General features: G+C 39.3%; 9 protein-coding genes and 1 non-coding gene across 31 annotated transcripts in view; 6 read left to right on the forward strand and 4 right to left on the reverse strand.

Annotated features, from left to right (window-relative positions):
- The first annotated feature begins 5,051 nt into the window (after window positions 1-5,051).
- Window positions 5,052-21,518, forward strand: EPHX4 (epoxide hydrolase 4). The gene is made up of 7 exons (XM_041421684.1): window positions 5,052-5,294; window positions 8,125-8,210; window positions 11,624-11,781; window positions 13,820-13,948; window positions 16,012-16,115; window positions 17,042-17,190; window positions 20,598-21,518. Exons 1-7 carry the CDS (start codon window positions 5,052-5,054, stop codon window positions 20,830-20,832), a joined length of 1,104 nt encoding a protein of 367 aa, XP_041277618.1. The 3' UTR covers window positions 20,833-21,518.
- Window positions 21,519-22,875: 1,357 nt separating this feature from the next.
- On the forward strand, window positions 22,876-57,086 carry BTBD8 (BTB domain containing 8). Its single transcript, XM_041421848.1, has 18 exons — window positions 22,876-23,094; window positions 23,176-23,346; window positions 30,808-31,058; window positions 31,921-32,038; window positions 35,140-35,229; window positions 37,424-37,504; window positions 38,570-38,666; window positions 39,283-39,371; window positions 39,577-39,679; window positions 43,687-43,869; window positions 44,662-44,799; window positions 45,851-45,980; window positions 48,511-48,572; window positions 49,620-50,253; window positions 50,556-50,646; window positions 51,211-51,335; window positions 52,396-54,654; window positions 55,995-57,086. The coding sequence occupies exons 1-18, from the start codon at window positions 22,985-22,987 to the stop codon at window positions 56,462-56,464; spliced, it is 5,202 nt and encodes a 1,733-aa protein (XP_041277782.1). The 5' UTR covers window positions 22,876-22,984; the 3' UTR covers window positions 56,465-57,086.
- Window positions 57,087-65,780: 8,694 nt separating this feature from the next.
- Window positions 65,781-72,768, forward strand: CUNH1orf146 (chromosome unknown C1orf146 homolog). Its single transcript, XM_041421698.1, has 5 exons — window positions 65,781-65,849; window positions 67,814-67,907; window positions 68,851-69,019; window positions 72,089-72,167; window positions 72,635-72,768. Exons 1-5 carry the CDS (start codon window positions 65,781-65,783, stop codon window positions 72,752-72,754), a joined length of 531 nt encoding a protein of 176 aa, XP_041277632.1. The 3' UTR covers window positions 72,755-72,768.
- A 22-nt stretch (window positions 72,769-72,790) lies between these two features.
- GLMN (glomulin, FKBP associated protein) lies at window positions 72,791-90,599 on the reverse strand. 5 transcript variants are annotated; one of them, XM_041421696.1, is made up of 21 exons: window positions 90,501-90,599; window positions 90,238-90,328; window positions 89,723-89,846; window positions 88,858-88,981; window positions 88,267-88,392; window positions 86,775-86,894; window positions 85,641-85,749; window positions 84,210-84,456; window positions 83,639-83,738; window positions 82,477-82,664; window positions 81,948-82,001; window positions 81,112-81,142; window positions 80,652-80,741; window positions 80,062-80,103; window positions 79,860-79,933; window positions 79,464-79,548; window positions 78,580-78,689; window positions 77,376-77,439; window positions 75,491-75,614; window positions 74,026-74,108; window positions 72,791-73,893 (listed from the first exon to the last, which is right to left on the reverse strand). In XM_041421696.1, exons 4-21 carry the CDS (start codon window positions 88,921-88,923, stop codon window positions 73,786-73,788), a joined length of 1,821 nt encoding a protein of 606 aa, XP_041277630.1. In that variant the 5' UTR covers window positions 88,924-88,981; window positions 89,723-89,846; window positions 90,238-90,328; window positions 90,501-90,599; the 3' UTR covers window positions 72,791-73,785. The 5 variants fall into 5 exon arrangements, with proteins under 5 accessions (XP_041277630.1, XP_041277631.1, XP_041277627.1 ...); XM_041421697.1 differs by lacking the exon at window positions 89,723-89,846 and having other exon boundaries at window positions 78,580-78,686; XM_041421693.1 differs by lacking the exon at window positions 89,723-89,846.
- RPAP2 (RNA polymerase II associated protein 2) lies at window positions 90,589-123,783 on the forward strand. Its single transcript, XM_041421686.1, has 11 exons — window positions 90,589-90,640; window positions 91,500-91,545; window positions 92,304-92,418; window positions 93,109-93,207; window positions 94,254-94,319; window positions 95,523-95,611; window positions 97,764-97,799; window positions 98,669-99,151; window positions 100,760-100,840; window positions 106,048-106,116; window positions 123,322-123,783. The coding sequence occupies exons 1-11, from the start codon at window positions 90,592-90,594 to the stop codon at window positions 123,458-123,460; spliced, it is 1,272 nt and encodes a 423-aa protein (XP_041277620.1). The 5' UTR covers window positions 90,589-90,591; the 3' UTR covers window positions 123,461-123,783.
- A 25,883-nt stretch (window positions 123,784-149,666) lies between these two features.
- On the reverse strand, window positions 149,667-159,487 carry GFI1 (growth factor independent 1 transcriptional repressor). 4 transcript variants are annotated; one of them, XM_041421650.1, is made up of 6 exons: window positions 159,372-159,487; window positions 158,928-159,137; window positions 153,872-154,287; window positions 153,645-153,782; window positions 151,895-152,060; window positions 149,667-149,845 (listed from the first exon to the last, which is right to left on the reverse strand). In XM_041421650.1, exons 1-6 carry the CDS (start codon window positions 159,484-159,486, stop codon window positions 149,667-149,669), a joined length of 1,224 nt encoding a protein of 407 aa, XP_041277584.1. In that variant the 5' UTR covers window position 159,487. The 4 variants fall into 4 exon arrangements, with proteins under 4 accessions (XP_041277584.1, XP_041277588.1, XP_041277585.1 ...); XM_041421654.1 differs by having other exon boundaries at window positions 158,928-159,078; window positions 159,358-159,486; XM_041421651.1 differs by having other exon boundaries at window positions 158,928-159,108; window positions 159,358-159,486.
- Window positions 159,488-168,637: 9,150 nt separating this feature from the next.
- On the reverse strand, window positions 168,638-242,674 carry EVI5 (ecotropic viral integration site 5). 14 transcript variants are annotated; one of them, XM_041421352.1, is made up of 23 exons: window positions 236,947-237,270; window positions 234,678-234,759; window positions 230,038-230,089; window positions 229,553-229,782; window positions 225,401-225,590; window positions 222,343-222,567; window positions 221,323-221,397; window positions 220,559-220,684; window positions 219,656-219,799; window positions 218,551-218,640; window positions 218,350-218,447; window positions 216,908-216,968; window positions 214,750-214,803; window positions 212,432-212,464; window positions 211,724-211,870; window positions 205,346-205,480; window positions 203,091-203,231; window positions 202,405-202,563; window positions 200,685-200,831; window positions 197,871-197,966; window positions 187,350-187,445; window positions 174,301-174,310; window positions 169,719-169,917 (listed from the first exon to the last, which is right to left on the reverse strand). In XM_041421352.1, the coding sequence occupies exons 3-23, from the start codon at window positions 230,044-230,046 to the stop codon at window positions 169,868-169,870; spliced, it is 2,316 nt and encodes a 771-aa protein (XP_041277286.1). In that variant the 5' UTR covers window positions 230,047-230,089; window positions 234,678-234,759; window positions 236,947-237,270; the 3' UTR covers window positions 169,719-169,867. The 14 variants fall into 14 exon arrangements, with proteins under 14 accessions (XP_041277274.1, XP_041277276.1, XP_041277277.1 ...); XM_041421354.1 differs by lacking the exon at window positions 169,719-169,917 and adding an exon at window positions 172,360-173,853; XM_041421340.1 differs by lacking the exon at window positions 174,301-174,310 and having other exon boundaries at window positions 168,638-169,917; window positions 236,947-237,269.
- A 2,994-nt stretch (window positions 242,675-245,668) lies between these two features.
- RPL5 (ribosomal protein L5) lies at window positions 245,669-252,286 on the forward strand. The gene is made up of 8 exons (XM_041421358.1): window positions 245,669-245,795; window positions 246,531-246,600; window positions 246,697-246,812; window positions 248,277-248,411; window positions 249,067-249,269; window positions 250,113-250,290; window positions 251,421-251,509; window positions 252,126-252,286. Exons 1-8 carry the CDS (start codon window positions 245,793-245,795, stop codon window positions 252,223-252,225), a joined length of 894 nt encoding a protein of 297 aa, XP_041277292.1. The 5' UTR covers window positions 245,669-245,792; the 3' UTR covers window positions 252,226-252,286.
- On the forward strand, window positions 249,881-249,977 carry LOC121345244. The gene has a single exon (XR_005953941.1). It is a non-coding gene; the product is annotated as a small nucleolar RNA SNORD21 (small nucleolar RNA).
- Window positions 252,287-254,892: 2,606 nt separating the features above from the next.
- DIPK1A (divergent protein kinase domain 1A) overlaps window positions 254,893-264,572 on the reverse strand; it is a 10,271-nt gene continuing 591 nt past the window's right edge. Inside the window, exons 2-5 of one of the 2 annotated variants that reach the window (XM_041421356.1) lie at window positions 258,449-258,583; window positions 258,071-258,178; window positions 257,199-257,375; window positions 254,893-256,240 (exon numbers count right to left, since the gene is read on the reverse strand). In XM_041421356.1, coding sequence (XP_041277290.1) covers window positions 255,428-256,240; window positions 257,199-257,375; window positions 258,071-258,178; window positions 258,449-258,583 — 1,233 coding nt within the window. In that variant the 3' untranslated portion in view covers window positions 254,893-255,427. The remainder of the gene's footprint in view (window positions 256,241-257,198; window positions 257,376-258,070; window positions 258,179-258,448; window positions 258,584-264,572) is intronic. The other variant, XM_041421357.1, reaches the window with a different exon arrangement.

Here is a 264,572-nt window from a genome sequence, read left to right on the forward strand (position 1 = left end):
TATCTACTTGCATGTATTTTAAGGCCTAGATGTGTTTCATGTATTTTATGTTAACATAACATTTAGCTAAGGATGCAAACATGTTTGCCACATAGTTCTAGCTCTTCTCAGGAACAAATTATGGCAAACTGGCTTCAGTTTGGAAGATTTTCTGATTGATGCAAGATATTATTAGTGTCGAAAAAGTGTCTGATAGAAACCAGAATGTAAAAACCACACATTCTTGTTGATTATATATGGTACGGGAAATAAATACAGGACAAACAAAACATTGTTTTATGGTATTAGCAAAATACAATGTGTATTGCAGAAATGCTGGGTGGAAGGGGCCCCCTTCGGACAATCTAGTTTAGTAGTCTCCAACCCTTTTTGTCATGTACCCCATCATTTAAATATTTAGGCACGGACCCCAAGACATGTATATTTATTAATTTATTAATTATATACAATGTTCCACTGTACTAGTATATTTTTTACATTACATTATAATATTTTAAAATTCTGTTTTATTCTTAACCCTGCTTATTTATTATTTTATTTTGTAATTTTAAAAATTGTATTCAATATTTTATTCCTGCACTCCACTTTGGAGACTACTGATCTCATTGAGCCTCCCACTCAAAACTCTGAGAGCTTCAATTTGTCAAGTTCCTGGATGAAAAGCAAAGGTAACACTGCCAGTTGTGGTGAGATTCTGCCACAGGCAACCAAACTAAGTAACCTAAGTGAACAAAACTTTCTACGAATAACTGAATTTTCAGAGAAGACAATAAATTGCTTCTAAATTCAAAAATGCCAGCTAAAGCATGCCCAAAAATGGTAGCCTGGTCATTCAGGGAGCAGGCTGATGAGTTAGTGCTAATTCCAATACATTTATTCAATATAGTCATAGATATTCAAATTCTGCCATTGCTGGAATGGTAATATTTCATTCAATAGCACAAAGAGTGTGTGTGACAAACACTCAGATTGGGCTAGCACCCTGTGAAATGTCCAGGGATGTCGTGGCCTGGAGGCATGTTCAAGTGTACACTGTTTGGGAGATTTGAGGACCTGGCTAGGACAGGGATTTAGGATGAAAGATGGGTTGTAATGTGAAGTGGTGCTGTTAGGATGACTTTCATATCCACACCAAAAGTGACCTGCCTTCATTTGTAGTTACACATTGTTATGAGTTATTTGTCCTGCAATAAAATGCTGCTGTTCACATCCAGGACTCTGTACCTTGCTGTCACTTGGATATACTTTTTCTCTGGGTTAATGCAAGCTCAAGATCTCTTGCTTTGGAAATATGAGGGACAGAGGGACGGGTAAGAATTCCTTCTGAGCATTTCATCCATTGGATACAGCTATATGCACATTGCTGGTATGAACTGGTGCTTTTGTCCCTTCAAAAACTAATTCCAGCTTCCATGACTCTTATACTGTCACAACAGCTTAAAGTCACAATGTCAGCTCTGCTAATGCTAATCTGATAAACCCTTTATTTGCAACCTCCAAGGCACTTGGAGAGGATAATCAGTTCCTGTCCCCACACAGAAGGCTGAATCCAGAGGTAAGGGAGATGGCCTCCAAATGTGAGTAACAAGCCTCTAAGGACTGCTTGCCCAAAGCCATGAACGTGCTCAAAGACGCAGAAATGCCTCTTGGGTACAAGTTCTGTTACACCATTCATTTACCTTTGTCATTTGTGGAAACAGCTGCTTTAATGTGTCACTTGCATACTTGTGTCTATGGTAGTAGATTGTATCTACATATGAATGAAAGGTAAGATAGTTATTAGCTTTAAGAAGTTCCTCTGTCACTAATAAATGGAATAGGGTAAATTTCTTACTATCAACTATGAGTTGGTCAGGCTGGAGGCAGAGGCAAAATCAGTGATGTGCAAAGTTGTCCTCTTTTGTATCTCAGAGAACCAGGATTAGTTGAGCTGACAGAAGATAAACAGGCAGATGGCACCTTATGGAAGGCAAAGCACACTGTCAAAGCACGTAAGACCATCTGCCCTGGGGTTGGTTTGGTTTGGCACCCATTACAACAAAAATTTAGAGCAGAAGATGAGAAAATCAAAATGTAAAGAAGACAGAAAAATAATTGTTGGGGCTCTCAATTTTTCTTATTCATATGACAGATAGAAGATTCTAAGCTTTCTTGTGCAAAATCCTGGAAAACATGTGGAAGGTATTTGCCTCATACAAACACATTTGCTACACATATGTGGACAGTGTGGTCCTAGAGTACAAAGTAAGTGTTCCTGAATAATAGAGGAATTCTACGGCTTCCTTGGAAAACAGGACAGCTAAGGTGGTGCCCAGAAATCCTGCATTAGGTGTGCAGCAATTTCATTGTGCAAACACTGCTCAGAACTGCTAGATCACCAGCACTACCTTCTTCCCAGCTCTGATGCCAGATCCACATCCACTACCTCAAGATGGCATAGCTAAACTCTGTAGCCAAAAGGTTTGTATAACTTAGAAGTTAAACATAACTATTGAGGTAGTTAGTGATGTATAACATAAAAACAGACTTGGTTCTATTCTTGTGAAAAAAATTGCTCTGCTTCTTTCTTTGTACAAGAACTACTGTGTTGCTTGGCAAAATGCCTTTGTATAATAAGGCACATCATGGTTCCATCTTTATTCCTTCTTGTATTCTAGATAACTACAGGAATTTTCTGATTGCCCTGCCTAAATCTTTCATCAACCTTTCTTTGAAGGCAAGTGAAAGCTTGTGGTCTGTTTCAGGATTTCAAATGGGTTTTCCAATTTTTCTTAGGGGATGTTTTACAATAATTAATTCTGATTACTGGTTTATTAAGAAATGTGGTGGCTACCGTGACGTAAACAACCACATTGGTTGTTTTGCTCCTGCCAAACTTCCTGATTTATCTAACTGGGTCATTGGTTTACTGAGGTGCACTTCAGGGAAAATTCTGCTGCTGCTTAGTCTGATATTAAGAAGTTGCAAAGGCTTCTTCCCTACAAGAAAGGTCATTAGCACGAAGTCTGATGCATAAGAAATTAGCTGTATGCTAATCCTAGGGTTGGCGGCGTGAGTAATCTGAGCACGAAGGGAAAGCTCAGGCTCAGTACGTGTGATTCATGCAATGCTACTGGAGTCTGCAGAGGTCGGTGTCTGAACTGAATCATCTGCATCTGATGTTCCTTCTCTTCTTGCCCAAAAGAATGAGGAAGCCTTAAACAGCCCTGCACCTCTTTCCCCAGCAGACTGATAAAGCTCCTGACCTCACGTTTGGAAGGCTTGTGTTCAGACAAGGAGCAGGGACCATGAACAGTGTTATTCAGCATTGGCAGCTGGTGTTGGTTGCTGATATTTCATTTGTGTTATCTGTAACAGCAAGCTTGGCAGATTTTTACAGCTACAAAAAATATTATCTTTAGTAATAGAAAATAAATTCATATTAGGGCTTAAATTTGTTTAAACTTTTACATTTATAAGCATGCAGTTACAGCCCATTCTTCATAACATTTCTTTCTGCTGCTTTAGTTCATTTGATTTGATTTTTCTAAGAAAGGAAAAATTTTGACCTTATTGAAACCAGCATTAATTCTGTCACTGCCTTCAATGGGCCTAGGATTCAACATGAGTGTCTATATTTGTAAGTCTGAATTTAGAACAAGTAGGAGAAAGCATTTGGTATGTTACAGACACAAGTCATCTACAAGCTGTGTTCCATGCATAGTGAAAAATTATATATATTCTGTCTGCATGCATGCTTATCCAATTTTTTTTAAAACTAACTAATTGAATCACACATCTTAGAGTTAACAGATGGATAGTGTCTTTGTACCAGCTTCTATTTGCACTGCTGGACAGAGCAAAAACCATTTCTTGGAATTTAAGTTCTAATCCTACAGACTCATCTGGACCAAGAACAAATTTTGTTTTTCATAGAATTTAGCAACCCTGCACTCTTCAAATGGGAAGAAGCTGCATGTAGGCCCACACATGAGCTGTGACTCCCACGTGGCCTCCAAAGTCTTGAACCTGCCCATATCCTCTAGTCTCAGAAGCAAAGGGTCTAGGAGTAAAGGTGAGTAGGCCATACAGCGAGTTAGATCACGATTTGGCATATAAGCTCATTACACTTTTCCGGCAGTCAGCAAATACCATGTCCGCATTTTGCTATCTTCCAGAGCTAACAAACTGTAATTTCTTATAATACACTTTTACAACCTGTAAAATCAATTGCTTCATATAGTCACACTTGTATTTACAGTTTTGGATTACGTGAGCCATTCTAGTTTTAAATTCCCCTTTACCCTGCATATCAGTAGGTTAGTAAGAGACAGACTGGTGACTTTCTTCTTACCCCGGCATCTGTGGCCTTGTATGAGACAGTGACTCTTTGGTGTACACTCGTAGTGATGTGCTAATGGGCAGGAAGGGACTGTTCAGCCTCTATCAGCCCTCCACAGTTGAGATATCGATACAGACTTCAGTCAAGTTTAGGTGATTTATCCTTTTAAGAAATATTCATTAGTATTATCATATAATAACTAAAATTGTAAATACAATTACCAAATCACCTTTAAATGGGTAATAGTGAAACGGCAGTGAAAGAATCCGGTCTTGAAAAACACTACGGTGCGAGCACACAGCCCCATGCCTGTAGTTATGCATATCTGGCACGGCAATAAGGTAAGGGCGCTCAAGGGCGCGTTCGGGCTGTGCAGTGCGATCGCCGCCGGGGCCTGGGGCAGGCACGGCGGCCGCGGCCGCTGCTCCCAATGACATTCCGAGCGCGTTCCGATGTGTCTGGTGGCTCTGCCGGAGCGCGCAGGTGACACAGTCGCACCCCGCCGCCCCAGGGACGGCTTCTCCCTCTTTCACCGCCAAATATCTGGGGAGCAGAGCCCTCCTTGGCCAAGCCCTACGCGGGCAGGCGCGACCCCCGCAGCAGCGCCGCCACCCCCGAGGCACCGCCCGGGGCCCGGCGAGCCCCGGGACGTGCGGGCGGCCGGCGCTGTGCCCGCGCTGTGCCCGGCGGCGCCCCTCCCGGCCGGCGGGGACGGCGGCGGCGGGGCCCGATGGCGAGACCCGGCGCTGCGTGCCCTCCGCCCGCCCGCCGGGTGATGGTGGCCGCACGGGCGCTGCTCTTCTGGGCGTTGGTTTACAGCTACTGCGGGGTGTGCGCCTGCATCGCCGGGCTGCGGCTGCTCTGGAGCATCGGCCGGCGGCCGGGCGAGACCTTCCGCTGGGTGGTGCGGGAGAACCCCCCCGCCTGCCTCAACGACCCCTCCCTGGGCACCCACTGCTACGTCCGCATCAAGGTGAGGGCGCGGGCGGGGGGAGCGGGCCCGCTGAGCGCGCAGGCACTCACCCCCGCGCTGTACGGCATCCCTGCCTGCCCTGCTGTGCGGGGTGCGCTATACGTGGCATCCCTGCCTGCCCTGCTGTGCGGGGTGCGCTGTGCACGGCACCTCTCCTGCCCTGCTGTGCGGGGTGCACTGTGCACGGCATCCCTGCCTGCCCTGCTGTGCGGGGTGCGCTGTGCGTGGCATCCCTCCCTGCCCTGCTGTGCGGGGTGCACTGTGCACGGCACCCCTGCCTGCCCTGCTGTGCGGGGTGCGCGGACAGCCCGCCTGCCCTGCCGTGCGTGCTCACACAGCTGCGTGCATCCGACACCTGCCTGCGCTGCCCCGGAGAGCGGTGCCGTGCCCGACCCGGCTGCGGAGCCCGGCCGGCCCGGCTGCGGAGCCCTGTGTGGGCGGCGAGGGGCTCGTTGGCCCCGGGTATCCCGCAGCCCACCGCTCCCTGCACCGCCTCTGCTCTCTCTGCTCTTTACAGTTGCACCGGGGAGCTTGTTTCGTGCATCACTGTTACAGGGAAAACGCAGAGCAAGAAGCTGGCTAATTGCTATCCCTCAGGTTGTACAGTTTAAGCCACCAGTCAATTTCCATACTTTTCTCAGGTCTCTGTGATTTGCTTCTTTACTGAATGCTCTAAATGAAATTGTACTAGCTAGGTTTCTTTTGCAGCTATAGGTGAGCAGAGAATGCAGAGCAAGTTTTATCCAGTGCTATTTTCATAAAATAAGCATAAAGATCTCTGTTCCCAGGGTTCTGTGCAGATGGTTTTGTGCCAGGCAGTACTAATATAAATTAGTGAGCCTCAGTTTGTCATGATTTGCTTGTTTTCTTTTGCTAACATCATTAGGAGGCATGTGTGGGCTTTTTACTCATATGACATGTTCTTTTTTTCCTGTACCACAAAGCAGTAAATGAACAGGCTGCTGGGGAAGTGAGAGGGGTATGACAGTAATAGAAGAGCATTTGGGGGCAAATCGAATTGCTGTCAATATGGCAGTTGATCATGCATTTCAGGAAACAAGAAACTCTTGCTGTTGGATAACAGCAGGCTAATGGATTACTTTTCAAACACATATATCCTACAAATCTATTCAGATTTCAATAAAGCTGCCAGTGTTGGAAAAGGTGGCAACATCCTATGTCTGTTCTGGGGGGTGGGAAAAAGGGAACAGCAGCAACTGAAAAAGTCGATGGGCTTAGTTTGGGCCATGTGATATCTAAACTGCTGCTGTACAAGTGGGGATAAAATTTTCAAGAGGAAAGGGAGTTCCTTAAAGCAACAAATGTATTAGAATAAAAACATGGAGGGTGAATCCCAAGAGGACTGAAAGAAGCAGCATGGAGGAGGGCCTACCTATTATTCACTAAATGAGAAACTGTGGAAGAAGACTGAGAAACTTCTACTTTTTTAAATATAAAAGGACTAAAGACAGAGTGATCTGGAGAATTATTCAGATGATGTAATGACCCCAAAATTTACTAGGAATTTCTTTTTACCTCTAGGGACTTCAACTTCATTGGCATCCCAGAGGTGAAATATCAGTGTAATTAGGGGCAAAACTGAGAAAAAGTCCCTATTATATCCAGAGCAAATATTAAAAATCCAAATAGTTCCCTCATCAGAGCCCTTTCAAGAATGAGGATATAAGTTAATGGTTTTGGAGCTCATTAGTGACTTATGAGTGTAAAGATATCTCAGAGCATTTGAAGCATCTTTGGCAAGAAAACCTTTTTTCATGCATTTGTGGTCCTTGCCCTGATATTAGCTCTTGATGTGTAGCAAAGGCATGGGGTTTTTCTTTCTTTTTTGAAATAGGAGAGACAGTGCAGGCTTTGACATTTATTCAGGAGCTGTACAACCTTTCTTCCTGCAGTTTCTTTCACATGACTTCTAAACAGTATTTTGTGAGCTAACTCCCAACTTCTGTATCTACTTCTGTGTCAGAATTCAGTAAAACCTCTATGTCATAATGACAGTTTATTTAAATTCTACTGGATTTGACCTTCAGTCAGTGTAAGCTTGTGTACATCCATTCATTTCAATAGCATTTCAGTGTTCAGCTTCTACAATAAGTAAGTTGCCTGCCTGTAATTCTCATAAGACCCAATTCCTTAAAAGTTGCATCAGAAACTGACTATTGACAAGGCAGAAAGAAGATTATAACATTAAAGCTTAATTTTCTGAAGTGAATTTGAAACCTAGAATGATAAAAACTAGCAAATATATCTTGCTTTCTGGTGACTTAATTTTGATTGCTTTTGGTTGTTAAGAATCCACGTGGTCCTTTATCATGCCAGAATGCAATGTGATGGTTTTAAATAGTTGCATAACCTTACCAGCTAACTGAAAGATTGGAAGTGCATTTAAAGTATTCTGCATTTTAAAGTCTTTATAGAAAGCACATGACTGGTGTCAGTGTGAAAGCAATGTGCTTGCTGTGACAATAACCTGCATTTCCCAGTGGCTGCGCCAGGCACTGCTCTGTCAGAAGTGTTTGTGTGCTCAGGGCTGGGCTGGCACACAGGCACAGCCTGGCAGGTATTGGGGATGGTCCTTCCTGGAAGAAATTGTGGTGGGTGTGGAGGATGTGGGACACCCAGCATTGCCAGGGTGTAGCAGATACCTGATCTCAGAAGTAAAGAAGGATTCTGCTTCAAAACTGATAATTTGGTATTTTTTTAGGTGCAATGTATTGTTTCTCAGAATATGGTCTGAAACCATCATCCTTCTCAAATCCCAAAGCAGCAGTTCTATGCAGCAATAAACATACTTCTCTTTCTCTTATTTTAGGATTCAGGGTTACGATTCCACTATGTGGCTGCTGGAGAAAGGGGCAAACCACTCATGTTGCTGCTTCATGGCTTTCCAGAATTCTGGTAAAACTCCCTTCACCATTTTCTATTATAAAAGAGGCTGCATAAGATACCCAAGGATGAGCACCTCTGCTTAAAAATCCCCAGTGTGATCCCTTATAGGTATACTTTATGAATACTAATGGCATGAAGTTTCCATAGGCAATGAACCATTGAAACATTTTTTTAATTTCTGCATCCACAAAAAAGTTCCTTCAGACTAACACAAACCAAACATCTTTTTTTTGTACTGTCAATCCATTTTTCCTCAGGTATGTACCCTTTCCTGCAAACTTTGTGAAGAAACTGCTAATTTTAAACAAATTTCCTTTTTGGATAGTACTTGTACTATATGGCTAAACTTATGAATTATAGCAGAGGGTGTTAAAATAAGGATCCATTATATGTTAAGTGCAATCAGGATTGCTCCATTTATTAAAAATACTACACATTAATTTTTAACTGGGAGAGGGGAAGAACTATGAGTTCTATAGGCTATTGTGCAGCCTAATTTCAGAATGCTACTCAGGGAAAAAGGTTCTATTATTAGTTCATCACAAGATGAATGATGAATCAAACCCAATCCTAAATGTTTGTTTATAACAATGAAAAGCAGTCATGTGTCCAATGATTTAACCAAATTGCTCAGGCTGTCGTTGTCAGGTTTAACTAGTGAAGCATGGCTTACAGAACTTGCACAGGAAAACCAGTAAGGGAATAAGGGGAGTACTAATGCCAGAAATACAGCAAGGTAAATGAGCCTTTTCCTTACCAAACTCAGCTGTGGGGCTAGAGGCCACTGCTGGAGCTGTGATCTTCCAGTCTGTACTCAGGTCATACCATGCTAAACTGACCCAAGTAGAAGAGAGGTCAGTTCTCTTCCCTCAGCAATTTCCCCTAGGTACTCATGCCCTTCAGGGTGATGGGTCAGAGTCACATCTCTGTTAAGTTAAATTTTCAAAGAAGGACATTATTCTAGTAATAAATTGCTATCTAAAATTATTAAAGCTCTAAACTTTGATTGAAAGGACAGTTAGATGGGCCAGTGCATGTTCTGTTCAAACATTATGCATATCTTGCATAAAGCACATTCTAACACAGGCAATGAGACTACAGCTGATTTCCCCTATGGGGGAATAGTAATGGAGAAATTAGCATTTTATATACAAATCCTACTGAGATTAGGTATATTATTTTTAAAAAGCAGAAAGTAATTCCTACCATTTAGAATAGTGAGTCATCCTATAAGTGGCAGCTACTAGATTGTATTGTCTGACCATTCAAAAGGGATGAATAAAAAACCTGTTATGTAGGTCACTGGGACCACCAAGAGTTTCTATCATTGTTTTTAAAAAGAACACTACATGCTAATAGTCTGTAAACCAATCATATTACCAATATTTGTGCTGGGTTGTTCATTCACTCAGTGGATACGTTTTCATTCAGAAATAGTGATTGTTCTGAGAGCACAAGATAAAATAACCACAATTTAAGAGAGATGTAAAGCAGCATCAAATTTGTGTTGTTTGTCTAGGAAAACAAAAAGGATATTATCCACAATTACAGTTCTTAATAAATCCTCTGCCTTCAAATGTCTCAAGGTTATAACTAGGACAAATATAACCAGAGAATACTGACCACTAAGAGTGACAGAGAATGTCTGAAGGTGACAGATCACTAAAGAATATAGCACACCAGAGCCAATGAGGGTTTTAGATGCATAAGAACTTGAAAATCAATATATTGTGGAAGGTCAATAATAAAATACTTGAAACTGGACATAATGTGTTGAGGCAGCTGAGTACTTAAAAGTATTGTGTGAGCTGCAACATTTTATACTACTTGCCCTTTAGAAAAAATATTATCAGAAAGTCTCAAAATAGAGTCAGCCTTATGAACATGGAGGCATTCACAACATTTCCAAATTCTGCTTGCAAAGCAGTTGTCCAATAGTTATATATCATATGGCATAAAAGGGTTTATTTGAATATAAAACCTACCCATTTGATAGGTCAGACATTTGGAGACTGATGGACTGTTATGGAAACAGAGGATGAGAATAGCTTGTAGACATTTTCAGAAAACAAAAATAGTTGATTTATGTATTTATGGGCCTGGTTCTTTCTTCTTACTGGAGTATATAGAATAGCTGCAACAGTTACCATGGCAAATTCAGCTTCCAAGTCATTATATAACGCCTGTAAAAAATTCATTCCCAGAGATCTCAGCTAAACCTTGTCTTTGCATTATATAGCACTGAAATTAAAATGTTCTGACTATGAAAACAGATTCATATCGCTGAGTGTTCCTGTAACCTTATTTAATTTCAAAGTCCCTAATAGGCTGGAGGCAAAGGTAAAGTGGAAGAGCCCATGGCCTAATACAGATGTTGTTTGGATTAAGGTAGAATTCTGTGCACACTTACAACCACTGATGATCCAAATGTTATATATCCTTTCTCTGAAACTGTTGAAACAAGCAGAAGTAAAAGCTAGATCCTAGCACAGAGGGATACAGTCACTGTTATATATGTCCAGAAGGATCATGTTTTTCATATATCTTTCTAGTACAGTGTAAGATGAGACGATGTCAGTCTTGGTACTGGCTATTCTAAAATTCGTTTGGTTTCAATAACAGCTGAAGGACAGGTAGTTCTTGCAGCTTAAGACCCACCATTTTCTTTTTATTTTTGCTTCATAACACACATCCAGCCACTACATACAGTTACAGAGTGAGGAATAGCCCAGCCCTTTGCCTGAGTTCTTGCCTTTGTCTGCCTTTTGATGCATGTAATGCTATCGCTCTTTTCCGTAGAAACCCAAGGATGAAATACTTTGTCTAGTAACAACACATTGAGAGAGCTTGTTCTGCAACAGTTCTGGTACAGAGACACAGATGAAAGTGTACACAGGATAAATCCTATAAACTTCACCATGATAATTTGTTATTAACTAGATTTCTTTCTTTGGTTTATTTAGTGTATGAATTATCTGACATTCTTTTTGTGAATAGAAAAAATTGGCAAAACATGGCTGTGAGTAAGCCAGGGAGAAGAGAAAGCTTTTCAGATCTTACTTTTTTGATGCTACCATGACTCCAAGGATAAAACAGAATAGTCCTCCCTGTGCTCTGGCTTATGCCTTATTGCCTTTGCAGCAAAGGGACTGTGCCAGACTCCAGGAATTGTTGAAAAACCCTGGCTCTGGCCATGTCCCCTTTGTGGCAGCTGCACTTTGTTACTGGGGGATTCAAGATGGGAGCACAAAACTACTGCAGCCACAAAGGACCATCAACACAGCACAGAAAGGAAGAAGAATCTCATAGCAAACAAAGCCATGCAAGTTTACCCTCCAATATCTGGGTGCAAAAGCATTGAGTGCATTTTTGGTATCATACTGCTTGACCTTGTAACTCCAACTTTTTTTCCCCTTTGTTAGGTATTCTTGGCGCCATCAATTGCGGGAATTTAAAAGTGAATATCGAGTGGTGGCCCTGGATTTGAGAGGTTATGGAGAAACAGATGCTCCTCCTCACAAAGAAAATTACAAGTTAGATTGCCTCATAGCAGACATAAAGGATATTTTGGAATCCCTAGGTACGTTAGTAGAAGAAAAACCTACTTGACTCAAAAATGACTTGATTTTCTAGGAAAAGAAACCCACAGAAATATCTAGCACCGTTTTGTTTGTGGTTTTTTAAATATATGCATTACAGAGGTGTATAGGTATAAATCTAAGGATACTAATATTTTTTGACAATTATAAATGGAAATTTCTAAATTTATAAATGTAATTTCTAATTACAATGAGTATGTCAGTATAAGCAATATGTAAAGATGATTTTTTCATCAGGACTTTTGAAAAGAAAATTCCTACGTGCTGTAATATGCAGTACAAACCTATGGTCTTTTTCCCAAAGAAGTCTTTCCTCCTAATCACTTGCACTTAATGGATAATATTCTGAGTTACAGTCTTAAAGCACTTGCAGACCAAGGAATTTATATCAGATGACATTCTTCTTGCACAAACAAGACATAATAAATATTGTGGGCTTTACAGAGATGGTGAGAGTGCATCTGCTGTATTGGAAAAAAAAAGACCTCTGAAAACACTGCCCTCTGCACAATACTACTCCTGTCAATTCTCAAGAGCTGAATCACTCTGTCTTACACAACAGTGAGAGCAGAAGGGAGACCAAGGGGCACACTGCCCTCTGTGGCAAATACACAGGGTAAAAGTCTAGAGCTGAAGTGCAAAATTCACCCCTCCAGTTCAGTTTGAAGTGTCCCTGTTTGGGTGATAAATTGTAACCCCTGGCAAAGGGTATTTCCCTTCCATACCAAGATTCGATTTTCATTCTCTGAGTAATTTTAATTCCCTGGATACTCTAGCCATAGTAAAACAACTTACTGCATTTCATATGGAGAAATAATAAAGCAGTGATTCAAGTTCTGAGATTTGAATTTAGGATTTGTTTTGCTTGTGATGTTTGAGTATTGGTAAAAGATTGGGCAGGCAGTCAGTCCTCACATAGTGTTGACATTTTCCAGCCTTTGCTGGTTGTGTTAATCTCCATGGTAATGCCATGGTTATGCTTGAGAAGTGCTCTCAGCATAATTCAATTTCAGAGGGATTTAAATTTTTTTTGGAAAATCACTTCAGAGCCCTGTTATCTTTGTTTGTCCTAATCCCAAGTTAAATTCTTTTGGAGGACTTGATTATATCAAAAGTGCTCCAAAAGATTTCTATCCAAGAGGGTTTATAAGGTTCTTTGACAACTGTGTCCAAATTTACGTCAGAATTCTAAACATCTTGGCTTTTATGTGTTTCAGTTGTAGTCTGTGTTCTCAACATTCCAGTCCTCAATGAAGAGGGTGATAGTATCTGACACTAGAGTATGTTGTTTTCCAGCAGTGGTTAAAGAAGGAGTGTTAAGCTTTCAAAACACTTGGTCAATATCCTGCCCATGCCCCTTCTATTGCTGCTAAAATACAATTTTTATTGATGAAAGAATAAGTATGTGAATGTCCAGAATTGCCAGCAAAACAGCTTATGGAGAAAAGCTACAGGCCTCCTAAGTATGTAAATGGGAGTGTTTGCACATGCTATATATATGGCTACTATATAATTCCCACCTTTTGCATAATGATGCCACTGAGTGCTTAAATAACCTCTCATATTCAGAGAAATACATTAGGATTAATTTTGTTCTGGAGGTGCTCAGGAGATTGCTCAGTCTTCTTGCCTGCAGTTTCAAATTCCAAACTCCTAAACACGGCAAATGTACCTGCATTATAATGACTGCAGACTGAACTGTCTATCTGACCCTGCACTGGCCAAGATGTGAACAGGGTGGCCATCTGCATATTCAGTGACTTTAGGGTGACATGGAGGTAGCAGAGTTAAAGTTGAATGAAGTCCAATTAAATACTTTGACATATTTGTAAATTTTTAAACTATAACAGTGCCCTATGTTTTCTGACCATTAGTAATGGAAGTGGTACACTATTGAAGTTACATTAATAAATGTTCTGAACCACCTATTTAGCCCAATAATGATTTTATTGTATGAGCTGATTTCTGTGGATACTAATTCCTTTGAAATAAAAGCCTGTGTCTGTGTTTGTGTGGTAGGGTACAACAAGTGTGTGTTGATTGGCCATGACTGGGGAGGAATGATCGCTTGGTTAGTGGCCATATGTTACCCTGAAATGGTGACTAAGCTGATTGTGGTTAATTTCCCTCATCCTTCTGTATTTACAGGTAAGTTTTACAGTAGTCTTTGTTAATCCAAAGTATCTGCATTTTGGTCATGATTGTGTTTGCTTTGAGAACCAACAGCCTGCCTCAGCAGATGAGCTGCCAATACTCTATGGCTCTCACAGTCTGGACTGTATTTTATGAAGCAGGAAGATAACAAGTATTTATTTGACTACTGGAAATAAATTTATTGTAAGAAGTGGGGATGCTTGCAACAAACGTTACAGATTTTTTTTAATCCTTGAGGGTCACAAACATAATTTTCATACACATTAATCTGTTTTGTTGCACTTTATCAAGAAAAAATTCCCAAAGAGTGATGTATATTATGTTACATTTTGATAAAGGCCACACTGCATTATTAAATCTGCATAAGCCTGTCTTTGTATGAATGTGAATCAGACATTACAATTACATCCTGATTTAGGTGACAAGTGACAATTTGTGATCTGGCACAATCTTCATTGGAAGAAGTCTTTCCAGGCTACTTAATAGATGCTCAGGAATATACCAGTACTTTGCTGAAATGGGACTCATTTCACTATTTTTTGTGTGATAGATTGAGTTTGTCTACTACCCAGAATTACAAAACATTTCAAAGGGATAATATCAACATTCAGTAATGAAAACGAAAGTACTATCTCACTAATTTGAATTTTTTCAATTGCTGGCCTTACCCTATCTCCATTTAAAAAGTCACTCCATTTCCCCATAAATAGCTAAGAATAGTCAGCAGAGCTTTAATTTTCATTTCAATTGAATGTAAATCTGACCTTACACTGTGGGATCAGCCACACCATCCATATTTGTTGTTCTCACTGTGTTCTTGGGCACCTTTCTAAGATACTAAAGGACATTTTGCCAGGTGGTAAATCCACACTTACCCATGGAGAGGTCTGTTTACCACAAGAACAAGCAGGAGATTTTGCAGTTTTCAATGAGAGCAGGAGCAAGGCTGTAGAAAAGATAATTGCATTTTATTGTAGTATTTGTTTGCATATTTGTTGTACTACAAAAATCTGTTCTGTAGCTTGATGAATTCTCCCTACATTAAATTTATTCTACTGTGGATTAAAAGAAAATAGAGTTTATAAATAGTACAGAAAAGTAAAGTGATCGGTGCTGACAATGGTCCATCAGGAAAAATATAATGGATAATGCAATTTAAGAATGTATAAGATATGAAACTTTAGAAGATACCTAACACTTCAATTGCTGTTGGCTTAAAATCTATTTTTATGCACTGTCAGAATTATATATTAGAGATATGTCCTGTGTTGGGAATGTGGGTTTTTGCATTCCTAAATTTGCACCTGTAAAGGAAAAGTTCTAGACTTCCTAGTACCGGCACACATTGTGTGCTTGCTTTGAGGAAGTTAAGTACTTGAATGTCAGTGCTGGCTCTTGAAACTCACTGGAGACACACATTTACAATTAAAAAAAACCAAAACCCAGTCAATACAAGTTTGTTATAGATAGATATAGACAGATTAAATTTTCTTTTGCTATATATGCTCCTATGTCTCTAAAAATGACTGTAAAAATCTTTGAAAAGTGACTGTATGTAATCTTGATTACAGTCCTTGAAATTGCCAAAAAGACACTGTTAGAAAAATTCTATACTTCAATGAACAGTAGTGATGCAGTCTTTAGAATGTCAGTGGATCATCATCTACAGGTTTCTGTGCATCACATCATTGATGAGAGAAATACTAATTTATGCCTTTTATTCTATATCTGGAAAAAATTGCTTTGGACTATCTACACAAATAGATCTCTAAGTGAAAAACTACCATGCAATTAAACTCTCCAGTGCTGCTGTCCTCACCTAATATTTGGCAAACTTTTGTTTTGCTGGCTGTTTCTACTAACATTTATAAAAGAAGTATCTTTTAATGGCCACGTCATGTATTTACTCCTGAAACAATAATCATCTTTTGTCACACAGCATACTTTAATGTAATATTTTTAAAACATTCCTTTAAGTTTAAAAAATAGTAATATTACTAGTAATTTTGTTTGGGCCATCAGTTTTCATTTTTAATTCATGGACATTTTTGTTTCAGAATACATTCTACGACATCCATCACAATTGATTAAATCTGGTTACTACTTCTTTTTCCAAATGCCATGGTTTCCTGAATTCATGTTTACACTAAATGATTTCAAGGTGAGCAAAATGAATGCTCTTGTTTGTATATGTAACTGTGAGTAATGAAATAATTGCCATCTACATTGATCCCTTCTGATGTAGTTATAGTTACTGGAAAAAATATGGAGCCTTCTGATTTTTCTTCTTAAGCTTTATATAAAGTAGCATACAAGTACACAGAGTCTCTGAGATTAACTCTTACTTCTGCATTCTGGGAGGTGCTGAGGGAGGTACTTTGAACCTCAGCACTGCCGTGCATTACTCCCCCTAGACAGTCAGCTGCTTTTACTTGTGCCCAAACCAGTGGGACACCGTTGGTGCCTGGGGAATCCCTCCTGAATTACCTGAAGTTCCTGTGTGCAGCGGGACATCCTCTTTCTCTCCGAGCCTGCTACGGGGCAGGCAGTGTGGGAGGCCGGGCACCGCATTCAGCCCCGTGATGAGCTGTGCCCGAGAAGCCAAGGCCAGCCCTTGGTATAACCTTACACGTGAGCAGGAGCCGATAGAAAAGGACAACAGCGCAGGATACACCCTCCTACACACCCACAGCCCCGAGCACAGCTCCCCGTGCTGCACACACAGGGCACAGCGGCTGGGGGGTCAGGAATCACCCTCCCTCCTGCCCTGCCGCCTGCTGGGGTCCATCCCAAAAACACCCATGTGCCTGCACTTGCCTGTCACAGGTAGCAGTCAGGATGCAGTAACTTGGTAATACTGGTATTTCTCTGTATGGATTATTCTGGAATAAGTTATACTAGAGATGTTTACCTTGTGCTTTACACATAGCTGTCTAAAAACTCATTTGAACCATTCTTTGTTCTTTGAACATAAATAGATTTTATAAGTATGCATAAACAGATTTTAGAAAGATGTGTCCTGTTGAAGGAGAGAAATCACATTTTCTAGCTATCTTACATAATAGCTTTTTCTTCTTGCTTTTGTAGGTTCTGAAAAGTTTATTTACCAGCCAGGCCACTGGAATTGGAAGGAAAGGCTGCAGATTAACTGCAGAGGATATTGAAGCTTATCTCTATGTCTTTTCACAGCCCGGAGCATTAACAGGACCCATTAACCATTACAGAACCCTTTTCAGGTCAGTATAATATTCCCAAGCAAAGGAAAATATTCTAGAGTCCCCTGGAGCTCAGAGGTGTTACTGTGGCTCCTCTGCTGCTGCTGAACCAGGGGAAAACCCCAGGTGTGCTCCTGAAGGCTCACCAGGTGGGCACAGGCCCAGTCAAGCAGCCAGAGGCCAGGTGTGTTCTGAGAGGTGTCCACACAAAACAGTAAAACACGCAGAGGGCACAAAAGGAAAATCTTTGTTTCAAAATCTAATAAAGCAAAAACTCTTCTTCATTCACAGCCTCCACGACAATCCCAAAAACCCACCTCTAAATAATACTTTAAAAATTAACATCAATTGTTTGCATTACAGTTCATATTATGATAATATCTATCAAGAGCTTATTATTATATAATACTACTAGATGATATGGCATCCAAGTATGTTACCCTTACTTGTAACTTTACAAGACCATAGCTGGCACAATTTTATTGTGTTTAGGCTATTTCTGTTTATCAGAAAGGTGGGGGAGGTTTTTTATAACTAAGATAAACTAACGTAACTTTGTTTGGGTTTGGGATTTTTTTGTTCCTTTATTGGTCTTAGGAGACTCACTTCCTAGAGTAAAACAGAGATAGCATCATAATAGGAAATATTTTTGCAAGATTAATATTTATTTTCTCCAATAGCTTTCTAATGGTTTTAACTTTCCTGAAAGGAGTTGGCTTGGCCTTAGAGACAGACACGCCCTTTTTTACCCACCAAAAACAGGGCCAGAAGGTCTTAACTCTGCATATATTCCACTTATAGCACTAACTTGGACTGTATCAAGAAGAGTGGCATTGAATTTGTTTTTTCCTTTACCATCTCCAGTCTTCAGCAGTGATAAATGTCCTGCACGCTTCTCCAACAAAAGACCAGGTTCCCAATATCCTTTAAAACAGCAATTCCCTTCTTTCCCTAAACTCAGGCAGTAGATGTTTGGAGTAGAGTAACTTTTCATCTTCCATGGTCCAAATTTACTGCTACCTTTATTGCTCTTTCTGTGTCATCCACGCTGTCACTGTCAGGAGAGCAATCAGCAGGGAAACCACTGTGAGGAAAACAGGGACCTGAGCTAGGTGCTGCCTGGTACAGGCTGAGACAGAAGGGGAAGGAGAAAGCAGAAAGCTACCCCCAGGCACGGCTGACAGCGGGGAACAAATGAGACGGCTGTGCTGGTAACAGCACACTTATTTAAGGCTGTGCAGAGAGCAGCCATGACCTCAGCTGGGTGTCGAGGGCCACGGGGCTGCTGCGTGCCCAGCGCCCCCCGGCCCTGCAGCAGCCCCGGGCAGGGCTCATGAGGAGCTGAGAGGCGCCCGGCCCGTTCCGCGGCCGCAGCACCTCGCTCCGCTCCGTGCGCACGTTAACCAGCCGCTCCATGAGGAGCTGAGAGGCGCCCGGCCCGTTCCGCGGCCGCAGCACCTCGCTCCGCTCCGTGCGCACGTTAACCAGCCGCTCCATGAGGAGCTGAGAGGAGCCCGGCTCGTCCCGCGGCCGCAGCACCTCGCTCCGCTATTAATTCCTCTGTGTATTTTGTGTGTATGTTTGTGCATCGTTTGCTTTATTTTTCTGATGAAAGTACACCTGCACTGAACTCAGAGAATCTTATTTAGGTGCCATCAGTCACAACGCAGCAGGCTTTGGACTGGAACAAAAAGATCAGTCACTCAGTTCTTGCCACCAGTTTTGATGGCCGCGCCTTATGGGATGGGAACCATTAAATATGAAAAGTGGATTGGAATTTTCCCTTTCTCTCATTCTAAGCCATTAAGCAGCACTTGGATGCAAATTACTTGTATTCACCATAACTCCCAGGTGACCTACGTGTTAAAGGGTTCTGACTCATTACTATCCACTTGGAGGTTCATTCTTCAGAGCCTAATATTTCTGGAATGTTATTTCCAAAGAGTGATTAAAATAACCTGCTTCCATCCATCACCAGCACATCTTTTTATAAATAGCACAGTGGTCATTCCTTTCACTATACATTAAATACAAACACTTGGAGAATGAATCCATAGTTTTTATATCATGCTTAGTTAAGAGAGATAGGTAAGAAGCTGGAAATTGAATTTCTTCTGATGTGCCATTTGTTTAGACAATAGCATTAGTTCTCTTGTAACAGTTAAGAAGTATGTCACTGTTTACAGAGAAACTGTATAACAATGTATGAAGGTCTGAGTCTGTTTTTCAGACTTTAATATTTCATGAATGGAACTTCCCTTTCTAAATGAGAAATTTGTGCATTGATTGTTATTAAAGGCGATTTCTGGAAACTTCAGGAATTATATCATTTCCCAGAGTCCAGACTGAACAGAAATACAGTGTAGGTCATAGGCAATGAAAAGTGACCAAAAAAGCCTGTGAAAAAAAGCCTGTAAAAAGCCTGATAGAGTTTACCTAAGTGAGGCTGCACACCTTGCAAGGCACAAAACAGTAAACTGTACAGTAGTGAAAAAACACATGTGTTAATAGTGAAGGGATCCAGGATAATGGAGTAAAAGGTAAAGAGATTAGTCTCAATGCGTGGAATCAGATATCAGATTATCAGTTTTTAAAACTGGTACTATGAATAAGCTGTGGTTCTGTGGGTGATGTCAGGCTGTTTGCCAAATGAGATTTAAATCCACTGGTAAAAAAGGCCATTTTAGTAATTTTTGTAATCCTCAGTCAAAATGAAATTATTATCTAAAGTGATCTTTTATTTACATTTCTTGACTTTGCATGTAAGTAGAGAAGAAGAATGTCTTCAAAGTCTCAATTTCTTTGCCTTGTTTTAAACTAAGACATGTCACCTTTTTAGTCCTGCTCTTTTTACAGAGCATCGTCTCTTAACTAACTCCTAAGTTTACAACTAGTACTTACATACGTCATAAAAGTTTATTTTGTGAGGAAATCTTTTTTTTTATACATTACTGGTTTAAAATAATCCTATTTTTGCATTAATATAATAAAGACTTGTATCTGATCAGATGGAATCTATTTTGAATTGCCTGAGCTCGTCTGTCACTGTATGTGGCTAAAAGTAAGCAATTCAAACGTAGATAAATTTTTTTGCATTTTTTAAATGTGCTGGAATAAATTCTGATAGGTTAATGCTGAAAAGTCTTTCATACTAGCTACTTGCATCTTTCATGTCTATAATATGAGGTAATACTTATAAAATTAACAATTTTAAATAATTGTATTAAGAAAAAAATTAGTGAAAGTTTAAGTAGGTCATTTTGATAGAACTTAGAGTCACAGTGTTTCTTTGATATTGCAGAAGATATTGTGGCACTTAGAAAGTTTACAATGAGATTCACTGCATTGATTTCAAAAGCTGTATTGAATAAAATATGTCTTGGTGATTTTTTATTAAAATAAGACCTAACTGTGTTTTATTTTTAAAGCTGCCTACCTCTGCAGCACCATGAAGTCATCATGCCAACCCTGCTGTTATGGGGAGAAAGAGATGCATTTATGGAAGTTGAGATGGCAGAAATTACAAGGATTTATGTTAAAAATCATTTCAGGTTAACTATTTTGTCAGAAGCCAGTCATTGGCTCCAGCAGGATCAACCTGACATAGTGAACAAGTTGATATGGACCTTTCTTAAGGAAGAGACAAAAAGAAAAAGAGAATGACTGTTTGTACATGTTTTAAGGGGTCTAAATAAAAGCTCTTTGGATTTAAAACCTAATTGTTATCAGGGCCATATTTCCAGCCTGCCTTCTATTTTGAGCTCTGTTAGAGAAGTGTTTTCATTGTACTGTACATTTGGACACTAATCGTACAGCTAAAAGAAATGAGTATGAGAATATATGATACCAACATTGGTTTTACCTGTATACTTGTATTTTGCACATAAAAACACCTGCCTTAAAATACATATGTATTTGTACAGAAAGAAAATCATGGAAAGTTGCTTGGTTTTGTTTTCTCCCTTGCTTTACAGTTGTAATGTGTGGTGCCTTTTACAAATTTATAATGAAACAATATAGTGGTGCCATACTGAAGAAAGTCACAAGTTTTCATTCTAGATTTGCCTGAATTTTTTTAATGTATTTTACCATTAAACAGTAACTCTTTTTATCTATATTTTAGCATACTGAATGACTGAAAATTTTCTGGGTACGTTTCTAGTCTTCAAGTGAATAATGATCCGTATCTTGTTGTATTGTTGAATGCAGCTGCTTTGCGCAATGTGTTTTTCTTTCTTGACTAAAAAATGGGAAACCTGTACACTCCACATGTCTGGACAAGAACAATGGAAAATTAAGATATAACATGTATCAAATCCACCTCTGTCTAATAAAATGCAACTTACAAGACTCCCTCTACTTTATCTGACTTTCTATGGAGAGACTTGCTGAAGCTGAGAACTGGGTTTGAATAGCTGAAGTGTCTGGTCTGGTATTCAGCCTGGACACTCATGCTATGATTGTTGTCAATTTTTGAAAATAATGCCTCATTGTTGGCATTATCCTTCCTATGTCAGCAACTACTGTTCTTGTCTCCAAGAACTGCTGCCAAGTTCCTGTGTTTATTAGGAAGAGATGCAGTGATTATGGACACAAAGGGTAGAATTAACTTGTGTGTGATGGCAGGGGAGAAGAAAACAGTTTACTAACTACAATGGGAAAAGAAGCAAAAATACGAGACCACAGAATAGGTGTCATCTGCCTATCAGGTTTTCAAAGCCTCCCTCTCCACCTGCAGAGAAGCACAGTGCCCTGGAATTACAGGTGAACAAGAGCCCGCTGAGGGAGGGCTCAGGGCCAGGTGTGCAGGAACCAGCTTCCACGGCAGAGTAGAACAGAGCTGAGAGATGCCGGGGAGTCCCAACACATCCCCACACTACCAAGAGTGTCTTCTCTTTCGAGCCACGGTGTCCCACTCGGTATGGGTGCAGTGTCACCCTCAGTGTAAGCTCGCCGGGAAGGACCAACGCTGCCTGCCCAGCGTTAGCTCACGGCTGGAGACCTGCTCGTGGCCCCTTCCGCAAATCCCCACAGAGTCTCCTCAGGAGCGCGGCAGTGGTGTTGAATTTCCTTCTCTCCATCCACCACTGGTACCTGCCTTTCAAGCATTTTTCCCTGAATACTTTCAGCACTTATGAAAGGAAATGGTTATGTGCTTCTCTTACTTACACTGTGAAGCTGGAAAGGCTCTCCCTTGTCTCAGGAGGTGGCACAGAGAGACTTCTATCGCCTGAGCAGCAGTTTTGCTTTGGCAAGACAGACAGTGCTGGGGAGTAGGGATTTTCCTGCGGAGCACCGGCTGCCCAAAAGCCGCAGCCCGCCCCGCTTCGTTCCCCGCGGCAGGTGCACACGGCAGGGGCGGCCGCGGAACGCCGGGCCCCTCACATGAGGGCGCTGCTCGGGGGACGCGGCGGGAACGGCCCTCGCGTGCAGGGCCGAGCGGCGGCCGGTAGGGGGCGCACTCCCGGCGGCACCCGCGCTCGGCCGGCTGAGGCGCCGCACCATCAGTGAGGCCCCGCCCCCAGTAGGGAAGATGAGGGAGGGTGGGGCCTCCCCGATATGGGCGGGGCCAGGCCGGCACCGCCTGCTCTCATTGGTGGAGGCCCCTGCTGGCCCCGCCCCGCGAGCGGCGCGGGGAAGGCGCCGCGTTCCGCACGGCGCGGATCCCGCGGCGCTCCCGCTCCGGGGCCGGTTACTGCTCGCGCCCCGAGCGTCGTCCCGGTGCTGTCCGTGAGTGCGGGGCTGCCGCCAGGGCACCGACTGCCAGTCCCGCCCCGGTGTCCGTCGCCGCGCGGGGCGGAGTGGCGGCCGGCGCATGGCGCGCTGCAGCGGCGGCGCAGCGCCGAAGGGCCCCGGCCCGGCGGCGGCGGAGCGGCAGCGGCTGAAGGAGGCGCTGGCCGAGCAGCTCCGGCAGGACCTCGACAGGTGGGCGCGGGGCGGCGGCCGAGCCGGGGCGGCGCCGGGCGGGGCGGGGAGGGGACACGCGGTAACGGTGCCGTCCCGCAGGCTGCTGGCGGAGGGGACCCACTCCGACGTGACCTTCCGAGTCGGCGACGAGGAGGTGCCGGTGCACCGGGCGGTGCTGCTGGCGCGGGCGCCGCTGCTCTGCGAACGTCTGGCGGGGGCACAGCTGCAGCTGGACGGCCTGGAACCCGCGGCGTTACGGGATTACCTGCGGTGAGTGCTCGGCAGGATTGACGGGCTGGTTTCTCATCACCTCTCCTGTGTCCTGCCTCTTCTTTTTCTCCCAGTGCCAGCACCTGTTTTAAAGCTTTTCCCGTTCAAGGCAGTACCCTCGCAGCCTTCCTGAAAAGTTTGCAGAGGACGTTCTGTAATTTGTTCCTTTTCCTCTGCCTTTGCCCTTCTGCTCATAGTACATGGCTGTACTCTCCACCTTAGCGTGCTTTTTTGTTATATGTAAAGGACTTGTAATAGGAAAAGAGAAAAAATACAGCAAAAATCCTTTGAGATTGTCTGTGCCTACTAAAACCTTTTTCAGGAAGATTCCCAGATGAAAACAGTAAATAGAACCAACTCTCAGCTCATATTTGAAAAAATTTGTGGATATCTAGGAGAACTTCAGCAAGTTGGATGAAAATGCATTGAGTTCAAAACTAGTCTTTTAAATCCTAGTGAACCAATCCTAGTGAGGCCAAACACAGCACAGCTTTGGTGCAAACTGGGATCCCGGGGGGGGTGTGTGGGCTGGCTACTCCCAGGGACTAAGTGCAAGGGCCAGCATGTTTTTGCACTGCCAGCTATTTTCCCATTGCCACATGTGCAACATCTCTCATGTCTTGCTCCAAACCTTAGGTGAGTTACATGAGGGGTGTTGGCTGGTGCTGCCACCAGACCTTGCAGTCCTCCTTCTTGTAAGTTCCTCTAATCCTTTTTTCCAAGAACTGCTTTTCTGTAAAAAAGCTCTGGTGGTGCCACCTACTTTCCCTAAAAAAGAGTTGGTGTTAGAGCTGACCGGCACTTACAGGAATGCACCAGGAGCAAAGTGGTAGAAAGAAATCCTTCTGGGATTTCACATGAATTCAGGATGTTACCAGAAAATGTAGGTACTTGCAGGCTCCTGAGATTGTTGCCAATGGCAATGGGACAGTGTTGCAGTTTTAAAGTTTAGTGCTTGAAACACAACGTAATGATGAAAGAAAAATTTCTGAGACCAGAGTAATATCTGAAACATAGAATCCTTGTAGTGGAGCAGGTTGATTATCAGGCATTTGTTGGCTTACTGCCACAGCCTGGCAGGAGCATTAACAAAACAAGTGGTAAGAAACAAAACAAGCATGGGTTTTGTCTTGTATTTCTCCTGATTTCATTGTTACTGTGATATCATCAATTTCTTTCACATTCATCTAAGTGGTGTTACAGAAGAATTTCATGGAGAAATATGATAATTTTTTTTAAATCAAATTAATTTTGAAACAATTATTCTGAATAATTATTTATATACTGTTATATCAGAGGCTTGTATTCCTAATAGTAAGCACTTAATATGTCACTGATACTTGCTTTCAGTTTTGTCTGGGTTTGCTGTAAGGCAAGGAATGATGTCTAAAGTTCTGCATGTTCTTCAAAAAGCATGGTATTGGAAAACACCTCTAAACTCAGCTCAACTAACTGTAAACCTTGTGTCTTTTCACAGTGAGTTTAGAATCTTCAAATGAACCTCCCCATATGTTCTAAGCTCTGCATGAAGTGTGCTTTGCAAGATAACTGCTTTTTCTTAACTTAGTTTTCGGTGCTGTTTGATACTTCACCTTTTGAGCCCTCTAACCTAGCACATTCTGTGGAGATTCATGATTACAGAGTGCACTGAAGCTTGAACTCATTTGGACCAAAGAAAAGATTGGTTGAAAAGAGCCTAATCCATTGTTCAGGTGATCAAGTAGTATCAGTGGCTGTTGCATCTCAGTGGTTTCTTATTGTTAAGAAGCAAATTAATTAGATCTTTGTAAGTGCAAAACAGTGTCTTAAACTAGAGCTTTAGTTTTACTGGAAGCCAGCTTGGTTCTTGGAGCATGTAAATTGCCATGGTAAGTTATACAGGAGACCTGTAGCTGCAGCTGAGCTCCTGAGAGAAAGTTATTTTCTTCTACAAAAGTTCTGTTTTTTTCTATGTATGGAGAAGTAGAATACTAGTAATAGTATTGCAGAGTTCATCAAAGCTATAACAAAATCTCAATCCTTTTCCGGTTTGTATTCAGCTTTGCTTTTATTTTCCCAAGTAAAACTTATCTTTCCATGGGGATTTGAGAACTTTATTTTCTCATGAGCTATATTTGGCCTGCATCTCAGTGAGGCACACTTCCTGTCTCCCTTCATCAGGAGAGCTGAAGTGGGCTACGTGTCACTTGTGCGCTGAAGGCTGTGCAGCTCCTCTTCCCTCTTCTTTTGAGCGGGAGATAGGACATAGTAAACTTCATGCTGATCTTTCTGCACAGCCTCAGCATGAAGTAGATGAGCAACTAAGCAGTGCTTTGTTTCCCTCTGTACACTTGCACTATCTGAAGACACCAGGAAGAAACTTCTGGTCCCCAGACGTGCAGCATCCATACTGTAGACACTGTGCATGCTATGTTTTTTCCTGGTGAAATTAATGTAATATTGAGTTTGCCCTCCAATAGCCTTCTGTCATTCTTCAGGACACAACTGGAAAAATGTCAACAGCTGCAAGTACATTGATGGCTGGATATGTCTTCCTAGGCAGGGTTCTGCAGTGTGCCTCAAGAAAAGAAACTCGGCATTCCTGAAGGATGGCTGTCTGTCACAAATCATTAGATCATTACTGTCTTGCCTGCTGAGAGGCAAACTGCTTTTTATTTTCTCTTGCAGCTGGACAAAATACTGCTTTAGCAATAAAAATCTATATTTTGTCTCTTAGTATTTCTATTAGAGGGTCTGATGCAAGGAAGGACAGAGAAGGACCTAACGACAGTGAGATCCAGTTAAAAAGCAATAAATACAATCAAACAAAAAGGAATACGATTGTCATTGTGACAGTTACTGCCACAGGGGTTAGTTTGCAATACCAGCAGTTGATTTAAAGACCAGCCAAGCCTGGTGACCGTGTTACAGTTGTAGAATTCTGTATCAGGCAGGACAAGGATGCTGCATCTTGCTTAAGTGCAGGCAGAAACCTTTTAGAAGGTAAAAAGCATGATGGCAATAACTTCTTTCTGTAGACTCTATGTATGCCCACCTTTCCTTGGCATAAAAAATCTTCAGCTATGGTAACTGCTATGAATACAACAGTTACCCTACAGCATTGTTCCTGTTTCATCTGCCACCTAGCCACACCTCTTGCAAACTCACTGTTGTTCATGTCTATCAGAATCTTTTCTGTGTACAGGGAAAAAACCCCAAGCCATAAGGTGGGGTACCTGTCAAAATTACACAGCATCACACTGACACCACAGAAGTGATGGATTAGCGCTATTTCCAGCATGCTGTTCTCTTGCATGTGAGGTTTTCATAAAGGAGTTACACCGAATAGAATGGTTGTGAACATTTTTTCTTTAAATACAATTCCCAGTTAGAGTTCCACGGGATAACACTGGATTATAAAGTAGTGAAAAAGGAAAATACTTCTCTAAATGAATTGTCTATGAGTTTCTTCTCCCCAGTTGCTGGATTGTCACAGTCCCCATTGGATAATGGCTGTTTTAGAGGAAACAAACCTGAGTTATGTTGTGTATACTGAATTCCTTTATGTTTACACCTCAGCAATCGTATCGTTAATATCTATGCTTGTGTATTGCCCCTAGTGGATTATGGTTGCAGACCACTTTATTTCAGAAGAATAGCCTGGCTCACATGTTCTTGGAGTTTTGTGGTTTATACAGACTGTTCTGATATGGTCCTTCCCTTTTATCACTTGTGCCTATTGATGTTGTGTACCTTACCATGCAAGGACTATCTTCTCTGAGTGACTGATTCATGGAACTTGAAAACCAATCAGCTGCAAAATCGGCTTTTTGTGACACTTGCATGTGGATTTTTTTGGCACAACTGTTCTTTTCCCTGCATTAAGACATAAGGAAGTCAGCAGTACAGCTGAAAAAAATCATCCCTCCCAAAACAACTAAAATTAACAAACCTTGGCCTACAAATGTGGCAATATGGGAGATGTGATGCAATTGTCTTAAAATTTATGAAACAATGAGTCCTGAATTGTGGGAATTAATTCACTGAAACACTTATTTTAAGAAATCCATTAAGTTAAAACAACCATCTTGACTGCAGAAATCAAGCAGGTGGTACTTTTAGCAAATCTAAAAGGAAATGGAAGACTCTTAAGTGGTTAGGATAGGTTGGAGTTGTGTGTATGAAATGCTAGACTTAGGCAATGAAGATGCCCTACTTTAGGTGTATTGCTGAAATAGTTTTGCAAGTCTACCAAGATTTAAACGCACTACATGAGAGTATTTGCTGCAGTTGGGTTTGCTAAACGTGGATGCATTAAGATTCTGGACATGCCGTGGTTCAGAGGCTTCCTATATTGGTTTCATTTTTATTAATAGAAGTAATTAGATTTGGGTTTCATTTTGGCATTTAATTGTGTTAACTGTTTAAGTAAAACGGTATATTATGGTATTTCACATGTGTGCAGAAGATGCTTTGGTGTTATTATGACATTCTTGTCGCTCAGCTTGAGGCTTGGTTTTGGCAGAGGGCCCATTCAGTGGATAAGGAGTTGGCTGGATGGTCCCACTCAGAGCTGTGGTTGGTTAACAAGATGCTCAGCATGAGCCAGCACTGTGCACTCACAGCCCAGAAAGCCAGCCCTAGCCTGGGCTGTGTCCTAAGCAGCGTGGGTGGAGGTGACTGCCCCTCTGGTCTGCTCTCCTGAGACTCCACCTGCAGTGCTCATCCAGCCCCGGGGACCCCAGCATAATAAACACCTGTTGGAATGAGTCAACAAAGGGGCAACAAAGCTGGTCAGAGGGCTGGAGCACCTCTCCCATGAAGACAGGTTGAGAGAAGTGGAGTTCATCAGCCTGGAGAAGAGAAGGCTCTGGGATCACCTTGTGATGATACACCTCTATCTGACTTAAAGAAGAGATTTATAACTTCATGAAATTGTTGTCCTTTGCTCTTTAGATAACAAAACTAGGATGGCACATTGAATGATGCCTGCTCAAGTGGTTTGGAACAGTTTTTAAAAACTATCCCTAATACAATTCTGCAGTAAGAGTCCTGGATTCTTAAACCAGCTGCTTTGAAAAGATGGTTTTACACTATCACTAAACCATCTGAGCTCCAAGGTCCAAGGATGCCAGATTTCCCCAGCTTTCATTATGCAGAGAGGCACCATTCAATACTCTGGAGGAGACAGTCTAGAAAACTCCACTCTGCTTTAGCAATGAGCCTATGAAATACAGGGTGCTGCCAAGCAAAGTTTTCTATAGCAGGTTATAGAAAATTGCAGAATCTTGTATTCTGGAAATATCTAATGGGATTTACAGAGATAGAAGGAAATTTCTAAAAGATGTGCCAAAATAATTTTGCTGTCTGTGAAGCAAAATGATGGATGTGTCCCATGAGTCTTTCAAAGTAGTAAATTTACAATCTGCATTCAGCAGAACTCTAATATTAAGATAACCTTATGATTTTCTGGAAGTAATAAATCCAGGAATGTCACTGGATTTTAAAGGTTAACTGAAAGAGTCAAAGTTTCTTGACTTTTTACAGGAAAAAACTTGCTTAAAATAGAATTAACTTTTTCAGAGCCAGAAACCAGTTACTTCGTTCTGGTTTAAAATGTTTTATTTACTGAGTTCCTAGTTGTGGTAAAGATGCCGTTTTTATTGACTGAAGCCTAGTGATAATAAAATTAATTGCATTCTTGAGGTTTCTTGTGTAGATTCTCTGAAAATACCCTGAGCATTCCCAGGAGATTGTTGCCTCATTGCCTAGCTTATGAGATTCCCTATGGATGTTTTTCAGTTACTGCAGAAAGTAAGACTATTAAAATAATTAATTTTATGCCAAAACACTCTATCTGTTGCTGCTAATTTTCTTTCTCCCTCAAAGCCAATTTGTACTGTCTACATGTTAAATATGCAAAAGCTCTGTAGCAACAGAAAGGTGACCAAAAAAAGGTCTAGTGCAAATTTAGCCTTATGTGTTCAATGTTTTTTTTTTCCAACAAACCCTTTCTGCACTTTTTTACATTCAGTATGTGACCAGTGTAGTTGTGTAATTGTGCTATTAGTTTACATGTGAAGATGGAGGGACGAAGTGTGAATTATTGGAATTTTTTGTTTTCCTAGTACTGGCATTGTCTATGTGACTTCAAGTGACAATTCTTGCAAGGTTTAACGTGGGCAAAAAACTTGAAGACAAAACTTCAGGATACTTCTGTGAAATTTTGAATTCTCTAGCTTTAACTGGGTTTCTACTCTGCATTTCTATTCATGATTCCTGCTGCCTTAGAGCTGTAAAACACAGATATTACCTACTGTGCAGCACAGTGAATAGGAAAAAATGTGTGGAAGTTGTGGTCTTGAATTTTCTAAAGAATTTCAAAATCTCTGCTCCATCAAGTAACTTTTGCTCCTATTCTTGGTAATATGGTATGTTTTTACTTGTCTTTCCCTGGTGCTATTATTATGCTAGGCTGGCAAGCACTTTAAATATGAAAAGCAATAGATGGTCAGTTCATAGGTTAGGAGTTCTGAAAGTACATACATATACAACAACCTTAAAATCACATGTAAAAAGGGTCCACTGATTGTACTCTTTCCATGTGAAATCTTATTGTTCCTGTTGCATTCTTTCCTGATGCTTGCTTTCAAAATTTAACAAAATATTAACATTCTTATTTCTTCTTCTCTCCTGGTGAGGACCTGTATCACACAGACCAAAAAAAAAAATTCTATGTATCTTAATCCTTTAAATACAAGACTCAAGAAGGAAGATGATTTCTTTGTATTTTTTCTCTGCCCTGTCAGAGCACAGTGTTCAAATAACACACTCAAAATTACTGTTCCCTGGGTATTAACAAAAAAGCCTCTTTGCCATGGAGATCTCCGAGTAGTTCTGCTACATCCAAAGGAACTGTAGCTCTTCTGTTAAACTTTGTTAACTTCATCTAGATGGTATGAAACCAAGGATAAAACATGTTGTCTGTGCTGGAGTGCAGTATGTTTCTATAAATGTGAGATCTTTGCAGTCACAGACTGCAGGCTTTGTTAGCCTTTCCAGATCCTGAGCCCAAAATAAGCTGGTGAAACAGATGGGAAAGTGGGAAGCTAGAATTACTAGATAGGCAAAGTGAAAGTTCTTGGGTAATCTTAACTGCAAATTTTTGTGCTTTAAGTGCTTCCTTTGAAATTAAAATTTATTTCTCCAATTCATTTATATCTCTGTACATTTTTTTGTTTATTTCATACTGTAATCTTGATGTTAGAAGGTTTTGATATTTTGTGGTGCTTGTTTATGCTTTTCAAGCATTTGCAGAAATAAGTTTTCTAGAGATACATTTTTATAACGGTTGGGTTTTTTAAGCACCAGAGAGTCCAACTCTGTTTTCTAGTCTTGAATTTTGTTAGTTAAAAAAAATGTAATTTATTTGTTTTCTTCAATTGAAAAATCATGAGACTAAAAATTAGTGTCATATTCTAGGATTCTATATACATCTGATATAAATCTTAAAGAAATTGAGGACATGTTTATGAGGGTAATACAAGAAAGGAACCCTACGACTCTTCACAATGCTCAAAAAAATGTAAATTGTCTTGGACAAAGCAAAAGAACACCAGTTGATCAGAATACTCCAAGTGGAGCTGTGCAGAAAGGAGTTGTTTGTTTGTCTAGTATTGAGGAAGAAATTCCAGAAGCAGTCATTGATGCAGAAAGCGACAAAGCCACTGCAGGTAGGTTTGGAATTGCACTTTTTTCTCTTTTTGTCTTTTAAATAATTGTGCAAATATTTGTGAAGTGGTGGAAATGCAGGCAAAATTAAAACTATTGTTACAGCACAGCTGTTCTATGGCCCACCTAATGATCTCACACTTTGAAGAAATGAATTGCTGCAGAAGTTAGGCAGGCACAGTTCCCAGCCAACGTGTGGTGTTAATAAATCTGGAACTGCCAGGCATCAGGCATGGTCATCACCATGTCCTGTCTTTTCCTTGGAATACAGTGAGTTCCACTCTTCACCATGCGGGACTTCCACACAGCAGAGTATCTCCCTTGTTTTCCTTTCCTAGCAAATGGCACTGTTTCCACTGCTGTTTTAGGAGGGTTCTGGAACCTTTCAGAATCTTCCATACCATAGCTCTGAATGAAATCATACAAGGAGGTGTTTAGCTGCATCTCCCCCAGAGGTGCTGGCTGCTACAGCTGTGTCAGTGACAGGGCTCGAGCAGCCCATCTGTTCAGGTGGGACCTGTGGCACTGCATGTCCCCACGCTTCCTCAGGGGCTGCTCTTCTTCAGTGCACAGGTGCCAGACCTCTGCAGAAAAGAATGAACTGGGTACATAATCTTATGAAAGAGTACCTGTAGCTCTTCTTCTGTAGGTACCAAATAGGGAGCATTGGTCAAGTTTCTGATAAGTCAAAATAAGAAGCAAAAGGCGATGTTTGGAAAATTTTTCAAGGAAAATGCTAGCTTGAATATGCAGTAATAAAAAACTTAATTATGTCAAATTCTTTTCAAATATTTTGTCTGTGCACTGTCAGTGGTCTCTTGTACACCTGACAAAGTGAAAACAGCTTTTTCTCCCTATGTGCAGGTAATTCCAAAGTAGAAACCGCGTCTGTGTTAGGAGAAGACTTACTGATGCTCTACAAGAAGTGCTGTTGTCCAGATATTAATATTTGTGTAGAAGGCAAAGATTTTCAAGCTCACAGGTACGTAAGTATTTACAGTAAAACGTTTTTCAATCAATAACTTTTGGTATAAAATGCTGCTGTTACTATTATCTGTAGGAAGTTATTGCTGGTGCTGTTCTCTAGGTGTGAACTGTTACAGCTTTTAGGTCTTAATGTGTGGACTGGCTGTACTTTTGATACTAACGAATATAATTTACCATCAACAGCAACTACTTTCAAAACTACGCTTTCAACACTTCTAAGATTGCCACTGTAATCTCATATATTGAGTATATACTCATGGAAATACATTTTAGACTTTTTTCCTAACTATGTATCTGTATATATATGTATATACATATATATAGAGATACATAGTTCATATATATATACATGTATATATGTATATATATATGAAATAAAAAATAAAACTTTAGACTTTTTTCCTAACTATGTATATGTATATATATGTATATATGGAAATAAAAAATAAAAAATCTGTGATCTGTAAAGAAAACAAAAAATCTAATAAATTATTCAGTTATTAATGCTGAATAAAATTTCCATATAGGCAGAAAATTTCTGGAGTAGTAATTTTTGTTTCAGCCCTTCAGAATCTGTGCATACAAAATCTGGTTTTACTTTCATTACTTCAGTTATGTAGATGTAAAGATTGTCAGGAGCCTTTCCTAGATCAAAAGTCCAAGACCGTTTAAGAACTTTGGCTTATTGTACTCCTGTGGCTTGTGAAAGCAAATTAAAGTGTCAGTACCATTCCTTGTACCTTTGATGTAAGTCTGTTTTCATTTGAGATAGCACACTAGACAGCCTGTATTTTGCTCCCTTTGAGTATATTAAGTAACTGAGAGGGGCTATAAAAACCCTCCATTACTTTTAGTACCTTCGCAACACAAAACTTGGGGGACAGTATCTTTAGAGAAGCTACAGACATTACAGTATCTTTAGAAAAGGTAGATCACAATTGTGTGGCTGTTTGGATATATGCTACATTTTCAGAATGAAGTGTAGTAAAGAATGTTTGTTTCTCCTGGTCTACATTATATGTTCTCAGATACATAAGTTTGGAAAACAAATGCTTTAATGCAGAAAAAATAGTGCAACAAAGAGCTTCTATCAGCAGAGCTTGTTTAATTTAGGCCACTTACTGCCTGGAGCTATGTATCTAGTTTAACTAGCATCAAAAGATGCGGCAGTAAATCACAGAGGAAACAAGGATGTTCTGAAACAGGCACAGGACTTGAGCTCGTTTTAGCACTGGGTCATGTGAACAGTAGGAGCTAATAAGGGTAATGGAACTTTCAATTTCTTTGTGGTGAAAGCACCAGAATTATTTACTTACTGTAAGGGGGTTTTTTTAACTTCTCAAACAGGAGACAGGCTAGGCCCCCAAAGTCTCCCCCCACTTGTGTCAGTATTCCTTACTTTCTCATGAAGTCCTGTGAACTTCCAATAGACTTTAGTATTGTTGGCTTATGTCTTCCTAGTGTTGCATTCTTACAGAGCTCCACATGAAGCAAGTCAGATCTGTTTTGTAATAAAGCTGGCACTAATCATCACTGTAGGAAAGCACAGATAAATATATTTCAAAATGATTTGAATTTGAATTTAGGTACTGCATACTTGTCCATATTCTGCTGAGTCCCTGTCTTATTTAAAATGTGTCTTTGAAATATCCACTCTAACTATCCCCTTGAAGTTAACTGATCACTGTTCATTACTAAAATTTATTTGGAACAGAATAAAAAAGTGGAGATAAGTGTATTCCATACATGTATGATATTGTGTTATTGTATCTTATAAAAAAAGGTTTTGTGTGTGTACTCAGAATTTCATACACTTCAGGTTAGGATGTAATACCCATTTACATGTGGAAGTATTTCACTGATATGAAAGGTTCAGTAAAAGCTTTGTTAGTATTTTTGCTGGATGACTCATAGGAGGAATGTGCGAGAAGGTTCTAATTTAAAGTATTGAGACTTCTGAAGGAGGAGGAGGGAGGAGAGATGAGAGAATACAGAATATAAAATGACTGTAGAAGAGACCATAAATAGTATTCTTCATGCTTCTTCCTACACAAAGTGAGAGTGCTCAGAAACATTTTAAGAGACAAATACATGTAACAGAAAGGATTCTCAAGCCTAGTATAACGTTTTGCTTTTTCTGCCACAGGAAATAACATGACATAGGCTAATTTTAGAAATAATAGGAAGCTTAGAAAGTGTCATGAAAAAATTCTTTGTATGAGAATATTATCTGTGGCTGTAGTAAGCCAGATAAGATACATAAAGGCTAACACTGTAACTGGTGTGGATCTGGAAAACTGAAATCACTAAGTAGTTTTCATCCACGATCTTGTCATCCTCTCTGCCACTGCACTTCCACCTTAAGAATCCTGTAGCAAAGGTCTTCTTACCTGATATTTTCAAGACTGATACTGGTAGAGATACTGAGCTATACAGACTGCAGCTCTGGGGTTTCTTTGTTCTCTTTTATGAGGTAGTAGTAAACTGAATTAGCCCCATGATGGCCAGTTATATGCCTTTTAAATATAGAAGGACAGTAAGTGTAAACAGAAGTAGCTGACAGCTCTTGTAAAAACACACCTTATTGTCCCAGCATGTGTTAATAGCAAGTTTTGTTTGACTTTTGGCAGGTAGCAAATTCTGAATACAAGACATTATATACTTAACATTTAGATAAATACACATTTTGTAATATAAGAAAAATTTAAGATGTTCAGGATATAGTTATTTATAATAGGACTGTGTAACCTACTTATTTACTTTATTTAATGACTGTTATTTACTCTAATTTGGTAAATAAAGCAGGAGAAATAAATGTGATATTTTATATAAAAGGAAGATGCTTGTGGTAATAGATTTCCTCTGTGTGAATCTCAAAGTCATACTAAAAACAAGCTTTAACTGAAAAATTTATAGAGTACTGTTTGGTTTTTTCTGTAGCGCATTTTGAAATTCCAAGCATACTGGGAGAAAAGGCATGCAATACACAGCTGACACCTTAATGCATAAAGGGCAAAGATTTAAGTCAATGCTATCAAAGAGTCTCATCATGAATATTTGTATGTAGTGGAATAATGTTTGCTTTTTCTCTCTCAGGGCCATTTTATGTGCCAGATCTAGTTACTTTGCTGCTATGCTGAGTGGAAGTTGGGCTGAGAGCTCTCAAGAGCACATCACTCTTCAAGGGTAAGTGTTGTCTCTGCAAGTCGTGTGGGAGCAAAGGTAGGCAATTTACAATCGCTGCAAATATGTAACAACTGTGCTGTGTACAGAGCGCTCAAGATTGATGTGCCTTGACACTGTTCTCCAGCCTGATACATTTCCTGAGTACTGTTTTGACTTCAGGATGAAAGTCTGTGTGTAGTGTATTTCTTAATATTGTCAGATGATTCAGTAAAAGTCTTTTTCATCAGCAGAAGGGCATAATCCTTTTGTGCAGAGTATGTTTTAATATTCACAATCTACTCAAGAATTCTTTTCTTTCGCTTCTTGTTGTACGTGTCATGAAGAATACTGAGTGTCTGAACAGTGTAATTTTCATACTTATTTGTACAATAAGTATATTTACAATGTAAAGAGAAATAACATTTCCTAAATAGTGTTTAATTATGATATTTCAGCAGCACGTACTAAAGCAATTTTATCTAGTGGGCTTGTTCACCAGGGCTTTCTGCCTGAGAATAATGGAGCTGTCACTGTAGGATGAGTACTTAAGACTTCACAGATAAGCTGGGGACTGTTCTTTTCAGCTTTTCAGTATCAGAAAACTCTACTGAAATACATTCAATTTTCTTTAAAAGCAAAGGAGTACTGATCCATATACATGTTAGCTTTTTTTTTCAGGTATGATGTTGGCCGACTCAGTTTTCTTCAGAAAGAACTGTGTACCTTACAGTGCTGCAAAATGTAGTTGCTTTGTGTTAATATAAAATCCCTTGACCAAGTGATACTTTCTTAAATGTTGATTTTAGTTTCCTGTCAGTGTAATAATGCTGCTGCAAAATCAGAAAAGATATCTGTTGATTTGGTTATAACTTCCAAATCCTTATAAAACAATATATTTGCAATTTAATTTATTCCTTTGTTTTTGTGGTGTTTTAGAAGCTGATAGTCACCAATTATTCTGATGTTTACACTTAGCTCTCTGTAATTGACTTCTCTGTGGTTAAGAAATTTTATCCTTATTTTTCAGTGGAGGTATTCTCCTGAGAAGTACTGAATCCTTATATGAGACTGTTTTGCCAATGTCTCATAATTTCTGTTATTATGAGTCATATGCATAATTTTACCTTTTCCAGTTCACTTTTCTGCTCAGTGCTGGTTTCTGTGCTGTTTCCTACAACACTTATAAATGAAGTACATATGGCTTACTCTGAAATAATGAGAATTCTGCTTAATGTAACAGCTGTCAAGGCTGTGGGGAAACTCCTCCTCGCTGACTTGATGGCTGTTGTGTTCTGCTATACAGGGAGACAGCTGTGCTGATTTTGCTTCTTTGCATGTTGCAGCGCTGGGTTCTTTCCCTTTTGCTTTTAGTCACCAATGTCAATTGCTTAAACATGTCTGATGTTTTAAAGAGGCCTTATCTCTGCATGAATATTCTAGTTCACTAATGCACACAGCACTTGTGGGTCCTGAAGACAGCACACAAAAAATTACGTGCACAAGTACAAGAAAGAGTTGTTCAGATCATGTCCACCATTGAGGCACTCTGTGCCTTTCTGCATTAAGATGCTGGGACTGTGCAAACACTGCTGTGTAGGTCTGCCAGATTTCTTAATCTCAATAAAGACTAAATATTCTGAGTAACACTTCTGCTTAGCACTGTCATAAAACTACTAAATATGTATTTTAGTGTTGCACGAACAAAAATATATCATAAAATAAAGACTTCAAGTAATTACAAGAAAACCATTTTAAAATATATAGTATATTTTAGTGTTGCATGAACAAAAATATATCGTAAAATGAAGACTTCAAGTAATTACAAGAAAACCATTTTAAAATATATAGTTACTTAATAGTTGACTTATTGCTGATAAAGAGCTTGGCAATGATGAAAAAAAATCCTTCTTATATTATCAGTGTAAATAATATAGTTATTAGTATTAGTCCGCTTATTGCTTATTTTTAAAGATTTAAAGTGTTAGAAAGTTTCAGCAAATCTATTGAGTAGCTGAATTCACCCCAAGTGTAGTCCATTTAGATACTCCTGCATTGCAAAATCTTATTGCTTTCATTTTATCAGATCATTTGCCTTCCATTCACAGAGCAGCTGGATGATGTATCAGCTTTTTTTGCCAACTTCCTTTGGCTAAGAAATGTGCTGCATTTTATTATGGACATGTCTTTATTTGTATTTTTTCATTCTTTTTTGCAGCATAAGCCAGGCAGAAATGAATGTTGTCTTGCATTTTATATATGGAGCTATTTTGGACTTCCCAGAAGAAGTTGATGTTGGGTATATGTTAAATTTTATTATTATTTTTTCATTTTAGTTTGTGCTTGTTTGCTTATTCTGTATTTTCTCGGTTAAAAATCAAAAGGAAGACACACACACACACACACAAAAAAAGAAGCTGTTGAAGAAATCTTATTTATTTGACAGCTACTGGAAAAGGTGTGCCAGCTGGTTTTGGAATACTCTATGAGGAGAGTGAAAAACAGGATGATGTTTTATACCAAAATATTTCCCAATTGGCCTGTACCTTCCTTTTAGTTTTCAGACAATATATATACAATGTGTAATAGTATATAACAGTTAATATATAAAATTTATTTTTGAATAATCACACAAGATGATGAAAAGGTGAAGTAGTTAGTCTTAGATCCATGAAAGATGATGTATAGGAACCAATGTAAATGTTGGCATTTTCTTCTGGGATAGTTTTTAATCACAGTTTTATACATAATCCTGTATTAGTGAGGTAAAATCTGAAATTTGTGAATTATTCTCTGAAGCCATTTATATAGTAGGTGATGAACCCCTGTCACTAAACATTAAAATGCTACAATTTCCTAAAATTACGGAATTGTTTATAATGTGTCCGAATATCAATGTTTAGCTAATTAATTAATATAGAAAGTAAAATTATGGTTTTGATTATTATATAAAATAATTAATAGTTTGCTCACTCTGCTTTTTAAGAATGTCATCAATAACATTTTATGTAATCTTTGAGAAAAAAAATCTTTGGGAAATTCCAGAACTCTGCTGGCACAGATATTTTTTCATTTGCTATCCTTAAAATAGTGAAACTGAGAGTCTTCTAAACAGTTCTCAGCTAGTGACTGAGGCTTGTTTTTATCCAGGCTGAACTCGATGGCTGGGAGGTTATTATTAAGTCAATATACATTTCTGCTTTGGAGATTATTCTTTGGCAAGTGTCACACTTGGTTATCAGTCTCTTTCTGCAGTAAGTTCTGACTGAACCAAGAGGTGAAGTTAGCACGTAAATTGTCCTGTAAGGAAAATGCATATATCACAAGGATTTTTTGATTCCTGTCACTACTGCTTTCTCTTCAGTCACATGTTGGGCATTGCAGACATGTATGGGCTGGATGGACTAAAAGAAGTAGCTATCTACGTTTTGAAAAGAGATTACTGCAATTTTTTCCAAAAGGTATGTCACTTCTCGTGCTACTTGGTGAGCTATAGAGCCTGAGAATTTCAAATCTGTTACTTAACACAAAATCATAGTGACAAGATCTGTAAGAACTACATGATCAAGGTGCTGGCTGAAGTCAATAGTCCATGTTCTAAGGTGTGAATCTGGGATAGATGGTGGCAGTAAGGCCTGTGATATCACCTATTTATAGACACTTGGAAACCCCAGCTGATTAAAAGCAATATTCCACATGATTAATTCAATGTACTAAATTACACTCAGTATAGTTCAATATGTGCTATTGTAAATGTAACTGTTCTTGGTGGGCATGTGGAAATGCTGTATATTTGCATATCTTGTTTCATGGGCATATATTTAGAAAAAAACAAGTCTGTTCAATTAAAATTGTTTAAAAACAAACACCTGCTTGGAATTGAGCATGTTCACGCATTAGGCTCATGAGGCTGAATCCTGCTTTACTGACATGTGGAAATAGATGACTGCAAAAAGGCAAACAAATACCATGGCAGCTGACATTCCTTCTGAATCTTTGAACTGAAGATTTTGTATTTCTGTATGTTTTCTGTAAATCACATGTACAATAACTGTGATAATTTTCTAACAACTCTAGCCTGTTCCTGGCAAACAGCAGCCTGTACTAGAATGCATGGCTATTGCTCATTCATTGGGAGTGGAAAACCTATATGCTGCTTGCATGAAGTAAGTAAGATAAAATAAAATTGTTTTTATCTGCTTTCTCTTGAAATTATTTTATTTTGCAAGATAGGATTTATTTTGGCATATGAAATGTTTACATTTTAAATGTTTTTTTCTTCACAATACTTTAGAGGTATCACTTATGCTAACAAGTGAAGATAGAACATTTTTCATCTTCCTTACCTAAGAATGGCTCTCTTTTCAACAGATGGGTAGGAAAACATTTTGCAAGATGTTTTTCAGAGAAAAGCTTTGCCAATTTACCTACTGAACTTCAGAACAATTGTCTTGTTATGTTGATTAACTCTTTGGTAAGTAATGTGCTTTGTAGAAAAATACAGCAATGTGAATTTTTTCCTTATTTAGATGTACAATGTAATTTAAGAGATAATAAATACAGTTTCTTAAATCTGTAGTACATTTATACTATGTAAAATTTCCAATTAAAATAACAATTTTAAAAACTATTTTGATGTGAAATGTTATTGTTGTGCTTCATGACACACAGTCTAGTGACATCCAAGTCCACCATAATAACAGAAAATATGTTTATGAAACACAACTGTGACATCATAGTGCAACATCGTGGAAGTGTTCAAGGCCAGATTGGATGGGACTCTGAGAAACCTTGTCTAGTGGCAAGTGTCCCTGCCTAGAGCAGGGAGGCTGGGATTAGAGGACCTGTGAGGTCCTTGTCAACCCAGGCCATCCTGTCATTCTCTGATTATGTATTTGGATAATGAGAAACAGAAAATCACTGCATCAATTTCTGTGTAACATGGTGGCACACATCATTTGTGACTGCCTTCTCATCTTTACCTGTATTCGAACTTGGAAAAAACTGACTTCATTTTTTTTTCAGACCTCAGGTGGTCACTGGCTATCAAGATATTTGTTTACAGCAGGCTGACTTTACAGAAATAAAGTAGCAGTATAGTATCCATATCTTTTACTTGTCAGGTAACTACACTGGTCCCCCCAAAGCTCAGCTTTAGTTTTTTGTAGTACTTACTTACATTGTTCCAATTCAGACCTGCCTAAATTTAAGTATTTTCTAATTGTATTTCTGTATAAAACTATGCTTAGAGCTTACTTAAGGTAACTGTTTTGAACTAGACCTGGTAACAGAAATTTGGTCAGTACTCAACCTGTAAATACACTGAATTGTAAGAGATATATGAAAAGTATGTAGAAATAAAGGTCAATCTGTAGAGCTGCTGCCAAACATGACTGTCTATGTATGTAATTGTAATGTGTGTTGTCACAGACAGGTAACATTCACAGCATGATTTTGATTCTAGCACACAACCCAACAACTAAATATGTGACATGTATCTCACGCCGAAGTCCTTGTCCCCGTGTCTGTGTTACCCAAACTAAATAGCTCTGGTGTGGCCAAGCACTGTCAAACATAGCCCTGGTTCAAGAGCTGCACTCTTGAATGGTTCTGGCCAAGAACTACCCCTTGCTGAAAGGACTGTGAAGCCTTCTTGAGACTGTCTTTTTTCAGGATTTCTGTGATGAAGTACTTAAAAGTGCTGAAGCCAGCAGGTCAGCTAGGAGTGGCAGCTGCAACTGCATATTCAGGTGAAAGCCTGAAAAATGACAGATTGCAGACCTCTGTGCCTTTAGGTTGGATATTAGGTAAAGGTTCTTCCCCCAGAGGGTGTTTGGGTGCAGGAACAGCTCCCCAGGGCGGTGGTCACAGCACCAGCCTGGCAGAGCTCCAGAAGTGTTTGGACAATGCTCTCAGGCACAGAGTGTGACTCTGGGATGGTGCTGTGCTGGGCCAGGAGTTGGACTTATGAGCTGTGAGGGTATCCTTCCAGCTCAGCTGTGATTCTGTGATCAAGAGAAGCTTGAGAATATCCACCATTATAAAACCTGAACAGTTCCACCACAATGCAGAAACCTAACAGAATAAAGATGGCAGCTATAATAGCTCAAGAGTATGTCTAGTATCTCAAGATGCTGGGTGTTCTGCCACTATATTATATCAGCGTACCAAGCTGTTCCTAGAACATACACATAGCAATGTGTATCCTACATAGTATAAAATTTGAGAAGTTTTAAGTAACATTTTCAGGTACAGGTCAGTTCATTCTGATCTACAGCTGTTCATAGTTAAACCACCACCCACCTCCAAACTACCTCAGGTAGGTACTGCAGCTATGAGCACATGCAGACACAATTCTAGGTTCTTCTCTAGGCCCTTCTGCAACATTATTGGGACAGTTGAAAGGTAAATGTTTAGGCCTTCCTTCCCCTCTGTTTATTCTAGTCAATAAAGATGCTGTGGTTACAGTTTGTGTTGAAATACAAGTGCTGCTTTGCCAGCATTTGCAGAACAGCCATGGCACTGTGGTACTTGGTACTGCCCCCTTTGTGTACCCAGCTTCACTGGAAGGTTTTTGCAGCCTGGACTAAAGTGGGTCTTAGTTCCCATATTAATGATTTAAAATTTGTGTTGATGTGTCTTTGCAAGATTCACTGGTATTTTATGGACTGAAGTCTTAAAAGCATCTAGAGTTACAAAATTAAATGATAAATCATAAGCCTCTTCTGCCCAGAGAATGGTTCTGGTGAGCATTCATTTCAGTGTTTAAGACACCCATTCCAAAAACTTGTGGAATTCCCGGGGCGGGGGGGTTTTCCACAATCTGCAAAAATGCTTAAAGCCTGCTTGAGGAAGAAACGGTCTGACTAATTTTGCAGAGGCTACTGTATGATTTGCAGTCCTTTTTCTCTGCTGTTAGAGTTCTCTTCTGTAAAACTTTAAACATTTACACCCAGTTAAACAGTATAACTCTGCTGATCCTTTAATTTACTGGTGCTGGAAATGTAAAACCTAGTTAATGTGACAGCCCTTTAGAGGGAAAAAACAGGTGCAAAGAAAAGGAGATTATTGATGGGACAATCCCTGGGACACCACAATGATGAACACAGAAACATTAAAATGGGAGTATCATTGAAAACACTGTCCAGGTGCTTTATGTGTGCCTGTCCCTGACGTCTCAAATTCATCCAAGAAAATTACTGGGTTTTTAGATAAGTGGACTCCACTTTAAAATGGTTAGGAAAAAAGTACAATAAGAGAAGTAAAATTCAGTTAGAACCACTTCTACAAAGTGCTGATTTAATTAAAAGTCAATGAAGGCATTTTATATTTCACTGGAAGTGTCTAATGGGAGTAAATGCTTATTGCCTTGCGAGCAGGGGTTGAATTTGAGACAATTCAAAAAGCTTGTAATTGAGTCCAGTGGGAGCAAAATCAAACCATGAGCATACATGTAATTCTTAATTTACATGATCTGCAGAGAAGCAAACTGAGTTTGCCCAGAGATGAGTAAAATAATTTTTAAAGTGTGTTTTAACAATGGATGGTCAGATTTTATCTTTTTACTATAATTGGCACAAAGAAGGTACTCCCTGCTAACTTGCTTAGGACAAATGTGATTGTGATCTGAATTTGCAGTAAGGGTTTTTGTGTTAAATATTTATCGGAATTGTTGCTTTTTCAAGTGTTACTGCATAATTTATCAGTGTCCTGCTAGGTCACATTGAATGGAGCTTTCAGGCCATTCTAATGTGGATAGCCATAAATTCCAAGTTCTTTTCAAGTAACATGGTAGCCAGCCCTCAGGTACTGTGCTGATGCAAGGCATGAAAGAACCAAAGACACAGACCAGGATAATAAATATCAGCAAATCTGTTTGCATGTTTGAAATGTAGCTAGAAACATAACAGTTACTGTTCTCTGAGAAACTTTAGACAACAAAGAGGGCAAGTTCAGTTAAAACTCCATCTGGGAAGACAAATATTTGTTGTCTGACTTCTTTAAATAAAGCAAAAGGATTCATAATTATTGAAAATATTTTTCTGTACCCCAAATGCTAGGCCTTCCACACTCACCTATAAAACCTTAACTTAGCAGTTTTATTCAAGAATTTATTACATCTTTCAGTGACCTATGATCTTTTTCTCTATTCAGCTTCTCCAGCTAACATTTGTCTTATTTTCTTCGGGACTGCAGTATCTAATAATGCAGTCGAAAAAATATAATAAAAACTACTGAAAACTTAAAACTTTACTACCTAACTTGAGGCAAAACTGAACCAATAGAGATTTCTTTTTTTTGCTTTAGTTTCAAAGACACTTATAATATTAAGAATTATAAACCCCAAAATTTATTTAAATAAAATAATGACATGATTGGATCCCTGTGTAAAAGCTCACTAACTGAACAGATGCTATTTCACAATCAGCAATTCTTTAGGTAATTGCTTGGCAACAGGCTAATTTCTGTTTCTGTTTCAAGAACCACAAGAATGCTGCTTCCCGTCTGATGGAGAGTGACCGGCTGATCAATAGCCTGCCCCGAGTGAAATGGACGGAGACAGCTGTGGCCTTGGCATCGCGGCTACACGAGGAATGTGTAACCTTTATTGTTGCAAACTTCCTACACGTAGTGCAAAGTGAAGGCTTCTCTGTTTTGTTGCAGGTAAAAGTGCCCTCAAGTTCTTGTATGCTTCTAAATGAATTGAATTATATGGCATTTTGGAAAGATCAGGCTGCTAAATTACCAAAACTGCCGTAGCTTTTGCTTTGAAGTACAATTCTATGGAAAAAAAGAAAAAGAAAAAACCAACAAAACTAAAGAGTTTTGGGGGGTGGGTTTTTTCAGGTTTGTTTTAAAGCATGTAAATGCTTTGATACACAGTGCTAATACTGCATTCAGGTTATGTGCTTCAGTTAAGCAAATTTCCAATTAGTTTAGTGGGACAGTTTCTGTGTTGCTTCATAAAAGCTTTCAGACCCCTGGAAAAACAGCCCGGATTTACAAGATTATGAGTATGGGCAGTGCACTCAAACTTCTGCTGATTTCTGACCTGACTTGCAGGAATGTGGCAGTGCTGCAGCTTCTGGTGAGAACTTCCCTAGTCACCCAGCCAGTTCATTTCTCCTGTGAAATATGTTTTTTAATATGTACACAGAAGTGAAGAGAACAAAGAGGGAAATGTTAAAACAATTTGCCTTTGGATCCAGAGTTGCATAGGGCTGTAAATTCATCACAGTGTGCTTGTTCCTAAAATTTCTGTTAACGAGCGAGGCCTCAGGACAATTTGCTAGAGGCCTGGAGAGGGGTGGGGTTGTGGAATGGATACAAAAGAAGATGCTCAGCTTTGGAATACCTCCTGCACAGCTTGATAGCAGATCCTCTCTGCTCGGTAATGCTTTTGCATACAAAGTACACGCTTTTGTTTTAAACGACTGCCTTTTGTTGTTTCCTCAGGCACAGGCAATGAGCAGCAAACCTGACCTCCTAGAACAAATTTTCAGTGCAATTGAAAAAGGCATTAATAATGAAAATAGCTGCTTTCTTCTTGTAGCAGTGGATATGTTGTTGGACTTTGCAAATGTGAAGGAGATGGTAGGTTCTTAAATGTGCAGTGCTTGTGGAAAAACTATTCTGGTACAGTCTCATGTCATGGTTCAAATCAGATGATATGGTGTGAGCTCAGATGGCTCAGTCATGCAACTGGGGTCAAACAGAAAAGCATCTGCATAAATCCAAGGGTTGATACAGTTTCTGTACTTTTGGAAGTACAGAAAACGTAGGCATTTGTTTAAGTTTAATTTTGTTTATAGAGAAACCCCATCCTGGCAATACAAAAATTCCTGTGTATTTCTGAAAATGTAAGTCCTATGGGCAACACTGCCCTATTGATCTTTACTATCACTTTAAATTTGTGAAAAGAGAAAAACTTAGCAAAAGGTTGCATTACCTAAAACTTACAGGGGAAGAGAGCTTATTCTCTTCCTCCCTAAATATTTCCCCCCCTTTTTGTGAAGGTCACAGGTACATATGCTTTGGTTTTAAACTGTCCTCTAAAGCAAGGGCTGACACTTGATCCAGTGTGTGTTTTTTGGATTGGGTGGAGGTGTCAGGCTCCATGTGTGTAACATACCGTGTATATTCACACAATCTAAATAATGACATTCAAGCTGTTGTTGACTGATTCTGGGAACAATTCATAAATAGTATGACAAAGACTAAAAAATAAATGAAACATTAATTACTGCAATCTGGTGCTATTATAGATTTACTTGGTCTAAGCAATAAAAATTTAATCAAATACATTATTTTTCCCTGGAGTATTTGACCTTGTTGTGACACAGCTGACAGTGAAGAGCTATTATGGGGTTCATTTAAAAAAAAAGAAAGAAAAGGGAAAAAAGAGCAATGAGAGCAATGCAGTGTTTACTAGTGCTGTAATTTGTAGGTTTTAAACTATAGAAAAAATCACTCTGGTGGGCAATAATCCTTCAAAAACAGCATCTCCATCTACCAGACCGTTATAAAATGTAAGTGATGACATCATTGATCTAGCTTAGGGAGTAAGTAGATTCTGAAAGGAATAATGACTGGTTGCTATGACAATATGCCCCTCGCCAGCTGCTGATTTGTTACTTGAACACAGGGTTTTACGTGCAAGATCCAGGCGCTGCGTGATAAGCTCTGGGTCTTCCTGGTTCAGTCTTTTTATGCTGTTCGTCACACAGAAGGCTGGAAGCTGATGAGGCCAGACCATCAACAGAAAATACAAGCAGGTATGTCTGGCATCAAACGGCATTAGAATTTTTTAGCATTCTGTTCAGTGGATACAATGCAGATGGAATTGTGGAGCCTGATACAGATTAAAGCAAAATTTGTGCTGCTTTGTGTTTTGAAGTGGTGTTTTAGAACAGAAGCACGATGGCATGCTTAGGTAGTTTCAAACATGGGAATCAGTCAGTCATTTTCTGTGAGGAGTCTTCCCTGCTTTTCTTTTTAGGAGTATATATCATAGAACCCCTCCACCATCATGTAGATGGATTCTGTTCTTATTTACAGCTACTCTAAATTACTGAAAACACTGCAGTAGGATTAAAAACCTGATCTGCCTCATTTTTAAAGAGATAAGAGCTGGGGATGAATTAAACGTGCACAAAGCAGATTATCCATTCCCTGAAGTCCGTTTCTGTCCTTTATCGCTTTCTCCGTGATGAATAAACATTGCTGGTCTCTTGCATAACGCTCGTCCTGCCTGTGCACGGGAGCAAATGCAGAGAGCCGGGCTGCTGGGCTGCTGGGCTGCTGGCATTGTGGTCTTGTGTGTGCTGCTGCAGAGAGCCCCCAAGGAGCTGCATGGTGTGCTCTCAACATTTTCACAGACAGCACTTGCAGAAAAAGGAGTTCTTGTTCTGAATGCTCCTTTGTTTTGAAGTACAGAAATATTCTGAGGATGTGGAATTGATGATGGAGTTCAGGTTCTGGTTTAATATTAGCTTTGACAGTACAGTGTTGTAAAAGAAAAGAATGTTAAATACTGCTCTGAATTCAAATCACTTTTGATTCAAAGGAGATGTGAACATTTTTATATCCTTAAAGATATTAGTAGCAATTTCATAATTATATACCTAGAGATAGATGCAAATTTTATTCTACAATTACATGCTGAAAGATGCAGTGACAGTCTTTCTAAGCATGATTTAGGAATGTAGTCAAGTAATATCTCATACTACTCTGTAGAAGAGGGACAGGATTTCTTCTTGATTATAAAATCCTTCAGAAGCAGAGGAGTTTAATAAAAAGGGTGGGTTGTTCTGATTTGGGGTGGTTTACTTTTAAGATGCTCATGTCCCTATTGTGAACGATGTTTTGGCTACTTTACACTAGTGCTTTCAATAGAAAAAAATATTTAAAATCAAGGTGTGTCTTTATTTTCCAAACTCCATATTGCCAAAAATGATTTTGTTTTCTTTTAGAGTAAATTCTGACTGAAGTTGCATGCATTTTATATATGAAAAGGCTGAAATGTTTGCATGAATTATCTGGTTTTAATTACAGGCAAAGCAATTGTACAATATTGCTAGACAAATTTTAATCGTCAGGTTAAATACGTGTACGATAACTTAGATCAACTTTAATCTTAAAGATTTCTGGTGGTAGCTTTTCTCCTAGAAATTTAGCCTATATAGATTTAGAAGGCTATAACAGAGGAGGAAAAATGCCAAAATAAGAGAGATGATATTGTGGTTTTTTCATTTTGCAGCCTGTCTTGTGTTTTCTTAGGCACAAGTTTATAAGGATTTTGTCTTAATATATTGGTATGTATTAATATGCAGAGTCATTGCTAGAAAAAGGATTAGATCTCTGGGGTGCCATTTTCAGCATACCTTTTGTGTGGTTTTTAGAGACTTATATAAAAATTATTTTTAGAATCTTTAGCAGGAATTCAGCAGAATTTTTGTATTACACATACAAACAATGTTTCCATGTATAGTATCTCAGAACATGAGGCACTGAATGCTGAAATTTTTTTAATATATTTTTTGCAAAACCTTTTTTCCAGTTGAAATATGAATACAGACATAAATGAAACCTATCGATTCTGGGTCTGTACAGTGTCTATAAATATCCCTTTTGTGTTCTACAAGTGCAATTGATTCAAAAAGCTTTGTTGAAAACTGCTTTCCTCTCAGAGTACATCAGATGAAAAAAAAAAAGGCATTCACTGCCTAAAAACTCCACATGACAATCACAGGGATAATTCTCATGACATTACGCTGCATGCTATCTAAAGAGGCACTGTGACCTTAGTGTGTACATTTAGGTATTTTGGCTTTGCCAATTTTGAAAACTAATATCATTTACCTTAATGTAATTAATCTTTTCTTTATATAGCATAAATAAATACCTTTTCATTAACAATACACCTAAAAGCTGTTAGTACTCTAAATTTGAAGGTATCTTTTTGTAAATTTTGTACACTTTTAAAGGTCTTAGTGCACTGCTAGCTATAAATGAATTGAGCTTGGATAAACAAAAGTCTTGGTATGGACATGGGGAAACAGAAGAGTTCAGTAACTTGCTTATGGCCATGTGATGTCATTGCAGATCCCACATTTTTTTGTTCCAAATAAAACCATGTACTTCCACTTAACATTTGCCATGTCACCAAAATTAGGCTTTTGAGAGTAAATCAGGACCCAAAGAAGTGCTTTCTGATTTCACATAATGTAACTGAGTAGGCTGGCTTGATTTCTGTCCCCCCTCTTTCCTGCCAAACAGTGAAGAAACTGCTTGTTCCTTTTGCAGCTGCATTTGACAAGGGTGATGACCGAAGACTTGGCAAAAAACCTGTATTCACCAGTTCTCAGGTAAACATTTATACCCAAACGTTTAAACATTCAGATAATTGCAAACAAAACTATTTTCATTGTTTGTTTAAATTGATACTTAATTTCCCATATTGCTGAATGGAACTTGTTTTTGAAAAATCTGTATTTTCTTGTAAACTGTTTCTGCAGAATCAGTAATGACTACTGGAAACATCTTAGACTGTGTTCTGTGACGTTTTCAAACAGATAAGCTCAAATAAAAGGCAGGAATTTGTGTTCAGAACCTCACATTCCTCTCATGCTACATAATGAAACTCATCTGTTTCCCAGAGCAAATGGTTTGCTACTGAGCTAATGAATCTCTGCTATTATTACAAGCCACCAAAACACTGAGCCTGTTACACTCCCTGCTCTGAAAAATATTAATTAGTGCCCTCAACAACTCTTCTATTGAAACTCACACTCGAAACTACATTATTAATTGCTAAAAAACCAGTATGGGTTTCATATGATTTGACAGTCTTGCACACATTGCAATGACACTGGTATCACAAAGATTCCCTTCCAAGCACTTAACTCTCCATGTCTGAGTTCCTCTTTACCTGAGAGAATCAGTATTGGCATTTCTATGTGGATACCATTGCTGTTGGCAATGGTTCAAATCATCACATGTTGTAAAATAATTTTTGGCTTTATGTTTGTAGTAATGCATAGTCTTTATTCCTTTTTGGAAGATATGCACATATAACTCAAAAAGAATTTCTTACTTAAGAAGACACTAATAATATAAATAAGTAAATATTACAGAGTAACTTGTCCAAAGTAAAAGTGAAACTAGATATTTCTGTTTCCTCTACACAGAGCAGTACTTTAATATTCTTGAAACCAGCAAACTGAGCCAAAATGTGTGTGTGTGTATGTATATACATAGATACATAAAAATTTACTTCCATGTTTAATCTTGTTGCTTTAGATTCATGTACTACTTTAAAAGTAGATGTGTTTCAGAAATTACAGGTTATAGATAGTTTGGTATTACATGCATGTTTTGTTTGTGTTTTTTTCTGATGCCATTTTTTTTCCTAGCTAAATAAAACTGCTACTGCATCTGTTGGTACAAGGAATACTTCCTGGGCAGAACACGGCAAGAAAGATTGCTGGGGAGATTCTTCCACTAATCAGGATAAAATGAAATCTGATGGATTAGGAGCATCTGGACACGCATCCACCAATAGAAACACTGTTAACAAGACTTCAAAGCATGAGGATGTAAAGGGGAAAGATGGCAAAAAATTAGTTTCCAAGATTACTAAGGATTCCAAACCTGGGGAAAAAGCTGCTTTGCCAAAGGCTAGAGTTGTTGTAAAGACAAAAATAGAAAATAATGGAAATGTGAAGGCTGAAAGCATGCTTACCAAGCAAGATATAGAAAAGGCATCGTCTGCAAGTGGACAAAAAAATTCAGGAAGCAGCAAAGGTCTGAGAAACCATGAAGGAAAAGTTGCAGGTGCCAGACCTAAAGTGCTGACAGTAACCTCAAGCATGCAGAACAAAACAAAGCCATTGAAAAAAACCACAGGGAAGGAATCTCCCTCCTTGGTGACTGTGGCAGCAGCTTCCAGCAAGTCAGCAAATTCAAACATGGATGTGCAGACTGCGGGTGAACAGACAGAGGAGCCCAAAGAGGATAAATCCATAGAGGAAGGGAAAAAACAGACTGGTAATTTTTTATAATTCTTTCTTTAAAGTCCTCTTCTGACTGGTCTCAGGCTGGTCATACACTGAAAACCAGCCAGGGAAGCTTTAAGGCAATCTACTATAAACTGATAAGAGTCACATTCTTTCCCTGTAAATTAATATAAACTGACTTTATGGTCAGTTAATAGCTATCTAAAACAGTACACATTTTACAACTTTAGCATGTATGGTCTTCTCAATAACTGATCTTCACATGTTAGATTTTTTTTGGTACTTACATGCAGTGAATTTCCCTCTGTAATTAACTTTGAATTTACTCTACAGTAGTGAAAACAAAGGTATCTGTGAAGGTATCAAATGGAGTCACCACCAAAAAAAAAAAGACTGAGCTTGAGGCTAATGCCACAACAAGCAGGTATGTTACATAGCAATATGCTGCTTCATAGATGTGTGCATGAGTGTGTGAGTTTGGGAAGAAAGGTTTCAGGTGAACTGTTAAGCTTACCATTAGATGTTCTTTTTACTCTGAGCATGTCTGTCTGGAGGATGTTATTTGCAAAACAGTATGAGTTAGCTATTGGCAACATTGCTGTAAAGATAGAACTGATTTGGCTTTTGTGTTGGACTGTTGCATGCTAATAATTTTTAAAATGTTATAGGTCATTCAGGATTTTGCATACTGGAACAGTTAATGACTACACAAGGTGTTGTAAATATACCATTGCTGGAATAGTTTAGATTAAACTGGACAGGAGACAGCTGAAGTGGAATTGTGAAACGGGTCATTATATATACATGTTTGTATATAAATTAAAAATATAGATATATATTTTTTATTTTCAGAAAGTTTACTTTTTAGGTTGCATTTTCAATGTTTATATATGTGTGCACATTAAAACACATGTATTTCTTGTTTAAATATAATTAAACATTGCTAGATCTAAGCCTGGAAATAATGAATGTAATGATTTCTTTGCAGTCTAACAAAAAAACCAACAGGAAAGGGGTGTAATGAGCAAAATGTACAAGCTGTTCTAAAGAAAAAAGCGAATGCAGCGCAGCAAAAGACTCAAAACACACCTACCAATTCTCCCAAGAACCAAGGTAAAGTTTCATACAGCAGTCAAATGATCTGCCACTATTATGCAAAGCTTTGAGGTTTGTTTGGTTTTTAGCACAAGTATTTGGAAAAATCTTCTGGAGAATTCTGGGTTTTTTCCATATTTCACTTTTGGTGACAATCCTAAACTGTAAAATGCAAATTAACGCGTCAACTTCAAAATACTTAAAAGACGGTCTTCACTGCCACTCGGTGTTTTCTTCCGCTTGTTTAATCTGCATTGCAGAGTCTTCCATTTGCTGATGCCCTGCACTTCTGCATTTGGAACCCTGACTGAGCTCAACAGAAATTCTGTACGTTGAGCATTTGTAATAAGCCCCAAAGATCTGGACTGCAGACTGCTTTATGCCTCCCAAATTAGGTGTTTTCCTATTTCCCCCTCTCAGTGGTGTACTGATACTGGCCCCCAAACAAATACTCAGTTTCAACAGCTACTGACAGAAGGGGTAGGAAATGACACCCTAGAACACAGAGAGGAAACATTGCTTAAGAAGGATATAAGGTGTTAAGGATGGAGCTCTAACATTCAAGTTTCATTATCTTAAATGCACTGTGATATAGAAGACACAGGTTCTGTCAATTTGCGGTCATTAAAGATCTTGCAGTATTTTCTGACTGAGCAGGGACATTAACTCTGGTGTTCTAATCACATTATAACTGATGTAATTATTTTATGCCTCTGTTCATTTCCTCTACAATGTAAATTGAATACAGTACTCATTACTTCCTGTGCTAAGCTGCTGTGTAGTGTTTGTATGCATTATTAGAGAGCTGCTGCTTTCTACTTTAGGAATGACTGCTTCAGTTACAGGCTGAAGTGATTCCTGTATGTACATTCTATGAATTGCCTTAAAGGTGCTGAGACAGTATTTTTGTCTACTACTTATTATTTCAAATCTTAATTCTTTAACAAGCCTTAAACCCCTTAGTTGCATTAAAAGTTGAGTAACTTGTTTCTTAACATAAACAAGCATTAACATGAAATTGGTGAATATACTGTGACTGGCACATACAACCTTTATAGTCTTTTTTACTGTTTATTAGGACCTCAGGGGGAATCACCAAATTCACTGAAATCAGGAATGTCTCCAAAACATAATGAAGAAAAAAATGTGTTACAACACCTGGTTCAGACAACACTCCCAGAAAAACATCCTTCAGCTAAGAAGAAGAGTATTAAACAATCACCAACACCTGTAACAAAAGCCACTTCAAAAATAACACCCAAGACTGTGGCTCCATCAAAGAATGCTGAGATTGTGAATAATAAAGACCCAAAACAGAAAACAGCTGTATTAAAATCTCAGTCCTCTGCCCAAAAGCACTCAAGGAGTGATTCTCCTGTTGTCCAGAAGAATATGCACACCTCTGAGCACAGAGGTTCAGGACAGAAACTTGAGAAAAACACAGCTGATGCTGTGGCAGGTCAGCTTCATGACAATAATGAACGCTATTCTGCAAATGAATCTTTAAAACCTGCCACAGAGAGTAGCAGTGACAATAAATTGCTGGAGTCCTGTCAATCCAATAAACAAAAATTACCAGATTCTTCTGCAACTGTGCAATATGAAATGCAATCCAAATCTTCTCCTCAAATTGCAGAAGAAACTATTAATAAACTGAATGTTTCAATACAAAACGACATGGAAACAAGACAAATCTGTGGAGATCAGACTGAAATTAGAAAGACTGAGGATCCAGAGAAAGATGATAATACAGCTGAATTTCACTGTCATGCACAGTCTTCCAATGATGGATATTCAGACTTTTCCAAGGAAACCAATCAAAAGGCCATTGTTTTAGGAGAACTGGTGAAAGATTCAAAAGAGGCAAAAGTCTGTAATGAAGAGAGTGACAAAATAAACTCTGAGACATCAACTTCTCAAATCCATGTGGAAGGATTTCTTACAGTTGATGAACTGTGTGATACATCAGCCTTGACTGAATATAAATCAGTTACAACAGATTTAGACGATGTTTCAGAATGTTCCACAGAACAAATAACAGAAAAATATTCACCTAATTACACAGAGCTTATAGAGCCCATGGAAATGCCAGAAAACCATGAAAATGCAGAAATTCGCTTTGTGGACCATTGGAGTACTGGTGCTGTAGATCCAAAAGAGAGCCCTGAATCCGATACTGGCAGTGCAACCACATCCTCTGATGATATAAAACCAAGATCAGAAGATTATGATGCCGGAGGCTCTCAGGACGATGAGGGATCCAATGAAAGAGGGATTTCCAAATGCAGTACTATGTTATGTCATGATTTTCTTGGAAGAAGCAGCAGTGACACAAGTACACCTGAAGAATTAAAAATTTATGATAGCAGCCTAAGAATAGAAGTGAAAATGAAAAAAGAGGGTTCTGATCTTTTTCGTGTTAATTCAACGAGTGATGATGAAATACCAAGAAAAATTTGGTCCCATCAAGACAGTTCACGGACCACGACTAGAGAAAGCAAAAGTTCTACTTTTGGTAATACACAGTTTACTCAGGAAGCAGACCAAGTTTCTTCTTCTGCCGACGAAACAGAAGATGACAGATCTGAAGCAGAGAACGTTGCAGAAAACTTTCCCCCATCAAATGTTCCTACTCAACAGTTCCAAGGAATTGATAATTTAGCTTTTGAGGATGCAGCAGAAAATGATACTGCAAGTCAGGAGTTTTCTAAAACTAAAAATTTCAAACGATCTGTTTTACTTTCAGTAGATGAATGTGAAGAATTGGGAGCTGACGATAAAGTGGAAACTCACACTTCACGTCAGCACTCAATAGATTCTCTTACTCCAGAAGTATTTGACAGTGTTTCTCAAGAGCACCATGGAACGACATTTTATTCAAGATACTCATTGGAAACTGAAGAGGCATTCCTGGATGGCAAACAGCAAAAGGATAGAGACAATAGACTGGATAAAAGTGGAAGTTCTGTCCTGCATCTTCACGGTACTGAAATCCCAGGAAAGGAGAATCAAGGTGCTTCAATGACTGAACAGAACTGCTCAGAGAAAGTATATTCAGCAGGCAGTCCACATCCAGGAGAAAACCAGCAAGTAAATATGAAGAATGAGGTGATTAGTGAATTTCACCAGTGCAATAAGTACTTAGACAATGATGCAAAATCTCAAGAAAGACCATGTCATCTGGATCTTCAGCAGAGAGAAACTAACTCTGATGTGCAAAAGAGCAGCTCTGCAAAACCTGTAGAAGCCAGTAAGAATCAGATGCTGACTCAGGAAAGTCAAGTGAGAGAGAGTCAACCAGCAACTACTGAATGCGCTAATACTGATTTACTTCCAGGTAATGTACAGAAATAGAAACATTCAGTCATTCAAAACCAAATTAATAGGGAAAGCTTTGGCAATTTGTCTGGGATTGAATCCTGAAGTAATTTTGGCTGAAACCATATTTAAATATTTTTAAGTATTTCACTTGGGTAGCGAATGCTTGTCTGTTTGAAATATCCGTCAATATTTCAAAACCTGCTGTTCAATGAGAAACTTGACTACAAGAAAAGAGATTTCCTGTAATGCTAAAAGAAAGATTGGATGCAGTTGTCTGTACTTCAGTTATTTTTGATCCAATCTAACATTGACAGCATCAACTTTTGATGGAATCCTAGTATTTGTTTTGTCTGCTTGACAATATAGAGTATGAATGGGATGTGCAATAACTAAAGTAATAACCTTAATTAAGCGCACTGAACTGTTTACCTGAACAGCTATATGCATTATTGTTGTAATTTATTTATTTATATACTATATACAAATTTGGATCATTCTCCCACTGAATATAACTGAATATTTGCCATATATGCCAGTGGGAGCAGGTTTGAACTCTGCTTTAGAGCTTATGAGATGTCTAAAATTCTAAATTTTACCAGTAAAAGGTTATTTCCTAAAGAGAGATTATACTTAGAACTGATGCTTATATACAAAAAAGGTCTAACTTGTTTCATGTAGCTAGATGAATACTTGTCTAGTTTTGTGTTTTGTCTTCTTTATATCAATAATTCAGTCTGTTTATCCCATCAAAAATATACAATAGTGTTGATTACAACTATTGTGTATTCGAGAGTAATGAAACACTGATGATGATCTATGTTCAGCCAGACCACAGAACAAGAAGACATTAAAAGTTGTACTATTTTTTTAAGTTTGCTTGCCCTTGCCTGCAGCTGCCCTTGCATGTGCAATGTAGAAATAAGCCTGTGGATAAACAATTTTGGTTTTAATTCTCTTCTAAGCTGACATAGCTTAAGTCACCATTCAGTAATCATTCTCTTTTAATTCCCTCTATGCACCTCCTGGTCTAAATTTAATTTATGTAGTGAATGAGAAATTTCATGTGCATTAAGTGTATATTTACATTGTCATTTTCTGTATCAGAAACTTAATTATGGAGGTTATTGTTAATTACCAGTGGTGATTGCTGCTTTAACTTAATTTATAAATCATACTTTGTTTTTTATATAGGAAATAAATGCCTCAAATTTTGTCATTTTTGTATAATCCTCCATCCCCCCCTTTTTTAACCTGATTGGATTGTCCTTCCTGAATGAATTAAATTTTGCTCTACACAGCCCTGAGGGGAGGATCATCTACAATTTTTACATTGTACAGTATTGTGAATTATTTCAGGAGACATAGATGATTATGACACAATGGCACAAACCTGCATGTATGAACATCGGCCTTCAAAAACCCTTTCTCCAATATATGAGATGGATGTTGGAGAAGCAATTGAGCAGAGGATGGATTCAGAAACAGCAGTTCTAGACATGGATTTTGAAGATCAACAGTTTGCAGAACAGGACTGGACTCTACTCAGGCAATTGCTATCTGAGCAGGACTCAAATATAGATTTCAAAAACTCTGTTCCTGAAGACCTTAACTTAGCACAATGTCTTATCAATCAGACACTGTTTCTGGCACGAGATGGTTCGAATCCTCAGGGTACCTCACAAGTTGACACATTCAGTAGGTGGACTGAGCTCATGTCTCCACTTGACGACTCCTCAGCAAGCATTACAGTGGCAAGCTTTTCATCTGAAGACTGTTCTTCCCCTCAAGGGGAATGGACAATTCTTGAACTGGAAACCCATCATTAAGGTTTCAGCTGTTTGCAACTGAACTCCAACCCATGCCCCAAATCTATTTTTGCTGAGTTGTTTCCATACCATAATGAAATACTGCATCAGTCAAGAACGAGCAATTCTTGATATGAGGCAATCTTTCTGATAAAATGAGGTAAATATGTTAACTTATCATCTAGATTTAATCACAAGTACAGTAATTTTTCAAGACCTAAATGTATGTCTTTTCTAAAAATGAACTTGAGCATGTATTTTCTAGAATTGTTAGAAAAACTAGATAACATGAAAGAAAAGTCTGGGTTTCTGCCCTCTCTTTTATCTTCTTTTTTTGACATTTAATGTTCTCATTGATCAAAAATTTAAAGATGAATGCACTATAGTAGACCTATTCCTCTCCTTTCCCCCTCTCCCCCCATGGTGACTTCATTTTACAATAATAAAGATTTAGAATGGTTGTGTCAAAAGGTGATGTGTGCCAACACTACTTTAAATGACAGAAAAACATACTTATATTCAAAGCAAATGTTTCAATCTGACTCTGCCTTGGGCCTTGTTAATATGAGCAGCTTGCTTAATCTGTTTCTTCCAGATTTGATTTTTGTATTTTGGTTTGTTTTGTTTAGAAGTTTTCAATAAATTTTTTAAATTGCCTTTTCTTCAAATATAAGACTTCAAAGGGTCTGTGCTGTACAAAGACCACTGTTTCTTTCACGAAAATGCACATATTTAAGTAAATATTTCCAATGGCATAGTGCATGAATTCAAAGGAGTTGGTAGAATGTTGCTCCTGCTCTAAGAAACAGCATGTCTGATATCTCCAAAAGTACATCTGAATCTGAAGTTGTGGTCAGTGTTAATCTGAAGTCTGATGTTAACTAGAATTACCTTCAGGCATTAATTAATTACACTTGCATGTTCCCATGCTGAAGTATAGCAAGATTCTCAGGAATTTGGTTTGTGTGTTTTCATAGATGCCACATTTTTGGGAGTGGTAATAGGATTATTGCATCTTCATTATTATCTCTAGTGTAGCTTTCATAAATTGAGACTAAATGTCACGATACCTTTCTTTTGACTCAGAGTGAAATAGGATATACAGATCATTTTGCTGCTTTTGGCTCTTTGGGTGTGGATAGGACTGATTATTGTCTTTTCTGATTGACAGGGAAGGAAGGAGTGAGAAACTCCTTGTAATTCTTACCCAGTCAGTCAGAACTCCTGAAAAATACAGGGTTTTTTTTCCCTGCAAAGGCTGGACCCCCCTCAGATGTCTGCATTATGGAAACAGTAGTGCTTGTCTTTCACACAGCTTAAAATCTAAAAAAGAAGTAGTCTACCTCCTCTCAGTCATTAACAGAAGTGCCTTCAGAAGTGAGTGCCATACAGGAGTAAAAGGCTAAGTAACATTCTATTTTAGTTGGAACTATAGGAGTACACAACTAAGCTGACTGTAACCACTAATAACATGGTCAGTTCTGCAAGCTTTTGCACAGTTCCAGCAGTGCACCTTAACTTGACAAACTTCATTTCTTTTTGTTCACAGGCAGAAACTCAGTTCTGTGGAAATATGAACTTGCCTTAGTGTATGATTAAAGAGGTTATGACTTTGGATTTGACAGAATAAAGATCTTTGAGGCAAATCATTTATCTAGCAAGGAATTTTGTTGAATTACTGATACATAAGTAAAAGTAATGTTTTATTCTCAAAATGAATGGAGGAAGAAATTTATCTTGTTCTTTAATATCAAGGTAAGGGAAAAAAAGGAAAACCTTCCATTCTGTCAGTGGAAGACTCTAAACACGTGGAAGGAAGATGTTCAGTCTCATCATAAAAATCTTTCATCTGCTCTTTTAACAGTAGGATAAATACTCTGAGATACTGTAATTCATAATATTATAAATGTAATATTCTGTATTTAACAAAGTCTTCATATTGAAGGAGTTAGAACCACCTTTAGAAGTGCAAAACATCAAGAAAACCTATTTTTCACCTTCAGTGTTTACAAGGTACACCAGTAGGAGATAATCTTTTGGGTAAAATAGAGAACTGTAGTACTGGCCATAGGAAAAGATGAAGCTCAAGGGAAGCTCTTACAGCAGGCCAAGGAATAGTGTTTTTTAGTGTCTGTGAAAGTAGAAGTTGTCTACCAAAAAGTTTAATCAGCTTTAAAATCCTGATGATATTCTGACAATGGGCATTCACATGTTAAACAAGATGAAGTGATGGAAAGGAGAAGTGACAGAAAGTGAAAGAAGGGATCCTTTTGTCTATTTTTTGCTTTGCCCATATTTTTAACTTCTTACTGAATTGATAAAGTGACACCGAAAATTGACACAAAATTTAAAGTGTATTGTATGAAATATAGTCACATATAGGGTTTTTTAATGGTGGTTTTTGTCTTTGCATTTACTTTTTCAGTTGTATCAAAATTAAATTAGCTTCTCTCTTCAAGTCCTCAGTGCTGTCGTTGCAATTCCTTTAACAGTTTTGCAGCAGAGCACTGATTAGGATATGGTATTGTTCACTTGGTACAGAGGCAGCCATAGAATTCAGCTTCCCACAGCCAAACAGTGTCTGCAGAAGTAGCAGGAATAGAAAGTGGTATTGTTTTTAATTCGCGTTACTAGAGCGCCTGCGAGGCTTAATCAGACCAGCATCCCACTGGCTAGACATTGTACAAACAAAGAGCAAAAACAAAGACTGCCCACAGAGTGGTCAGAATCCAAGATAAGACAAAACACACAAAAAAATGCACATGAATGGAAAAGTAAAATGAGAGTGTCAATATTTGTCTAGCTGATTAGCAATGGTTTCAGCACATCACCAGTTTAAATAGTCATTTTTTCTCCTGTATGCATTACAAGAAGGGAAAACTTTAGGGTGAGATTTGAAGGCTGGATAACAATGGAGCTGGGAGAACGTAAAATCCTGACCAGCCTTACGTGCTGCCTAAACTGTTCGACCCTGACCGCGTTCAGGGAAATGTTCAAGTTTTAAGCCAGATGTAGGTAACTATTTGTTTAATAGTATCAGTCACCCCAGTTCTTTGGAAGCCTTCTCACACCTCCTGGCAGTGATTTTATCACTGTATTTGCCTCTTCTCCAAAACAGGAGAGGATGGAATCAAGGTTTCTTTGAAAACTTGACAGAGAAACAAAGGTGGTGCCATGGGCTCCAAGTGAATAGTGATGATGAGGTCCTGAAAGAGCTCTAAAGCAAAGACAAGGTAGATAGATACATCTGAGGAAACAGTGAAGGGGTGTCAGTGAGGAAACCAAAACGATGGCACAGTCAGAATACTGCCCTTGCAGTAGTATTTGGAGTAAGAGCAGTGAAATTGATTTGTTGAAGCCTGAGAAGACCAGGCTGCAGTTAACAGGTGCAAGTGACAGCACACCTGAGACTGTTCTGTGAATGGGCAAAGATGTCTGTATCCCACAGAGAGTAACACCACATTTAGTAAACTATTAGTGAAATTTAAAGGAGAGGACATGGCAATCAGTCTCAGATAATGACCCTGATTTAGCCTACCTTGAATGACATGTTATGAAGGTGAAAAATAAGGAAAGATGTTTTACATGTATGAATGTATTAAGTTTAAAAAAAGACTAGACCTCCAAAAGTGGTATCTGCAGGCATAATTACTTTTTTTTTTTTCCACTTGGAAAGTTAGAGTCTAATCTGGAGAAGCAGCTCTGCAGATAATAGCTAAAATTATATTTGTGGAGTAAGTCACCAACAGACATACTGCAGACAGACAAGGGAAGGCCAGACACTTGGAACCATACAGGAAAGGCAGGAGGGGGAAGTTCTTCCTAATAATCTATTAAAAAAATAAATTAGGGAAGCAAAGGAAATGAAAATATGGAGGCAGGAGTCAAATGAGGATGAGAGGATTTAAGGAAAACTGAATCACTGGCATCACTGAACATAGCCCACAAGGCAGATGAGTATAAAATACCAGTTCTGAGGTTGATTATGAAGGTGTTCTCTAGAGGCTATGGTCAAAATGAGAGATTGGCCCACAGAGTCAAAGGCAACAGGACAGTACAGTCTGTTTGGTAGAGCCTGACAGAACTGCAGGAAGGAAACTGAGCCTAACCCCTAGGAGAGAAACAACAGTTAGAAAAGCAGATGAGTTAATAATATATTTTGGGTTGCTTTTTCAATGCATGAGATTATACCATGTTTAGGTAGTGTAGCCAAAGAAATGCAGAGGCTGAGACATACAGTGAAGATCAGAAGAGATAAGTAAGCATGAAATGAGATCAGCAGGCAGTCTGGACTGCTACAAGTGATCAGATAAATGCATAAAAAAACCAGACATCTGCTTTTGTGGTATCGGGGTAATGGAAAGGACACTTCATAAATTCTTAAGTTTTTCCCTTAGAAAAGCTTCCTCCAGAATCAAATAATTACAGAAAAACCACAGCAATACAGGAAAATGTAGGCTTGAACTGACCTCTAAAGGTCTGTAGTCCAACCTCCTACTAAAAGCAGGGGTAACTTCCAAGTTAGATGGGGTTCTTAGGGCCTCATCAATGGCCATAGCATATAAAATGACAATAAAGTCAGCAGACAGAAACACAATACTCATGGAAACAGATAGTTGAGATTAAACTAGTCTCATTATAATAAAACTACTTTGTGTGTGATTGGAAAATATTAGTAATTGAGTACAAGAAATATGGTTAGCTTGCAATATTTTAAAGTTCTGGATGTTATGTGACTGAACTGTACATGTTTAATAATCTTATTCCATACTTTTTAAGGTTTTTTATTATTTCAAATTATACTCAATTTTTGAGATGGCAAATTTTGTTATTATTTTGGAAGAACTAGGGCTAGAGAACTTCCTATATTTCTCCCAAAGACTGTCCCTAGGATGTGTTCCCCTAGCATTGTCTATCAGCTTGTTTCAGGGAATATGATTTAAAAAAAAACCCACATACCTGTTCTAGGTACATACTGTAAGAGACTATTTTATACATATTTCAATATATATTATTGCCATCTGGAAAATAATAAGTAGCATGCTAATTCTCCTTTGCTCCAGAAAACCTAAACCTTTGCATGATGGAATTAACAACTGCTCTCATATTGTTCATCTGTTGCTGAGAACCAAGATATTTAGGAATTCATTATTTTGCTCTCACTAATGTCAAAAAAACCCCTCTTTTTGACCTCAGGTGAATGAGGTTCAGGACTTGTCTATAATGATGCATGTACTAGAAATGCTATTTTTCCAATATATATATTTTGTAGTTTTCTAGTTTTATTCTACTAATAACATTGTACAATTGTAGGTATGACAAATTACAGCTAGAAAGACTTCAATTTAGGAGTCATAATTGTATGCATTCTGTTAATATTTCATGACTGGGGTGATTTAACATTTTTACACTGATGGATGACATTCTTGCCAGGACTACATAGGAACTGAGGACAGAAGATAAAATGAGAAGTATTGCAGCTTTATTACAACAGATGATTCTCTGGAAATGGGCTTTTAGATCTGAAATAAAATATAATTAGAAGCTTTCATCTCTTGCAGAAAATCCATACTGATTTTCATCTTTCTCTTTTGAACAAAAGCTATGTGTGATTTTTTTTTTAAATAAGCTTTAATGTTCAACTTTGGAAGAAATACAGCTCAAATGGCTTCTTTAGCTAATTTAAAACCTAGCTTCTTCCCATTGACAACTACTGTGTGTTTAAAGAAGCTAAACCTGTAACAGAAAAGTGATTTATCTAAGAACTGGATATCAGCTGGGGAAAAATACTGAGTTTGGTAATTTTTTTACAAATCTGGTTTTTTACATTTGATAACTAAAAGCAGAAGAAGCTGTACAGAGCAGGTGTGCACACACACCTGTTTATTTCTTGCATTTGACCTTCTCTTTGCAATCTGCACTGTACGCTCCATTAAGCCACAGTTCTGCAAACGCAGAAGTGAATCCACAGCCACATCTGCAGATTGGCTTTCAGCTTAACATTCTCTTTTCAGGGAGGGTAATGGAGCTGACACTGGGGGCAGGCACTGTGCATGCTTGTGTTTTATACAGTACTCAACTTAATGAGGTTCTAATCCTGATGAACCATCTAGATGCAGTTAAAGTATGAAATAATTAATAACAGAATTCCATTAAATTCCCTCCCTGTTCTCCTCAAATGATTGCTCAGAAGACTGTCCAGTTAGAGAAATCAAAGTCCTAAGAACCTAACTTTTTGCATTACATGCAACCCAAGTTCTTTTGCTATTGCACTGTAAAATATGAATACATGTCTTCAGTAACTCAAACCTCAATATCTGGAGGGGCTGACTATAACTCAGTAACTGGATACATTTAACAAGGACACTGATGGTCAAAACAGGATTTGTATACTTAGAGCTCATGACTGTTAACTGGACTAGAGTGTGTATTCTGGTGAACCTGAACAGCGTGCACGAATTTGGGACTGAGCCCAATTACCCAGGTAGTCCATCACACTTTGTATCTATGTACCTGATGAGCTTCCTTTCTCAGCTTCCACTGAAGTTAGTGTGAGTGGTATCAGATGCATGTTTATGAAGATGACATTATTTATGTGTCTGGTCAGAAAAACTAGTCACTGGAGTAAAAATTTTGGCCCATGTACCTTAAATGTATAAAACATTTTTGAGCCTGATCTCATCAACTTAATTCAACCTACAATACCCTCACCTATGCAATCCTTATGTAGGAATTCTTGCAATTTTCTTACAGTTTTACTTAATGAAATAATTTTTGTTCTTCACTTTTTAGAAACCCTCTTTTGAGTGTGGCATGACATCCTGCCAGTAGAGTTATATCAGTGTGCTTAAGATAAATACAGATAGGATAAACTCTGTGTACGTGCCAGATTCAGTGTAGGTAGCATAAAAGCATCATGTGACTTTGATAAAATTAGGTAATATCCACGAACAAGGGACCCACCTCTAAGTCTAACTTCCTGCCTACAACAAAATCTCCTGTATCTGTAGAGAAAAAAAACCCTTCAATCTCTATTTTTTGGATTATCATGTTCTAGTAACCAAGATTAATCTAATATATGTATAATGGGATGCATATGAAGAAAAGTTTGAGTCACTACCTGTAGTCCATGGCTTTATGGTCCTAGAATATTTTGACCACTCAATCCTGTGGAGGGGAGGATGTTAAGCTCTCAAACTGAATGCTTGCATGTTTCCCACCTGCTTGCTTTCCACACCTAGGTAACGAGCTTGGGCCTGAGTAATCCTATTTTGAAATTATTTCTTGTCAACGTAGTGTTCTGTTTCAAGAATATCTGTATGGTTGCATAGTCCCACAACCCTTCTTCCCCATGCCACATCCTCAAGGCTCTTAGTTGATTTCTGTATGACAGAAAATAATAAATCCTATGTGTAAGTTAAATGCTGAGTCACTGTACTTCATTCAACTTGTGGACTGCTGACATTTTATTTGTGCTCTGTAAATGGCAAAAAAAAGGTTACTTTCCTTTTCCATCTGTTTAGTGAACCTTCACTCCTTTTTGTCCTTTAAAGGAAAATACTGCTTTTTCTATGATTGTGTCATCAGAGAACAGGACAGTTGATACGTGTCTGACAATCAACAATCAGTTTTCATATAAAAACACAGAGAGGAAGATACCTATGTAACAGTCCCACAATATCAAACAATGGTGCTGATGTAGAACATACAGGATATGGGCCAGAAGAGCACAGAGAAACACTAATTTGATGATAGATTTTGCCTTGTCATAAATTAGTTATTCATTCAAATGCTTATGCCATTATCTTCATCATAGGGGAGTTCTAGTCCCAAGATGTTTCTATTCTTGCCTAAGTGGGGTTCTGTACTCTGCTTCCAGGAAATATTTGATATGCTGCCAGACCAGCCCTGTTCTTTCTCTCTTCTGCAACTTCACCTGCATGTGAAATGCACCATGTAGGTATGTGGGAAAGAAAGGCTTCTGAGATTAAAAGCTAGGACTAGCCAAATGTCAGAAACTGTCACAGCAGAGATAACAGTAAGTAGGAAAATAGCTCTCCTCAGAAGTCCCTTTTGGGAAAGGAAACTGTTGTGGAGGAGAATGCTCTGAAGAACACACACAATTCAGAAAAATCTATTTTCTTTGAGTCTGAGCTCTACTTAATGAGTGATCTGACATTCAGGCTCAAAAAAAAGAGAAAGCCAAGTCATTAAATACTCAAATGGTCTTGCAGAACAAACTTCTACCAGAACTGTCCCTTGGGCAGAGTCCCAGGGGCTCAGACTTGTACCAGACAAGCATGAGGCCAGGGCAGCTCTCACACAGGACACAGTGTAGGGTCCAGGTCCATTCTGCTCAGAACGGGCCCTATTTTTATTTCAAAAACCAGCTACTGTCAAGTGCACATGACAAGCAGAAATAGTTTCCAGTATAAATATTTGCCAACTGTAATTAAGCCACATAATTTACATAAGTAAATATATAACAACTGGAGTCAAAATACTGATAGGAAGCATTTTCTGTTAAGATTTGGGGTTTTTCTCATTGTCCCACACTTACCCATCATTGTACTTTGATGCTTCTCAAGTGATATTCTGAGTTCGGGGGTGTCCAACTTCATGCACAGTAAGTGACTATGAGGGAAAAAAGGTACCCATCAGGAGCCTAAATCCAGCATTTGTATTTCTTTGTAATTACATTTTTAAAAACACATAAATGAAGTTAGTTTCTTGTTGTTATTTTAAAATGCCCTAAAAAGTGAATAAAAAGAAAAAGCTCTTCTTGACCATGTGGAAGTGTTATTTCCTCTTACATGATTAAAAAAGAAGCTTCAGCACACTATTTCTTTTTCAGTGAAAGTGGTGCTGTCTCTTGCTTTCGCATTTTTGTCCTGTGAAACTTCTATGTTTATATAACTTCTATAGAAAATAACTCGGCCTGTTCTTACCCACAACCAGAACTCGGCGCCCACCACGAACCTTCCGTCGAGCCGCGGGCCCCGGCGCCGCGCGGCTGCTCCTGAGGGCTGAGCCGCAGGCCTGAGGGTGAGGCCGGGCCCCGCTCCCGCTTTGCGGCCCCCGGGCTCCAGCGCTGCCCCAGGGCAGGTTCGGGCGGGAAAGGGCTGAGGCCGGCGTGGGGAGCAGCTGGCACAAAGGCTGAGGGGAACCTCCCGGCCTCCTCTCGCTCCTGCCTGCGCTCCGCTGGTTTTTAATGAGCTCTTTAATGTGTCCCTGTGCTTCAAACAGCTCACCTCGTTAAGTGGCGGGAAATACTTGTCTCTTTTCCCAAACTTTTCAGAAGTGACACCTCAATGCGGAGCTATTAAACCGCTGAAAGATGGCAGAAAGCTGCGGGCAGGAGCAGACAAGGTGGATAACGACGGTCATTATGAGCACAGCTCTGCAGGTAGGATAGCCCTTCTCAAGGCCAGCAGCTGACTCTCTGGGGAGGCTGAAAGAATAAAATACTTCCATATACCGAATAGAGGAAATTCTATGTCAACAAATACCGTTTTTTCAGGATAAACCTGATATTAGGCTGAAGCTGGTTCTATCAGAAAACTGGTTATTTTTGTGTGCAACTGTATTTTTTCCTAGCTACTTCCATATCTGTTTAGTATTCTTGTCACCTGCTATTCTGAGTTACACTGCTTTAGGATATTCTCCTGACTCATCGTTTTTGCACTGCACTGATGCCTCTTTCAGTTTGCTTTATAAATAATTCCATCAGAAATGTTGCTGAATTTTTTCTGAATTTCTCCCTAAATACTTTAATTTTTCCTATGCAGTATCAACATGGGGGTAGACAATTACTCTGTAAGTACATAATTCAGTTTAAAATACTGAGTCTTACAGATATTACTATATATATTTTATCTGTTAACATCAGGAGCCTCGACTCTGTTCCCAAGTAAAGTGAAAGGGTATGTCAAGGAGCTGGTAATTAGCTTCTGCAGCTGAGGCCAATTTCATGCCAGCTGGCGAGAATTTAGAGGCAAGAGAGCTTTGATTCACAAGCAAGGATGTCTTATGCTGGCTTGGCTGACAAGGTTATCACCCCATCTCTGCTGTGTAAATGAGTGAACTGTGCTGAAGTAATTCCTGAATCACCTCACTTTAAAGCCTATACTTACTTACCTGCTCATTTTGGAGTTTACAGCCTGTAAACTGTGCATGTTTGTGCCATAACACAGTGGGAGGAAATGGATGGCAGTGATTTCATCAGCTATACCAGCATAACTCACTCTTACCCCCAGCTCTACTCAAAACTACTGCTCTTAGTAAGGTGTCCTCATAAGCAAAGCAATGAAGGTAATGAATACAAATCCAAGATGGCTTTTTGTCACAGCATATATCATAGTTGAGACAGCCACAATACACAGAGTATCACCATACAATTACAGTTACTCCCAGTTACCACATATTGTGGGCCTACAGCTTTTCTGCATCAGTTTTGGTTATGAGCTATCATTTTCATATAGATGTTATTTATATTTGTACAATAATTCAGCAGTAGCTTTGAAGCTGAGATTTTTTTTTGCAAAATGTAGCTAAACCTTACAAGCACTTGCCACTGAGTGTACCCTTTCCAGACCAATTGAAAGCGTGACATTTCTGGTTAATGTCTCCTTCAAGGTTCACTTGCAATCTCGATTTTCTGTTGTACTCTTCCACTAAATCATGGCACTTCCCTATGTAAGCAGGCTGGCTGTGTTTTGAATTAGTAGGTTAAAGAACATGTTATTAGCTAAAAAGTCTCAGTGATTTAACCTTTAATATATGTGCATTCCTGCAGCTTCTGTGGAACATACTGCAGAAATGCTTTTTGCAGGCTGAAAAATACATCCAAACACATTCCATTCTGTAGATGATTATGCTGCATGGTGCAACGTTCTACTTTTCCTGTGTGGATTGCTTTCTGTCAAAAAGCTTTAAAGAAAATCATGTCCCATACAAAATTTCTGAAGGATTTTCCAGCTGAGATGCTGACATCTGTGAAAAGAATGCAGCCTAATTAACCAGAGTCATAGAAACACGCTACTGTATGATCCTCACTACTGCAAATCCTCTTTTAGCACACCTTACCAAAACAGACTGGAAAATGTTTGACCTTCTTTATGCACTGTGCAAGAGTTTCCTAAGACAAACTGAACATACACACACATAATTGTTATTCAGTTTGTAACTTCCAATCAAATACTTCAAAACTGATCATGTTTAACATTTTAGTACGTTTTTTAAGTGGAATAAGAAATACTTTTTGAACAACAGTGCCAAAGGTCTATCTATAGTGGTCCTGCTGATGCTTTAAGAATATTTCTAACTTGTTGGCTGAAAACTTTTCAAAATAACCTTTTAAAATTTATTTAGGATCATGAAATTTCTACAGTTCTGCAGAGGCAACAACACCGAGTTCGATATTCAGAATCAGTGGAAACTGGATCTGTGATTTTTCCTCTTTCTGGTACACTACTTTAAAGTTCATGCTTTTAAATCATAAAATCCAAACTACAGAGTCAGGGCAGCCATTTAGTTGTGGGCTACACTAAATTGAATGAAATCTACCTTGTTGGGATGTCGTGCAGTAGTGGAAGGAGTTGTGCTATGATTGTATGTAAATCAGAGTGTGAAACAGATAATGTTGGGAATGGCTGTAAATGTAAGTGTGAACCAGCACCTTGGGCTTTCAACTTCCAAGTTGAATTTGCACAGCAAGTAGTGGCAGAGGAGGCGAGAAAATGATTATTTGAGTGGATTTGATTAGGAAGTCACTGAAATTGTAAACATGAAACAGCTGCTTTTCCTTTTTAGAGCAGAAGATATTCTAGACACGTAGATGAGATACTTCAAATTTCCTGAACTCTAAGGACTAGCACAAGTTGACATAGATTTTTGTATGCTCAGGTGTTAATCCTCCAAACCCTCAGCCTTAACTTTCCCTTTCAGAACAACTTAAATTGACAGCTATACAAGTTAATTTTTCATGGCAGACAGTTTAGCTAACTTTTAAGATTTTACAACTGTTTCTTTCATTTAGAAAGAGGACTTGCTGAGCTTTTCAGTCAGCCTTTGCATTTGCCCCAAATTCATTCCATTATAGCAGTTGCTTGTTCCTGAAGCATGTGCTCTCAAAGGCATTCAGATGTGTCTACTTGGAGTAGACGGAATAGCTGGTGGTTTTTTGATGTTGAGGTAGAAAAATAACCTGAGACATTTTTAATTTTATCTTAAAACTGCTAGGCATCACTGGCCAAATCTCCCTGTCAGAGATGTGGAAATTCATTCATGTTCTGTTCCATTGTGTTTCAAACCAATGGTTGCTTCAAGAATTATGCTTTCCAGTTTGTGGTGAGAACTTCATCCCGTTACTGCCATGACCTGTACACTTACAGCAATTTCCTCAATAGGCATTGCATTTATACTGGCAGACACTCAAGACTTGCTCAGGACAGGGGAAGAAGAGTTTTCCAAAAGAATTCAGAAGTTCATAAACATCCATCGGAACAGCTTTTTGGTTTTGTCAGCTGCTCTTCATGGACCAGAAGAATGGCGTATCATGTTCAGCATTCAGAGAAGGTATGATTTCAACATCAAATTGAAGTTTATATTGCTAAGAAGAAATGAAATAGCAGTCTTGGATTTGGAAATATTATTTTAGGAATAACTAGGACAAGAGACAATGGACAGAAACTGATGCACAGGAAATTTCACCTGAACACGAGGAAGAACTTCTTCACTGTGAGGGTGACTGAGCACTGCAGCAGATTGCCCAGAGGGTGTGGAGTCTGCCTCACTGGAGCTATTCCAGAACCATCTGGATGCAATCCTGTGCAGTGTGGCTCTGGGATAACCCTGCTTGAGCAGGGAGATTGGAGTTGACACACTATGGTTCTTTCCAACCTTACCCTTTGTGAATTATTTCAGGAATACACAAATTTTATTTTACTGATGGACTGTAAAAAATTTAAAGCATTTGTTTATTAATAGCAAATAAAAAATACCAAGTGAATCAATCTGACATATCACAGGTAACAAAAGAGGATGTTACTCAAAACATATCAAATAAGATTCCTTTCAATCACTTTAGGGCTATGTAGTATAACTTTTTTTTTTTTCCTAATTGGAAAATTAGACAATTTTCTTAGCTCTATAACCATATTTTCATGGTAATTTTCAAAATAGAGCAGGCAAGTTTATGTCATGAGAAAAGGCTTATTTTGTATTGTAAAGTGCAGATTTTTCACCAGCTTTTCAAATGTTTACTTGGAACAGTGTCTGTTACACTGTGCTAGAACAATTAAATAATCAATGTTATTTTACACCAAAAGTATAAAACTATATTAAAACTGGCTTGTTTAAAACTTTTATCTCTAACTTCTAATGGAGTCTGAAAACCTGCATATTTTAGTACATACCAGCTGACAACAGTGATCAGACTGTGCTCCATGTTTGTAGTCAGAACTATTTTCTTGTAGGTACAGTGGCCCTAACTGCAGTTGATTGTCACTCTTGGCCTCAAAGAAGTGACTATTCTAATGAAGTCTTTGATCTTTACCTCCTTAAGTAACTAGCACCAGTTCCATTAAATCCTGGGCATACTGCCAAATGCTGATGAATAAAGAGTGTATGAGATGAAATGTAAGAAATCTATTACGCGTTTGTGAAAATGTTATAAATTTTCATGAGAGGTTTTAAAAGTTCAGCCACCATTCAGCAAGACCATGTTATTCAGGTGATGGCAATGCTAAATCTCAATCTACTTTGTGGTTATGAACAGTGGGTTTTGTGCACATGCTGATGACTAAAATGTGGTATTTTGGAACTGTATTCCATTTGGCAAGTCAGTAATTTGATTAATTTTTTTTTTTCATTGCAAGCAATATCAAATTGATGTTGACAAAGGACAATTACATACATACATTTAAATGCATGTGCTTTTTTTATTACCTGGCAGCTTGAAGTTCTGCTACTGTTTGTAAATCACTGACTGAGCTTCTCCTGGAGGGATTGAAACTTGTGCCATGTTCTTTGAAACTACAAGCCACCTGTTGGATTTGTTAAAAAACAAAGCCCCTTAGTATTGTCAGGTTGTCTTCTATTACTGCTTCTTTTTGCTTATCTATGGTTTTGCTGCAGTTGGGGAAGGATTATTTTTTATTATTAACAAGAAAATTACAGGATTCTTCTTAACAACATGAACACTTGATGTAGAGCTGTGTATAGCATGGGGGAAGTGGGAGAGAAGTAGTGTTTATCATCACAGCTTAAATGAGCATTCCACAAAAACCCTTAGTACATCTGTATGGTGATTTTTAAATACCTTGGAGGAAAGGCCAGACGTGTTCAAATTACCAGTATTCTGTCTACAGAACACTAAATTTAGACCTGCTGTTATTGGAAGCAAAACTATTTATAGAAACAGATTTTCATGGATCTAGGTAAGTACATGTCATTGTTTCTGTGCTGCACTTTGTGCATTCATGCTTTGTTTAGCCCTTTCCAGTATGAGTAAAATTGCATCAATTGATTTCCCTAATCACAAAATGCAAATCCAACCCTTGTTTCTACATCACATTTTAGCAAAACTCACCAGGGACCCGAGTGCCTATGCTTAGAGAAGGACAGTGCCTGTAACATTTATTCTTGCTAATTAGAAGCAAGGGCAGACAAGTTCAGATGAGATACCTTACCAGCAGGAGGTCTTAATGTGAATGACTCCAAGTCATCAGACAGATTGCAGGGAAGAACAGGTGGCAGGCACAAGGGGAGGTCACAGGGGACTATGCAACTGAGCAGCTGGGCACTTCATCTGCATTATTTAAATTCATTTTGGTTATTTCAAATTCCTCATTCTTTGTTGTGAAGTCCCTCTCCTGTTTTAGCTCTACAACAGAAAACAGCAGCAAAGGTAACATCATTGTTAACCACACTTAAGGTGCAATTCTTAGGGAGAGGCTCCGTGCTTGCCTAAGCTTTGATGTCTCTCCTCCATAATTCTCACTGAATAACAACTCATGCTACTATTTTAAATCTTCAGATCCTCTTCTCAAGAATGAATGCATATTAATAACACTATTTATAGAGAGAAATAATTTTAGGTTAAAGTATTGAGTGAACAAGTCTTTATATGAAAGTAGTGGCATTATCCCATTATCTTAATCGTGTCTGGAATACAGGTTGTTTTATTTATAGTACATCATCACAAAGATTTAGTTCAAATTCTGAAGTATTTTTAGCAGTGTTTTTAGATACTTGGCTGTGCTCTTCCACAGCCATAAAAACAGCAAAACAACCCAAATATATTTTACTGCCACTGACAAGAGCCTTCAGCAATATCTCACAGAAGAGGGTTTAGCTCTCTCTGAATGTACACATGCTTAAGAAGTGCTGATTGATTGCTGAAGAGACCTTGATAAAGAAATGAGCCCTTCCAAATCCCACCTAAATAAGTGGTACAGAAATGGGACAGATGGCTTTACAAACAGCATGAATGCTGCACTTGCCTTTCAGAATAAAAGCAGCCTTCCCTGTAAGTAAAACTGCACACTGAAAGATGTTTACTTCATGTGGGAATGCTGTTTGAGTTTTATGGCATAACAAATTAAATAATATTCTAAAAGTAACCTTACTTATTTTGTTGTGCAGATTCCTGGGCAGCAATTTACGTGTAATACCAGTTCATAATCCTGCTGAAACTGTTAAATTAATGCTAACTATGGCTAAGGTAAGTCCAGTTGCATACGCTTAAAAATATTAGTGTATTACTTGGAAAAGCCAAGAACTATAAAATACTTGGTCTTCCTTAATGGAACTTTTTAGGTTATACTGACCACAATCCATTAATACACTAAGGTAGGACTGGTGCTCTGATGCATTAGCTGAGTCTTTAAACTACTGTTAAAGCTAACTTAATAGCTCTTAATAGAATCTAAGAAAAGAAATTAAACATCTAAGAGCTTGTTTGGCTCCTATTTACCATTGTTAAGTTAGGATGTCTTCACTTACTGTTAACTCCTGTTGAGATACTATCACCTCTGTGTACAGCATTCCTGAACACCTACTTGAGAACACACAATTCAAATTTCATTGTTAAATAATTTTGCATTTCTACTGTTGGAAAAATAAAATGTTGAATATTCTATCACCTAAAAGCCACTGTGTTCTACTCATGTTATTTTTCTTTTCTCTAAGGCAACTTCCAAGCCACAAGCAGATGATACTCGTTGCAAAATAGAAATGACAAAAGCCCAAATAATAGAAAAAAGTCCAGTTTGGAAGATGCTTCAGGAGTACCAATCGCACCATAATTAACTTACTATTTGGTTTTTTATTAATAAATAAAATGGCTACATTTTAAACAAAATATAGAATGTTCTTAAAAATATAGTTATATTTCAAAAGACTACATACAACATATGCATGAAAATTCGTATTAAATAGCTATACAATGAAAAATAGCATACTTGATACCAAATGTGCTTTTGAGGGAGAGAAAAAAAGTGGTTTAGCTGCACAATAGGAAAGTCATCCTTATTTTTAACTTGGTTCTGACCTTAAAGGGTCATCTATTTATTAATAATTCCCAAAAAAATTTACTGTATCTTAAGGAAAGCTGAACAGTTAAAGATAAGGATAATCAAAACAATTCAGAAATAGAGGTATCTCTAAAAGCAGCAGCTGTATGTATGCAACCTTACACTGTTTTTCAAACATAAGTGTTTTCTGCTATGTTACTAAGTTCTAGCATCTTATTTGGCTCAGAGTTGTTTTTCTTTAAACCTGGTTTCCTTTGCCACAGTGTTTTTACTGTCTATAGATAGTGTATTCTATAGTGTTAGCTATCTGTACCTTACAGTCCTGTCTGCAAATAGAGAAGCTTGTTTGTCAACATTAAAATGTGCTAATAAAAATACCTTTTGCTTAAACAGGGCTTTTTAATTAATGGTTCTTCAATCACTTGCTAAAAATCTTTGTAATTCACAATACCAGGCAGCAACTATTATCCAACAAATTCTGAAAATTAAAAAAAAATAAACGCCTAACCACGCCTCCTTGCCACAGAGAAGAACACACCTGTTTTGTTTTTTTTAGTTTCTAAACTTAAGAAAAAGCATCAAATTCTGAAGAGGAATAAACAGACCATATCTGCAAATCACATGCAACAAGAGCAAAAGAAAGTAAAAAAGAACAGCAACAAGACTTATGAAGAGCAGCATTTGCAGTTCTTCTGGAGGCCACTCGAAATTGCTCTTCCTTACAGGGCCATAGCCTCCCTTGCACCTGAAGTTTCATAGTCCAAATGATCTTGTCAGGAGTATGTTGATTCAGACACTTCAGCTGCCTTAACTGTTCTCATCCATTACAGCTTTTGTTTTCACTTCAATGAGTTCTTCTACCCGAGCTAGAACACTTTCTATTAAGTCAAATGTGAAGAGAGCCGAGTGTAAAACCTGAAATGACAAGAAAGATGAGTGTTATTTTTATTCTATTTTTTTTACACATTTTACATTTACTTTTGTCTCTACATTGAAAAAAAAATGCACTCAGTACTTCAGAGTGATTGAAGAGAAGTGCAAACTCACTTGAAGCTGCATTCCAGTAGTCATGGCAGGCATCTTTTCCCCACTAACAGTTACAGAGCAAACTGTGTTAGAACTTTGTGCTTCTGTAGAAGAGAACATGAAGAAACCAACATGACCCTTAGAATTAAAAGAATATTTAAAATATCAGCATTTCATGACAGTAATTGTTAAGAACAGAAATCTAGGGATTGACAAAACACATGACAGACCTGAAGAGGAAGACAACTGGAGTTAGATGATGTCTTTATACTTTGCATAACACAAATGCCTACATTACTGAACAGGCAAGATCTGCAACTGGAACTAATTTGATAGAGCTCACATGCTCTTCACAAGGAAAAATAAATGTTATCTGGCCCAGTTTTAATACATTTTTAGTATTTCCACATCCAGAGAGATAGTAGGAGGTTCTTTAGCTTGACTGAATGAATCCAGACATTAAATACTTATTTTATTAAGAAAAGGCTGCAGGCTTCTCTGTTATAGACAGATTACTTGCAGTAGACTAAACTACAAGGACAGGTCTGAAAAATAAGGGGAAAACCTCTTCCATTCAGACCACGTGTTTGAAATTCAGTGTAATGCTTACAAAGATTAAACAAGGGAAGAAAGCTAAACCATTTACTGTTACAATTTAGATGTCCTCTCCCAGTCTGAAATTTCTTTATACTTTGTCAAAGACTAGAGAATTGTAGAGGGACTTAAGAAAAAGCTTCCTGATTAATTTTGAAGGATTCCCTTTAGAGAGATATCCACAAGTTGTCTTCAGAAAAAAAGTCCTCTTCTTTGCCTCATAAGTACATAGTTTGCAATGGAAGAGGATAAGACTAGGGGCAAAAAGCTGTATTGACATTTTTAGTAGCAGACACAAATTCCTTGGGCTATCTTAATTATACTGGAGACCACAAGGAACAGAGGATCTTGACATACAGAGAGACTGCCTAAAGCAGCTACAGCTCTTGTGCCCCGTGCAATGTGTCTGCTTAACCCAGAGCAGAATCTGATTCTGTGTGTCAGATTAAAAAAAAAAATAATGTATTTTAAAAAAGTGAATGTAATGCTTCAGGCTTTAGAGAGCACTGCAACTTATTTTTTCTCTTGTTAACCCTCCCACACCTGGTATGAAACCTAAGGGTTACGTATTCAGAGAAACTTAAGTTTCTCCTTTGTAACATGAAAATCAAAAGTATAAATGCAGAACAAGTTCTGAAGGTCTTCGTGTGACAGTTCTATCAGGTTTCCATAAGATTTACTAATGGGATGACAGATAAGTTCAGATAAGTTCTGACCAATTATGAAAATTTTTAATGCAGCAACTACTGAATTATTATTTGAAATTTGGAATAGTGGCAACAGTTAAATAAAACTTGATCTATGCAGCACTCACCAGTTCCTCATTTCCAAAGGATTACCAAAGTTTCTAGATATGAACAAAGCTAAGAACAAAAAACAAACAAAAACCAACCTTTTCTGTTTTCTTTCTTGTTTTTAATTTCTGCTTCATAATGTGCTCTTGACATATTGAGTCCTACACGCAGTGGTTTTAAGAAATTCTGCTCTATCTTGCCAAGTGTGGTCCACACACCAGTCTAGGCAAACAGAACAGAGAAGGTTACAAAACAGTTTCAGTGAAGCATTGCAATACTAAGCAACCTGGAGGGCAGGTTCTGGGCCCTTTCTCAGGCTAGAATCTCTACAGCAGGTAAATGGCAGTTGTAGGCTCCTCTCAGATAATTCAGCAGCAGAACAGAACAAATATTTAAATTAACATTCCTGAATTAACACTGTACTGTGATGCCACAGAAAGTTGTGATAAATATCATGCTTCCCAATTGTCTATATTGCATTTTGAAAGCACTGTAGGAATGTTACTGGATATGCTGCCCTCCTATCCTTCAACACAGTAGCCAAAGTGACAACAAAATTCTCCCCAGTCTGACATGGGCAGAAAGAAGGAGTTTACAATAATGGCATTCAGGAAGCAGGAGGTGCAAGGAAAAGATGCTCAGAACCAAGGCTGTTCAGGGTTACAGAGAGGAAAATAAGCTTGGGTTTGCTACAAACTGCTGTAGCAGGACACAAATCCAAAGACACAAAGGCTGCTTTGTATATAGGAGCCATTTATACAACTCCTTTCTTCAGGCAGTATCCTCAAAGGGGAGAATAAGGACAATAAAAAGAAAAATTTTCAATTTTAAATACAGTGAATCCACTAACGACAGTGGAAAATTCACCACATTTTAATACTAAATGACACAGTTAACAGTCCAAATAAGGACAGCAACTACTTCCACCAAAATGTGGCTTAAAAAAGGAACTTTCTAGAAAAATACTTATTTTTAAACTTGATTAATGAAAATGCTTGCTACACAGCAATCAAAATATCTGAACTGACGTGGAAGGAGGCATTTTCTTTCTGCCTCACTTGCACTGTATGAAGAGAGACAGGGAAGAAGTCAAGAAGAACTGACAGAGCCTAAATTTAAGGGAAAATCTTCAGAAGATGTGATGCTATTTTTTCCTCAAGCTGTATGGACATTCTTTTTGCCAGGTACTAGACAGCACTGTTAGAGCAGCTGAGAGCTACTATGTGTAGTTTTTTGTTAATAATAAAAGAGGAATTCTTACTTCTCTTACAAAGCTATGTATTTACATGTGACTGAGGAGACCATTATGAGTACTTAAAATAGTAACCACCCCTTAAATATGACAAACTGATTCAGTCTTACCAATATTAACTAGTTACATAAATGGTAAATTAGAAATGCAGCCACTGAAAGCTAGTTTTGCTTTTCATTTTCATTACAGTTTTAGCAATCAGTACTCGTTATTTCACTGTTATTCTAATTAGATTAGTAACATTATTGGGCACTTACAAAATTTATTCCCAGATCTCAAATTAGTCTAAAAGTAGATCAGATTTTTTTTTTTCTATTTTAGAAACTAGAAAATTATATTATGGTATTATTATTGCTCTAAAGATACCCAGTTGGTGGTTTGAGGGATACCAGCAAATAAATAAGCAAAAATAACAATTTTTTCATATGGGAATATTGGTTGGGTATGTGATTTGGTGGTGACATTCTCTGTTGTTATGGAGATAGATCACAGTTCAACAGGCAGAGTAAAATGATTAGTTTGTTTATAGGAACAGTATATATGCAAACAATTTCATCAAAACAAAGGACCAGATCACGTATTTCCTAATGTCTTAATAAAAGCATAACTTCTGGGGAACCAACCCTTACAAAGAAAAATGCAAAACCCACGTTTTTTGAATCAAGGATAGCAGTGCCCATGTGAATCCACCTCTCAGCTAATCAGTCATTTTGAAATCAAATAGTACCTACTTGATTGTCACTTTCACAATTCTTAATGACCAAGTATCTCAGCAGATTCAGTGATGCCATAATCCTGTGAATTAAAAACATACAGATACCTATTACCAGGATTATAATTTTAATTGTCCATTAGCCAGACATGCTGGTATGGAGTATCCATCTGTACAAAAAGCAACCACCCATCTTTTGAGCAGTACAGCTCCACCTAGAGCACTGTGTGCAGCGATGTCCATACAACAGTTCACACTTTGCAAGTAAAACTGAAGCTGCCATCAGATTGCAGAGGTGATTTAAGGGCAAGAGTCCTCTCAGGAGACAGAACCTTATCACAGAATTTATAATATGTATAATACAGAATGTAGAATATGTATCACTGCTGATCCAAAGTTGATTTGAAACTAGTGTGACAATTTTCTTTACTACTATACTGAATTTTTACTTTAGAGTAAAAATTTAGAGTGTGCTTTTAATTTTTTTTTTTTTTTTTTGCTTTTGTTTTACCATATTTTGAGCAGAGATTATAAGTTGGTTTTTTTCCAGATAACAAATACAGTTAACCATCATACTTCTGGGCTTTTTAAGCAGGTGTGTGTCCATCTGGACATTATCTCCCCACTGATTTACAAGCCTAAGCATCATCATATTACTTATCATATAGGAACACCTACCCTATATACACAAGATTTTTTCAGACACATTTCAGTTATTTTTTATTATTTTTTATGCAATTATTTACTGTTCAGGAGGATCTGTAATCCTACTCATGAGATACTGGATTCCCAGTAGCAATCTCTGAAACTGCCTCAAAGATACCTTGCACCATAGGTTGCATCTAATTATTATTCCCCTGTATCATATTAGACACCACACCACATTGCTTTTATTCCTTCAGCTGCTTCTGCAGAGAGCAGACAAACCATACATTCCTGAGGAAATACTGCTTTACCCATTAGTTAGGTCATTTCACATCCCTGGGGAATGAAGGAGGACATCCTTTTTTATTGTTAAAAATTAATGCAATGGCATTGTGACATTCTCCTATGCAGAGCTGGTTAAAATAAGTGACCATTTCCATTTCTAGTTCCAAAACCTTAAAATACATTGATGTTGTCACCTCATTAATTACATGACAGCATACATCATTGTAGTAAAGTAGTTTAAAGTCTTTTTTAATAATGAAGAAGAAATGCTTTTAACTGTGATTACAACTCACCTGTCTGAGTTTTGCAGAAGATCAGTCTCAGCACCTTCTGGAAGTGAAAGTACTAAATCTAGAAGGGAGATCAGGTGATATCCTGTAAACCAAATGTTGTCATACTCCTTCTGAAAAAAAAATACAAAAACTTCAGCTGAGTGCAAAATTTAGGTCTTAAATACTGTAACAGTAACTTGCATAAAACAGAAAAGTTAAAAATAATCAAACCCTGTAAGAAATGTTTTCTAATATTGACCTGGGAGTGAAGTTCACAAATCAGCCTCTTCACAATTTTAAAATTTTTTGTCTTTTTGACAGCCAGGAAAGAAATGGAAAAAATGTAGCAAGAGAATTCTGAAGCTGCATAGTAAAAAGTTAATCACTTCGTTTTAATTAATTTTCCCAACTTTCTGGTACAATTATTATGAGATTAAAATGGCTTTGATCTAACCCAGCCCTTCCTGATGGATTTATCATGTGCAAAGCACTCATAATAAAATGCTGACTGTCATCATAAAAGCAAGGAAAAAATTAATAATTATATCTGAACATTAATATTTGAATTATATTTTTAAAATAATGAACCGTGGGGATAAAACAATATACTGAGAAGTTCCACTTTAAGAAATAAATGTACTTTCAAGCACAGAAAAGGTAATAACTTCTTAGAAAAATACAATAAGATAATTAAATTAAAAATACAACTGTAAAATTATAACCTAAATAACCATAGACATTAAAAGACAAAATAATGTTTTTAATAAAATTTTCTAATCTTATGTTCTTTTCAAAGTGGATTTTTTTTAATGTACCACTGGAAGTTTAAGTTGTAGACATGTTCTGAATATCATACTGACAGAATTTTGAGAAGGCAGCTTGGGTTTTAGTGGTGTCAACCTCACCGTTAACGCTAAGTGAATCTGATCCTTTATATTTTTAATAATGTATCCTTCCACACCAGCATGGTTGCTTGTCTTCAGTAAACACCTTCAAACAAACAAAACAAAGATATTATCTCTTTAAAGCTGCCCATAGAGTTAGCTCAAAACTTAGATAACATTCACTAAGTGGGAGTTTTACCACAGAAGAACAGTATGACTATGTAACCTTTAAACACTGGCTTACATAAGACAGCTAATTTTATATGAGGCACTTGAAATTCATTATTTATCAAAACATTAACACAGTAAAATTAATGTGGCTTATCAGATGGAAATTCTGTCAGAGATCAATGCATCGATGCAATTAAGCTGCACTAGGGCTGATATTACACAATCTACAGGAACTTGGAGGCTTACCTGAATAATGTGTATTTTCCCTCTATATCAAACTTGTCTATGAACAACTGCAAAATATTTAAACTCTTCTTTCTCTAAAGAAAACACAGATGTTTATCAGATGAATTCTAAAAAAATTAATTCAGCATTCAGAATCCTGAATGCTGAATTCAGAATCAGAATACAGAACCAGAAAACTGATTCTGTAGGCCACTTAACATACCATATGCTCCATGGGACAAAGGGTCATAATTTTCACCAAATCCTGCAGTCAGAGAAAGGAAATACAATTTACAATTACATACAAATTATTACATTACATCACACTGACTAAAATCTACTCAAGACTTTAAAAAAACAAACCAAACAACAAAACCCACAGCACACTTGGGAATGTCCAGGGAATAGAAGATTCTCATCAGAGAAATTAGTGCTTGCTTCAGCAGTCAGAATCCCAGGGCTGATCTGCAAGAACACTATTCTTGTGCTGCTGGTTCCAGGTAGGAATGCAGCCAAGCTGCAGGTTGGCAAGGAGGGGACAAAAATGAGCAAGCACCACCTTTCAACTAAGATCTGTGCCCACCTGCTTCAGTGACCTGCACACACACTGGGTGTATTTTAATTGTCACTGAAGCTTCATGCTGCAGCAGGCAGAAAAGACAATCAGTTCTGTATAGCAAGACACTGAAGGTTTCAATTAAACAGCACAGGTTATAAAGGTCCAGAAAGATCCCTCTTCTCAAACACCTAGAGGACAGCTAAGTATTTTTTCTAATCAAACTTGGAAGACTCCTGTACACTGTTTCTTATTACCTGAGGTACATTAATAAAGTCTCTGAATTCTAAATAGTGATGGAGAAGGCTGTTATCTTCCATTCTCAATAAACAGCTCTCAAACAGATCCTGCAGGCGTGGAAAAGAAAAGGAAGATGTCAACAGTGTGCACATATACAGGAATTAATCTATCAGATTAACATTTCATGGCTACAACAGCCTTCACTCATTAATACTCATTCAGATAGTTCACGTTCCAAGCAGCTGCAATTATAAGCGATAGCTGTAATTTAAACATTTATGCAGGACTGTACAGTTCAATAAATACAGGTATTTGTAAGGCTGAAGAATACCTAATTAAGCCTCAAAATATTTCTGTAACTATTATCTGAACTATCAGTTATACCTCTCTTAGAAGGAGAAACAAAGTTTTACCATTCCTTAAACTGAAAAAATAAAACATTCTACATCAAAAATTCAATTTAAAAAAACAACTTACAAGTCCTTTAGATAATACAGATTCTTCTGTTCTAGAAAAAAAAAATCAGATTTAAGTTGTCAATTAAAAAGACAGTTGATATTTCGAAGAAATAGTAGAACAGAGGTCAACAAGAACGTGTCCCTCAACAATTTTCATTCAATTTTTTAAGTATAGAATCTTTGTTACTCTTCCCAAAGAGTTTATTCTAAAATTTGCTGATGAGAAATTGAACATTAGACTGATCTCTTCACAGTCAAAAATGACTTTTTTTCCCTCAGTATTTATACGTGCTCAAAAGCAGTGTCATTTCTCACAGGTATTGAGATATTGATTACCAAAGAAAATGAAATGATAAGCAGTCAGAATAGGAAACTTGCCTTCCATAGCAGTGCTAGAAGCTATTTGGTAGCACTGCTGCTTATGGAGGGTGAAATAATCACACTATAGAATAAAGTTTGGTTTCCTTTAGAAAGCCTGACCTTTAATCATTTTGCATATCATGTCAGAACACATTCAAATAAATATTTCCACAATAGCTGCCTTTAGTAATAATTGTTATAGAAGGGCAAGAAAGTATACACTCTAATTATTCTGCATGTTTTTAAACTACTAATTTTATATTTTCAGAATAAAGTTTCTAAAAATGTTATCACAATACAAGATGAAAACAATACATAAATGTTTAGACAACTTCTGCTTCTTCATAAGAGAAGCCATCTTATATTGAAACTTGCCATTTTAATACTCAAGTTTATAAGGCTCTTCTGAAATTCTATATGTTTCAAATTTGTTTTTATGAGTTACTGTAAAAGATCACACTCACTATCTAGACCTGCAAATTCCACAAACCCTACCTTTTCAGCAGCACTTCAATATGTGTCATATTGCACAGCAGAAGGTATGAAGGACTAGAAGAGAAGAATCTGGCTACATTAAACTGCATAAGCCATATACTTTTTCACATAATTAATATCTTCTTCAGGGTTAGTATTCTTTCAAAAAAATAAAATCTGTTTCTAAAATTATTGATTTTTAAACAAACAAAAAAATTGTAAGTCAAATCACTGTTAAGAATTCTTATGGGGAAACTGTCTATAGATATGTAAATGAACAATTAATACACATTAATTTTCAGCATGTGACTAATCATAGTAGTTTCTTTTAAAGGACAGCTTATCTAAAATTAAACTACACTAGACTAATCTGTAGGAGTATGTTCTTTATATAACATAAGTTACATAAAATATAAAGGCATAAATGTTGACACAAAATTAATACTACTGAAATACAGTTTTCATTCATAACTATTCACAAAGTTCTCTTCCACTCAGAAAGAATCTTCAAAGTACAGACGTACAATGAGCAAGAAAGAACAGTTCTTACCTAAAAACCATTGGAAAGCATTCAACACCAAAATGCTGAACAAACATCAGGTATGACAGACATGCCAAAGCATCAGCAGAATTCTTTCGCTCTATATCTGCAAACTCCTGATTCTCCCAGTGTGGACTTTTGCCTTTATGATGTACAAACACTAATGGTATCAATTCTCCTGTATTCCACAAAATGTCCTAAAAAATAAAAACAGATTTCCTATAGTTGCCTTTAAAGTAACTGTATGCCAATTAAGTTTTAAAGCTCTAACTGTATGTACATACGTTCTCTTGTACATGCATATAAATTAATAAAAATGTTATGTTTGTAATATATATATGCAGTATTTATGATATAAGCACAAACATTAAAAATCCTGTAGGAGAAATAACTAGTGTTAGAAAAATGTTACTAAGACAGCAAAGTCAAGCACACAAAAGTTAACAAAAGAGAGAATGAAGACCATCTGCAAACTCCTAGTTCAGCTCCCGTATCCCCAATGTTCTGAGTGACAACAGACTCATAAAAACATTACAAAATCTGTGGTTTTCAGATCACAGAATACTCAGTATTTTGGTTTTTTCTCACTAATCAATATGGAACACAATGTTTAGCTGCTAAAGGCAAGCCCTGATTTAAAGTTAGATTTGCTTTGTATGGCCTTTCTTTCCCACGCTGCACAACACAAGGAACCCCTGATATTTGTACATCTGAAATACTACAGGGGTTACCTCCTGACACCCTTCATGTGGCTGAGGACATAGTGTAACTCCTCTTTTACATACTACAGAGAAATGGGGAGACCAAGGTCAGCTCACTATTCTGGAGCTGTCCAAAACCAACATCCAGGATGGCACATTTTGGAAAATTAGAATTATGCAAGATGTCATACAGTCAAAGCACAACTTATTGACCTTAGCTTCAGCTCTCACTACCTAAAGCCATAAACAGAAGTTTCTTGAGAAAGAGAAGAAAAGGTAATTCATAATTAGCATTAAAAACCTGGTTTCAGACTCTGCCCAACTGGAAAGGCAGGATATATCCTACACAGCCCATTAAGTCATCCCCCCAAGCAATACAGAAATCAAAATGAGCAGCAGAACAAATTAGAGCAATTGTGAACGGGACGGCTGGTTCCGCACACGCTGTCATTCATTTCCACTGCACTCACTATAATTTCAGTTGCAAAATGCCGAAAAGGATGTTCTTCAATGCCCTCAAGTTCTTCAAGCTGAGCTGTCAATAATGGGTATTTCAGGGTTTGCATACAGCTAAAAAAGAAAGGGGTGGAATAAATCACCAGTACAGTCAAAAATACAGACTATGATAGTGTCACTGATGATCAAGAATAATGCCTATATTCATATCAGCTGCTGCTATTCAAGGTATTCCAAGGAGAATAAAAAAAACCAAAAAACCAACATCTCCTGAAGAAGCATTACTTAGGCTTCACCTCCAGACTATGCTTATTCTCACTGTTGAAATTTGAGGAACAGAGGAATACCAACTCAGCTTCACAATGCACCAACTAATAGTTCTTTACCATTTCCCTCTACTAAACAGAAAGCATAAATATATAAGATATATTTAGGGGTTCTTTGTCAAAATACCACATTAGTTAGATATATGTTGGCAGCATTATAAAACACTACAAGATAATTTATTTGCTACCTATACAATAAATGCCTACTATGCAATTTGTTAAGTTACAGGAATATATAGCACAGACATAAAATGCTCACAATTTTATTAATTCCTCTTTCAGCTCCGTGTCATTATATTCTGATGACTTTTCCATATTTTTAACAACTTCATTCACAAAAGGTTTAGCAAAGTCCACCACTGCATTACAGCATTGACAGAGACCAAGTTTATCTTCTTGTATTTGTTGTTTTGTATAAGGTACAGGTAAGGGAGTGAGCTGATTCATAATCATGGCCAGTGACAAACCCACTGAGTAGGCCTTCTTGTTCTGAAGTTTCAAAAGCACTAGGGGAAAGAAAATAAGAAAGGGGAAAGAAGAGAGAACATTTTGAGACATTAAATTATTACTTACTTGATAGAGGAAAACACGAATAAAAACAATGTGACTAGGTAAGAAAACATTTTGCTTTCAGGGAAGGAGAGGGACTGAGGTCTGAAATCACATGGGCAAATCCAGCAAGACTAAACATCATCACCTAGTTTAATATACTGTAGTTAACATGGCCATGTATTTGTAAATAACAAATAGTAAATCTATCACACATTTCAATGTTCTTCCTTTCTCCACAGCACCAGGATGAAGACTAAAAAAAATGTTTTCTAGAGCTGGGCTAAGTGAAGTTATACATATTTGACCCAGAAAATGCATTTGTTCCTTGACTCCTTTTGTCCTTGGCAAAACCAGAGACAATAGCCCAGTTTGTCTGCTGAGAACTGACTCTGGTTTTTGCTCTATGGCAAAAATAACAGACACACTCCCAGACTGAGGAAGCAGCACCAGAGGCTCTCCACTTTAACTGGACTCAGTGCAGAATAATTGCAGATTGGCTAATGAAAAAATCACAGATTTCTCTTGTTAAATTCTTACATAATATAATAACATATCCTGGAGATTGCTACAGTCATACTTCAACTTGATACACAACACAATTTCATCTCATAACAAAACAGAAACTACTGCTGGTTACCTACTTAAGAGAGTGGCCAAACCCAACATTTTAAGTATTCATATGTAAGCCAGAATAACACTGCCCCCTCACCAATAAAGTATTTCAACAAGCTTCAATCAAAATTACAGTTTTATACTATTAAAAAAAATAGAATTGCAAGTTTTAGAAGTCAAATAATGAAGAATTTCACAAATCCATGTGATGCCCTATTTCTGCAGCAATATTAGGAGTGCTTTACACCTCTAAATATAACTGTCATAGGACCACATTCTTGTAAATGATGAAAAATAGCTGAATATTGCTTTTTCAACTGATGCTATTTGTTCCATCTAAAATGTTTTTCTAACAGGCCAATATAAGTATGAAATATATGCCTTGTGTTATTTTGCAGAATATAATAGACTGTAAAGCTTGTCAGGACAGATTTATTCTGAAACCATTCCAGCAGAGGCTAAACTAAATTGATAAATAAATGAGAAAATAATTCAACTCAGAAATACGTGATAAACTGAATCCCACCTGTCTGCAAAGGCTGAAGCAATAACATCACAGTTTGACACACTTGCTCTCCAGAGGTCTGCTCAATCTGCTCAAGTAAACCCAAAAAAAGTTCCTTTGGATTGCAGAGCTGCAAGAGAGGAACAATGCATATTTTTAAATAACCATGGTCATAATCAAAAAAATAAATCACATGCAATACAGAAGTTCCTGAATGTCAAGAGAGACAATCTGAACATCCAAGATAAGGTTTAAGAAAACAAATATGAAACAGTAAGTACATGCCTACAATTAACATCTACTGTAGAGCATACATGTGTGTACACTTTCATATGAGCTGAAAACATAGAATAGTAAAAACTGACACTAAACCTGATTTTAACAGGCTGTAAAAACCTCACAGTGCCTTTGCAAAGCGATCCTTAGGGGCAGAGAGAGAAGTAGAATTTGAGTGTGAATTTAACTCAAGCTATAAAGTTTGCAAGTTGTTTTTGGAGTGCATAAATTAAAGAGAATGAGTTTTTACAGGTTAAAACACTTTTCTGCTCCTATTCCATCAGAATCATCAGGTAATGATTCTCACATTGAGGAAGGGTGAATGCTTTAAGGAAAATACCTTTCCAAGTGAATGATAGAAAAGAGAACAATAAATACTATTCAGACAGAGATAAGTGGAAAATGGCAAGGTCTTGCAGAACGATTTTGAAACAACTAAAGAGAGAACATGAACGGAGACCTTGAATTAGATACTGGAAAACACATTTAGCAACAGTAAGTACTGTAAGTTTTACTCCAGCTAGCTAATTCAGGTAAGATTGTGTCCTTTAGATCAACTTAGCTCATTTTCATGTGAAAGGCTCTGATGCTGAGCCTACCACTTCCAAACAAAGAGCCCTACCCACTGAACATACACCATGAATTTAGAATTCTCTGTAACCTTAAACTGAGGCAAGGCAATGTTAAACTCAGAGCAGCTTACTCAAGTAGTGATGTAGACTCATTATGCAAATATTGTCAGAATTAAATTGTACAAACATTTATTTTGTGTAACTGGCCTTTGGTGTACTAGCTTCATGGATTCATGATCTAGCACCCCTTTTTGTGCAGAACTTCCCTAACATTGCTGTATCACAATCATGTATTTCAAAACCATACCTGTGCCAACTGATCTAGTATCCTCAGGCAGTGTTCTCGCTTATCATCTTCTTGTTTATACATAAAAATACATCTAACAAGAGGAGAAATGAGATTCCAACCCATATTCTTGATGATAACCTAAAAACCAGATATTCAGAGAATAAACCAAAACTGGATGTCTTCTAAACCCAGAAAGACTGTATATATAAAGACCAAAAGCAACAACAGATCAATGTCCTGGTTGTAACCATTACTGTCACTGAATATTTAGCAATGGTTACCATAATTTGACACACACTGTATCCTCTCCCCATACCTATACACACAGGTGATCCTATTGTATAGTTTTCTTCTAATTATTGACATGTCAATATATACTTCTAAATGTCCATGACAATACATTTAAAATGGGACTGAGCAGAGGAGTTGTGCTGAAAGAACACTTGGACAAATTATTCATGAGGGGATTAAGACTTTCAGTTGTTACTCCAAACTCACAAAATTCAAAACCAGACTGTGAACCCCACATAACATTGCTAAAATATTCTACCCTTTGCTTTATTTCTGAACTTCCTATTTATCTCTGTTCAATTTGATATATTGTCCCAGCATCCCTAATGCCCACAGACATCAGTACTTCAAATTAGCATCAGCCTAGTTGGCCCCTACAGCTGGCCAATACTATTATATCCATTTGTGGTAGGTTAACCCCCAACAGCAACTAAGCACCCCTCAGCTGCTTGCTTGCTCTTGTCCCTCAGTGGGATAGGGCTGAGAGTCAAAAGAGCAAAACAGAGGAGCCCTGAAGATAAGGCCAATGTAGTAACTGAAAGAGAGAAGACAGCAGAGCATGATGGGGAATGATGCAGATCAACTCCCATGAGGAAACCAATGCCCAGCCAGCCTCCAAACAACAGCTACTTTGGAATGGGTCCCCATCCACATGTCTTTACTGCTGAGCACGATGTTGTGTGGCATGGACTATCTCACTGCTGTGGGTCAGCTGTCCCAGCTGTGCCTCCTCCCAAATTCCCTGCTTACTGGGGGCAGAGTGAGAAACAGAGAAGGCCTTGATGCTGCACAAGCACTGATCAGCAGCAGTTGAAACACTGGTGTATTATCAGCACCTTTTTGGTCACAAATCTAAAACACAGCACTATGCAGGCTGCCATGAAGAAAGCCAACTCCATGCCAGCTGGACGCAGTACACCATCTGAAATCCCTGTCCTGTGGAAGCAGGACACTGTTGCTTTCTCCTCATTATGCTTCTTCTGCTTCCTTTTCTCTTTGCTTCACTCACAGTTATTAATGGTTTTGTTAAGATTACCATGACTTGGGTTTCAGTGAGCTACCTGAATACAGAATAATGTGCACCTAACACAGAGCAGCTTATTAGCTATTCATATGTACAGCCTTGCTCCACAGAGAAAGTAGCTTTCCCCTCTTAATAAGCAGGTTTATATTTAATGATGTTAATAAACACTAATATGTAGTGCAAGCTTAAACTCACCTTGTTTTTCTCATTTTGAATAACTTCTAATAACTGAGCTGCATATCCATCTTCCAAACATTTCTGACCTGCTACCTGAAACAGATTAAAATCTTCTCCTTTGAAATCAGCTTCTTCCAGAATTTGCTAGAAAGAAAATACGATTGTTTAACTCCATACTTATAAAAGTCAATTAAGAAGTAAGAAAATCCATGCTTTCATTTCAAAATTAAATTTAATATCATTGTAACTTTTATACATTTTCCACATATTAAAAAAGCTACCAAGTTACTACAGAAGACAAGGCAGTATTTCAATAGCACTAAGTCTAGACTACAGCATTCTCTTTTGAAGATGTGTTTTCTACAACTACCAGCTTTTGTTCCTAGGTACAAAAACACTTCCTTCTCCAAGAAGCAGAAATAATCAAGCATCTTGGGATAAGCACCACAGAGAAGTCAATGAAATATGGAGGCTGAACTTAGCCACCCCATGAAAAGTTCTACTAACAACTGACTTGTCTTTTGAGGTCATTTTGGCTTTAATTCTAATATATGAAAAGAAACTTACACTACTGACACTTGTTACTTCTAAGGAAAGAAAACTACTTACGCATCTTTGTATTATGGCTTGAAGTTCATCAACTGCCATTATAGTTTGACTGTGTTCTTCTGGCATGAAAATTTATTATAAATTAAAGAGGGCAGTATTATATCACACGAACTTAAAACAGAGGCTGAAAAATAATTACATTATCAAAAAAATGTTAATGGAGGAATAAGAACAACCTAGACAAATATTAAGACAGCATAATTATAAAATAAGAGAAAATTAATTTTTCAAAGTATATGCTATATTATTCTACTCTTCATATATGCAGGAGACAGAATTACAGACAGGAAACAACCTGCATTCTATGTACAGGGAAACAATTTTTCAAGTACTTTCTGGGTCATCTTAAGAAGTGTGAAGGTTTCAGTGACTACTGTAGGCACATACATGGAAAACTGCAGCTAACACAGAGCAAGTCTGGCCTCACTGCACAGCAAGTGTGCACACCCATGACACACAACATTTTCTGTGACTATTCTGACCAGAGGAGCTTCTGCTCAGCCCTGACTGGAACACACTAACCTGATATCTGGGATGTGAAGGCACTGATCCAAACACCATGCCAGTTTATATCAACAGTCCAGTCAAGATTACATATGCAGTTTCATTGAATTTTTTCTAGTGCTAGCTAGGTTGGACTAGTTCAGCAGCCTTTTACCTCTAGGTATTAAAATTTAAAGCTTTCTTGCTAAAAAACAACAAAGTTATACACTTGAGTAATGTCAAGTATGTACCAAGTTTTATGTGGCCAAATACAAATACAGTCAAGCCTGGTTATATATCATAGCAGCAGTCATAATATTTATGATTTAAGTAATGCCATGGGCCTAAATCTGGTTATAGGATCACTATGACTGTCAATTACCTCTACACCTTGTTAATTAGGTAACTATTCATCAAAACACAGGCATCTCTATGCAATGTCCTCAGCCTTTCTGCTTACGTTTGACCGAATGTGGTGGGTTGATGCTGGCCAAACACCAGCGCACCTACATGAGACAACACACAGATAAAGAACCTATCTACGTGCTCACATAAGGGGAAAACTCACAAAAGCTTAAAAGGCATCTTTATGTGACCTTCTTTATTCAAAGAATAAACAATTCACTTTCTATTCTTCACGGCCCATTTTGGCATCTGTATATCACTGAAACCTATCCTTTCTAGCCTGTCATTTTAACCAGATCATTACCACACACTTTCTTACCACACGTTGTACTATTTAAGCTCTTCATTTTACAGAATGTTACTAATCCCACCAAAATAATTTAACATACTTTCGAACGCCAGTACTGTTGCCTTTTCAGCCCTCAGTAACTTCCCAATGTACTCACAGCCTTGAAACGCGCCCCAAGCACCCACCGTGTGGCAGGGATTTACCGGCTGAGCCCGCAGATGGTCTCCGGCCTTAATACTTAATCCGGTTTCCAGCTGAATCTTTTAGAAGGTTTCAGCGGCAAGTGGACAGCATCTGAATCATGTGAAACGTTCTATTAATACCCACCAAATTCCCTCCTAATAAACAGATACCCCGGCCCCTTCTCTGGGCGGTACAACACCCAGGGTGGGACGAAAAGGCTGCCAGCCTCAGCCTGTAACACACGGCTAGAATTAAAAGCCACAAGGGCACCGCACCACCTCACCTCAGCCCCTACCAGAGGAACCCCTCAGCTCCGCGCTGCCGCCTCTCCCGGCCCCGCCCCGGGTGAGAGGTCGGCGGGCGGAGCCGCGGTGATGGCGATGATGGCGGCCGGGACGGGCAAGTCCTGCCGGCGGCGCGCAGGTGGGCGCCGGGATCGCGCGCCAGCCCCGGCTCCCCCGCCTGGCGCTTTGGGCTCTCCCTGCGCCCCCAGACCGGCACAGCGGCGGACTCGCCCAACCCGCCAAGCCGAGGGGAGCGGCGGGCCGGCCGTGATCGGCTCTGTGGGCCTCTGCCGGGCCGGGTGCGGGGCCGTGATGAGGCGGACGAGGCGAGGCCGGGACCCTTGGTCCCCTCGGGCTGTGAGGGGCCGGCCCGCCCCGAGCGGCGGGGACGGGCTGTGACGGCGGTCGTGCAGCTGAGCGGTCAGAGCGCTGAGCCCTGCGTCCTGCCCAGGGTAACAGCCCGGTGTCTCCCCTGCCTGTTGCCCTTGTCGTGGGGGAGCAGCTGCCCGGGACACCCGGCTCGGAAGCTGGGACAGGGCGGCAACAGCGGCTCTGTGTCACGGTGCCCGCGTTGGGCCTGGCCCGGAGCACAGCCCTGCCTGTCGTGGGGCAGCTGTGGGGACGGCAGGGGAGTGCCGGGGAAAAACTGGGCTTTACCAGCTGGGTAAAGAGACACGGGGGGTGCGGCTGGCACAGAATTATTGACAGAATTTTTTCCCTTTTTTGTGTATACAGAACATGGTGAATGAGAGTATGAGATTAGTTGGGGCTGTCTGTTTTCACACTTCAAAAAGTGTATCTAACTGGTTGCTGCATACCAGCTTACTGAAATCACAGCCATCAAAAGCAATGATAATTACTAAAAAATTATCTTGGTTGTGCTTACAGTTTAGAGGTTTTAAATTTTTCAGGTTCCAACATCTTCCACTGTTAGGAAAGTACACTAATTTTTATATTTGTGTATTTATATTTCTATATTTTGTATATTTAATTTCTAGGAAATAAGCATTCAGCTGCTCAGAAAAATGAAGATGCTGCTCAGAGGTATAGTTTCTGAGGAACAGTGTGTGATATTTGTGTTGTTTTGCCTCATGTTGAAATCGCAGTCTGTGCTGCAGAGACTTTGCTTTCTCAGAGTACCACGATTAACTTCAGTAAATCACCAGCATCAACATCACATAGGACATGTTTGGCATGATGCTCTGTAACTTCTAACAGCATGCACATCTGAGCATTGTGTAACATACTGAAAGTTTGTAATCTAACGTCCAAAATTGTATTTCCTTAGTCTGTAGTGCTTGCTTTCTCCTGTCTTAACTTCTTTACATACCTGCCATTTATAATTATTTACACTCAAGAGGAGGCAATCTTTTGTTTTATTCCTACCTTTACTTTGTAACCTCACATTCAGTCATGTCCTAGTTCTTTTTTTCTTCCCATTCTTCATGGGAAGAAAAAAAGAATACACAGTTCCTTTTTTCCTGACAACACTCCATAAATAATTGTCCCAGGTTCTTTGTCCAGCCAGTTCTGGATTTCTCTCTTGCAAGAAAATTTAGGGAGTGTGTTGCAATATAGTAAGAGTCAATACTTTTCTTGACCAGCAAATAAAGCAAACCAGTATGAAATATATAACCCTTTGTAGTTGTAAGAGAATTACTAGTCCAGTTACTTGTTGCTTTGTTTGGCCAACATGGTGTGATACAAAAAAAAATATATATAAGCTGTATTTCAGAAAAAAAAGATAAAAATACAATTGGAAAATTGTTTATGGAAATCATTCAGTGTCTGTTCTGTTACAGGAAAGCAGATCTGGAGGCTGCACTGAGAAACAAGATTGAATGTGAGAAAAAAGCATTGTCTATTGTTGAGCAGCTCCTGGAAGAGGACATTACTGAACAGTTCCTTCTAAATTGTGTAGGTGTTGCAAGTTTTTATACTGTTTTGTATCATAGTGTGGTACTTTTTTTAAAAGTTTTTGGAGCAATTTGCTGCAATTTGAAATAGCTAAACCATTGATTCCCTCTTGTACCAGCTCTGGTAAGTTTCCATGTTTTTAGGGTTCTGTAGTGAAAACATGCCCTAGTTTTGCAGGACGGTGTACATTAATGAATCCTCACTCTTCTGTCACAGCCTTTGTTTATACCTCTGTGGTTCTGGACTGGCAGGTGAACTGAGAAAATTTAGGTTCATGTTATACTGTCTGTAAATTTGCACGAAGTCTCTATAAGGCACCACAGTTATCTGGCAGCAGAGTTTTGCTGGAATAGGATGATTATTCTTAAGAATAAGGTTGTAAAGGTTGTAAGTAGGCTGATTAATAGGCGTACAAAACACATACATAGAGGAAAATTACAAATATAGGTGCCACACTAGAGGCAGAACTGTGAAGGTTTTGTATATGTAAAAAAGAAATGCTGAGGTCTGTTTTCCTTCTCTCTTTACCCCTTTACCTTTTCTACTGTATATGTTCTCAGTGTTGTTTATTAAACTTAATGAATAACTGCTAGAAAATTTAAGATGTTTATATGCTTAAGAGATGTTTTGAGTACAAAAGCTGGCAAGTTTTCCAGTATTTGTTGTTGAACTATTTTCTTGTCATTTTAGGGAAAATGTATTACTCCATCTCACTATAAGGACGTTGTTGATGAACGGTCTATCATCAAACTGTGTGGTTATCCTCTATGTCAGAATAAGCTGGAAAATGTAAGTTGCTTCTCCTTAATGCTGTTATCAAAGGAATCTTTTCACAATTTTTATTCTCTTGCATTTTCCTTTTAATTTTAAACTTAGAATATTAAGCACAAATTACTGTCAAGTAAGGAGCTGGACATTATATAATTCCAGTATAATTTCAGTATAATCTTTCTAAAGTGAAAGGTGAAATTTGATCAGCAGACAGCAGTTATTATATGACAGAATCAGTTACTGTATGATCAGAATCTGTGTATCTCTTCTGACAGGGATAAAGATGTACAAGTTGTGGCTTCATGGCCTTCCTTTGTGAATGGGAAAACTTTGAAATCTTGTTCTTCTGTCAGTGTAGCAACAGATGTCTGTGAGAAAGATTGAAGTGAAAAACAATACAGTGCAGGGGTATTGTTATGTAAATGCATATATATATCTGCTATGAAAATGTATGACAACTGTGTCAGTATGAAAGTCCCCCCTCTCAGTTATGATGTGTGAGAGCTTAAGCAGAACTCAGAGGTCAGTTAGATAACCTGTGATGTAATACCAGTGCTACATGTGCTTACCTGGAAACAATCTAGTGATGTACAAAACAATTCACTGGTTTGGACTTCATTTATTTGCTTAGATGTTAATTTCAAAACTGTTACAGTTTGCATAAGTTCCTCTGGGTTTGTCTGGGTGGTGGTGGGGGTCTGACAGTTCAGTCTCACATGCATATAAATAGATCTGGATTAAGGAAGGACCTGTCTGTAATTGCTCTGCACTTACACACAAGGAAAGCTTCTGCCATGGCAGCTCCATTGTTTTATGTTCAGCACTGATTTTCTTATAGCTGTGGAGCTGCCTTTTACTGATTAATGAGATGTATATGATTAAACTGCCATTCTTACATCTGAGAAGGTGCAACATCACAAGAACTGAGAGAAAAGGTGGTTGTAGTATGCAGTTCAGTTAATTAGAATATATTGCACATACCCAAATATGTGAATTAAGAATGAAGTTTTCTCTGTAGTCATGATGGAACTGACAGTCTTGCTGATGAAACTATGTTATTTTAGGTGCCGAAGCAGAAGTATAGAATTTCAACAAAAACAAACAGAGTTTATGATATCACTGAAAGAAAGGTATGGTAACAAGGGTATTTCTAGAATGTGTTTAATGGTGACAACATCAGAAATGCATTTTGTAACAGCATTCATACAGTGACTTGATTCAGAGGCAAATATGTTTGGTTCTTATGAAAATAATTTTCTCAAACTGTTGAAATTTTGCGTGCATTTCACTTCTTAGATGATATCTTTGGTGAGACAAAATCCATGTGTTTTCCAAGTTTAAACATAAGATGGCAAGTTTAACTTGGGTAGGTGTTTGAATGTGGCACAGCTGATCTGTTAAAGGCATTTGTGAAGAAGTGTTCTTTATTTTGCTCCAGCATAGTCAGTGAGCTTTAGTAAGGTCAGAGTGAACATTCTTTTCAATCACTGAAGTTTGCAGTAATTCAGTACAAGTTGCATCTTACATATCCCTTAGTGTTATTTTTGGGGAACATTTTGCTTTCTTTTTTGAGGACTTTTCAACATAAAACCTAACTCTTCATATTCACATGTGGTTGCATGTCATCTTTGCCATTTCACAGGATACACAATCACCTACAGGCAGGTAGACACTAAATTGTAACATAAATGTTTCCAGTTACAGAACAAATTTCTTCAGTGTCACTGGAATGCCTTCCTTTCCTCTAATTAAAACTCTGGGATACACAGAATTTTAGGAATTGCTTTCATGAGCAATCAGGCAAGACTCCAACAAGAAGTCGGATGCTTTGTTTTCTCCCCTCATGATGCAAGTTTGCATCTTTTTTTCAAAGATGCTGCAGATTTTTAGGTGTTGTTCTAAGTATTACAAAATACCAGGCTCTGTTGCTAACCAAAATTTTCATTATTAGATGTTTGAATTTTATTGTATGTCTTTCAAACTGTGTGAACAGCATATTGGGTTATGGGTTCCTCTTTGAACGGTTTGGTTGGTTTGTTGGGGTTTTTTTAAATTACTGTTACATAGAATCCAATACTGGTTTGCTCCTCAGTGTGTAATAAAAGTGCAGAAAGCAGAAAAATGGGGAGGAAAGAAGCAGCTAAATGTGGCTTGTGCAGAATGGGATAGACCATAGGTTGGGTTTCTCAGGTGGATTAAAACTCTGGCCATAGGCTTGAAAAGAAACATGTATTGGTAGTTCATTTTACAGGCATTAAAAGAAATTACCTTTGTACCTTTCTTTGTATTAAAGTTGACCTTAGTCGTGTTTCCTTGCTTTCTCTCATTGCCAGTGCTTTTGCAGCAACTTTTGCTATAGAGCATCTAAATATTTTGAAGCTCAAATTTCCAAAAGTCCAGTGTGGATGAGAGAAGAAGAAAAGTAAGTATAATCTTATGCATTCATTGCACCTTTTGAGAATATTATTTCTCTATGCATCTGCAGTGGTAATTAAGAGTTGCAGCTCATCAAAATTATTTGGCTGAAGCAGAGGTAGCTGATGTTAACATGTTAGCTTAGCATGGTGTTTGTTTTAAAAGTGTTGTAGCTGTATGGGTTACAGTAATTGGCATGGTTCAGTACTACTCTCATCTGCTTAGCAGATGTGACCATGTTAGTTTAGAGGGCAGACTAGTCAGAAAAAAACAGTCAACTCCTATTAACTTTAAAATGGACTGACTGGGATTGAATTTTTACAAACAGGTTGGAATAATCTTACTCTGTTACAAGAGATCTTCTAATTTTAGCACAGCACTTGGCATTGATCTTAAGCTTAGACAATGAATGCTTGCATCTGAAAGCAGTCTATGACACGAAGAAGTTTTTTATCCAGTCTAAATCTCTGATTGCCTATTTCTTGTTCTTCCTGCAATACACATTTTGGAACAGTGTATGCAGTTCATGTTCCCATCTTAGAACACGGGCTTGCAAATAATCAGTGGAGCCAATGGGTGTCACTGTTGAACAACAAAGACTGGCATAGAGAATGTGCAGCAAATTTACTTAGTTTTCATTCTCCAAGGTGCTACTTCTCATAGTCCCTGGCTTTCAACAAAAGAAACTAGTTGGAGTTACATGTGTCATAACAAATACATGATCAATGAGAGAAGAGCTTTACAGCAGCCTCATCAGATCTGAGGTATTCTAGTAGGTAAAACTAGACTCTTCATTAAAAGTTTAAGTTTACCAGTGTTTTTGAGGTAATGTTTTGCTGTCTTCAAGAAAGTGTTTCTAAAATCTCCCTTTATTCTTCACATCAAAAGTTCTTCTATGCCTGACATAGTTAATTATTTATTCTGGGTGGTGGTGGGGAGGCATTATTTTCTAAAAACAAACTAACAAACTCCCAGATAGTTCTTGGCTAGCTACACTTCTTTGCACAACCACATACATGTGCACACACCGATACACACTGACACAGTAGAGTATTTGAAATGCCTTTGACAGAAGAGACTACGACCTCCACTTAAAACTCCAAAGAAGAATTATATGAAGCTAATAATCTAAATCACACTGCGTTATCACCGTTAGTTTCCAAATTCAGTTTATTGATATGAGTGGTGCAACTTCCTGCAGGGTCTTTTACATTCTGAAAGGTGTTAGTACACTGACTTGCATTTAGTGCCTTTTCTTTCAATCATAGGATACATTAGATTTTTATCTTTTGGTATTGGATAAGAGGAATAGGAGTGTCATGCTGCCTCATAACTGAAGTAGATTAATTGCAAGTACGGGTTTGGAAGAAACTCGTCAGAATTTGTTTAGTAATATTTTAAGTTTCTGGAAACCTTTGAAAACCATTTTCTTTAAAAAATTATATAACTTGGCAGCCTAGTTTTTAACAAAGTAAAATTGAAAAATAGCATGAATATTCATATTTTTACATTAATTGAAACATTTTCCCATCAATAGCCCAGAATTGTCTTTACTATAGGAACCTTATGATCTCTGAGGATCTTGGCATGTTCACTTGTTTGAAGAAGAGACCAAAGGGTGATCTGAAAGCAGTGTACAACTAGTTGAAAAAAGTTAGAAAGATTACAAAGCCAAACTATTCTTGGTTGATGGCCACAGATAATCACATGGTTCAGGATGGACATTTGGAAAAATACTGTATTAAGGTTATGATGGAATGAAACAGGATACTCAGGAATGTTTTGAAATCTCTGTCTTGGGAGGTTTTCAAGATTTAAACTTCATGAATTTGTGGCTGACCTAACCTAGTGCTGGTGACAATTGCATTTCAAGCAGAAGATCAGAGTAGAGCCTTCCAGGGGTCCTTTCTGACAAACCTTTGTGTGACTTGGTGACTGCATTAAATTGTGTTCACTGTAGCAGCTTTGTGCTGCAGGCACAAGAGTCACGCTCCCTGAACACGTGCACAAACCTCCTCTTGCCAGCTTTGCTTTGAACACAGGGTGTTGGACTAGAAGATCCTCAGATGTCCCTTCCAAACTCAACTGGTTTTGTATACATGTGTATTTCAAGACAATAGATTTAGCAGGAAAATGTTCATTCTCTTTTCTTTTTCCAGACCTCCAGACATAGAGCTGCTGAAGGAGGGACGGAGGTACACTGAACAATTTATTTTTGTTGTTATATGCACTTATAGCTGAAATTTTTTGCATCATAGCAGATGCAAAGGGAATCTTTGATTTGTTGTGTTATAAAAAAGACCTTACTAGAGCCTATGCAAAGGTTTTTTTTCATTTTGTGATTCTAACCCAGCATATTTGATCTGTATGATTTAGTGTACAGCTGCTCTTGGATTGTGTGTCTTAATAGAGCCTGTTGAAATCTGAAACAAATACACTGTTTGTACTTCGAATATTTTATGCCATCTATTCTTTATAAAGAAAATTGTGCCAATTATATGTGATGAAAGCTTCTGTACTTCTTAATCTAAAAGGTCTCTATGAGCCAAAATGAAATCATGCTACTCTGTCATCTCTCTGTACCTCGCTGTGCATTGTGCAACTTTCTGTTTGTTTTCTTTAGCAACATGTTGCCATTAGGTGGCAAACTTATATATGCTGAAACAGCTCAGCTGTCCCCCTGATTTAAGGGTACTATATTCCTATATATGTTAGCATGCCTGTAATCATTTTAAAGTTGCACTATTCATGAAGCTAAGTCTGACATTGTTCTGCTGTGTTTGATAATATCTTGTTTGTACTGTTCTTTTTTAACTACCAATAATCAGCTGAGAACTCACTTCTCTAAATAGTCTCTGTACTTGTCATTTTGATTGCAGAATAGTACAACTCTTAAGAGTTCAAGAAGGCTTTTAGAAGAACACTTGTGATTCTTAAAGCAAAAAATTACACTTCTGCTGTAAGGGGGAAAATGCTTTGTTTATCATTCTTACATGAGAATGAGAAACTATTGCAGATAAAAGCCATTTCTAATTTCACTGATGGCTTGTGTTTTCTATTGTAGTGGACGGTCTGGAGAAGAGGTGAAACTACGTGATGAAGTAATTACAGCATCTGACATTGAAAACCCTAGGATGTCTTCAGATCCATGTGAATCTGGTTCTCACGACACAGCCAGTGACAGCAGTACTGACACTGAACAAGAATTTATTTCTTCTGTCCTACCAGGAAGTCAGTCGAGTTCAGCCAATTTTGCACAGCAACTGCACAGAAAAAGCATCCTCAAAAAGAAGCATGCTCAGAAAGTCCAGGCCAGCCCTAAAACTGAAGATGCAGATGTGGTAGAAGCCACTGAACAACTCTCTCGTTGTAAATTAGACACTCAGGAAGAAAGACACACTTGCTCTGTTCATAATGAAGTAACTGCACCACCTTCAGACAATACTGCTCCTGGGAAATCAAGTGCTTCAGAAATCTTTGAAAATACATGTGGATCACAGATAGTTTTTCTAGGTGTGAGCAAAAGAGGAGCAGAACATCTTAAAAGAATAATAACTTAAGCCCATTATTGCCCTAAGGGACTTACTTATTTCTGCAACAGTCAGCTGTAGTACAGTTGCAAGTGCCAGTTTGCACAGTCTGTAGGTACCAACTGCTTAAGTTTAGACTGAAAAACTTGAAAATGATTGAGAGGAGTTCAAATATTTGTCTTGTACATTAAGCATACTGTTACTTGTAAACAAATGCTGGTAATTGTTTAAGCATAGGTCTTACAAAGAGAGTTTCTAATGCATGTTTGGATGGCTGGTATCAGTATGCCCCTAGCTACAATCACTAAAGGCCCTCAGAATTGGATCTTAAAACTTTGCCAACACCAGACCTTCTTCACATACATAAAAGGGCTTTGGAGTCACACAGAAGAGATTAAGGAAATTTCTGATGTAGCTGTTAGAAAAATTGTCAAAGTTGGGAGGACCTTGAAAATATTGTCATTGTCAAGGCAGTGCAGATAAGTGACTGAAGGTCATGATTCTGTTGTTTTTGGTAGGGGTATTACTTTTCTGTCATTGTGTTACCTAGCCAAACTAGGTTTTGCAGAAGCCTTTTTTTTTTTAACGTAAAACCTCACAACCAACCTCCCCATCCCCGCCAAAATAAAAAGAAAATCTTTTCTGTTTTTCTCTACCTGCACCATGTATGGATAGGCCAAAACATGGAATCAAACCATCCCCCAAGTGTCTTATCAGTAAATGTTGATTGTTTTAAATTTCCTGAGCTAATGCAGTTGTTCTGTCACAATCAAGAGATAATTTTCATTGTGATAAAGCAATGAATATGCCCAGCATCATAAGAATCCTGTGTTCAGTTTTTGTAAAACACGCAGTCTTCCAGAATACTGATGCAGTAAGTGTTATGTGCATATAAATGCAAATCACTGGATATTCAAATACAAGAGAATTTTAACTATTTAACAAGTAAATAGAGGTAAAAGTTTAATCCTAAATGTGAAAAACAAATAATGTTATTTCCATCATTTGGGAATGCTGACAACTAGTTAGAGTATGTGCAGTTTGTGTGGTCTGTCCTTTTTATGCACAGATAAGTAAAGAGAAAACCTGTCCTTTTCTTTCTTTTGAAATTTTCTGGTAACTATCATCTAGATTCATCTACCAAGCTCACAGTGGACTGATATTTCTGTTGCATCTGTGTGAGTCTGAGGTTAGCAGGTGTATTATGTGTGAATACCCCATTCAGACAAGAAGTTTCCTTTTGTATTGTTATTTTTGAGCCAAGTAAATATAAACCTTCAAAAAATTTATATGGCCTGTAGTTCTGATCCTCATAATTGTAAAAATACTTTTTCAGAACTGAAGGGTGAAACTAGTAAGTATATGTCTGTAGAATTATATTTAAATCTTCACATTCACACAGAACTAGAGCTTCTTATTTTTAAAAACAAGTGGTTGTGAAGTGAAGATGTTGGCTCAAACAGCACACAGAGAGATCTGAAATGAAAACTATAGGCCTGATCTGCTGCACAGAAGTCAATCTCTTTTCCTTTTTACTAACCTTGATAAGCTTTGGTAGAAGTTAACTTCAGAAGAAATGAGAAAGAGAGGAAAATGTATATTGACTGGTGTCTTTTGCCTTCTAGATTATCTGCAGTTTTGGGCCCTCTTCACATTGCTTCAGGTGATGTCTACACAGAGCTAAAAAATCTTGTCAAAACTTTCCGGTGAGTATTGGTCTGTACTTAGAGATTTTTATAAACTGATGAGCTAAACGTGCTGTGGGATGATGTGTGATTTGGGCACAGAGAGGAGGGCCCTATTGCAGATTTGCCCTTCTCTTGCTCTGTGTTCATGTAGGTAATGTCCCGTTCCCTGTGGACTGACAAGTCAGCCCTTTCCCTGCTCCTGACAGTGGCTAGGTCACCAGGAGTATTTGTAGATTTTTAAAAACTAGGCCAGTGCTCTCTGGAGGATGCTGATGAGTCTTTTAAAGGTTCTGCTACCTCGTCACCTCCTATTAAGCGTGAGTTTCTGAGATCTGTCCCTTTCTTTTGCTCTAGCTCCCTGCAGCTGGGCTAAATGGTTTTAAACTGATTAATATTTTTTACCACTAACTTCTAGAGTCAGTCAGTTGGATCTGTCTTGTTCCTGATTTCAAAGGGAAGTAGATCTAGTGGGCACTTTCATCACAACAGCTGAAGCTACTGCTTCAGTCAGTAGAACTAAAGACAGTATTTGGAAACAATGAGATAAAGAAGGAGGGAAAACAGAATGGTAACTTCTCTGGACTTTTTTAGGTTTTCTTTGGGAGACAACTCTCATAACCTGGACCTAGATTGTGTCCTTCATCCTCAAGTATTGTCAGAAAAAGAGCAGTAGCAATTGCCAACTGTGTGTACGTTGTCAGTCTTGAAACATCCTTTGTACATCCTCAGCCTGCATGAGGTTTACATGAGTTTTCCAAAACTCATTCATGTAGCATTTGCCACAAGGAGTCTGGGCTTTGGTGAATAGAAACCCAGCTGTACCCAATTTCTTATGATTTATGCCGTGTCTGGAGGGACGCCACTAAAACACAGATGTCTCTCTGCAAGATTTCTTACTGTGGAAGATTCTCTCTTTCTTTCTGGTAACTCTGTGCATGATTTCTTTTAAATAAAAACATTGATACTATGTGAATTTGTTTCTGTGATTGCAGTCTTTTAAGTTCTGACTTGCCTTTTATTTTAACAACACCACTGAAACCAATAAAAATGTTTTTGCATATCGTGTATAGATACCTATTGTTTGAGTAAGATGTTAGTGTCTTAAAACAGTTTATTTGCTCTGCAGTTTAAATACTTAGTACTCACTTCAGTTTACAGATTGATAAAAGTGGAGAAACTATATTTGGTGTGTTTCAAACTACTTTTTAATGATTGATTATCTAAGAAGGCCCAGAGATTCTCAAAAACTGAGCCTCTATTTTAAATTACTTTTGCTATTCAGAGACAATGGGGCATGAATATAAAGTTGTCAGTGGTTTATAGCAAATGAGACTTGAAACCAAAAGAGACTTCTAAAACACATACATGTAGATGTATATGTATGTATATACATACACACTTGTGGGTTTGCAGAATAGAACCAAATCAAATTTATTTGGACTTTAACCCAATACCTGGTTCATGCAGCAGTAGTTCATCATAATTTAAAGGTCTCCCCTAATCTGTTTTGATCTCTTAGATAACACTTTGTGAGTTTATTTTTTGTGTCATTTTTATTAGGAAGTAAGTTGAAGATAATGGTAGCAACTTCTTGGGTTCTCTTACTGTGAAGATTCCAGATCAAGCTGCTTAGAAATTCAGGATTCTGGGTGGGGAATGGTTAAAGACAAGTTTGGGCACTATACAAGGATTTTAAAAGCCTTAATATAATATAATATATATCTCAAAATAAAGGGAGTTTTGTTGTCACTGATAGCAAAATAATTTGGACCTTTGGGCCCTTTTTCTGTCTCGCATTACTGATGTGGAAGGGTCTGTTGGTGCACAGGAGCTAGCTCATGGATATTAAGGTGAAGGCATAGACTTGAATCTCCAGTTTGGTATATAGGTTTAACTATTTAATATTAGTAGTCTCTTAGGTTTTGGATTGAATGCTTTGGCAGGGAAATTTGGCATAAATTTTAAATGGTATTTGTATTTATAGGGTATAGAAATTCAAATATTACTTTCTTTCTTAATGTTGTTCTAATGCTTAACGACAGTGGAGAAGCACTGATAAATGCTCGTGCTCTTTCCTGCTTTTTGTACTGTAGATATTTGAGGCTGAAGAGCTTGCCCAAAAGGGTAGTAGATAAAACACATGGCTGTAGTAGGGCTTAGCTGAAGAAGGGTAAAAGAGCATGTGGTGAACTCAGCAACAACGATTTTCAGCTCCATTGGTTTTTAAAGGAACACTTGCAGTTCAGCCTCCTTTGGGCAGCATTTATTCAATCACCACTGCTAAGAAACACACTAGAGAGATCTCAAGAGACATTTTAGAATGGTTAGAGCTCTTCCCAAACAAAGTCCCTCAGTGCCTGTAAGCTTTTGTTACGAAAGCTGAGATGTCAAATAATTCTCCAGAGTGTGTTAGGGTATTTTGTTAAAAGATCAAGAGAAAATTAGCTTCTTATATATAAATTGAGGATAAATGATTTTGAATGTGTGGTTGGGTTCTTTTAAGGCATAATACTTCATTTTGAAAATAGGATTCATCTGTATTGTTGTGAGTATTTTAATTCCCATTATGGGGCTTATCATTGACATTGAACTCTACCAATGAATCAGATGTGAGATGTGTTCAAGACTTCTTGTTACAACTTGGTTTTATCATATGTCCAAGACAGTCTTTTAGCTTTTAAGTATGTATCCTGAATATATGTTATCTGGTATATACACTTATTTGTACCTATTTTACCTATTGCCCTTATTAAGTGGAATTTTAAGTTCTGGGTTTAAAGTCAATCAGTAATACTTGGTCATAGATGAAGTTCTGTGTGGAAATAGAGTATCAGGTTGTTAATGATGTTTTCTTAAGTAATTAGGCTTCTCTCAAAAGAAGCCTAAAGTTAAAGAGTAACTTATTTTTGCTGGCTGTCATAAAACTAAATGGTATTACAGCATGTAAATATGTTGCTGTTTTCCAGGAGGTAGAAAACTGTCTTTTATGGTTGAATTGGTTGAGTTGAAACCTGAAGAAAAACAATATATGCTTCAGTATTTGCCTGTGCTGCCCTGGGTTAGTTAAACTTCACTCATCTTACTGCAAGTTTTGAGAAAATACAGCTAGCTGAGATCCCCTGAAATCACAACTTTGCATCCTAATGACATTAAATCAGTTTACAGATTTACAGAATGGACAGATACTTGAACTGCAGCTGTATATGCCCATACCTGGGAAAGTGGATGTAGGAAGCAGAGGCTGCTGCATTTGCAAAGATGCTGGGTTTGCTGTTGTTATTTACTCTGGATTCCTACAATTTCCCTATTGGAGTTCCCTTGCTTTGCAGGCTGGGCACTAGTCAGTTATGAGGAGGTCATTTGAGATGGGATTTTTATGCATCTTACTCTTCAGGCCTTTATCCTGGAAGCTTCTGCCACCTGGATCCACGTGCTCAGTCAGGCTCGCTCACAGTGAAACCGCCTGGGTCCTGCTGGGTGGCTGCCGCGTGTCTTGCAGGAGGGAACCACAAGACCCACAAACCAGCAACTAAGCAACCCACACAGCTATTTGGGATCATCCAACTTTCCTAGCTTGTGTATCCTGCCCTACACGGGCTAAGAAAGTGGGCACATTCCATTTTGGGAAGTTGCATATTGTTTTCTTTCTCTAGGTGGGTGAGGGAAAATTTGGCCAAACTCTTTAGCAGAAAAGATTTCACTGCAAAACTGAAATCAGACACACAAAGTTTTGTACAGTTTTAACATTTCCACATTATATTTTTAGGACAGAAATCTAGTGACCTCTTTCATGGATTGTTCTGAAGTAACAGTTTTGGCTAGAGGCAAGACAAAGAACTAATGAACCATTTCTACAGAGGCCCTTCAGTTCCCTGTTTTGAGAAAGCTTTGCTCTTCAGAGGCCTTGGTGTTGACACAGAGCTTGTTTGAAAGTGACTGCCCTTCCACTGCTCCTTATTATTTAAGGCTTCACACCTGTAGGTTGCTTGCTTTACTCTGATCTCTCTGAATTTTATGTTTTTTTCCCGCTGCAGAAGTGTTTTAGGACAGGTGTTGTACTGAGAGGTTACTCAGTTGCAGAAGCCTGACTGTTCATCCAGTGCAGTGGCTGTAGTACATCAGCAGATCCATACTGCTGTGTCCTGCTGGTTATCTGTGTCTTTTGACTGCCTCCTTCAGAAATAGCATATTGATGGCAATGACTAGTGTTCAGACCTTGCCAATCAATACTAACATTGAATAAGAGTTAATTGACACAAATAACTGCATCTCTCAGTTTGTGTACAAGAATGACACCTTCCTGTGCTCTAATCAATAATAACTCCTTGTAAAGCATTGAAATAAAGCTGCTTTCTCTATTTGACAGAGTTTCCCCAGGTGGCTTGGAGCTGTCTCTTTCATTATGTCTCATCATAACAGATTAACTGGAATGTTACATATGAATTGCCTGTCAAGATGATTCCATCAGGCATTTCTTGGTAGTGTTTATCACTGTCATCAGTGTTGAGTCAAGATGTTCAGCCTTTGTTTAGTCTCTTATTCAGTTTAACAGGTACCAGCTTTGTTGGCAGCTAAATCCATTAGCTATTTCAAATAATAATTGCTAAAATGAACCTTTTAATAACAAACATAATCAGTGTTTGCCACAACTCTGGTTCTGGTTTGATGTGCCAATTCCTTTTTATGTAGTGCAAAACACTGTTTTTCCATTCGTAATTGAACAAAACTCAGATTGTTGAGACACAGACTCATCAGAGAATTGTCACTGCCACCTTATAAAATTCAGTCTGTGTCCACATCAGCTTTTACAGCAAATCTGGATCTGAAGCCAGCAGGAGGGAAACTAAGTGTAAGAAGGTCCGTCTTTTCAGAAACTCATGTCAGTTCTGGAGAATTTCCCAGGGGTTTGAGTGAGAGCTGGGCCCTCACAGCAGCCAGGACTATTTGTGAGCAATTTAAAAGAAATAGCTTCTGTTCAGTCTTCCCCATCCCACTTTCAGTGGGATGAAGTGGGAAGTTTTCCCACTTCAAAAAAAGGGACATTGAAAATTCTGCAGTTCCTCCATTAGAGGATGACAGAAGCTTAAGAGCTGGTGAATTGCTCAGATACAGCTGTAATTGCTTCTTTTTACTTTGGTGTATTAGTGGTAGACTTAAAATTCAGCTGTTAAAATCTGCTTACTTTTACTTTTAAATGTACTGACTTTTTAAAAATTATTTTTCAGGTTAACAAACAGAAATATTATACACAGAATGCCTGAATGGACTCTCATTGCTATTGTTTTGTTATCTGTGTAAGTACCCTTAAATGTCAAATATTCTTATGTGCAACTGTCTTATTAGCCTCTTGGAACAAGATGTAATTTTCAGGTAAAAGAAAGATTTCATGGAACTAACTGTGGAATCAACGAAAATATTTCTTTCATGCAAATGAACAAAATCTTCTTGACATAACAGAATTGTCCCCCTTGCATCAAAAGTTATCAATGTTTAAAAAAACCCATTTTTTAACATACTCATGTTAAAAAAAAACAAGAAAAACTAAGCTTTAGGGGTTTTTTTTTAACAGGCCTTGCAGGATGAAGTAGGAGTATAATTCACCCTCTCCCATTTGCTGCTGACATGCATTTTCCCCCTCTCTGACATTAGGATAAAATGACATGTATATTGTATTATTTGGATTTGATATAACTGTTAGGCTTTTCATTTCTCATTTTGCTTCTAATTTCTTAAAAGGTTTTACTTTTATGATTAAACTCAAATTATTTCTATAAAGATATGTGTGCTTCTAAATATGTATAAGTATTCTAGCAAGCTTCTTTTAGAGGGCAAGTCTCTTAGCAGGAGAATTCCTCCCAAGGAACACTGGGACCCAGTATTTTATTTTTATGAGGATTAGCTTTGTTGGTTAAGCACCACAGTGCCTACAGTCCTCCTTAGCTTTGTTTTACTTACTGTACAATTAAATTCTGTACAATGATTTCCCTAATGGGAAGCCTGATTGTATTACAGTGTCTTTCAGTAAACTTCTATGCAGAAGCATGATCTATAAAAGCTGTACTCATATGCATCAAGTGAAGTGAGTTCCTTAATTAGTATTTTGCAAATTCATGTACTTTTCTGAAGTTAAAGACACGAACTTTGCAGTGTGTTAAACAGAGATAATTTGTATTAAAAGGTGAACTAATGTTAAATGTTTAAGAAATCACTGGTGGTTTCACAGAGTGAGGCTCTGCCTTCCATTAGGGTTAAACCATCAACCAATCTTTGTATGTCTTGAGCTTGAATTACGAGATTGCAAAAATCTTTATTTCCGAGTCTGTTCACGACTGCGCTGCTGCTGCTTCTTTTGGGCTTCCTGGGTCACTGGAGCCTGTAGGACAGAGAGGTACTTAGAGACATTCACAGGTCAGGAAGTATTGTGGGCCAGCCTCGTGGCATGCCCAGCACTGCACTTACTTTCCTTGATATTACTTCAGTCTGACACATTGTTCTGGCTCTGCTGTCCCAAGGAAGATGGTACCAGCAGGCATTAGAGCAGGCTTCAGCGAGCCTTACATCTGTGTCACCCAGCCAGATACCGCTCAAATGATTCATTAAATCAGAACACAGAAAGTAACTTTACTTGAATGCCTTGGCATAAATTTTTTATCAACTATAAGAACAAATCTTTTGTCATTTTTACTATATATTCTTATGGTTGAATTGGTAATTTGTGAAACAGATCTTATGAATTTTTCAAGTAGTTTCTGTACAGCTAAGGAAATGGTGTCTCGTTTTGATCAGAAGTTAAAATATGTAGCTGGGCTCTGCATATGATGAGCTGTAAATGTTTACATAAGTAATGATTGTTTTACAGCTGCTTTAAAATGTTATACAAGCAGTAGGCAGTCCTGGTAGCAGTCTGTATAAGCAGACAACCAAGTCTCTTTTTACCTTTGCTTACTAAAGCTACATCCCTGAAGAAATTAATTACATTTGATCATTAAAAGAGTAGATTGTATTTATAATATTAGTGAAATCATAAATAAAACCGCTGCTGATTTCTGCTTATTGTAAGGTTCTTGCAAGCACATGATCTTAAGATTTTTAACAACTCTCAGCTGCCTCTTAGGGGAGAATGTGGAAAAATGTAGGTGGGATAGAATGAGTGTTAAAATTCCTCTAATAAGATGATGCATCTTACATTATTTCTAGAAAGATTAAAGCAGAACATTTAATTATTTGGAAATTCTAATCAAGCTTGAGTATTTAGTGGAAGCCAGGACTGTGCAGGGAATGGCTACTGAGGATGTGGACAACCCCTCACAGGTCCTCACTCAAGCCCTTTCTCACTTTCTGCTGTCTGCCAAGGAACATGTCATATATTACTAATAATTTTCATTAAAAGAATTACACCCTATTTAAGTCTTCTCCCTTTGTTGTACTGAGACATTGTGCACATTGTAGCACATCTACTATTATTTAGATCATAGAGTTGTGTGGGCCTGAGTCAGAGGGGGTCTTTAGTAGCTTCAGCCACACTTTCTCATTTATTTACAGGTCTTGACCTGGTTTCAGACACAGGTATGATATACCAATCATACTTCTGTTGATTGCACAACTATTTTACTGCTAACACTAACCAGTAAAGCTGCATAAGCAGCACCCTGGTAGAGGGTAATGCTTGCTCTTCCCAGGTGGGTGCCACACCATACTACAGGTATCCCAGGCTGCAGAGATTGCAAGAAGGCAGTGAGCATGGGTTTCAAGGTATACCTCAAAAAAATCTAAGACTTCAAGTATTTTTTGTTTTGTATTAAAGGGGGCAAGGTTGTTTTGTTTCAAGTAGCAACTGTTGGACTTTGCTTGCATCCGATTTTGCACATCAGTGTTGTGGCTCACCACTTCCTTCTCAAACATGTATGGCTAGTGTGTGCTGGTGTTCTTAGCTTCACAGTGCCCCAGCCCTTTTTTGGTAAGGTACTGGACAGAATAACTGTTAGCATTATGGCTGTATTGAATTCTAGTGTATTATGGTGCCATCGTGCTCTCCTCTCTGAGTGTGCATATTAACTCTTTGGAGGATACACCATGATGGATATCATTAATGCCTAATTTTGGTGCTTAAATTAGACCCTAGGTGCACTTCATAGTCTGCAGGTCCTTGAAAAGCTGCTGAAAGTACTTATGTGCCCTTGAGTCCACTGACTACGAAAGAAACCTGGGCTTCTCATTCATTGAAATGAAGTGCCTGGAACTGGACAGTGTGACATATCACAAGGTATAAAATGTTGGCAATTTCAGTAGTGGAGTATTTCATGTTCCTAGTGAACAGTTGTTTTTATTCAATCAAATTATTGTATAAAATATGAACACAGCCAGTCTCTGCCTTTATTGAAAATCTAGCCTGAGGCACTCCTATGAATAGAGCACATTCAGCAATGCTGAATGGACCTTGTTAGAGCACACTTTGACAGCCAGAGCTCTATGTTCAAACAGTGGTATTCATGCCTGTCGTGGAGTGAGTGACTCTTAAAAATTACCTGTACAACAAATTTCTTACTTATTTGTAATCTGTAGTAATTTTGGCATTGGTAGATTTTGGTTTCTTCCTGTCACACTGTTTAGTGTGTTAAATAGAATTTTTTGTTGTAGTAATAGCTGCTTTATAATGTATTGTAAACTGGAATGCAGAAGTTGCATCTTTTTCTGCCAAAGAACTTTGCAAGATACCAAATGAAGCAGATAAATAGATACAAATACAGTAGTTCAAGAAAGAATGGAGAAAGCAGTGGGAGGATTGGTTGCTATACAAGCATGGGCACTTTCTGTTTTTAGTGTATACCCCTGGCACAGACTAATGGAAAGCTTTCAAGATATTTTCAGGAAATGTCTGCTTTCATCTTACTTATCTGAGCTGGCTGGTTCCAGTGAACTGTGGTCAGCTTCATCTGCAAAGCCTATGCAAGAGGTTCCCCCGCTAAAAGCTTTGAAGCATTTCAAAATGTTCTGGGATTAGTTTATAAGCATTTGGCTGCAGTATTTAAACAAACTCAAAATGACCATGATCACTAAACAAAAGCCATCATTATATGTGTGCAGCCACTTTAGATAAATGTGTCATGTGGAGATGTACTCTAGAGGTTTACTCTCTTGGAGATAACAGCTCAGGAACTGGAGAATCTTGGGTTCAAATATGTGTTTTTACTCCTCTGCACACAAGAGCACATCTATTGCTCAGCACTGACATTTCTAAATCATTTTAAGAGGAATTTAGATGTTTCTGATAGCACTACTGTGTTCTTATCTAAAAGTGTGTGAATGTTTGAAATGTATGAATCTAATGTACAAATACATATAGGATATGAATCAGACTTGCAGAGTGACTCTTTTTCCTACAGAAACCACATACAAGTCAGCTGGTTGATATTTTATTTAGTCTGATGATGGAAGTTTGGTACCAGGTTTCAGCTGAGAAAAATTTATCATTAACCTGGAAATATCATTGTTTCCCATTTTGCAACAGAGCTGAGCTTGCAGGACCAAGAATCCAAAGAGTCTTGTTGTAAAAGCATTTGAATGTGGTTATAGTGTTGTGTTTTTCTGTAGAGTTACATTGTTGTGGGAAATAGAGAAAAGGCAACTTTGTCTTAATGTGTTAAACAAAATCATCTTCCCTTTTTCTCTTGATTTTAGGGTGCCATTTGGTAAGTGTAAATTCCAATAGATTTTCTGTTAAGTAGTTCCTAAGTCTTTTAAGCAGTTTTTTCTATTAAGTTTGCTTACTTATCAGCAATTTCTAAGCAAGCTTGAAGCTGCTTATTTAGCATATTTTGGACACGATCAATATTGTCTTAGTTCTTTCTGGCACGTTCCAGTATTATGTAGGAAACATACACAGAACAGTACCATGAGGGATTTCAGTGTTGTTAATTGCAAAATTAGTCAGTGCCAACTTTAACATTAATTAAGTATCTTCCTCTTTCATAAGGGAGAACACAGAAGAAACTTTAACAGTTTCCAAGGTGTTTCTCCTGGAACAAAAACCCCCCACTGTTGCTGCAGTGATGTTCTGCAGGAAGCGACACTGTGAATTTCATCGCAGCCCATACAGCTGCAGTCTTTTCCATGCTGATATTCTCCTGGGTAGCCTTCTAAAATGGGACATTGGGATGTGCTGTGTAACTTTCATATACATCCAGCACAACTCTGTGAGTCCAGGATAATTAGTTCCTGTTTACAGTGCTGGAGCTTGGCTTCATCAGCAGGAGTGGAGCCTCAGCCCACACTGCACAGAGTTAGGAGGGTTGGCTCAGAAAACTGTCATCTCTGCACCTGCCAGCTCTGCTGCCCAGTGCAGGGGCATGGCTGTCTGCCAAGTGTCTTGGAAATCCCTCCAAGAGATAGAAATCTGCATGTTCCCAGCAGCTGTATGTGTGGGCATTCAGACTGCATCACAGACAGCCAGCAGAGCTGGTGTGCAGAGTGCATCGCCAGCTGTAAGTTGTCCTTTGTGGTGGTGTTCTGACAAATCTTTTTGTAGAATCTAGAAATATTTTTATGTGAAACATCATTTTAGGTGTTCTGCTTCAGTCTGTTGGCACCTTTATATCCCAAATACACTTGTAAATTAAGAATATGATAGTAAGAAAAGTACTTTCTTCTGACACTTTGTTTTAGCCTTTTGTGTGAGTGAGTTGTTGCCACTTGTGTTTCAAGCTCTGACACAGTGTGCCAGATTTCAGAAGGCTCCTTCAGCATGCTGACTCATTGGGGAGCTGACTTGGCCAGTGGAGTTCATGTCCCATTGAACTTTATGCCATAACTATGATCAAGCAGATGGAAAAATTGCCCAGAGAGAGAACTGTTTTAAATTGATGTTTCTTTAAAAGGTATACTTTTAGAAAATTTCTTTTGTAATGTCATGTTTTTCTTCATTCCATAATGACTGCTTTGCTTATTGGAAGTCATGTCATAAGTAGTACAGTGGCATAGAATAGTTGCATAGAAAAAGTTGTACAGTAGTAGTAATATAGACAGCTCTGAACTAATGCTGCAAGTAAGACATTAGTAATTCACATTTTCAGCTGTCCTAAACTTAGTTTTAAACTAAATGTATTTTAACTTCATCCCCTAAGCAAACTGAAATGTTCATGTTTCAACTGAATCCTGCAACTATAGCCCTGTGAAAATATACTTGCTTCCTCATTAATAATTAATCTTAATACGTTCAATGTAAACATTTTTTTATCATGAAACACTACCCTTCTGTTAAAAGAAACACATGACTGGCACACACTTGAATCTTATATATTCAGAGTTTTAATTTTATCTTAGTTAATTTTGTAAAGAACAGCCTACATTAGTGGGGATATAAGCAGTGTTTTTGACTAACAGGAAACGTGACTGTAAGACAAAAATCCATATTAATTTGGCTTGTTTCTGAAACAAACAAAAAGTGGAGATGCACATCACTGGAAAAGTTAGTATAGCTTCCTGTTATGTGATTCCCAGGTATTTTGTACCAGCAGAGTTTTTAGCATGGATTCTGCATTAATGTGTTTGGTTCCATGCAGGTAGTAATAATGGTATTTCTAGTAGGCTGAATGGTGTTCCTCTTTAGCACTGAAATAAATTGTTCCCAAAGTAGAAGTACTGTATTCCTTAACTCTTCTGAAACCACTATAACAGAAAAACTGTGTAAAAAAAATCCCCATGAAAGAGCAGTATTGTTTGAAGTTCTAATAATTCTTCTCTTTTGGTGCCTGATATGGATTTTGGAATGCAAAACCTTACAACACTAAGGGTGTCTAGAAAGGCAGTATTTCATTCCAGAGATTCTAATTTCCTTTGTCATATTGCTGTTGAAAATGTCAGGCTTGCCATGATAGACAGTATTTTTTCTGTGAAGTGTATAATGGTTTTTAAGGAAGAAGAATCCTAAAGGTGATTAAAAACCATGAAAACCCTAAAAATACTGCTTTATGACTGTATTATGTCTTAGAAAATAAACTTATTTGAATGATTGAGCTATTACAATTTGCTTGGATTAACAGTGCTTCACACACCTACCTAAGGACCTAACTGTCTATATCATTTGGGGGAAATAGATGCATTTTATTTTTCGTATCAATAATGTTATATTGGAGAATATTAGTGCTGCTACAGTATTCCACAGTGGTTAGGAATAAACTAAAAATTACTCAGACACACAAAAATTTGAAGGGGAGAGGAGAAGATTACCTTAGAGAGGAGCCTAATTATTTTTATGTGATAATTGATAGTGGACAGTACACTGATAGAGACTTGCTTTTGTGTCCTGATACTTCAGGAATCAAATGCAAAGGCAATTTGTACTTCTCATTAGTTCTCACATTACTTCTTGGGATACAAAAACATCCTGACACCCAGTGGCACTCATCCAGTCTGGCAACTCAGTTCTGAAGTGAGATGTTAACAGTGAAGGAAAAAATGTACAATATTTTCTGAAATGTTTTCCTTTCATATTTATGAAAACAGAAAAGTACAGCTTCTTTTGGGAAGGAAGAAAGAAAAAAAATGCATATTATCCAAAGATGATGTATAAAGTGTTTCTCCAGACAATGGGCTATGATAAAGCTCTCAGAATTTACAGACAATCCAAGCCAGTGCATTTAGCATCAGGGCAGGTGTCTGTTTTTGCACGTGTATCATTAAAATAAATAGTGGGGATAAGAAGACTGCAGCCAGTCAATTAACCAGAATGTTGTGTAAGTAAACATAATCATATCTTCATAAAATTTTGCCTGGCACAATAAAAAAGATCTAGAACAATCATGTCTGCAGCAGTACATGGTCGCTTCCCATTCCTCCCCACCAGGAAAAGTGTGCTTTAATTTGCTGGTAGCAAACATAACCAACCAGCACGTGGAGGCTTATTGCAGAAACTGCAGAGTGTGTATGTGTAATTGCATACTACACGTGCAAAACCAGCATCAGTGCAAAAAGTGCAGATGCTTGGTTGTTTAGAGGCTTGTTTCATTTTAGACCATGTTTGATTTTGATGTATACCAAACTTATACCCTGTGTTCCACAGAAATGCACATTTTGCTTTCTCTTCTGTCCTCTGTCCATCTGAACGTCTTAACAAGACACTGAACAGATCGAATTAATTCATCATAAAACTCAGTATTTCTGAAATTAGGTACTAGGATTTCTAAAAAGTTAAAGAATAGTTGAGATTTATCTGGCTCTTAATATTCATTCCAAACCTCATCCCGTATTCCGCTGGTTTTAGACGTGTTTAGTTCAGTGTACTTTCACATACCAGTGTTAATAGTGTTCTTCTGCTGCAGAGCTGTAAGATTGATATTAAGGGTAGAAAAGTGATTAAAATGATTTACTGGAGATCATCAGGCCAGTAGTAGATTAGGAAATAAAACAAGCAGGAAAAGGGTTTGGGGTTTTCAGTTTTGGTTTGTTTGTATTTTAAACCTGCTGTGTTCTGTTATTTCTGGGAAAAGATGCTTAAGAACCTTTAGCTTTCAGGGATTTCTAAGAACCTCATTTTGAGAGGTCCAAAACCACGCTGGCATTTCTTCTCAAAACTGGGAAAGGCAGGTAGAAAACTGTTGAGTTTGTTACGTTTAACTTCTGAATAAAAAAAAACAACCTGGACACAGTGTAAGCAAGGCTATTCCTAGCATGTCTCTTTACTCAGCTGCATTATTACAGGTGCTTGATCTATATACTGGACTGTAATCAAGTTGCAGTGTTAAAAAGTTGTGAAGCTAAACTATGATCAATTTTATGATCATTGTTTCCCTAGTAACTGGGCACAGGTGAGTACATTTTATAAAGTCAGGTATTGGCATTATTTGCCTAAGTATATTGCATTGTAGCTGTTTTAACTTTCTGCAAGTCAGTATATTTTATTCTGTCTTTTTTGAACTTTTTTTTCTACTTACATATCACTAAGGTAATGAATTTATAGGAATATCCATATGTGGAATAATGAAGTGCAGAAATGGAGATATATGTATAGACAGAGAGAGAGATAGATACAAAACAATGTTTAATTCATAAAATGTATCAGATTTGAATATAAAGGCATCTTTTAGATATGTTCCACTGTATGTGCACAATAATTCACACAAAGGTGTGTATTTTACCAAGTACTTAAGAGGTTCAGGTTCTCAAAAGCTTACATTTTAGCATTCTTTAATCCGAGATTTATACCTGGGCTTAATTTAATGTAGCTAGGTAATCCAGATACTTCAGTGGCATAGATTCCAGTATTTGAGGTGTCACAGGAACACCTTGTGGAACATAAAAAGGAAAAGAAGACTGAAAAGGATGAGAGGATCCATTTTAAAATAAATTTTAAATGTACTAGATTTAAAACTTTGACTAAGTTGAAGAAGAGGGGGAAATGGGAATAAGTGATCAAACTGAGAAGTACCTTTGATCTGTCAGCTGGTTAGCAGGAAAAAGCCTTCAAATAAATGGAGCTCTTTAAACAAAGCCTGTCCTTGAAATGTGTACATAAGAAACTTAGATTTGTTAGGGAGAAACAGCTGATAGTGATTTCTTCTGGGTTCATATTGGGAACTTTTTTTTGCCTTGGTATTATGCTGATAAGTAAGCTAAATTAAAAGTTTGTGGAATAAATCCCTGTATGAATGCTAGGGCTTTAAATGGCACACAGTACTACAAAGGTTCTAATGCTTTGTGTCTGTGAACTAACATTGTAGTCATCTTTGGAATACAGTAATGTAGATGTGTACTATGCTCCATTTGTTTTTGAGGAAATCATCCTGCAGTCATACCTGTTGTACAAAACAGTGAAACAAAGTCTGATCCACTACACTTTGTAGAAGAGAACCCTGGATAAGAAACTGTAGATGTTACTGAGCAGGTTTTGGTGCTTCCTTCTTGCCTGGCTTGAGGTCTTTCTAATCCCCTGTTAATGAAATCTGGAAGTGCTGTTTTACATATAAGTGCCAAAGTAATTGTTTTTTGCCTGACCTGTATGATATTTGTGTTGATGGCAGTCTTGGTAGTCATTTAAAAATTACTAAGTCTTTGAAAATAGTGTTCGTAAATATCACTATAACAAGAAGCAAATAAAACCATTCCATATTATTATTGTGGCTTTAAAGGAGTCATGGGTCCTGGAATTTTTGTCACTCACATTGTTATTAGCAAAATATTTCCAGAGTATTGGCTGTCAACTTTCTCATTAGACAGTATTAGACAAGTATTGAGTTTTTTCATTTTCTGCATCTTTTGGTATCAGTGCAACATTAATTACTATTAAATTTTTTCATTGCAGGATCTTTGTAGTTACACAGCTGCTTGTTTTAAATAACAGCTAGCAGCTGATGGAACAATTCTCAACTTTCAAGGGAGAGAAAGAAAGTGGCATAAACAATGCATCCTGATATTCATGTGAATTGTTTGTTTGTTAGGTTAAAAAAAAAAAAACAACACAGATCCAGAACATTTGCATTTTCTTAAATACATTTTAAATTAAAAATTTCTGAACTTGATAAGGTAGCTCTAAGTCTATGGCCTCAACTCTTCCCTCCTGCATAGTTTAGTTAAAACATTGAAATGCCTTCCAAGAATTTCCTTATGCAGCTTCATGGAAAAACAAAAGTTGAACTCTCGTATGAAGGGAAAGACAAGAAATGACTGCTGATTTGGAATGTTAGAGTGAGCCTGCTTGTAAATGTCCACTGGGCTTCCAAGGCCCTTGTGAGGAGAGCGTGGTGTGCCACGAGGGAGCTGTGCTGCAGCCTGCGCCCCAGGGCCTGCCCAATGCCCTAGGAAGGGGTTTGGGCTGCTGCACCTCCAGCTGCGCCCCAGCCCGTTCTCTCAGCTGCCAGTTCCCTGTTTGGATACAAATAACTCACTGCAGGGGAGGCTGAGGGTAAGAAGGAAAGAGAGAAAAGCAGATCCATTGTCTTTTTTTTCAGTTGATAGCAAGCACTTCCATCAAACGCTTAGATAACTCTGGTGCTGTAGAATGCCTTTCCTTTTACTGTTGGTCATAGCCACCCAGTCATATCTGGCTACACCACACGTGAAATGTTGGCCCCATTAAAAGGGAATGGAAGTTGACTTGCATCTGGACAACTACATGAAAAGTGTGTGTGGAAAGTGAACTTTACTTGATGAAAAAATGTATTTGCATATACATAAACATGTATCAAAGAACATATTTATGGAAGAAACTTGTAGAAGCTACATAGGAAAAAATAAAGGTAGTGGAAACAATTAACAAACTTAACTTTGGAATGAACCTTAATTTTTGCTGTACACTTGGATTATATATGAGTTGCAGTTGATTTTGAATCACTGTTGGTAGCATTGATTTAAATGTAGTGGACAAAAATTTTAAAGCATGAATAATTTAGTTTCTGTTGCCGTCAGAGGATTAACGTGCCTGTGCTGGATTCTGTGGACAAGTCAGTACACAATAATAAAAGGAAGTTAAATAATAAATAAAACATAAGTTGCACTTCAGTTACAAAATCCTTGTCTTTATGATGAGAATAGGATCTTCAGGCTATATTTAAAACTAGACCAGAAGTGGCTTTTTTATCTCAATCTTTTATTGCCTGTTTATTTTTGTCAGTTATTGCTGTTCAATGCTATGGGCTTTAGAGTGCTTTATCTTTCATTAAGAAAGTATAATACAGAAATATATTGGGGGAGATTGCAGAAAGCTGGCCTGGAATGCCAGTTTCCTCTTTGACTGATTGGTAACAAAAGGCCCCAAACTAGAGACTTTTAATTGCAGAGTTGCAAGTGACACTGATTGTAATTACTTTTTTCCAGTACTAGTATAGTTTAATTACAAATACTCAGTTCCGAAGATATATCTAAATACTTTTGCATCTTGTTTGTAAGTTAGATGCTTCCAGTTCAAGATTGTCTGTCAAATATTAATGTGTTCTAATGGAAATTGTTCACTCTGGAGACAGCCTTTTGCTTTTAAGGGTTTGGGTTTTTTAATGCTGAGTTTTTTAAATCATGCTCAGACTAAAGTTATAAGAAACGAGTAGGGATTTGGGGTTTTTTTCACTGAAACTGCAAAGATAACAGCTAAATTACGTAAGTTGGGGCTGTAGTATTTTCTAATTTCTCAGCATATGTTTAAACATAGTAATTAAGTGTTACCACTTAATTACACCAAAGTTAATAATTTTTTTAAGCTCCCTGGTGTTCCATCTTTATCTTACAGCTAGACTCATATAGTGCTCCTGCTTTCTGTCCAATCCTAACTTTGGTCTGATGGATGCCCCAGGCTTTGGGATTTAAGGTACTTTACTAACAAAATTGCAGTCCCTAGACAGGTGTACTGTATCTAGTGAGAAAGTGAGAGATTCTACCTCAAATTAAGCAAGCAGCCATGTATTGTGAAGAACATGCAAAATTACAGTGATGGTTTCAACTTGCTCTGCCCAGATGTCTGAGTACCTTTGGGTGGGGATTCATGAAATGGATAAATGCAGCAAGCATTGGAGTTTACCCCATCAGCTGAAGCACTATTATCAGTGATTGATACACGGCAGCACTACAGCTGCATGTACAGGCAGATGGTCTGTGGGCTGCAGTGCACATCAATTCACTGAGTTTTATTGCTGATGTGTAACACTTGTTGGATTGAGTCAGTCTAGCCAATTGTCTTAAACAAAACAATTGTTTTTGTTTAATCAGTTGTATTGGAGACTTCCTTAAAAGGGACATAACTAAAAGGGAATCTGTGTTCTATAACACTACTATATTAAAAGAAAGGCATTTCTGATTAGTAACATTTTCATTGCATTGCTAAGCCCATCAAATCTGTAACTTAAGAGTAGCGCAAATATATTTAGAGTGTTAAAAAAACCCACAAAACCAAAACACCCCAACCCTTCTGTGTTGGTGCAGTAGAACCCATTAGAATGGTATGGTTATCTGCATGGTTATTGCTGGAGCAAGAGTCTACTGGTCAGAGATTTGTTGGCACCCTTGTAGCACACATGCAGTAGTCTGTGTCTGTGGTTTTGCTGGGGAAAGGGGGAAATGCTGCCTGTAGTGCTGCCAGTTCTTGCTTCCTTTCTGTGTTCTGAAACAAGTGTTAAGGAAACTTTGTGATCATTCATTATTTCAACTGCATCATTCTGATAGAAAACCAGTTATCAATGATCCTCATTATGATGATATTTAAAAATTAAGTCTTAAGTGACTAAACAAAAGTTAGAAAGAAACAGAGAATTAAAAAAAAACCCAACCCTTATGTTGCAGTGGTTATGTCTTATTCACAGTACTTAAATACCTGTAACTGGCAGAAATACAACTTATTTTCCAAAGCTCACTCTGGAAAGAGAGTAGTGCTTGCCTGTTCCATCATTCTCTTTATACTTCTGTTCTTATTCAAATTCCAAGCATGTCAAACAACGTAAGGAACTTTAAAAAAAATGTGTTTGGATCCATGGCTTCTGCCACAACCATTGGCTTTTACTTTTTGAAGCTTCTAACATGGGAAAAAAATGAGGAAGACTGGCAATATTTTTCTAGGAGGAGCTTATTATTAGTCTTCTGAGAATTAGCATATGGCTTTTCTTCATGAGTATACAAGTGCTTTCCATGATATTGGAGCAATTTATGTGCACTCAAATTCTCAACAATTTATGTATAATTTCAAGTGACCAGTTTTGAGGAATGGAAAGGAACCTGACTCTTATGTGGTTATGTTTTTACCCCTGTTTTCAGGTGTCTGTTTCAGAGAGCTGTAACTGACTGGTAACACTGTGGTGGCTTTGAAAATTTTTAACGAGTCACAGAATTCATCTTAAACAGAAAGTCCAGAAAGCTTTACCTGAGATCCAGTACTGGGGGAAGGATGGTACTGGACAATTGGTTTAAGTTTTTAGAAAGACTATTCATGCCCCTGGATAGGAAATGCCAATTAATACTTTTAATTACTTAAAAGTTTTCTCTTTTCTGAACGTATTCAGCCGTCTTCATTAAGGTATGCATAGATCCAGGAACAAGTTGTGCACCCTACCATATCAATTAATGAAACTTATTCCTAAAAGTAATTGAGGTTCAACTCCTGAATGTACTTGCCAAATGTTTTTGTAAGGCAACTGATTCATAGAAAGCTTGGGCCTTGAGCTGAAGCACTGAAACTATGTAAACATTTTGTGCTATCCAGATGTCTTTAATAGCTTGATAAAAATTGATTATTCTTCACATGAATTTCACCTTAGTAGGGTTTTTTCTTAAACATATAACATATGTGGAATAGCCAGCAAATACAAATTTTATCAATCAGATACAGTTTGACATTTTTAACACTTTTTAAACGTTACAAATGCCTGTTTACCATATGGTGTAAGTGGGTGTGCAGGAAACTGCACTCTCATCAAGTCTGATATACTACTTTTCCATGATATGAGCATGAACATTTCCTTTTAGTAGCTCTTGCTGAAGGCAAGCCTTTGAAGAATGGGTGTGTAATTTTGGACTGTAACATTTACATTGCGTACTTCTGTAGGTGGTTATTTTAAAATCAATTAACCCTTTAGCTTTTCTTATTTTTATTTGACTTTATTAATAAAAGTTTGTTCTAGATTAATGCTGCAACATGTGAAAGAGGTAACAGAAAAGCAAAGTTTGTATTTTCTTTCCACTGGTCCACTAGCCAGTTCTTATTATTGTGGCCCCAAGTATCCTATTTCCTGTTTCTATTCTCCATCTGTAGAAAATGCTGCAGACTTTCAAGGGAATTCTACAATCTTTGAACTGAAATCCTGTGTGTCATTAAATTGAATTAGTCATCATAGTTTCTTGAGAGATAAGATCATTGTAATTTTCTGTGCCTTGAAGATACTGATCCCAAATGCTGTTCTGGCTTGTTTGCATACAATTAAGGTTTAATTCAGTTAAGCAGTCCCTCACTACTATCTTTTGCAGTACCTCAAATATACATTGGACCAGTGTTACTTAGAGCATGTAACTCACCACTCCACACAAACCAGCAGCTTCTGCTTGCTCTTTTCCCAGACAAAAGCTTCTGCTGCAGCAGCCACCTGAAACTAGAAGAGTACTCGATGATAACTGCTTTTCAAATGACAAGTTGAAGCATCATTTAAAGGTCAAAAGGGCACAGTTTTCCAAGAGAAAAGTGTTTGTACATAGATTCATAAATACTTAACATGTTGCCCCATCAAGATGCAACTTTTAACTAATTGCTACAAACTTGCATGTGCCTCTCTGAAGTGACTTGTTGATTTAGTCTCTTGCTTATCAGATAATCAGTAGCTTAATTTGTTTTAAAACAAAGTTTAGGTAAAAAAAAAAATTATCCATGTCCAAAACTTTTTTTAACTTCCATTTCTCAGTATTTAATGCCTGGCAACTTCTCTGAAAATAGCAATACCTTTTTCTTTCTTTCTTGGTATAAGCTATAGTAGCTACTCTTTAAGCAGTGTGTCTTAAACAGGGTCTGACATTTACGACATGCTTGTAATTCATGAAACTATATACTGTCACCAAGGGCAGTTCCAAAAAACAAAAAGCATGTGAGCTTCATGATAATAAATATTTTGGTTGTAGAGTAATCCTTAAAACTGCACAGGCTTTCTGCTGTTTTTGAAAAAATAATGTCTGTGTTAATATCCTCTTAAGCCCATGGCAGGACTAAGAAAATTCAAGTAAAAATGCATGTAAATCTACATCATGGCCAGGAGAATGGTTTGCAGCGCTACAGCTATCTCGCACCAGCACTCAGGAAGTCATGACTGTTCTGCCACCAGTCTTTTTCATATACAACCTGCATAATTCTGAGAAGGGCGAATTGAAGACAAGTAGAAATGCAAGTCCCGGTCTTCCTCCCACCATCTGCAGCCTAACACCCTGCAGTGGCTCCTCTGACCCTCTGTCAGCACGTCTGTGTTCCCCGCTGATAAAGCGTCCCCGTGCCAACGCAGCCTCCTGCCGGCCTGCCCCGGCCAGGGCCGCCCTGATTCACCAGCCCAGGGAGCGCCCGCGGCCTCCCACGGGAAAGAAACCACTCGGGCCGGCTGGAATGGAGTGCGGCACAGAGCCCTGTGGCCTCAGGCCAACACCACAAACTCCACTCTGAATACTTCTCATATATATATATATATATAAAATGTATATCAGACTTTATGCATAAGTCATTTCTTTCCACACCTTGCCCTTAATTTAAGCATCTCTGAAAGTCCTTCTCACCAAGTGTCAGAGTTTGAGAGCTGAACTATTTAGCTAAATGTACATACTGAAATGCAATCCACAAAGAAATGGGAAGTAGTTTTAACTCATTAAAAGTTATAAATCTTATGAGTTAACATTTTAACTCATTAAAGTTATATTTTTTCAATCAATTTTTTTTGTAAAATTTTTTATTAAGCGATTCTTATTTACTTATTCTTATTTACTAGAAAGGACTTATAAGGTCCTTTCTTTGTGTTTTATCACTCTCTGCTTAGTTTAAAAGAATCTTCTCTTATATGCAGCTTTTTTCAAGTGGAGGTGGTCTTATGCCAGTGACTGCAGGGGAGATTGATCTCAGTTGTTACTCACTTCAAAACTTCCTGAGCTGGGAAGTTTTTAGGAAGCTGGAGACTCTTGAATTTCTTATTAAAAGTACATCATTGCACAGATGTGTTCTAAAATAACTATTTTGTGTATGGTGTCAATGGCACTGTTTATCTACAGTATTTGAGACAAAGTAACTGCTGCTGGGATAGGAGTTCTTGTTAAGTGATCTTGTCAGTAATCTTTGGTGTTGAAGTTTCTTAATATTCAGCATGAGCTTTAATACTTGATTTTGTTCATTAAAGATTTTAAAATGTTTTTTTTTTTTTTTTTGGGCTTAGGAAGTAGATTCAGTTATTACTGCCTTTGCAATATTCTGCAATAGAATTAGGAGAAAAAGGAAGGACTTCAGGTTAAAAATATATTCAGATAAATTAAAGGGCACATGGGAACAAACAGCTCAGTATTTTAGGTATTTCAGCTCAACTGCATACAGATGTTATATATGTAGGTGATCTGCATAGTGGTAGCTCCTTCCCAACTGAGGAATTTTATATCTCTTTTATATTTTAGTTATATGAAGAAGTATATAACTTTCACTGTGTGACTGTTCAAGAGCTTTTTGGTAAAGAAATAAATAATGACTGGGATCCTTCCTTTTATATGTCTAATTGTACATTTGTTTATTCTGACATCTGTCTACATTATAAAACATCTATGTACAACTGATTAGAGGCATACAAACTACTCTCATTTTTTCTAATTAGATTTTTTTTATTTACTGCATACTAATAAATAATATCTGGTACAGCTCATATTGTATATCATACATACAGTCCAATATATAGTGTAATTAATCAAATGTGACATTATAAACTGCTTTTCTTCAATACAGTTATTTGAACTCACAAGCTTTGCTTTCTAACATCTGCCACTCAAAAGTTGCTTTACTGTATGAAATATGTTTGGGTTTTTTCCAGATTGTCACAAACATCTCCACTTTTCAAGACTACTCAGACAAGCCCAATGTACACACAGTTCCTGACCACATTACTGAAAGAACTGCATTTCAAAAATGAAGATCTGGAAAGTTTAACAAGAATATTTAGAATGGACTGACAAGTTGAATGGTCAGTCAACTTCAAGCTACTTTGTGTGTCTTAAAACCAAGCTGGTTAACCACAGGTTTAATTTTCAGCATTTTGTAAGTATGTACAGTAACTACAGATTGTATCAGCTGGAGCAGAAAATGTGTGAAGCACATTTTAAAGTAAAGAAATATGTATGGTATGGAAATGAGTGTCATCATTTTGTCACTTACAGTAAATGCCAGCTGCTTACTTGTCACACTTATCTTTTGATAATGTATGATTGGTTTACTGGAATTTTGAGGAATTTTTACTAACAGTTTATTAAAAAAATAAAATTCTGTGTGGCTGCAATGGCTAAGACTCATCAGGTGTTTTTTAATTATTACAATGAAATTGTTGTGTTCTGTTTTTGTGATATAAAATTGAGTTAAGAGCCACGGGTTTTTTTGCATAATGTTGAGATTACGTTTTTCATTCCAAGTAGGCCAAAAAATTTAAGAGCAAATACCTTATGTTGATCATACTGAACTGATTTAATGAATATAGCATTATAGTATCATTACTGATCTCACTCCTTTGTTCCCCACAGAATAACATTATCATCTTAGCATCTCCTGCTACCTGAAATAGTTGCACAGAGAACAAAAGAACACCTTCAGTTATTTGAGCTTTTTAAAATGAAAAATGAAAATTAGTATGAATTGTAGTACTTGCATTTCTGCTTTTTCATTTCCTTCCTATGGGTAAGAATTTTGCAGTCTTGTGAAGAAGCTGACTAACCGCAGTTGTTCAAGGTATGAAGACAAGTTAAAATATGGATCATTTGAAAAATATTTAAAAGCAGTAGAAAAGAATTTGGATTGGTTTGGTCTTTCTTGGTTTGGAAACTTTCAGTCAAAGTTTGTCTACAGGGATCAGGGAAAGAGGGAAAAAAGCATGTGAGCCTCGGACGGTAAAAGCAGTGCTGCTGACATTTTTCCAGTTGCCCTCGTGCTTGGAGCACGAATCTTTAAGAATGATGACTACAGTACACAAATATGTCTGATTCATAGCCTGTTTGTCTTGCAATTTCTAAGAAAAGGTCTTTGAACTTGTATAAAAGTTATTTTTAAACAGACTCTAGTTGTTACTAATTTGGACTTTTTAAATATATTTTAATAACTAAAAATATTTTGCTTTCAGTAGTCATTTCATTTCAGAGAGTTGTGTTATTTAGGCTGAGTATGTTTGGAATAGCTTCTTTCACTAACTGATTATAAATTGCACTTTAAAACTAGTCCACTAGTAATTCTTAATGATTCCATAATAGGTTTTATTGCATAGTTCTCAGATCATAGGAGACTGTATTTTGAGAGACTTGAGAAGAAAGTTGTAACTGACAGTGCTTAGTCTGCAGCAAATGCCAGCTCTAGGTAAGGCTGAGGCAAGCCTTGCCAGGGCTGCTACACATTTGCTCCATTTAAAAAGCCAAAGTTTATTCCTTTGGTTTGCTTCTGTAATTGGACACCAGAAAGGAACTCTACGCTTAAGTAGTTTACTGCTGTGTAGTTTCTTCATGATAATCAGAGTAAATATGTGTAGATTACCCCCGACACACAGAAGCTCATGCAGCTTTGCCATGGAAGGTTCACTGAGCAGTAAACTTTATTTAGGCAATGCTTGACTTTTCCAAACTTACATTGTAATGGAAAGTTACGTTCAGTGTAAGTTGTAAAAGCAACAGTTTAGAATTAGGATAACCTTGAAAGCAGAGTTTCAGCTATACATTTTTTTAAGTATGCAGTAAGGGGGAAAATGCCTAATCTCATTACGATTAGGGTGTGTCTGACACAAAATTTATAAGAATTACTGGATAAATGTTACATTGGTTTTGTACCATAATGGAAAAAATTTACTTGAAGCATATGGAGAGAAGGGTCAAGACCTCACCAAAAGATAAATTTCTATAGAAGACTTGAGTATGGTACTCATAGGTATGATACTCTGAGCAGAACTTAAACCTTTAATTTATATCTATTCACTTCTGATTTTGGAAGTTGACTAAATTTCTGTTTTTAGCTAGTAGATTCTGAGCAAGCCATTATCCTGTTCCGTGCATGTTTACCTTGGGGCACAAAGATTACCCCATAACAGTTCTGCCATACAGAGTACACCTAGAAGGCATTGCAAGTGTACATCATACCAGGAATGTGACTGTGTTTCATCAGGTTTGATGGCTCTCATTTGGAAAGTTTTTACACTTCCTGTCAGTTTAGTGGTGTGATTTCTTTTGTAGTTATTTTTAGGCTTGGTCTTCAGCACCTACTGTGTAGGAAATGTATAATCTTGTAATAAGAATGAATAGGTTACAGGCTGAAAGACCTCTCTGTCAGGGTTCACTGTAACTGCTTTTACAGTCTGCCTACTGTCAGCAGCTCAAAAAAGTAAGCTTTCAGGATTTTTGCATCTCTTCTTACACTGCTGTGTAGTAAGCTCCCTGATTCTTTTCCTTACCCTACAAGAACAAAATAACATTTCTCCATCCATGAGGAAGAACATTCTGTAGTATGCTGGGATATTCTTCACTTGATCATTGGAGATGATTTCATCTCCATTAGATATAACACACATGTAAATAAATGCAGAAAGTATACGTATATACCCAAGACTTTTGAATAGCAGAGAGGCTATAGACTCATCCCAAAAGGATCTTTCAATACTGTCAGCCTTAACTGTGTACAAAAAATCACAACTCAAATACCAAAAATTCAGTTCATTTATGTAGTTTTCTTATGAGCATGCTTTGTAACAGCCTAACTGCTTAGAAGTGGTCAAATCTAGATATCATTTTTTGTCTTAAAGCAAATTTCTGTCACAACTATCTGCCCTTCAGAAGATGTCACTCTTTCTTAACACTGCTGGTTTTTGGTGTTGTTCTGCCCCTTCTCATTTTGCTTATGTTGGCAGACAGTTTGTTTCCTTGTGGCCTTGTTTCTGTGCTTACTGTTTTTCCTTCTGTGTAAGTTAAACAGATGAAAGCAGTTGACATTTGGGTCAGTGGTGGTTTCAGCCTTATCTCAGATACACTAAATTGTAGTGACTGACTTCTGAGCTGCAGATGTGGAGAGACATCATGGATCTGGGGTTTAGGGTAAATGGGACAGAAGCCTCTATTTCTGAATGGCTCTGTCAAAGGGGCATGAACTTGGCAAAGCCATTAGCACCTTAGATGATAAGGATAATGAAGTCTCAGAAGTCCACTGCCATAACCATGTAAAGCATCCAGCACTGTCTGGTCCATGGCCAGCAGTTGGAGTAGGATGTGTTTCTTAATAGCAGGGAGGGCGAGAAGGAAACCAGACTTAAATGGTGATTTTTTTCCCCCCCTGACATATATAATTGATTTAGTAAAGAATAGAAGAACAGCTTAGTTTAAAGCTTGAAGCAAAGCTTGCTTCATGCTGTTGCAGCCGCTGTGCCTCAAAGGAAGAATGTGTGATACATACCTGCATGTCACAGAATGGATTTCTTACCAAGTTTTCCTTAGCTGTAATGAAATAATCTCAGGAAGAGAACAAGCACATACACAGAGTCACATTTTCTCAACATTATTCAAAGCAGTCTTTATGCTGGCCAAAGAGGCTGATGGAAAGACTTTTTGTGTCTATTCTCGCACCAAAGTTCAGTTCACAGTCTGGTAAATGCTCTCAGTGTAAGCACTGCTCTCTGTAATACTGAATTTCCTAGCACAGAGACCTTCACTGCTGCCATTTGATTGTTTCTGCCCATAGACCATGCTTAGTGATGTTTCTTGGATTTTGGAGAGAAAAAGAGGAATCAGAGTGGTTCATGTGATGTTCACCATTTCAGGAAAGCTGAAAAGTCATAAAGTTACCCATACACGTTCAGGTTTTTGAAGAGATTACCTTGAATCTGTAAAGTACCAAATCAAGCTAGATACTTGCAAAATCCTACATTAAAACAAGCAGAAGAGAGCTTGATGTATTTAATTGAAAACTATCACAACAAAAAAGGTCCTCAGCATAACTGACAGGGCTGTGCTGCTGTCCAAACCCAGGGCTGGAAATTTAGATCCACCCTGTCGTTCAAAGGGAGATGCAGGGAGCAACAAGGTGCTGGTACTGGGGCTTCACAGGCTGTGTCCACACAACACATACAAGATTCACCTGTATTTTCACTCTTCAGTCTCAGTGAGTAGCTTAAAAGTGAGACATCTGTTGTGGTTTTAGGGGGGAAATAACGGTTTTGTGAATCTTCATGTTCCATTCCCTACCCTTCTTCCCCTAGTTTGAGAGAACCTGGTCTCAACAAAGTGCAAGAGGGGATGAGGAGCTCAGCTGGACATGTCTCTTTTAACTGCTGAGAAAAAAGGACTAGCACATCAGAGAGAAGGAAAAGGAAGAGAGAAGGGGAAAGCAATACTCATACCATCTAAATTTAGGCATCCAAACTTAGGTACCTGCCTGTCTTCATTTGCTTCAGAGAGAATTGATGCTCTTAAATTTAGGGTCTCCAAATCTTACCTTAGTGCATTTATGAAATGGATTGTGGTAATGCCTCTGCTCCTGTTCCCTCATGGGGGAAAGAAAGCAGAAAATTCAACTGAGAATGCTGACACAGTAGACTGGCTCTCCCTGGAGTAATTTGTAGTTGAGTGTGGCACAAAACTGAATGGGGACCTGCCCCTGCACAGTGGGAAGTTTCTAAGCAAGCTGATCCTATTATTCACTTATTTTGATGGCTACTACTTCACACAATTTTTTTTTTAACCTATAAGAGTTAACACCAAAAGAATTCAAGTGAGTGGCAGTCTTTAAGGAAAGCAAAATAATGCCCCTATGTTGAAATTAGGTCACACTCTAGTTCAAGAGTTTGCCTCTAAGTTTTCCATACTTATTGTTAATTTGTGCAATTGCATGTGAACGCACAGTACTGTGGGTGGGATTTAGCTTGATCTCGCTGGGACAGCAGGTAATGCTGAACTGTCATTTCCAGTGAGCATTAAATATTGAAAACACAGACTCAGCCTCTCCTTTTGGCAAGTCTTAAGTTTCCATTGGAAGCAGATGGTATACAAGGTAGGGCTAGGCATCTCACTATAAAGACCTCCTGTTTCTCAACTGTGTATCTCTACCACCTGACAGCCAGTCCTCCTCTGATTAGTGTCAAAGGAAGTGGGTGTGCCTTCCATTAGCAAAGGCGGAAAGTAATATTGGTGGAGACTTTTCCTCTTGTGAGCTTTCTTTTTGTGACTCTTCATCTTAGAAACACTTCTCTGCACAGAGTGGACAGTACTTTGGGAGGTGGGCTGCCTGAAAGATGCTGCAGAACGTGAGCGGTGGCATTTGTGGTGCTGCACAGGATTTGGTGGGGGGGATGTGTGTGGGAAACGCGTATCTTCAGGTGGCTCTCATTTAGCGTCCCTCATTTAGGCTCTGGTTTCAAAAAGCCAGGGAAAGCAGACGAGCCTCTGAGCAATGTATGGACACGTGTGATAAAGTCATTCCCCCTGAGCTGCTTGTAGCTGTAGAGCAAAGTGCAAGCTGGAGTTCTGAAGAAAATAGATAAACTTTGCTATGAGAATTGAATGTGTAGACTAAACTCCTAGACTTGGTAAGGCTAATCAATCAGAACAGTGCAGTAAGTGTGGCCCCTGTATGCTGCAGCTGTCCCCCTCTTTGTTGACTATCCTGCAGTTGTCTCAAGACAAGAGCTCCAAAGAGCCCCTCTCCAACAAACAGGCCAGAGCAGAACCACAGGCTGTAAGGCAGTTACCTCTTGCCACTCGGCAAAGTCCCTGCTTGGAAGTCAGTCCTCAGGACAGTGCAGTGGCCTGTTCTTTAAAGGCAAACTCTTCAGTACATTTTTGCACACTGTGATTACCTGTGGGAGGTGCATGCAAGGATCAGAGCACAAAGCCACTGGGGCTACTGGCTGGTACATCCTGCTTCATCAAATCAATGCCATTTCTGGCACTTTTTACCTTCTTAAATTTTATGGCATATGTAGCTGAATTGAACGCTTAGAGGACAGCAGCAGCTTCCTGGGGAGTCCTGCAGTTAGGTTAGAATTAGTCATCACTACAGAGAGCTTGAAGGACTTTGGATACAGCTTTAATAAGCTGCAAACACTAGATCAGGATTTACATCATAAATCTTGCCTTTTTGCTCTACTCAAAGAGGAGTGTCTACAAATCAGGTTAATATAATTTAACAGTATAGTAGTTAAGCAACAAAAAGGACCATAATTGGTAGTATTATCTAAGAAGCCACAGCAATCCTGCTTACAGCTGTCAGCTAAGATCTGACTCATCTAAGGTATTTTATAGCAACCATATGTTAGGCACGTCTATCTCACCTATTATGCAGAAAAATGATAACGTTTCCTAATCAGGATTTGCCACTAAGCAGGATTTTCCGTAAGCACCTCAGGACTGCAAGTGCTATCCACAGTCAGGAGAAAACCTTTTGCAGACACTTGTTAATTTAATAAATAGAATAAATGGTTGCAAATCTGTGGCTAGTACTGATTTAGCAAGGCTGGCTGTAGTTCAAAGTGTAGGTACATTACTTCGGCAGTTGAAATGGTAAATATCATTTTAGCACAGAATTCATGAAGATAATTACTAAGTTTTGCAATTCTTGTTCAAAAGTTTCAGATTGAGGACATGGTCTCAAAGCATATGATCCATCAAAAATACTTTGCTGAGACGTATTGGTGTAATATCTTTACCTGCATAGCCAGAAAAGAGAGAGTGAATTCACATTAGTACAGGAGAGAAAGATTAAAAAATAGCTTTTAAAATACTATGGTCCTTTGGTAACAATGTGGGTGGTTAAGCTAGAATAATAATTGCACTTTAACAAAGGCAGATACTGTTGAAAACCCCAATGGCTGCTGATTTTTGAACAAGTTTTAGATCAAGTTCACTGTTACACAGAAACCTGCATAAGCCTGCACCCCTCTGCAGTTCAACGTGACTCCTTCTTGCACAAAGGCTGGTTAAATGTCCATCGAACTTAATTATTCCCAAGCAGTCTTGGGAATACAGGGGATAAAGCTGCAATCCCAACATTTCTTTCTGCTCTCAAAAGGGCAGGGTAGTTTTACTGCTTAAAAGCTTTTTTGAGTACAGAAGAGTACTTTTTTTTTCCCCTGAACTATGGGCTCTCAGCAAAGCTAAAAAAAAAAATAGATATTTTTGCTGTTTAAGATCCTTAGCTTGTTATAAAATTTCACAACTAGAAATGCAGCTAAAGTGTTGTTCCTTATTAAGATAATGAAGAGCATTTGAAAACTTGAAAAATAAGTGATTTTACAGATACTACATTAGCCCTCTACAGCTCTGGGTCATATATATGTCATCTCTGCTAAGTATTCATTTCTAAGATCCTCCCAAGCTCTGCTTTTTTGTTCTCTGAACATCTGATGCTTCTTGTTATTCTTCTATAACCACAGATGTACCCTCTTCAAAAAACTCACAATCTCACAGTGCAAAACTGACAAGCTGAGTGTTAAACCACACACCCCAAGCCGCCCTGAAGAAAAACAGAATCACGCTTGAAGCAAAACAGAATAAATCACACAAATTGTTTCCAAAGAATGAGTCCGAAACATTGCAAACCGTGCACAGGCATTGTTTCCTAAGAATGCAAATGCGATTTTTATGCTCACTCTATGAGCGGAGACTGATCTCCAAAAGAAGAGATTAATGTGAACAACTTTTTATTTCCTTAAGTTTTCTCTCTGAGCTGAACCGGAGCCTTGCCGTGGGAGCGAGCTGGGTCTCCTTTGTGCCGAAAAGCAGCATGGGTGTGTTGCTGTGCTGGCTGAGTTACACGGGGCGAGCGAGGCCTGTGTAACGTGCGGTTTGTGCGGCGCGGAGCCGCTCTGCACCGCGGCTGAGGCTGCCGGGAGCGCAGCGAGAGCTCCTCGGGCTCAGGGCCCTGCGCGACGCGAGCGCTCCGGGCACGGCGCGGCGAAGCCGCTTGTCCGGCTCTCCGTGGCCAGGCTGTAGCAGGACCACACAGCTCTGTCAGCTGTAGTGCCTCTGCAAGCCATCCCTTCTCCCGTGGCCAGGGCCGATGTGGGACGAGATTAAGTCCGCAGTGCTGTAGTGCTAAGGCATCAAATACGTATAATTTGGCTTGGCAGTAATGCCATAACTTATCTAAAAGGTTTTATGATACTGTCCTGCAAAGAATGAAGGGATCATTTTCACGCTCAAATACTCAAGACCTGCTGTCTGTTTTCTTAAACTGTCAAGCACACATCACACTTTACAGCATGTTCTCTCCTTCTCCCTACAGTTAAAAATTTGTCACAGCATTAAAAAAAATGTAAAAGTGTAGCTACAAACATTTACCTATCTGCCTTGAAGGCTCTGTCAGTATCTAACTGTAAGTAGTGCTGTTGTCTAGACTTCACTGAAGAGTCTTTTTTTTTCTAATCTGGTGATTCAAAGGTGAAACACTGACCTCCAGTTCTGGTACTTGACTGATCTGTGTAGGAGTAATGCTGGATTCTGGGTTACATCATTTATATCTTAAGGGTTTGAGCCAAAAGTTGGATTTCTTTTTTTCCTAGTTCATCTCTATCTGATAACCTTGAATACAAGATAGATGACGCCTGAAGCAAAGCTGATAAAGTCACCACTGCTAAGAAGCAGGAGGGAGGGGGGCATGGAAGCACAACAGCATAGATACATATCTTCACATCCTTATTTCCTTTACAAATGGAGGAAGGAAGTTCCCTGCAGGTTAGCTGAAGAGTATCCGCTCTTACCATCTAAGTACAATTTCTAAGAGCCACAGGCTCTTAAAAATACTGAATTCAGAACTTCACAGATAATTCACTCCATAAATAATACTCTGTACGTTTTGCTTCTGAAAAACTTCTACTAAAAATTCACAACTGGGTATAAAGCCAGAGTTACGGACACTCACCCCACCCTGTTTCATATCTCTACTCTGTTTCGCTCTGTTTCTGTCCCCTCTTCTTCCAAATCCTTCCTGTTCTTCCCATCCCAGCGCATGGCCATTCCTTTCTGCCGTGCCACTTCACTAATTCCAGCAGTTAGCACGCATCCTCCTGCCTGCTCCCTGTGTGTCGCTGTAAAGATCCCACCCAACAGTCATCTTCCCCAGCAGGAGACCCCTGGGCTTCCCGTCCCTCCTGCTGGCTCCCCGCACCCAGGAAGGGATGGCTCTGTGCAGCCTTGTGCTTCCCACTCCCATGCGCACACGGACTCGCTGAGGGGAGCCTGCTGCAGGGCTCCTTCCCCCAGCACAGGACAGCAAGCGACTCGCTGTCCCCTTGATCCTCCAAAGTGTGGCCTTGGTTTGGTGCCCGTGTCCACAGGTGCTGCTCTGCAGCTGGGAGGGCCCCATGGGCCACGTGAGCTGTGCACAGACAAAAGTACTCATATACAGAATCTTACAACAGCACCTATAGATTATTATGAAAGCTGTCTCTAAAACAGGCATGAATCACCCAACAGCTACAGCAGTACTCCTGTGCAGAGATGATTACGAATTTTTATGCAACTTCTTTAATCAGAAGAGACATACTTGGTTGAAAATGAAACCTCTGCAGGAAAAGGTTGGTTTTGATTAATTTCTCAACTTGAAAAAGTGTCCAAATTGTCAGTGTGTTTCACTTTGACATTTCTAAACATACAGAGAAGGAAAGAAAGAAAAAAGAAGAAAATCAAGTTTCATGTCACTTTTCATTTTAAGACAGGTTAAATTTCATTATTTGATCAACTGGTGCAGTAACAGCCTTGTTCAGAATTTCTTGCTCTATAAGAATCCCTATATAACAGCCCCTGTATACCTATAGGCTGGTACCTATAAAGGCCATTACCTTTCATAATGCAACCTCAGGGAAGATTTTTTTACTAAAAAAAAGAGATGCATTCCTACTTTTAATTAATTGTTGTAAGAAGTTGTTTGGTTTCAGAACTTTGACCAGGATTACAAATTCACCACTGAAGATGGATCAAACTGATCAGTGACTTCACAGGATCATGGTTATTTTTATTTGCTGATTTTTTTTTTGTTTTGTCTTATTTTTATTTGCTGATATTTTTTTTGTTTGAGCTAATGGTCTCCTTGTGGAATGTTTACATGCATTGAGATGCATGTCTCCTTTAGAATGATTATCAACTGGCAGTTTGATCATCAATTTTTCAAAGATGCTAAACTCCTTTTCACAGAAAAAGAAAGTGAAAGGGGAGCAGAGTGACTCATCCAGACACATGGACTATGTCACCTGCAGAACCAGAGAACTCTTAGCTCCTGGTATCCACACTCATGGCCTGGACATTAACACAGCTTGTACCAAAACTGATAGCAGGCATCCCACCATGTTGCAAAGGAACATCCCCTTCTGGTGGAACATGCATTTGAAATTCAAAATATGTTTGCTTGCTTTTTGGCAGTACATGCTGTAATGCCTCCCTTACTCTTTTGCCTAACCCTACACAGAGCTGAAGAAAAAGAAAAGTCCATTGATCATATTTTTCCATATCAGTTGCTTTGCATTGATGTTGCTGATACTGTAAACTTGGCTGCACACCAAACAGAAATGTTACAGCTGAACTGGGTCAGATTTTCATAAGTAATCACCACCAGATTTGGGTCATATCTGTAGATACTGCCACTGCAACCTTTAGACTCAGTTCTGAACATGGTTAAGCACGTTGAGGCCAAGCACTTTGAAATGAGAGACTAAAAGCACACAATTTGCTCTGGCCTCAAAAGTGAATGCTGAGCTCTTTGAGGAATCTGGACCACTCCATCCATCTTCTCTATTTATAACCATTCTGCCCATCAAAGGAGACAAGGCTACAGATGTAAGGGGAGCTGATGGCTGGGACAGACCTACACCGCAGATGTTTGAGATCTTGAGATCCTCTAGTTCAGAGCTGCACATTGAGGCCACCTAACAGTAAATGGCTCTCAGGGAGAAGATAATGTGGCCACTGAGGAAAAATGGACTGTTCTAAGCTATTCAAGAAATAAAGCAGAATGGGCTATACAAAATAATGTTACTTTTTAAGAGTCTTGCAAAATCAAATTGTGTTTGAAAGCAGCAGTGAACTTCAGTGTGTTTGTAGTAGTAAAAGGTAAAAGAGGATATGAGGATCCAAGGAAGTCTAAGCCAACTACTAGTACAACCCAGTAGTCCTGGTTATTAGGAATGACAAAGCAAGAAATAAATTCATGGGGATTGGGTGTGGGTGGAAGGTGTTATTACAAATTAGTAAGATTGCAAATCCTGAGTTTCTTCTACCAAGCATTCTTACTAAAAACCCTTCTGTTAGGGAGAACAAAAATAAAAGGGATGCGTATTAAGTGTATGAAAGACCAGCTTGAATGACGGAATCTCAGAGTGGAATCCAGTAGTAAATGGGGCTGACTATGAGCAAAGATTGTAAATAGTTCTTCATTCACGGTGGGTTGGTTTGGGGCAGCTGTTGGAAGTAATTTTTTTAAATCCAAGCCATCTGTGCAGAGGCGCTTTTCATGCAATGAATTCCATCAGCACAACAGGCGAGGTACCTACAGTGTGTCTGTGACAGTAAACCAACAGCTGGTACTGAACTTGCCTGGGATTAGCACTTGTTCAGAGAGAGGGGCAAGGAAGGGCCAGCACCAGGTGCCGTGTGGAAACTTCAGCAGTGGTTTAGTGAAGAAAAGCAGGATGTCAACAGAGGTTTGACACAGGGGGGAGATGAGCTAATAGTGAGGAGAAAGGGTGTGGGGAAGAAGCTGTCATGTTAAAAATCTGTGCCAGTAGAGAATTGGCAGATAACATTAGAGCACGTGGAGCCATAGGGTGATAAGGAGGGTAGGTCAGTGTTGCAGAGTGATCTGATTCATACAGTCAGAAAATGTGTTTTAATACAACCAAATGCAAGAGTACCCATCTGGGAAAAAAGAAAAATCTCCTGTGGCAGGGTGAGAATCTGCTTCTGAAATCAATTACGAATACAAGGTATGAAGTCAGGCTGGATAACTGAATGCTCAGCACAAAACTGTAATTACATTTTTAGCATCTGCATCTATGTATCCATGTTGTGTACTGCTTATCAGTGTACAGACATTTCTTTAAGTTCAGTAATAATTATAAATAGGAGAACCACCACAAAATCTGCACAAGCCTCACAGACCTGTGAAACCATTGCAGACCCAAACCATGTTGCAGATGGTGAAACACAGCGTTGTGTGGGAGTTAACTATTTCACATTAACGTTATTCAATCACAGTGGCCCATTTTCACACAGCTTGCTCAACTTCAGAAAGTTTGCACAAAGGTTAAGGTTTGACATTTCGAGACAGAATGGCTTAGTCTTCTATCCTCTAGTGAGAACTACAATAAATAATCAATAATAGAAGGGAAACAGACTCTTACTGCATCCCTTTCTAGGGTGAAAGCACTGAAAACATGTTTTTTTGACACAAATGCTTATTCTGAGGTCTTCATTACCAGGATTTCCAGCAAAATAGCCATAGGCAAAAAAGCACTCAATCTGACTGTTACATTAGGCTTCCTGAAACCCCATGTAGGGTGCAGTTCTGAGTGAAGCCACAAGAAAATGTTCTTACACTTCTAAATGGACTAACAGAATTATATTTCCATCAATATATAAGGTTGTGATGAGGTCCTGCTTAAGGGGTAGTCCTGTAGCGTGTTAGAATCGATTTTTTTATAACCAGTGTGATTTCTGTTAGTTTATGCAAAGCATGACTCTAAGAATGAAACAGATTGAGATGGGGCATAACATCCTGTCACAGCAGCATAATTCATGACTGCACTCACAAATCACTTTTCTCTGTAGATTTAGGTACTAGTTCAGAAATTACTTCTAGAAAGCAATACTCTCTCTCAACCACTCAGTTCTACATATCTCTAATTAAGTGTTTAGGTAATTACTGCTGCACATCTGTTATTTCTGCAGTAGTGGGTAAATACAGCACAATATTTTCAGTGTTATTACTGTATCTGTAGGTGTTGGCCCACTTCTTAATCAAAACCTGCCCTTTGAACTGTGGCACTTGTTGTTTTGAGGCTGTGGGAGGAGGAGGACTCTGGAGGTTATCTGACTGCTCTCACCTGTGTCTCCTGGATGCAAGGAACCAAAGTAAGGGAATTAAGGGAATTTAGCTGCAGAGCCCCTGAAAGTCTCCACCAAACCTGCATGAATTGTGTGTTCACAGCTTGCAGTAGGAGTTGCAGGTTGGACAGAGGTAAAACTCCAATACTAAACCCAAGACGTTTGCTACAGGCTTAATCTCAATATCCCAGAGCAATGAAAGGGCAGCAGAGGCACCAAACTGATAGCCATCACCAACATGGCAGGAGTCAGAAGACTTCTGGTCTGTGTGCCAGCCCCAAGTCAGTAGCTGAAGCCGGCTGCACAGCAATTCCCTGGTACATAGCTGAGCCACTGCTTTGCTCAAGCAAACCCAGTGATGTCATCCAGGCACCACTCACAGGCACGCAGGTACAAGCACGAGGTAGAGGTAATTGGCAGGGTCATTAAGGAATGTCCATATTCCCTTGTTTGCCCAGGTATAGGTCTCATTTCCTTGTCACACACTTGAGGTGAAGAGACAAAAGTGCCCATCTCAGAACAGCAGCTTGAGAGGGATGGACTCTTTCAGGTGCTTCTTGCCCCCTTGGGAAAAAGCAGTTTTGCAGGTGCCCAGCAAACAGAAGTGTGGAGAAGGGAAGATGTCCCACCCAAGGTGCCATGAGAGGGAACTGCAGCTTCCTAAGGAGGAGGGCACAAAGCAAGAGTGACATTTGCCCAACATCTCATTCTCAAAGATGGCTGAACTACAGGGACTGTCTGTAAACCCAAGCAAACAGCAACATAACAGGTCAAGCACTGACATAAGAGACTTCAACCTATTTTGTTGACAGTTACAGGCAAATGAAGGCAGGGACCACAGCACCAACTTTTACGCAACATTTGAACACGGTGTTTCCCATATGCTCATAACATACAGCAATCACCATGAACAAGTTCTGTTAGGTCATAATGACTGCTCAGTCACCCAAAATCTAAAAAAAAAAAAAAACCAAAAAACCAAGCAAACAAAAAAAGCACTAAGCAATTCTGCTTTTTAAATGCAACAAAAGGATTAAAAAAGAGGAATTTGAAATAAATACCTGCTACAAAATAGGAGAGGACTTGTCAAACCCTGCTTTGTGTGTTCTGCTAGTTGGAGCAACCCACTGCAAGGAGGCTTCTGTCACACAATAACCTCCCCTCTCCACTAAGGCTGGGTTCTGACCAGGAATGTGTTCATCTTTCACCCCTGGTTTCTGAGGATTTACTGTTTTGTTACAACACTGGATATGTCACTTCCAGTTTAATGCAATACATTTCAGGCTGACCACAATCAGGTGTGCAGCTATTTTGCGTGAGTTCTTTCTCCAGGAAGTTTTAAGAGTAGCCCTTAGTGTTATGTTAGTCCCTCGCCTCGAGGAAGAACAAAGTGAAAAACAGATGCTGCCATAAGCACAAAGACCAAATGTGCTGAGCCACACAGAATTGCAGTGGAAGTACTGAAGATAAGAGTAACGCCCACTGACCCGGCCTTTCCAGCAGCCAGCAGTGGCCAGGAAATGACCCTTTTCCCCCAGCAGACTGATCACTGCCGAGTTTAGTCTGCAGAGACACCCCACCAGCACCAGTGAGACTCTTGCAGTACCAACTAGCTGCAATCCACACATCACTGACTGAGTTACAGAGCTGCAAATATGTTTAGTTCTGTTTAGAGCACAGACCACTCAGATTTACACAAAATATGACATATTAAATGTAGGTCATGCTACAGTCAGGTTCCTGTTCTTTAATTTCAGTTAGAGTAAGACAAATCTGTCACATGTGAGTCAGCTTCGAAATGCTCTTGGAGCAGTGGGAGTTTGCATACAGAACTATGTAAATACCAAAGAAGAAACTGAAGATTTGACCTTTGTTTACCCAAGCGAGTCTCAATTGACCAAAAGGCACATCAGATTTTAATAGCATTTCTAGGATTGATTCAGCACTGACAGGCCAACTTCCACAACTTGATGGCAAGTACAGTACATCTGTCAGCAGGAAGCCTACACAGAGACTGCAGAGGCACCAGGAACCCACAAGTTACACAAAATAAACACTTTTGTGCAAAAATCTGAAACAGGAGCAGAGTCAGCATAACAGAATGCACTGATTTATTCACTGCCTTCACTCTAGTGAAGAATCCTCCTGCAAATGTCTCTATTGCATCTGGCTCTCCCAGGGGAATGCCCAGAGGGCTGGAGAAGATGCATGAGCAGTGCCAGTCCTCCAGCAGCACCAATGATAAGTCAAGCCCTGTCTGCACAAGCACATAGGGCCCAGTCATCAAGGGGGCCATCTGAAACTAGCCACAAGCACCATCAGCACGGGAGCAGTGCTGTCAAGACACCCCATCACAAAGCTCTGTGTCCCTTTGCTCACATGTAACCCCAAGACAAATCCTCAGCCAGGGCACTTTTACCTTTAGCCAGTCACAGCTTCATGACAGTCTTTGTAATACCTTGGGCAAATATTGACTCCCATCCAACAGACTGAAAATATTTGGTTTGCACCAGATGTGGTGCGTATGTAACTTTGAAACATTAGCTAAAGGAGTGATTTGGGAAAATAAAAATTGTAGGTGGATGTGTTTACTTTGCAAGGTTGTTCGCAATGTGCCCAGATGCCAGAAGTGCTCGTGAAGGCTTCACCCACAGGAAGAAAGGCAGCTGTAAGTGCCGCGATGCACAGTCCAACTGTGCATGCACGTGCATTCCTGCGCCTGCAGCTCACCACATGACAGAGGAAGGGCTGAGGATCACTGGTGAGACGTTAACGGGTCCATGTATTCCTGATCTGAAGACAACCTGAAAAGGTCTGTTAGCTATAGAACAATTACTGAGCTTACTGCTTCAGGACACAGCCTCCCAAGTTCTTGGCATGTAGTGTTGGGACTGCTTTCTGCAAGAACTTGAGCACCATTTCTGTGGCCCACAGCTGACAGCAGCTTTTGGAAATGCAGACACTGTTCCAAGGGAAGAGAAGGTAGCTGCCCACTCCTTTCCCACTTCTCTTTCCCCAGCTAATTAGAAATTAGAGTCCCAGTAAAAAACATCAATCAAAAGCACACATTTAAGCAGATAAACACTTTTTGTTAGAAGGCTGGAAGCAAAAGAAAGGTAGTTCAATTAGTTTAAATCACTTCAGTTTTCAATGCCCCAACTGTCAATTCCTCATGTGCATCTACTCTCTCCTGCTAAAAAACATTGGTCAGGTGCAGCTTTGGCAGTCACAGAGCTTCCTTATGGAAATTGGGCGGGGAGGGAAAGCACTTCAGCACCATTCAGTAACCTGTGGCTATTCCTACTATCCAATACTTTCATTGAGGGAATTGGTGTGCATTCATTTTGGGGGCCTTTCAGAAGGAACAGGAGTTCTTGAAGTAACAAATTTTCCAAAGGAAAAGAGGTTCCTTTTTTTGGTATTTACCAAAGTGTAGAAGAAAAAAAAAAAAACTGAATTTTGTTCAGTACATTTGCAGGAAGAACAGTATATTTGCAGGGAAAATGTTAGTGAAATATTTGTTTGCTGGACCACTGAGGGCCAAACTCAATTGGCAGAATTTTATACAGAACAGAATTATTCTTTCAGGTCTGGAAATTCGTAGTAATGCCCTTTAACCACCTCTCTTAAAATAATTGAATCTGCAAAACATCCCAGACAGCATTTGAGAAGTACAAGAGTAACATTTTGCTGAGTCTTTTTCCACAAGTGAATCTTTTCATCAGATACACAACACCTGACACCTGGTGCTCTTATACCCTCTGAACAGTCAACAGATTTTGCCCAGAGCAAGAAAAACCAGCAAGCCACATACTGATCCACACATATACCCATCTCTAATGCATTGCCTCCCAACCCCACTGGAAATTCAGGGGTGTTGGAACTTTCCTGGTCATGAAGGACCACTACAGCACCCAACCCATCCTTCAAGACAGTTTACCTACAGGCTTACTGTCAATCTCTGCAGAAAACTAACCCTGAAAACTACTTAGGCACTAAGCTTGCAATTCATCTGATAACACTGAGCTGCAGGAACATTGCACCTCCCAAAAGGGGAGTTACAAATTGGTTTCAACATCATGATCAGTTAAACCAGCACTAGGAAAGAGATGAATCTTTAGCCATATGTTTCCTTGAAAATATTCCAAGTTCATTACCAGAGGCCAAGACACTTCACAAACATACCACAGGTTCAGGAACTAATGTTGTTTTAAAGAAGCCCTAGAAAGACACTTCTCTGTAGTCATCTAAGGTAATTAAGCTCAGGCCTCAGTGTCACAGCAGCATGCAAAGCTTCCTAATGCCGCAGTAAATCTAGAAAGGTCATTTGAGGTTTCTCCCTGCCTAGGAGACTCTTCAGACATGTTCCAGTCAATATGCCTCTTACCCGGAGGCTTCTGAGCCATCATCCCCGCCATGCACTGGCAGGGATAGGAGCTCCCTTCCCAGCTGATTATTGACAGTCCAGCATGCTCTTAGCTCTCTGCGTGTCTGAGTTCAGCCTAGGTTTCCCTCCTGCAGTTTGCAGCATGCTTTTGAGCACTCAATCTCCCGAGGCATATTCAGGTTATAGTCCCCCTTCAAGGTGTTTGAGGGTTTCCTGTGAAGGAATCAAATCTGTCCAGCACCATCTCATGAATCTTTAGCCTGATCTTTCTGACTGTGGCTGCACAGAGCCTGGGTGTGCCAGAGGCACTTGCTGCACACACATTTTCTCTCAGTATTGTGGTGGAGTTTCCTCTACCTCTTTGGCAACCACTGTTACAACACAAAACTGAGCACCACTGTTAGCAAGATGTGCAATTACCCTATTTTAAATTTCTTTATCTAGTTTATAGAACTGCAAACACACACAAGGAGTCCTTAGCAGGTCTCTGTATTCCATGGACAGGTGGACTTAAACAAAATCTCCTCTGGCCCATGACTTTCTCATACTGATGGCATCTTCCCTGCTCCCCCTGCTCCTCTGCCCTGCCTAGCCTTTACACATAGGAGCAGTTTAGTTTATTTCTGTCTAACAGAAGTGAGTTTCAGTCCTCAGGGCATTATGCAAAATTAAGTCAGATTGTCAGTCCCATGAACAAGGCTTTGTCAGAGCTAACAATGAAAACCTGCTAATCAACAGATAAGGAATTGGGCTCATTTACATTTGTTTAAGCTGACAAAATATTTTGTTATATTGTGGAAAACATAAAACTTTTCAGAAGCATGGCTGGCCAGCTGCAGTGTCAAGGTTATCAGAGATTTTATCACATCCCTGGCTGCTGTGGGCTGTGCTAAAAGGGCACTTTAGCTCCTTTAGCCCATAAACCCGATTTCAGTTATCACCCTTTATTGTCAATATACGTAAGAGCAGCTCGCTGCAATAAAGGGATTGAAGAAATAGGAAACAGAGCACCCAAACCACGGGCTCCTGGCTGCACCATCACAGGCCCGTGCTTGCCATGTGCTGGCCAGCCTGGGGGCCCGCAGGCAGGAGCCAGCTCTTGGCAAGGTTGACTGCCACCAGCTCTCACACATGGGTGACACTCCCCTCCTCACAGCATGGGGGGCCGGGAAAATGCACAGCCCTGAGTCACCCCCCAGCAGCAGGAGAGAACAGGCACAGCAATGCCTGCAATCCAGTCAGAGAAAGAGGAGAAGCAGCTTTTTGGGTAGAAAGCAAGGTTTGGTATTTTTTGGCTTCTGTGTTGGTGAGGAAAATGAAGTACAAGGAAACAATTTTTTGTCATTGTTGACAGGTTCTTTTACCCTTTTTGCCCTCCCGCAAAACAAAGCCCACCAGAGCTTCAGGACTGCCTGGTCTCTGGCCAAGAGGCACTGCTATCACCATTGGAGACTGATTCACATGCCAGTACTTGTGCTCTCGGGGAGCTTCAGTGATTGTCAGCTGAATTCCCACCACACAGCTAACAGGAAGGGGAATTGGACAGAGGGCAATAACATTAACCTAGGAGACTCTCACTAGCAGTACCAACAGATACCCTCACTGTAACACAGGTGCACATCCAGTCATGCTGCTTAACTGCAGCATTCCCCCTGATTCAGATGAACAGTTGGCAGAACCCAACTCAGCCGGTGCATTTGTCTTTTTGTGTTACTCTTTACCGTATGGGACCCATAGGATCCAACAGTTTCTGGGTGAGAACCACACCTCCTCATACTTGCATTTTGTAGAGAGCATCTTGGCTGTCCAGCCACTACTGGGATCTAAAAACCAGGAGTCCTTAACCTTGCCAAAGCATCAGTATAAAGGCTGTGGCAGCCTTCTCCAACATACAGACGTTCACAGAAAAAATTGCTCAAACATGAGATTTCAGCAACCGAACATGCAGAGGAACAAAACCGACATCCAAATGGCAAGTAGAAAGAGCCACAGTTAAAAACTAAACCACAGCAGTCTCAGAAGAGAGAAGTAACAGCGAAGCATCTCCCCTTCTGCAGTTATTTGATGCCTAGCAGTTTGAGGCACATCACAATTATGCACATGCTCTTCCACGGCCCGTGTCTTCCCGGAGTATGGTGAGTGATGTGAAAGGTTTCAGACAGGCATTTTTAGAATTTAGGCAAAAGTAAGAGAGGACAGAGATCACCCACTTGCATAAAACCCCTTCCTCCCATAAACGCAGCCGTTCTTTTCCATCCCTGCAAGGGTCTGTGACGCAACTTAGGCTGGGGAAACTGGGAAGGAAGCACTCGCTGGAAGATCACCCCCCCTGCCTGGGATGAAGGGAGAGGTGGCAAACGGCCTCACCACCTCAAATGGCCACAGAAATCAATCCAAAGATTGCCAAATGCCTGTAGGGAACAACAGCAGTGAGCCCTGCCAGAGCCAGGCCCAGCTGACAAATGGGCAGGCAGAGAGGGAGGATACCTGGCTTAGTAGAGGAGCTCACAAGCAAAACATCTCAGCCATGGTGAAAATATCACACAGGAAGGAGACTCTTCTCAATTGCCATTAATGTTAATTTAAGCTACTGAAAACACAAATAATTCCAAAACCAACTGACAGCAGATATATAGAGTACACAGCAGAGCTCAGCAAAGGTCAGGCCCCTGCAGCACAAAGCCCAGCACAAGCACACAGGAAGACCCAGCTCTTTGCTCTCAGAGCTTGAGGTGACAGCACCCTGACTCACACTCACTATTACTCAGTGTGAGCAAGAGCATCCTGGTCCAGAAGGTCCGAGCTCCCTGAGTGCAGGTTTGCAATAAGGGATGTCTACCTGCAACCATCGTTCCTGCAGCACCTCAAAGAGTTAGAACAGCTACATAAAGAGGATCAAGACTATTTTTCACTCATTCCCTTTTTGGTCTCACCCTCCTGCCTGCCTGTCCAGGTTACTGTGTTTCAGAGAGGCAAAGGGCAATAGTAGAGGCAGAGCTGATAGTCAGTGCAATTGGGAATTTAGCAGGTATAACAGGCAACATAAGAGCCCTTGGCTTAAATCAGTTAAAGTTAATTGCTAGGAGTCCTTGGAAGCAGTTTAGACCAAAGTAATGTTTATTCTTTTCTGGCTGATCACATAATAAAATACTATTAATTTGTTGTGGCTCTTCACTTCAACACTTAAACTTTCCTATACAAAATACTAAAAACATTGGGAGTTAGTTTCTTGTTCTTTGCAATTATACCTCTTTTTCCACTTTGAACTCACCCCTTGAGTCTATCAGTGAGCTTTGGAAATGTATTATTCATGGGGGGGAAAAAAGTGTAAACCATAAGTTATGTATCATAATGAACGGTCTGTCACCTCAGAGGATTACAATTTCCCTTTAATGCCAGCTGGCCCTATTACAGTACCTAAATCAATGGAATATCTTGGCCATTTTCAACAGCTGCGGTGCTGCACTCCTGCCAGCCAGTGCCAGCGCGGCGGCGGAGCAGCCACCTCTGAGCCGTGTGCCACGGAGGGAGCTGGCAGCACGAGCCAGCAGCTGAGCTGCCTTCTGGGCTGCTTGAGCAGAGGAGCCCAGCATTGCTGCAGCAACTGCCAGTGCCTATGGACGCTGAGCCCCAGTGAGTGGGGTGGAGGCACCCCATGCACTGCAGCATCCAGCTGGCTGGGGGATCCCACATGTGTCAAAAAGTTGGTTGCACAGTATTAAAAGAAAATAATTTCAATGCCTGTGACATTATTTTCCTTCTATGTTTGCCTTATTCAATATTCTTTTGTCATGTCATGTCTACTATAAAAAAAAAAAAAACCAAAAAATGAAGATGAGAAGTAGCATGTTAGAACAAGCACATAAAAGTGGTTTGCTCTCAACTTATTTAAAAGCCTTATCACATGTTCCAGGTAATCCGTTAGGCAACATTATTCCAACAAGGTGTGGCCAGCATTTTTATATTGTATGAAACATTTCCTTCAGATTTATGTGCTCTCTCTTTACAGTCCGTATGTTGTGCATATCACAAACTAGTGTGACACAGACTCAAGAAATGTTCTGAGACTCATGTGTTGGGTTTTTTTTTTTTTTCTTCCCCCAGTAAAGAAGTCATAGACATATCCAATCCACATTCAGATGTATCTGCGGTTTTAGATGCACAAATACCTTTAAAATCTGGTTCCGTCATTTTAAACGCCTTATAATGCATAACAGATATTTCCATGCCTGAAATCTATTTTGACCGCTTCATTACTCAGAGGAAAAAATACTGGAAACTACCACTAGCCTATTGACAATTAAAAAAAAAAAAAATTACCCTTGGCATTCTCAGAAGCCACCTCCACTGCAGGTGAAAATAGACAGACAGGATGTGGCTTGGCAATGGAGTAAGGTCTAAGATTCAGCAGGGAAAATCTCTGGAATTTTAACTCTGAGCAGGCATCTAGTAAGGTCTCTGCTAGAGACACACTCCATTGACTTACATGCATATTTCAGTGCTTTTCTAAATCAGAATTTCCTCAAAGGGCTGTATGCTGCTATGTTTCACTATTTAGAGTAAGACCCAAATCTTACAGAGTAAAGGCAAAATCCATTCCTGATGTGAACTGGGGTTATGCTGGAGACAAATTTGATACAACTGACCTGTTTGGTTTTTTTCTCTTACAGGTGGAAAATGCGGAGGCTTGAGGAGCACACCTTTGTCAACATGCAACAGCAGCACAGCTTGCAAGCAGAATTGCATGAGTCTCGCAATCTTTCACCCAGGGCTTATTCTAGAAACCTCTTCCTCCCTCCCCTCAACTGCAACAAACATTTTGCTTGAGGAAGGAGCAAGACCCAGAAGAGCAGCTCTCTACCTTGTGTTGCAATATCCAATCTGAGTGTTACTATCAGCTTTTGGAAACTGACTATAGAAAACACAGATGATGTTTGCATATTTTAATTTTAAACATCTCTGCCTGGCATACGGATGGAACCTAATAAGGCATTTTGTTTCTGCCTCATGAATTAATTCAGCCTGCTAACAGATTTGGATAAAGCATTTTGATTTCAACTAATAAATTTGTTTTCTGTGCAGCCAAAACAACTTTTGGAAGCAAAGTAAAAAGTTCTTTAGCTTGCCAGAGAAGTACTTCTATAATATCTATAAGGAAAAGACCTTTTATTTTTGCAACCCACTTGTTCCACCCATGTCTTTTAAATCAATCAGATAAATTCACCTTGTTTTTCAATGCCCTGAATCCTGATAGCTCTGCACACTTGATAGGTAATTTAATCATTGTTGGTGTGGATGAACACAAGCTCAAATTAGCTTCTGAAAGGCTTAGTTGTCCCGTAGATAGCTCTGCCTTTCCACTTTTATGCAGGAACTGAGCTTCACCAACTGGTTAGCTAGAGGTGTCATTAAAAATTTACAGAAAGAAACAAAGGTGTGCTCCAGTGTCTCTCCTTACCCTTTCTACTGTTACTCTGGCAAACAAAAGGTATGGAACCTGCTTCATGAATAATGGGTCATGTAATATGCATAATGCATTTTTAATGACGCACAGTAATAACATTGAGAGAGATATTTCCAATCTTCAGACTTGCTCCACAGCCTCTCAGTAGCCTGTTCTGATTCTCCCCAGATAAATCTTCTTTTCCTCTTCTTCATTTCAATTCTCCACCTTAAAGCCATGACTTTTCTCCATGGGTAGCTGCATTTCACCCAAACCAGCAACTGGCACTCATGCAAGCAGGGCTGGGGACATGGGAACAACCTCCCATGCAGCAACACACAAGTATTTCAGGGGGTTTGTAGCTGAGCTGCAGTCCAACAGCTGTGCCCTGAAGACACCACTAACTGCAACATGCTCTGGGAGCAGACACACTTAAACCAATAAAACACCTGTGGGTTTCTTCCCACGAAGAACATTCTTGCCACCTGTGCTGTGTCCATACTGCCTCCCCAGCCATCCACCCCACCCTGTGGGCGGCACTAGACTCAAGCCACGCTAGTTGCCCTGTTTGGAAACAGGATGATCCAAGGGGGCAAGCACACATTGCTATTGTAGTTTTAAAGGTAAATGCCAACAACTGAACCTGCTCAGGGCCTGCTGGAGCAAGGCCTGCCCAGAGGGAGGAAGGAGGGAGGCTGTGGCTGGCAGAAAAGGTCCTCCTGAGGGCAGAGGGACTGGGGGCAACAGTTGCACCCCGGCCAACCCATACCTAGAACCACAGGCCAGCACTCACTCCATTCACAGCAACAGCTTCCCGGTAAAATAAATATTGAGCATCACCCTGGGGCAGCCCCAAGCCTGCCTGTGCCACTGGCTGAGCCACGCCTTGGAACCTCTCCTGGCCTGGGTGGGACCCAGGACATCACAGGCCTTTCGCATAACCACTCAGAGTCTCCTGCACTGACCTTCCGCATTAATTAATCCAGCATGATGGGTCTAATGTGGTTTTCAGAGCAGCTGGCACCTCCTGCGATGCCTGTGCCATGTCCCTTCAGCCTGGTTGCTGTGATTGTGGCCGCGTTGCTGCTCAGTGAGAGCTCGGCCTGGGCACCTCAGGGGCAGAGCGCAGCTCCGCCCGGGCGGGTGAGCCCTGAGGGGACACGGCCTCAGCCTGCCGGGGCAGCCCTGAGGGGACACGGCCACAGCCTGCCGGGACAGCCCTGAGGGGACACGGCCACAGCCTGCCGGGGCAGCCCTGAGGGGACACGGCCACAGCCTGCCGGAGCAGCCCTGAGGGGACACGGCCACAGCCTGCCTTGAGAGCCTCGAGGGGACACGGCCACAGCCTGCCGGGACAGCCCCATGGGGAGCCAACCGAAATTATCAAGGGTGACAGAACCAGAACAGGGAGGACCTCCTTTGCGCCATGGCAGGTGAGTGCCCCGGACCCGGGCAGGAAGGGTGCCTCAGGGCTGGGCCAGCCCAGCAGGGCACAGGGTGACTCTGCTCACTGGGTTTGTCCAGAATAAATGTACAAAGCTGGAAACATGAGTATGTACCCGTGTAGGCACACAAGATTACATGCACATATAAAAAGCCAGGCTCCCATGCTGTGCTCTGTTGGGAAAAGGACAAGGGACCCCTCCATCATGCGCCTGCTTCTCTTGTGTATGGGCTGCAACTGCCAGATGGAGCCAGCCCTGCTGGCAAGGCAGGCAGGCAAAAGGCCATATTGTGAGTCCCAACAGGCTTAAGTATAAATGATGCACCTGCTGCTCAGGTGTCCCTGCAAACTCCTAGACATTTAATCTTGTGGGAGATATTCAAGTTGCTCCTGGGCTAAGCAGGGACTTCTGGCTGTCTACATTTCCAAAGCAAAGCCTTAAAACTGCAGTTTCCCCTAAATCCTTTTATAGAGATAGTCCAAGGCATGGTGTATCCTTATTCTCAAAAGTGTGAATGTTGATCTGAAATCAGTAAGAACTGAACAAATAAACATGGCAGTTGTGTTCTTTAATCACTACAGCCCTTGTGCCTGCATTCCCTCCTTGGATTCCCTGACAGGCGTTGTGGTATGTTGTTGTAATCGCTGACATTCACAAATGTGCAGTTACATTTTAAATAATAATCACTCTGGACCATCCTCGATACTTTATTAACTTAAAACATTGTTCTAATAAATATGTATCAAGAAACATAAGACACTCCATAAAATCTAAATAAGGACATTTACAAACTTGTCAACAAAGTAAAAACAGCTTGTTTTTTTTTTTTTAACTGAGGTACATGCAGAGTTGTTAAGGCAAATTAAGTAAATTATACTTTTACAGTAAGTCCTGCCCACCTCAGAAAGTTTCCCTTTAAAAATTAAAAAACCAAAAACAAATATACAACTGATGCTATTAAGTAGCTATTTTCCAGTTATTAGAACAAGCCCAGAGTGCATAAGCCAGTAATGGTTCTGCACAGAAAGTCTGTGCTTCCCTGGTGCTCCTGCCCTCCTCAGGCAGGTTCACTTCTTGGATTGGTTTCTAGTTCTAAGGCATAATTCTGTGCTTTGGCTTTTCCACTGGTCTTTCACAAGCTTCCTTCTCCCTAGTGGATGTAGGAAGAAGTAACCCTCCATGCTTCAAACATACTGGCAGTCAGGCCTTGCACAGAGAGAGGTGGCTCAGGGAGGATAAAAAGGACCTCTCTGTAACTGTTAATGCAGCTCCTGATTTGCACTAGAATAAGTGAGAGCAGGATCAGACACCAGCTGGTACCTTTGGTTAAAAACCAGCAAGATGCAAACTGCACAGTCCTGTTCCTCCAGGTTTTCCTGACAGGAAGTCATCCAAGAGTGAGCACATTCAGCACTGAACTCAACCGGGGCAGATGCTGATGGGTCTGTGTCATTACCCCATGTAAACACTGCTATACCCATGATTTCCTGCCAGCTGATTCAAGCTACTGAAAACTTGAAGGGGTTCATCATGGCCATGGCAGACATATTTTCCAGCTTGCAGATATTTGATAGCTTATCCATCTTTGGAGTATTAGGCTTTATATCTAAAAAAGTGTTATTTCAGAAACAACAAGGGGAAGAGGAGAGAAACCCCAGCCTTTACTTTGCCCCTTCACAGTCATTCAGGTTGAGCTGTCAACACATGGCTCTGTCCTCTTCTTTCCTGTTTGAGCTCCTGTTCAGAAAGGTAATGCCAGGGTCTGTGTTCAAGACAGCAGGGAAGCCAAGGGAGTCTGTTCTCATAGTGTTGTAGCCCTTTCTGTATTGTAGTTTGGACTCATTTCAGGCCGTGCTGCGTCTCCCGGTGTCTCCGTAAATCCACCTTTCGTTGGAAGCCTTTGCCACACAGATCACAGCCAAAGGGCTTGAAGCCTGTGTGCTTCCGACTGTGGGTGATGAGGTTGGAGCTTTGACTAAAGGCTTTTCCACACACCTGGCACTTATGAGGCTTCTCACCTGCAAGCAGAAGGTGAGAAAGAGAGAGGCTGTGAAAGAGGCAGCATGCTGCTTATGTGGGACCACAGCAAATATACACTGGTACTTAAAGCTTTTCAAAGAGGTTTTTGTATGCTTACCTAAGTCATTCTTACAAAAAGACATGGAGTTGGGAGCCCAAGACAGAGCATTAGCTGAGCCTCTACTGCAGCTGAGCAGGCCTGGACTTGGATGCACCTCCATCAGCCCAGCACAGTCCTGAGAGCAGTCTGAAGCAGAGTGCTCTCAGGACACCGCACCTTGTGAGTGTATTTGTCTGCATGGGCTCTGTGTAGTTTAAACTGGCTTTGTGTCCTAGAAATATGAGGAACTCCTAGAAAAGTGATTAATGCCTGGCACTGATTACTATACCATCAGCATGAAGGCAGGTGGAATAGGTAGATAGAAATTGTTAAATCAAATCCGGTGATCTGGGGTCTGTCCCCAAGGGAGGTATGAGGGCCATTAAGTGAATCCTGAAGGGCAGGGTTCATGCAGACATCTGTTCTCTCTGTTCCCCACACTCCAATGCTAGCAGTCAGAGCCCTGAAGTTCTCCAGCAGGTAAATAATGTAAACAGGAATAGATACAACCTCTGGAACTTCTACAGAGGAGTCAGTGACAAAACTCCATGGGAGCAGGATCTAAGTATATTTTCCTACTGTTTATGATCAAATAACAAATAAAAGGGAGCCCAACCACAACACCATGCCGGATTTTCAGAGTGGCTTTGCACCTGCAGAGCCCACTGGCTTCAGCTGGGAACAACAAATTCTTTGGGTGTTTGAAGATCAGATTCTTAGAATCAAAAAAAAAAAAAAGCAAAATGTGCTGAAGGCTTATTCCACAAATAATGGTGCATATGAAAGGAATCCCTCATTCAGTTAAAGACCTGCTTTTACATTAGCATTTTAAAAGCCCAGGCACAGTTTCTGATCTCACAAGAAAATAATCTGATTCAGAATTTGTCTGAAATTCTACTTAATCAAGCATAATTTGAAAAAGTTACTAAGGAGATACTTCTTGTATTACTTCATAAATAGGTCATTTTCATCCAGCAACCTTCAGTGAAAAATCTTTATAAATAACATTTACTATTCTCTGCTTGTCACCTAGAAAAGTCACAGCCAAGCAGTGCTACATATAGTGCATGTAGAAATCTCTACATATTTGCCCTTTTTAGGCTTCACCCTTTATATCTGCTAGTGGCCACTATCAGGGAAAAGGATTTTGGTCATCTGAACCATACGTTTGTCCAGTATAACTGCTATTTCATGTCTACGGGTTCTTCCATATCTTACACATTCATTTCCCTCTACTTCAATGAACGGTGCAGGTCTGAAAAGCAAGATATTCTTTTAATGATTTCTGATAAACCTGCCTTCTCACTGAGTGATACTTTTGAAACAATTTCCTTTGGTGATTCACCTGCACTTTACATTAGTTTCCATGTTTATTAGTAACAGTGAAACTTGAGAACTCTGCACCTCTCCTTCTATTCTGTATCAAACTGTAGCCATTTCTCAGAAAATCCAGGTGGAAGTGCAGACACTCTCTGAACAAATATTTAGATTAAGACCTCGGCCCTCCAATTTAGTGTTTGATCTAGAGGAGGAGACTCCTGTTGTTCCTATTGTAAATTGGTAGATCCTGCAAAAAGCAATGCTGTAATCAAATTCACCTGTCATTTTCCCGGGACCTCAGCTGTAAATCAAGGCCACACGAATACAATACTCTACAAATCATCTTACACAAAAGCCCTGTGAATAAACATTGGTGGATCCTATTAAGGGAACACTGATTGGATTGCGAGGATTTTTGTAGGTTATTTTGCAGCTGCTGTCCATTAAAGCTCCTCCAGATCACCCTCCTTTGCCCAGGTACAGCTCAGATAACATGAACAGCAGCAGGACAGTGAGAAGCATAGGGAGGTGTTTGTGCTGTCCCAGCTGAGGAGGAATGGACTGCTGCAGAGAAACCTCTGAGACCTGCCCTCATGTTGGGGCTGACCCTAGCAGTTGCAGGGCTGACCTGTGTGAATGAAGGTGTGTTTCTTCATATCAGATTTCTGGTGGAACCGCTTCCCACAGTACTGGCACGGATAGGGTCGGGTGTCTGAGTGGATGAGCAGGTGGGTGGACAGAGTAGAAGATCTCTTAAAACTCTTGCCGCAAATCTTACAATCAAAGCTGCGTTCCTGCAGAGAGATGAGCCCAGACACACACATCACACCAATGATCCCATCAGCAACAAACTGCCCAACTGCACATGAGTGTTGCTCCTTCTGCCTTAGCAAGAACTTACACTTCTCCAGGGAGCTGGACTGGCCCACACAGATGGTAACACTGGCTTGATAGCAGCACCACATGATAAAAAAGATAATGCGTCCTCTCCTAGCACTGTGCATTACTAAAATTTAATTGAACAGCTCTTCCTGCTGGCAGGAATGGCCAGGTGGGAGCAACCCCAATGGACTGGGCAGAGTCTGCCAACACACTTTATCAGAGGCCTGAGACACAATCACTGTGCTGGGAAGCTCAACAGCTGCAGCACTGTTCAGAGGCCACCTCTCCACTGTACACAGGAAAGTGGGTGCCAAGGGCTGCTTGGGTCTCTTGGGAAATCCCTCTGGTAGACTGAGTTCTGGCATGGTAAACTAACTGCTTTTTTTAGTTCCATTAAAACTCAAGTGGAAGGTATGTAGAGCACCTGGGACAAACAGCTTTTGAGCTTACTACTTCAACGTATAAAACCAAATGCATTAAGACCTTACTGTCTCTCACCTCTCCCTCACACACTCCTCTCCATCAGTTTCTTATACCACGTCATCTCTTCTTTCCATCCCTTGACTCCCATTGCACCTTCCTCTTCCTTCTTTGCTTCCTTCTATGCTTTCACAGAATCACCTTCTTTAGTTGGCTTTTAATGCATTCTCCCCAAAATGCTGTCCCCTCCATGGACACATTATGCAGTGCTGCTCTTTTCACCATTGTTTCATGGACAATGAGATATCTCCCTTCATTGTGTGCTCTGCTGGTTGCACACTCACAAAATTATAAAGAGTAAAAAAACATTGCTGTAGCTCTATCCTCCAAAAGTCAATCTGAAGAAGGAAGATTTGCCAGGTCAGGTGGGTGGGGAAGGGGAAATATGGCATCGTATCAGCAGGTGGAAAATGTTACAAGTCCTCCTACCAAAATTAACCACCATATTCTTTTGGTGTGTGACTCAGTGTGTCGAGACGGGTGAAGTCAGTGCTCTGTACCTGAATGGTCGTTCAGATGTTCCCTGCACTGACAAAAATGACTCCAAACAAGGGAAGACTCACTGCTTTGTGGGAGGGAGGAGAAAGAATGAGGAGTGCTGCATTAGAAGAAAACACACTGAGTTGCTTTAGCTGTTAAAAAAAAGCCAGCGCCTGCATTGCAATTTCCAGCTCTGAGAGTGAACACTTATTATTTTCTGTTACTTCTTGAGTGCCAGAAGTGCCCATTGCTTAATACAGACGACACATGCAAGGTCGGAAGAACGGAAACAAAGCCTGTGTTCTTTAATTACCTCATAGCTCCTTTGCACACTAACTGGCCACCCTTTCCTCTGATTGTCACCATATTCTTCACCTACAACTGCCCACTGCAGCTCTCCCACCTTCTCTTCCCCTCCTCAGTATAGGTCCCTACCTCCTTGCCCTGTATTTGCCTTCGTGGCTTCCCCAGCCAGCAGAATAGAGCAGCTGGCCCCGGTCCCCAGCCGTCCATCCCGGCAGCCTGCCTGCTCTCACCTGTGAGTGCACGGCCTTGTGCTGCTCCAGGCTGACTGCATGGCCGAAGGTCTTGCCACACATGTCACAGGCAAAGGGCCTCGTGCCGCTGTGTGAGCGGCGCACATGTACCTCAAGGCCATGCGGTGTGGAGAAGACCTGAGGAAATACAGTACACAGCGTTAAGTTTGCCAGGGAGAAAGGGCTGGGAGGGAGCCATATCCAGTGTGGGAGAAAGGAATCCCTACCTTGCTGCACTTGACACACTTGTAAGAGCCAGTGCTGATGAGCAGTGGGCGGCACAAGAGGTCAGACTCCACTTTGATGCCACCTGGCCCCTTCTCCTGCTGCAGTCCAGGCTGAGTTTCAGCATAGAGTCCAGGAGCTGCTGCTGGCGGCCGCTCAAACAGCCCCGGGCCCGGGGAGCTGAAGTCACCATACAGTCCCAGGGAAGAGCTACACTCGGCGCCATAGAGGGCGGGCTCCGAGCCTCGGTCACAGAAGAGCCCCAGGGTCGAGGTCCGCTCCAGCGTCGGGCAGGGCCTGTAGCTTTGCACAAGGTGCCTGAGCTCGGAGCCACCCAGGCTGTTCCACATGTACGGTTTGAAGGGCACTGAGAAAGGGGGTGCTTCATCTAGGGATGGACACACAGATCTCTCCGAGGCTGTGGAAACACAAGGGCAAGGGAATTGGTGTGCTTCACAATCCATGATATAATGAGGCAGAACAGCCTCAGCACCTAGGCTTGTGTCCAGAGCCTGACCCCTGTACTGCACTTTGAGGCTGCCCTTTCATCTCAATGGGAGGATAGTTTATATTGCATATTAGGACCTCAGTGTCCAGTACTACTTACTTACCCAAAGTCCCAGCCAAATTATTTAAAGCCAACACCAATTTTGTCTGCCTCCAACTCTGGATACCTCATGTGTACACACTGATCAGACTAGCAAGAATCTAAACAACTCAGTCTGCAACTTCCTATAGTTTTATCTGCAGCTTCTTGGAAACATGTATCTACTATATCCCAAGATGGACATCAAGGCTGACAGTCCACATGTTTAAGCTCTGATAGAGATCACACACACACACACATATATATATATATGTGCAAATATAACATTACAGAGGTGCCAGACAGAGCAAACGTGCTGAGATTTATCTGGTCAACAAAATTAAAAAACCTTGTTGCACAATTCAATGCCCAAATCTAGTCTCTCAACTTCATGCCACAACTGACCATAACTATACTACAGCATAACTTAAGTAACAGCTTCTGAGGTGCTTGTTTGCTATGCTTCACTTTAAAAAAAAAAAAAAAATTACTTCTCATCTGAAAGAAAATCATGGTTGTTTCAGATTGCTCTGAGGTTCTCCATATAAAGAAACTGAGTGTGCCCAAAACACTGAGCTTTGTAAAATCATTGGGATGGGCCACATTAAAACCTGAAGACAAAAACCCATTTTCCTAGCAGTGGTAATCAAAGCAAATTTCCACTGGGGTAAGCTCAAATGGCTTCAGCAGATTCTAAGAGGCTTGCCTTCAGCAGTGGCATCTGACCAATGCAGTGGGCACATGAATCACACTTGGTGGCCCACAGCAGAGTCTGATACAATGGCAGGAGCACAGCCTTTGAGAGGAGTGTCTAAAGGCACAACTGCTCAAGGAGTGTCACATGGAGGAAAGCACAGCTGGGATGGAACATGAGGGCACCAGACCCCAACAGTGTCTGCCAGAGATGCTGATTAATGCCCAAGGCACACTGCTTTCAGTCCTCATCATAACAGGCAGTAGCACTGGGAGAGTCAAATGTCTCCACTGGACAACAGTTTTAGTGAGCCAAGGAAGAGATGAATCAATTAACTACTGAAATGCTGATGCCTTCATAGAGATATTGGCTTCCCTTATAACTTGGGCTTCCAGAGTAACCTCCTTTAACCAGAAACTTGTCCACCCACAATGGATCTCTTTCTTACTCATGTCAGCTCCCACGGCTTTTTCAGCCTTTGGCAAACCAGGATAAATGGGGGTGGACTAGGCAAAGAAGGCACGATGTGTTAGGCTATCCATTTGGATAGGCAAGTTGACACTGAGGGGTTACAGAAGGCAGTAGGAGATTAGGTTAAAATTGAGCTTTGAATGACTTGACTTTTTCCTATCTTTTACATAATTTCATATGTTAACAGTCTCAAATTCTTCCATTGAAATTAGCAGTCTTTTTATTACAAATATATGCACACATACCAGTGGGGACATTTGAAGAGAGTGATGAAATCAAATTAGCTGACATGGTGTTCAGCATGATTTTTCCTGTTCTGCACTGACTGCAAAGTTGTGGTCAGCATCGCATCATCTATCTTGTGTCTTTGCAACCAGTTTCAGTGTTGCCATCTCTCACGATTTTATCACAAAATTCAAACCTATCTTAAAGTCCCAGCTCTTGAAATGACATGATTTCATCAGGCCCTCATCTTTGCTTTTGTTTGTTCTTGTTATAACTTTATTTTTTCCTTTTAAAGTCAACATGTAGCTCAAACTGTAAGAAAAGCATGAAAACATAAACCCTCAATATTTCAACACTAGAACTGAATATCCATAAGGTATTACTTACAATCTTGATTTCTGAGCCAGCTCATTGAGTGAGAAGGAAGGCTGACCTGATTTTTGAGCCCTTGGAATTGGCAATACAGTATACAGTGAACATTGCACCACAGATCAGTTTGCGTGCAATGTTCCTTCCATCACCTCACATGCTTTGGAGCCTTCTCAAGCACAAATGCAGGGTATTTCCTCACAGTATACTCAAGCTATCCAAGCCCAGTGGCAAAGCAACCTCCAAACTCTGCTCTCCCACATTGCAGGGCATTTCTGTATGTGCCTCTTCTCCACAGCATCTGGGGGGGAGCAGAGACACTGAGAAACATTCTCCCTCATTTTCCTAGAAATTCTATGCAGCCATTACGGAGACTACTTCTGGGAGAAAAAAAAAAATAAAAATCAGTGCTTGTTTTTGAAGGCAAGACAAACTCAACCTTAAATGGTTGGAAACAGATGCATAACAAAGAAAGATTGGAGCCTGCTCTTACACAAACACCACATTTTCTGCACAATTCCATTATACCCAGGAAAAGTCTCTCTCCTTCTGCAGCATCAACAGGCTCATCAGGAGCTACTAATACTGCTGCACTGAGCTCCCATGCACCTTCTGCATATGCACACCCATGTGATTAAACACAGGTAGAAAGTGAGGTTAAATGAAGTGATTTGCTCGGATGGAGTGAACATGTATTATGTCTGTATGTTGTATGACTGCCTACATCAGCAGCACAGCACTCAAAGACAAAAGTGAAATAAATACAGCTTTCTCTGCATATTGAAGTGCCACCTGCACCTGTGCTCACTTCTAGAGATACAGGAGTGGTAGTACTACTACACATGCCTTCAGCATGATTGAAAACCATTATTTCTCATCTGCTCTGCCTGGCAAAGCACAAAAATTGTGCCCCATCCAAACACAATTGTAGGAATACAGTCTCTCACCACTGCATCTTGCAGAAGTGACCTATACACAAATTCTGGCTTCACACTGAATCTAACAAAGCAGCTGGAAGGCAGAGGGGCTGGAGGAGGTGAGCTGTGGGAGGAAGCCCAACTATCTAATCCTCTTGCCACTGCCTTCATCATTAATATAACACCATCTCCCTCAATGCACTGAGATTCATTTAATAAAGCCCTTATGTACTTGGAGTCCTATACCTTCCCGGACCTCCTGTGAATGGGATCAGACAGCTCCAGGACTGCCCACCCCACCCTGAAGAATCTTGATCTGGGGACATCATCCTCATTTTGCAAAGTTATCTTCCTCGGACAGCCTGATAGTTGGCCAGAAGCTAATGAACCCCACAGTGAGGGAAGAAATGAGAGGGAAGGAGGAAAAGGCAGAGCAGACCTGATAAAATATCTGCTCTATTTTACATCTATCTTTTTTACACTCCATGAAAATGGTCTCTTTCCTGTGCAGAAAGTGTAGTTATTTGGAAAAGGAGGGGCAGGAAAAATTCGTTAGAACAAAAATTACACACATTGCTACAGTCTGTGCAGAAATATTACCAGAAGAATGCTGCATTTGGTCTGGTGTGTCATTTGAACAGACCGAAAGTATCCTGTGCAGCCACTGAAAGTGGCTGATGCTGGGCAGCATTTTGAATGTCCCCTTAAAGGAGCTTAGGACTCTTGAAAGAAGATGAGGCTTTAAAAATGCAAATCCACGTCATTACAATTAGCCGTTCATATGCATGGACACTGTAAAGACGAAGTGGGAAATGGTGGCAAACCGGGACTAAGTATTTTTTTGCTGGCTTCTGCTCTCAGTCGGTAAAGCTGACACAATTTTTCCTTCATCAAGACAAAAATTGTCCTTTGTCCAGCTGTCTCTTTTTAATCGAGGCAATAAAAGTGGATATATATATATATATATACATATTTTTGTTCTAAAATGACATCATTGTATTTTTAAACGAGATAAGTATTTGTGCCAGGCTGGGGACAACGTCTTCCATTGCTCCAGCCACATCAAAGGCAGGACAAGGGAGCTAGAGACAGGCACTGCAGCCATAAGTGTGAGTTTCCTGGATTTGGGGTGTTTCAATCTGACCGTCATTGGCTTTTTTTCCCCTCTGGTTTTTACAAATGTGTTTTTAGAAAAGAAAAATAAACAGACGTTTAAAAAACCAAACCAAACAAAAATACAAAGAAACAAAACCAAAAGCACACAAACAATTAAAAAAAAAAAATAGCAGAAGAAAGGGCGTTAGGAAAATGTCTGGCAGATTGTACAAAACACAAAATCAGCTCTGTTTAGCTCTGTTTACTGCAGGTATATAAATTGTGTGTATTGTCTAAAAAGACTGAAAAATTCTGTGTAGGCACGACCCTGTAGGAGAATGCCGGGACCTTTTAAACATAACCTGGCTTGCATTAACAAGTAATCACAAAGCAAAAAATAGCACCCCGTGTCATGACAACTTTCCTGCTGTAGCCTGTCACCTGCTGCTCCCTCAGCAGCACAATACGGGCTGGAAAAGCAACCCGAAAGAGGGAACCCGAAAACGAGTGGAAGGAACGGATTCTGGCAAATCTGGGGGGAAAATAATAATAATTTTTAAAAGGGACAGGCAAATCTGTCCCTTATACTCGTTTGTGGTGGTGGCACATAGCCATGAGAGGCATGGTCCGTCCGCTGCCCCACGGCACGGGCACGGACATGCAGCCGGACCCTCGCTGAGCGCTGCTCGCCCCGCTCCTACCTGGCGAGACGGAGGGCGAGGGAGGTCTCCAGAAGTCCTCGAACTCGGACACTCTGTCACAGACACTGCCCTCGCAGCTGGGCGCTGACTCGGAGGTGCCATCGGCAGCCTCGGTAAGGTGGGATTCCGGGGAAAAGCGCCCCCGGGAAGGCTCCGGATCGGGCAGGGCGGTGCGGCACAGCTCCGTGTCCTCGGGAATCTTGCAGGGGTCTGCAGGGTAAAGGAGAAGAGGGAACTCCTCAGTGTGGGTCCGTAGTCGGAGCCAGCCACCTCCCGCGGCGGCCCGCTCCCGCCAAGGTTTGATGCCCGACTCTCTCCAAACCCGCATCAGCCCCTCCGGCGTCCCGCAGGGGCTTCAGAGCGACCGCCCGGTGCCGCGAGCACCGAGGTGATGTCGGGCAGGTGGGCAGTCTCCGAGTGAGAATGAGACAGAGGGACTCCTACCTGCACAGATCTGGGCTAGCACCGTCTCCAGCCGCAGGCTGTAGTCCTCGTCAGCGGAACGAGGCTGGTGGTAGCTGTGCGCTTTCTTGCTCTTCACTAGGAAGGACCTCGGCATGGTGGGTGCTGTCACGGCCGGCACGGCCGCGCTCCCTCTCTAAGCGCCCGGCACGGCGGCGGCGAGTGTCACCCCCGAATCTCCTGCGGGGCGGCGGCGGGGAGGCGACCTGCGGAAAGGCGCCGCGCCCGCCGGTGAGGGCCGGGGGCGCCGGCCAGGAGGGGCCGCTCGCCAGGGACGGCGCGCCAGGTGGCAGCGCGCAGGTGGCTCCGGCCACCGCCCCCGGCCCGCTCGCCTCGCCCCCTCTTCCAGGAGTGCAGATAACTCAGTTTCCAACCTTCCCCAGCCAACGCCTTTTACCCGCCCTCCCTCCCACCGTGGCCTTGGGGCCGCCCCGGCCACGCTCCGACAGCCGCTGCCGGATTGCGGGGAGCAGGCAATAACACCAGCTGGGCACCGTTCTTCGGACGAGAGGGGGCTGAGGTCGGGTGTTATCCCGTCCCTCCAAGTGGGCACACCGCGCCTCCGTGCTTGCTCCCGCGCCGGCAGCCACGGCAGAAGCGGCGCCAAGAAATCTCCCCTCCGAAACAGTTTATCACGTCGCACCACCCTGGACGGGCTTGTTACCGGGATGGGAGGGAGAGTCGTTACAAACCCGACAGCCTAAACCTGGCGCCTGGGAGGCTGTTGCTGTCGGAGGGACTGATTCACCCATCCCGCGCGAACCACGATAACACGAAAACGAACAAAACGGAATCTCCTCCAGCCCGCAGCTGTCGGCGCCGCGCCACCTTGCAGCTGCGAGCACCGAAAGCCGGGGCGGGAAAAGGAGACAAGGTGGGAACTCTCCTGCGGGAGTCGGGGGAGACAGGGTTAAATAAAACTACCCCGAGCCGACTCTTCGGGGGAAGGCCGGAGAGGTTCATTCGAACCCATCCAGCACCGGGGCGCCTCTGCCGTTGCACTTGACTTTGCGAGTTTAATCCTCGTTCGTTTGGGGGGTTGGGGGACTTGGGAGGGTTGCAAACGGGGAAGAGAGGGAAGAGCCCCAGGGCACCAGCTGGGGACCAGGAACTGCCCCGCAGGTGGCGGCACTGGCTGTGCGACAAAGCTCCGGCCCGTCCGCGCCCAGCAGGGGCCGGGCTGCTCAGCGCTGCCGGGGAGGCGCCGCCCCCCAGGCACGGAGCTGGGTGGGAGCGTTGTTGCCCGGACCCACCTGTGCCTGCGTTCATCCTTGAGCAGGAGCTAGCAGCCAGCGGGCCCGCACGGAAGGGGCAGAGAAATCAAAGCGGCCCGATAACCCGTTACCCACCCGCGCCCCGACAGCAAGGGCTGCCGCAGCCGTTGGGGGCTCTGGGCGCGGCGCCTCTTCTGCCGAGTGTTTCCCTCCAAAAGTCACGCCGCGGAGGCGCCGTGAGCTTCCCAAGGCCGGAGCTGGCCAGGCAGGTGCCGTGCCCGTGGGAAGGCGAGTCCCGCAGCGCACCTGGCCGCCGTTCGCCCCGGCTCCCGCTGGCCGCGCCCGCCCGGCGGCCGTCACTGCGGGGGCGCGGGGCTGGCGCCGGGCCGGGCGGCTGAGGAGCGGCGCGGGGTCTCAGCCGAGAGGAGAAGGGTTGCTGCCGCCCCAGCCCGCCCGCCGGCAGCTGCCCACGCGAGGCGAGAGAAGGGAGAACGCTTACCCATTTGGAGGGCCGAAGAGAGCTGGGCTGCGGACGGGGTGTGCGCGGCAGCCTGCTAATTTGTGTGACTTTAAATTTAGTCTTCCTTTAAGGAGCAATAGTGCTCTTGAGTTTGCGCTTTTTTTTTTTTTTTTTAACTTTTCTGTCTCTCTCAACTCCTTCAGAGCTCGGCCCCCTAAACCACAAATTCCACTTCCTGAGCGTTAGTTAGGAGCTTCTGCAAAAAAAAAAAAAAAAAAAAAAAAAAAAAAAGTTACAAAAGCGCCAGAGCCTCGCAAATCAGTAGTGTTCCCCGCCTCTGTTTCTCTCTCATTTTTCCTTAAATGAAAACCTCTTACCGTATTCCACCTCACAGAGCTCGCTGAAGTGACATCGAAGTGTCATTTTGGAATCGGGCGTTTCGTTTCTCTCGGGGTTCTGCTCTAGAAATTACACAGATCTATCTGAACTATTCTTGGATCCCCTTCGACTTCCGCAACGAGAACAAGTCACAGATTCAAAACACAGATTGATTCGGGCGGGGAGAGGGCAGGGGCTGGGGCTGCCGGCGCTCGCCCTGCCCGCTCCGCGCTGCATCGCCTGCCCTTGGCCCGGCAGTGGGGGAACGCACCTCCCGCCGCCATCGGGCCGTGCATGGCGTTGTTATCGGGGCTAAGGCCGGGCCCTGGGCAACGGAGACCTCTCCTAGGCTTGAAATAACTTGTTGTGGAAAACTCTTCTGGGATAAATACGCCCAGCGGCGCTGAAAATACCTTAAGACCCAAGCCTAGAGGTTTGCTCATTTCCCTTCGGATTTAGGTAATAGTTAAATATGGAAGGGGTAGGCGAGAGGTGTCGTCCCCCCGTCCCGTCCCGTCCTGTCCTGTCCCCCGTCGTCCCACCCGTCCCACACACCCCCCCCCGGCTACTGTTGCTTGACAGCGATTCAAACACTAAGGCGAAAGCGGAGCGGAGCCACGCAAGGTGGGGAGAGATTCCCTCCCTCCTCGTCTGCGTGCCGGTGCTCAGGTGCTGACTCGGGAAGGATCCGTGAGGCAGCGGGGATGAGAACAGTAACGGGATTCACATCAGGCAGCATCCTGCACCAGTGGGGACCCCTGCGCTGCACAACGGGGAAGCCTGCTCCCTTCTACAAAAAGAAAAAGGTTCACCTTGCTTCATGCACCCACACAACTCCAAAATACAATTTTTCAGGTCTGATCTCGGGTTCCTAATGCAGCCAGGAAGTCAGGCTTTTAGGTCTTCAGTATCTTTCTGAGGCGGTTCTGGGCTTCGCTCTGAGACATCTCAGGCCATCAGCAACTTCGTTTCGGTGACTGTAGGGTCGACTGAAGTGTGACACTGCAGTGAGAGAATAGAGGTTTGACACCATTTCCCGTTCAGAAACGACAGAAGCACTTCAGCCTCCCTCACTCTCAGGAGTATGCTGGCTTTGAGACCAAATGCTTTTTTTTTTCTTTTTTCTTTTTTTTTTTTTTCCTTTTTTTTCACCACCAGTCCTGAAGCATTTACAGGAAAATTAGCCACTTGGTGCTCGTGAGCCCCTACAGTTCATAGGACTAGCCTGACTTCCCAAAATCTAACTAAGCAAGCGAACATTACCTAGAGTAAACTGTCCGACAACTGTGTGGTGCTTTGCTGTGACACAAAAGGAAGCTGAAGAACACGACTGACACCTTTATTTTTGCCGGAAAGTTCCTGGTGCTGGGCACAGCAGTTTTACTTACAGCATCTGTGTACCGCAGTCGCCTTGCTGCGATCAACTTTAGGTTGATTACTCCGAAGACCATTCACGCCTTCAGCTTCAAGAATCAGTGCTGGAATCAGTAAAAATAACCAGATTAGAACAACTGGGTCTGATTTCGTGTCTGCGTCTTCGTTGACTCACTTTTTGCAAAACAGTCTTTCTCGTTTGCCTCCGAAATGGCATGATAAATTCATGCCCTTTCGTTTACCTTGCTACGCATCTCTTTGGCTGGGTAATCAAAGCACCAGAACACATTAAATTACTAGTAACGCTCATAAATAATTGTGACTTGGTTACAATAAAATACACATCCGTCTTTATATATGTAAATACAAAATATGTACAGGTGCTGCTGTGGGCTGTAATGCGTGGTGATCTCCGTTCGGAGGGTGCTTGCAGTTTTCCAGGAAGCGGGATGGGCTGCCGGGCGCCGAGCGGCTCCGCTCGGGACTGTCCTGCGGGAGGCACCCTGCTGAGCCCCTTGCGCCCACCTGCGGACGGCCCCTGCTCACCTGCTGCTTCCTAATCAGGTTAAACCCCTCCAGCAGAAATAAATAAATCAAATGAGTGAATAAAGCAAGTGCTAGTATAATCTCTCGTGTGAACGTGGGTGCTGCACGGGCACAGGGAACCCACCTCCGGCTCCTGGGGTGTCAGTTTTCTCAAACGATTAGAGGAGAAATGGTACGAAACCGGCTGTGTTTCGTGTTTTGCAAAACTAGTTCGTGCCGAAGCATATCCTCTGCCTTCCCGGGTCTCGGCTGGACGGGTGATTTTTTTCACGCCGCCGGTGAGGACGGGGGGAGCGGGGCGCGGGCGCTGCCCATCGAGCGGTGCCGGGGATGACCCGAGGCTACCTGCGAAGTTTTGTCTTTAGCTCTGCCACCGGAAGGTGCGCGAGCAGCAGCCTTGCCGGGACGTGGCGGGCTGCGGGTCACGGTACGGGCCGGTGTTAGCGGTGCCAGGGCTCGCACAGCCCGCTCTGCCCGGGGCCCGGGCGCGGGGTCGCCTGGTGCGCGCGGGCTGCTGCGCCACGTGCCCGCGGGCGGTGGCGCGAGGCCGGCGAGGCGAGAAGCCCTGAGGGGAGCCCTCAGCAGCTCCTGCAGCCATCGTCCCAGGGCTCTTGCCACCCCGAGAGGAGCTGCTATCTGCACTATCAGCACGCCGAGCAGAGGTGAAGGGCTTCGGCTTTTATTCTTGGTTTACGGTGTGATCTGTGTGCCGCAGCTCAGTAACCATTGACCTAGTCTTGCGTGCGCAGTGTCGAGCTGTGTGACAATGCCAAGTGTTCTGTGGTCCAGCGTGGAAAAGCCCTACGCCAAGCCCAGAGCTGGCACAGCGATGTAATTAATGGGAAATGTAATGGGTTTTAACGAAGTTACTCTAATGCTTCTCTCAAACGGAGTGTGATATTCAAAGTTAAACATAAAAACTTGGTAAGGTGCATTTGAATTCGATGGCACATGATTGTTACACCATAGTGACAAGAGAGGGGAAGAAATAAATAAAAGGAGGGGTTTAAAGTAGGGCGGGATTATGTTATAGTCGTGTTTAAGATTGAAAAGCTACTCGGTGTAATTCACTGCGCAGTTTACAGTAGCTTCCCGGTGTCAGCATTAGAGCTAAAACAGCATCAGATAAGGTACCAAAGGTGACAAGCTGGAGGTGAGATCTTTTCGTTCAGAAGTGATGAGACACTTTGCAACAGGAGGAAGGACTTGAAGAACAGGATTTGACAGGTTAGCTGCTTGGTACAGAGAGGAGAAGCAGTTTCCTGTGTGGGGGAGTCAGGATTGGGAGAAGGCAGCAAAAAGGATGATGCTGTGGGGAATTTATACCCTCTTTAAAGTGATAAAACTTGGGATCACAGTTATGCAGAACAGTTCCACTATGAAAGGCTGCTAGAACTTGTAGCACTGTGCATTCCGTTGAGAAGTGTGTCTTTACGTTTGTAACACTTTTAAAAAGTTACTTTTAACATGTTGCTTGTTGTTTATTTTTTTCTCCCAGCATCTTGTCACTACCTTCTCTGTGGTCCACCTTGTGGCATAAACACATGCTGTAAATATGTCAGAAATTAATCAGTGATTTTGATAGCAATTTTTGATTGCTGGGGAAACCAGAGAAACTTCTGCTGCTCCCAGAGCAGATTAGAAAATGATCACTATGAGCACAAACTGGAGAGGGAAAGTGATGGTAGGCTGTGGTGTTAAAAGCTGGGATGAAAAGAGGGATTACAGCTTTGGGAAGGAGTGGACCCAGAATATACCTCCATTATGAACAGAAAACAGTTGAATCAATAGCTACAGAGCATAGATTATACAAAATGTTTTCAAAGGAATTCTAGTTTTCATAGTGGGCCACTAGAAATTTCAGTCACTTGTGCGGTACTATGCAATTCAAAGAGTATGGCACATTGCTTTTGTTTTTCATAATTGTGAAATAAGGTAAACATTAGCTCCTGGAAAAGAAGAGCATTAAGCTGTTGTATCTTGGATCTAGCAGCTGTGTCTTAGTGTCCAGGCATGGGTAGGTATGCATACATCAGCATGTTCACTCTGAAGCTGAAAGTTCATGCTAAATACAAGTTATATTGAAAGTCAATTTATTGTGTACTTTCCATCATTCAGAATTTCTAGTTCTGTTGCCTACAGTGTAAATGCATTTTACTGATTTTTCTTATGTCGTAGACTATATTGTAAAGAAAAAACTCCAAGCCAATACCAACCAACCAATCTACCCATCCCCCCAAAAATAAAACAACCAAAAAACTCCATCAGCAGGTAAAATTCTCAGAGAATTACAGAATATATACTGATAAGAGTATTTCACAGAACAAAGATGCACTTCATTGAATCTAGAAATCTAATAGTTATTCATAGCTTTCATCTTCCCTCTTAATACACAGAGTTAGTAGCTGGTGTGCATGATTGAACATAACACTGTAGTTTCCATACAGATTGCACTAACTTCTATCTTATAGGTGTATTTTTAAAATTTTAGTCTCCAGGACTACCATAATGGCTTTCCTAGGGGATCTCTACCTTTCCTCCAAGAGAATTATGTCATTTGGAGCCTCTACAGGTAGGGGAATTAGCAGCATATCATGTATAAAATGTGGATATTTTTATGCTACCATATCTTTAAGTCATTCTAGCTTAAATGTTTAAGCACCAAGTTTCATTATGTCCCTAGCACTGTGTCTGATATCAAACAGTGATCACATTAATACCTCAGAAAAACATGCAGTTCCTCCTGTGTTGCAGTTCCACAAAAGGGTTCAGTACTGATCAAGTTCAGTAGCAGGATGTACAAAGTGGTTTTGATAAATTTACTCATTGGATAAACTCCAATGTGAATGCTTCTTTTAGTCCTTTTTGTAGCAAGGTATTTTACTTAATATAGAAATTGAATTTTGGAAAATAGTACTTTGTGGATGTGTATATAAATGATGCCTGCTTTTTGTTAAGAAACAACAAAAAATCCTGACCAAAGTGAACAAGTGATTGTTGAGCTGTGAATGCAACACACATTTCTTAACTCCACAGATGTACTTTCTCCCAACTAGTCACATTACAAATTTTTCATAAATGTTACAAACTTCTAACATGTGAAATGGCTTAGAAGAGGTATAGTGATAATTAGTACCTAAAATATTAGGTACTATTAGTACCTATTATTACCTAAAATATTATACCTAAAATATTATTACCTAAAATATTAGCTATTAGTACCTAAAATATTCACTCCTCTAGTGGGAGAAATAAGAAAATGTTGAGGGTTCTTTGATTAGCAAAGGCACTTGATTAAATCAGAACCATTTTCACTACAAACATAAAATGTAATTTTCACAAGAACTCCACCTATAGCAGGGCAGTCCCCTTCCCTATTCCACCTGTTTTCTCAGCTGTAGAACTTGCATATTTAGGAATCTGAATTTTCCTGTTTACATGCTTTGTTACCTTATGCTTTTAGTATTCATATTGAGCTTTTCCAGCCTGCATGCAAGAGCAAATTTAAGCCAATAGCAATGTTTGTTAAGTCATGAAAGAAAGGTGTGTAGCATAATTAGCATGTTTTATTTGTTGACACATTATTCTCTAAGCCAATAGCAATGTTTGTTAGGTCATGAAAGAAAGGTCATGGTGTGTAGCATAATTAGCATGTTTTATTTGTTGACACATTATTCTATATATTGTTTATTATGTTAATGATTTCTCATTATTCTAATGTATATTCAAATTATAATATACATAGGCAAAGAGATTAGTGTCATTTATTTGCCAGAAGAGTTGGAGAAAAGTAGAATGATTCTGAAGAACCTATCCTGGGCTCTCTTTCCAGGATAGTATGTATATAACAAAGTCTGAAATTGCAGTATGTTCAGTGATTCACTTTTATCACTAGAAGAGATGTAGTCAGTTGGATAAGGACTTCTGCATATTTTTATTTATGCTGTTATTTAGCATCAGTATTTATTCTATTTGTATACTTTAAAACCACAAAAGTTCAGGAAACAACCCTTGCCATCTAATCTCATTTGCTGCCACTTGAACCGTAAGACAGTTATTGCAAAATCATAACACTTCACTATTCAAACAGACAGAGTTTTTATGGCCCTCCAACTGAATTTTACGCCTGCCACTTATTACAGAACATTACCTTTAAGAGAGGCTTGCAGCTGGTATTGATGACAGGCAACAAGACATTTGTCACCTATTCTCTTGGGCAACAATGATCCAGGTGCAAACACAAGTTAGCAGATGCTCATTGGAAGGAAAGAAGACAACTGTTACTCATTTGTGAACGAAAGTGCTCCTGATTTGGTTTTGCATGCGTGGCATTTTCAACAGGAATAAGAATCACTCAGCTAATCCAAGTCAAAAGTGGCAATTTCCACAGGCTATACTTGGAGCTACATATTCAATGGTAGGACGTGGGGAAATTTGGCAGAAATACTGAAACAAGTTAGGAGCTGCAGAAATCAGTAATTTGGAAGTTGTCACCTGCATGCTTAAAGATTCAAATTAGATTGCACCTAGGCAGATATATTGTTATCAATATTGCTGAGGTGCCCATAATATGCTGTTTCCATACAGTCTTGTCTATCATTCTTTGAACATTTATCTCCTAGTCGTGCTTTCTTTCTGAAAACACATTTGAAATAAAGGGAAAGGAGATGCCTAATGGGACTAGCAAACGCATTCAGCAGAGCACTTCCACACTTTTTGCAATTTTAAACAACTGCACTGCTTCTTGTGGGTACCCAGCCAGTCAACGTACACACCGCCTATCAGTACCAAACTTCTGCATTGCTACTTTTTATTTAATAGAACAGTTGCAAACATTGCTAAAAGAAGCCTTAAGGATTGCCTAATTACATAAGATGGCAATAACACAATATTCTTGACTCTAGAATGTGTCTGCAAGTGCATGTAAATGCTCATATGACAACAGCAGGATATCTTGTTCTGTTCAAGAAGCTGAGGCTGTTTGACCAGATCTCAGTTTTCAGAAGACTGGAAGCAGATTGCTCAGCTCAGCTCTTACTGCTTTGCTCAATCACAGCTATTTGGTGATGGCACCAATAGCTTATTTCCTAGATAGCTCTGTGATATAAACTCTAAGAGGACTGTATGTATTTCCACTGCACTGACCGTGTCTTTATTAAAACTAAGACATGAATAATTCTTCACCTTATTTGAACCTAGCAAGAGCCCACAAGTAACTATGTGGTAACCAACGACTACAGCTTGGAAGGGACTAAACAGTAAATGCTGCAACCTTGTTAAATCATGAAAAATTTATTTTCATTACATATACATGAAGGTAAAAGATTTCAGTCAATAGTGTTTTGAACAAGCATTTCTGACATGAGCCTGTTAGTGTAGCTAGGCTGAAACTTAATGCAAAGTTAGTGTTTTGCCTTTATTTAGTAATTCACTTTTAGTGTGTATATACAGAATTCATTTTCCTGTTAGAATACCAGAGACAGTAATATCGCAACATTTACATTCCTCATATAAAATGGAGTAATGTACATTTTCAGCTTGGTGTAGATACATAAATATGTACAAAATAAACATTATTGTAATTAACATATTCAGACCATTTATTATTTAGCAACATCAAAAGCAGATGCACATAGATTTAAGTGAAAATGGTGAAAAACACTTTTATGACATTAGTGACCATTATTTGCATATATGAAGTAGTACAGATAAAGGCTTGCCTTTCAAGCCTTCTGTGGGCATCCAATAACTTTAGTAAAAAAACAAAACTAATTGAGAAGCATAAGATAATTATATATATATATGTGTGTGTGTCATGATCAGATGGTTTACTAGGGTCCATCTTGATCACAAAAGGATAACAATGTAAAACATACACATTTGTTCAGAGCATAAAATATTGCACAAAAGCAATTTCTTTTGAGGAAAATAATTCCTGTGTTTGTGAACAGCAAAACTGCTTCTTACACATTAAAGAAATAATATATTTGCAGTTTCTAAACCAAAGAACATTCAATAATACTGTCAAAACTGTCATCCATCAACTTCTTCCCAGTCTGTTTTATGGCAATGGTATGTCATTAGCAAGATTTGGCAAAGAGAGAAGGCAGATAGACAGTACATGTATATATTTATCACAGGCCAGACCAAATCCAATAGTTACGTAAACCAACTGCTGCATGGTTTCAGTTCCCTCACAATTTCAGCCTTAAAGAAATATGGAAGTCTTCAGTGCTAGTCACAGTGATAATCACACAGTAGTAGAGTAAGATTCTGTTCTTCTCTGCTTAGAAACCATCTTGTCTGAATTCCCAGTCTGAAGGGCACTTTCCTCAGTATCACTGTCACTGCTGTCTACAAGTGTGTGATCCAAAGACATCTGACCAGTCCTTCTGGGAAGATGAAAGCTCACCCCACTCTCCTGTATGGAGTTAGTTATAAAATCTTCATCAGAAGAATGAAATGATTCATCATCTCCTGTGAAATGGTTGACAATGTGAATCCCATCAAAAGTGGGTTGGTCTGAGAAGTTTCTCTGGCCTTTTAGACATTTGATCTGTTAGAAAAAGTGGAAGTTGACAGTTAATCACAGCTCAAGGGTCCAGCAATAAAACACCCAAACAACAAAAATCAAACCAGAAGAACAAGTGCATTTTCAAGAAATGCCTCATTGAACTCTTAATGGATAAAATGAAACATCTGAAAGTAGCACATTTGATGATCACTTCAACTATTACAGTTTTAAGGCTTAATAATCAAGGTACCTAGAATCAGTAATGAGAGATTCTGCTTTTACTGCATCTTTAATATCCCCACAAGAATGGTTTCCATCTCCTAGAGTGGCCTACTTGTTTCAACAGCACTTTTGGCCTTAACATTTTACTTTTACAGCTCCATTCTTTCTCATATTGCCTGATTTCTTACTTGAGAAAGCCCCCCCCTTCAATGAACAGGGTCCCAAGTAAATCCCCAAGGGTATGTTTAGTTCAGTCTACATTGTAACATTGTCTTAATTATCTAATTCAGATCCAATGAGATTTCACATCAAGTAGTATGAGAGAAACATCTCAGTACAGTATAAAGAGATTGTAGCTGCAATTTTAAGAAAACATCAAACAAGAGAAAAATTATTGTCTGACCACGGACAGAAAGCATTTTAATTCAGTGTGCAGCAGAGTGATACACAATTTCAACCATGCATTCAAACTACTCAAAACTAAGACACAAAGCCCTGAAGTTTGGCAAGTCCCCTATTAATTTAATGAAAAATAACTGCAACTCATGGAAGACATTCTGAAGGTTGTTTGTTTTTGTGATGTTTTGGTTTGTTTAATCTAGAATTTCATTCTTGTTAGCTTTTAGTAGAAAATACCTCAGGGTCAGTTTGACAGTCTGAGATATTAAGATAAAAAATCCCAAGGATGCAGTTAAACATTAAAAATGGATTACAGAACCTTCCTAATGTCACTCTAAAAGCTTAAAAGATGCACCTATTGCTAATTTGGAAGTGGCTTTTTACAGTAAGAATAGAAGGAATAAAATGCTGAAGAGTTTCTTTACCAAAATCTGTTTGATGTTTCAGAAGTCTGAAGCAATATTCCTTTGATAAATAAGAAGTGCTTGTATGTCCTCAGTTTTGCCACTAATAGGAGATTTTTACATGTCCATTTGGGGAAGAAAGAATCTCTGTACTTACCATGGGCTTGTGCAGAAGATGAGAACAAAAAAGGAGTTGAAAAAAGATCACAAGAGTCATAATCATGCTAGAAGCCATTAAATTGCATGTTAGCATGTAAAAACTCCAACTTTTGATGTTATAGCAAAAAATCCCTGTTAGGACTATGGGTACATGATGTAGATCTAAATCTTTGTGGTTACTATGCATACTAACATTAGTTTTTTGCATTTTCTTCGCATACACATAGGCTGCTGTTGTTTCATGAGGACTTTGTATAAAGACAAGAAAAACAGAGTTCCACACTTGTACAGCATAACTCATGATGCAAGCAAAACCAGCTTATATAAAATAAAAATATATCTGGAATAGGTAATTTTTACTAGCTTATATACCTAGATTCAAAAAGCCTGGTACAGAAATTCTTGTGTTATTTAGAAATATAATTCCTGAAAATATCCTGCAATATGATCAGATTAGCTACCACATGAATTTTCCAAAACAGCTATCAATTTTAGTCACTAGGAAAATAAAACACAGAAACCCAACAATTTCTCTCCACCCTTACCACAGGAAAAAAAAAGAACTGCTGTACAAGTGACCAGAAACTTCATATTAGAGTAAGAAATTATATGCTTTCAGGTCTGTACAGTTAAGCCATTGGTTCACCTGAAATTATAAAGCTGATACTCAAAGTTAGTTGTTTTGAACACTCAGAAAGCCAAGCCAATGACCTCAACTGTTTTCCTGAAGACTTAAACATGATACCTTTAGATGAAGTTATTTGGGTAACATGACAAAATCATGGTTTCACAGTTTTAGGCAGCAACTGTTCTAAATAGGAGTCTGTGGAAAATGCTGTTGGAGAAGATAATGATAAATAGACACAGCCTTTGCCAGTTCCTAAAGGGAGTCTCAGAAAACACTTTGTTATCTTCGTGCATCCCTTCGTTAGAATAACAAATCTCTGACTTTCCAGAAACATTTCTGATCTGCAGCTTTACGCTTGCCTGCCTTTTTTCTTAAGCACTCCTCGCATGCAAGGGGAAACAGGCTGTGAAGAAACATTACATACTGCAGACAATACATACCACACATTTATCAATGGTCATACAGCTCCAGAATTTCTGTCTGCTTCAGAAATGGCCACCTCAGGCAGAACACTGTGGCACAGACATTGTTTGTATTCTGAGGGTCAACAGGCTGGAGAGCAACACTGCTGGAGAGGGCCGTGGGGTCCTGACGCAAGGAAGGCTAACTCGGATCCACACCATCCCTGAGCAGTGAGCAAGGCTAACAGCACGCGAGGCTGCACTGACAAGGGCAAGTTACTTTCACAGCTGAAGATTAAGGGGCCGTTCAACCTAACATTTGTTCAGGAGCATTTCGGAAGCAGCTTGATTATTTGGAATTTTTACTGCAACAAGAAGGATTTGTATGGCTTCTCAAAGTATTTGGAGCAACTTGCAGAGAGCCTGCACTCCCATGCAATTAAATACCAGCGGCTAATGCCAGCCTAAAGCTTTAAAACTGAGGTTTCCTAAAATTAAGTTTTTTTACTCTCATATAACTTCACAGTCTAGCAAGTGAGGCTCTACACTTCTAAAGGAAAAAGCAGTATCTTTTTTCAAGGGAGGAACATTACTGTCCTACTGGCTCAGGGAAGCAGTCCATCTGCCCAATGTGGTGTCTCCAACAGTGACAACAGGACGTTCCTATTACCAAGCCTCCATTGACTTGGCCAGAAGCTGCTGTAGCAAATATGAGTGAAATCTTTTTCTAGCTGCTTCAGCATATGTTTATAGATCAGCTGTCCCTGACTGATCATATAATTTGCTGTCTACCTCCACATCTTCCTGTGGCAGTAAATTCCAGAAACTCCTTTATTTCTTTTAAACTAATCTACTTGTTTTAGTAAGTGCCCCCAGATTCTAATAATTCAGGAACAAGTGGTGAAAAGCAGTTCTGTGGTAATTATTCTGAAACTTATATCATAGTACCTTCTTCAGTTTTCTCTCTAGAGCAGATGACTTCCAATCCATTTTAGCCTCTCATAAACAGGTGTTAATCAAGACAACCATCATTCATCATAAGTTCCCTTTAACTTTCCTACAGACCTTCTTTAAATTCTTTACATCCATCTAGAGGCCAAGTGGCAATACAACTCCCTTTATTTGGTTTTTAATATACTTCCTATTAATGCCCAATGTTGCCTTGTCTGATTTGGCTGGGGCTGCATGCTAAACCAGTGTCAGAGGACTCAATACCAACATCTTTCCTGATTTGTAACTACCATTCTGTGTTTGCCATTGTGTAGATATGGCTTAGATTTTGCAATAGACAAACAACCACCTTATTCACACTGAAACTAATTTGTCAGTTTTTTAAGACAGACTTGAGATTCTTGTTGTCAGTGTTTCACTTGGACACAGGAAAAGAGCTTAAGGTAGGAACTAAAGCATTAGGCCAAGATCTTGCCATTCATCTAGCCAAGCATATTCAGACAATGGGAAATCCAGCTAAGGACTTGGAATGCAGGACATGTGGACCCAACCCAAACACTCCCCCCATACCCTAGTTCTACTCTATACTTATCCCTGAAGGAACTACAGCCATGTTGAGCAAAGTATGGATTTGCACCCCAGGGTCTCTTAGTTTCTCTTCTCTTTTATACAGTCGATATTGGTTAAAGGCTTTCAGTTTTGGGTCTGGCCTTCCTTCATGTGAAGGGAACTAGATCTCTGTCACTCCAACAAGTAACATTTAAAGGAACCTGGTTTTTACTGCTTCAGTTTGCAAGAATCTCAAATCTGATCTCTAAAAAAAAAAAAAAAAGAAAAAAAAAAAAGCAACCAATAAAAAACCAGGTCTGGTAAACCCCATGTGTTTTACTTTTAATTCTCAAATCCAGGTCATATTGTCTAGATGACTGCAGCTTCAACCTAGTTTTCACTACAACACATTCACACGGTCTTTAGGACATTTCAAAGGGTTAATAATATTACGTGATCAAAATATATATCATCATTATCCCTCCAAAAGCCAGCTGAATCAAGGACAAAATCTTAACAACATGCACATTTATGTACCTTCTTGTGTCTAAAGAATTCCGCATTTTAAAGACAAGCTGTATGTCTGCTGGTCAACATATGAAAATACTTAACTGTACATACTCTTAAGAGGTAACAGTGTACTTCCACAAACACAGAAGAGCTGAAAAAGGCTAGCAATCAGATCCTTGAACCTTAAAATAAACTTTCTTACCTGATGCTGACTGCCTCATCAAGCCAGGCATGAAGGAGAAACAGTAAAGAGAAATTTATAAGTTTTAAACAATTCAAAAGGTGTTGCATATTAAATCATAGAATCAAGTTTGAAGTGTGATAGTCAGTTGCAAGCAAGTTATATTTCTAAGTGCCTTTGGGTTTTTTGAGTAGGGAACATAGGTTAAACTTTCAAGTGGGACTTTGTGAAAAAGTTCAGCTTAAGCTCTGGGAGACATTTTTATGTTGTAACCTGTGAGGTTTTAAGCGAGGAGTTGAGTGGTGAAAAGTGGAACTAAAATGCTACTGTCTACTCCCTTTAAAAGGTTTCAATCAGTAATTCTTGAAATCTACTCAATTCCAAAGTAGTAAAGACGGGTTTCAACAAAGCTTGCCAATAAATATTAAATCTAGTCACAGTAAGATAACCAAGAAATACACAAGTGAGATGGAAACGTGAGCACTGCCTTGGGTGAATAAAATTGGTTTTGGCAGAAGGCAGTATGTAACATTTCAATGTTTATTTAAAGAATCAATATACTGAATTCTCAGTGCTTTTACTTGTAAGAAGAGGAATCTAAAAATCAGAGTTCCCTCTTTATTTGTTCTAAACTTAGTAACATTTGAAACACTTAATAAGATTTCCTACTTAAAACCCAAACATGATTCAAAAGAAAACTAGAATGTTGCTGAAAATATGATCTAACCACATTTAGCTGAAGAAACAAGTCATAAGGATTTTCAAATATCTTTCCTATAATTCAGAAAAACATTGTCAACTTGGCACCATGAAAATAGAGATTTAGAAAATAAGCCAATAAAAAAAATCAGTCATGATCTATTTAATTATAATCACATTTAACATGAAAAAAAGCAAATTAATTTGAATTCTTAAAAATTCCTGAGACTGTCCACAGCATCTAATGGGATCCCTTATCCTACTTAACAGCTGACTGCTACTTAGTGATGACTCTCCCATTGTAACAAGATCACTCCAGCTAAGGCATACAGTAGTACACTATCATTTCTTTAAAAACACTCCCACTAGCTTTTTTTGGAAAAATGCTTATCGCAGCAAATCAAGGAGCTGGAGCATCTCCAACAGAATTAGTAGGAAATATGTTGCCATTAAGGACATAAATATCAGTCCAGACAAATATTGCATCCAGCACGTATTACAATTACCTTCCCCTGTACTCAGCACTGGTCAGGCTGCACTTCAAGTGCTGTTTTCAGACCTGGGCCCCTCAGTTTAGGAGGGATGTTGAGATGCTCAGACACATCCAGAGAAGGGCAGTAAGCCTGGTGAAAGGTCTAGAACACAAGCCCTATGAGGAGCAGCTATGGACACTGGGGTTGTTAAGGCGGCACAGAAGGAGGCTTATCACTCTTGACAACTCCCTGAAAGGAGGTTATAGCAAGATAGGGGGGTTTCTCCCAGGCATCCAGCAACAGGACAAGAGGACAAAGTGTTAAGCTGTGCCAGGGGAAGTTTAGGCTGGACATTAGGAAAAAACGCTTCACTCAAAAAGAGTGCGTGGGCATTGGAATGGGCTGCCCAGGGAGGGGGTAGAGTCACTGTCCCTGGAGGGGTTTAAGGCTGGATGCAGCAGTTAGTACCATGCTCTAGTTGATAAGGTGGTGTTAGGTCATAGGCTGGACTCAATGATCTCAAAGGTCTTTTCCAACTTAGTTAATTCTATGATTCTTGCAGTTTATAAACAGATTCAATCTAATATAGCTGTGGTATCATTTATCCACTTCTCACTTCTTCGAGCAATTGCAGCAAAAAAATCTTGAAACTGGCAAGAGTAGCTCATCAGAAATCAGAGCAAGCAGTAAACTCCAGGCTGGATAATCCTATTGTAGGCCCAAGCCAGAACAGTGGTGAATGACAATATTAAATACCTGAACAGACCTAGGCTCCTTTTTCTGGCTGTGCCAGTATGGCTGCTATTCTTAAAAGTTTAAAAACCCACTGAGTTTCTGGACTGACTTTTTTTTTTCCTTTTTCCATCTACAACAGGCTTGAAAGCAACAGTCATAAGATACTACTGCATTACTTGAATCTGCCCTACTCATCATTAGCTCCTTGGAAACCAAGATTGTGTATGTGATTAATTACTGAAGTCTCCTGTTTAAGGAAACTATTACCTTTGTTTTTGAAACTCATACTTTTAAAAGGATGGCCAACATATTGCTGTACAACCTGAAATATTTATCTCAAATTAATTTTGCTGACCATACAACTAAAAAGAGATAAAACCCCTCCAGTGTGTTGTAAGTGAAAAGCCAAAGAGCAGCAGAGAATTTCCAAGACTGAGTAATTTCAGGCTTTGGGGGTTTTTTTAACAGCATTTAAATATTTGGCTTCTGTTTTAAATTGCCAGCTTCCGTAAGTCATATTCAGTCTAAGAGTAATACAAAGTATATTACAAAATCCCTATAACTGTCAGGAAGCTTAGATACATCTACAGAATAAAATCTACTGGAGCTCATCTCCAGTTGTCCACATGTTTATTTCATACTGCTCTGAATGTACTCTTAAACTTCTTGACTCAGGTTTTTATAAAAAATGTGTTTTTTCAACATTATCATTTTGAGAGTTTTCGAGCTAAAATGAAATATGATGTTAAATCAAATGTAGGTTGTATATCAGTTTTACCATAGACAAGTCTGCTGCACTGTAAACGTGACAAAGATTAAAACCAGCAACAAGTGTTCAGACCAGAAGGTTTCCAGTGAATCAGAACAGGAAACCAATAAAGCGATCAATGGGAGGTCATGACTTTTTGATCACTGCACTATATGGTTAAGTATCTGGCTTTGATCTAGTGCAGTCTAATCAAGTTTAACTTTGAAGTTAGGTATCAAATATACAATTGAAATAGCAACAGTGCTGAGGAATACCCAACTTAAATGCAACTTTGAAAAGAAGTCAGTATTTAGTAACTGTGCCAGGTTTTATCTCTTGAGGGAGTTTTTGTAAGAGCTGACAGGTTTGTTGTAGCGAGACTGTGTGCAATTCCAAAGGAAGTTCCAGGATAACAGGCCTAGGAATTTTCCTTCTACCTACTAGCTAGTTATTTATAGAAAGTTCTCAGAAACTCTTTCTACAAGAAGCTGCAATGGAAGTGTTTGTTTGGTATGAGGACACAGCAACAAAAATATTTTAAAACAGCAGTGCAATCACACTTAATGTACTGCAATTACTACAGTCAAGAAAACACCTAAATCTCTATACTCCTTCTCCCTACTGTATGCATCTATAAATACAAATGTCACTGAAACCTCAAGTATTAACTAGAATTTACTGGCTGATAGAGACTGAAAATGCACCCATTACAGGCAACAGTTACAGGAAATGAGCATTTCACACTTTTACTCTGTCATTTAAAAGCAAGACTTAAATTCAGCATTTTTAAATGGACTAAGTAACATTTCTGCCCCTGATTGCAGAAACTATTTTCATCTGTGCTGGCTGCCACTCAAATTGATAAAAGAATTTTAGGAGGTGTTTCCACCACATTTCCACTCTTTGCCTGCTTATGTTCAGGTAAGCTTACAGAGACAAACAAACTAACAGAGCAATCTTCTCCTGAGCTCGTTTTGTCCCAGAGCTGGCACCTGTGTATGGGTGATAATACACAGTTTTTGCAAGGAACAACTACTCAGATAAACCAGTAGAACCTCAATTCCTCCATTTTTCAATCCCCAGAACTTGATTTATAGGCAGAAAAACATGACGGACCCTGAAATAGCTCTAATCAATAAAGCAGACAGGTCACACAGCTTTAACACTCAAGAACATTATAATGCCATGATAAAGAAAACTTTATCTCTAATCAGTTTACTTGCTTTGGCAATCCATACAAAATTTAAAGGACATAGTGTAATTAACTATAGCTAGCTATATTTATCTCTAATGCTGCAATCAAGAACTATTACACTGCTCAGCAAGACAGATCTGGAACTCTGATGTGTAGGATGCAGTCAGGACAAAGAAGGGGGGAAATGTTTATAAAAAGAGCAATCACCAATCTTCATTTATTTTAGCACTGAATTCAGTCTGTCACTAGTGGCAGTGAAACACTTCAGATTCATACCAAAAACCATTGCCCTCATCCAAGTAAACAAAGTCATACCTGTTCCATTTAAGGACACACTACACCACTGTCCTGGTTATATTGATCACATTTAGAGGTTTTCTTCACCCTCACAAGGGATGGAAAATATTTTGTTGATGGTGTTACCAGGAGAGAAGGGAGAGGAATCAACCTTATCTGACACAAAGATGACGATTCATGGAATGAAGACCATCATTATGGAATCAATACTATCATTTAGAGCAAGTGTAACATGTCTGTGTTAATTGCACTGTGACCACACAAAGTTAATTGAATTTTAAAAATGATGGTCATAAAATATACATCTGCCTGTCAACTGCTTGAGATACTTTCTAAAGGTAGTTGCTTTATTAAGGGCAATTAAATTGGAGAAAGCACTGAATAATTAAATCTCTCAATCAGTTCAGTCTTTCAGTAATAATCTGGGTATTCTCAAGCCAATATAACATCTCTAACTCTTTTAAGGACAAACTGAGTTAAAGGAATAAAGCAATTCACTTTTCTCAAGTACAGAGTATAAATTTAACTATCCTGTGTAGACAAAGCTGCTACATTAGATTGGGTGTTTACAAACCACATGACCTCACAAACGCTATCTTATCACATCACAGGTTCCTCAGACTGACCACAACCACTTAAATCAGACTCTGCCAGCACAGAGGTTCTGTAACTTTGACACACGCTAGTAAAGCAACTACATTTTTTAGCTGTCCTTGCAAGAGCTCTATTTGTGGGGAGGGAAAAATCTGATCATCTCTTGTCCAACTGTTCTTGCAAGATATGGTAAAAGAAAAGCACATGATTTATTGTGCTATAAACTTCCACCACAAGCTGAAATGCTTACTTCGTAAATCTGAGGGCTAACATATTTCCTTTCAGGGACAACATTTCTTATCAAGTAAGAAAACATTTATAAAGAGTCACCTATTTTTAAAGCATTTGTCTAGTAAAAAGACTATTAGAAGATGTTAATGTGACTCTAGTCTGTATTGAGAAACAAGTGCTTTACAAGAGTTAATACAGGACTTTCAACCAACATTACTGAGAACTATGAAGGGAAAACAATTGACTGAAGTAAAAATTGACTGGAATAAATCCCACAAATCTTAGCTGGTTTTATCAAAGTGAGCAAGTAAAATGACAGTTTCCAAAAGACAAATGTAGTGGTGCTTGCACTACATGAAAAAGGAATAGTACACTTCTTTCACAAGAAATGGAGGGGGGGAAATAATTTGGCAAGAGACTGAGTAAAATAACATTGTATCTAATTGCAAATATTACAGAAAGTGGATGAGACCTTTTGGGCCTTCCTCGTTTTGCCTTAGTCCTGATAAAAGAAATGTTACCTATTTCTGTTCCTCAGCTACTTAAATTGAGAAAAGATCAAATTTATCACCTTCTCATTTGCGCGTATGATCTGATCCACTGCTTTCTATCACTAAGTATGACCTCAGAGAACTTGAAAAAAATTCTGGTAGGTTGAACTTTAACTAGAATTCACTTTCCCCAGTCACTCCTCATCTCCATTATGCAAAGCTACGTTACTTCAAGTTATTTGCTCTGCTTCTGAATGTAGTCTAGTGATGCACCAGATAAGAAAATATTTGATTTGGTAAGCGTTGAATTTGACTCAATGTAAACTTAATAATAAAATTAACAGAGAAAAGGAATATTGCTTCCCACTGGTATCCCATCATCAAGCCCAGATGCAATTATTATGAGAGAGATTGGAGCTAGAAATCTGCTAGAAGTGGCCAGCCCATCTTGTGCTACTCCAATGGGCCACAAGCAGTATCACAATTTTGTTCTCATCTATGGCCAATGCAGAAATCATCATTTAGCTGCTTGCAAAAACATTCCCTCATCTCTTCAGGGGACAACCTGGCTCAATCTGTGCTGGGGCCCAGAACCACTAAATGATTTAAGATTATTAGCTAACAATAAAAAATACATGAAAGAAATAATTTTACAGCTTTAAAAGACAGTTTACCTACCATATAAGTTTATGGTATTTAAGACTAAAGGAACTGTTGCTGTGGTTTAATATTTCATTCTGCATTCTATAGTGCATGGAATTTTATTTAGGTATTAATAGTGTGGTCCATATAGGTGAAATTTTTTTTAATCCTTCACACTGATGGGATACAAGTTCACTTTCCCATCTGCACTTTAGTTTCAGCAGTGAAAGCCTAGAAACCTAATGCAACTTGCAAAATGTATCCTTAATTCAGCCATATAACCAATTACTCTGTTGGTCACAACTTATACATTATTTATCCTCAAAGTCATTACTTAAAGTGTCTTGAATTTTATTTACACAAGCAAAATCTTTTAAAAGCATAGTATTTAATCTCCAACTTTTATATCTCTTTTCATTAAGCCAATCTTAAAATGTTAGCTCACCAGGAGCACGATTAGACCAAGAGATAACACCTGTATCAGAATCTTACTGACTGCATTATGTTCTTAAGCCATAATATCAGATCTATTCCTAGATAAACTATTCCTATGTGGAAATGGAAGAGTAGTAAACTACTCTCACTCACTACTTCTTCGATGAGCCATCAAGTTTTCAGAGACTGAAATGGGAAATATCTTTAAAGACACCCCATTTTCTGCACTGTCAATATGCAAGAATTTAATCTCTGGAATTTCACTTAAAGGTACTATTATAAAGTCTTCTAAATGCCTGAAAATTATTTTGGCAGAATAGTAATGCTCCAGTTATTTGTCTTCTTGTTCTTACTTGCCATCTTGTTCTTTTGCATCAGCCATGCTGAGATATCATTAACTGGACAAGTTGCAGTTTCTAAATGTTGGACTGTGTGTCACACTAACACCAGAATTTTGGTTTTCATTCAAATATCAAACACACCTACATAAGATTTGCACATCCTGCTTGCTTCTTCTCAAAATATTGTAACTAATTATTTGTCAAGAGGATATCTCATTAGAAAGAAACGGCTAGGAGAAAACTCTGTATTCTCCCTCTGAAATTGGTCAATAGCAGATGCACACACCAAAAAAAAAAAAAAAAAAAGGACAAAACATGTAGTGGTACTTTCATAATATTCTTCCTAAACGCCAGCAATCATCTCTCTAAATTCCTGGTGGGTGGAATAGTTCATGCAGATGCACAGATGCCATAGTAAAACTGAAAAATGGGCTATCTTCAACATCCACATTCCTTCTTTCTAAGGAAAAGATGTCTGAAATAAACGAAGTGCTGTACGTTCTGTATGTTGCTGCTGCCTTCATAAAGCTGGCCTCTAACACAGACAGCCAATACACATCCACAATCCCAAATGGTAGAGGCTACTTGCTTTGGTACAAGCAACACATTAGGCAAAATTCAGCTTTTAATATGAAAACTGTCATAAGATTAAACCAAATCTACGTTTGAAATACTATAGTACATAAAGATAAAAACCTAAAGAAATTTTACAGCAAAAACCAATACACATATTCCAAGAGCAACAAAAATCACCTAACAGTGCGACAGAAGCAAACTTTGTAAAATTTCACGTGAAACAAACTTAAGCACTTCAGTCCTAAATCACAAAGTCTGAAAGACTGGAAACCACTTGCTTTTGTCTCCAAAGGTGTCTTGTGGTCTGCCAGTGTAGTTTGTGGGTAAGCACATCAATTCTAATCTTTTGTACCACCCCTGTAATCTAGGTAACACATACAAGCCTTGCAACATCCAACAGGAAGCAGAAGCAGCTGCTGGATAATATATATACAGTGACTGCACATACAGAGAGGCAGTGCATGAAATGCAGAACTTCAGCAGTTTATAAATCATTTAATTCCATTCAGTTTGAATTAAAAGGAAAAGGTGGGAAACTACAAACAACATCCTCCTTGTTTCTCTAGAATATGATTTGTGTTTAAAAGAATAACAGCTTGTTCAATAGTCATAGTTTTTCTTAAGTCTTCAAATTTACTTAATGGAAACTTGTAACAGGCCAAACTTGCAATGTATTCATTTCCACATAGCTCAACAGCTTTACTTCAGCACTACCTACTTAGTGATCTATTCTCTTGAACAGTAAAAATGTTTCATACAAGTTGCTTTCACATAACATTGCTGTATCTAACCAAGGCAACTTCTGTGAAATACTAGCAATCCTGGTGCAGCCTGAAAGTAGCTAAGCACAGGACAACCTTAAAGGGTCTGTGTGCTCAAGCCATTTATGTTACATCAGTTAAAGCACGTGAACTGGGAGGTCAAGTGACAGAACAGACTGATCACTAGACCTTATTTCTCCTGTGCCAAACAGAGGGCAGACAAGCTTCTGTACTTACTGACAGGAGTAACAACAGCTGCTTCACTGAAGCTGCAGCCTATTGGTGCTGCACAATGAGAAAGCATTTTAAGTTAAAATCTTGCTAAGCTAGAAGTCAAGAATGCTGCAGAGATACCTTTAAGAATGGGGGTGAAAAGGAAAAAGAAGGAAAATGCTTGCTGGAAAGACTTCAATTAATGAAAAGAAGAAATGGCAACTGAACACGAGATTCTGAAAAGGCAGAGTGTCTAAGGCTGGTACAAATTGAAAGCTCTCAAAGAAGTTTACATCATGACATCATGTTTGTGATGATCCTCAACATTTCAGGTTTTCACAAGAGTTTCAGCCTTCAACAATAAAGTAATAAGTCACAACCACCTAACAACTTTGTGCCAAATATATCACAAACTCAGCCAATAAAGAGGAAAGGAAGTACAGCACTTAATATACATGACTGATCATGGGATTAGCTACTGGCTAACTAGAAATACTTCAATCTGAGTGTCCTTTCATTATGCATCAGCTGTTCTTTGGATACTGATAGGTTGTGTAAAAGATTATAGGACAGCTGTCAGTAACTTTCTAGCAAATGAGTATAAAACCAGATATGTTTACTAAAATTCAAAACGCAAATAAGTAATAATTGAACCACATGTATTTGATTTCTGAGGGGAGTTATGGTTGCACTGAGGAATTCAAGAATTAATTCACTATTTTACATAACATTACAAATTATACTTCATATTTATATTCTAACCCATATTTGGTTGTTCAAATCAGTGTAAAGAAAGAGGTGCATGTAAATAGACTTAAGACAATCTGTACAGACCCACAGAACTGTAAAGGTTGGAAAAGGCCTCTACAGAGTCCAACCATTAACCTAACACTGCAGTGTTCATCAGTAAAGCAGAAGTTTACAGAAGTCTAGAGCCTAGTAGAGCAGAAGTTGACAACTTCTGGTTGTAATGTTCTCAAAGCTCCACATTTTCTCTGTTCTTCTCAAGTGTTTATCAACTACATGTTTAAGACTTAAGTAGTTAATATTCAACTCAGCTTACCACGCTACAGAAATCCTCTGGTTAGGTATAAAAGAAATCAGGCACACAGCTTGTTAGAACAAGCCAAAAATCAAATAGTTCCATTTATAGTTATTTTGCAGTGTTTGAATGTTAAGAAAAAAAGGCATCTTTTTCTATTTAATTACCATATACATTTAATACCAGTGGGGCTCATCAGTTCAGTTTTGGGTGCCATACTGCTGATTTCCAGTATGTGCAGTTTTATTCAGTAACAGGAACACAACTTGAATTTACTACAAATAAGTCTTCCAATAACATTATTTGAAGACTGACTGTAGCATTACTATTCCTAGGTGAGTAATAAAAGCAGCTGAAATTTATCCTTTTGGCTGCAAGCTGCATTATTCTTAAGAAGCATGCAAAATTTTGAGCTCAGCAAAAGATGACCAAAATTAATTTTATTTTTCAGAAGTTGTTTATACTTACAAAAACTTCCAAACAATTGCACTTTGTAGTCTGAATCCATTGGTTCATTTAATTTGATTGATGCATTTGTTACAGCATGCAGACTTCCAACACATAGCTGATTTAGGCTATCACATTGGAATGAGTGAGAGAAATATCTGAATACTAAGGGCCAAACTCTTCTCACCCTGAAAGTCACGAGATGGTACAGCAGCAGCTTGTTGCACCTCTACCACAGCAAACTCCCAACCCCAACCCACCTTTTAGTGAAGAATTCACCCTCAGACACTGCTTAGTAATAGTGACTCTCTGCTGTCCTTACTGGTGTTCCTCTCTGATACTCTAGATTTCCCTGTGCCTGGCTACTAGCCTGCTTTGCAAACACTGATGGAACAGTAGACCTCTCACAAGAATTCTGCAATTAGGATGGATCATGCTGTTGCCACAACTTGGTATCATCGCCATCTGATGGACAATATCAGAGAATTGAATTCAAGTATATAGCTCCTCCAGGCTCCACTGACACATTTACATTCATACTGCTGGCCAAAGGCATGCAATAGTGTTCATCCCAAGGCCAGAAGATGAACTTAGTCAGCAGTTACTTGTATTCAATGCAAGATTTGGTCACAATTTTGTTCCGTTCTTCAGATGGAGAACCTGCAACTTTTCTGGTGTAAAAATCTGTAAAATTGCAGTGCTGGAGAGGCAAAAAAAAGTTAAATAAGCACAATCAACATTGATGGCCATGCCAAGACATTTCAACTTGTTTAACACATATCAATCCCACCCTTACCTTAAATTATAAGTTTTGCTTTAATTAACATTTCCATTTATGTGCAGTTTAAAGTTACACAATTACAATGTATTAGAAGGTAACCATACAGTCACCAAGAGCTCTGTTCCTTTTCCAGTGCCTTTTACATGCTAACCAGCTGGGAGATTGTGGTCAGCATGTCACATACACCATCACCCTATCTTCAGGAAGATGCATTTGCAAATGTGTAACGTTTCTTTTAGCTTTTGCAGAAGTAGAATCAGAAAGCAGCTAGCCAAAAAACAAAGAACATGGCCATTAATGGATGTATGCATGAAGACACTTCAGCGCAGATTTAAGGAAGTTGTTTATTTAACTGGCATTGACTGAATTAAACTTCTAACATTTAGCAGATGAGACCAAACATTTTTGCCTCTTCCTGTTGCCATTTTCTTCAGATATTGCTTTTTTGACGAAACACTGCTTTCCCTCTTAAGATTTTATTTAAAAACTAGACAAATAAATAGGCAACAGTAAGGGGGAAAGGGAAAAATAAGTCATTAGTAAACAAAGACTTCCAGGCCTGAATATAGTCTGTGTAAAGAAGCATGCAGAATGCTGCCAAGGTAGCACACGCCTATTACATACAGAGTTTCATAAAATGATAGAATGATTAGTCAGAAAAGATCTGTAAAATCATCAAGTCAAGCCATTTCTTCTTATTGTTCCTATATATCCTAGAATAATTTCCTTCCTATAGTGTTTACCTAGCTTGGAAATTAAAAATTTAGCCACCACAAAGCACATAGCTGAAAGAGGAATGCTCTTCTACATGGAATTACTCAAACTCTGCTATTGTTGAAATGCATGCTCTTCACAGCGTTTCCTTTCAGCCAAATTGAAATGCTGATAAAGATTTGACTAGAATGAACTGTTTAGGAAATCACTGGTATTACTTAGAGTTATCATTATTCTGTGAGCTTATGAACATCTTCTCTTATCTTCTTTCCAACCTGTTCACATTAACTTATACACATTAAAGATGTACGATTTGCCTGCCTTCATGACAATTCAGTTGCTCAGCCAGGCACATAACAGATGATTGTACAGAGAAAATTATGCAACAGCTTTCCAAGAGAAATTCTACTTTTCCCCCAAAGCAGTGTTTCTTACCTTTAAACCTACAGTGAGCAGAGGAAAAAGTCAGAACAGTGCCTTATTTTGTTCATAATGCAAAAATACACTAAATATCTGGCTTTCTGGGAATTCTTCAAGCAAGCAACAAAGAAAACTAATTAGAGTGCTTTAATGGAGAAAGCCAGGTTATTGATTTTTAAATCTGTTTTTAAGTGAGCTTAATGATTGGTAAAGGTGCTGGACTGATGACCCTAGAGACTATCCTCCATCTATAGCATAGTGATCTATAGCATAGACAACATTCCAAGATCCTCAACTGTGTTATAAGTCTCAAGGATTGATCCTAAAAGCTTGGATCTACTCAGATTGTTATGAAAACACTATCTACACTTAAAGAAAGGATGTGTTTATTTAATAAAAGCAAAAAGGCAACAAACAATTAGGTTGAATTGGTGGTTTTAAGCAACACTCTCAGAGCTGTGTATGAAAAGGCTAGAAAGAGACTCTACTGCAAAGATGACCAGGCATTTTGCACATGTGGAGTATTAGGTAAAGACATTTCTTCACAATGCAGCATAAACTGAAATGAGCCAGTGAGCACAGGAGTTACATAAGCCATTTCGGTTTCAAGCCCTTTTGATCTTTTTAACTAACAGAAAGTTACTACAACTATCAGAGCAAGGAAGTTTGAAGACAGAAATTTCATCGATTGAAGGTTTTGGCAGTTTAAAAGTTAAAAATCTGTTAACTGATATTAAGCAAGCATCCTTTTTTTTTTTTTTTAAGCAATCTCAGTATACTACCACATAAAATTCATCCTCGCAACAGCAAGACCCAGAAAATTTGCACATGAATTCTTCTACTTACACAAGTGAGGTTTAGTTTCTAACTATAGTGGCCTTAACAGGTGCAGCAAATAAAGACATCAAGGGGCTTATTTTCATATATGCAGTTCCAAATGGAGTAAATGCAACACGAATATGATCAACTAATGAAATTAAGGAAAAAGCCAAGATGGATCATAAATGCCAATCTCATTTAATGTCAAATTACAAAAGTAATCACTATTTTATTCTCTTACATTCCAAGATAAAGGCAAGATTCATGTATAAGAGTTTTATTGCATTCATTTAAAATAATGTACTTCAGCAAAAACAGGCACTGAAGATGTAATAAGTATTAAATAAATAAAACCTGCCACAGGTGAAAGGACAAAAGGTACAAGTGATCAGGGACTGCAGTATAATATCACTCACCTCATGATGCAGCTCAGCTATCTGATCTTTCAGTTCTCTGATGTACTGGTTAGAATCAGATTTATTAAGCTGCCCTTGAATTTTTCCTTCTTCTTTCTGTTTTGGTTAAAAAAGGAATCATATTCAAATTATTCAAAGATCTACTATATTCAAAATCTTATTTTAACTGTCTGCATATTTTTGTCACGAACAGAGGCTATCCCCAGATACCACCCAGCACTTTCATTTGGTTGAAGTTACAGCAGGTATCTAGAGGTGACAGTGGCTCAGACCAAGGTAACTCTCTTAATAGTACAAGGCAGGATTTTATGGATGAGCACAAAGAAGTAACAGCTTCACAGGTGGAATCCACATCCTATGTACATCAAAATACATTTGAGTAAACCACTCCTACAGAACACTGTCAATACATGGAACACAATGTATTTTATTTTCACTAATGTAAAATTCACATTTAGCAATAAGACATTTTCTTTTGTCTCCAGTTAAACAATTCTTTCCTTGCATTGTGGGACACACACTGGGAAACACTACATATTTCAAGCTTTTGTCCTGTAAGAAGAATTGTAACACCCAAAATATTGTGGTATTTGTCATGTAGGAGTTCCAGATAGTATAAATGAATGTCCCCTAATACCAATGCTTCAAGAGGTATACAGAAAAACTGGCAAATATAAAACAAAATAAAACAAACAAAACAATAGATTAAGATGAATATGACATTTCCCTAATTTGGCAATCAAATGCAGCTCCTATATTTCAGAATGCTTGAAAAGACTTCACTTGCACTGAATGCCTGCAGCACTGGTTTCCATCTTGTCCCTAAAGGGAATCCTAATGTGACTGAACCAAACTTGGCAGATCTGAGATAAATAATCACCCTGATGAGGAATGCACTCCATGTCTTCTACTTGCTACTAATAAAATGCAGAACAGCTCTGCTCTTGCCTTTTTCTATCTAAGTAATTTGTGAAGCAGCCACCAGCTCTAGAGAGTGCAAGCACCTTGGTTTTATAAAATTCTTTACCTTGACTGTAAATCACATACAAGCAATGTATTACAGAAATAAAAATATAATGGGAATATCTTGTTTTTCTACCTATAGCTCATTTTGCTGAAATTTTAATTACACTCGAAGAAAGCAAATTTACTTCAACAGCCAAATTGATAGTCATTAGCAAAGAGAGGTTAAACACCTTTTAGAATGAAAAGTGTTAACTATTCATCAAAGTATAAGACAAAAAGCTTTAATGGAGAGGTTCCTTTAAAATATCTCTCTGAAATATAAACCCCAGGACAAAACTATGAGGAGAGATAACATGCTACCTTCCAAATCCTTTTGCTGGGTGGAGAGAAATATCTAGAACACTGTCAGTATTGGCAATATCGAAGCAATATCTCTTTTTTTCAGGCTTTGTTTTTCTTGCAGTGAGGTATGCATCACAAAATTACTCAAAAAATAATTTTTTTGAAGCAGTAACATTTAGCAGGTTGGGTTTGGCACACAAATAGCTGGAAGCTGTTAGCATATATCATATGGTAATTCCACACTTCCATTACATTTAAGTGGTGTTATGGTTACTTTTTATTCTAAGAATAACATTGTAAAGACTACAATGCAGATATTACAGAAAAATGCCTATTTGCTCATGGAAGAACTGTAGCTACAGTCAGTTAGAGCTGAATGGAAGGCATAAGCTTGGCTTGCAAGATGCCCATTATTACTGCAAGACAAGTAAGTTTCAGTTTTCCTTTCAGAACTACAGATTTTGTAGAGCTAGCAATTCATCAAAAAAAAAGTAACCCTGCAATGGCATTTTCTACAAACATACTTTTAAAAAGGTCATGCTGTAACTTCCTCTTGCAACATTCAAAATGCAAGTGATCAGAAGCTGATCCTTTCAACTTGCTGGAAAAAAAATGGTCTTCCTAGTTAAATCATCCCATGTTCTGTGGGCTACCAAGTCTGTCTACAGTGGATAAATTGGAAGGATAACATAAAAAAAAAATTACAACAAGATATCAGAGTCTTCTTTACAGCTGCTGCTCATCCCTGGCCAACAGAAAAGTATAGTCGACTAAGTTGACCATGCCATTGTCTTTTAAAGATCCTTCTGCAAGTGTGGTAGCAAACCACTGGAAAACATGCAGGAGTCAGACACACAGCATTAAAATATATTTTAATTTCTATCAAAAAAATCTAATTTAGAGAATAAATAATAAGTAGACAGCTGAAAGCTTACCTACATATCTAATGAACAAAAAAGTTTTATCTGTCACATTATGATTTTTAAGTTACCCAATATTCTTTAATACTGTGAAATGAGTCTGATGTTTCTCATCAATACATACATTTTTATACAAGTACAAACTATTATTATGATCTTCTAAATTGTTTCACCTTCCAGTGACATGTCATGTTAGAACGTAATCTGAACTTAATGCAAATAATTCCCACCTTCTGATGAGCATTCATTAATCAAAGGCAAATTTGAATGTGAGGAACTTAAATTTGGTAGTAATATCCTTTAACAGTAGTTTTTCATTAGGGGAACTTGACACCATCACCCCTCAGCTTCCTTTTCTCCAAACTAAATTAAGTCCAAAATCCTTAGCCACTCCTCACAGGACTTTCTTTTCATCCCTTTCACCAGCCTTATTACCCTCTGCACACATTCAAGGACCTTCTGAAATAGTGGAGCCCAGGACTGCACACAGTAGTCAAGGTGAAGCCATACTACCAGTTACCACAGCTGCACTGACATAAGAAAAATTAAATTGCTTTCATGCAGCTTAATTTTATTTAATGCTTCCTACTGTGGCATTTACTTTAGTAGGAACTGGACATTTAACTCTGCATTACTTGTATCCTATGCTTGAATGGTTTTGGACTACTGTGCTTGAGCAGCTCTGTACTTCTGAGGAAAGCACTCAAATCAACAGTATGGGTTCAAAACTGAATGTTAAGACTCCACTTACAATTTAGAAGTCTTTAAGGTATGAATGCCACACCTTTTTAAAGAGAATAGTAATCTCCATGTTAAATTTTTTTAAATCTAGAGTCATTCACATAGGATGCGGGTTGCTGGCTCGGTTTTTGGTGGTTGAGAGTGAGGGGGAGCACTATTATAACAAATCTGTGATATTTGGAGAAGAAGTCACAACACAAAAACTACCTGGTTGCTAGGCAAATCATATTAATTTAAAATTTAAAATTAATATACAGAGAAAAAAAATCAGAGAACATATAAATAAGCAAAGTGTGGGTATTATCAGAATTGCAAAATACTGAAAGCTGACCAATTCTAGAATGTAGGAATTTGTTTAAAACATCCTGCAGTCACATGTGAATGACTCTCTACACCCACATCCCTGGCATACTGCATCTGTGTATTGGCACCACTGCAGTGCCTACCTCCTCTTCCCAAAAGGATTTTTAGAAAAGCAATGCCAATTGGTGTTACGCTGTAATTAAAGATGCATCATCCTGATTTCACTGCTTTTCAAGATTTTTAACTGCTCCTTTTTAGTCTCTTCTGACAGACCAGCTCCAACAGCACCACAAGGGTTAGAAATCTGTATCAGGGTAACAAACACTCTCGTGGCAGCTATCACCTCTACCCTAGGGACAGGTGCTTGTAGCAGTGTACTCAGCCAATACACAATCCAACCCCCTGGCCCAGAGGTTGTGTATATAGTGGGAGTAGCACGGGCAGCGAAGCAGGAAATGAACTCTATAGATCAAAAAAAACCTGCTGCTAAAACACAACTCACTTAGGCCCCTTCACAGTTTTGGAAGCTCTCACCTCTCTCATCCTGCTGCGAAGTAGTAGAGTGACTGTACTTGTGTGCATACTAAGAGTTACACTCAAGAGCTCTTGAGAAGAAAAATCTACACTCCAAAAATTTTCTCCTTAAAATGAGAAAATATTCTCCTCGCCAAAAACTATCAACTGAGAACCATGGTTTTCATATCACACTTAAATCCTCTTTTGTCTGGCTTTCTAGGAAAAAAGCATCTTGCAAAGAAGCAACAGCTAGTCTCAAAAAGCCACCTGATGCTACTGAGAACTCCTGAACACGTGGAGACCTTTCAAACTCATTTAGCGTCAGGCCAGGATGTATAGCTGGCAACACGAGTGCAGGGACAGACTGCTTAAAAAAAAAAAAAAAGTTGATTTAAAATATCTGAAACCATTACTGTATAATGGCCTCCCAAAATCAAGTTTAGAACTCATAATAAGAAAGGGTTTATACAACGAATAAATAAATCACCAGAAAGCACCTGAAAAACACTGGAGGCCTTAAGCCGGCTTTTGCTGTTTGATCAAAGTTTAAGATACAGAAGACCAGTGTAATCAAATTCCAGCTGCAGGTGTTTCATCCCAAGAGGAGTGCAACTTTTCTAAAACACTCAATTAGCACATCAGATAGGAAAGGAAATATACATACAAATAAAATAAGCTGTTTTAAATAATAAGAAAACATCTAGGGTTGTTTTCATTTTAATAACTGTGAACTTAAAAACACAGGAAAAGAAAAGTTTACACAGGCAGTCAAACTCCAGGCACAATAGACAACTGTCTGTTTGTCAGATAACATCTCTACTAAAAATCACTGGAAGATAGGATGTTTCCCTAACACACTTAATTTGATCTTTTCTGACTTCGAAATATTTTCTTGGTAACAACTTGTCTCTTTTCAGGAGAGGCTTTAAAACTCTTACTTCATGGCAAAAGACACCGCATTAAAAATGTAAATGAAGTATATTCAGAAGGGTAGATGTGGTAACTAGTGTCCTTTCAGTGACTTTACAGTGACTCATTCTAGACTTTCAAAAACACATCACTAACATCACACACCACTATTGATAAGAGTAAAAAAGGGTTTCCTGTAACTTGAAAAGATGGAAACAATTTCTTTACTGAACAGTCAGTACTTGGAAAAGTTATTAAACAGAGGTCATAGAAAGGCTTCATTCTAAAGAAATAGTGCTAAGAGTTTAAGCTGTGGGGAGATTACTAGCACAATCATGGATTTCCTTTACAGTTGTTCTCAAAGCTGCTTTGACCGGGTTAGAGATAGGGTAAATGTGACAAAATTCTCTGAATCTGCCAGGAAACACAGCAGGAAGAAGTGATGTTGCTGTCTGTCCAGATCAACCTAACAAAAAGAAGAATTAATTCTTATGGATAATTTTTTACTTTAAGAATACTCAGATGTAAAATTAGTTTTTCATTTTACAAGTATTCTCCATCCTGCCCAACTCATGGATAATTTTAAGAGAATACTACATGTTGCCAGCCTGCATATAAATGGAGGGAAAGAAATTAAGCTGCCAAGCAGGGGCTACAGCTGCCCCACTTTGCTTCCTCAACCTGCCTACGCTTCCACTGGTCTACTGCTCCTCACCCTAGGCAGTGAGTGACTGCAGCTTGTAACTGATGCAACCTTGCCTGAATTTTTCTATTCTTCTTTCAATTACTGTAGGGAAAAACTTAAAAAACCAAAACCAAAACAACATCAATGGACCAACAGGACCACCCATATGCCACCAGAAGGAACACTTGCTAATTATTAGGCCAGAAATATTTCCTTGCTGCAGTTTGAAGCTCCCAGTTCAGCTGAATGAAAACAAGAAACACTATCTTCCTGAGGAAGCAAACCTGAAGCTTTGGCTCTTTTAATTTTACGAAAGGATGAAACATAGAGGATCACACTGCATGCAACCTGACCAGGACAAGCTAAGCTGCACCTTGAATATTGTGTTCAGTTTTGGGACCCTCACACAAGATAGACACTGAGGTGCTGGAGCATGTCCATAGAAGGGTGAGAGAGCTGGTTTGGAGCCTAGGGCCTATGAGCAGCAGCTGAGGGAGCTGGGGGTTATAGCAAGGTATGGATCAGTCTCTTCTCCCAGGTAGCAAGTGAAATGACATAAGGAAGTGGCCTCAAGTGGCCTCAGGTGAGACTTAGATGGAATATCAGGAAAAATTTCTTTATGGAAAGGGCTGTCAAACATTGGAACAGGCTGCCCAAAGAAGTGGTTGAGTCACCATCCCTGAAGGCATTAAAAGACATGTAGATGTGTCACTTAGGATCATGGTTTAGTGGTGGACTTTACAATGCTGGGTTAATAGTTGGACTCCATGATCTTAAAGGTCTTTTCCAACCTAAATGATTGTATGATTCTATGTAAGCTTCTCCCCAGTGTGGAAATACAAAAAATAGCAGCCCAATCATCCAAAAACCAATCCTTCATCTGTTAATAAATTGCTCAAATGTCCTGTTCAAAGCTCAGAAACCTGCTAAATATGTCCAAGTCATTTTAGGGAAGGGATGCCATCCAGAGACACCTGAACAAGCTTTAGGAGTCGGCTCATGGGAACCTCATGAGGTTCAATGTGTCTCAGTGGAAGGTGCAACACCTGGGTCATGGCAAACGCCAGTATCAATAGAGGCTGGAGATGAACGAATCAAGAGCAGCCTCACCGAGAAGGACTTGAGGGTGCTGGTGGCAGAGAGACTGGACATGAACTGGTAATGTGCACTTGGAGCCCAGAATACCAAATGTGTCCTGGGCTGCATCAAAAGCAGTGTGGCCAGCAGCTCAAGGGAGGGGATTCTGCCCCTCTGCTCCACACTTGTGAGACCCCCACCCGGGGGCTGTGGGGTCCCCAGCACCAGAACAACATAGACTCAGTATCATGAGTCCAGAGGAGGCCATGACGATGATCAGAGGGCTGGAGCACTTCTAGGAAGACAGGCTGAGAGGTGGGGCTGCTCAGCCTACAGAAGAGAAAGGTCCAGTGAGACCTTAGAGCCCTTTCCTAAGGCAGCTAGCAGAGAGCTGGAGAGGGAGTTTTGACAAGGGCATGTAGTCACAGGACAACAGGGAATGGCTTTAAACTGAAAGTGGGTAGATTGAGAGTGGAAGAAAGGACGAGAGAGTGGAAGAGTAGGAAGAAGTTCTTTACTGTGAAGATGGTGAACAACCTAGTTTAGGGAAAGTGTCCTGCCCATGGCAGAGAGATTGGAAAAAGATCTTCAAGGTTCCTTGCAATCCAAGCCATTCTGTGATTCTATATTTACCTCCCAAACATAAGCTCAACTGGCAAGTGAGAGAAAAATAAAGACATGATAGAGGAGTAAACAAATGCTGACAGAGTAAACCTTTGTTTCCACATAACAGGCTTATAACATCAGGGTTTTTCTTTGTCACTTCTGGGGCTTAGGTATGTGCAACATAAGTTAAACTTCAGTTACAGTTCAATTCCATGCTATTTCTGCATGGAAAGTCTAAAAAAAGACAGAATATCCATCATGTGTTGGACAACTCACTGCATTTCAATATACTTACACAAAAGTTTAAAAGCTCAGCATCATGAACTGAATGCTCAAACAAGACAAGGTGACATTTAGAATATATTAAGAAATAACTTCTTAACAACATAATAAGCTGACAACTTCTTGCAGAATTACATCTATTATTGATAGTTCACTCTCCATCCCTGTAATTATTACTAACCAAAACTAAGAATGACCCAGAAACTGTGATTTAAATCTAGCATGTGTGTGTGTGTGATGTCAGATCAGTTCTTATGTGGGAGTAGTGATACTCTGCATTACAAATTTAACATCACTGTCTTGCACCTACACCTACATAAACTTTTAAAAGAAAAACTTGCAATTTAGGTTAATCGTTGCTATCGCCCATGGGGACCTGGCAATGAATCCCTTGAGCTTCTTAGAAAAGCACCACCCCCTTCAAAAAAAAAAAAAAAAAAAAAAGCTAACTCTCCCCTACAACAAAAACTTATTGTCACAGATCTGAGATGTGTTTGTCTAAAAAATGTCCCTGCACACCTATACCAGAGCGTTAACTTCCTCCCTTCATTTTTATCAGCTTTGAAACAGCATGACAAGCAGACTTATTTGTGATGCACTGTGCCTCTGTACTTAAACCCTGGTGCCTATGCTCCAAGACTGGCTAAATACATTTCTAGTATTAAATACTGCATTTCAAGTCATTAAGGCAAGTTCTGATTAAATGGGCCTCTATTCCCCACATCAGGTGACAGCAATTACAGCTGTCACCTGATTACAAGCTGAACAGAAGAGAGTGGGAGGCAGCTCTTTCTCCAGGGAAGAAGAAGTTATCTAGACTTTCAACCTCCTTTAAAATTTGCTTTTGTTTAAGCCCTATTATCAATTGCATGTTTTATGCTTGAAAAGCTTTGGGAATTCAGGATTTCCAGCTCCTTTATTACATTTCTTTTGGTGCAGGTGTTTCAAAGGCTTTTGAGCATGAGTACCCAAAAAGGAAGCTTTGATCATAAGTTTTGTATTTGCTGGCAAAACACACTGGAGAAAAATATCTCCTTAGATTTAAAAAGAACCACAGACATCTATCACAGTTCAATAAAAGCAGTTCAAGTAATGTCCACAGTGTCAAAAATAAAAAAATTAACATTAGCAGAACTTAATTCTGCTAAATTGTTTGTTTTAAATACTTTAAAGTTCACACCTAAAATCTGTATTTCACAATTGAAAAAGTTATCTTTCCTGCTAGAGTAAGTTTGAGATGTTCACCAAAAACCTAAACAGCGCAAACTCATCAAATGAACGGGAACCTCAGCCACAAAATTACTTCATACTCCACACTGTATACAAAGAAAGCACAGCCACTCTCACTTTTGTGAAGAAAATGAAGAATTTTACTAAGATCAGACTCAAGAAATCATTAGCAATCTGAGAATACCATAAAGACTGGGACTTGAAATGTACTTTGGAAGGAAACAAAAAACCTAGAATAATAAAAACATAACTAAAAAGTGCATTGTGCAAAGCAGTACTTGTGAAAAGGAATGAGAGATAATGTGGATAAACAACTGAACCTGAAAGAGTGCAATATTATGACAAAACAGGAACAGTGTGATCTTTGGATGTATTAGCTGGAGTTATAAAATAGATTACATTCCTGCAGTTCTTTCTGTCTCACAACAAGGTATTATAAAAATCCACATGCAATTCTGGGATCCTTAAGTTAAGTAGAAATATGGAAAAGGAATAAGAGAGAGCAATCAAATGATGGAGCGTGGATGGTTTCATCAGTTAAACAACAGAAAACCAAGTCAGATATATTTACACTAAAAAATGAACACAATTTGAATTGCATAACTGCTATCAAAAAATTCCCAACTGATCACATGGGGATTCACCATTTCATAAGATACTGACTACATTTTGAGAGATGTGAATTTATCAAATAATGGAAGCAGGATGGCATTTGAAGTCTGTGCTAAAGTAAAAATAATGTAAAATGAGTACTCACTTCTCACCTACTAAATCACATTGTTTGAAGTAACCTTTAAACTTCCCCTCTCTTTTTTTAAAAGGTCAGTTTGAGCAGAAGATTGACTTTAACTCAGCTACTCTCTTGTTATCTCACTAGATGATAAATGATTCATATGCAATGCTTACCATACTTATCTAGGTATTTCTAATGTACAGATCACAGCATTATCTAAGCATTATATGATTTAAAGAAATGATTGCTTTAACTTTCAATGAGTTTAGTGCCTGCTGCACTACAGAAAATATAACAAATTCTTTATGAAAGCTCAATGAAATTTATTTGTACATTCCATATATGAAGTGATGAAAAAGATACAACTAGTTGAGAAATCATAGGGAAAAGGTGGCTTTGAAACAATATAATAAAATCATCACTTCAAAGGAAAGATTTCAGAGGGAAGAAACACAATAGTAACACCAGGTTGTAGATTGTAACTAGACTGTAACTTAGTAAAAATAACTAAGAAAACTTTTTCATCAGAATTCAGACAGGACAACAGTATATGATTATAGAGAGGTCAGACTACAGTAAGACATCATGATTTCCCAAAGCCAAGAGAATATACAGCACAGCAATCACTGGTTTTCTCATTAAGGGAGCAGCATATTCATGGGATGGTGAAAGCTCCAAAAGGAACTGAAAGTGTAAGGAATAACACAGATGCCAGAGGATGCATCTTGAGATCCTACAGTGACGTGGTAGCAGTAAATATTTCTGGTTTCAAGAATTACATTAAGGGAGTAAGAGTTTTACAATAAATCCTTCAATACTGATCATAGCAGAAGAGTAAAAACAGAAAAAAATGGTTGCTGGAACCAAAATTGTATGCATCTTTTTTTGGACAGAGAATGTTTTCAAGCTCATCTATTAATTGGTAAGAAGTACCAACTATGAGAAAAAAACCAAAACAGAAGTTAAAGAGTGTTGCCTTTAACATGGTATATGTACAGAAGAATTATTAAAAGCTTACAAGTAAGTGCCCAAGTTAGATTTAAGGCTTGGCTTGTAGAGGAAATCAGCAATACAGCATTATCCCACTTGGCAAAGCAGTGTCTTGTATTCACAGTAGGCTAATGAAGAAACACAGTAGGGGAAGAAAAAAACTCACAAAGTACAAAATCTAATCAGTATCAAGTTTCACATTTAATGCCATCACTTGTTACCTGGATTTCTAATTCAGCAATATGCTGCTGGAGTTCTGCCACAGCTGCAATGCGGTCTGCCTCACGGAGCCGTACTGCCATCACTTCTTCTTTACTCTGAAAGAAGTCAGAAATGGCAGCTAACTAGTACCAGCTTTAGCTGATTAAACACTGCACTGCTTTTACTCAAAATCCTGCTCTGCAAACTACCACTATTCTAAAGAAATCAAATTTAATTTTAACCCATAGGAGGAGTATGTAATAATCTAAACTCTAAAGTATATTAATCTAAAAAAAAAAAAAAACTCTGCAGATTTGAAAACTTGCTGTTATCAGTTTCAAGGTCCAGAAAACAACCGTCTTGTTTTCCATAAATATTATACTGTAAATTAAGAAAAAGAATCAACATTATAAAAGAAACCAGCTCATGCTTTCATTTTGGACTTATTATATATAGAGAAACATCAAAGCTACACAAGAGTTACTTATTTTATAATTTCCTTTGTCCTAAAAAATAAAAAAAATTAAATACAAAAGCAAATGTATTCTCAACCTCATTTAGTCCAGCTATCTTAGTCACAGTATACGACAAAGACATTTTAGAATAAAATACTAATGCACGTAACCTACAATTGGCCTCCCACAGTAAGTTTAACCTACTAGTCTGTCTATAAATGATAGGTAATTTGAGTTTGAAAAAGAGAGAAAAAAATGTCCAGTTTCATGAGGCAAGTCCTCAAGACTTCAGAGCATAAAACAACATTATATTATCAGCAGCCTGATAATATAATGGTACAACCATGGAGAGAAAGAAGTGTTAAATAATTAGTGAGCAGTACTATCAGCTGAAGAGCAAACAGCTCTGGGAAGAGACAGATTAGGCTCAGGTACACCTACTTTCATAGCAGACTGGTGTAACTAAACTGTATCAACGGCAAATCAGTTCCAGTACTTTGGTTATTTTAATGTGCTTCAAACAAACAGTACAGCTGAAATAAAATCAAACAAATCAAAGCTTATCCATAGTAGCTACTTCTAAACATGCTATTTGTTTGGTTTTGGTTCCTTTTTAAAATATTCCTGTAATGAGGTATATAATCTACAGGACCCAATTAACTGCATTTGTAATCAGTGGAGCCTATTTTAGAGAAATCTATCATATGCTAGACAAAGTTTAGCCATTCTTGCTAAATTCTGTTACATGATTGCTCAAATGAAGCCAAACCGACAAGTCCACAGGATTGCAAGTATTTAACTGAAAGCTGAAGGAAAGACTGGCTTGGTTTGACTTTGGTATCAGAGATGAGTCAATAGTGCTGCTCTAGATGGCACTGATGCTTTATCTCTGAAACAGAGTGTGTTCTCAATAATTACCACAGATATGGTAGGAAAGACAAGATTGGGTGAGGGCACAAATCTTAAATTGTAAATTCTTTAGCACAACTGATTAGAAAGATCAGTGGTGAGTTTCAAGAAAAAATTTGAAATTGAGTCCTTGCTGTAGAAGCAGTAGTCAGATAAAAAGGGAAAAACATAACAATACACACCTGCGGCAAAACCAGTTGCCATGCAGCTGGTATGAGATGCAACTGGCTACAAAAAATTTAATTTCTGCTTAAGCATTTCAAGATAGCTTTTAAAAGAAAAATACCAACTCCTGAAATAACATACCAGTTTATTTGGAGTTGAAAATCCAAATATATACTTTTTGAGACAGTAGAAATATTGCTACCTAGCCAAGACAAAAATAAAACTAGAGCATGAATTCAAACAACTTATTGAAAAAACAGCAAAAAAAAAAATCCAACATCAGTTAATAGAAATCAGGAACAACTGTTGTTGTTTTTTATATATAATCAAATACTACTTGCCAAACATCTTACAGTGTAAATTTTAACCTTTTTTTCTATTAGCTACAAAACAAGTTTCAGGATCTAATGTTAGTGTATGTCAGTGAAGATACTTCATTGGCTATTCCCCATAGCTACTTTCAGAATTTCACAGAATCTCTAAAGAGTATGACTGGTGCTCTGTCTATTACTGTCACACTTTTCTCTAGCCCATGCTAGAGCATTGTTCTATAAATGTATTATCCCATTGAGAATACTTATGTGTGCTAACTCATTAATCAGGTTAAAGACATTGTTTTTTACATAGTCAACATAAAACCAGAATATTGACTACACAGTTTCTATCCTCGATCTCTTAAGGATTAATGAGCACCTTCAGCATCAAAAACTAATCAAACCAAGTTATGGGTTATATGAAAAAGGCATCACTAAGATTATGATTATTTTTAAAAAATCAATAAAATTAATCTCAGCATTAAAAAAATGGTATTTAGGAAACCAGAGGTTATGGCAAACAAGAAAAGTAGTAGAAGAAATTTCTTCTAGTTAAGATTCTATGTCTTTTTTCCTAAAAGCTTGTGATGGAGTTTGAGGAGTCAGCAGAAGTTACTTCTTTGCTGCACTGTACATTCAAGTCCCACCAGAAACAAATGGAACCAGCAAGACAGTAAGAAAAATGAAAACCTGAAAGAGTCTGTTGCTGAGGAGTGTCTTTTTATATTACACACAGACACTTTTCTGAGTAGAACCATGCTCTAAAGTAAATGTTTATCTTCGTGGAACCACAAAGAAGCAGCTCTGTCAAAACCTCAAGTGGTTTTTGTGAGATAGTAAATTCAAAATGATATTGTCAAAATCAGTAAAAATAATTTAGGTTTTATGATTTATGCTTCTCAGTTAAGACAAGAGTTTATCCAATAACGGCAGACAAGACTAAAATGTAGATATATTAGCACACAAATATTATTTTCAGGATGCTGTTTACCTTGCATTCAATCTCTGCTTGTCTACGTTTTGCTTCATTCAGCTGGGCCAGGAGTCCTTTGTTCTGTGCAGAAAGATACTGCACCTTCTCCTGTAGGTTGGTAACCTCTTGCTCTGCCCTTCGTAAGTGATTACTATTGATCTGATTCTGAAATTTATGGCCAGAAAAAGGAAACAAAATACATGTTAAGGAAAGGATATTAATCTAACTCCCTGAAGTCTGACAAAACAGACTTAGAGATGATTTAACATAAAAAACTTTTGATGAAAAAGTGTTCAGAGTTTTCCAAGTGTAATCAGAAGAGACTGCATAATATTTTGTTTATCATCAGGATATTCAAATTGTTCTTAAGCAGATGACTCATTGTAAGAACATTATTGCAAAGCTCCACCACACTCCAGTAGATCTCTTTTTCCCAATTTGTTGACTAGGTAGGGCAGATTTTGTGAACTTGTGAACTACACTATGCATCCAGGAAAGACCAAGTATGTCAGAAATACTGACATTGCACATTTCCCTGTCCAGTGAATTCCTGAAAGCAACCTGGCACCTTAGTTGAGATCAGTGCACAAGTACAAGTCACAGCATTTGTACCTGAAGCTGTGCACACCACACCACGAGAATGGCATTTTTCTCAGATGACAGCTGAACAGCATAAGCACAAAGACAGTGTGTGACACTGGAGTGACAAGTACCTAAATGCGAGCCAAACAGCAGGATCTCTCCGCCCCCTACTGACCAAAGCAATATTGACACGTCAGTGAATATTTCAAAAGGTAAGGCAAGAGGAAACTTGTTCAGTTGGTATAGACAAAGTGGTGTCTCTGTCAGAAAGAAGCCTTCATATGCCTTGCAGTTGGTTCATCTGTCTTGAATATCACATCCTTATGTACTCTCCTGGTTTCTGGAATTGCTGAACCTTTTCAAGTAAAGCTCTTGTTTGTTTAATTTTGTGGATGCATAGATCTCTTTCAAAAAGCAACATTTAGCAGGTATTTCAGGGGAAGATTTCTTAGAAGCCTCATACAAATCCTTCTCAATCATCAGCACTTTCTGCTTACTAACTTGAGTGAAAGCTTACTAATAGAATATGCACTCACCACTTTAGTGCATTTTCATTTCAGGTGCTTAGCAACTTATTCCCTAGTTATACAAAAAGAATCTTGGCAGTCAAAGTATGATTGTCTTTTCTGCACAACCCTCAGCAGGCATAACCCACGCTTTTCTATTCTGTCGCATTAAAGGCAAACCTTCTGCTAAAACACTGACCAAACACAGCTGCTTTGCTGAGTCCACAGCGTAGTAACCAGATTCATGACATCCACAGAAAATCAATCACCAATGTCATCAAAAGAAAGCACACACTGCCACCTAAACATTACTATTATCAGAATTGCCAATCAGACTTGTGAGACTTAAAACACCTTAAACATACTTTTGTTGTTGTTACACCTGTTAAGATTTAATGACTTAAGACACATTCAGTGTCTACAACGAACCCAAATTACAAATTCAAGCAGCATAGTCCTGGAAAAGATTAAAGAAGAGACATGAAAGTTGGACTGCATGCACAGAGTCTCCCATCCCCATCTAACAGAAGCAAAAACATCACACATTTTGGAACTGAAGTCCTACTGTAGATAGTGAAGATCATCTACCATGTAACACCAAACTGCCAGCATCCAGCTCAGTTCACACCTCCTAGTGTTCAATGACATACCTGTGTCTCCACCTCCATCATTCTTTGTTTGGTCTCTTTCAGCTCAGCCTGAGTTTCTGCTTCTCTCAACCGCACTGTCATCAGCTCATCCTGTAGCTCATTCAGTGCATTTTTTTTGGGAGGATCTTTCCATCTTCCAGTGGTACGAGCTAGGTGACGCTAGAAAAACAGCATGGTTTTGCTGGTAATGCCTGATCACTCCTGGTGTTTCCTTACTTCATCTAAGGTCTCAGTTATATGAGGACAAATAGCTAGAGTTCCCCTGTTGATCCTGAAAGCTAGAAACCCATGGAAACTTACTGGTTTTAAGAACAGACAATTAAAAACTGAACACATTCATTCCCAACTACATTAAGTCAGTGAATTGCAAATATATCCTGAGACTTTTGTCTATTTCTAGCCCTTTTTAACATGCAGCAAAGTAGGAGTACTGATCAGGTATTTTCCTCCTACCGTTACAGTTAGCTGGCAGCACAGGCCCTCTGCCATCTATAACAACTAGGCACCAATTTCTAACATACTTTTGAAGTTAAGTTTCTTGTGACAGGTGAATTTAAGGATTTTTTCACCTCAGCAGTTTGATCCATAATAATTAGTTTCTACTTGACCTCAGTATCTCAAAATTTTATAGTCTTATGCTTTATCATTGGAAACAAAAATTAATAAAATTGTATTACAACCCATACCTGCCAGTGTTCTTCCAAATCTTTGACTTGCTGCCTCAGTTCTTTGAGACCCATCAAAGATTCTGCTTCTCTTAATTTTACTGCAATCAGTTCTTCTTGTAGTCTGGCAACATTTTCCTCATCAGGGAGAGAGCTGTTCCTCTGCAACAAGGACCATCCTCTTAAATATGTATTTGAATAAAATTGTGCTTAGTGAAACCCAGTCCAAGAACATAGACAGGTAACAATTACTATGGAAACTTTAAGTGCACATCTTCTGCAAAATAAAAATCATCAAAAAATCTAAGCTGCTGGATATCGTGTGTGTAAACTGCCAACTACAAAAAAAATGTGTAAGGTAGCAGTTCTAGATATTCTGACTTCAAGATTTCCCTGAATGGTATCCCTAACAAAACGTTACATTTAAAATATTTGAATACACCATCAAAATATGGAGAGTAATCTGGAAGGTTTTGATCTAGTTGATAAAAAGTAAAGCGACAATGAACTGAAATTACACCTTAAAGCTATAACATTTATTTAGGTTTACAGAAAAAATAATATATGGAAATTCATTTTTTAGGAAGTAGGTCATCAGCCTTTGAAAAGGAGAACAGATACGCTGGCAAAGGAACCATCCGTTAATTTTTATAAACAACAACCAGTCAAGAGGTCTTAGAGATGGAAAGTGCAAGACACATGAGGAAAAAGCAGAAAGGTGAGAGAAGGCTAAACAGAAAACATGAAAACACCAGGAAAAGCAAAACAGAGATGAAATCCTAATGATGGAAATGTGGGAGAAAAACAAGAGGGGAAGAAAATGAACACGCTGTCTACAATATCCCTACAACAAATTATTGGTCACCAAATATTCAAAGCTGAACTGTTCTTCACTTTATTTCCCTGTAGTTGTTTTCAGCAAAATCAAGTGTTTTTGCAGATGTATAATACTGTGACAGTTGTCAGGTTTTCTTGAGAGTTGATTAAAGCACCTGATTAACATTAACAGAACACAGCACCACAGCTATTGAATAGCATTCCATGGGAATTCTGGGATCTGTGTATTGGCAAATACAGGAAATGAGAGGGTGTGTTTCTGAATGTTTATGGCACTGTCACTGTGGCCATGCAAGTCTTGGGTTATTCAGCAGAAGCTCCCCAGATTACACGACTCAGCACTAACAGCAGTAAAGAGCTGTACTGGAGGAATGTGAGGGACTTCAGCACTTTCTCATGTGCAAAAGTTAACTATGACAGACTGAAATATTACTGTATGTCTGAGTTTGTCTGGTGCACTGGAACTAATCCCGCTATTCCAGTTTTTCTTCGCAGATAAAGTTTTCATTGCATGCTGTCTCCATGATGATAACATTTAAGTAGTCTCCTGAATTTTGAAAAATATTTATATCCTGAATTCTTACCAATGGTCAATACAGTAAAAACTACCAATAGTAAGCTCATCAGATAACTGAAAAATAAATCTTGACTTCAGTGGGTTCAACTAATTAGCTAGTAAGTTCTAGCCAAAGCCTAAGTATATAGCTCATTAAAATTTCCTAAGGAAACTAATTCCAAAGTCAGTACAATAGAATCTGAAAAGCATGCTTTATATCAGGTCAGTTATTGGTGTTTTTGTTTTTTTGTCTGTTTTTTTGTTGTTGTTGTTGGGTTTTTTTGGGTTTTTTTTTGGGGGGGTGGGGGAGAGGATTGTTTGCTATTTTATCTTGCAGTTAAACTTTGCTTCAAAGAAAGGTAAATGTTTGACAGTAGGTTTGAGTACAGCTTGAACTCTGGCATCAGTAAGTTACAAGCTAGCATGGCACCCAAAAAGCAGTAGAAATTCTGATACTGAGCAGTGAAGGGATAAGGGATTCTTTCCCTGCCCATAATGGGAATGGCAATATTGAACCCATTCTTGTTCCCCTTCCAAACTATTTTGTTTCACATCATCTCAATGCTCACTCTAAGCCCACTGCTCTTGTTACAGGATATCATTCTGAAATAATTGATGTTTCCCGTCAGGACTTCACCAGAATCTAAGTTTTCCACTACAGCAGGCTTCAGGAATAGAAGGAAAGTGATCAGTTATTCACAAACCTTTCCCAGCGCAAACAGACCTTAGTTTTATTGTTGTGCTTTCAGGTTTGAAAAGCATCTTGCAATCACAGAAGCATAGAAGAGAAGGTTCTAGAGCACAGTTCTGCTTGCTAGGAAAGACAGGGACCTGTAGTTTGTTTCTAGTGCTGTTCTGTACAGAGGGTCCTGGTATGATTTACCTTTTCCATCTCTAGAACTTTATCTTGCATCTCCTTCAGGGCACAATGGGATTCTGCTTCACTCAGCCTGGCTTGGACCAGCTCTTTTTCCAGCTGTAGCACAAAGTCTTCACTGTATCGTGAACTGCATTTATGCTACAAAGTTTGCAGAAACATGTTTAGTATGAAGTACAGATTGTTTGAAAGGGGTTTTATACACCAGATTGGGTGGGACAAGTACATTCGCATGTTTAATATCAGGAGTACCAGCATAAGTGCTTACCATATATGTCTATTAATGCCAATCCAGTCTACTAACAAACGTATCCCTACTGCTCTGTGTCTCAAACAACTGCACCTCCACACAGCCCAATGTGCCTGACAAAACTGAGGCCCCTACTAGTACTGACAAGCAGCAACTCACACTTTTCTCTCACTGTCAAGCAAACTGAAAGATTCTCAAACAATATGTGATTATTTTGTGATCTGCAGAAAAAGATGGTGGGGAAAGACTAACTAATTCTAAGGTTAGTACAAGTATCACTCAATCCTTGTTCACTTGAACTCCAAATCAACAGAATCCTTCCATATCCTGGCTTTGAAATAAAACTACATAGCTTCAATGAACAATGACTTTGGTTTGCCCTTTTCTTCACTCCAGCTCTTGGGTCTCATTTGCTCACACTCTATATATTCCTTCTGAGATTCAGATACATCCAACTGAAGCACTTATATTTAAAAGACTCTCTTAACTTTTCTCCCCAATCAACAGTTAAAAAATACATTTTATTTCTTTCCTGGGTCACTTTAAAATGACCTGTCAGTTTGACAGATTGTCAAACTTGCTTGATAGGCAACACCAACCTAAATCAGCCTTTAAATTTCTGATTGAAGAAAAAAGTGGGCATTGAAGTCCTCAAAGTGTAGTTGTTTAGTTAATATGTTTACATAGCTACCCTGAAAATTATGTTTAGAGGAAAATAATATATTTTTGGTGTCATTAACTACATTGTGAAATATAAGTACTATGCTTGGATTCATAGATTCAGTTTTAATTAACAATTCAACTTTTTTAAGAATATTCATTATATTAAAGATACAGCTGTGTCTTATGTTTGCACCAAGCAATTTAGTTTTCTGCATCTAAAAAACAGTAAAAAAATGAACAGAAGTCTTCAGTTCCACATGCTTCTGTTACGGTGTGACACTTCCTGACTTTTTATGTATAAATAAAAGGCAAACAGGACAAAACAAAGACTTAAATGTAACTATGCGGTCAAGGAATTTTTTTCATTTGTTTTTATACTTCTGCATGCCAATTAAACCTTTTGTCAAGACTTACAGTTCAATCCGAATTCAAAATTTACTCTACAGAATTACACTCTACTCTTAGTGTTGCCATATTTCTTGTATATATGTGCCTACAGAAGCTGCAATGACTGTTTTTAGTGTCATTGACACTGTCCACTTAAGCACGTGAACACACATGGAACACAGATACACTATGATCCTTGTACATTAATACTAATCTTTCCCTTATACAATACTAATTGAATTCCTATTATTTTCAACCCACACAGTATTCCTGCCTCAGCAAGCAGTGGAGGCAGACCTGATCTGAGTGTAAGGAAGAGGATGGTGGACAATGCTGATTCATTTCTACAGTTGCTTCACATCATGTAGCAACACAAGTAGCATATGTAACATATGTAATACCATGCAGAGGCAGAGAAGAAGCAACCACTCTCTTTTATTTGCTGGCTGTTTATAGAGGTTCATCCCACAATACACACAGTAACTTAAATGGACTCTACATTTCATGTTCCAGATTCCTGTCTGTGATACATACGGAATGAGAGCAAATGCAGTGTTCTCCAGGACATCGAGAGAAAACAGCAGACTTGAAGAATTGAATACACACTGATTTTGCAATAAGGCAAGTGTATTCTATAAAAATCTAATTGATGTTTATCAAACAATTAGTAATGGAGAATGTAAGAAAAGTTATTAATCCAGTTTCAAGCATGAGCCATGCCTTCTTTAAATATGTCTTCAGATTTTGCCTGCCTAAGGAATATGTTAAGAATACTTATTTACTTAGCCACAACAAACTCTAAATCAAGCCTTGATATACAAAAAGACCCCAGCAAAGACCAAAACAGACTGAAGAAATAAAGATTCACAAATTAGAAGTTGTGCATTTTGCTACCTAGTAAAACAAAGTACAATTTCAATAATTTAGTATATAAAAGTAACACAAGTTTATAGTTAAAACAGCATTGGAAAGCTACTTTTAAACTGACTGCAGGAAAAAAAAAATCTGCTTTTATATATTTGCCTTAAGCCCTAGAATTTCTGACAAAAGCCACTATGCATATACAGATTTTCAGACATCAAACATTTTAACCACAGTAACACTTTCTTGCCTATGTTCAAGAGACATAAATAATGTAAGTTTTATAAACATAAAACTGCAGCTCTACAGCCATTTAATTCTGAAAGAAACAAGTCCTTGCTGGGCTTCATACAAGTGGTTTTATTTCCACCCAACTTTTCTTAAACATAACTATACCAAATATTATTTTGGCTGATGACAGATATAATTACACAATGTTTCTCCAGTATACTATAAGAGCAATTAACAGATGATACAGCAGCTCCCAGCTAACTTTGTTTATACATTTGAGCACCATCGGTAGTGCTTCCCTAAATACAGTACTCTTATTTTCTGCTTTTTTTGTTGCAAATCAGAACACAGTATTAGGAAAGTATACTGTAAAATAAAGTGAAGCCTTTCATAAAGTTGCAACACTTATTTACAAGCATATATTCCTAATATCAATTACTATGTTCTTAATTATTATCAGTCATTTTAGCATGAGTTCCTGAAAAGAAACTATGCATTGTGAAGTTGCTGTAACAATAACCAAATACATCACTATAAATTACCTTTCAAAATGCATATGCTTCCATCTGAATGCTTATTCAATTAAAATTCTATCTTCACATAATATAGCTGAAGAGCCTATTTAAAAATAAGATGTGAACTAATTTTAGCTTGATTAGCCTCCAATTTATCAGATTCAATTTTAAAGCATTCAGACTGATGAACTGGGTAAGCATTGACAATTACAGTGTCACAGGGAAAGACAAGATTTGCATTCTGGAGGTGTTTACATCCAGCAAGAAGCTACCCCTTTCATTTAGAAACACAAGGAAGAAAGGAACAGAGAAAAAAACCTTCAGCACATAATTATCTGGAGTAAGTTACAACAGGCTGATTACCCTTTCCCCTAACTCCTCAAATACCATTGCTCTTAGCATGCCTCAAAAGAAAACTGTATTTAGTTCAAGTCAGGCAAAACTTCCTCTATGCAGTTCTCAATTTACTAGCAGTATGAGGAAGAAGCCACCTCCCTGTTAATCACTTGGTAAACACAGTGACTTGCCTTTGGCAAGCTTCCATATCTAAAGACCAGACAAGCCAAAGAGAGATTAGTATCATTCGTTAGTAAAATGATTACTGTTTTAAGTAGACTCCACACTTCATTATGAAGTCTTTCTGGTTCAACTAAAAACTCCCTATAAATAGTTTAGCACAGGAAAAAATAAACTTATATGTAATTTGGGCTTCTGGTGCTGGGCTTTGATCAAAAGAATACTCCTCTACCCATCTCTGTATTCAGAAGTGCTGCAGGGGAGAATTTCTTCAGACACAAATCCAGTAAGTACTTTCAATACTTACCCTTAAGCCATCCAACCTATGCTATCCAATCTCATAGAACAGAGAGCATAAACCCTTGGTAATACAAAAATACAAATGCATAACCTTTTTACAAAGGCTATGTTAACCTTCTCAGAAATACTATTGTTTTGATAATTTTTTGCTACCAAATGCTATTGTTTTGACAATTTTTTGCTACCAATAAGCCAGTGGGTTTTTTAAATCGCACAGCATTGTTCAGATGAGGCTGCTGCAAGTACCCTTAGGCAGTTCTTTCCATACATTTCTATTCAGAGATTCATATACAAACATTAGCTTTTTATCATGCTGAAACAGACAATTCAAGACTGAAAAAGATGTAGATGGTAAAATATATACAATAGATGCTGTATCTTTAAATAAGCACAGAAACTATACAGTGATTTACAAGTTTACAGTGCAATCATTTTTGCTAACAAAAAATATAGCTGAAATATTTAGAGAAGAAAACATTAAAGCAGATAGTCAGAAGACAATACTGGAAATGAGTATTGCCAAGAACAAAGCTACTGGCACGAGAAAGTGGCAAAAATTTAACCAGTGCACAGTAAATGCCAAAATTCCAGATAAATCCATGCATTCTCACCAGGTGGCGCCCTAAACGCACGCAGCTGCTTACATTCGTCGCTCTCACTCCCATGCTTGGAGTTAAAGCCTGTTCAATTACACACCTTACTCATGCAGCAGGATCTAGCAAACGTTCCTCACTTAAACCACTTCAACTCTTTCACCACGTTTTCTAACTCTGGTGGGTCTCAAAACCACAGTGCTATTCCTTGCACTTCAGAATAAGCCAGCACAAATATTATTATTAGGCACAAATCTGTCTATAACCATATGGATTTACAGTCTCAGCTCCACACACACAGTCAGACAGCTTCCTATATCCATGTTCACGTTTAAGTGGAGGAAAACAATGCTGCAAGCATGGAAAGAAGGAAGTGGGCTCATAATTTAACCTACTCTCCACCCCTACAGTACTCATCCAGTTGCCTGCACTCACAGCTCCAACCCAGCCAAATCTGCAACCCACAGTTATGGAAGGTTTTGCTCAGGATCAGTTCCCATACCTAGGCAATCTGTCAGGCCTCCCCATCACTGGTACTCTGTAAGGTCCCCAGCATAAAGGCATTAGCTTTAAAAGTCATAGTCCCACCAATTAACAAATAAATAAATATAGTGTCTTAGTCTTCTTCTAGTAACTTTTAATTGCATACAGGTCATTAACATGGATGCCTCAAAAAATACATTCCAAAGGTGTGTGTACTATTGTAATCAGACAATACAGCTGGATATAACGGTTGGATATCCAAAAGTCCATAAACACTTCTCATTGTATTTCACTTGAAAGATTACAATATATCTAAAAATGTTGAAAAGTATTACTAGACCATCCCCATATTCCTAATCATAATTTCTTCATATTTTTCCCCCTAAAGAAACTGTTCAAGTTCAATAAAAAGCAGCATTTCACATGAGAGAGTAACAGCTCGTTCATCACTTCGTACAACTATCCTAAAATACGTATCTTTTTACACCGAAATGCATTAAACATACATAATAAACTAGTTCTAGAATGTTGCATTTAAGTTGTGATTTCTTTTCAGTCTAGCAACAAATTTCATCTTTACCTTCCAATATGAGACACAGGTATTTCTAGAGCTTTGGTGGAAGGCAGGTAAAACAAACTGCCATACTGACATTAAGGAACCTGCTAAGGAGCTGCCACATACTTAGTTTAATTAAGTCGTATTTAATGCACCTGAAATTCCCAAGACTCCAGACAAGTACTCGGATACCACTTACTTAAAACAATATGAAGACATTCACATCAACACTAGTGCACAGTTTATTCAGCAAGTGAAGATGCTAAAATGCTTCCCCCTGTCTCCCCAAAGAGAAGATACTGAGCACTTCAAGTGCCTTAGGGAAAGTAACTTCAGTGTTACAGCAACAGTCAGAAGTCTTGAACACTTTACTACCTAAAACACAGAGTGCACCCAAATACAGCACTATAAAAGGCTACTAAAATTTATTTTCCTGGTCCATATGCCCATAAATCCACACTTTTTAGTCAAGTTTTGTAATTGCAAAATCAGGGATGATACTCCTCTACTTCAGCAAGCAGTAAATTTTAGCATACTTGGAAAAAAACAAATACATGTACACAGAAGAAACATTAACATTAACATGACTTGAATTATACACTAGGTAAGGGCACTGTGAATCAATTCTCAAATTTGAGTATTCAGAATGACACAACTTGCAATGGCTAGATTCTTAGCATTAAGAGCTGTCAGAGGTTATATGTGTGGTTTTTTGTTAGTACTTCTTTTGTGATGGAAGGGTTTTGGCTTGGTTTGTAGGGTTTTTTGCTTGGTGTGTTTCATTGTGGGTATGTTGTTTAGTTTTTTTAATTAAGTCATAACTTACACCTATCCAGGGTTATGAATCTCATCTATCAGTAGAACAGAGCAAAATTTCATTTAATCCAATTTGTGTAATTTTAAGAATGCAAATCACAATGAACAGGGGTTTACAAAGACAGCACAGAGACCATGTCATATAATGATGAGGAAAAATAAACACATGTGAGGGAAGAAAAATGAAATGATGTGTGCTGCCAGGCTCCTTACCCATTGCTGCTGTTGCTGGAGCTCCCTGATGGTATTCTCAGCTTGCTCCAGTTTAGTATTGGCCTCATCACTCTGCTGTTTGATGGTGGCCAGCTCCCGTTTTATGAGGTAGTTTTCCTCAGCCTCCTGGGCCCTTGTCACTTGTCCCTTAGGACATAATTTATTTTTTTAAGCACTTGATGACAAATCCAAGGAAAACTGCCTTTGTGATGCTTAGCTGCTTATTTCATCAGATTGGTTTTGCAAACAGCACACAGTACAATTGGTAGAAATTTTAGGACCAAGTAGTACTAAACAGCTGCCTTAGTACTTTATTACAAAGTTCAGCATCCATTTAGCAAGCACCGTTCTGTACTTGCATTCAATAAAATTCCTTTCATGCATTATTACTCAGTTGTACATGCACAGATTGAGGTTCACAGTATTCAATTTCATTGTTAATACAGTGTCATAGAATCCATTTGCCACAGGAATTTGTACAAAAAATTACAATAGGTTAGGACAATTACTATAACGTGCAGGTATTGGGTTTATATATTTTTAGTAAATAAAATTAAACAAGTTTCTAGCAAGATGTATTAGCTCTGTATTTATTCCAAATCAGCAAAGCAGGGATAGAATACAGCATGCAAATATGCATGCATTAAGCAGTTGGGGTTTTTTATGAGTAGGAAGAGAGTCATACAGTAAAAGACTAAAAGACTATACCTGGATCAATCTATCTGCCAAGGAAGCACTTTCCTACAAAGGAAAAATTCAGATAGGAATGAGGAAAAGGGAAACCAAAATACAAGGGGCTGATAATAGTGACAAAAAAGACCAAGAGCTGATAGAAAGAAAATGCCCAAATTCTACCCATTTTTTGTGCAAACTCTTTTTGCAAAATTAACAACTCTTCATATAAATGAAGGCAACTCAGTCCAAAGGTCCCAGGAAGCAGCCTCTTCTCCAACAGATTTAACAGAGTCCATCTGTGATACAAAAAGGTTTCAAAGCCAGATTTCTGTAACATTGTAAATTCACCTACAGGAGGATTGGGTGTTTTTATTTGAATGGCTTGCTCCCTAATTAACGAAAGTTACTGAAGCATTATCTGATAGGATCGAATAGATAGATGCAAGACACGATCTACAGTCCCCCCACAACATGAAACAAAGGCATAATTTGAGCACAGAGGGAACTCCACTAGGCACTGAGGAACTCATGCACAACTACAGCTTCCACTAAGATGCAGCAGGGCAGTTAAATGGTGCAAACTGACAGACAAGTAGGAAATGTCAACTATGACAGCTAAGGTTCTGTTTTACTGAACCCTTGCAGTAACTCATTCAGCAGTTCATAGATTCTCTTTTCTTGCCAAACTTTTGCAAAAAAAACCCTTCATTTTTGCACACTGACAAGCCCTACCATTGCATTTAATTTCTACTTTATCACCCCTGAAACCACTCAATTTTTTTGAACATTCTACAACACAGAAATACATCTATTCACAGACCTTCTTTGTCCTTGAAGCTTTTATTAAAATTGAAGTTCAAACTGGTAGATAAGAGCTATTTCTTAGAAGTTAAGGTACACTAAGGAAATCACAACTAAATCAGATGTATTTGAATAAAGGAAAAATATTTCAAAAGTTAGTTTCCAACAGAAGAACTTAAAGTATTTTTCACACTTTATGATGTTTTTCAAATGCTGAGATGATAACAACCTTCAGGAATTCTTATTAATATAATAATATTTTCCGATTTTGAATTGTTTTAATTCCAATCAGATTGGAATCAGGTGAATTCTGAAATTCCAAGCACAGAACTTGCAAAAGCACTAGCATGTAGCAGTTCATCCTGGACTTTAGAATTAAAAAAAGAAAATATTTCAAACCTCTACAAGTTAAGTATAAAACAAGGATAGTAACTATTACATATTTACCAAGGTCATTGAAATGATTCACTACAGCTTCAAGCTTCTTAAAGAGAGCCTATTCTTTTCCATTCATTTTATCTCCAATACTAGAAACAATACAACAAATTGTATTGTTGGTCACAACTTTCACAATGTACACTTATTATGCAACTTTTCCAAATTAAATTCTGAAACCAGTTAATTAGAATTTGACATAGACCCACTACTTTTCAAGAAATTGCATTTGGGTTTAACATCTTAAATGTGATGTCTTTCAATTATGTCACTTTTAATTGAAACATTACCATTTTCTTCCCTGTGGAACGTGAACAACTCTTTGCAACTCACAAGAGCATTCAATTCCATTTGTTGAAAGATGGTCCCTCTTGGTGCTTAAAATGGGCAGGAATGCTCTCATTCCTGAGCATAGCAGCTCACATGCAATCAGCCACAGGAAGTGTGATACCAGGATACAGCAGAGGCCACTGGAGAACAGTTGGCAACATCTCCACAGCAGTCCTCATGCATACTTTTGAGGTTTTAGCCAGTTACAAAAAAACCTAACGAAACTCTACTCCAGATTAAACATAAGAGAAATAAGTCTTTGGATATCCTCCCCACCAGGTACCCAGAATTGCCACAAAACCTCAAAACCACAGAGAATGAATGAATGGCAGTGCTCCTGTTCTCAATATGAATGCTGCAACATCGCGCTCTGGTCATTAGCAGGTCTCTCATTTTGCTCCTACATAAAAACATGAAGGAACTTCAGATTTTGAAAACTGAGGATTCTCTCACAATGACCTTTTTTCCAAACAACCAGTCCACTATTTCATGGAGTCTTCTGCATATGCTTCTAATTCAGAAAGAAAACAATACAACACAAGCTGAGTATGTCAAAATGTGTGATTTTATAATCACTAAGAAGTAGACATAACCTTACATATTTAAAGCATTGACCTTAATTGCTTAGTGATAGCCATGTTATTTGGCTAAGCACTGCTAGCAAACACCAGAGATTATCAGGAAAACAGTAAACTATAATTCTGAGATTCCCATTTCATATAATGAAATTGCCATCAACAAAGTCTAAATTAGCAGAGATTAAATCTAATCCCCAACATACTTACTTTTTCTAGTGTTTCAATGCGCTGTTTTAGGAGTCTGTTTTCAGTTCGTAACCTCTGGAAAGTAAACAGTTCACAAATCCATTTCCCAAATTATGAATTGAAAGTCTGATAAAAGCACAGCAAACTAACAACATTTTTATCTCATCACATCCCTGAAAACCAATATAAATACAAAAATAATTTGTGACCTTCTTAACATCCTTTCATATTATATACTAGCTCATAATATGAGTTTCAACAGCTTGCTACAGCAAAAACAAGAGCACATCTCATGTTAATTGAAAGCATCTATGTTGCATTTGCTGAAAGCTGTATGTCTGCAGGTGAACCATGGGGCTTAACCCCACACCAGACTTGACAGCCTCCCCTTCATAAACAGGGTCAAAGTCTTCCTGGTTATGGGGCATGACAGTGCAATAGGACAGGCTAATGAGGCAGCCACAAGGTTTCCTTCCCTTTCCTCACAAGAATTTACATTAATCTGTAAGGTTATACTGACAATTACCTCACATGTCCCAGAAGTAAGAGAGAATTGTACTGAACTCTGTACTTTACAAGGGCACTTCCTGTAAACTTAAGCAGTCAGCATTCAGACAGAAGAGATCCCTACACCTCAGAAGAGGGACTGGATTCAGTTCAGTCGATGCTTTATTCTGCCAGGCTAAAAGGCAACTCAAAATAAGATTCTTTTTCTATCTCCCCTAAAATAGTCTCTTCTGCGAAGAAGCTCTGCTAAGTCAAAAATTATTTACATATGCCCCAAAGTAGGGCCTAGAAACAGATATGTTTGCCTTGTTTGGTTGGGATTTTTTGGTTGCTTTTTGTTGGGGTGGGCTTCATGATTTTTGTTTTGGGGAGGTTTTTTGCTTTCTCCTTTTTTGGGGGGGGGGGGGGGGGGGGGGGGGCAAAAAAAAAGGGTTTTTTTTCAAGGGAAAAAAGAAGTCCTTTGCCCAGGCTCTGGGTATCAGATGAAAGCTGGCGATTAGGGCTCTCGGATATGCAGGGATCTAGATTCTGATATAGGAGGTAGGATGTAGCTCTGTTTTATATTTAGGGGGGGGGGGGGGGGAGGATGGCAGCAAGAAAGATTTGAAATTAGTTCATATACTACAATAGTATAGTTCATATACTAGAATCTAAAGTTACAGTTGTCTTTCATATGGTTTTACTTTGTCCTGTTCTGCAAAGAGCTGTCATTTGAGCCCTGCAAATCTGATTTCAGCTGCTGTTACAGCAGGTATTCCTGCTGCTAACTACCTCACTGCCTGGCACAATAACAAACTGCCAGAAAAGGCTTCCTAATACCTTTGTGCTCCCAGGTGCTTCTCATTTTTCTGAAGAAATTATGCCTCAAAAACTAATACTGAAAGGCAGAATGACTAGCAGTGGACAGGAAGAAGGAAGGCTGTACCTAATTCCCTCAACAAAGTTTTACATAATACACTTGCATATCATTTCTCCCACTGTCTTTTCTCATAGAACTGGCTAAAACCACAAGGAAGAAAATCCAGATCAAACAACATGCTGTGAAAAAAAAAGTAAAATAGGAAAAAAAGGCATCAAAAGCCTATTTATGTCACAAAAGCAAAAAGATGCAGCGATTAAGTACACACAGGAAGTAGGGCAGTTAGCAAAAAGGGAAAAATAAACTCCACTGGCAGCTTGGCTTTTTTTCCCCCAGTTTGTATTAACTGCAAAAGCTCCAATAGGAAAAGTGACTGCAGACAGAAGATACCACAAGTTGGGTCCAATGCATAAGAAAAGTCAAGATCTTAAAATCAAAGACAAACCACTCAAGTGCACTCTAGGAAGTCTATCTTAACATGTGTCATACAAACCTCCTGTGTGGAGCACCTACATCTAAACCAGCATATTTGGAACCTCTGATAAATGAGGGCATCTATTATTAAGCTTTTGTCAGTGGGAAATACTAAAAAAAAATAAGTACAGCAGGTCCCCAAAGATTTCTTTTTAAATGTCCACCAGAAGTCTCAATAATTTCACTGTAGGTGTCCTTTATGAACAGACATCCCAAATACTGAAAGAAAAGAATTTGGGGACCTTAATTATGTCCTGCTACATGCAGAGTTCAAACATGTAATCCCCCCCATCTAGGAATTAAACTTATTCATAAATAAATATGTTGAGGGTTCCTTACTTTAATTTCAACTTGTTCTTCCATTTCTTTTGTCTTTATTGTAGTGTACTCTTTTTCTAGCCTAAAAATTTAAAATAGTAAATTATGATCAGAAACATTGTGGATCATTTACTTGTTGGTGTAATACCTAATAAATAACAGTAGAACAGAGATACAGATTATTGATATTTCCTCTGAAATACACTCCTGTAAATGCTTAGACGTGACCTTAAATTTAAACACAGATTTCAGTAGATATGAACAGACTGAACCAGCATTCTGAAGTGCAGGAGCTTGCTTGGATACATTACAGTGGCAGCAATTTGGAGCTACTCTGTAATAACCCCTTTATGCAATACAGTCATCAATTCAATAGATTCAGCCAAAGGAAATCAGAGCTTGGAAAGCCTGGAAGACAAAGATGCAAAGAAATCTGAGAAAAATACCTTAAATATAAACCAATTTTAGCCTTTCCCCAGCAAACCAAATGAAAAAGGCAGCAAGAAAAACCCACAAGCTGAGATAACAATGCCTCTACAGAAGGCAGATCAGCAAGTTCAGACTCGAAATGGAGGATTTTCAACTGCATACACTTGCACTGGTTTGCAAAGAAAATATTTTTCCTGCAAGTTCTGTTGTTACTTCTTTTTTAGAGAAGACTGCTCACTCTATTGATCATAGACTGCTGACAGAAAAGAAAAGAAAAAGATCGACAAATTCAGCTTGGAAGACCCTGGGCACAACCTGCAGTGCAACAATGAACAAAGGATACTTTAAAACCAACAGGCAACCCAAAAAACTCAACCCTGGCAAATGACACTATCTGCAGCTTACTAATCAAAGCAAAATTTACCAAAGGCAGAAGAGACATGCAACTAACCTTAAGAACAACAGAAACAAGTAGCAGTATTCTCAAGATTTCAAACCCCACATGAAAGCTGTTTTACTGTTCTCAATGTTAATACAAAATTTTATCAATTTATATTTTAAACAGCACTAATTTTAACTATAAATGCACTCTTTAGCACCATGATTATTTTTCCAGTTCCTGAGAACTAAAATTTTTAGAATTTAGGCCAGACCATAGAAGTTTCATCTCCTTTCACCCTGAAAAAAAACAATCTCCCCTCCCACCAGAAAACCACCCGCTACCCAGCCTTCCTATTAAGTTGATTTTTACAGAAGTGCTGTAATTCCCCAAAACTTGATGTTTTCTTCAAATGCTTTTTTAGTTATTTTTGTAAATGAGATATAGTTTTATTATATTTAAGAAAAATATCAAATACTACTTTGGAATATTTTTTTTGCAGACAGAAATGCAGTTTTAACTGTTTGTATAGTATAAAACCCCCAAAAAATAAAGATGGAAAATTCAAAATGAAACACTGAATAACAATTCTTAAGGGCAAACAAACAGTAACTCAGCAATAGTATAATCTATTTTCTCAAAATGTAATACCTACTTTTTCATCTTTTTTGCATTGTATTTGACTTGGTAAGATGCTTGGATTAATTTGTCTGGACCACTGTCAAACTGATGTGGAATGACCTTTTGAAAGTGCTAAAAGCAATCAGAGCACAAGATTACATATAATTAACAGCTGCAAGGAAATAGACATTACACATTTCAGGTATCTCTTAAAATTATTATAACCATAGCTTACCTGTAACATTCCTTCCATGTCAAGTTGCAGTAATTCTGCCTGGTTCATCTGAAGTAATGCTAAACCTACTCGAAATACTATCTCTAAACCCTGAAAAGAGAAGTCAAAAAATATCCAACAATTATTCATGCCATTGTCAACAGCACAGAGTTTTTCTACTATTTACTAACATTGGAAATCTCACCCAAGTAAGCACAAGTAAAAAGGGCTACTGAAAATATCTCTCAAGAAATTGCTTCTGTTTCTTTTTTTGTTCCAAGGACAAGCAATCTGGCTATTTCTCCTGATGCCAGATATCTGCCTCAGAGAAGCTAGTGATGAGACAAAATTTCAAGTGACAAGGAATTCTCTAGGTCAGCTCTATCAACCATTTTAAGTATATCTAGTAGAGAAATCCTCAGTACTTCTCAAAAAAGCTATTTTATTTTCAGACACAGTACAATGCAGTTAAACTACTGGGGAAAAAAAAAGTAATTTCTCACTATATACCCCATCTTGGATTTTCCTGAGGGCAAGCTGAAAGGATCCACCTTTGACTTACTGCTTTCTAAAAGATGACTGCAAGGCAAGCATAAGCTATGATTATACTAGTTACAATTATGTAAAACTCTAATCCTAAACACAGCAGAGGTGTCTTTGTGATAATGATACTGAATAATTCCCAAAATTTCTTTGCTACCGATCATCACCTGGACAAGAAAAAGAACTAACACTCCCCCTTCTTGGCTTGCATATCCCCATGAACTTTAGCTTTGGCCTGAAAGCAGCGTTGGTTTCCACTGCAAACTCACCATAATACTCAAGAATGGATGTCCCTGCTGCATGCAATGCTAATGCACTGCATCCAGAAAGAACAGATTTCAGAGCACTTCAACAGGCTTAGAGCACAAAGTTACACACAATATCAACATTCAGTGACTTGGCTGCTCTTCCTTGACAAACTGCACACACAGACACCTTCCCTTAAAATAATCTGATCAGTATAAGAAATAAAAAGCAAGACTATGAGATTTGTGCATCGTGATGGGATTTATACCACTACCTAAATAACCACTTTCAACAGCTACTCTTGAAATACAACATATGACTACTAATTAGTAGTTACCTCAGACATAAAGATATCAAATATTCTTGTTGCAATTGGTAGTGGAAAAGTCGTAAGGAATATAGTTAAAAACCATGACGATGCATACATAGAAGTGTGAAAACTCTGAGACTGAAAGTGCACATAAAGCTCTGGAAGATGTTCCTGGAAAAGAAGAGGAATAAAATACACAAGTACATTAAGCTTCTGCTTGTAGTTTTGGTGCAGACATGTTTTTGACAAATTTTGAATACAAGAAAGAAATTGATACTTAGTACAGATAGGAGCTGTCTGTACTAGCAAAGGACTAGGAAAGATATGACTCATTCTCAAGAACCATGCAACTAAAGTCCCAATACAGAATATCCTATAGAATGTCTACCCTGCAAAGCAGATAACAAAAACACTTCCTGATCCTAAGGGGAAGTCAAGCTTGTAAATCCTTGAGTAATAACTAGAACAGGCTACTAAAAAGAGCTGACAAAATCTAAGGCTATGTGCTATCTCACCCCTGACCACCACGTTAGAAACTGGATCACAAAACAGAAACCTATTTTTCTCCATCAGCCTGACCAGGAAGAACCTGCATTTCAAATCTGAAAACAATTTCAAGTCTAGATATGAGGGAACCTCCCAGTTTTCATCTTTTAAGATACTATAAATTGGCTATGAAGACTTTTGACTTTCAGAGTCTTCAATCCAAACAGAATTAAACATTCATATGCTTAAATGCAGCAATACAAATTCTCATGCTTCAGTGTTTAAAGCCAGTCACTGTTTGCCAAAGGTTAAAAAAAGTTCTGAAACTACTTATTGTCAAGAGTACAGTCTGTTAGCCAATAGACATGCCTGCTCTTGAGCTCTAACTCCCAAGTTCCTTATTAATAATTACTGAAGAGCAAGTGTGATAGATTTTGTATGTACCTGTATCATGCATTCAAACTGGTACATACAAAGGCCCAGTTCAGCCATGCTTGGTTTAAAGAGTTCTCGCAGTCTGTAATCTTGCATTAATTTAACAAACACACAGAATGCCTCTTCTTCTGGCATCTATATCAAAAACAAAAAAAGCACAGTAAAAACTCTGGACAAACAACAATATATCAGAGTAAATGCGTGGGAGGATTTAGGGTGGGGGTTTTGTGTGTGTGTGTGTGCACACAGTGGAGCTTTTTTCTTGGTTGGTTGTTTGTTTGTTTTGAGGTTTTTGTTTTGTTTAAGGGATTTACAGCCAATTACTCCAATGAACTTTTGTATATATTAAATTCTAGCAAATAATTTCTAAACTGAAATGGAGGTCAGAAACCAATAATACAAAGAAGCTTCAAGATAATAAAGTCAACTGTGTAGTTTCATTTGAACTCTGAGGAGATTCCATGTAATAGAAGAGAAACAAGAAGTTAATTTATTTTTGAAATAATCACTCAGCAAAATAGCTTGCAAGCATGCAATCCTACCTTGGCTCTGAGAAACAAACACATTATCCCACTCCATTACAAGTATCTTGGCAAACAGAATGACACCAAGTAAATCTCATTTTATTTCCAGACTAAACAGCTGCCCTTGACAACTTTATTGTAATAAAATTATGAAGCAAAACCATAGCAAAAATTCCCAATAAACTGCCAAAATATATTATGCATTCTAGCTTGGATTTTAAAGTTTCACATGTTTTTAAATATTTTTACCTGCATAAGCAGTAATCCAACTATAAAAGCGCTTCCTTGACAGTATCCAACCTCACGATCCACCAAAGAGTAAGCCTGGAAAATAAAGTTAAAACTCTCAACAATTAAAACCTCATTATCAATAAAAAGTAATCACGGCTCATCCTGCTATCTGGTTAATAACTTATTCTTCCTCTCCCCAAATCCAGCAAAGGCAGACATCCTACCCAGAAGTTTTAGTCAGGCATTCTAGTTTCTACCTGCTGCTACAAACTCAGCTATCTGAGCACATACAAAGCTAAAACTAAGGCATACCTACCAAAAACACAGGCAGTTTTCAACTACAGGAATTTGGTAAAAGATAAGAGAGACCACTGGCATACAAATCTCACGAAGTACTACTTTTATAGGAGACAGACCAGACAATGAAAAAATTGTCCTCAGAAAAAAATGTGTTGCAGTTTTATTTACAGATGAATGAAATGTGGTGATCTCCATGCAGGTAGCATCTTTGTTTTAGACTTATGGAAATTACTAAGGTTTGGAAACCTGCCAACTTTTCCATTGAAACCATGTTCTATGGAAAAGCCTGACCTTCAAAGTTTAACCTCTAGTGAAGACTAAGCAATGCAAACAATGCTACAGTGGCATTTTCATTTTGTGTTTGGGCACTGGAACAACTGCACATTAGCTTGTACCTGCCATGTGCACTTCAGAAATACCTGCAAACTGAATACTAGTTCTGATTGCCAATGTCCTTGTCTCAGGCAACACTGTTTACTTTAATTCATGGCACACTTCATTCCATTACACAATGAGCAGTAAGTATGTGACTTTGTTTCAATGCCAACTTGGTTTTACCTTGTGATATAAAAAAACTTATGAATGCAATCGAAACTAAAATAGGATTTGTTAAACCATCCCAGTGTCTACGGCTTAAAAAAAACTTATGAAACTGGTGCAAGTTCTCTATATACAAGGTAGTCCAAGCTGGTGCATGTTGTTGCTAATATATTTTCAAGGGCTGAAATACCAACTCACCTTCATTACGTTGAACAAGACCTCCTGCCCAAGGCTATCTTTTTCTTTGAAAAAGTCATGTTCAGGGTATGTTCTAGCAATGTCCCTTCTTATTAATTTTTCACAAGGAGATGTCATTTTTAAAAGCTCTGAATACTGATCCTTAATTGGCATGCTTTGAGCACTGCATAAAAGTTGCCAAACAATTGCTCTGAAGTGATGAGGTATCCCTTTTCGAACCAGCTCCTAAGGCACAAAAAGACATTTCATATTTCCTGAAAATATTACAAAAAATAAACCTAGAGAAAAAACAACTTCAAATCAAGTTCCTCACAATTTCAGAAAAAAATTTCCATTATGACAAAAACTCCTCATACAGTTTATAACATCAAATTTAGTGGGATTATTAGGTTCACAAAAGTAAGCAGTCTCTGAATCATTTTAGTGGCTAAATTAGCCTCTTAAAGTAGTCCCTTATCCATAGCAAGTCATGTGAAAATGAGACCTAAGAAGTCACTGACTAAAAATTACTTCCAAGATAGGTAAATGACAAAAAGTAGAACTAACTGTAGCACAGTCAATTGCAACAAAAAATTTGCCCAGTACCACTATCATTTAACACACTTGACAAGTTTTGTCCAATTTCTCTGGTGTGCCAGTATTTCCAAGCTATCTTCTAAGAAATTATTTAAATGCAGTTTCAGACACTGGACCAAGAAAACATTAAGTTTACACCTACTAAATTAACTAAATTTACTTAATCTTTTGAAAAAAAATTATGCTATTATACAATTCAAACACGCCCAGATGAGTACACCTAAGAACCTGTTACTTGTCCTTTAAGAAATCACAAGGACAAGTAGTCTTGCTGCTTGATCTGAAAACTGAGAAAGAAGCATTATTCAGGAATTTACCAGACTCTTGGTATGTTCTGCAACTAGCATCAGTCTGACCTAGAAAATTGTCTCTTCAAGACTATTTCCTTTTTGTACCCTAAGGTTATCAAGGATTCTGTCTCCTAAAGGCTAATTTCTTCCATTATTATTTATTCTGAAGCCAGAGTAACCTCCTATTCTGCAAAGCTTCCTCTTCTTCCTGTTTGTTCCACCTATTTCTCCTACTTCTCCAACATTACAATGAATTAATGCAACACTGATAACTTTCAAAGAGACCCTGCCTTTCAAGTTTTGTTTTTCTTAAGCCTGCTGCAGGAGTTTTGCATCACTGACCTCCATTTTTGAATATCCCTAAGCTCTCAATCCATCCTTCTTCAGAACCACTGTAGTGATGCCACTCCAACTATTTCTCCTGTCTACAACACAACACCAAGGTATTTTTCCTAAAAGATTCCCAATCCAAGACAAGAACAACTGTCTCTACCTGTCCTTTGTCAACAATGCAACTGGACGGAACATCAGTCATCTAAAGCCTCAAGGGTACTAATAAAGCAAGAAACTTCTTGCTAATGCCTCATTAACATGCCTGCTTGACAGAATAATAGTTAACCCCTCCAAGTTTCCTAAAAGGAACAGCAGGAAACACATCTACTGGACATGCCATGTGAACTGAACAGCAGGACTTGAGTCATCCTTCAGAAGTGCTTCATGAAAAAGAAGAAAGTTCTGAAGTGGATTGAGAGATATAAAGGATGGAACACATCATCTTTGGAGGAAGGTCCACACACTTATGCCTAAAACCTAAAAACTGACCAGATTTCTAATAACCTAAGACCAGCTTTTACAGCCAGGACAAAAAGACACCTATGCTGCTACCTATTTACCTACTGGCATGCTCAGGAAATAGGTGTGGATCTTCGGATATTCCATCAGAAATGCAGACTCACAGTTAAGGTTGACTTTCAACAAAAAAATACTGAGAATTATTTCACAGCAAAGGAAAACTTGGCTAGTTTTCAACATATTATTCAGCAATACATTTAAATATTCCCCGAAAGTTAGTCAAATACTCCTCAAATTGTATTTGGCCAGCTGTAAAAACAAGTGACACTTGTGACAATTGAAAATGTTCAAACAAATTCTAACTAACCAGATCTTCTTATTACCACCTCACTTTTCCTTTCTCTTGCCAGATTCCTATGGCCTTCTTTTCATGCCCTTTTGGAACACCTTTCTAGAAACTGCTTTCCCTATGCAAGCAGGAAATTTTTAGTTCATTTTCTTCCCTTGTTTCCTTTCTCAAGTCATGTTCTCTCTTCACAACTGCTCCATACAAAAGATTCTTTACTTTAGCCCATTGTTCTGCCTTCCCACAACCTATTCATAGACACACATTTCCAACTGTTCAAAAGACCCTGACACATTTGTATTCTGCACATAAAACTACAGACTACAGCCAATAAAGAACTAAAGCAGAACAAACTTGCCTACTAACAAAAAAATCCCACACTGTTCTGCTTGCTGCCACTGAAACATGGATATGTTCAAATGCAGCAAATGCTTTTTGGTTTGAATTTAAAGTGTAACTGAACTCCACTTCTGTACATGACCACAACTAACCCAGCCTGGACACACCGGTCAAAGTTCATCCAATCCACCCAGAATTTAGAAACTATGAGTTCTTCTGCCTAAGGTCATCTCTGGGATCAACATACTTGGCAAGCACAAAAACCTAAACTCATTATAGCCTTTGAGTATAATTATCAGCTCTCCTATTAAGAATGCTTTAAAAAGAGAGCTGCTCACTATATAGCAGCATAGCATACACATACATAATCAGAGCATCAAGCTATCAGATGCCCTTCAGTTGATTTTCGGTAATTCCATTTTTGGAAACATGAAGCTAAGCATCCCTGCACTCATGGAAATCTCTCATCAGAGGTAAACTGAAAGCTTTAGTTAGTATTCAAGATACAGTAAATGCATCTGGTTTTCAGCAGGAGACATTTGCTGGGTGACAGCACATAGGAAGGTTACACAGGAAGCACTAAGGCTTAGGGATGGAAAGATTCAATTTGTAGTTTGTATTACATATTTTTTAAAAACAATAAGCCCATCACAAAGATAAAACAGTATCATTTATATCACATTAAAAATAAATCCAAACAACAGTTTCCAACTACCTTAACTTGCTTTTCTTTCTTTTTGCGTACATCTTCCCATTCATTCACAATCCGCCCCCACAGGATCCACGAGTCTTCTTCAAGATGGCTGAGATTGCTAGAAGCTGATGAACTAGATACAAGAGAAGAGCCACTATTTCTTCTTGACCCATTTACTGATCGTAAGGATTTGCTATCTGTTTCCAAGAGTCTGCAAAGAAAGCACACAAAAACCAAATTCAAGTTCTTCTAATCAAAGGATCACACTATTAATTGTTTTCTTGACAAAGAATGCACCCAGAGGTTCAGTGAAACAGTTTCACAGCATTCATTTGGACTAAATGTGAAAAGAATCGTTCAATGCTACTGCTTTCTCTTGAGATCTCAAGTAAATCTGCAGATAGAATAGCTCACACTGCAGCATTTTAAGAAACAGATAAAAATGTCACCCACAGCTGTCATGCATCAGACTGACAAAGAAAACCTAAGGAAGTTAAATACCCTCACTGGTAACATCAAATGTCAAAGAACTTTAAAATGCAGTCATTTAAAAGACAAAAAATTAGCCTCCTATAAGTCTACCTGATTACACTTTTTGAAAATTGACAGTGTAAATAAAGACAGAACAATTAAAACCTTTAAAGTAATTTTAAAAGAACTGACATTTGCTGACAACTGTTCACAAATCAACACGGTGTTTTATAAACACATGAGAGAAATCCCAGACCTACAGACCAAGGACGAGGCAACACATGTGACTAGTAGAGCTAATGAATGTGTAATTAAAGTGAGGAGCTCAAACATGAGAACCTCTGGGGCTGTCCAGCAGCAAAGTACAAATCAAGATGTGTCAAGTGCTAGACAAGTTCCTGAGGAGACTTTCCTGTGAGCTGGTTGCTGTGGCCATGGACTTGGCAAAAAGGCAATGCTTTGTTTATCCTTAACTAATATTGAGCCCCATAAGCAGGGGAAATTTTTTGGACCATGTGTTAGGTAAGAGCAGGAATTCAGACTAACTTGGAAGTGTTTCACTATACCACAAGTTTAATCTGTGCTTTAACTTCTAAGAATTCCAGTATCAGTATAGCAGAGCCACGTGGTTGAATAATTTCTCAAAAATTAGTATGAAAGTTAATCCCCCAGCATTTCAGCAAGGTCAGGTTATGTTATAGATACTTAACAAATTATAGCCCAAGGCATATTGCATCTGAGATGGTACAGAAATCTCAGAAATCCTAATATTTAATAATACAGAAATACCTACAATATTTAAGCTCTCTGCTACAATGAAGTTATTTATACTAGTTTTCCCTGTTCCCAGCTTTCACCTACTGGTGTTTATGAAAGCAAGGAAAAAAGTAATTTAACTCATGAAGATAAATAGCACAGTTTCTACAGGAGAATTTTGTTTGGAAAAGAGTTAAATGGTAAAAAAAAAAGAAAAAGAAAAAAAAAGCCTTTTCAAGACAAATTTTCATTTGGGATTTTATTTTTTAAAAAAATTCAAATAATTTTCCATTTATTAATGGAATGCATAGAATCTAGTTTTAAAGAAAATACTTTAAAAATCCACTTCAAATGTTTAGAAACCTGGCTTATACTGATCCATAGTGAAAAATTAGTTTGAAACTCTTTCTCTCTACCCAAGACAATGCCTCAAAACCAAATTCAAAGTAATCACACAGGAAAACATTAAGATTATAAAAACCAGATTCTAATGAGACACTTCCAGTTTTCACAGGTTTCTGTAGAAGTTATACTAAGTTTCTGTAATTAGACCTTACCTGGATAAACTCATTGTCCTTAGATTTGAAAACAGGAAGTTCTGTTCACAGTAAGTCGCAAGTTCTGTGACGTTTAGTCACTCTTTTCTTTCATTTAAAACTTTATAAATCATTTACTAATGCCAAACTGTTCCACCAGGACTCTGGACTGAGCTTCCTCTTTATTCTGTGGGGACTTTCAGTATAATTAGATTACAGAATGCTACAAGACATAGCTTGAAACAATTTGAGTTCTTCCCTTTTCTGTTACCTAATTCATATTCTCCTTCTGACATAAAAGCTTTCAAAAAACCCAAAACCTTTACAAACATCCACAGCAGCAGTTCTTCCAGCAAGCAGAAAGAATGGTTCCCTGTGAACAGAGTACAATTGTCAACAAAGTGGCACTGTGCTAAACTGCAGATGCAAACTGTTCTGAAACTACAGAGCAGCCAGCACAAGAGCATCGAATTTCAGTATTAAAGGGCAGGCAGTACCTCACCAGCAAGGGTACACTTGATAGGCCAGGCTCTAAAGAGAACTCACACACAAGGCTAGTGTGGTACTAACAACATGTCTGGCTAAAATGAAATAAAACCAGACAAGATTGGCTAGTTTACTTACTAAATGAAGAAAGCTGACTTTAGACAGAAAGCCCAAGCTCACATTCCTCTTTCAACAAGGCAGGCAGTCTGACTGCAGGCCTTAATGAGAAGGCTCTAGATGTGAAGACATTACACTCCAACAGAGATAAGCAGTCCAAAGAACAGTTTGCTTTTCAAATACAAGCTAGTTGCTTTGTCATGAACAGACTAGAAAGCCTCAGATTAAATGCAAATTGGCTTTCTAAAAAAGCGCTATTTAACTGTTTTTTTGCTTCTTTTGATAATTTTTCATTTGCACGGCAAAAATTAAATGGAGCTCATCTTCGAAGACAAGGAAGAGTGTATGAGGTGGCTCTAGAAGCTTCCTTCTATTGTCAAAATCTGGACAGATGTATCAAATTCCCTTAAAATTGTGCTGCTATCAGGCTGCAGAATGCAAGCATGGGAGAAGACTTGCCTGGTGACATACAGGCATTGCCTCTGCTCCCCCCAGTTACTTGCTTCCTCCACTGAAAGTTACTACCCTCAGAAGTGACTCAGCAGAGAAAAAACCAAACAAATAAACAAACCAACTAAAACAAAACCTGAAACCAAACAACCCCTCCCAACCAAGAATAATATTAAAAAAATAATTAAAAAAAACCAAAAAAAAAAAAACCCCACATACAAAAAAAACATCACTAAAGAAAGCCACACAAAAATCCACCAAAATGCAACCCCCCACTCCCCAAACCAACAAAAGATAAAAGCAAAAAACTTCCAAAGAAACCCAACCCAATAAAAAATAGAGTACCTCAACTGCCTCAGTGCAAAGACAAGCACTCTCACAGAAGCTGGAACAGAAGCTAGTTTGAGCTAAATTATCAAACCTTCACCGCACTACAGCTCAGGGATAGCCATCTCCAGTAGGTAACAAAGTCCTGCAGCTACCTGCCAAATCTAAAAAGCTACTTGGAGCTCAAGTTGTTTACAGCCAACCTCTCAAAAATTATTGAAACACACTTGTTAAATGTAACTAGAGTTTGCAAAAGGACAGATGACTTAGGAGTCCTGACTCAAAAGTATAAATGAGTATGGCTTCTGGAAATTAAACATTAAGAAACTATATAGTCCAATTTAATTTCTTAGTGATATTGTGAATTTGCATCACTGTGCACATCAAGAGCAACTGATCCACCTGAAAGTTGCATCTTGAATTGTACACGGTGCAGATAAATAGGCACTCATGACAAGGCTACCATGAAAACTGTTACTATATATAAAAAGGCAAGATGAACAGAAAAAACTGATTAGGAATTTACTTTTGATTAATTTAGGATGTTAAGCATCAGGCACCACTAGTGTAACAGCAAGAAGGGGGCTGAACATGGTTCTATCTCTCTACATAGCAGGTTATGCAGCTGAAACAAGAATTGGATAAAAGTGAAAAAAAAAATTGAGAAAGATTTAAGATTTCAAGAACTTAATAGAAATTATAGTTATGATCTTAGAGGACAAGAAGGTTACACACAAGTGTTGCCCCTGGGATACTTTACTTTAAATTGCATTCTAAAAATCACTGTGTAATTTCTTACTATTAGAGGCAGCTATAAACACTCCTGAAAAACACCTTCTAGAGTTTCAGAAAAACATAACTTGTAAAAACACAGCACAAAAATACAAATTCTTAAACCTTTGGGCTTTCAAATGTGCTGTGCCATGAATTTTTTAACTAATTCCCCCTTAACAGCCTCTATGCTACAATTGCAATAAACCAGTTTTAGTCTCATGACTCTGCTTCGAGGAGCAAAAAGTTTTCCATTCACCTGTTCTGTTCCTCAAGTTTAGCAAGCAATTCCAAGTCGTCTGGGCTCAGCTGTGTCGGTGAGGATGGTGACAGGGCGGGTGTGGACAGGGTGGTGGAGGGGGATGTGGTGTGGAGGGAGGCAGATGGACTCGCCACCTGGCTGGCCATTTGACTGACGGTGTGCGATACCGTGTTCTTCACCCATGAGAGAGTGGAGCTCAGCTTGCCTGCAACCTTGTCTGTCGCCACCTGTATCGACACAAAGAAGAGGATGCAAAAGTTGTCCTTTTTAAACTCCTTTTTTCCAGCAAACCTGCTGCATCAAACAAAGGAAAAAATATACAATATGCACAAAGCAACACTGAGATTATTAATTTCTCCAGGACCCCAAGGCTGTCAGAAGTAACACAAGCATCACCAGCAATACAGTATTATAGAAGTAACATGCAAGTATGTTGCTAATCCACAAAGACAAACCCCAAGAAACTCCTGATGTATACTCACAGAGCTCATCTCTGCAGTACAGAAATACCACAGGATCCAGGATCAGCTCCGACTTTCCATTATAAAAATAAATAGAAATAAAAGCTTATTTTAAAACATCTTGATAAACTAAAATAATGGCACAGAAACTGTAGAAATATAGATATAGAAACAATCAACTACTTTACTGATAGACACTGAAGCAGAATATCAGTGTAACCCCCCAGACCACCCACTGCTCATCTTCACTAATCCCTATAGTGCCAGGACAGAGGAGGAGCGGCACCCCATTTCTGATTTACACCAAAGCAAAGCATCCTCTAGCATTGCCAGTGTGCAGAAAACAGTCACAAAGAACCTGTGCCCATGAATCTACAACAGCTGAAAGTCTCACAGTAAGGCATCACACTGCTGCTTTTTTTCACTCCTCACTTTCTCTTCATGTCACTTCTACACCAAGTGTCCTTGACCCCCAGTGCCTGGACAGACCCCAGGGTTTTGGGGGAAAGCAAGAGGTGCTGCTAGTCAGGGAAGCAGTGGGCCCAGGAAAGCAAAGGTTAACTGGTGCTGATCATTATCTGCTGCTACTTCTTGACCAGTGCAATGGGCAGAAGAGCAGCTCTTGGGGGCATCTCCCAGTGAACCCCTCACTAGAGCTTCCCTTCAGCATCTGAAAATGTAAGTGGCTTTGACACACGGTAACTCAGAGTTTAATCCTTTCCCAGACCAACTCACAGGAAATCCAGGTGCACCTTAGAGAAGAGCTGGCTACCTAACAAATGTTAAAACTCAGCAAAACCGAGGCTGAAGAGGAACTTCTGAAGTGGTGTTGCTGGTAACTATTTATTTTGAACTTTGCTGATTTCCCCAAAACACTGAATTACTCAACATCACAAAGAAATCTGCAGTACAGCCTATAAATAATTACTAAGATACTAAAGACACTGAGCTACAGGGAAAAAAAAATCCCTTCCCAAGATCCTCCAACAGAATCTAATTAAAGCAAAATTTCAACTGAAATAAAAAACTCCAACTCATCACACTGTGCATTTATCTGAAGCACAATATATAGACTTAGTGACTGATTGCTGAAACAGAAGCTTTAGTTGGATACAATGCTAAAAAGAACTTTCCTGTCAATGAAATCCATCAGTATTTTATTTTCACTTCATATCAAAAAGAAGACACACTGAATGCCTTCAGAAAAGAAGCAAAACAACACAGGCCAAACCCAAACAAGTGGAATCAACCTTTCCACTTACTATCCAACAACAACATGACACCTAAGATCTCTCCTAGAAGACATTTTCAATTTTCATATGCTTAGCATTCATTCTGAAAATAGTATCAAATTTTGCTGGAAGTCTTCAGAGGAAGGGACGCAAACCACAGGTGGGGATAGTAAGATACCAACATAATCATCAGAAAGGTTCCAGTTGGTTCTTGTCACTGTTGGACAGCAAAAGTCAGGTATAAAAATAAAAATAATAAAAAGAAGAAAAAAGGAAAGAGAAAAAAAGCCCCACAACAACCCAAAACACAAAGATCCCAACACCTATTTTAAAAATATAATCTTGGGAAAAAATCACTTCCAACACTAGCATTTAACACCATCTTTTATAAAAGAAAGGAATGAAAATTACTAGAGGTTTCAAAATTCTAAGTTTAATACATGCATTAATATTTCACTCAGTCTATATCCTTTATTCACTATTGCTATGAAAGGATAAATTACTGCTGTTTCACTCTGAATAAAATCGCATTATAATGAAGGTAACCCATACATCTCACTTAAGACTGATTATTTTCTCAAAGGCTTTAAACTACTTAAAATATCACAAGTAATTCCAAAAATAAATGCTGGCAGAACCAGGGCCAATCTTAACACAGTAAAAATGACTGCCATACGCAGCAGGCTTTAGGGGTCACCCGCTCTAAGAATCTTAGGTGTAAGGATTAGGAAAGCAATGATTTTGAGTAATACCCTATGTGGTGCAAACGGGAAGAAAAAACATACATTCAATTTTTATCTTTTCACAAAGTAAAGGAACTGGAAAGACTTAAGGCATAAAACAAAATTCAAGGTCAGTCTGCCTTATAAATGATGAGGCTTACACTGTACAGTAGGACAGCTGAAGGGGGGTGGTGTAGGGACAGAAATCAAGAATCTTGCTGACATTCATTCACCAACATATCACTGGGCATTAAAATTAACTCAAAAGTGCGAAGAAGGCAATTAGGTGAAGAATATAAAAAGCATATGGTCAAGAACACCATGCAAGAGCAGTTAAGTCAGTCAAAACAATGTGCCTAACAATACTGTTTCTCAGGGCAGCTCAGAGGTGCATCAGAATGTATCAGAGAATCAGTACCCCAAAACTATTTCTAGCCAGCTATCTGAAAATACTGATACACAGAGCAGGCAATGTGCACAACTACCAAAACCAAATGTTTGAAGATCAAAAGGCTCACAGTGAAATTTGCATCAAAAACACATGAAGAATTTGTCTGGGGGAAAATAGTTATGGCAGTCACCTAGGGCCAAGGTAAATCAAGAAAAACACAATTCTGATCTAACAGCTAACTAGTCACACCGACATCCTTTTTGCCAGGCTTTTCCAGGTCTCCTAAATATCTAGAGCCAGCTCTCTTAACTTGTCAGCATCAGTGAAGACTCCTGAACCAAGCTATGTGTTCATCATCCAATTCCCTGGATAGCATACAGTAACAGGATTTTTCACATTTCATGATTTCACCTACCTTAATTTCAAAATTTACAACAGTGGCAGATTTCAGAGCTAATCTTTGAAAAGTGATTTAAAACCTTCTAGAAAACAGGTCACTGAAATTTGAAAATGAGAAAACCTTCCCAAGAAACCTGATCTGAACAAATGCATTCTTCATTAATAAAGAAGATTCTCTATTTTTTTATATCTATGGCTCTAGTAAACTGCCTCCAGAATCCAATATGCATCAGAACATTAATAGTAAAGTAAGTCATATGCACAGTTTTTAGCATTTCTTTCCTCTGTGTGGTTTTACTCTAATCTGAAAACAAATCGGTATTTTGATGAGAAGTGGAAATAAAACACCCTGATTTGGAATGACAATGTCCAGGATAATTTAAAAAAAAATAAAATTATAAATTTTAAAAATTATAAAATACCAGAATTTTTGAAAGTGAGTATATATTGTCATTAGTAATTTTAGGTGTTTGGCTTTGCCTGTTCATTTTAAGTATATCTTCTTTTTTGGCTCCATTTAAATACTAACATGAAAATTGTAACAGAAAATCACTGGCAATAAAGCAAGATACTAACATGAAAATGGAACTTAGTCTAAATTGTAACAGAAAATCACTGGCAATAAAGCAAATTATTTTGATGGTAGTTTATTCTCTTCAGGAAAGTATGGAAACAGCAATTACATTTGTTCAGCTGATTCTAGTGATGTGGAAAATATGGAATACCAATATCAACATTAAAGATCCAAATACTTGAATTAATTATTTTACTGAATTTAAGCTGTAAAACTATAGTTTGGTTTAATTATTTTTTTCCTCCCGTGAAGAGCAATGCACCAGCATTCCTATGGACACACTGAGCATACCTGCCTTTTCGACTCTTCACCCTCCTCTTAATGAAGACTGAAAATCCCTGCTATGTCACCAGCTTTCCAATTCCATGAGCCCCGTCCCACCCAACAGCACAGCTGTACTTGGCTCTCACTGAGCCAGCACTGCTGCCTCCCACCTTTCTGCTGAGAACCCCTGCCACAAGAGGTCTGTCACACACCAAGACAATATGTGCACACAGTGCACAGGTGGATCCTACTGACTCCCAGGAGATCTGTACCTCTCCTCTGACAGCACAAAGCAGAGAAAAAGTTTCACTCTAGCCCTGACAGAGGCTGGGGCTCCCCCAGTTACCAATCACAGCGACAGCAATGAGAATATATTTAGTATGAATGACAGCAGATAGTTTCACTGGGCATCACCAACTCCAGCAAATGCAGGGAAATCTGTGTGAGATTCCGTTTAACGTCCATTCTTTAGAGGTGTGATTTTGCTTAACACAGTATTCTGGAAAGACTCAAGAGAACAAGTCTTAAACCTTTAACCTTTGGATTTTTTGGGCAGTGTCCTCAAGGCTTTCCTAAACAAGTGTTTCTTTAAAAACCTGGTTATTATTTTAACAGATACATCTGCAGGCCTGCAGCAATGTCTGCCTTTTGCCTGCAAGAACGATGCTCTACACTTCAATTATTTTGGACACAAAGCATCCTTCCCTTTGCTACTCCTCATTGCTGTGGAAAAGAAATGGTAGTCATGTGCTCAGCTGTTTGTAGCTGGAACAAGGACGGCCAGATACACCACAGCGCCCCTCCTGTGATCTTAGCTAGGTCACGGTGGTAAATCCAGCTACACGAGACAGGGCTTTGTCCCCACCTCGCCCCTCTGCCGCTCCCTCCCTGCTGGAGCCCTCCCGCTCACCAGGCTGCTCCAGCGCGGCGCTTCCCGGCCAAGGGCCGCACACAGAGCTCCAGCCCAGAGCGCTCCTGAGTGCCAACCCCTCCCACATCTAGGCGAGCTCTCCATCCTCGTTCAGCTAACCAGCCCAGGCTATAAGATCCCAGTGAACAGGATCCTTTGCTCAACTCACCTCAGCCAGTTTTTCAACTCTGCAAAGAGAATTGGTTTCCTTCTTATTCCCAGCATTTTTCAGATGCTGAAATCCAAGTTACCTTTAAAGAGTACAAAAGGTAACCTACATGGGCTGGGATGTATGCCAAACCATCAAGAACACCATCAGGATGCTCAAGCTATTACTAATTATTATTGATGTGTGATGAAAAAATAGAATCAACCAATTGTAAAAACATGCCTTTTCTCTGGAGAGGGATCACTCAAGAACTTGCCAATTTATCCTGGATTTTGAACACAAATGCCACTTCCAGCTCCCTCTTGGGACATCAGCTCCTTCCACTGAAGATGGCTAGGTCTGGAGACAAGCAGGCAGGGGCACATCTTCCTTACCCTGCGCAGGAGGACACATGGCTCCAAAGCAGGCACTCACTCAGGCTCCCAGTCCCACCAACTGCTACACTGCTGCCGGCTTGCCAACGAACCCAGAGCACAGAACTGTTCACTGGCTTCTGCTTGCCTAAGGTCATGCACATCTCTCCTAAAGAATTGTGAATTTTGAGTTTGAACACGTTGATCTTTAAAATGATGGGGGTACACGAGACTTAATTACCAAAGACTGTACTCTTACACAGTTTCCACTGGGAAAACAGAACTACCAGCAATTCTCAGCCACCTGATGAGCTAATCAGGCAAGACAAGACCTGTCTGCTACATCCTCTAAAATATTGCAAACATAAATGTTTATATTGATACTAAACACAGATGCATGATATGCAGCATATATATATATATGCCAACTAAAATACATAAAATTCAGCATCACAACTTTATGTTTAGTATCCTTAATCAGCTGATGATTACAGGTCTTTATTACCAAGAGGACTACAATACTGTGTTTAGTTTTTCAAATTACTCAAAGGAATACTGCAGTGAGGGCTGCATGTATAATATTTTAAGTAAGGCCAGCTAAAGGTAGACTGCAACATTCCACATTGCATACAAATGTACAAACCTCTTTCCCTGAGAATACTCAGGTATTGTGCATCACCTTTCAGAAAGCCTAATTATGCTAGCACTCCTTGTATTTGCATTTGCCAGACAAAATCTGTTTTTTCTAAAAAAGCCTATTTAGATTTCTTTTAAAAAGATATTTCATTGTACATGTTGAATTTGCTTACTAACTTTTCCCTGCATTTCCCTGAGGAACATTTGTATTAAACAATTATATCCTGGTATCTTGATTACCCAAATGATTACAGATACCTTGAAATACTGTCTCAATTATTCTTGCCACATGATAAAGTAAAAATAACTGCAAGCCTTACACAAACACTACTGTTATGTATCATTTGTTTCCATGATTTCTTGTCTTCATGAAAAGAGAAAGAAGTGGGAACTTCCAGAATACAGGAAGTAATCTCCATACTACTCTACATACAAAAAGAAGTCTGACATAATTGGGTCTGAAACTGTATATGTGGTTTCAAGCCAGTTTTATAGCATTCCATATACCCAGTCTCCTTCCTGCTTCAAAGCTAATAGCATTCTAATATCTGTAGAACAAATTAAACCAACTCAGTCAATGACACATGCAGGAGATGCAGCTGGTGAGTCAGCCAGCTATCATGTTCCCATACAAGCTAAAATCCTAATTCAGGGCTCAAACATGGCTTCACTATAAACTTCATTTGGGTCTTTTACACTAAAAACTCATATAACTGATTTCTGCAGAAGCATGAGTGAGAAGTCCTCACTTATGCTCATATTCCTGATTTTTCTTGTAATATCACCAAACAGTAGTCAGGAATGTCATGGCTACCATTCCCTAGCTTCCATTTCATTTGATACACACTAGCTCCTCAAGTCTTTCTGAAACAAAAAAAAAAAAAAAAAAAAAAAAAAAAAAAAAAAAATCATTTCATTTGATACACACTAGCTCCCCAAGTCTTTCTGAAACAAACAAACAAACAAAAAAAAAAAAGCAGTCTAACATTTTGGATTGTATAAAATTTAGGCTATCAAATCTTAGCATAGCATCATTTTTAAAATTCATCATCTGACTAATGTGTCATGGGGTTTTGATGATCCCAGAGAAAGCTGGAATGGCAGTTCACATGCACAACTAATATACGAGGTGTTTTAAAGAGGAACTTCATTAGGAATGTTGTAGCAACCCACTAAAGGTTGAAACCATTGCTCAAAGTCATATGAGTATCATTTCCATCACTGACCAAGTTGTACTAAATTTCGTTTCTTTCCAAGAACAATTCCAGGTTTTTAATTACCTCTGCAGTCCAATGTGGTTTACAGTCTGCCAGGCATTGTCCCAGTGTGCTGAGAAGACAAACCAACAGTGCTTTTGCTGGCACTATCTTCTGTCCATCCAGAGATGGTCCTTTAGCAAAAAAAAGTTTCACCTCTGACACAGGAATGTAACAACCTTCAAGAAACTGAGGCCTTCTTTCAAGGAAAAAAATTCGATACAGTGCTTTTGTACCCAAGATGGCTGAGAGCTCCTCAGAGCTGCAAGAGAAAATACTGATGGACTACAGTAAAAACCTTTAACAGAACATTTCCTTTCTTCTCTTCGACCTCAATCTGGACAATTTCTTTTTATTTGAGGTTCAGCATGTCCATGGTGCATACATGTACTTGAAGGACCATCCTCTTGGCTAACAAAACAGAGGCAACAATCACATTAACCAGCTAAAATAAAATCAACCTTGTCAAGGTTTTTTATGCAATAGATTGGAAGATTTAGGGGTCTTGTCTTTTCAGTAAAATGCAATTCAATTATTTAACTGAAGTTCAAGTATCATCAGAGTAATACAAAAGAGTAATACACTCTGAAGCACACATGTTTATAATTATAGCTCCTTTCTACAGATTTTACTTTCTACTCATTCCCCAAAGCCTAGCTTCCTCCTGGAAAGGAGGCACATCTAGCATCTACACTACATTAGGACAGAAATAAACAAAAGTGCACACATGCAGTTAAATTTACTACAACCTTTAGGTCCATATTTTGGAAGTGAGAAACAATTGAGTCCCATTTTTAAACACTCACTCAATCAAAGTCAATGTTTTTGACACAACTCTTCATTTAAAAAGGATACAAAATTTACAAGCAGTTAAATTGGTAAGTTTAAAAGGATTTAGTATCTGACATGTGAAAACTTACCATTCCATGCAACTTTGTTTACATACTAGCAGCTCAAGAATTTTCTAGGTCTAATGCTCCTTTTTACAGACCAGATAAACACAATGTGCAGGTTAGAGCCAAAATGCTCCTCTCTCATTTACAAGGCTGTGCACAGTTCCCTTCCCAAAGGAATGTATGAAATGAGACTTAATGGAGAAACCAAAGGACATAAGCATGTCCCTCATGCAATATGGTAACACTCAAAACTTGATTGATTAGGATGTTCCTCTCCTTCAAATGACCAGCTAAAAGGCCTCCTTTCTATCAGTTACACTCAAAAATAAAACAGTTTCTAAATGACTGACTGGTAGCCAGCCTTTCTACAACTCACTGCAACCTGCAGCTGCTGACAGACAAGAAACAGAATGCAAAAGTTTCAGCAGTGACAAGCATAACTAATTAGTAATTTCCACATAGGAAAGGTGTCCAAGCTATCCAGTAAACAGAGCAGATATAAACACAGCTGCAAACATCAATAGTCAATTCTTTTAACATAATCCATGCCAACATCTGTGGTCCTGCAGCAATATTCAATTTTGCCCACTAATTTACTTACCATAGCCATGACCTGCCTACACAAGCACTTACAGCATAACTGGAAGCAGTGTACTTTTGTGCTGTGGCAGGGTCTTCCTCCATGCTATTCAAGTCTGTAATAGCACTCCAGCAGCCTTCTCTGAGCACAGCACAGAGAAATCTAATTTTCCTTAGCTATTTAATAAAGAAAAGGGAAATGGCTCTTCAGAGAAATGATGTATCTGCTCATCATCAAAGGAAATCAGTTATGGTCTGATTAGTTGGCCACCGACTTCTGCACTTTTATTTGGAAATAAGGGCCTGTTTACTTCTTTCAAAACAGGGGAAGAATGAAAGGAGTTCAATGAAACAGATGATTTTTCATGTCAGCCTGACACCAAAAAGTTCACACAAAAATCCCAAGTCCATTCTAACTTAACACATCTCGTTATGGAATTTAAACTTGCTTTTGCAATCTTGTCTTTAGAAAGACTGATCACAACTCTTTCTCCAAAGGACTGGGAAATAGTTACTAAGACTTCAGCCAAACCCATGAAGTTCCACCAGTAATGCATTCTAATGGAGGAAAAAAATTACTTTTCTCAATGAATATTGAGTTTTAGCTCTGCTGTTTCAGACAGCATACAAGCTGGAATTTCTTTTTACTATGCCTGGAAGCAGTTCACTGCTTGAGCTACATATAATAAAGAAGAATGCATGAAAAGTGAGACACATAAAACTAACTTCTACACAATAGTTATGTCAACAGTACATGTTCAAAATGTTAGGTTTTGGCTAACTAAAATTTTACACCCATTTTAAGTGACATTTGATAGTTTTAGCTTTCTATAACAAAAATTAACAATAAGTTCCTCTAACATCTTCTTAGCTACAAGGGCAGGGTTATTTATGGCAACAACAATCCACTACTGAAAAACTGACCCCATCTGCCAGCCTGATGAAAACAATGAAAAAAATACATAGTTAATGCAGTATAAGATACTGACAACTCAGAATTCTAAGAACATGTTATGATGTCATCAAACAGGTATTTAATGCTATGCTAAGAACCACTAAGATTTAGTCATGACATTAGACCATAAGAAAACTCAGGAGTTGGGAAGATCAATAGCTTACCATATGGCAGAATACATGAACACAGCCTGCTACCAAAATACTAAGTTTGGATTTTTCTTTCTTTTTTTTTTTTTTTTTTAAAGGATTGAACCACAGAAGCAAAAGCAATACTGGTCAGACAAGATGATAAAGTAACACAGCCCATCAGAGACAGGTAAGGTTTGTTCAGGCAAAAGAACAAAAAGATATTTGATGATGGCTTTTTGGCTATTTTCCAAGTTGGAAATTAGGACAAAATAAGTGTCCACAGTCATTCTATCACACCACCTTACTCTTGTCTAGAATAAAGACCCACTCTAGTATTTTACTTCAACCCCAAATACACAACTGTCTCACTGGGAAGGATCACTCCTACAGACAATTAGCAAACCAAGCTGACAGTCATGCTGCAAACATCATCACTGTCATTGTGACTGAAAGGAGATCTATTGCCTGAACCCAAGAGCAGGCTCAACACTTCCTAGGCTGTCCCCAAAACACCACTTGATGGCCAAACTGAATAGTTTCTAGAGCTCTCAGCAGTTAGATGACATTGAGAGTAATTATGGAAAAGGGACAACTCACTAAGTCCCTTCTGCTGCTCTGAGCAGACAGTTTCTGTGCACACACATATACGACAAAACCACATCACAGCCGTGTGTAAAATGGGCAGAGCAGGGCCCAGGCTCTATCCATCACCAGCCACCCATTTCATGCAACCACCACTGGCTGGAGAAGGACAGGATGCACGGCGACGGACAGACACCCAGCAGAGATCACTACAATGAAAGCAAGACAGTATTCCCAACTTAAAGGAATCCAAACACGGCAACACATGATGTTGAGTGCTACAAACACAGAAGGTACAAGGCTCAATTCAGCATGCTACCTACAAACTTCAGTGACATCTTCAAGAACTTCAGGGAACGCATTTCACACATTAAAACTACATATTACTATAATATTTACTATCTGTCTTTTCTAAAACTGTTACTGTTTTAATTGGGTCTACAAAAAAGAATTAATTAAGAATCTATAATCAAGGCAAGCATAGGATGGTTTAGAAAGCAACATTCATAAACTCAAGGTTAGTTTTTTATTATTGTTTCTTGGATCAACCAGAAAAGATTTTTTCTTATAAACTGCGTGCTTGACACTTAAAATTATATGCAAAATGTTACATTTTGTCTGTTTCTTAAGCATTAGAATTTCTATTTTCTACAAGTTAAGGAAACTTAAGAGTAAGAAAGTATAAACAATCTTAAGTATGTATCCTCCCAGCTCAGCTGCTTTCTCCTTTCTAAATTGTGATATTAGAACCTTAAATAGCAAAGTAAGCATGTAAGCAAAGTTTTTTCATGACAAAGGACTTGTCTTCCCATTTTTAAAACTTCTCTGTATACTATCAGTCTTACCTAGAAGGGATGGAGAAAGTAACTGGTTAGGCATGTCACTTTCTCCATCCCTTCTTCTGCCATAAATCTGGAAGGGCTTTTCTCCTACCTCTTCCTTTCAACTACTCCAACCACCTCCTGCTTCCTTGTTCAAGAACAATTAAACAAGTCCACAGAAGACAAGGATATGAAGAGCAATTTCAAAAAACCCAACCAAACAAACAAACATTACCAAAACAAAATATCCAAGCCACCAGCTGTAGCTCAAGAAGTGCTTAAGCCTCAACCTGTGGGAGTGTAGGAAGAGATATGGGAAGGAAGTAGAGCTGTTTTGTTGAAGCTTTCTTCTCCAAACATCTGTTCCTCTTCAAAGTACTGTGGGGCTGGATGGACACTCAGTGGCAATCACTACAGCTGCTGTCAGCCCACTTGATAAAATTCAGGCAATGCTGACTCATAATACTGAGAGCTTTCCTCCTGATCATGCCCTTCTTTCACTGGCTGTCTCTACTTCCTCTCCTAATCCTTACTTGAGAAAGAACTCATATCTATGCATTTCAAAATAAGCCTTAAATCTTTATAAGCATAAATACAGAGCTGTGATCAAAGCTGACAACTCACACTGTGGAAAGGGAAGAGAAATAAACAGGCACATTTATAAAAACATTTTAATGCTATCTACCAGTAAACCAAACACGATCCAACTGCCATTTCCTTTAGGCAAGAGAAGCAAAGTGAATTTTTAAAAAAATTAAATTTTCACAAATACTTTTGGACACAAGTAAAACATATTGAATATAATCTGTCCTTCTCTGTATTAGTGTCTCCTTCCTATGTCTTTTGTATGTGATCTTTGAAAAAAAAAGCTATCCTAGACTGATATGGAGTACAATGTTTTGATGCAGGCAGTGTTAATGGCAGCTCACGCTGGAAACTGAAAATCGCATAAGCCAACTTCTCCTTTGCCACAAATTTGCTTTATCAATGCTGACGATTAGCAGGTGTTACATGGAAGCACAGAAGCACGGCCATACCTGCATAACTAAACCTGGAATATATAAGCAGCCAGAACATTATTATCGACTTTTTACCCTCATTATATAATCACGTTCAGGCTGATGCAGCAGGAGTTCTCGTATTTGAAAATTGAAAATTATCTCTCTCAAGAATGACAGACCCGCGGGTTCCCGGCCCGGCGTTGCGCCGATAAGCCAAGGGAGAACTCGCCCTCTGCAGACAGACCCGCCGGACGCTCGCCGGGCCGCGGCCCCTCCCGCGGCCGGTGCCTTAGGGCACTTCCACCGCGCCGCTGCCCACTCGTGTCCCGCCGGGCCGAGGCGCGGAGGGGCCGGGACGCGCCGGCCCCGCGGCCCCCGAGCCGGGCAGGGCCGCACAGCGCGGCCTCCCCCCGGCTCTGCCCCGCCGCGCTGCCTGCGGGCGGTCGGAGCCCGCGGGTCCGCCGGCGGGAACCCACCGGCGCTGCTCCCGGGCGGTGTCACGGCTCTCCCTGCGGGTCTCGGGGCTCCCGGTGCCGTACGCTGGAAAGCCGGGCGGCGAGCCGTCTCCGCAGCGTGCGGGGTCGCTCGTGTGCTGCCCTCGCGCGGGTCGCCCGCTGTGTCACCGCTGCCGCCTCCGCGCGGCCCCCGGCCGTGAGCCGAGCCCCCGGCCGGCCCCGGCGTCCCCGCCGCCCGCACCCGCTCCTCACGGCAGCGGCGCGGAGCCACCGCGGCGCCGCCGCACTGGGCGAAGCCCCTGCTCACGGAAAGCCGGGTTTGGTGCGCTCAGAGCGTCTGCCCAGGCATCTCCATAACGCCGTCTCTGCGCTAGGAGCTGCGTACGGTAACGCGCTCTCCGGGAGCGGCACCGCCTCGGGCTAGACGGGCCCGTCCCCAGGCTCATTTGTCAGACACGTTTCAGCCAGATGCCGATTAGGTTACACAAACAGTTGAGAGACTGCCTGCCCGGAGCAGCTCCCCGTCTAATAATGAGCCCATTCGCCATTGCCCTTCTACAGCCATTGCCCTTCTACTCCTAGACAAAACCATACACAAATTTTCATTTGGAAGAATTCTAACAAGACCTTTAATAATTTAATTTTATTTTTTAAAATATTTATGAAAGTAATTCCAACACTAGCACAGTACTCTACAACACTACTTTATAGCTAAGTATGCAAAGAATACACACTTTAAAAAAAAGTATGCAGCAATAGCAGGGACAGGCTATCGCCAGGCCTTCAGCCAAACTCTTTTTTCATTGAAATAAGGCTGTCACTCTCCTGCAAGCAACAGCAAAAAAAGATCCAAAACAATTCCTACAAGTGACCACAAGGGTCAGTGCAGTCACAGACAACAGTCTTACTGCCTTGAGTCCTCTGCAGACAAACAGGGAGAGAGTCCCTGCCTGCAGGAGATGCTGCTCAAGCATCAGTTTCGCCAGTCCAAGAGACTTATAAGTGCTAGGCACTGCTCTAAACCCCCTGCTTGATACCTTGCTCTCCAGAACACACCTAAGTCAAAATATCACATACAAGAGAAATTGAGAAATAGCATTAAAGGAGAAAAAGGTGACTTATACTTTTCCCCCTATCAATATGACATGAATAAAAGGTACTTCACTAAAGCATTGAAAATACCAGCTTTTACCTTAACGTGTTCAGAGTGCATATGAAGAGCAGTCACCCTTCCAACAAACATTGCCACTAAAAGCCAGAGGGAAAAAAGCCCAGAGGAGCCATTCACCCTGAACTTGTAAGAGATGCTGGGGTGGGGCTAATAAACCCAGCTGGAGTCTCCATTTTGCAGGGTGGCAATGAGCAAGAAAGCATGTGGGTGTGGTGGGTTAACAGCTGATTTTTGCCGTGGTGAGCTATTTGAGGAGTAAAAAGCCTTCTTACAGAGACGAGCAGAAATCGATTTTGTTTTTCCTTGTTTAACAAAAGGCTAACAAGTCTTGCTTATGATACCATTGTCTGTGAGGCATTTGTCATGGAAGTTATTGCCCAGCAGTAGCAGCAGACTTTTTGAAGACTATGGATTTATATGCCAGAGGGGACAAAAAACAATGTGCTCTGCTAGAGATACTTTCTGTACAAATTGAAAAGCACATAGAATACTGAACTTTCTAAGATTCATTCTTAGATCACAGAATCATTTTTCACTTAGGTTGAAAAGATCTCCAAGATCATTGAGTCCAACCTTTGATCACCACCTTGTTAATTAGGCCAAGGCACTAAGTGCCACATCCAGCCATTTCTTGAACTCCTCCTGGGATCGTGACTATGCCACCCCCCTGAGCAGCCACCTTTTCACTGAAAAAATTCCTTCTGATATTCAACCTGAACCTCCCCTGGCACAGCTCAAGGCTATGTTCTCTTGTCACTAGTTGCCAGGGACAAGAGGCAAATCTCTGTCTTGCTACATCCTTTCAGACAGTTAAATTACTTCTGAAGCTGACAGGTCCCTACCAAGTAGGAACCATGCTGGTATTTGCCTGATGTAGTAAACGTTTATTTTTTCTTTCATTTTCTTGGTTATTAATATTAAACTAATATTTTTTTAATATTGGCTTATGTATAACTAGTTGGGTTTTTTTAGTGAAGTCAATGAGCATAACCAGACAAATGCATCAGGAATGGAGATTCGCTATTGTCTGACAATGTCAAGAAACTTGATGCCATTTGACCTGTTTTATCCAGTGTATATATATGTGCAAGTCTATATTCTTGCTTTAATGCATCAAATATCAATAATCCCAAGCAGCTACAATTTATTGTCAGAACAGTATTCAATTAAGATTTTGGTTGGTTTGATGTTATTAATTACTTGCTGCTTGATCAGCTGTGAGAATTTTCCCTAGAAAATGACAGGAATTAAAATCCTATAAGATACACATTATCGGTTACTTTTTAAAAGACCAAATCCATTGATTTTTTTTTTTGTGTTTAAGAACCTCTTCTCTGTGATACATCTCTGGCTAATAACTACCCAGTCATTTAACATAAGGAGACTTGGAAGCGATCATGCATTATGTGTAGACATTAGATGATAGCAATATTATTTTTTCCTCAGCATTGTGTTTCTCTGATATTACAGAATCAATTCAGTTGGCAAAGACCTCTGAGATCATCAAGTCAGAGCTTTGACTGAACACCACCTTGTCAACTAAACCACAGCACTGAGTGCCGTGTCCAGTCTTAAACCCCTCCAGGGACAGTGACTCCACCAGCTCCCTGGGCAGCCCATTCCAGCGTCCAATCACTCGTTCTGTGAAGAAAATCCTCCCAATGTCCATCCTGAACCTCCCCTAGCGTAGGTTTAGACCACGTCCTCGGGTCCTATTGCTGGCTGCCTGGCAGAAGAGGCCGATCCCCATGATACTATAACTCCTCTCAGGCAGTGCTAGGGAGTGACAAAGACTCCCGGGAGCCTCCTCCTGTCCATGCTAAACCCCAGCTCGCTCAGCCGCTCCTCACAGGACCCTTCGCTCTCCAGACTCGTCCCCAGCTCCGTTTCCCTTCTCCGGACTCGCTCCAGCCCCTCAGTGTCTCCCCTGAAGTGACGGGCCCCGGCGGGAGGCAGCGCTGGCGGTGTCGCGGCACCCGCGGGGCTCCGGGCCCGTGCTCCAGAGGCTCGGTGGGGCTCCGGGCCGTGCTCCAGAGGCTCGGTGGGGCTCCGGGGGTTCGGCAGCAGCGGTCCCAGCGGCGCAGCTCGAACCGCCCGCGGTGAGTGCGGTGAGTCCGCCGGGCCGGCAGGGAGCAGCAGGGCGCGAGCGCGGCCCCGCCCCGCCGGGCAGGGCAGGAGCTGCGGCTGCGCGGCGCGCGCGGCCTTTTCCCGTTTGCTGCGGAGAGCAGTCGTTGTGCGGAGCGGGCCCCGGCCTGAGGGACCGGACAGTGCCTGGCACGATGGTCGGTACCGGCACGGGGGGGCTCGGCGACATCGCGTCCGTCGTTCCGCGCCCGCCGCGCAGCTCTGCGCGCGCGGATGGAGCCCGATTGTCGCGGGCTCGGGGCGGCCGCCCGGCGCCGGCGTGGCAATGGCTGCCATTCTGAAGGGGCTGCGCCGCGGGCGGCTCGAGGGGCGCCGGCGGGGCCCGGCCCGGCCCCGTTACCGGCTTCGCTGCCTCTACGGGCCGCGTCCTGCGGGGTCCCGCCGGCAGCGGCTGGGTCGGGGCCGAGCCGCGCGGCCGGGGCTGGTACAGCCCCCGGTGCCCTGCAGCAGCCGCGCCGGGCCCCGGGCTGCGGGTGTCGGACCGGCTGAGGGCGGGGGGCTGCGCGGGAAGCGGCTCCGTGGCAGAACGAGCCAGAGAAGGCACGGCTGTGCGGGAGTGTCAGGAAATGAGCACGGTCATTGCTCCTGTCCGTGCGGACGGGCCTTTGGTTAAAAGATACTTTGATAAAAGATAGACTTGGGTTTTCTCTTGAAACATTAGCTCCTGTGCAGGGGTAAAATTTACGGGGTTTGATGTGCCGGGTGGTTTTTTTCCATTTCATTTTTATGGTGCTCTTTTTATCTAAACATACAAAAAAAATCTGTGTAATTCCTGATTGCACTGTGGTTTTATTCGTGGCACGTTTAGTTAGAATGGTGTTGGCTTACAGGGTTATATGTTAATAACACGTAGTTTATGTTTCCTATCCAAGGGGTTTGTGAAAGTTGTCAAGAATAAGGCGTACTTCAAGAGATACCAAGTGAAATTCAGGAGAAGGAGAGGTATTATTAAATTGCCTGTAATACACAATTAAATGTCCTTGGTGAATATTCCTAGTTTGTGCACGCATTTTGCACACTGCAACTGTTGTTTTTCAGAGGGAAAAACTGACTACTATGCTCGGAAACGTTTGGTTATTCAAGATAAAAACAAGTACAACACTCCTAAATACAGGATGATTGTGCGCGTTACCAACAGAGACATCATCTGCCAGGTAAGGCCCGCGGTGTTTGCTGCTTACCTGCCAGCCTTGCCAGGGTGAGGGCAGCACAGAGGGGGAGGCTTGGAGCACCCAAGGTTTCTTAGGCCGGATCTGCACAGTGTTTGTATTGTAAAGTAGCTCCTTAGAGGAGGACAGTCTTCAGTGTTACTACAACTTCAGTAATAAACCATGTGCGTTGCAGAAAAGGAGTTTCACAAGTGTTAGCACTTTTGCTGTGAGGTTATTTGTTGTGTAAGATTGTACTGCTGTGATGATTCTGGGCTAAGTAGAACATTTTTGGGAGAGGGAAGATGTCTCTGGGTTTGTTTTTTTGGGGTTTTTTTTGCTATAATGAAAGGGTTTCAAAAAGAGGCCTTTTTTGCTTGGCTGAAGACAGCCATGTTGACAGTGTGACCTGTTAACCTGCATTGGCTTGTGCTGTATCTAGAGGTGCCTTCTCTCTTGAGTTCTGTTTCCGTGTTGTGGCTCACGTGAAGCTCTGAGGCCTTATGATGGCTTTCCTGTGAGATGGAAGGAGGCTTGTAAACAAGAACAGTAGGCACTTTTTTTGTGGTCATTACTATGCAATTGTGTGTAGCATCATATGCAGTTCGTCACTGTGGCTCACTTTTCTTGTTTAATTTTTAGAATGCTTTGACTAATTTTGAGGTTTAAAACTTGGGAATGCCTGTTTTATAATAAATATATGTCGTTGAACTCCAAAAAGAAGCAGCTAAGTTTAACTTGGTTTTTCACAGAGTAGTTATCTGATGAGAACAGTTTAGTCATTAATGAGGTTATTTTATCTTTAAAACAGAAAACAAAAATTAGTGGTTGCAGGGGCTACATGTGACTGATAGTTCCTTTCCAGTATGTCAGAATCCTGCAAAAATGGGACAACATGTGGATGTAGAGAGGAGGTGTGAGAGTCAAAAGGAGAAGGTTCCATACGTGAAAGGAACAGCAGAAACAAATCTGATTGTCCTGCTGTCCCACAGGAGACCCTGGGATGGTGATGGTCTCCAACCATGATTAATAAAATCATTCCATAAGGTTACTGACAGCGTTGCCATGCTGCTTGTATTTTTTGAGATCTATCAGAAAGTGGAACAGAATTCATCCCCATTCATAATGATTCTTGGAAAGCAAAGGTTGGTCTTGAATTTCTGGCCTCTCGATTGATGTGGAAAGGTGGTTACCAGTTGTTGCTGACAGACATTTTAGCTGGTCTAATACAGGTTTGAATTCTTTGTGTCTTTACTTGAGGAGATGATGACTCCTTTTGCAGAAACAAACAAACCATGGGATGGGGCAGAACAAACAACCCCCCAACAAACCAAAGCAGCACCACTCCTTGAGCTCGCATGCAGAGGTTGGCAGTTTTTGCTCTCTCAGGAGCAGCATTCATGTTGGCTCGAGTAGGTGTCGGAGGAAGCGAGGAGCCCCAGCGGAGCCCTAACGTTTGTCTGTTGGCAGATTGCCTACGCCAGAATCGAGGGGGACATGATCGTGTGCGCTGCCTACGCCCACGAGCTGCCCAAGTACGGCGTCAAGGTGGGCCTGACCAACTACGCTGCCGCCTACTGCACCGGCCTGCTCCTGGCACGCAGGGTACGTACGGCCGGCCCTGGGGCTGCTGCTCTCTGCCCTGCCTCCCTCAGGCAACAGGGAGACCGCTTCCTGCGGAGCTGTCAGCCCACTGAGCCTCTGGGCTTCTCACCATCGCAACTGTTGCTCTACCGGCACAGATTTCATGTGTCTTGTGACCGCCAAGTCAGAGGGAGGGTATGACAGCATGGAGTGTCAGCTCCAGCAGCCCACTTTCATACTTCATCCCTTAAGTTTGGTGGAGAAAGGGAGGGAGGGAGGATAAAAATGTAAGAAACGCATCTTGTAGAGTTTGAAAATATGTAAACAACAGCCATCCATTTTCCACAGGGGTTCATGAATCAGTTCAGTGGTGTACCTGTAGGAACAGAAGGTTGGAACTTAACGAACACACTTACAATGGTGGTTGTTAAGAAGCTGATTAGTATTAGCTTACTAATATGTACCCAATTATAGTAAGCTAATTAGTGTTAGCCTACTAATATGTACCCAATATTAGTATTGGGTACATACTTTTTGTAAAGAAATTGGTTAAAAATATGATCCTACTGCAAATTCACATTTTAAAGTAGTGGTAATTCTAAATTATTATCAATAATAATTCTAAATTATTATCAATAAATGGAGGGAATTTCAAAAGTGTTTTCTTTTCCCACAGCTTCTGAATAAATTTGGCCTTGATAAGATCTATGAAGGCCAAGTTGAAGTCACTGGTGACGAGTACAATGTGGAAAGTGTGGATGGCAAGCCTGGTGCTTTTACATGCTACCTGGATGCAGGTCTTGCCAGAACTACCACTGGAAACAAAGTCTTTGGTGCTCTGAAGGGTGCAGTGGACGGGGGGCTGTCTATCCCTCATAGGTAATGTGTGTTACAAAGAATTTCTTTGGGGTTAGCCTAAGATGCTTCTGTATGTGACAGTCTACTTAGACTAATCAATTTATGCTGAAATAATTTTGTACTGATGTGGTAATGGCTATGTAATTAGATTCTGGGTTTGGAGGTTTTTTGTTGGTTGGTTTTTAATCTACAAATGCAATTCTGATAGTTCTGGGAATCTTTACAACTGTCAAGATGTTATGAAACTTGTAGAAACTAAAGAACTACCTTGTTGCTTTTACCAAAAATCAAGTGAATGCTCTTATCACATCTTCAAGGGGTATTTGCTCGGTTTAAGTCTTCACCAAGTTGGGTGTAGGTGTTAATTTCACTGTGAAAAAATTACTTACCAGGTACAAACCCACTGGTACTTGCTGCAGTTGTCAGTACAGCAGTAAGTCTGAGCAGTCCACCTTCATCTAGAATTTCCACATGGGTATTTTGACTGTTACTTAACACTGATATTACAGCTGAGTGCTGCTTTCTGCTAGCAGCAGTGGAGGAAAGAAACTATTGAGATCTTTTGTGTGTTTTCCTACTCTCTCCCACGCTGTCCTATTCTTGGCTAATTGTCCAGTTTTTTTGAGTTGGCTGCTACGTGATGATACTTGCAGTGACTGAACGCGCTGTAGTTGGTCCATGGCGTGTGAATGATGTACTGCAGTGTTTCAAGACGGGACTGATGGCAGCTGAGATGAGCTTAAAACTTCTAGGTTTTTTTTTTATGAGAGGGTCCTATCTCTCAGTTTTCTGTAGGAGTCATTTCAGTGTGTACCTTAGCCTCTGCATTAGAGCCTTAATGTGACTGTACCTGCTGTTTGACAGCACCAAACGTTTCCCTGGCTACGACTCGGAGAGCAAAGAGTTCAATGCTGAGGTTCACCGCAAGCACATCATGGGCCAGAACGTGGCCGATTACATGCGGTACCTGATGGAGGAGGATGAAGATGCCTACAAGAAACAGTTCTCCCAGTACATAAAGAACAATGTAACACCTGATGGGGTAAGATTCATCCAGCTGGAGCTCAGGAATTTAGATAGAGATTGCTGATAGGGACTTCTCTAATCATGCAAATAAGTCTGATATGTAAAATTATGTGACTCATGTTGTATGTTACCCATGCAAAGAAAAATTTTTTTTCCTTCATTTAAGGGCTCTAATATTAGTGTAGAACTTCTGAAATTGGGACCTTTTTGCCTGCTGTGAAACTTTATATTCTGCCTATAAGTCAGACTTACAGGACCTAAATATGCGCTGGACCACTTTCCCCCCTTCCCAATAAACTAAATTAGAAATTTCTGCACAAACTCTCTACTCTTTCCTTATCCTGCCCCACAGCCTGTCATTTCTGCAGATGTAGGGCTTATAACAGTGGGTGAGCATGTGGTTGTGGGTCAAATCTGTGGTACTGCTTGTGTGACCCTAGAAGGAGTTCTGCTATTCCAGGTGATGTATTCAGAGAGCCCAAGGTAGCATTCATGAAAGTCTAGACTGTAATACACTTTATTTTAGTACTGCTTCACATTTTAGAATTAGTAAAATGCTAGAAGATAAGTAAGAATACAGAGGTGGTTCTTCTAGTTTTTCCAAGTATTAAACTCCTTCCAGATGGCTTGTCCTGCTGCCTGTAATATTCTTGCTTGGTTGTCCTAGTAAGTGAGCTTGGAGCTTTAAAACACAGCTCCCTCATATCCCCTTTTTAGGCTATAGCAAACTTCATGCTCTATCCTTTAATTTCCATGGATTTTGGGGTTTTTATAAATTCACCTAGTTGCTAGTTTTTTCTAACAAATTATAAAAAGAAAGTAATGCAAATGCCAGCTTCATCTGCTTTCTAAACAAATACTAGTTGTAGCTTTTATTCAAATGAAGCGAGTCTAGAATTTAGGTCACTATATAGACAATTGCTCTTTGTACATCTAAAAAGTTAGTCACAGCTGAGATCTAGTGGTCTTAATTAACCACCAGCAAAGATATTCTTAAAATTTGTGCCATTGTGGAGCCAGAGCTGCCTTGGGATAGAGCAGCATTATTGCATGCCTGGGGACAATGCAAGCACAGGGATCTTGGATTTCTGATAAACCTACAATTGAACCACTATGGTAAATTTAATTTTTTCTTTTTTCCCCAAGATGGAAGAAATGTATAAAAAAGCCCATGCTGCTATACGGGATAATCCAGTCCATGAAAAGAAACCCAAGAGAGACGTCAAGAAAAAGAGGTAAAATTCTCATTCTTTTTGACATCTGTGACCTCTCTGTTGGAGATACCTTAGTTACAGTGGAACAAGTAATGCAGTTTTGCAGTTCTGTCATTAGTTATGTCTTCTGGACCAGATTAAGATACAAGCAGTTCTGTATCACTTCAGAGTTAAATTTAGCAGTAGGAATATAAAATTCAAGAGCTCTTAGCTATTTAAAAAATCAAAGTGCAGAATGTTTGTGGCTTGAATATCTGGAACAGTGTGTACCTTCAGGTCCCAGTGTTTTCGGTGGGAAAGCTGCTTCTCTTCAGCTGAGAGCTCGTTGACTATTTTGTCAGTAGCAAACTGCTTTGATTTTTAAGGGTGTGTGAGAAAAGAAATCAAGACACAGCTGTTACATTGGGCTTGATAATGTCTGTGCTTCAGTCACAGAGAATACAGAGTTTATCTCTAGAGAAATTAAAAGTGTCTAGCCATGCTTTTTTGTGGTGTTTTAACTACAGCCTTAGATCATTATGAGGAAATAAAGCATGTTACAGAAGTGGGAATACTCTCCACTGCACTCTTAATCACAGTTATGTCGCACTGCTACTTTTCTGCTTTGGATCTACTGCACACTGTGCTTCCATTGCAGATGGAATTGTCCCAAGATGTCTCTTGCCCAGAAGAAAGACCGTGTTGCTCAGAAGAAGGCCAGCTTCCTCAGGGCCCAGGAGCGCAGAACAGAGAGCTAAGACAACTTCCACAGTTTTCTGTGAAGCTTTGGAAAAAGTGGCAATAAATTTATTGAGGAAGCAACTGCGTAAGACCAGCTTATTTATATAGTTTATAAAAAGAGAGAATATTTTTGTTCTTTTTTATTTTTTTATTAGGTATTCTGTACCTGAAAGGGTTTTTTCTCCCCTCTCAAATTCCTGTGTGAATTGAGTTTTCACAGAGAAGAGAGGTCACAGACTTCAAAGACCAAGGCTGCTGCATCAGAATTACTTCTATAAGAAGGAGGAAGTAAATTTGATTAATTTTTAGCATGGTTAGTATCAAGGACTAAGTATAAGAGTTTGCTGCTTCTAACTAGAGAAAAATTTAATTTTTTTTTTTAAAGGCTGTACCTGTATTTCACAATTCTTTCAGCATACTTCATGTTTGGGGGAAGTCTGGATGTAGCTTTGGAAAAAGCCAAGAGCAGTCACAATAGGTTCTAAAGCCTCTGCCCAAAGGTAACCTCAGGCTTTCAGGCACTTATCACCTCCAAGCTTTGGCTGCTACTGAAACAGATACTGTCTTGAACTGAGTATTTCACATTATTAACTTGATAAGAGAATTCACTTTAAGTTGCATATACGGGGGTAGGTACAGAGGCAGTGTTAAGGAAACATTAATGAGACTCCCTGGTACTTACACACCAGGGCCTTTCCCCTTGACTCCCCACACACTCACCAGACCATGTTCCCTTCCAGTTCACCCCTAGGGTTCCCTTAGCAGAGCCCAGAACATCTGGTTCCACAAGGTAGTTTATTCCTGGTGCAGGAACAACTGGAGATGGTTCCTCTGAGGAGCACCCCATGGCTTTTATACCCTCACACTCCCTCCTCTTCCCCTGTTGCCTGACTGCACTTTCTCACTCTTCCCCTGCCTCCCCTCTCCATCTCCATCCACCTCACCAAGCACCAGCTTTCATCTTCTCCTAAAGGGTGGCTCCCTCCCAGAGCCCAATCTGTGTTTCTCTCTGCAGCCTGCAGGCTGAGGCACCTGGAAGAGAAGTGTTCCTCACCAGCCTAGTCCTGCCCTGGTCCTTTCCCTCGTCTGCTTCACAGGCACTTCTGTGTGCCAGTAGGTTTCCACTAGACTGAGAAAAACTGTTTGCACAGTTTAAGCACCGGTAAAGTAGGCTACATGTAGGAATGTTTTGCTCTAAGATACTGGTAGTTGGTGTAAATACTGCTATTGAAAAAAAAGAGGCCTGTGATTTATTGTAAACAAAAGTGTATATTTTTTCCCAATGAAAGCTTCAACTTTATGCAACAGTAATAAAAATGAAGATTGTGTACAACAAACTGCACTTTTAAACATATTCTCCAGGTAAGATACCCAATGACCTTGGGTATTTGAAGTAATCTCTGCCCAAACAGCAGTCACTGTCAGATTTTTTCACAAGAACGTGACCACTTACACTTTTAGTGCATTGCTGGTTACAAATACAAATACTTTTTAGTTCATAGCTGGAGCACATTAGCAAGTTCAAGACAATAATTAGCATGAGCATAGTATTTCTTAAACTAAAAGGCTGATGTTCACAAAACAATCTTAACCCAAGCTGCATATTATTACATCTGGTATGGAGAAATTACTTTATTGTGGTCCTGTACTCCAGTGTCATCATTCTAGGAATGCATTTAAGACAGGATACTTAGAGCAGTTAACCTTTCAAATACTTAAAACTTGTTCTTAACTCTGCTGAAAATGAATTAAGGGGCCAGGATTCAGAAGTATACAGATGACTGCCATTAAAATCATAAAGATTGGACAACTTCATACCTAAAGCATTTATCAATTAAACATTCAACAGGTAAGTATTGAGCATGTATTCAGGTGTATTATGGACATCCAATTCTGCATAATTATGAACACAGATGTAAATCTGAAAAATACAAGGGTGAAGATTAAAGGTGGTAGAGTGGTCATGCTTTGTGGAGTGCCAGGATCAGGTGATGTTTATTTACTCATGACTTGAGTCTTGACAGTGACTCATAGATGCTACTAGAAAGAAAGAATAGTATCACACTGCAGCTCACTTAGTAACAGCTAGGAATGAGCTGGAAAATATCTCACAGGCTCGCATTTAAGCAATATTGCACGATCCTGAACAATCCAGCTTCTGTCCTAAAATTCAGGTCTAGCTCTTTTTTATGTATTTCCTGCAGTAATTAAGAAGATTGAAGTACAGGTCTGTAGCTAAATGTGGAAGGACAGTTAAGAGACAAGACTATCCACAACTATTAGTTGTTTCTCATGTCATACAGTAGATTCCTGCACTATGCAAACTTTTTTTTTTTTAACTGGTTGGACACATCTGCTATTCAGTATTTTTAAAAATTCAGTTTCCATACTGTAGCTTAGTCCACAAAGTCCTTGCTTTTCACTGTTTGCTACAGCTTAATTTGGGTTAAAGGTTTTCACTGAAGTTTTGAAACAGATGCTGGTATTGCTGCTAAACCATATAGATGACTTCAAGAAGTAATACTCTAAAATGGTTGGCTCCCACAGGGCTCACTGTACAATGACTTAATTAAAAATGCTGAACTACTTAAACCAAGACGTAGGCATGAGGTAACAATGTGTAAACAGATTCTGATTTGTCTCATATTACAATCTAGCCATTCTAGAATAAAATTCTCATTTCCCACAGTTGAAAATTATTTAATGTGCAAATTCTGCCATGCTAAGGTATTAGTAAACTTCAATCTCACAGTTCACTTTATTCATAACAGCAGCTTGGACTTGGACACATTACTTGCAGTAGTGGTGATTCTTCATAAAACTCCTTAGGAAAAAAATCCACTGCAGGTATTTCACAAGTGAGCAATGTTTTTCACAAAAATGGAGGATGTACCCTCAGCTGATGTGGCACAGTGAACACTTTCATCCTGTTCAAGATCTGACAAAGTGCACAGAACAGTCAAGCATGCAGAGTTCTTGTTTCTGTAACACAGCATTGAACACCAGAAGGACTTCTGGCCTCTGCCGGGTCATTCAGTGGCATGTTCATTCTTTGAGAAGCCCTGTCCCCAGTTATGGACTGAAGGGCAGGACTGAAAGAACCATTAATAAAATCTGAGTAAAGAAATATCTTTTTAAAAAGGTGCAGATTATTTTTATTAAATGTCTTAGGCCACCTCTAGTGGCAGGCATCAGTATTCTCTTCTGCTGGTGGAGAAGCTATGAATCATTTGTATGAGAAATTTTCTTCCACAGTAAAGTTTTTAAGTTATTGAGTATTAAAGAATGCTCCATTTCCATCTGATTTGCTGTGACTTTAAGGGCAATGCACAAGTACAGCTGTTTCTCTAGTTCTTCATGGATATCAGAAGGAGCACCACGAAGCAGATAGTCTTTGAGGAGCTGACAGGCTTTTGCTAAGTTTGGCTGAATTACTTCAGTGGTACATCTCATTTTGCTTTGGTCACATAACGTTCTACAGTCTGTACCATAAATGCAGTCCAAATCTGAGTCGCACTGGCGATCTTTAATTATTTCCTTCAAATTAATTTCTGGCACTATTTTTCTCATGTCCATCATTTTCAAATCATATTTTTCGTTATATCCCAAGTTTTTGGCACTTGTATCACACATAAGAAAGTTTCCATAAGGTCCGTGGAAAATATCTTCCACAAATTCTAAAAGCCCTATAGCTATTTTTGCCTTTCTTGGCCATGATGGCGTGAACCACTGGTCCATGCTTCTTCTGAAGCCAGAGGGAATGAGAAGTTCTATAATCCATGGAAGGCTGATTCCATAGAGAGAGGTATATTCAACTCTTTCTGTCACATAGAGATCCCCACAAAAACCCATCAGCTTGGGAGTATGTTCTTTATCCTGCAAGATCACCATTAACAGAAATTCTTCTAGCTGCAGGAGTGCCCATGCAGATTTTGCCTCTGGCAAAGAGACCCTTCCATCTTTGTTTCCATCAGCAAAAGACAGGATGAGATTAACCAGTTCTGAAAGATTCCCTTGTTCACCCAGTTTTGCCTGAAAGCAACAAATGAAAAAGATTAAGTCTGACTTTGTTAACTACTCCCAATCCATCTGTCATGCTGCTTCCTGTTACTCTGCTTCTATGAATAATAGGAATAACTGGGTATGTTGTGATTTTCATTGGTTATGGATGTAACAGGACCTGCCATCAGCTGCCTGCAGAGCTTCCTTTTTGTTCTGTTTTCATAGGCACTGAGCATACAGTCTTTTGAAAGAACTACCTTTCTCTGCACTTCAAAATGCAAATATTAAAATTCAATCATTGTTCTTGATCGGAGCAGTCTTTAGAAAAATTGTATCATGTAGCTTGGTCAATGTTCTCTAAGAAAAAGTATGAAGAATTCAAAAATTTAGATCAGGTTTAGTTTTCAGCTGATTAGACCTTACAAATGTAGAGGAATAATGTTATGAATTACATTTTGTCCAGTTATTAAAGGTACCAAGACAAAACAGAGTAAAAATCCCATAATTACACTGAAATGCTTAGTTTTGTTATTTGATGCAACCACCTCCATTGTAGGACTACAGAGAAAAAAGTCATTGCTGGAATCAGAACTGTTCCATTTTCAGCTAGGCAGGTCAACTTTTTGCAAATTTTCCTAAAAACTACCCTAACACACCTGCTGCTCACCATTGTTAGAGACAAAGCTGCTGTAATGCATGATAACTGACATCAGCCTTACATCATGTTTTCTATACCAATACTAGCAAAATATAGACATACAAGATGAATGCCATTTAAATTCCATCATTTAAAGAGTAAGGAAAAAGCCCTGATAATTAGTTACTTCAAATTCAAGATAAGCATCTCTGGGAAAAACTATTTTTGTGCTGATTATTTTTCTAGCATATCCTTGAACAAGGCTCATACAATGGGGTATATTCTATATTCTCTCCAGCTTCAAGAAAACAAGCAGTTCTGTCAAAATAGAATAAATTAGAATATACTTACTTTAAAAAGACCATATACCATTTCTTTGAATTTCTCAACAGTGGTTCCTCTTGTTGGTTTATCAAATAGGACTATTTCCTTCCTTGGTTCTGGGTCAGTACCAAAATCAAGTTGAGCAGCTTCTTCCATCTGGCATTTTATAACACTTTGCAGATTTCCCCAGATTCCTAAATAGATCTTTGAAGAAAAAGAGGAGAAAAGGTATAAAACCCTGTAGAAGTCCATCTGAAGACCACCTGTCCTCCAGCCACTGCTTTAAGAGTCACCACAGATCAGAAACTGAATCCTGCATGCAGAACAATGAATATGGCAATTTGAACAATGGCAGCTCCAAAGACAGCCCACTGCTGTGGGTACTCTGGAGACACTGCACTGTCAAAACACAGACAGCTTCCCAAACAGCAGACTGGGTACACTGCCACCCTTGCATAGCTTGTTACGAGGCTGCTGCTGCTACTGGTGATGCAGGATAGCAGAGAAAGCAGTGTGATGTACACGGTGTGCAAGTCTGGCAGACTGTGAAAGGAGATATTGTATGTGTACATGTCGTATAAAATAACCATACACCCCTCTACATACAGGACTAATTTCTATTATTGGATATAGGTGCATATTATATATATTCATTTGTATTACAGTGTATCTTTGTATAGGTGTGTATATATATGGGGAGGTGTATATATATATATATATATATACACACACATACACACATACACTCACACACACGCTCTGCCTGTCACAGCAAATAAAATTTGAAATAATCTGTATTAAACAGATTCAACTTGCTGACACTAAGGTCTACCTGACGTTCCAGACAGTGACATTTCAGTGGGAAATAATAAAACTAGGTTGGATGAGTAAAGCCTTACCTGGTTATTGGGCTTTGTTGACAAACATTTTCCAAAATACAATGTTTCTTTAGCACAAAGACTACTACATGCTGATCCATCAATAACACCAGTCTTGTATTTATCACACTGAAACAAACAGGGAGAAATATATTTCACAAACTGCCTAGGAAAGGAGGCAACAACTGTATCTCTTCCAACACCTGAGTCTTGAAAGAAAAACCTAAGAAAAAAATTTAATAACCCTATGCCAAAATATCGTTAAGAGATACAACAGGTTTTATCTGAAGTAACAGAAGTTGTAATCTTACATGATGGAGTATGAGAATTTGATTAAATCACATGTGGCACAGACTGAATTAGTCAAACACTTCAGAAAGCTGTACTAAATACACTCACTATTATTTTCCTACAGTCATGGCCTCTGCAGAGTTCTGTGTAGGTGGAGTACTGAACATACATAACCCAGCTGCCAACAAACACGACCAACCAGGAGATGAAGAGATACTTGATCCGCACGTACGACAGACGGACCTAGAGCACACAAAGAGAAAATACCATTTGTAATTCACTGAGCAGCACTACATTTACTATTGCATTTACTATTTCATCTCTAAAGAATTTGACTTCCACAGTGATAAAATAAGCAGACTGCATTATATGGAACATTTGCTTCCTTCAGTGAGAAAACTGACAGGGGAGGTCAGTTTGATGTATGTAAGTGGAAGGAAAATTGAGACACAAATAAATAGAAGAAAAGGTATCAGACCCTTACGGGGCAAGCCAGACTGCAGGAACCAATTTGATCAAAATCATAAACCCCCAGTGCTCAATTAAGAGAATTTTTTTCTAAGACCAGTTACCTATGTTCCACTCATGGTAAATCAAACCAAACAAACTGGGAATTTGGTCAAAAAATAATCTGTGTTAATGTGTAAATATGCAATATAGAGATACAATGAGCAGGATTGATATCAGGGTCAGGTTCCATATGCTGAAGTCTCCGACTCCTTCCTTGAAATTAAGAACTGAGGGAGAGCTAAGTGTCTTACAAAGTAGGAGGTTTTTGATCTTTTCCTTCTTTTTTTTTTTTTCCTCCTCCTCAGAGTCTGGTGTGCTAACAGGAGGATTTTCATATTCACATCAGGATCAGAAAGTAACTAGAAGATCAGGATCAGCTTTAGCAGCAGGATACAAGGAAGTGCAGGAGAGCAGCTATGTTTGGTCAGTATAAGATCCATTTCTATCAGTATCCTAATCTTCAGCAATAGCTATAAAAATATGCTATTGAAGACTGATAACATTTGATATATTATCAAATACACCAAGTGTGCTCCCAGTTTCCCCTAGAAGAACTTATTAAGCCAGATGTGATACTCTATATTTAGTAAATCTCAAATCTTTCACTAATTTACCAGATTCCCTTAAAAATCCACATAAGCTTTTAGCATCCACAACAAACTTCAGCAATTAATTCACAGGTCTACTATCCACTACCATGGTCACGGACTGGACTTTATTTTGCTGAAGTCTGATTTATATTAGCTTTGTTTGAGACCCCCTAGTTCATGTATTGGAAGAGAAGAATGAACAATCTCTGTCCCCATCTGACATGATTTTGTAGGCCTCCATAACACACCTCCCTGTGATCTCATCTCTTTTGCAAATTGACAGGTTCTAACTTGACTGTACATCATGGAGAAATTATTTCCATTTGGAAAATGTTCCAAGAAAGATAGTAATCATGATCAGTTTTGCCATCACATATGTACACAGAACTGCAGCAGATGCAAATAAGCAACTTTTTTTTTTTTTTTTTAACCAGAAAGACTAGAGTAATATATTAGTATTTATTAAAATATAACAAACAACCAGCATGCATTATAGCCTTTTTTTTGGAAACAAAAAATCCAGAAAGAGTCAGTTTCAAAAGACCCAAAGGTGATTCCAATCCATAAAGCTGTGGTCCTGCCACATGCCTCAGCTGTGCATCCCTACTCCTACACACCTTCACACACACTCACTTGACAAACTTAAAACTACCTGGTTAAAAAAGGATAGAGCTACAATTAACTTTTATTCCAGTGATTTTTTTAGAGAGAGGTTTTTATACTTTTGGGGTTTTTTTTAAGGTATTTCCAATAACTCCGTTATGTAGCAGAACATGAAGCACAGAAAACTGCTGGTAAAATCTGGGGAAGATCAACAGAAATAAAACTGACAATTTTAGGGAAAGCTGTTTCATGTGTAAAAACTGCTTGGGAACCAAAGCTTCTGGGACAACAAACCCTCTTTATTCCTCAGTGTTTCTTGCTGAATCCTTCCATGAATCTTTACAATACACTTTAAACCAAAGTGCTGTTAATTAAATTTTGTATTATTGTATCCATTTAGTACAACCCAGAGACCAGCAGCAGCCGGCAGGCCTCAGGACCACTGCAGAATATTGACCATTCTCCCAGTATGGATACTGTGTATATTGTCCTCCTCCTTAGGCTGAAAGAGAATGTACTTGAGACTGAAAATCCTCCCCAAATGCCATCTGACTACATCATGTATTTGGCAGGAAGTTCCAGAGAAGCTAGATTTATTTTGAGCTCAGCACTGTGCCAATGGAGTCATGCAGCTTTTGACTTGCAGAAGTTGCCCAGCCAGTTCAGACATGGACAAGAGTATCCCTCTGCTTACAGACAACCAAGGCTCCACTCTCTGGTTCAAAGGGAATTACTTTTTCAATAAGGACTTCCTCATCAAGTTCAGCAAAAGGCATGATCATTATTTGATTTCTTCCCATCCACTGCCCTCCCAAATTCTCATTTCTCCCCAGAACGGGTGTGTGAGCATTGACACATGTAGCTCACTTCAGCTGGCACAGCCACACGCTGTCCTGCTGAGGGGACAGGGCTTTACTGAGCTGCTCTGGTCACACGCTGAGGGACCCTGAACACAAGGACTTACACTGCTGTGCAGGGCACTGGAACACGTTTCTGAGCAAAAGCCCCAGACAGCATTAGGGAACAACACATATAGATGGACTCCATTTGAAACTCTGACAAACTGCCAGGAAACTTGTCATAAGAACATTTTTAGGGCAACAGAATGACAGAGTTCCAAAATTACCAAAAAAAGGAAGAAAGTGTTCAAAACAAGCAAACAGTTCCTTTTTTCAACTCTACTCTTCCATGAAGACTTAAATATGAGCCAAGGACTTCAAGAATGAGGGAAGCACTTGCAATGCTTGATGTTACAGATTCAACTTCTTCCATCACTTGTATATTCTGCTAAGTCATATGCACTGAATAATAATTAGACATTCATCCCCTGAAATAGAACTGGAAAACCACTTCTGGCAAAACTCAAGCCTGGATGCACTCCAAAGCATATGGAGAGTAGTGAATCAACATGCAACATAACTTGACAGATTTTTGGTAAGTGTACTTTTTATTTAAAACACTTCTATGGTTGAAGAGTATGAAAGTGTTTCTTTGTTTAATAGTAGAGAGCTTAATTCTGGAAAGTATTACACATAACCATAGTGTAGTAATCTCCAAATCAGAATTGCTTGCTCCATTTGTGTTACATACTTGCAATAGAAAAGGACAGATGAAAAAAAGTAGGCCAATCATGTTAGAAATTCTGTTTTGTTCTCTGTTCAGGTTGATTTGTCTCTCACAGGAGGCGTTTCAGGTAGGCTGACATGATGTCTGAGAGCATTAGCCCACACTGTTTTGGATGCCATGAACAGGACATGTTCACATCTTTAAAAGCAGACAGTGCATGCTTATGATTATGCCAGTGTCTTGAGTTATTTTGTATCCTGAGTAACCAAAGTGAGGAAACAGAGCTGAGGTATCTTTTGAAATAAAATAATGAGCAAGATGGAAAATGGGACATCTCTCCTTTAAAGGTTAAACAGAGCAGAAGGGATTAAAATCTTAGAGCTAAGAGATTATTTAGGAAATTTCTGCTATGTGGGCCTTTAAACTTGCTTATTCTTTGGCCCTTCAAAGACAGTCTCTTGTACATTACTGAAGTCCATGAGGCACCTCTAAAGAGTCTGTAAACTTGATCCAGAATCTATAAAGTCAAACTTCCACACTTGCAAGTGCTCTTTACATGATTTTTGTCATAAGGAATCCTGCTGGTTAGTCCTCAGCTGTAGTTACCAATTGTATTGTGAGGCTATCAGAAAAGAACTTCAGGGCAATGTCCTTTAAATCTGGGACACTAACTCTCCTTGTCAAACAAAATCCCAGTGTTTATCACCCAGCTGTAAAATTGTACAAATAGAATTAAATTATTTTTGTGGTCTTTAGTGGTGTTTAAACGTTGTTCAGGTGTTAGGGTATTTTTTTTTGTTCTGTTTACTATCATTACATGATTTGCAGTCTAAGCAATGGCAAAGTTTTGTACTTCAGAGTTACTATTCTTTATAGTGACAGGACTTCAACATAGACTCAGGGAGGAGTTTTACCCTAACACAAAGTTTTAGGCCAAGCTAAGAGAGCTAAGAGTGTGCCCTGCTCCTTTTACATGAGCTGACACATGGCAGGACATCTTTTTTAGGCTCAAAGATCATCAACTGAGCACCTATGGGTCTTGCACTCTGCACAAAAGCTAAAGCATGCATAAAGCAAAAGAACATTTGCCACAGAATATGTGTTGCAACCCAGCTCATAATATCCTGCTCCCATGAGGGCAGAAAAGCTGGAACAGTATTAAGTTCTGTCTGACAGAACCTGATGTTCTGGCAATTCATTTCACAACATAATGCTCAAGAAGTCTGGAACACCAGCCAGCAAAGGCTGGAATTCACTCAGTGATAACCTGCCACTGTACAAACATCTCCCCTGGTGTGCTCCTTGAAATGCTGCATAGAAACATTGCAAGTCTTTCCACCTTGCCCATAGCCCTCGGTGAGTTAAGTCTACCACTTACTTAGAGAGCATTGGCTCCTTTGGAGACAAATCTCAATAAAGCACTCAGCAATCAGTGTAAATCATGACTACATTTGTCACGTACCAACAGTAACATGCAGTGACAAGAAAAGCCAATATATTGATAGTTGCTGCCATTCTATGGATGCATCAAATATCAACATACATTCACTAACACAGAAAAATATGTTTAAGGTCACAAAGCCACTATTAGTTCTCCTAAAACAAGTCCACAGAATATGCAAAACCACCTCTCAGTATAAAAAAGCATAATCAGAATTTTTTTTTTTAAATCTGCAGTAGAAACAAACATTTAACTTCTTTGGCATTTCTAATAAATAATTTTGCTGTCTTCTTGTTTCTTAGCAGATTTAAAATAACGTATTTTGCTTGAAAGGCCTTAAATTAAATTTTGAGAAGAGCAGAGCAGACTATCATCAGATATCACCATATGATGATAAGAAAAAGACTATCAAGGCAAAGGAGGCAAACAATTTGGAGACTCCTAATTTGAAAGGTAGCGTATAAATTATTAACTCATTTTTATTTGTATTGAGGGCTTTATGCCATGGGAATCCAAATATTGTACAAGTGTCTACTTCAGTAAATAGATCTAGAGTAATCTTTTTTGGTTTAAAATCCAAGTGACCCACAGTTGCAGATACATACTATGAAACAAATACTGAAGATGGCAAAATTAGATCTGTATTCTTCTCATTAAGCATTACATCCCACTCCAGGTACTTCCAGAAAGAGAACAAGATTTCTCCTCATCTGGAACTTTTCCAAATAAGGAGAAATTCAAACATTCAAGATTTTAAAATACACCAATATGAAGTTTAAAATTTTTTTATCCAACAATCACTAAGCATATCAAGAGATGACAAACACATAAGCAGCATGCATAAGAAAAGTAAACATTATTTATCTCCTCAAATTCAACAAATGCTCACCTTTGTTACAATCTAGTTAAAATACAACCCATCTGATAGGGAAAAATCCAGTGGATAAATCATCAAGCTACCACAATGTCATGACTGACTAACATTTCACCACAGAACTTCCTACAACACAACAGCCACGGCACTTCCAACCAAAACATCCTTACTCTGCTAACTGAAGTAACGCAAACGTGTACCTGCATATAGAAATACAAAAGTGTGTCCACGAACATACAAGGAAATGCATGGAGCTGCACTAGAAAAGTGCCCGACATTAATTTTTTAGAAAACACGCAAAAAAGGGCATGAGTTGCTCCTGCAAGCTGTGGTCCATGCGCTGCCAGGATGGATGCCTGCAGCACGGGCGAGAGGTGTAAGGCAGGGGCGCGGAGCTCAGCACGGGGCTCCCGGGCCGCGGCAGTGCCGCAGGTGTCGCTGCCCCGCCGACCGCGCCGTGAGCCCGCGGAGCCGCGGGCCGCCTGCCGCGTAACAGGTCCTGCGCCGGCCGCTCCGCGGAGCGCTGCGCCCGGAGGCGGCGGGAGAGGCCCGATCCCACCGGCGGGCGGCGGCGAGAGGCACCGCGGCCCCGAGGCCGCCGCCACCTGCTCCCGTGCCCCGACACAGCCGGCCGTGCCCGGCGCCGTC

The sequence above is a fragment of the Onychostruthus taczanowskii genome, unplaced genomic scaffold (genome assembly GCF_017590055.1).
Source record: "Onychostruthus taczanowskii isolate IOZ18803 unplaced genomic scaffold, ASM1759005v1 scaffold7, whole genome shotgun sequence".
In the NCBI taxonomy this organism is placed as follows: Eukaryota; Metazoa; Chordata; class Aves; order Passeriformes; family Passeridae; genus Onychostruthus; species Onychostruthus taczanowskii.

Coding starts and splice junctions, on each gene's coding strand:
- EPHX4 (XM_041421684.1), top strand. CDS start 5,052: ATGGCGAGACCCGGCGCTGCGTGCCCTCCGCCCGCCCGCCGGGTGATG. Junction 13,949..16,011: donor TCATCCTTCTGTATTTACAG/GTAAGTTTTACA, acceptor TTTTTGTTTCAG/AATACATTCTACGACATCCA. Junction 16,116..17,041: donor TTACACTAAATGATTTCAAG/GTGAGCAAAATG, acceptor TTGCTTTTGTAG/GTTCTGAAAAGTTTATTTAC.
- BTBD8 (XM_041421848.1), top strand. CDS start 22,985: ATGGCGCGCTGCAGCGGCGGCGCAGCGCCGAAGGGCCCCGGCCCGGCG. Junction 23,095..23,175: donor CTCCGGCAGGACCTCGACAG/GTGGGCGCGGGG, acceptor GCCGTCCCGCAG/GCTGCTGGCGGAGGGGACCC. Junction 38,667..39,282: donor ACTGCAATTTTTTCCAAAAG/GTATGTCACTTC, acceptor TAACAACTCTAG/CCTGTTCCTGGCAAACAGCA.
- CUNH1orf146 (XM_041421698.1), top strand. CDS start 65,781: ATGGCAGAAAGCTGCGGGCAGGAGCAGACAAGGTGGATAACGACGGTC. Junction 65,850..67,813: donor TTATGAGCACAGCTCTGCAG/GTAGGATAGCCC, acceptor AAATTTATTTAG/GATCATGAAATTTCTACAGT. Junction 72,168..72,634: donor TAATGCTAACTATGGCTAAG/GTAAGTCCAGTT, acceptor CTTTTCTCTAAG/GCAACTTCCAAGCCACAAGC.
- GLMN (XM_041421693.1), bottom strand. CDS start 88,923: ATGCCAGAAGAACACAGTCAAACTATAATGGCAGTTGATGAACTTCAA. Junction 84,457..85,640: donor GCTTCAGCCTTTGCAGACAG/GTGGGATTCAGT, acceptor TCTTTCCCCTAG/TGCTTTTGAAACTTCAGAAC. Junction 81,143..81,947: donor ATTGAAGTGCTGCTGAAAAG/GTAGGGTTTGTG, acceptor TTTTTTTTCTAG/AACAGAAGAATCTGTATTAT.
- RPAP2 (XM_041421686.1), top strand. CDS start 90,592: ATGGCGATGATGGCGGCCGGGACGGGCAAGTCCTGCCGGCGGCGCGCA. Junction 92,419..93,108: donor AACAGTTCCTTCTAAATTGT/GTAGGTGTTGCA, acceptor TTGTCATTTTAG/GGAAAATGTATTACTCCATC. Junction 93,208..94,253: donor GTCAGAATAAGCTGGAAAAT/GTAAGTTGCTTC, acceptor ATGTTATTTTAG/GTGCCGAAGCAGAAGTATAG.
- GFI1 (XM_041421650.1), bottom strand. CDS start 159,486: ATGCCGAGGTCCTTCCTAGTGAAGAGCAAGAAAGCGCACAGCTACCAC. Junction 154,288..158,927: donor CTCGCCCTCCGTCTCGCCAG/GTAGGAGCGGGG, acceptor GTGTTTCCACAG/CCTCGGAGAGATCTGTGTGT. Junction 152,061..153,644: donor ACAAGGCCGTGCACTCACAG/GTGAGAGCAGGC, acceptor ATCTCTCTGCAG/GAACGCAGCTTTGATTGTAA.
- EVI5 (XM_041421342.1), bottom strand. Junction 222,568..225,400: donor AGAAAGAAAAGCAAGTTAAG/GTAGTTGGAAAC, acceptor TTTGTGCCTTAG/GAGCTGGTTCGAAAAGGGAT. Junction 211,871..212,431: donor TGGCAGATAGATTGATCCAG/GTATAGTCTTTT, acceptor TTATGTCCTAAG/GGACAAGTGACAAGGGCCCA.
- RPL5 (XM_041421358.1), top strand. Junction 246,813..248,276: donor ACAGAGACATCATCTGCCAG/GTAAGGCCCGCG, acceptor GTCTGTTGGCAG/ATTGCCTACGCCAGAATCGA. Junction 249,270..250,112: donor GGGCTGTCTATCCCTCATAG/GTAATGTGTGTT, acceptor GCTGTTTGACAG/CACCAAACGTTTCCCTGGCT.